Source organism: Lepidochelys kempii, chromosome 23 (assembly GCF_965140285.1).
Source record: "Lepidochelys kempii isolate rLepKem1 chromosome 23, rLepKem1.hap1, whole genome shotgun sequence".
Classification (NCBI taxonomy): Eukaryota; Metazoa; Chordata; order Testudines; family Cheloniidae; genus Lepidochelys; species Lepidochelys kempii.
In genome coordinates, this window is record NC_136402.1 from 2,144,861 (window position 1) to 2,432,540 (window position 287,680).

Consider the following 287,680-nt stretch of genomic DNA (forward strand, 5'->3'; position numbering starts at 1 on the left):
GATGCTCAGGAAAGTTCACCCAAATTCACCAGCACCAGTGTGACCGTGCAGGGGATCAGTTACTCTCCCCTCCCGCCCCCTGCCCCCGAGCCCCACTGGGGACACGCCTTGTGCAGAATTCAAGGGGCCTGTGGACAACTCTCATGATTTTGCCACGAGTCTCATGATAATGATCAGGGGGTCGCCGTGTCCGTCTGTATCCACAAAAACAACGAGGAGTCCGGTGGCACCTTAAAGACTAACCGATTTATTTGGGCAGAAGCTCTCGTGGGTAAAAACCCCACTTCTTCAGATGCATGGAGTGAAAGTTACAGATACAGGCATCAATATACTGGCACAGGAAGAGAAGGGCGTCACCTCACAAGTGGAGAACCAGCGCTGACGAGGCCAATTCCATCAGGATGGATGTGGTCCCACTCCCAATCGTTGATGAGGAGGTGTCCATACCAAGAGAGGGAAAATGGCTTTTGTAGTGAGCCGGCCACTCCCAGTCCCTATTCAAGCCCAAAATTAATGGTGTTAAGTTTGCAAATGAGTTGTAGCTCTGCAATCTCTCTTTGGAGTCTGTTTTTGAAGTTTTTTTGTTAAAGGATGGCTACTTTTAATGTGATAGATGCCATCATGTGCCAGCAACGCCCCTCTGCCGGGTACATTGACCAAACCAGACAATCTCTACATAAAAGAATAAGTGAACACAAATCAGACATCAGGAATCACAGGATATCAGGGTTGGAAGGCACCTCAGGAGGTCATCTAGTCCAACCCCCGGTACCATACAAAAGCCAGCAGGAGAACACTTCAATCTCCCTGGACATTCAATAACAGATTTAAAAGTAGCCATCCTTCAGCTCTCTGGGCCAGAGACTGTCTTGCTGTCCTACATTTGTACAGCATCTAGCACAATAGGGTGCTACCCTAATACAAATAATAAGGAAAAACTAAAGCCTAATTAAACCTGGCAGTAAATCCCATGCAGACAAGAGGCATCCAACAATAACGCCTCACTCATCTATAGTGCCTTCCATCAGTTGAGCTCCAAGTACTTTACGAACAAGGTCGGTAATGTTGTCCCCATTTCACAGGTGGGGAAACTGAGGTTCAGAGTGAGTTCAGTGACTCACACTCTGTTAGCAGACCAGTGACCGAACCTACCTCCCCTGAGTCCCACTCCAGTGGTCTACTCACTGAGCCACGCTGCTTCCCACACAGAGCTACAGGGTGGTCAACCATCCCCTATTAACAACGCAGTCACTTCCTACTAAGCAAAGGAACCTGCTCGCACCTGGCTAGCAACGTCTAATCGCAGGCACTGAAAGCTCCCTGGCACTCCAGGACCATCGCACAGAGCTCAGCGGACGTTGTTTGGAGCAGATGGGGTGGGTGGCGAGCTGACAGAGGGGGTGTACGGAGACACCCGAGCAATTTATTTTTACTGGGCCTGGTTGTACATTTTCCATTAAGTCTCCCCCCTTCCCACCTCTGACGGTTGAGTTTTTGACCAAGGATCTTCGTGGGACAAATCTGCTTCTCTCTGAACCGCCTTGTGCCATAAAACTCGGATGGAAGGCAGAGTCCGGGAAGTGGCTGACAAAATCCAGGAAGCGCGACTTTGCTGGTTCTGATGCCTATGGAGGAGGAGCAAGGAGAACCTGGTGAAGACCTCATGGCAGGAGACGGTGGTAGGAAAGAGACACCGAGGAAAGCCACGGAAGCAGTTGCTTTCTTATTGCAGCAGCCTCATCAGGGAGGTACAGACCCCACAGACCATGTCAAATCTGCTCCGAGGGCAGTCGTCAGTGATGCACGACGTTGTCTGTCTTTGGCCGCAGCCGCATGTGGGATCCTTTAACAGGCCCCAGGTGTGAAAGCAGGCTCTGCATTGACACTGGCCCACTCGAAATCCGTTCACAAGGAACTGGGGGTGGCGTGGCAAATCAAAGCCTGGTACACACGTTGCCGGGTCAGTTACGAGTCTGGTTTCTGGCGTCAGCTGTAGACCATTCTTGGTGCCACAAGAAATCTGGGCTGGACAAATGGGCTCACAGCAGGCGCCCTGATGACAACTCAAGAGCGTGTTTGTCAAAGAGAACTGTCTACAGGGGTAGGCTTGGGTTTGTCCTGATCTTCTCAGCCATTCTGCCTGGAGCATCCTCACGAAGGATGTGTAAAGGAGTGATTTTCTTAACACGGGAAGCAGTGGTGCTGGTGTGGGGTGAATCGTCCCAGTTACGATGCACATGGTTGAGCGCAGTTGTGAGTTGACCAATGTGTCGTGAGACAAATGGAAAGGAAGCAGTAGCTAGATTGCATTAACGAAGATGGATCTTAGTTCCACCTTGGAGCGATGAAGGTGGTTGGATGCTCGCACAGCGACCCGAGCTCAGAGGATGCAATCAAGGGAAGAAGAATTCTGCTTTTCGCAAAAACAGATACTTGTTCTGAAAATTTTCGTTTGGTCAACGCACAAATTAATTTTCTTTTGGGGAAAACCTTTTTATACATCATTTTCTACCCTAAACCTGAAAGCTTTCAGACAAAAAGGCAAAATTTTCCACAGGGGTGAAAAAAAAATTCCAGCCAGGTCTAATTTTTAAATATCCGAAACTGGTTGTCTCAGCAAAAGCTGGAGCAAATGGTCTCTATGAGGAGTCATGGGTTGCACAGCCAGGAGGGACCACTGTGATCTAGTCTGACCTAGGTACAAGCCAGAGAACTGCCCTGAAATAATTCCCAGAGCAGATCTTGTAGTAAAACAGCCAATTTTGATTTCAAAATGGTCAGTGATGGAGAATCCACCATGACCCTTGGTCAATTGTTCCAATGGTTAATGACTCTCACCGTAAAAAGTTCCCACCTTATTTCCGGTCTGAGTTTGTCTCGCTACAACTTCATGTTCGACCTCCCTCTGCTAGATTGTAGAGCCTATCACTGAATATTTGTTCCCCGTGTAGGTACTTATAGACTGTGATCAAGTTACCCTTACCCTTCTCTTGGTTAACTTAGACTCAAGGAGCTCAATCCATTTATCACTCCAAGGCAGGTTTTCTCATCCTTTCATCGTTCTCTTGGCTCTTCTCTGACCCCTCTCCAATTCGTCAACATCTTTCTTGTGTTGTGGGCACCAGGACTGGACGCAAGATCCCAGGAGTGGTCACACCAGGGCCAAATACAGAGGGGAAAAAACCTCTCTGTTCTTACTCGAGATTCCCCTGTTGATGCATCATCTCAGGGTGGCATTAGCCCTTATGGCCCCGGTGTCACACCAGGAGCTCATGTTTGGCTGATTGTCCACCAAATCTCTGTCAGAGTCCCTGCTTCCCACAATAGCCCCCCCCCCCCCCCCGTCCCCGCATCCCGTATGCATGGCCTGCATTTTTTGTTCCTAGATGTATTGACATGCAGCTGTGTTAAAACACTGCAGGAATCGCAGGGGTCAGGAAACTAGCCCAGTTCTACCCACAGGTGGAGAGCAGCACTTGAACAAGGGCTTTCAACAGTCCCTCCTCCACGAGGCCAATAGCCACTATAAACAGCCACTATCTGAGTTGCCCCCCTGGAACTGAACCAGCAACTTCCAGAGCTAAGGCTTAGAATCATAGACTATCAGGGTTGGAAGGGACCTCAAGAAGTGTCTAGTCCAACCCCCTGCTCAAAGCAGGACCAACCCCAACTAAATCATCCCAGCCAGGGCTTTGTCAAGCCGGGCCTTAAAAACCTCTAAGGAAGGAGATTCCACCACCTCCCTAGGGAACCCATTCCAGTGCTTCACCACCCTCCTAGTGAAATAGTGTTTCCTAATATCCAACCTAGACCTCCCCCGCTGCAACTTGAGACCATTGATTCCTTGGTTGCTAGGTGCTGGATTGCGATATCTGAGCACGTGGGGGTCAGCCAGGACTCCTGGGCACCCCCCGTGGGGAAACTACCCAGAACAAAGCAAAATGGAACCAATCGCTCCAAGGGTTTCGGCTCCGGGGACCACGGTTCTAGACCTGCAGGGTCCAGGAACCGGGTCGGAACCCTCGCCGTAGCGGGGAGCCCCCCTCCCAGCCTCCCGTGTCCGTGCCTGCCAGAGCAGCCCGGTGCGCGTCTGCGGCGAGGCCGCGTAGCTAGTGAGGGAGTTCGGTTATTTCCTCCATTCGAGGAGCTGGAGGCCGGGAGGGACCAGCAGCTGCTGTCTAATGCAGGCCGCCGGGCTGCACTTGGCTCCCGTCTCGAGCCCAGGCACTCGTGCTGTGTCGTGAGCACAGGCAAAGCAAACCTAGCGGGCGTCAGCATCACTCCAGCCTGCTCCAGCGCATGGTAGGGCTGGCACAGGCCAAGGGTCCTGGCTGGGACTCCTCCTCCATTGAGATCACACACATAGGCAACATGGGCCTGACAACGCCTTGTTTTATGAGCTCAACAGCAAAGATTGCCCCAGCTCCCTACATCATCAGATATGTTCCAGATAAGGAATTAATCCTTTTATATCTTGAGCCAAAATTTACAGACCGTGTGTGTGTGTGGGTGGGTGTTTTCATTTATTTCAGTGGGCTTTTGAGGGGGTGGGGCTGAGGGCCAGGACTCCTGGGTTCTATGCCTGGGTCTGAGAGGGGAGTGGGCTCTAGTGGCTAGAGCAGGGGGGGGCTGGGAGCCAGGACTCCTGGGTTCTATGCCTGGGTCTGAGAGGGGAGTGGGCTCTAGTGGCTAGAGCAGGGGGGGGCTGGGAGCCAGGACTCCTGGGTTCTATGCCTGGGTCTGCGTTGGGCGTGGGACTGATTTCCCTGTGATTTGGGGGCGCTCAGCTCCCACAAAACAGTGGGCACTGGCAGTGAGTGGCGCCTAGACACAGACCAAAGAGCCTTACTTTAGGCATTCGGCTCTGAACACTTTGGCCCTTTTGCACATTGCCGGTGGATGGGGAAAGTGAAGTCCAGAGAAGAGACGTGTCAATGGAACCCCGGAGTCCTGCGCTTCTGCCCTCCCCTGCTCTAACCACTAGTCCAGCCTTCCCTCCCCTCCACCACTCAACACCCAAACCAACAGTCAAATAGGACACGGGAGGCCTCGTGACAGCCCATCTGCCCCGGGCAGGATGGGACCAACCCCCAGCCCCGCAAAGAGTCAACAGCGGCCATCCTGCCCGGGGACTCAGATCAATAACCAGCTTCCTCCCGGTGACTGTTGACAAAGGCTGATAAATATCAGCCCAGGACTGGGTTTCACTCAGACACGCCCGTGTGACAGTACAAGTGCCTGGTGCAGTGCCGGGCTGGCGCGGCCCAGCATGGCTTCCCCGGGGATCACCGTCCGCCTCATCGGCGACCCCAGCGCGGGGCCCCCCCAGGCCGCCCCACACTGGGGGCAGCGGTACCAGGAGCTCAAGAGGCAATGTCTGCAGCGGCGAAGCCTCTTCACCGACCCGCTCTTCGACGCCGTCCCCAGCTCGCTTGGATACTGGCAATTCGGACGTGGGTCTGAGAATATCCAGGGGCTGGAGTGGAAGAGGCCCCAGGTAGGTCAGACGCTTTCGCAGCCAGCCAGCGCTCCCTGCAGGCAGGGCGCCGGGGTCCCCCTGCCACTGGCCCCCTCCCTGAGGAGAGGCAAGATGTGAATCCCCACGAGTCTCCCGAGGATGGGAGGATGCCGCACTGCTGCCTCTGTGGGGTCAGGAAGCAAAGGGAGCCAGGTGCAGTGGGTGGTGTTGTTAGCGCCTAGTCTCCCCGGCTGAGATCAGGGCCCCGTCGCGCCGGGCGCTGCCCAGACCCCAGCCGAGATCAGGGCCCCGTCGCGCCGGGCGCTGCCCAGACCCCAGCCAAGATCAGGGCCCCGTCGCGCCGGGCGCTGCCCAGACCCCAGCCGAGATCAGGGCCCCGTCGCGCCGGGCGCTGCCCAGACCCCAGCCGAGATCAGGGCCCCGTCGCGCCGGGCGCTGCCCAGACCCCAGCCGAGATCAGGGCCCCGTCGCGCCGAGCGCTGCCCAGACCCCAGCCGAGATCAGGGCCCCGTCGCGCCGAGCGCTGCCCAGACCCCAGCCGAGATCAGGGCCCCGTCGCGCCGGGCGCTGCCCAGACCTCAACCGAAATCAGGGCCCCGTCGCGCCGGGCGCTGCCCAGACCCCAGCCGAGATCAGGGCCCCGTCGCGCCGGGCACTGCCCAGACCCCGGCCGAGATCAGGGCCCCGTCGCGCCGGATGCTGCTGTCACGGAGTCCCCGGGCGATGCTCTGGAACTGCTCCCCATGAAGCCAGGCAGGACTCTGGGGCAGTCGCCTTCCTGTGAGCAGCCTGTCTTCAGGACACAAAGCTCACCCGGCTTCCACCTTCCTGGGTCTGACCTCGGAGCATTCAGCATCCTCTGCCCCTCCGTGCGCTTCCCCCCAGCGAGTCCACTCAGGTGGGGCTCCTGGGGAAGCCAGAGGGTCCTGCACCCCAACTCCGCAGTCAGACGTGACTCTCAGCCAGCCAGTAAAACAGAAGGTTTATTAGACGACAGGAACATGGTCTAAAACAGAGCTTGCAGGTGCAGAGAACGGGACCCCTCAGCTGGGTCCATTTTGGGGGGCAGTGAGCCAGACAACCACGTCTGCCCTTCACTCCATGTCTCCAGCCAGCCCACAACTGAAACTCCCTCCAGCCCCTCCTCCTCTGGGCTTTGTCCCTTTCCTGGGCCAGGAGGTCACCGGATTCCTTTGTTCTCCAGCCCTTTAGCTCTCACCTTGCAGGGGGGAAGGGCCCAGGCCATCAGTGGCCAGGACACAGGGTGTCGGTCATTCTCTGTGTCCAGACCCCTGCACACAACTGCCCTCTAGGGCTCTGCAGTGATCATATACCCTCATCCCTCCACCTAGATACTTAAGAACTGCACAGGGGAAACTGAGGCACCCCCACACTATTCAGAGAAACCATTAAGTACAGTCCCCCTTCGTCACATCTCTCCCCCCTTCGAGATCGAATTGAGCAGGGTCACTTTAGCCAGTGACCTAGGGAAGTTCAAAGCCACCAATGTTCCCATGGATGCCCCAGCATCTCTCCCATTCCTTAGTAGGAGTTACACCAGGCCCTTCCAGTTTCACGCCCTCCCTTAGGTCGGGGGTGGTTGATAGCACTCGCAGGCCGCATGTGGGAAGGTTTATGCGGGGTTTATGTGGCCTGTGCCCTTTGGCCACCCCAAAACACCAGGGGGTCAAACTGGGATTGGGTCTTCTCCCCAGCAAGCTGGCCAAACACAGCCACTTGGTTATCGGACTGTTTAACTTTCTTAACAGCTTTCACTTCATCTGAGACCTTCTCAAAGCTATCCACACTGGATCTTTCAACAGGAAAGTCAGTGGATCCATTTACAACAGAAAATTTCTGGTTGTTAGGAACTGAAGCTTTCTTGATTAAATCACTTTCACACCCTTCAGTTGCAGTAAACTGCTTGCAAAGACTCCATGAGGATTCCTTTCCCTAGGGCTTTTCTATGCAACAATTCACCCCCACAGAAATTCTGCTCTTACCCTCTTCACCTAGGGCTTGCTCTAGAGGAACACTTTCCTGAGCAACAACAGACTCTTTCTTGGTCTCCCTTACATCCAGAATCATCTCTGGCCCATCAGGCGGATTCCTACACAATCCCGGTTCAGGCAAACTCACAGACTTCCTAGATTAAAGGTCAGAAGCATTCTCCTTCCCTTTGCCACACACAAGTTCAGGAATCTTTTCCTTCTTGCTACAGGTTTCCACACCCTCAGTAGGTAACACAATCAAATCACCTTCAGACTCTCCTTGTGCCCTGGCTAGGATCTCACCCTGATTAGACAGAGTTGCAACACCCTTTCCCAACAACACACTAGCAACAGGCAAAATACAAGCACCAGAATTGTCTGGGCTCTGGGATTTTGCTAGGACACTAACTGGATGCGACCTAGTTACAGGGCCATTCTCCCGAGCAGACACAAACTTAGGACCCTTCCCTTCCTGGGCTTTAGCTGAATCCAGAACCAACTCTGAGACAACTGCACGACCCTCAACCGTCACAGGCTGAAAGGTCCCTTCTGTCTGCTCCACAGACAAAGAAGAGCCGGACACACTTTCTCCTTTCCCAGACACACAGCTTGGGATCTCATTCCCCTGGTCCCAGCACACAAGGCTGGTCACAGACAACTGCTTGGAGACCGGGGTAGCTCCCTCCACAGGCAAGTCAATACCCCTGACAGACACAGGCACGTTTCCTTCACTGTCCCACTTCTCCACCCAGCTAACAGGTAAGGTCCAGGGACACTCATCTTCCACTCTCCTCACCTTCCCACCCTGCTGACTAGACACAGCCATCAGATCACAAGGCTGCCTAGGCTCATCCAGACTTTCCTTACCCAGCACCTTGCCCCTCCCCACAGATCCCCTGCCCTGCCTGTGTCTCCCCCCACTCAGCTGGGGTCTCAGCTCCCCCCGTGCTCAGGGCTGCCCTTGCTGTCCCAGTGGGGGCAGGCAGCGAGCTCGCTGCTTTCCTCACTGCATCAGAGCCAGCCTGAGCCCCCTGAGCCCCCCTCTCCGGTGTGCAAGGTGGGGGGGGAGCATCTCTCTGTCCCACCCAGCCCCAGGGGTCTGGTTACAGGTAGGCAGGTAGCCTGAGCCTACAGCTCCTCCCCGCTGCTAGCCCAGGTCATCTGCATTTTCACTGACCATTTTCCTCTCCACCGATCGGTTCCCTGGATTCAAATTCAAATCCTTGGCCGTTACAGGAGCAGGGCCTGGATCCTGTCCCAAAGAGACACAGTCACCCCACAAAATGGGGCTCGCAGCCGATATCCTGGAGAACCCCAACAACCAGCCAGCCCCACCCCTCCTGGGTCTGCACAGGGATCTGGGCCATAGGCAGGGCGAGGGGCTTCGTCCCTGGGACCCTCACACAGCCCCTCCGCATCTAAGGCTGCACCACCCTGGGCCTGACAACAGTCCCAGGATCTCGCCACCCCAGGAATGTCTCCCCATTGACCGTCACCTTCCTCTCCCACTGGGGGTCCAAGGGGCCTGGCCCCAGGAGACTCCACACAGACATATAGGCCGGGGCCAGGAGTGGGAGCCTGTCCACCTCCCCACCCATCTGGCTGACGGAGTCTGTGGCCTTGGGACCCAGCAAGGGAGCTAGACACAGGGGGTTTTCCGCAGGGTCCCCCTGGTTCAAATCACTAGCCTGCTCAAAGGCAGTGAGGTGGGCATCCCCCCCTCCTTAACTAGGGGCAGCAATTTAGTCCCGAGGTTCCCTGCGGAACTGGCCCCCCGGGGTCTATCCCCACTCACCCCGGGGAGGTCCCCTAGGCCTCTCCACTCCCCCACCGCCAGTTCATGCTGCTGCTGCTTCTGCAGCTCTTTCTCGGGCTCTCGCTGTCTCTCACGGTCCTCTGGCTCCCTCGGACTCAGCTCCAATCCCGTCCGTCTCGATCCCCTGATGGGGAACCTGATCGTGAAGACCCTCGTCTGGTTGGGGACAGTAGTCTTGGGGATGCCTGGCTACTACTCCAGCTGCTCCCAGATCCTGCTATAGCCCCATTTGGGGTCAGGAATCTGTCCCTTAGAGCGGTCATCCTCCTCCAGCTGCACGATGAACTGTGCTTTGGTGAACTTCCCAATGCTCAACCCTCCCTTTCTGCACAGGGTTACAGTGTCCTTCTTAAGGAGACGGTGACAGGCCATCACTCCGCTCCTCCCAAGTTGCTGTGGACTCACAGGCCTGTGTGCTCTCAGCTCCCCACGGTTTCCAGGGAGAACCCCTCGTGTGCCAGCCCTTCTCGAGGTCACCACCTCTCTGCCAGGGTCGAGTGGCAGACTCCTCCACCCCTTGGACCGCTCTCTGCAATCCCCCGCTCGCTGCAATCCCCCGGGGAACCCTGTTACTGCAAAAGTCCTTCTCTCTCCCAGGGCCAAGCCGCAGGCTCCTCCGCCCCTGAAACTGCTCACCGCAGTCCCCAGGGGGACCCCATTACTGCACAGTCCTTCTCGCTGGTCACACACTCCCAGGGGTTAACCGCCCCCCGAAACCGCTCCTCTCCTCTTCAGCACGCCTGGTCCTCATCAATCCCCCTTCGTTTTACTGCTTCCCAGTCACTTATTGCAGGAAGCGCCATCCATGGGGTGCAGTACATCTCACTTCTGCCACCAGTTGTCACGGAGTTTGCAGGCAATGCTCTGGAACTGCTCCCCATGAAGCCAGGCAGGACTCTGGGGCAGTCGCCTTCCTGTGAGCAGCCTGTCTGCAGGACACACAGCTCACCCGGCTTCCACCTTCCTGGGTCTGACCTTGGAGCATTCAGCCTCCTCTGCCCCTCCGGGCGCTTCCCCCAGCGAGTCCGCCCAGGCAGGGTCCTGGGGAAGCCAGAGGGTCCTGCCCCCCAACTTCGCAGTCAGACGGGACTCTCAGCCAGCCAGTAAAACAGAGGTTTATTAGACGACAGGAACATGGTCTAACACAGAGCTTGCAGGTCCAGAGAACAGGACCCCTCAGCTGGGTCCATTTTGGGGGGCAGTGAGCCAGACAACCACGTCTGCCCTTCACTCCATGTCTCCAGCCAGCCCCAAACTGAAACTCCCTCCAGCCCCTCCTCCTCTGGGCTTTGTCCCTTTTGCCGGGCCAGGAGGTCACCGGATTCCTTTGTTCTCCAACCCTTTAGCTCTCACCTTGCAGGGGGGAAGGGCCCAGGCCATCAGTGGCCAGGAAACAGGGTGTCGGCCATTCTCTGTGTCCAGACCCCTGCACACACCTGCCCTCTAGGGCTCTGCAATGATCATACACCCTCATCCCACCACCTAAATACTTAAGAACTGCACAGGGGAAACTGAGGCACCCCCACACTATTCAGAGGAACCATTAAGAACAGTCCCCCTTCGTCACAGCTGCCCAGACCCCGACTGAGATCAGGGCCCCGTCACACCGGCCGCTGCCCAGACCCCGACCGAGATCAGGGCCCCGTTGTGACGGGCGCTGACCAGACGCCCACCGAGACCAGGGCCCCGTCACGCCGGGCGCTGCCCAGACCCCAACTAAGATCAGGGCCCTGTCGCACCAGGTGTAGACACACCAAGTGAGAGAGTCCCCACATCTAAGCTGAGCAAGGTTAGTCTTGTGGTTAAGACACTGGATGTGGACTCAGGAGATAGGGTTCAAATCCTGGTTAACTGCCTCCGGCATGTCCTTGGACAAGTTACTGCATCTCTCTGGGCCTCAGTTTCCCTAGCTCCAAAATGGATCCCTAGGAGCTAGTGCAATAAGTAACCACAGCGTCTCGTTCATCGGGAATTGGGACGGCAGAGGGGTGGCTGCAGCAGCCCTGGGCACAAACAAAGCTGTCACTTAACAGGGCAAGAATGCAAGTCTCTAATTAAGAAGGTGACTTGTTTTCTTCGCCTGGAGCTCTCTTCTCAGTCCCTGTTGCAGTATAGGCAGAAGTGTAGCTTCTAGGTTGTTTGCTTTACGATTAGCCAAATGAGAAGTGATTTGTTTCACTAATCAGAAACCGGAGTCGGGCAGAGGTTAGGCTGCCTATTCTTCCTGTACCCAGGTGTGTCTCGCAGTGAGTACTGATCATGAGCTCGCAAGCGCTCCGACTGCTTGAGGCAGGCTCTCACACCATTGTCAAAGGGATCCCAGTACCGAATTGAGTCCAGACCAGGGCTTGAGTTCCACGCAAGATGCGCTGGCAACGATTTGGCCTGGGATGGTGGAAATCTTGCAAGCTCAGCTGCAAATGGGAAATTTCCCATCAGCTGGAATGGATGAAAGGTCCTGAGACCGGCCTAATGCCCCCCCGCCCTCCACATCCCATCTCTACTGCGCCCCCACAAGAGTGGCAAGTCGTTTGCGGCTGAAGCTACGGTTGCTAGTGAAGAATGCACTGTAAACAGAGGGATGGGAACAGGGCTAGATAGCTTTCAGATGAGAACACTCAACATCTGTAGTGTTGCCCCTTCTTCTGCCGCTAGTATCCTACTACTGACACCACTGTTGCCCCTGTGCTGAATGGCAGCAGGTGTCTGGAGCCCGGCAGTTTGGCTTCCCATTGCAGGAGAAATCACTGATGTGGAGTGTGTGTCTATTCTAGGTGTAACTTGCTTTATTTACATCCATGCCCCAGTCTTGATGTGAGATGGTCAAACAGCATGCAGGGTGATACCTTGTCCTGGGAATCATAGACCAACACCAAAGCTCAAGGAGCAACTCTGCCTCAGGAACGGACACTCAACAGTGTGAAAGGCAGAGCGCAAACTACCTGGCTACTCTCCCAGCTCCCTCTCTCCCCAAGCTGCCGCTACACAAAACCCTTGTGCAAACCCCAAACTACACAGCATGTCTGCATGAGACTCAAACCCTGCTCGCACACTCAGAACTCGGAAGACTTCATGTAACAGCGCCACCTGGTGACGCCTGCCCTCGCGGTATAAAAAAATGACAGTCAACCATTCATTCCCCTCCTGCTGTAGAATATCCGTGCTGGACTCTGCTCCTCAAGCCAGAAAGCTCCCTTCTCTATTCTGTCTTGCAGGAAATCTGCAGGTCCCCAAAGTTCGTAGAAGAGGAAATGAGCCGGACTGATGTCAAACAGGGCCAGCTGGGTAAGCACCTTCTCCTCCCCTTCTGAGCGCCCTGCACGTGGTTTCATCTTCCACCTTCGACAATGCGCAAAGAGGTGGGCTGCAAACTTAGCCCTGCCGACAGAGCCCTCACGCCACACGTGGGCAGTAGCTGCACCCTCACAACTGCTGTGCCTTTCCTGTTGGCCCGGAGTGGCACACGTGGGGGACAGCCCTGCTCTCCAGTGGCTAACCCACGTACAGACACAAGAGAGAATTTCCCTGCAGTTTCCTGCCACTGCCTGGACAAATCTTACTGAATTAAACTACATTCAATATGGTTTAACATAAGCACCTTAGGAGCTCATTGCATTAGAAATGCCAGCATTTGTGTGTTATTGCAACAGATTAATGCAAACCTTGGAAAGTGTGAAGAGCTTCCAGGGAAACAGCTTGCTAACTAGGTGAACAGAGTTCTGTGGGATGCGAGTCCGTCTCTGAGCCAGCGCAGCTGGTTTAGCTGAAGCTGTTAGCACCAAAGGTCGTGGGTTCAAATGATCCAGTGCAACAGAACAGTCCCAATCCACTCACCCCTCCAACAGGCAACTGCTGGTTCCTGGCTGCAGCTGCGTCTCTCACCCTCTACCCACGGCTCATGCAGAGGGTGGTACCCAGAGAGCAAAGCTTTGCACGAGAGGGCTATGCTGGCATCTTCCATTTCCAGGTGGGTTGCCCGACCTGCGGGACCAAAAGGGGGCTGGTCAGAGGAGCTGGCGGATGGTGGTAGACAGAGGGGGTATTTCCCCACCTGGCCGGGGGGGGAGGTGGGGTGGCTAGGGCAGTTGCAGGATCGTAGCCTAGGCTGTGCATTAGGAGTGAAAGGGAGCCTTTACTTCAGGGTTGGCACATTGCGGGGCCCCAGGTGCCAATGCGTTAGGTGCTGTCCAACCTCAACGCAGAAAGACCAAACGGACGAAGGGTCCGATTGTCAGAAGCGAGAGGCACCCACAGCTCAGCCCTGGCCACTTTCCGCACCTCTTGCGTTCTGCTCCATGTCACTCCTTATGCTGTCATGGAAATCTCTCGCTCAGGATGTGCTGTTCACCTTCTCCTAGCCCCTAGTCTCCAACTCCTCCCCCCCAATTGTTTCCAATCTCCCCTAAGTAGCAAGCAGGGTCATTCAGGTTGAGCTCCCAAGCATGCGATGTCCCAGCAAACCAGTGTCCCCTGCCCCCGCCACCCAAAGCATCAATCGGGACTAAGCCAAAACCTTGGCTCTGAACAACCTCAGACGCATGGGGAATTTGGCTCAGAACTTCATGGCACTGACCAGTGGTGCTCTGTGCTGGAGACTTTCCAATATGAGGGTGCTGCTGTGGGGCCGATCCCGGATTGAGGGCCTGACCAAAATTTTTCCATCAAATGCCCGAAAACCTGAAATATTTTGATTTAAAAAATTGCCACCATGGTGCCTCATGGGAATTGTAGTTCCAGGGTCTCATGTGCCTGTTCTCCTGCATGGCCAGGGCTCCCAGGTTTGGACTACATCTCCCAGGATGCATCACCATCTTGCCTCTTCGAGGGCGTGTTTCATAGGCCTCCCTGGCCATGGGGCATCATGGGAGATGTAGTCCAACCAGGGGGATTGGCCCATAGAGGAGACTAGGAACACAAGGTGACTGAACAACTCCTCCCATAAGGCACCAGAGTGGCACTGTTGAATGGAAAGGCTTCAGTTCAGTGTTTCTCAACCTTTTGGATACCAGGGACTGGCTTCTGCCTTCCTAAACTGGATCAGGGAGATCTCAGGGACCAACACTATTAGGCTTAATTGTGGAGTCACTGACAGAAACGTGTTGGCCTTTGGGTCCGGTAGCAGCATGTACTGTGCTAATGGGTTCTTACTCTCCAGTTCTGGCAGTACGGGCAGTGGGTGGATGTGGTGGTTGACGACCGGCTGCCTGTGAAGAACGGAGAACTGGTCTTCGTGCGCTCCTGCCAGAGCAATGAATTCTGGATGCCCCTACTGGAGAAAGCCTATGCCAAGTGAGTTGGCTCATCCCTGCCCTACAGCCGGGTAGCTTTGCCCCCAGCCTTGCATTGCCATGAGGCTACGTAGCTGGGGAACAAAGCAATCCTTGGTACTGATGTCGTACTGGCTGGCCAGAGAACTCAGAGAGCCGAGAAAAGGGGGAAAAGTTCATTTTCCCAAGTTGACAGTGGGGGAAACTGAGGCACAGAGCCTGTCCAAAACCACACAGTCACTGGCATAGGCCCCAGGAGTCCTGAGTCCCAACCCCCCCTGCTCTAATCCACCAGACCCCACTCTCCACCTGCAGCTGGGCACAGAACCCAGGAGTCCTGCCTCCCAATCCTGCATGCTCCCTTTCTGTTTCCCCTTCCCACTCACTGCCCCAATATCTGTTTCAGGCTCAATGGCTCTTACGAGGCCATGAACGGTGGGTACATGAACGAGGCCTTTGTGGACTTCACGGGCGGGGTCGGCGAAAGCTACCAGCTCAAGATGCCCAACCCAGAGCTCTTCAAGGTTATCCGCGTGGCCCTCAGGAAGAGGTCTCTGATGGGGGCACACATCAAGGTGAGTGTAGGGAGAATCTCTCCTCTCAGCAGCTGATGTAATGCTGGGCCCCCGGTGGAGCACCAGGAGCAAAACTTGAACCCAGGACCTTGGGATCTTAACCAGCTCCTGGCATGTGTGAGGGTTGCACTTCTCCTGTGTGGTTCTGGCTCCTTCTAGTGGTGGCTGGGCCACACAGCTGTTTAGGAGCCTACTATGATGTTGGCTACCAGACCTACACAGACCCTGACCGAAATCAAGGCTCCCGTTGTGCCAGGTGCTGCAGATACCAGCCAAGATCAGGGCCCCGTCGGGGCCGGGCGCTGCCCAGCCCCTGGCCGAGATCAGGGTCCCCCATTATGCTAGGTTCTGTAAAATGCAGAGTCCAAAGAGCTGACGTTCTACAGACAAGACAACAGGCAGGATGGGGAATGACCCAGCTGAGTAGCAGAGGTGGGAGTAACACCCTGCGCTCTGAGGGTCCCAGTGCACAATCCTACCCACCAGCCCGTGCTGCTTGCGGTTCTAACCCGGCTGGGTTTGGCACACACCGGGGGCGCTTGGCGGGAGTGGGCGTAGCAGGCACGGCAAGGGGACCCCAAGTCTCTCAGCGGAGTACCTTGCCGTAGCGTAGGCAAAGCCTGATTGGGGGGGGGTGTTTCTTCCCTCTCCCCTAGATCTCCCAGAAAGAGGACATGGAGGGACTCATGCCAGAGGGGCTGGTGAAGGGACACGCCTACTCCATAACGGCTGCTCGCAAGGTGGGCCCGTAGCCACCCCTCCTTCCACTGGCTGAGGGAGCACAGAACGTAGTGCCGGGTGGCGCTCGGGGATTCTGGGGGCAGAGACACAGCCTGGTTAGCTCTGTGAAGCGTATCGCAGGAGCCCCCAAAGGCCCCCAACGAGATCAGAGCCCCATCGTGCCAGGTGCTGCACAGACAATCCCTGCTGCAGTGGGGTTCCACTGTAAACCAGGGAGCCGGCCTGGCCCGCTGCGTCGTCTTCTTTGGGCGGCCACCCCTGGCAGGTGATCAGGCAGTGCAGCGGGGAGATATCCTGGGGGGCTCCCCGCCTGCATGTGGATGTGCAGGTCACATGATACTTTGGTGAGAGCCAACGGGCTGGAGGGGGAGCTGGGCCCAGCCTGCACGACAGGACCTGCCGCTGCGGGGTGGGTTTGCTAACTGCCCCCTGCCAGGGCATCCCACCCCTGCCCCCGTGACAGGCTGTCAGGACTCAATCCCCCCCGCAAAGGATTTTAGTACATATTGTCTCCCTCTGCTACCTTCCAGTTGCCCATCACTGATCTAACTAGCCCACAAAATTCCCATTATACAAATGGGGAAACTGAGGCCAGGGGAGCTCCAGGCAAGCGCCTCAACCATCCTTCGATAATTACCACATCACCGTAGCACCTGGGAGCCTTTCACAGCGCAGAGCCCCACAGCGCTAGGCGCTGTACAAACAGAGAACAGAAAGACAGACTGGGGTACCGGCAACGGATAACACAAGGGTTGACAGGTAGACACAGACAGGGCCCAAGGAAACAATGAGCCATGACTGGTCAGCGTGATGGGCCGGGCAGGGTCCCAGCAACCTTCCTGAATGCCGACCACATGCCACGATTCAAGCCTGTTTCCCCGTGTGCCTTTGTACAGCTGGATCACAGGGGCAAGAAGTTAAAGCTGCTGCGGCTGAGGAACCCCTGGGGAAAGGTGGAGTGGAACGGCCGGTGGAGCGACCAGTGAGTGTGGGGCAAAGAGTGGGGTGGACCCGAGGGGCACACCAGAGTTTTAATGAGGAACACGACAGTGTTCTGACAACTGCTTGCAACATACATCACCCCCAGGCTGTGTTACTTTATGGGTGAGCAGCGATTACACCCAGGGTCTCTGCACTAGGAAACACAAGCCTTCCCAGCCTGAGCTAACAGACCCAGCTCCGTTAGCTTAGTTTCCCGTGCTCACTAGCTCGTCACCCCTCTGCAAGCAGCAGCGTACGGGGCGTTGGGGGGCTAGTTTCCCACTGGAAGAGAAATCAGGGATGTGGCATCAGGGAATGTTCTCAGTACAACTTATTTATTGACACTAGACATGCCAGTCCTGGAGCAAGGCTGGTCCCACGCGGCACTCAGGTGAGCCCCTCGTTCAGGGATCTCAGCCCCACCACGCGGTTCCCGGCTCCACCCCCAAAAGCTGACTTGAGTGAGGGTGGAGCGCAAACTCCCCGGCTGCTTGCCAGAGGGCCTCAAAATAAAATTAATGACAACGCGGTGTTTCTTCAAAGACTGAACCCTTGCTCACACACGAAGAACTTGTAAGGCTGTGTGAAACCTGGTGACTCCCCCCATCACAACTACATGCCTGGAGTGGGACTCTGCATCTCAAAGCACAAGCCTCAGCTGCCAGAGCTAAAGGACCTGAGCCAGTAACTCTGGGGCAGGTGCAGGGTCTATATGGCCCAGACACTGGGTGGCAGAGTCCCGGGTAGCACATCTAACCCCTGCACCCTTCTCCTCTCTGCTTAGCTCCTCGCTGTGGGCAGGGCTGGATCCCCAGCTCCAGAAGAGCCTACAAGTGAGAAAGGAAGACGGGGAATTCTGGTAAGAGACCCAGCCCCACACACAACAAAGGGGACTATTTGGGGGAGCTGATACCGGGGTAGGAAAGGGCAGCGCAGGGCATGTCAAGTATGACAGGCGGCGCTGTTTTGCATTACTAGTGTTATTACCAGTAGCATTATGGTAGTGCCCAGGCCTCCGACCGAGATTGAGGTCCCTGTTATGCCAGGCGCTGCAAAGACCCTGACAAAGATCGGGCCCTATTGTGCTGGGTGCTGCACAGACCCCAACTGTGATCAGCGCCCGCTTTGTGCTGGGAGCTGCCTCAGAGAAGTTACAGTTGAAATAAACAAACGTTGGGAGGGGAAACTGAGGCACAGGGAGGGGACGCGCCTGGCACAAGATCACCCAGCAGGTCAGTAGCAGGGCTCAGAATAGAACCCAGGTCTTGGGGCTCCCCGTCTGGTGCCCTGGCCTGCTAGATGGAATCCCTGCTATTGCACAGGGATGCAGTAAAGAGACAGGCTAGGCCACGTGTGAGTCTCTACAAGCGTGGGGAGAGAATGGGGCCCAGTCCCCAGCTGGTGTGTAAACTGGTGCAGCTCCACTGGAGTGGACAGGACTGAACCGATTTCTGCCAGCTGGGGAGCTGGGCCGCTGGATCCTGCTCAGAGCCAGGTGCTCCAGGGCTTCCTGACAGACCAGTACTAGATTGTGTCTGCACCTCTCTGCTCTCTCTCTGTCTGTGTCAACGGACAGGATGCAAATGGACGAGTTCCTGCGGTACTTTGACGGCCTGGAGATCTGCAGCCTGACTCCAGACTTGCTGGAAGAGGAGAAGGAGGTCGCCTGGAACGTTCACTCCTTCCAGGGGCGCTGGAGCATCGGCTATACCGCCGGCGGGTGCAGGAGCTCGGGCCTTCGAGGTAAAGGCCTCTGCCCGAAGGAGGAGTGGGGAGAGGGACTGGCTCATGAGCCCTCTCATGGTTAGGTCAGGGTGAACAAAGGCTGCTGATCCTCAGCCTGAGCCCCACAGCTTGTCCCCACTGAGAAACCCCCCTGAGACGGAGCACAGAGAGAACTCAACATGTCAGCTGGCCCTGGAATTACAGGGGGCTGCGGGTCGGGATTGAGGGGCTGCAGCAGATCCGGGGGGGTGGGGGTGGGGCAGGGCACAAGGAGCCCCTGAAGGAGCCAAGCGGCTGTGTATGGCGGGGGGGCCTGCCGGCTGGTGCACACAGGGGCCTTAGGGGCAGAACCTGGGATGGGGTTGGGGGATCAATGACTAGGCAGATCCACAGGGCCTTTTCCACCCACAGCCCCCCACATGGGCTGGGGGGAGTGGATGCAGCGGGGGGGGGGGGGCTGTTGCATGCTGAAGCAATTGCAGGGATTCCTAGGGGTGGGGGAGGTTCTTTGCCCCCCCCAAAGCATAAAGAGCAATGTCACCTCCCCCTCTCCCCCTTTCCCCCCACGCCGATGCTGAGACTGAACTGGCCTCGCCCCCTCAGACAACTTCTGGATGAACCCCCAGTACAATGTCCGCCTGCTGGAGGCGGATGAGTCCAACCTGCGGAAGCAGCGCTTGGACCCCAGCTGCACCCTGCTGGTCTCCCTGATGCAGAAGGACCGGCGCCAGGGCAGGAAGAGGGGAAAGGACTTTCTGCCCATTGGCTTTGAGATCCTGAAGGTAAGGGCTGACCCCGGGAAGTGTAAGGGGCCCCGCTCCGCCCTGGGGTCAGCCGGAGCACCTCCCACTGAGCTCACTGGCCCAATACACCAACCCTTCTCTGCCCACCCAGCGGGCTCCATCTAGCTCCTTGCTGGGGCGTCCTCACCCACGGAGAGTGACAGCCCCAAGGGGGTGCCAGCGGCTATGCTACCCGCCCCTGGCCAAGGGGCTTGGGGCAATTGTCCCGCAGCGCTTGGATTTGCAGTGACAGCCAAGGGTGAGACCCTGGCCCCCTTAAATCCAGAGGCAAATAATCCCCCCAGAAGAGTCAACCCTGGGACTGGGGTCAGGGGCGAGGAAGGTGGTATTAGCAAGGGGGATTTTGGGTGCTGGGAAGTGGGACAGGTCAAAGAGGAGTGAGACGCCCCAACTGAGGTCAAGGCCCCCTCATGCTGGGCGCTGCCTGGAACCCCACCAAGATCGGGGTGCCCGTTGCACCAGGTGCTGCGCAGAAGTCAAGCGAGACAGCCCCTGAATAGACGGAGGAAGGAGTGTTCTCCTCCACGCGACAGGCGGGGAAGGGAGGCCCAGAGAGACGCGAACTGACCCCCAGTCTCCTGCTTTCACCACAAGGCTGCGGCAGCCTCTTACGGCTTCCTTGAGAAGCCCCGGGCAGGGCAGGGTGGTGCTGTAAGGAAGCTGCCTGCTCCAGTCAGCGGGAATGGAGCAGGTTCTGCATCCCGCTGGGAACCCCGATGCTCCTCGTGAGTGACGCTGTAGGGACATGGTGTGCGCAGCCCCCTGTCAGAGCCTGCTCTGTGTCCCAGCGGAGGGAGCAGAAGAGCCCTGGGGAGGGAGGGGAGGACCACAGAGACCACCAGGGTTTCTTGCTCAGTCGCTCTCTGCTGTTTTTCTCTTACAGATGCCCAAGGAGGTAACTAGCGAGAGAGAAGCTGGGCTTTCCATCAGCCCTGGCTCTCCGTGCATGGGCCAGACTTTCATCCCAGCTTGTGGCCAGGCGGTTGATTCGCAGAGGTTAAAACACGGGGATGCTGGTGGGGACGGCTCAGAGAGCAGCTTGGGCCATGTTGGGAACTGCGGGAAAGATCAATGAATGGGATCTAAAAGGAGTGAACAGAGCCAGATCCCCGGGTGGTATAAATTGGCGTTGTTCCTTTGGGTGCTGTCAATGGGGCCAGATCGCCAGCCCATCTAAACGGGTGTCACTCCATTGGCTTCCCTGGAACTCAGCTGGTTTGAACTGGCTAGGAGGCAAGCAAACCCAATACCTCTGCAACAACTGGAGCCCGCCCCAGCAGACTACAAGCCCAGTCACTGACCAAGTTCCACACTGACTGGCCCAGACCCTCAGAGTTATTTCGGCACCCAACTCCCACTGATTTCAGACCCATCTCCCCGCAGTACCTGGAGCAGAAGACCATGTCCCAGAGGAGGGCGCTGCTCCAGCCTCTCCATGCTGTGTGTTGGACCTCGCACATCCCTATGAGGGATGTCACCGGCCGCTACAGGCTGCCGCCAGGGGATTATCTCATCATCCCCAGCACTGGCTACCCGATGGAGGAGTCCGATTTCATCCTGCGCATCTTCACGGAGAAGGCACACAAGTTCCTGTGAGTCCCAGCTCCCTGACACCCACGGGCCTTGCAAAGAGAAGCCGTGAACAGGGGTTTGCACGGTGTGGGCTTGGCGCATCCAGTTTAATAGTGCTTTGCACTTTGACGCCCATCGACAGCATGGCTGAGGGGTTAAAGAAGGGACTGGGAGTCAGGACTGTGGGGGCCCTGCCCCAGATGTGTTGGGGAGCGGTTAAGTTAACAATGGGGGGCTATGACTCCTGGGTTCCATTCCCAGCTCTGGGAAGAGAATGGGGGCTAATGGTTAGGCTGGGAGTCAGGACTCCTGGGTTCTTTTCCTGGATCTCCAAGGGAATATTAGCTAGTGGTCAGAGCACAGGGGCTGGGATTCAAGAGACTGGGATTCTTTTCCCAATTCTTCCCCCATCTCCCAGTGTGAGCTTGGGCAAGTTGTGTCCCTGCTCTGTGCCTCAGTTACCGCATCCCTACAATGAAGTTAAATACCTAGGTCACCAGAGGGGGTGTCTGATGTCTAATCCACGTTATACAGCAGCCTGGTACCTCGAGGCGCTGCATGCATTTCCCATCCGCTGCATGGCGATTCTTTTCAACCCCTGCCACTGCAGAGTGGTCTCCTAACACTGGAGCTGGGCAAGGGATCAAACGGGGTGTGGGTGTGGTCCAGTGGGATAGCGCCCTCTATCGGACACCAGTGCAATGGCAGCAGCAGGCGGCGTGGCACAGTTTAAGGCCTCAGATCACCAATGCATTTTAAGCAAGCGCTTAAATCCATCCCTGTTTCGAAAGCACATGCTTAACTTTAAGCACGTCTAAGCGTATTAAGCATTTGCTCAAGTGCTGTCCCAGAGAGGGCTGCAACGCTGACTCTAAATGGCTAAACAAAAGGAAGATGCTAAAGAAGAGAGAGAGAAGGAAAAGAGTAAAGAAAACAACCCGATACTGGGAGGAAGGGATAAGGAGATTCAATTCCCAGGGCTGCCAAAGCGTTCCTCTGTACCATGGGCAAGCCATTCACAGCCTCACTTCCCCCGTCTGTACAATGGGGAGAACAGCACCTCCCGACCTCACAGGTGTATGAGGATAAATACACTAAAGAGGGTGAGGCGCTCAGTTCTCCAGTAACAGAGGGCCATCGATCGAAGAACCTCAGATAGACAAATACTGAGTGCCCATCTTAACAAGCTATTGTGTAATATTTTTGTGACTTCCAGGGAAATCAATGATGAAATCAGAGCAGACATGAGACCCCCTCAGGTAACAGCATCTCGGCTAACTTACTGTGGACAGTCACGCTTACCAGTGAAGCACGTTCCATCCCAGCATCTCAATGTGCTTCCAAGGAATTTTCAACACCGTCCTTTCCGCGTTCCCAACGCAGGGCTAAGTCCACTCGCTGGTGAAACACACCTAGCCAGGAAGCACAAAAACCATCAGCCAGCAGCTCTTGAGAACATTCTGCAGGACAAACTCAGCCACTATACATGTGGATTCAGGTGGAGGAAGGGGCAGGGGGTGGGCGGGGTCGGGGAAGGGAGCCTTCTGAAATGTAGCCAGGGTTGTTCCTGGCTGAATGCACGCAGCTGCTGTTAAAGGGATTTATAGATGAACATAAGCCAAAGCTAAGAAAAATAGCAGCCTTTCTTCCGAACTGTAGGTGGCTACACACTGCAATCAACGTGACCACAAGTGTACAGAGGGAGTCGTGCGGACACAATGTTGGATAAACGATATTAACACAGGGCTTGATCCAAGGCTCATTCAAGCCAATGGGATTCTTTCCATTGCCTCAAAGCCCTTTGGGGTGATCCCCTCCGAAAGGAGAATTTAGAGGGTGTGGAATGAAACCAGAAAAGGGAAAAACTAGGGATGTTCTTAATGACGAGACACTACCAGACTGTGCAATTGCTCTTTGCTTCCATCCCGCAGTGGCAGGGTTGGTAACTGAAGCTGTAATTTTTAAGACATTTTGATTTCCATGTAAATCAGGCTGAGGTCAGTTCAGCTCATGCTAACAAGCCTAAGCCAGATGAATTCCGGCTCAGAAATCAGGCAACACTTTCTTAACCGTGTGGGTGATTAGCCACTGGGACAAACTCCCAAGGGGAGTTGTCGTTTCTCCATCTCGCGGTGTCTTCAGATCCAGACCGGACACCGGAAGAGATGCGTTAGCCAAACATACCTTGTTGGGCTCGGTACAGGGGCATCTGGATAAAATGCACTGGCTGGCCAGTGTTATGCAGGAGGTCAGGCGAGATCCTCTAAGGCACCTTTTGGCCTATGAAAAGAAACCAAAACAAGTGTTCACACAGGTCGGTTAATTCAGGTAATTCACCACCTCTTGTCAGTCAGCGTGTCGACACTGGTTTTAGCGTGGGAACCTCCTATCTCTAATTTAATACAAGTCATGGCACTTGGGCTGCCCCTTTAGAGTACGGCTACACGGCAGTAAAAGCCCTGCAGCACAGCCGTGGCTGGCTCAGGTCGGCTGACTTAGGCCATGGGGCTAACGGTTGCCGTGTAGATCATAGAATCATAGAATATCAGGATTGGAAGGGACCTCAGGAGGTCATCTAGTCCAACCCCCTGCTCAAAGCAGGACCAATCCCCAATTTTTGCCCCAGATCCCTAAATGGCCCCCTCCAGGATTGAACTCACAACCCTGGGTTTAGCAGGCCAATGCTCAAACCACTGAGCTATCCCTCCGCTCCCTGATGTTCGGGCTCAGGCTGGCGTCCAGCCCCTGAGACCCCGTGAAGGAGGAGGGTCCCGGAACTTGGGCTCCATCCCAAGCCTGAATGTCTACACTGCAATTTTTAGCCCCATAGTCCGAGCCTGAGGCAATTGATCTGGGCTCTGAGAAACAGTGAGGCAGGGTTTTTTACTGCAGTGTAGACATATGGCTAAGGGCCAGAGAGCTGGGGCTGGCCAGTCCTGTCCTGAAGCAGCACCCCTTTAAGAACAGGGCTTTGGGCCTGGCAGAGGGGAGTATCAGGCATCAGCGAGGACTGGGAAGAGTTGCCAGGAGCAGGGAAGCCCTGGCAAGGGAGACTCTGGTTCAGTGGAAAGTTAGTGACTGGATTTATGCTGAACTGTCCTCTGTCTGGGTTTGTTGAAGGTGTCGGTGCACCAAGACTCTGGGTGTGGTGTTGATTTTCTCCAAAGCTAGGGGGACCAGCCAGCAGCCTACAGTGCTCTTAAACCAAAATGTCCATGCACAGATAGGCACCAAAATAACCGGCGGTGTGAATTACAAGGGATCTGGTTCCGGTTCATGTGTCAATAAGCCCCAAATGGCTGTAAGGAACCGAGTGCGGATTTGTGCATTGACAACCCATTTGCCCCCCATCTGCAGCAGGTTAGAAATGCAAAAGAGAAAAAACAGCCCTAGTATTTTCCCTCGGAGGGACTAAAAACCTAGGAATGATCCGAAACTAAATGGAAAATTGGGGGCATGGTTTTTCCTCAGCCTTTCACGCTGGGGTAGCTTTCCTACCACGTCTCACCCCAATGATCCCTCATTCCTTGGCCCCCTCTAGCGGCACCCAGAGCAGAGCCTCTTGTGTTGCAGGCAAAGATTCCACCGAGTTTCTTCACAGGTGAAAATATTTTAGGCAAAATGCCACAGGCAGCTGGCCTGAAAACCTGACCCTCTTTCCCCAGAGAATCCCCAATGAGGAGGAATTCGAGCAAACCTTCCTGAAGCTTGCAGGACTGGTGAGTGGGGTGGGGAGGATCCTGGGTTTGAATGTTTTGAATGGGATGGGTTATTGGGCTCTTTTTCTACACAGCTGGGCTCTGGATTTCCTACGAACGCTTTGATTTGCTCTTGGGGCCAAGTTCTGACCTCAGATGAACTGAACCCACACAGGGGTTGCAAGGATGGAAAAGACAACTGGCTATTTCCAGTGTTCTCTATGGGGGGAAATCAACCAATCCAATGGTATTTGTCTGCCCCCCATTAACACAGTATCTGAGCACCCCATGCTCTTTCATATAGATTAGGGTTGTTCAGCTTAGAACAGAGATAGCTAAAGGGGGTGGTGGTGGGATATGATAGAGGTCTAGAAAATCACGAACGGTGTGGAAGCAGTGAAAAGAGAAGTGTTATTTGCCCTTTCCCACAATACAAAAACCAGGGGTCACCCAGTAAAATTAATAGGCAGCAGATTTAACACAAACAAGAGGAAGTACTTTTTCATGCAATGCACAATTAACCTGTGGAACTCATTGCCAGGGGTTGGCCAAAAGTATAATGGGGTTCAAAAAAGAACTGGATAAGTTCATGGAGAACAGATTCACCAATGGCTATTAGCCAAGATGGTCAGGGACACAACCCAATGCTCGGGGCAACCCTACACCTCTGATTGCCAGAAGCCAGGGGTTAATCGTTCCATGATTGCCCTGTTCTGTACACTTCCCCTTAAGCTCTGGTATGGGCCTCTGTCAGAGATAGGATCCTGGGCAAGATGGACCCTAGTCTGACCAAGTGTGGCAGCTCTGATGTTCTCATCCCTACCTCGCAGGGGCTGGTAGGAGGAAGTGTGATTACCCCTATTGTACAGTGGGGAAACTGAGGCACAGAGAAGCTAAGTGACTTGCCCAGGTTGACACAGAGTCTGTGGCAAAGCAAGGAATTGACCCCAGTACCAGGCTAGCTCGCTGACCCCTGGACCATCCATCCCGCTTCTGGGAAACCCCATTTAAATCCACTTGTGTTGCTTGGTTGGCAGGACAAACAGATCGACACTGCCAAATTGCAGGATATCCTGAACAAGGTCACGGCAAAGCGTGAGTGTCCCTGCACAATCACCTCTCGAGGGAACCAGGGAATTGGTTCTACCTTCCCTGCACTCCTTAGCCCTGCTGTCCCAGAGAGGAGCTTTAATCCCAAAACATCCCCGACTCTGTCTGCAACCTCCAATGGACTCAGCTTAGAGGGTGGAAAGTTGGCCTGTCCCAGGCTTTCTCCCTCTCGAGACGGGAAAGGGTCTGGTCACAATGGAAATAAAACAGTTCAGCACCAAGGGAGCCAGTGTTTGACCAGTTCAGACAGGACCTGTCCGGCAGGTGTCTCTGCAAGTGGAACACTTGGCCTTTCCCCCTTGCGAGGTAAGGTAGTACAGTTCTCCTCCTTTGAGGGATGGGGAAACTGAGGCACAGGAGAGGGGAAGTGACATGCCCAAGGTTGCACAGGCAGTCTGCGGCAGAGGCAGGAAGAGAAGCCAGGAGTCCTGGCTCCCAGTCCCCTGCTCTAACCACTGGACAACACAACACACTCTCCCCCGCAACCCCTCCAGTCACCATGAGCGAAGAATATCGCTCAGCAGTGGTGACTCCCAGTCCCCTCTCTCTAACCATTAGGTCACATACCGTCCCAGCAGCAGAAATTGAATCCAGGAGGCTTGACCCCCCGCCCCCCGCCGCCTGCTCCAACCACTGTATAACTCCCAACCCGCTCTGTGGAATCCACTTCCTTCCCTGAGCCAAGGACAGAACCCAGCCGTCGTAACTCCCAGACTCCCCTGTTCCAACCACTAGACTCCCCTCCCCTCCAGGAGCATGGCAAACACTTCAGGCTGCTTCGGTGCCTCTTGACAGCTGCAGGCCCAGCAAAGATGATGGGCCAAACCCCCGTCTTGCCCACCGTTATGAGATAAGCCTTTATCTAACATCGCCACATGCTTACCTTGCAGAGAGTCAACTGAAGACGAATGGGTTTGGCCTGGAGCTCTGCCAGAAGATCATCCAGCACTTTGATGTATCCTTTGGAGAAGAAAACTAGGGTGGCAGATGTTAAGAAAAAAACATCACATGGCCCAGGACAGGGTAACCCCACGACGAGGCCCTGGCATGAGGGAACTCAGCTGTAACTGGGATAGCAATGCTCAGCCTCCGTCTTCTCTTGCTGGCAATGCGTATTACAGATCAAAGGGGCAGATTGTCCCGTATCTTCCGATTGTGTGGCTCTTCCACTGTTCTCTGGAGCCGGCCACTGTTGGAGATGGGAAACTTGAGTAGCTGGTTCCCTGGTTTCCGGCAATTCCTATGTTTGCTCTATGGGTGGGTTTGGCCTGAGCTGAGCCCCAGAGCCGCCTGGGAACAGGACCTCACTGGGGAGGAGGGAGCTGTTTGCATGAATAAGGAAGGGGCAGTGCCTCTGGGGTCCGGCTCTCGTATGATGAAGGGATCTTAGGACTTTGGATTGCCAACCCTCCTGCTGGGAAACCCCATCAATGAGCTCAAAGTGCTAATCCCACTTGGGTCAGTGGGGTTTGAACCCTGGACCTAGAAGCACGTGCCTACCAAAGTGTGAGCTAAAGAAGTTTGTCCCAGCTCCTCAGAGGTACTAAGGCACCAAATTCCCATTGAGATGTAGGGCTTACAGCCCACAGGCGTGAGTTGTAGTAGCCTGATAACCTAGGATGGGTTACCCACAGGTAAAACTGTCCAAAGAGCCACGTTCACCTCATTGCGGAGGATACCCCAATGGGGCTCCCCGCTCTGGGCGCAGCCCACAGACACCAAGCTCTCCATTGCCCTGTGAACGGGGAACGGTGGTGGGAGAACAGGGGAAGTTGAGACAGGCTCCCCTTTGCTACAAAAGCCAGCCGGGTGGGAAACAGGAATCGGAGAGAGCTGCGCATCTCCTCCCGGCGCAGGGCTGGTGTTTTCCCTTCACTGAGCGGCATCAGCACAGCAAGACCGGCAAACTGACGCTGCCAGAGTTCAAGCACCTGTGGAGCAAAATTAAAGAATGGGAGGTACGCATGGTGGCAGAAAGTCACAGGTTCGAGTCCCACCCCCCCAGAGTGACGCAGCGGCTGGGTTATTAGCCATGCTGCCCTTCCGGAGAAGCAAACAATCCCCATCTCTGTAGGCTGCCCAGTAAAGGGGCTCCAGGGGATAGGGGAAGATTGGTACTCTTCCAAGCTCTGCCCTTGCGAGTCACCAAAATAAGGCATCGCTCACAGTACGTTGTATGGCTCAGTGAACCTCCCTCCCCGTTCTTAAATCAGTGACGAAATAGTTATCGGACACCTAAATGATCACTGGGCCTCTGCGTTCACCCTTTCCCGAGAGGGACAGAGGCAGTTCACACCTCTCTGAGCTAATGCCTCTGGCACTGGGCTTGATCTTCAGAGCTGCCAAGGGGTCACAACTTCCAGCCAAGTCAGGGAGAGCTGCCGCTTCCCAGTGCTGACTGGGGTCAGAGACCCACAAAATGCACTGACCAGGGGGCTGCATGTGGATTGGGCTCCATGTGAAACCCTGAATTAGATTCCTCTTGGTGCTGGCCTCTGGCTCAGGGATGGGGCAGGGTGTGATTTTAAGCCCGTGTACTCTCTTGGATCCTAACTCTTCTGCTCCCATTTGACAGGCTGTCTTTATCGAGTACGACGTGGACCTCACAGGGACAATGAACATCCATGAAATGCAGCTGGCGCTGGATGCAGCAGGTAAGGAGAGGGGCGGTGTCAGGAGTTAAAGGAGAGCAGCAGGGAAACGGTTGGGGCTCTGTGACCTCTGTTGGGATGCAGGAACAGCATTGACCACGCCTGCCAAAAGGGTGAAGCCTCAAAGGTGTGGAGGGGTCTAAGGGGAAACAGCAGCTGGCCAGCTGCGGGGGACACTGCTGCAGAGGGATCAAGGGGGGGCCCCCCCGCTGTGGAACTCTGCTCAGACATGTGTGAGGATAGAGACAAGGCATACGGTCAGAGAGCTACCCTAAATGGGGGGGGGGGTGCAGATCTGAGTGCAAAAATGGGGCTTAACCCTCTGATAAAAAGACCTGGAGGTGTCCCCCACCTCCTCCACCCCGCAACTTGGAAATGCTGCCACCAATTTCTGAAGCGTCGCAGTCATTTCTCAAGCTCAGGAAATCCTGGCCACTGGGGACAGGGAGGAAAACGTGGGGTGCTTGCCTGACCCGCTGTGCAATAGAGTCAGCAATCCTCGAATCAGAGAAACGTCGGGCTGGGAGGGACCTCGAGACGTCACTGAGGCTGGGCCGTGTAACCCTAGACCAGCCCTGACCAGGGTCTGTCCAATCCAGTGAAGGGGATCACACAACCTCCCTTGGAAGCCTGTCCCAGAGGTTTACTCCCCTTAGGGTTAGAAAGTTTCTACTTCTATCCAACCTAAATCTCCCCTGCTGCAGATTAAGCCCATCACATCTTGTCCTCCCTTCAGTGGACACGGAGAACAGCTGATCCCCACCCTCTTTATAACAGCCCTTCCTGGCTATTCTCAGGTCCTCCCTCAGTTGTCTTTTCACAAGACTAAACATGCCCAGTGTTTTTAAACTAGGACCAGGAGCCCACACTCTCAGCTCGGTCATGGACCTGTTGGGGGCCTGGGCAAGTCACCCTCCTCCGCCTCTGTTCCCCTCCCCTGTTTCCTCTCTTTAGACTGGATGCTCCTGCCAGGGCTGTTCGTACAGCGACTGGCACAAATACAAGCAGGAAAAAGCTCTGACACCAGGAGTGCTAAACATTAGCCCCAGGAACTGACCCAGGGCCAGGTCATGAGCACGATGCTTTCATCTTCCATTCAAGAGTTCAAAGCCATTTAGAGTAATTAAATAGGGATTCTCTTAACCTCACTGCCTCTTTGCCTCTCTGTGAAATCAAGTAACTTGCAAAGGTCACAGTGCTCTCGAGTCCCCACGGCTGTGCTGTAATCCCTAGACCATACAGCCTTTCCAGGACAGGAGGCACCCACTGAGTGCCCCCAGCTTCGAGTAGGTGTCTGTTGAGATATTGAGGCGCGTTAAACTGGAGAAGACAAGATCAGCCTGGGTAATAGCTGCAACAACAAGCCCCGGTGAAAGTCCGAACACCGTGTGAATCTCAGACTTTCATTGTCCTTTTCGCCCTTTGCACGCAGGTTTCCACTTGAACCACCAGCTGAGGGAGGTCATCACAAGCAAATACCGCGACTGCTACCTGATGATCAACTTCGACAGCTTCCTGTCCTGCATGGTGCAGCTGGAAGCCATCTTCAGTAAGCACCGTCTCCAGCTAGGCTAACAGATGATGAGCAGCTCCGCCGCGAGTGGCTGTGCGGATCCACGCCTCTCCAGCAACAGAGCCACATGCACAAATCACATGCTAAGAACACCCCAGTGTCAGCAACCATTCGTAACCCATCTTCTCCCCACCTTTCCACTTCATCCAATCTGTCTCCTCAGAACAAGTCAGGAGAAATACAGCCCTTGCAACATGCCCCGGTGGTAAACCGGGTGCTAGCTGGGGGAAGGAGAAGAGATGTAAAATGGAGAATTTTAAAGGGGGCTGAAGGGGAGGAGAAGAGGTTTGAATCCCATGCAGGAGATTCAGAGATGTTAAGATCAGAATGGATCATTCTGACCATCCCAGTCTGTCCCTCCTGTACAGCACAGGCCAGAGATCTCACCCAGTGATCCCTATAGCGAGCCCAGTTTCTTGTTGAATTGGGGTGTGTCTTGTAGCAAGAGATGGGAAGCCAGCATGAGACCAGGCAGCAGAGGGGAGACACTGGAAGAGCAGGGCATGAAGCTTTTGCTCCATGTATTAATCAGTGGGTAACTCCAGCTGCTCATTTAAGAAGAGGATTTAAAAGCAATCTGTGTGGAGGGCCACATGGTTTTGGAAACAGATCTAAACTGGAACAATGGCTCAGAACACTCCACTTGCTTGAATGTTATGGGCATGCGATGTCAACTATAGGGCACGATGGAACTGCTGAATTTAAACACCGTGGAGTCAGTGATGCAAATTGGGATGTAAGGGCCGAACTTCAGGCTCCTGTGTGCAACAGAGACTGATGTTCCCTGGGTCGGTGTCTCCATTCCGTGCTCACCGGGCAGCCGTTGACACCAGTGCAAAGCGACCACGCCAAGTGCCACCAATTCCAAATGGCAGCACTTGACACCAGCTTTGCACTGGTGCAAACGAGTGTGCACATTGCAGGGCAGAGGAGCATCCTACTGTGTGCACGCAGGCATTGGGGTGGGAGCGTTACGTGGGCAACAGCTGCCTCCTAAGTCTCGCTTTCTTTTGGTTGTGGCAGGGCAGTGCCGAGCGTATGACAAAACCGGTGATGGGATGATCACCATGACGCAGAAGGAGGTGAGAAGCATGGGTTACTGTCTCTCGCTCATAGCGGCTGCTGCTCTTTGCCCCAATGCCAGGCACTGAGCCGAGACCCCTATTCCTTCTGCAGCAGCATTGAGTAAGCCTGAGGCTCATGCTCACGAGCTTCTGTGTTCCGGCTGCCCTGACCTGTTGTGCTGTACCATCTCATGCTCCACTGCTGGGTCTGGTCGGGATGGGCATGCACCAAATCATCCTCGTAATCCCCCCCTTGTCCTGTCCTTCAAGAGAAGGCATTCGGAGCACCTGTTTAGCAGTGGAAGGAAGAAGGGCTGGTTTGAGCCAAGTAAAGTGCAGACAGGAGCAGGACAAACTTCTCCCACTCAGCTCTGCCGAGTGCCAAGCTACTCCTGGGTCTCTAACAGCTTGGCCGCTACACCTCAATCCTGACACCTACTAGTACAGTTCGGAGATTGCCACACGCAGCCGTGCTGGTGCTCCTCAGTCCCAATCCGCAGCCCCCACTGCTATCTCAGCCCAAGTCCACCTGCAATCCCAAACCACAACCCCTCTCCCCTTCTCGTCCCGTTCCGGGCTTCTTCCCCACAGCTGTTCTTAACACCCTTGGTCCCAATCAGCCTCCCATCCCTGCTATTACACTCCTGCCTCCACCCCACCACCTCTACTGATGTCCCTCAATCTTGGCTATTCCACCCCAGGCTTCCGACACACAGATCTACCAATGCTGTCCATCACCATACTGCCCTTTCGGGCTTGGGCGTATCTTGGACAAACCGTGCCAGCCATTACTCCGGTGGCAAAGGACTAGCATGTTTACCCAATGCATCACTCAGCCGCCACCGTAGGGCCCCGCTGAACACTCTGCAGTGGGTAGAATTGCTTCCTGACCCACCCCAGAGTATAAAAAACGCTAGTGAAATTCTGCCCCACCCCTTGCTTTTCTCTTTCCTATGACCCATGCAACCATCTTTCCTAAAGCAGCTTCCAGTGGGGGGTTCTGTTTGGCAGCACTTATCTTGACACACAGCATCGAAGATACACAAAGACTTGGGTTGCCTGCTAAATGGTTCGGTTTTGTTTCTGCCTTTCAGTGGCTGGAGCTTGCTACCCTCACCTAACCTGGAAGAACGGACAGAATCGTCTCCCGGGAGGATCAGCAACAAATACCTAACAAGAGGCAATAAAAAACAAACAAACATCAATTAAGGGGGATGCATTAGGAGAAATTGAATAGATAATGTTGCACTAATCATTTTGCACTAATCCATAGCATTCAAGGCTCGAAAGGATCATTAGATCATCTAGTTTGATTTTCCGTATCACACAGGCCAGAGTAGTTCAGCGTTATCTCTGTATTAAGCCAAATAATTTGTCTGGCTAAAGTCTCTCTTCCAGAGAGTCAGCCATGATCTGAAGTCTTTAAGAAATGCAGAATCTGCCACTTTCCTTGGGAGTTCATTCCCGTGGTTAATCACCCTCCCTGTTAATCTCCCTTCCTTCTAACTCTGATTTGTGTGGATTTAACTTCCCGCCATTCGTTCTTGTTCCGCCTGTCTCTGCTAGATTAAAGAGCCCTTTAGCAATATGAAATTTTCTCCCCAGGAAGGTACTTATACACCATAATCAAGTCACCTCTTGATCTTCTCAATACACTAAACAGATCAACCTCCTTAAGTCTCTCATTGTAAAGTGTTTTTTCCAGCCCTGGAATCATTTTTGTGGCTCTTTGCACTTTCTCCAAATATACCTGGACTGGTTCATCTCTTGGGATGAAGCAGGTTCGATCCTAGCTCTGCAGACTGCTCTGCTGGGGCATGGCCCTGCCTTTTCCACATCCCTTTTTCAACATCCAGCTCCCAAGAGTGCAGGGGGGACCTGAGAAGGGAGAGGGGTGGGGAATGTGTTGCTCAGCCCTTTGTGGCTACGAGGGGTTACTGACAAGCTGTTTCCAAGATGATGAATGCTTTTAGATGTCAAAACTGTGAATTTTCTGCTTCCTGGAATCTCAGCAGCTGAAATGAGCACCTAATTAAAAAATGTATAAAATGTATATGTTTAAGGTGGATTTATTTACAGTGGGTGAAAACAACCAGCACAAATATATATTCTGGTTGCACTTAAGTGTATATCAACATGCATTTTAAACCCTATGGCAGTGACTTTCAGATCCTAGGTCCACCCACGCAGGCTTGTGGGTTTCACGCTGCAGCACTAAAAACAGCTGTGTAGACACTCAGGCTCGGGCTGGAGCCCAGGCTCCGATGCCTGAGGCGGGTGGGGAAGTTCAGGGCCCGAGCTCCACACCAAGTCCAAATGTCTACACAGCTGTGTTTAGTGGCATAGCGCAAGCCCGAGTCTGCAGACCTGGGCTCCGAGACTTGCTGCTGACGGTTTTAAAATGCAGTGGAGACAAACTCCAAGAGCTCAAGTCATGGACCATAGCCCCATAAATGCTGCACACCTTTCAGGGTTTGGCTAACCACTGAAAATGCCAATAGAGCTGGGTGGGAAATTACTTTTTTCCCCTGCAAAAAAATTTCAATTAAAGCAATTTTGGTTTTAAGTATTTCAGGGTTATGTTGAAAAAACAATATTTTTCCCAGTTAAAACCTGAAAATTTGATGAAAACACCCCTCACCCCACCCAAAGTTGTTTGACCAAAAAGCCATTTGATGGAAGTTTCCTTCAGTTCCAGGTGCCAAATCTGATGGCACTTGCGGAGACAAAAAGCACACCCTTATTCCACACAGTTTGCTGAACAGCCATGAGACGGTAATGACTTTCAAACCCTGCTGGAAATGCAGAAAGGTGCAGCAGAGGCCAGCAAATCAAGGGTTGCAGAGAGGCCCTTTCTGTTGGTATGTCTAGAATCCTGCAGTATGTCCAGCCATGCCAAGATGTAACGAAGCAATAAGCTACAACCATCGTACAATGGGATATCTCCATACCCTGGGATGGGGCAGGGTGGGCAGATGGGAAAAGCAAGCCAACAGGACCTCAAAAAACATTTAAGCTGCGGGCTTCTAGAGGAGTCCAAATTCCATGAAAATTAACTGGGAGTTGGGAGCCTAACCTGAGGCTCTTTTGAACCCCAGCCTTCAAGCCCAAGCCTGCAGACCTTACTATGGTTATTAATGTATCAATTCTTTTCTGTTCACAACTTTCCAAGGCCAAGACCCTGTTTAATAAGTACTAGGGTTAGAAATGATCCGGCTTGATTCTCCATTGACCTGGCATCTGGTGCAGTCATTTCACACTCACTTTGCACTGGTGTAAGATGACCGCACAAGGTGGAGATGTAAGCCCCATTGAGTGACTAGTCTCATTCTTGCTGCTGTGGGAGCCAGATTTGTAACACACCATGAGCACTACAAGATTGTGAGAAACCCAAATATTGCTATGCCCAGGAACTAATTTATAATCCAACCTGGTTACAAAAATGGACCCTCATCTTACAACCAGACTTATACAAGCACACTCATACACCCATGTGAAGCCACACTGCCCCAGTGAAAACCGCGAGGCCCAAAGAGAAACCAAGAATATGCTTGCGAGGATCCGACTGGGGTCATGGTTCCAAACTGTGAGGCAGAATATCCCTCAACCGTATTTCCTCAGACAGAAACATTGGGTCATGTTTGTAACCAGCTGAGTTGCGATCAGGTACCTACATGTACTTATAAGACATAAAAGCTTAACTTGCTTACGGTGGTTTGCAAAAGGGAAAAACATCAGACTGTCTTGCTAAGCAAAAGCACTACAAATAAAGGCTACGGTAATACAAATAATAATAAACAAGCCATCTAAAGTCAAGAGCTCATTTGCATATTTCAAAACTGTATTCTAAAGGTCTTTGGAAAGAAACACAAAACAATTCATATACAGTATTTAAAAAGAAGAGCAATTTAATTTACACAGAAGTACTAAATGTACATAATTCTTTAAAAAAATTGTTATACACAATAAATACAGTACAAAATTATTTTATAGTACTATATTTTGTTTCGAACTGTGATAGCGTTCACTGGTACCAGCGGGGCAAGAAAGAAAAGGGGGTTGTTTTACTTGGTTAAGGGGTGGGGAATTTTCCCTCTCCTTTTTTGCAAGTGTTACTTTATTTCAGGAGGTTTGGGGGGAGGAAATGAACAGTCAGGGATGACAGATTTACTTTTTGCCATGATTTTTTTTTGCATTTCCTCTTCCTCTTAATTCTACATCAGAGACAAGCTGACGTGGATAGGGGGCAGCTGAGAGTAAAAACTCGTTAGCTGTCCCCCTGCAAAACTGTGTAAATTAAAATGTGCAGAAAAGGGGTGAAAAGAACCCCACTCCTTGCTGCGAAAAGAAAAAGGTATGGTCACTTCAAGTTCATTTCAAAATACTGGGAAGTTACAAATTTTTTTTTCGCGTATACTTCCCCGTAACAGTGAGAAAGCCAATGCGCATCAGCCTTTGTTCAAAAGGGGAGTCTCTGGTTTTAAAGTTATCCATCTTGCAGAAAAAGGAAAAAAAATAATGCTCTAATGATCCCAAGCCACACTTTCTTTTAGATTAAAGAAAAGTAGAGACTAAACAAAAACCAAACAATTTAATACACATTTTTTTATATATATATATGTATATATAAAAAAGAAAACGCCAAATATTTTAGGCTGGGAATTGTCATTTCTTATTGCTGCCTAACCAATCCTCTCATCACAGAAAATGAAGGGTTAAGAGGGGCCACTGAGCGCTTTGACCTCTAGTGTTTGCAAGCCAATCCAAAAGGGGGTTCTCTCCTTGGATTTTTTATCTTCCTGCTCTGTACCACAGAGCAGTGTTCAAACGCAAAAATAAAATCTCAGTAATAATAATAAAAATAAAAAAATCAATCACCTTCCGTTTGCTTGTCTTTTAACAAGCCCAGGCTACTGTGATAAAACAGGAGACCTCCCTTCTTAAGTACAACAGTGTTTCAGAATGTATCAAAGGCAGTTCACAAGCAACAAACCTTGAAAAGTTTGATTGAGAAGGCTTCCCAAATGGAGGAATTAAAATACACCTGGTACAAAGGCAAAATTCATCAGGCAGTTTTGTGAACTGCTACACAGCATGAAGCGAATGGAAAAGCAACACTGCTAATTTTTTTTTTAATAAAATATTATTAGAAAAACTTGTGGGCACAGAGGTACAGACCTGATACAGAACTATCCAAAAACCTACATCAGTGGTGGATGGTCCAATGTTAAAACACTCTTGTCAAAGAAAAAAGTAGACCGTAACTTTTTATTTTTCATTTTTGGTTAAATTATGCCCCCTAAAAATTGTCTTCATTAAACTGCAAATTTTCCTTAAGACACAAACTTTTTTTCTACTTCACAAGACACGTAAAGGGTTAAAGAAGAAGAAATTGATGTTGAAGAATAGTTTGGGTGAGCAGTCACTGTCCAAAACTTTCTACTTTCTCCAGCAGTCTTTTAATTATCGTTTGGGGGTGTAAAGAATGGTGATGTCTTTTCCTATATTGCTGTTTTCCAACAAGGACAATACCTCAGGGGACATGGGGACATTCAATTATGTGCATAAAGAAGCTGGAAGTGAATAGGATGGTAACAAACACTTAAGTTGGACTTCAGTGTTTCTGTCACAGGCAAAAAGCGATTAGCTAATAAAAGGTGTGCAAGTGACACTAAGGCCAGGTGGTAAAGAGAGAGCCTGCATGTGACGTTCCATTCCCAGCTATTCATCTCCCATTGGACTAGAACATGTGTGTCAATTCTGTACTTTCACAGCTGGAAGGACCTGATTGCATAAGCTTTTCTATTCTCTTTGTTGAGTGCATTCACAGCTATGAGCGTTAAATGCACTCTGAAATATGCTGGTTTATAAAATGTCTTGAGTATTTTTGACCTAATGAGCATGTACTTAGTTGGCAGGGAGGTGGCAGAGGCAAGAATGATTGTGCAAAATGAACACTAACTATAAGAATTGAAAACAAGGAACAAAAAGGGGATTTGGGTATGTTCAAAACTCCTCAAGAGTGAGTGCACACATTTCTTAAGGAGGTTTGTGTTCACATAAGGGATCCAATTACTTACTGCTTCAAGCCACCAGTCCTCCTGCCACAACAATTCCTCTTCCCCACTGCTTTTAAGCCAAACTCATTCTTGGAAAATACTTGCTTCCATCCACTGAATTGCAATAGCTGCCTCTGGAGTTCTAAATGAATTACTTTCCCCTTTTTATATTTCTTGGTGTGGAGTAATGAGGGGCATATAAATACTTTTAAGGCCTCTTTTTAGTAAGAAATGAGGAGGAGAGGAAGAGAGGAAAGTAACAGGGTCCAGATTTTCAAAAGCCCTCAGCATCCAGAACAGTGGGACCTGCTGGGTGTTGAGGATTTTTGAAAATCAAATTATTTCATTTAGATGCCTAAATGTGAGCCATCTTGAACATCTATTCGCAGAAGGAGAAAAAGAAAAGTTGCTGACTTTCTATATTTCTAGTTGAGTCTCTTGGGCTATAATGCAAGAGTAGGCTATTGAATTTTAAATGGAGTTTGCAGATTTAGGACAATGTTAACCACCAAAAATTGGTCCAGAAAGGAAAAGATACCGTGATGATTTACAAACATTCACATATCCTCAATGACTGAGTTTGAAGTCTGTTTGTAATGAGCGTATGAGACTATGTAGGAATTTGAATGCAGTTATGGCTAATTCCCAGGCCCCAGAAATTAGATTTATGATTTCTTCTTGGAAAGAAAGGGAAGCAGCAAAAGAAAAAATAATAAAAGATTTATAGTTAGTGGATGAATGCAGTTCATCTGGCTTCCCATCAAGAGCTCAAGCAGCTAAGCTCCAGCACAACTTGCTGGGCCTAACTTGTTCTGTTGGTAAAACACTGGGACATTAGCCAAGGGGGTAGCCTGTGTTTAATCTGCAGCCTGACCATGTGTTTCTTTTTTCACATGCAGAAAGCAGGAAAAATAACATGGATTTGGAAATATATAAAGCAGCTACTTATTAGGTAACTCCCAGAACGAGGCCAAACAGTTCGGTCTCTTAAAGCATACGTTCAGGAGACGAACTGGAGCCTCTAAAATATGTAAGAGGGTATTGCGTGTGTAGAAAAGGATTTAGGCCTACTTTTTAAAAATAAGTAATGATAATTAAAAAAAAAGAGATGACAGAAGAAAAGTTAGGGGAATTTCTGGCAACCGTAAGAGTCACAGTGCAACCAATTTTAGTAGTGGCCAAAAAGGGGTTTAACAATGTGTTTGGCCAGTGTTGACAGTGTCAAACAGTAAATCTGCTCCAGCCCAGTCAGGAATCTACAACACAACCTTTTAAAATATTATCTTTCCCCCTTAACAATACAGGTTTAACAAAGCATGGGCCCATGCACCCTGGCTGCCCTGCCATGTTAAAAAACTGATTAACCTTGTAATGCCAGAATAGACAGGGCTAAAGATCCAGAACTTGCAGCCTGAAAGAACCCACTGATGCAGCAGGTCAATGAGATTCACAACAGGTGACTAATGCCAGCGCACACAACGCAGGGGTCTCCTGTGATAGAGCGAGAGTATCCTGAGGCTGACTCACCACTCTGTGCACTTGGTACTGTAAATCGAATGAATCAAGTACCAGGTAGTTAACCAATCAACAAGGGGATTCAGCTGTCTGCTGATGATGGTTCAGAGAGAGACAGGACGGAAGGTTGGAAGGAAGGGCAAAGGACCTCAGGATTTCAGAGTGGTGAGATCTCTCTCTCCCTGTGCCTTGGTAGTAGATAAAGACTTGAAGAAAAGCTTATGTTGTGGGGATCAAACACTTGTATAGTACACTGTAAATAAAGCACATGATGGCCAACCTCCCCAGGAGTGTGTGAGGATTGTTTGCAGCAAGGAATCCAAGGAACCCCGAACTGTGACACTCCCTCACTTGGCTCCTCAGGTTACATATTATACTATGACCCTGGACAGGCACTGACTGGGTGCTCAGCTGCTCTGACTCATGGGGCACGAGCTGCGCACATTGATGGCTGGCGGAGGAATGTTACATAGGTGTGAGCCTAAAGATTTGGAGGAATCTGGGCCCAGGATAATCTTAATCCCCCGCCCGCGTTTGTGGAAGCAGCCTTTATGCTCACAAAATATCTCCCCAACAACACTGCTAGAGACACATGCGCACTTGCAGACTCACAGTTCTAATGCCTCCAGAGTCGGCAAACTTTCAAGGAGGCCAGTCCCTCGTCCAGTGAAGTCAATGGGAGTTTTACCATTGATTTCAATGGAACCACAATTTGGCCCTAGGAAGGAATTCATTGGGATATACTGAACCCCAGCATACAATACATGAGAGACCAAAATGTGGAGGGACTGGTGTGGTGCTTGTGCCTTTTAAGATTCAAACCCTGCTGTGGGGATTGCTGTGAAAAGAAAACACTAAACTTCCATAGAACAAAGGAGGTGGTGGCCCCTTATGGCTAATCAGCACACAATGCTAACAGGCTTCCTTCTACAGGAGTCTGAGAGCAGCTGCAATTCAGGGCATTCATTACGGGTGTGGGCTGCGGATGGTAAAACTGTAGATCAGTTTAAGGAAAAAAAATAAGCAGAAAAACTTCCAAATTCAAATGGCTCTAACTGAAAACAATGACGATTTTTTCACCTCTTCTGTTCACTAACTCTCTACTTCATCATCCAAAAGGATGGTAACACCAACAGGCAGGTACCTGGCTCCACGTTCACAAAGATATGTTTGCCCTCCTTTCCCACCCTCCCTCAGGGACACTTTTGCAAATTCCATAGGTCTGGTAACAGGAGAGACTTTGATATCAGAATAGTGTACGTCTGTGCTAATGTTACAATCTTTTAAGTTTGATTTTTCACTCAGTGAGATCTCTCTCTCTTATATATGCACACAACAAAGAAAATTCTATATTATCTCATGAACTACTCTGGGTTTTGCAGGTTACCTGTCAAGCCATATGGTGGGAGGTGTGTGTATATAAGAGCAAAGGACACAGATAAGTGCCACTTCTGTGCTACCTCCATAGTTACAATTTTTTAGTAAGCCTGCCAGACAAGGTAGTAGCTGACACCTGTTTTCCTCTGAATGCCCTGCTCTGAAGATGTTCTCTAAAGGGAATTTCAGCACTGAAGGCAAAAAGGAGGATCTGTTTTAAAAAAAAAAATACAATCGGTGAGATAACTATTAAGAGTATTGAAACCCATTAATTTATAGAACTCAGTGCATAGAGGAAACTGAAGAAAGAAATACTGTAAAGGATCAAAAATACTAAAAGGTGCTAGAAAACAGGCTCACACTTTCACTTGGGATGGGGAATCCCTCAGTGGCTGTAATAACACTTAAAACTGCAGAGTGTTGTATCAACCCAGTTGTGAGCAATGTATTTTAGGGGAGCCTGAGATTCTCACCCAGTTGATTTTTATTGTGTATTTATTTTAACTTCCTGTTCATTTATTGTTACCCTCCTGATATTTCACCACTTCTTAATCCCCACTTTGGGCAGCTAAGAGCACTGGGAGTGGAGTGAAAATCACCTTATCCAGGCTTCCACCTTTGATCATTATCTGTCTTGCCTACTGATGGAAAAGGAGATGTTCTTATGCAGAGTGACACCCCTTTACACACGTACACTCCAGACCAGCAAGAGGAGATGCACTCCCTCACAAATCCAATTCTCCCATCCTGGATTGAACTGTGGGATCCCATCTAAAGCAGCAGAGGCCTGCCAACACGAGAGACTCCAAGCAGGTAGTGTGCTGATACTGCAATCCATTTGTATGGTACATACCATGCCTATGGTGTGGTAATGAATGACATCAATAAGCTGTTGAAGGAAACAGGACTAATGGCACATCACAAATACTTGATGGCACTGATGCAAAGCCCTAACTCCTACTACCACCAATAAAAAATGGAGGTAAAATCAGTGAAAAAGCTCTAATGGGATGAATGCCACACATACAGGTTACAGCATCTACATACACACAATTAAGTTATGGTTACATACACACCCAAGTGGGGGAACAGTGAAAAGAAACCATGTATTTCCACTGTCACAACACATTTGGGTAAAGAAATAATAAGGCATGAGTGGGAATAAATAGATCCTCCTCAGGGTTTCTGGTATTAGTCAATGTAAATTTTTTGAAGGGTTTATGTCTGTTATTTGTAGTGAAATAAATGTGATGTAGCACAGCTCACATTTCCTGGCACTCTCTGTATCACAGTCTTCTCAACCATTATCCATGTGTTGGCCTGGTGTGAGACTGACCATGAGTATGATGATAAGCCCGCATCAGAGAACAGGAAGACTGAACTGGAATGACAGAGCCCTCGCGCACTGAAACAAAGGTGATAACACGCCCTGATGTTAATTGCAGTAGGCAGCATTTAACTGACAAATCTAGGGTTAGAGAGAAAAGTGGCAGCAGTAGTATACGTGTAAATTCTACAGAGACTGTGGCTGGAATCCTTAGCCCCACGCAGGTGTTAGAACTCGAATCTTGACAAAGCCACTGGAAGTTTGTCAGCAAAAGGCCTGGTATCTGATCGACCACAGCATCCACCTGCTCATATAAATTTAATAGGGCTTCTAAACCGCCCTGTATGCCTCTGAGTTTGAGAGCGAGAGCCAGAATGGGAAGAACTAAAGGAAAAGTAAAATCAGGAACTGATCAAAAACAAACACACAGGGGGACAAGTGGGCCTGGTGGCATAGTAAAAGAAGAGGATGATTTGGGTTTGTCACTCAGTCTAATACTCTCACATCCCGGACTGCCTGGGGCTAGTAATGCTGCTAACATGGAGAGGAAGGAGTACCTTGTATCATTCAACAGTCTCCTCTTCTAGCTGATTAGGAGGAGGCATTGATAAGCCCCTAAGGGAGCCCCATCCAGTCCTCCTTAGGAGGTCGATGGTCATGACACAGAGTCTCAAGAGTACAAACTATAAAAACAGCCCCATCCCTTATGCTTTAATAAGGAAACAGGGGACCCGTATGGGAAAGCAATAAGATGAAGGTAACTGAGATAATGGAAGAAGAGTATAAGAAAACATTTAAACAACAACAAATGATGAAAAGCAGAAATGTAAAACATGTAAACATTCATTTGGCATTTTTGCTTTCTGCCTTTGCCTACTTCCAAGCAGAACACTGCAACAGGATGCCTTGGCCCCAGCCTGTTCTCTTATCAGCACACCCCCTGCCTTGGAATGCTGCAGGGAAATGCCAGGCCAGCTTCACTCCTAACACAGCTTGAATACACTTTGCCTGGTTGCTACCAAAATATCAGGTTGCCATGGAGTACAACATAAAGCAATGTAACCACCCCCCTCAGAGTAAATGACTGCATGATATTCCTCTCTTCCCCCATCTCCCCTGTGCTGCTCCTGCTAGTCCTACCCACAGCTACTCCCAGGGGAATTGTTTCTCTTCAAGTTTAGGAGTAAAACATATAGATTTGTAAACTTTCTTTCTTTTTAATGATTAGTGTTTGCATCTCCTTTCTTGACTATTTTTTTGCCTTTTGCTGACCAATGAGAGGTTCCACAAGCCCATGCTCGATTCTTGAAATAAGTTAAAAATGAACAATAAATTTTGCCCCTGTGGAAATTCCTGCAGAGTACCCTTTTGCCTCACACTGGCTTGACTTGCAATCTGTTCAGAGTTTAAGATGGGGCGGGAGGAGGGGAAACTGATCAATCAGATATTCAAATTAGCAATTTGTTACAGAACCTAAATTACACAGCCAGCACTACCTATGGGCCCCATCAATCCCCTCCCACCCGCCTGGTTGCTTCTCACTTGCCGTTATAGGGTGCATTTGATGAGACGAGTGTATTGTAAATCCAGCCTCAGCTTGTACTTTACAACATCCAAAACCCATCATATAAACACTTGGAGGAAGCATCATTAGGACACCCTCTTCCCCCACTCCTGCTGGTGCCAGGGCCGAGCCATCGGGTCTCTGGGTAGGCAGCACCACTCACACCCATGGTGCTCGAGCATTTCAACCAGCAAGAGCTTCTTCTTCGGTCCTTGCTTTCTTTTCAGTTTCTGCTCTGTTTGGTTTTCTGTTATCTGTTCAACGTCCTTGCTCCAAGGCCGCCATTGTGATTAGGGGCAAGGTAAGTGTCTGTACGATGGACAGGCGAAGAGAAAGGGGAGGAAGAGGAGTTGTAAGAGGAGGAGGGTGTCCGGACGTTCTGACCCCCAGTCTGAGGTTGCTGCAGGTTGAGAATGCTGTCAATGGCACTCTGTAGGTGCTCATTAAGGGAGTCATCCTGGGGGCTGTCGCTGGAGAAGCTGGCATTATCCACATCAAAGGACTCCGACTTCCTGCGCTTGGCTGGAGGCAAGGGAACCTCCCAGGTGAGCTCCGAGCCAGAGCTGTGGTCAGGGGGCTCCGTTTTTATCATTCCGTGATAAAACTCATCCTCTACTTCTGCAAGTTCCTTCATAAGGCCACTGGTAGAGTCATCGGTCTTCGGAGGGGCAGGGCTGTCTTGCATCACCAGAGAACGGGCATCGCTTCTGTTGAAAAACAGAAGCTTGGAGCTCTCCTCCGGCTTGCTCTTCTCTGCCACCACCACAGTTGGGGTTTCATGGGTTTTGAGAGAGGTGATCACGCCTTTGGAGCCATCCTCCTGCTTGATCACAAGGGTGCTGGGGATCGTATCGACCTTTGGGATGCCTCCCTTCGGACAGGCATCAGTGGCTTTATCTGCTATAAAAGCATCCACGTTCTCTCTGTAAGTCTTACGAAGCGGAAGCCTGCAGTAGGTCACAATGGGCTTTTTCTCCACAGGTGCTGAGGTTACATGGTCAATAGTCCCGTTCATTTGCCCAGCAGTGGTGGTAGTGGTGGTGGTGGCAGCTGAAGAGTGCTGGTCAGCTGTCTTGATGACTGTGCACACCGGAGGCGGCTGGTGAACTGGGTCCAAGGCAGTGTTGTGCACCACCTTGCTGAGACCAGCCTCCTGCTTGATCTTCAGCTTAAGCCCGATCCGGCTCCGTGCCTCGTAAGTTTTGATTGGGGGCTTGCTCCTTGAGGGTAGGGCATCCTCATCTCCATCCAAAGAAGGCGAAGCTTTTGCCCATGTGACAGAAGGGGAGCCGCCGCTGTGCTTGATAACCAATTTGGTGGGGTGGATCTGGGTGGCTGTCTGCACTGGAGGCACCTTTAGGTTCTCAGAAACTGGGGTGAGACTGGATACAGAGGCTAGAGCCAGAGAGGAAGTGAGGCTCTGTGAGCGAGAAGATGATGAAACATACTCATCTGCAACAAAAACACAATGTCACAGTCCAGCCAAAGCAGCACACTGAGATAACATGATAACAATGATAAAAATGATAACAATAAGTGTGTGTGTCAACCATAAAACTAATAACAATTCCTGACTTTCCCTAGCATCTAACAATTGCCCTAATTAATTAACTCATCCTAAAAAATCCCATAGTCCATCAGGGAAGTTTTATCCCTATTTTACAGCAAATCACCACCAGAGCTGAGATTAGAAACCCTGAAATCCTGACTCATACTCCCTTTCTTCAATCACTAGGTAGTCTCTCCTTCAGGAGAAAGGAGCATTTTGGCATCTCAGCAATTCCTTACTTTTGTAAACAAAATTAAATAAAATAATTTTTACAATCAACACTTACCCTGTTCCAGCTGGGATTTATTTTCTGTTCTGTAATTTTACCCCCTTGCTAGCTGCTTCTTCTGTTTCTCAGCCCCTCTTCTCTTTCTCTTAGCTAATTTTCTCTCTTTCTGCCTCCTATATGGCTTAGTCCCTTGCTGGCTCAGCCTTCCCCATGTGCTTTCACTGAACACACAAGTAGAGGAACACAATCATTCAAAAAGCCACCTGTGTTCCTTTGATCATGAGTGCCCAGCAGGAACCATTTCAGAGCCCTGGTAATTTGGCTGTTCATGTTACAGACACCACTGCCTAGTTGCTCTTTCTTCTCTAGGCTGCACAGATTTTCTCCTTGTTCCAAGGCTCTTTCCAGCTTTTTCAAGTTGAGCCAAGCAAATATATATTACTGTGAAAAGATGCCATAAATTTACACAAGCCCATTAGTATAAAGGCACCCAAAATTAGGGCACTTGAGACCTGTAAGCAATTTATCAGGAGCCTACAGGCTGCACCTAATTTGTATAAAATGGAGAAGACTGCAGCCACTGACTTCTTTGATACAGTGGGACAGATGGAGGCGCCTACAGAACCCAACACACACTGCTCAATCTTGCTCTGAGCAGCCTTCCACTCAGATCATACAGAAGTGTTGTAAAATGGGACTTGCAGTCTCTGCAGACTGACCCCTCTGTATTCAGATGAAGTTGGCTGAGAGCTGGCACGGAACAGCTCACTGGTTTACAAGTTTTCCACTCCTGCCTTAGTAACTTAAAAAGGTAGAAAAATACCTTGTCTAGTTTCTAAAAGGGAGAGGTGGGAGGAGCAGCATATGAATAAGTGAGGTGCACGGATAGAAATAATGTCTCCCCAACCTGGTTTCTCCTTTGCTAGCTGTTTATCAAGAGCCAACATGGTCTTTTCTTCCTGAATAAACATTCGATCGATCATCACCATCTCTGCAGAAGGGCTGACTCTCTGCAGACCAAAAATGAAAAAAACAGGTGAGAGGTGGAGGAAAAGAAAGGCACAGTAACCACAGTACAGAAATTAGGGACCCAATCCTAACCTACAAGCCTCTCCAGCTTCTGCTTTAGGGAACCAAGCACTAACACAATGGTGAATTACTTTGACATGTCACTGAATAGTGCTTGTTCTCATAGAGCTGGCACAAGTCTTACCCATACACTGGAAAGCACTTTTCCTCACTTAGACATTTGGGAAGGGCTTTTGGGTAGTGGTTTATAGTATGGAATCTCTGCCTCTCTTACAGCACAGATAAGGAGCCACAATTTTAATATAAACTTGTAATATAAGTTAATGTGTCATATTTCTGGGGTGACCAAGTGTTCCTGTTCCCATTAAAAAAAAAAGTTCCAGGCTTGCTGGAAAATTACCCCTCGTTAATCATAGGACTGGAAGGGACCTACGTAAGTTAATGTTTTATTTTACTTTTAAATTGAAATGTCCTGTTTCAATTTAAAAGTAAAATAAAACATTACTTTACATAGTTGTGATGCGTTCCTCCCAAAGGTAAAAGCCTTTTCCCCAGTCTCCCCTACTTACAGCTTGATCCTATTCTCACTGAAACCAAGTGAAAAGCTCCCACTGACTTCAACAGTGCAGGACTGAGCCCTTAAACTTCAGCATAGTCATATTTTGTAAGTGAAACTGCAATTTAAAAACTCTCATTACAAATGCATAGGATAGATTAGAGCAGACCAATAACCATGCTGACCATTATACCATTGAGCATAGTAGCGCATAAAGGCCAATCTTACCCGAGACTCCTCTAAGAGCAGCAGGCGGTATTTGTTCAACATAGCTTGTGTGCGTTTCAGCAGTTGGGTGGACACTGTTTCAAACTCTTCATCTACTAAAAGAAGAGGTAAAGAAAGAAGGCTATTTGTTTTTTTGTATACAGGCATTGCTGAGGCTATCTCGTTAGGTCTGAAAGGAAAGTCTCCATTCACTGAAAGACATTTTATACGACAAGGTAACTGCAGAAACAGGACTAACGTTCTATATCAACATTAGTGTTACTAGAGGACTCGGCAGCAGCAATTGTGATTGCTCCTTCAAGTGCTTTCCACGTCAGCTTAGGCTTCTTCCTAAAGTATGTGGCTAGTTTTAATTGTTCACATGATCATGTGATTGGTCCCATAGCGTAGAGGGGCAAGGAACTATTGAGACAACAGATATTTTTCTCTATGTAACATCAAGTGGTTTTAAACTATCTCTACACATTCAGGATTTGCCTGCTGTTACTGCAGCTCATTGCCAGACCAGGAGCTGGCTGTATGTCTGGATTGCAGTACAGAGCCAGGCAGTGAATCAACTCGACATTTGGAGTAGAAGAGTGCTTCAGCAGACAGTTTTGAGGAACACAAGAATTGCCAGACTGGATCAGACCAAAGGCCCATCTAGCTCAATATACTGTCTCCGACAGTGGGCAATACCAGATGCTTCAGTGGAAGTGACACAAAACACTCTAAAAGGACAACTACGGACTAACTTACCCATAGGGAAATTTCTTCCTAATCTCCTCCCTCCCCCAGTCAGTCAGTGGCTGGCTTATGCCCTGAAGCAGAAGAGGTTATGTCCATATAATATATTTTGTATCCTGTCTAATGTAACCATGGATGTTCTCATTATTCATATACATGGATAAATCCTTTGATTCCTGCTAAGCTTTTGGCCTCCATCATATCTTGTGGTAATGATTTCCATAGGTTAATTATGCGTAGCACATAAATATATGTTATCAGTTTCCAATGTACTGCCTTTCAATTTAATAAAATGCTCCCCTTATTCTTCTGTTATAGGAGGATAAATAAGAGCACCTGATTCACATTCTCTACACTGTTCATTATTTTACATACTGATATTTAAAAAGAAAGAAAGAAAAAGAAAATTACAGCCTGCAGACAATGGATATAAAAATGCTTTTTCCTGAATTTTAACATTAGGGAAAGTGATCCTTCCTGCTTCAAATGCACATTATAATCAACAGGTTGATCATTTTTCTTAGTGGAAATAAATAAAGAATGAGACTCCTCACAAAGCACTATGCAGTATTGTCGTGGCTGTACTGGTACCAGGACATTAGAGAAGCAAGGTGGGCGAGGTAATACTCCTTGCAAAGAGAAGAATGATACCACTACATGGGAAGAAGTGGTTCAACTCCCTGCACAAACTGGTAATGTGGAAAACTTCATAAGGCACATATACCACACAGATAGAGTGAGTGAGTTTAAAATTGTTACTTAATATTTGTAATAAACTTTGAAAGCGTACAGCACTCTGTATTAAAACTACTCGTCGTTTTCTCTTATACAATGCCTGGATGCTCAAGGGGTCTTTTACAAACTATGCACAGCACTCCTAAAATTAGTTTGGGGGAAGTTCTATGGTCTGTGTTATACAGGTCAGACTGGAGGAGCACAAGGGTCCTTTCTGGTCTTGGAAGCCATGAAATCCTGCCACTTCTGGGGTGGAAGATGGTGAACAGCAAAGCAGCAACAGGGGAAAGAGAAATTTTGACCAAGGATACAAGGGTAAACTCCAATTCTTATGAAAAACCCTAAGGAATCATTAGTGGCCTTAATAAGCAGACAAGGACTCTTTTTTTAATGTCTCATCCAAAAGCTCCACACACAGAAGCCTGTGATGGAACTCAGTTTATCTAGCTTTGAAAGATTAAAGGGCTGAGACACTGCCAGATTTCAAACATGTGGTTCCAAGAAGTTTATTCAGGTTTTGCGGATTTTATCTTTTTTCTGGAGTGGAAGCAGAGCAGCTTACTTCTTTCTTTTCACGGCTGGACAAATCCATTTTTCCCCGTGACCCACCAACCGTGATCTCTCTTTTGCCAACATCAGAAGAAGAGGCCTCAGTTTACTTCCTGAGGGTTAGGCCCACCTCCATTCTGTTGCTTAGCTAAGCCCTGCTAAGTTTAAAACACTTTTCTATAGTTCTAGGACTACTAGTTATCATCCTTCATTGTATACACAGCTGAACTTACCCTTTCTGTAGTCGTGGGTAGAGGGAAGCATCCCCTGGTAGACATGATAGGGTAGAAGCCTTTGTAAGGCATCTTCAAATGATCGGAATGAAGTTTTATAGTCAGGGTGCAACACTGCTCCCTGATGTTTATGTAACTGTTCCAAGAAACTAAAAAAACAACAACAAAGGACAAGTCAGACAGTTGTACAAAGTGTATAGAAATCACAGACTCAAAAACAAAGATAGCTATAAAAGCATTATGCTGAGTGGTTGAAATTCTAATTGCTCCTCCTTCCAATATATATAGGCTGTTTGCAGTGACTGAAGCATGATATAAAGAGGTGCTCTTTGGCTTACCTTCGCTGTCTGCAGAAAATGAGTTTTATGTGTGTGAACATGAAATACACATGTGCACACACAAGGAACACACCCACACACAATATTACTGATCACTGCTAATACTGTATGTAGTTTTATGGTTGCCAAAGGGTACTCATAACTGAATTATATAGCATCTTGTGAGATTTCTGGGCAGCAGCAAGAGGATCATAGAACAGGTGAAAGGTTCTTTTGATACATGGAATGTGACTCAGACATCCTATAACTCAATTATAAAAGTGCCCCCTGGGAGCCTTCAAATTATATTACTACACAGTTTTACTAATTAAGGAAAATGTAATTTATCTTCAAGTTAAATAGTCTCATCCTCCTGACACTAACAATAAAGTTGGTTGAGCTAAAATGGGCAGTGAAGGAATGTGGTCTGATGTGCATGTGTGAAGTACTATGTGCAGACATGGATATAAACGAAAGCAGCGTAATACATAGCTGGCTATGTTATAGGTGCATGTGTGTGTGTGTATGCACATGCTAAACACACTAACACAAAAGGAGAATGAGTGCAATCAGAGAGAAAGAAGAATGACTGACCATACAGGAAAAGAACCACAGCAAAATTCTGGAAGAATTATTCTCTCCAGTGTGAAATGTACATTCGACCAGTGTCACCCATGGGGCCCTCTGGAGAGGCACTGAAGGGCATGCTATGTTACCAAGAATTGCCATGCCATGATAAAGTATCATGCTTCCTCCCCAATAGAGTGGATTACGATGCACAACACTGCATGACTCCAAAGCTAACACAGATGCAGAATATTCTATTAAACTTTAACCTTACTATGCATGTGATGTTACTGTTACCCGTACACTGCTTTCTTTAACTTCTTAGCCTCCAACACACGCTCTCTGGCAAACACTTACCAAGCTTCTTTGCTGGGCTGTAGTGTAGGAGTTTTTTTCAGACTTCCAAGCTTACTATCATACTGGTAAGAAAAAAAAATGCATATGAAAGGAATGAGTAATCAATAGATTAGTTTTACTCTGCAGAGAATGATGAACTAACAGAGGAACCATCCAGCTCACATTAGAGAGAACTCTTTCTGTTCAGTAAATTAGTACAAGGAAGTTGGAGAATAAAATGGGATTGTAGGCTGGAGGAAATCAGTTAGATGATTTTGGAGATTCTGGACAAAGTGCAGAAAAAAAGGGATAATTCTTGCTGACGATTCTAACAAAAACAGCTTTGCTCACTTTAAACATGGCAGCTTTCAGGTAGCAGAAAACATACCGCTTCCTTTTGAAATTCCTCACTGATAGAATAGTAAAAAATAAAATAAAATTGAGCTATTATTTGAAGGAAATAAACATCTGTGTGAACTCACCTGCTGCTGGGATGGGACTGGGACTGAGGGCATGAGTTGTGATAATCCTTTCCCAACTACTTGGATCTGCAAGGGACCTTTTCCAAGATTCAGGCCAGAGATGGAGCTAATCACTCCAGGCTTGGCCTGCAGAAGAAACAAAGGATCTGTTTTATTTGGGATCCCAATATGAATGTAACGACTACAAATTGATTACCAAAACACACAGCAAGAAACTACTCGCCAAGAGGATGTCAGTCATCAGTGAAATGACTTAGGATGGAATTCCTTAGTGTTGATATGCAAACATCTATGAATAAATCTTTTTTGATGCGTAATTATTTTAACTTGCACTTCTAGAATGTACATCCCAACAGTATTTGCATGCCATTAAATAAATTGGGAAGCACATTAATTCCCTCAAGGAAGAGGAACAAAGCTCTCTTCCCCAGTGGTCTAATTAATATTAATAGGGATAATTATTTGTTTTCTTTTTGTTTAAGAATTCATAGTACTTATAAAATCAAATAATTATATGCCAAAGTCAAATGGTCTCTGAAACTTAATTCCTTCTTCCCGCACAAAAAGAACAAACCTGGAGTGAAACTCACTAAGTTTTGTTCATCCTTGAAATGGACAAACTACTGTGAAGAAGCATTAAAAATGAAGCTCTCACCTGAACTGGCTGCTGTACGGCAAGAGGTGTTCCTGGTTTCCCTGGCACTGTAGTCACTTTCCCCCCAGAAACAGCTGTGGAGCCACTGGAAAATGTTTTACTCTCTGCAGGAACTGGAGCAGCTATACCTAGGAAATATAAGCAGATTTTAAAATGAAATCCAAGTTTAAACAACAATAGCAACATGTCTTGGATTCCTGCAGCATATTCCACCTTGAAGAATCTTTATAGACTATCTAGAGGTATTGGGTTTCAGAGTAGCAGCCGTGTTAGTCTGTATCCGCAAAAAGAAAAGGAGTACTTGTGGTTAGTCTCTAAGGTGCCACAAGTACTCCTTTTTTTAGAGGTATTGGGAAAATTTTCAAAGGCATCTAAATGACTTACGTGCTTTTGAAAATTTTGCCCACTACTTCAGCTATCACTGAAATGCAACCACCTCTGCCAGCTGTTTAACAGCACACAGCAACACTCCACAACAGGGCAGCAACTGAAGTGAAAAAGACCACCACCTAATTCAATTGAATACTAATGCAGGGGATTGTAGGGAAGCAGAATGCAATTATCAGGACACCAGGGCTAACCACCTCTACTCTTGAGACATGCACCAGGGGATCTTAACAACTACAAGTGGGAAAAATCTTAGTTTTATACCCATGCAAAAATCATTACTGCCAGCAGAGCAGAGAGTGACTGAAAATCAAAATACCACCACACCGTAAATATGTATTTTTTTTCCTTTCTTTTTTAACAAATGAAAATATGTGGACTTTTTTTCAATACCTCAGATTAGTTTGTTCAGTGTACCATGGGCATAACATTAAAAACTTTATTGATTTCCTGTTTGTGAAAATGCATGGAAGCAGCTGACAGGTGCCTAAAATAACTGATAGGCACAGTGTATCAATCTAAATAAGTAAACATGGGGTGGGGGGGGGCCCCGCGGGAGAGAAATACAGAGCACCTGTAGTCTAAAATTCATCCCTGTATAGCGGATGAGCACAAGGCCTGCACATGATTTAAGTCCCACTTAAATCTTTAAACTAGGGTTTAAATGAGAATTAAGTGCTGCACTGACCCTAAACTAGCCTTTAGCATGGAGTGAATTTCACCCATAGGTCTCAAAGAGCTTTACACAAGAAGGTAAATATAATTATTCCTGTTTTTCAGATGGAGAACTGGTGGCTGAAAGAGGTGAGTGTCTTGGCCAAAGCAACACAGAAGGTGAGTAGCAGAACTGGTATTAAGGATGTCTTGACTCTCCAACCAGGGCCCATATCTGCTCCACCATGTTGGCCCCCAATCAACTGAGTTACTTCAGATTTATACTCTGTGAATGAGAGCAGCATTTGGCACTGGGACTTCAATGAAATTTGAGGGCACTCAGCAGCTCACAGAATCAGGCCCCTAGAGAGAAAGATGATGAACTTCCGAACATCATTCTTAGAATAACTTTTCTTACTGTATATGCATTTTGAAGTGTGGAGGGGAAAAACTGGGGAGAAAGAGGAAGCTGAAAGTCCAACACAAATGTAACAGAATTTCCCCTTCCCCTCTCTGAGCACGCACGAGGCATGGCTTTAGCAGCTTACACGTTGATGTTGTTTTGTTTTGATCAACACCGATGTCTGCTGCAGCAGTGCTGCGAGCTATGCCGGCTGCCCTCCTCCAATACCACCATCTCCTCCCACTCCCTCCTTGTACTTGGTCCTTCCCAAGAACAGGAGCCACCTCACTCGAACCTGCAGTAGAAGGCTGGACTGCAGCGGGGACAGATGGGTGGCTGTGGACTGGTGCTTGCGTTGCTGTCACTGCTACTGACTGTCCTTGGCTGCTAACCAGGACAGATGAAGGCTGACTGCTGAAGTGGCTCAGAGCTGATGACACCTGGCTGGTGGAAGTCTGGTGTTTCGTTTGCAGGATAATCCCCTGGGGCACCTGAGTTGGATAAATGACAGAGGCTGAAAAGATGTCCTAGCACCATCTTTTGGCACATTTCATCCTTTTACCTTCCTTTTTAATCTGCTATGTACCGTAAATATTTCTACCCAGCAGCAAAACATGGGAAGAAAGGGACCCTCCCTTGCTCTCATGTTTCCAACACAGTCCACTGGCTTCCACCCTATAGCCCCAGGATCTCACAGAGTTAGGCGGTGAATGTAAAGGAAACAAAAAATGTCTTTGCTTTGCAGTGGGAATCTCCGGGTCTGTCAGTAACAAGAATTTAAAATCCCATGAACATGCCCTGTGTGCTTGAAATACAGCAGACTTGATCCCAGACTAAGTTCTTTCAAGGGAAATTTATTTCTAATATGCAGTTTTTTAAAAAATTGAGTTTGGCTCCCCTTTCCCCTGCAGATAAAGTGACAGTAAAGACAATATTTGGAATGTGGATTGTAAAGAATTTGTCTGATGCTGTCTTAGACATAAGGCCTGAGCCAACTCTCACTGAAGTTAATGGGAATCAACCGATTAACATGAATGGGAATGGATTGGGACCTACAACTCCAGGGCTCAAAGTTCGAAGTACTAATACTTAGGCTTGGTCTACACTATAGTTAGGTCAACATAAGGCAGCTTACAATGACCTAATTATGTCAATGTCTACACTACAATGGTGCTTCCGCTGATGTAAGTGGCCCACTACAGTGACTACACCCCAAAGGGGCGGACAGCTGGAGCCCTTTCCCCACCCCAGCCCTAACAGTCTGAGCTGTCAGTGGGGCGCAGGCTCACAGCTGTGAGTCCCCCACACCTTTCCCCACCTCCTGGTGAGGGATTGCAGGGGGTGGGGAGGCAGCTGGGCTCAGGTTCTCCTCCCCCTCACCCCAATCCCTCACTGGGGGGGTTCTAGCTGTGAGCCCCACATAGAGCGGACAGCCTTAGCCAAAAGTGAAATAATAGCAGCTGAGAAACTGACGAGAATGTCAGTTTCATTGCTGGTAGCCTCCCCCTGTGAAATCCAGCCCTGCACTGTCAGCCCCAGGGCAGGAGGGTGGGGGCGCTCACAGCTGTGAGACTGCTGGGCCGACAGCTCGGGTTGTCCAGGTGGGGGCCCCAGCTGTGAGCCAGCGCTCGTCTAATGGCGGGGGAAGGAAGCTGTGAGCTCCCTGCCTACAGATGAGGCGGTCAGCCCCAGAGCTGCCAGGCTCCAGCTGTCGAGTGTCCCACAGTGCCCCACTTCAGTCAGTGGAAGTGCTCCTGGGAGGACACGCACCACAGACAGAAGGAGCAAGTGTGGACATGAACCACTGCTTTAATTACTGCGGTAGCTGTACTTTGACTTAAGGTGACTTAATTTTGTAGTGCAGGCAAGCCCTCAGACTCCCTGGAAACAGGCAGAGACCCCAGCAGGGTTGAATTATTGCTCTGTCTGCTCTGCGTGGATAGGAAAGATCCCAAGGGGTACTTTTCACAGGAGCTTCACATGTGTTTGCTTTTCTCTCTTTGTCCAAAAATTTCTCTTCCTGTTTTGGTTCTTGAGTAATTCATGTTGCTAAAGAACTTGGAAGAGGCCTAACCCTGTAAATCCTAAATACTAAATAATTGTTTATTTTATGTACTATTTACATAGTAGTTGGTAGCAAAGATACACTCAGGGCTTGTCTACATGAACAATTAGTTTGTGAAAAGAAAAGGAGTACTTGTGGCACCTTAGAGACTAACCAATTTATTTGAGCATGAGCTTTCGTGAGCTACAGCTCACTTCATCGGATGCATACCATGGAAACTGCAGCAGACTTTATATATACACAGAGAATATGAAACAATACCTCCTCCCACCCCACTGTCCTGCTGGTAATATTTCATATTCTCTGTGTATATATAAAGTCTGCTGCAGTTTCCACGGTATGCATCCGATGAAGTGAGCTGTAGCTCACGAAAGCTCATGCTCAAATAAATTGGTTAGTCTCTAAGGTGCCACAAGTACTCCTTTTCTTTTTGCGAATACAGACTAACACGGCTGTTACTCTGAAACCTGAATTAGTTTGTGGTAAGCTGGGGTGTCAATCTATCTTGCACCAGTTTGCTGCGGTGCTAACGTACATTAAGAGTTAGTTAATTCACTTTAATCTAGTCCTCTTTGAAATGGGATTATCAAAGTGAACTAAAATTGTTAATGCACAGCAGCAGGGTCCACATGGACAGGTCGTCCGCAGCAGGCTAGCATGGGGTACAGTCACACCCCACCTTGCTGCAAACTAAAAGTTTATCTAGACAAGCCCTTAAACAGCTCCAAAACTATTCTACATTGTTATTGTTTCCTAAAGGTTGACAATGTCCCCATGATACTAAGGTCAAGATAATTCCTTCCCAGAGTACTATTTTAAAAACAAACAAAACAAGATATAACCCTGGTAGTCCAGATGATAGTTTTTTAAGGTGGTGACTTTTGCGATTTGCATATCTGTCCAGAAGAAGGTAGGCTGAAAACCTCTAATTTCTAATCCCTCTAACCCATCCATTTTCCTTGATATATGGGGGTGTATTTTTAATTTCTATAGAATTATATTTCTACAGACCCAGGCCAAGTTTAATTTACCCTCTTTGATGGCAATTATTTACCTGCTGGAACCTGTCCAATAGCTGCTTCTGCTGAGGAGCAGGATTTGGAATTGCAGAGAGTGTCTGGAATTGATTTGGGACCATCTGAAAACTTCTCTGTTGTTCTGGCGTTAGGTGAAGGGTCTGGGTTGGGACTGGCGGTTTGATTTGGCTCTGGGAAGGGAACTGGAAGTGTGGAGAATGCGTATGCTGAGACTCGGTTGGAGCCTGGATCTGGGACTGCAGCCGTGCCTGCACCTGGGTCTCAGGCGGGGACTGGATCTGAGTGGCAAGCTGAACTTGTAGCTGCACATGTGGAAGTGTTGCCAGCTGAGGCTGCCCTTCGGCCTGAGACTGTGGTGGCTGGAACTGTACCTGAGGCTGCGATGGGGGTCGTAAGGGGTGCTGGGTAGGACCGTGGGGGGATGATGTGATTTGATTCTGTATCACATACAAGTTCTGCATTTGCGTCTGAGGGGTGCAGGACCGGGAGAGGGGTTCAGAAGGAGGCCTGGACAAAGTTTGTGGCTGGGAGGGAGGCCTTGAGTGAGGCCGGGAGGGTGGTCTGGAAAGTGGCTGTGGCTGTGATGGAGGACGGGACTGGTGGGGGGACTGCATCTGTGAGAGGTGTGCAGGCTGGAGCTGGGGACTCTCCCCCATTGGAGGATGAGGTAGCGAATGGGACGGGGAGGCTCCAGGGAGCTTCTGTTGCCCTGCGGGTAACTGAAACAAAGAACGAAACAGGAAATAAGTTAGTTAGGGCTGATGTGTCTTATCACAATCTTCGCATGTTCTTCAGGCATTTTAGGGTATGTCCACACAGCAGAAGCTCTACAAGGACTAGTGTACCTGAGCTAGCTTGGATCCAGCTAGCGCGGGCAGTGACGAGTGCACAGTTCAGGCTCCAGCGCGAGGAGTACAAATCCAGTACAGACCCTGGGTACGTAGTCAGCTCGCAAGCTGCACTCTCTTCACTACTACTGTCACTTGTGCTATCTGGATTCAAGCCAAACCAGGTAGGCTTGCCTGTGCAGACATACCCTTAGACTGTACTGCAATGCAAACCACTCTTGAAACATAAAAAGCCTGGGGCTCCCAAACTGCTTTTAAGTCCAGAAAGCCCACTGAACTCAAGTCACTCCGTGAAGGGGTTTACAGAGGCATTGCCTATAGCAAAAAGAGCTTGAGGAACTGAGCTCTTTCTACCACTCTCCTCCTCCGGTTTATTCCAGAGAAGTGTTTCTTTGAGCTAACCAGAGCATACGTAGAGTGAGATTTCAGGGGCACAGTTTCCAGCTCTCATACCTTCCACCAGGGATGCTTGTGGGCATAGTACTATCATCTGTAGATTTATTGCACTGGCTAGTCTGCTTAGAAGCTACCTTCAAAAATGTTTTAAAATCAGTAAAAGAAACAACTTGGGAATAAAACTTGAAAGGCATCTTCTATGGGTGTTCCTTAAGCTTCTGAAAACAGCTCCAAGTCTCAGCCAGTGTAGCCAACCTTTCCCTAGAAAGCCTTACTGCAGGGTTAGAGTGTTTGTACCAGTGTGTGAGAATATAAATAAAGCCCAGCCCTTTTGCCACACAACTGTGACACCATGAAAAAGGGGAGGGAGAGGGCGTCCAGCTTTATTTTGAAAATGTATTTAAGTTCCTTCCCTAGAGCCCCTGTCCTCGTATGAGCCCCCCGTGGGGCACAAGAACCTCCATGGTTTTATTTACCCTCCTCTGTATTGTACCATCTTAGCTCCTTCCTATGCTCTCTTTGAATTGCTTAGAAGAACCCTAGGCATACCTTTTTCTCCTTTCCCATAGGATCTAATAAAAATTAAAACGCCTTCCCCCCAAAGCCTGAGTCCACTGGTTCCCCGCATAGTACAGTATTGTACGACCACTACATTAGAGCCAACAAGCATTGTTAATGGTGCTAACCCTATGAAGGCACTGGCCATTTTGAGTCCCCTGATATGAGAGCTAGGTCAATATCACGCTCTTTTAAAATTACGGGGGTGAAACTGATCTATTATAAAGTCAAGTTCTCAAGTCTTATTATGGCTAAGAAGAGCCTTTCGACTAACACACCACTTTAAGTCTACCACAGCCCTTATTATAACCATTTGCTACTAAAATATAAAGAATAAAAGAACAATAAAGCCTCTGGCCGGAACACAAATGTACCAGGACAGCAGCGTGCAACTGTGCAAGGACAGAAGAAGAAAAAGCATCGCAAGACAGCAGCAGCTTCCAGCATTGGTGAGAACCTGCAGGCAAGCAAGCAAGAGCAGCAGGAATTCAGAGAGTAGACAAACGGGCAAGTGCCACAGATTGACAACAAGGGCCAGAAGGGGGTATGTTTTGAAGGGGAAAGAAAGATTCAATAGGCCTGCTGATGCAGCAATGCCTGGACATGTCCCAGTCTCCGATTATAAAGGCAATTCCCTCAGTCACAGACCTTGGTGTGAAAACATCTGTAACTCACCCAACCCAGAATGCTGATGTTTTATATATTGGCTGGAAACTTCCAAATTGAACTAAATTGCAATCTGAACTCCCATCTTCTCCAGGCTGCTCACATAATGATCACGGGTGATAAACTACTCAGGTCCATTTGATCACTTTGGCTACCAAGTTCCTGGATTCTGCCTGAAGTCTGCTAACCACACCTTGGAACCCTGACCCATGCACATCATTCTTCTCCCTTTATTGCTTTCTTCTCAGAATAAAAACAAGTTATATTTTCCTTTGTTTCTGGGCTGTTCTAAAAACAGGGATGCAGCTGCTTTTATTTTAAAACAAGGTGCAGCTGGATTTTGTTTCATCTTCTTCTAGCTATATAGATCCACCATAGAAAAGTGAACCAGAGAGCTGAATTTGGATGCTATAAATATTAGAATCATGGAGATATGAGATGGAAAAGACTTATTACAACATCATCCAAGCCACCTCTTTGCCAACATGTGATGGTATCATGCACCACAATTCTTTTGCTATAGAAATGGGATTATGAATATTTATGCGTACTTATATACACATTTGATAAAATGTGTGTGTGTATATATATATAAAATATAAAAACCCACACACATAATGAACTTAAACTTTTGATTACATTTGAGACTGGTCAAAAACATTTTAAAAAGCATACATTTTATTAACAATTTTCCTTTTTAACTTTTTTTTTTTTTTTTGGCAAACCTCATTGCCACCAAGAAAGAATGCTTGCTTGTTTCCACGTTTCTATATAGCACAAAGGCCAGTCAAAAATATCTCTCTGGGAAACTCACACAAAGAGTTTTATAACACATGGATTCAGGGGCAGACTCACTGTCTATGCAGTTACTACAAACTTACACCAATGTAACTGAAATCATAATCCTGCCCTCAGACTCCTCATGAAAAGTCACCCTAGTTAGAAGGAAGATAAACGTGCCAGAAGCAGAATTCTTTTCCCATCACATTTTTTGCATTACACCACAAGAGGGCAACTTCTGTTACTACTATAGAGGTTACCCCACCACCACCCACATCCAGGTTTGTTTTGAAATTTGAAAAATGCTAGTGTACACCTAAGAGATATGCTAATATTTTGTCCTTGTGTATTGGTCCCTCCCCTCCTGCAGAGAGAGAGAAGCAAAAAGCAAAAGGGAACTCTAAGAGGAAGGACCAAACAGATTAGACAGACGCTAAGGACAGAAGCAAGAAAGGAAGATAGGCCAAAGCAGGCTGTGTGGAATCACAACAGGTAAGGGCTACCTGGCAAGCCAGTGCCTGTTGGGAATGGCTGGCTGAGAACTGAGGTATAAGATTCGGTCCTTTGGACTCCACCGTTGCCAGATTCTGATTCTGGGTCAGCTCTCGGCTGGCAGGCGGCTGCAGAGCTGTGCCCGCACTGCTGCTCACTATCACTGATGCTGGGACACTGCTTGTGGTGCTGAGAGCTGTTGTGGCTATGCTGTAGATGGGCAGAGGCATTGGAAGGTGTGGTGGTACTGTGGACTGATTCAGATTGTTCTCCTGCTGCATTTTCAGGGATGCCGGATAAAACTGCTGCTGCTGCTGGCTCCGATCCTTCTGAAATTTCCAACAAATTTAGCATTGACCAGATTTCTGGTTCTTTCTCCTTCTTTATTTCTGTTGCTGTTCACCATCCAACCCCCATATTCATTCAGGCCTTTGCTACTAATGGTACTCTATTAACAGTACCTCAACCAGTTGTCAAAAGCAAATCGTTTCTGCTCTTGCTCTTCATCATGCCCACCCCCAGATATTGTACAATACTTTTCAGGACTCTTCACAGGCACTAGGCAGATCCAAATTACTGTTCGGAAATGAGACTACCTCCTCTGAAGATGGGAAGAGTCTATATTCAAAATTCTGCAAATTTTATTTGTCCCACCTCTGTACAGCCAGTGGCCTGTGCTCCCCAGTGCCATGCTGGAGCCTCCATATTTATTAGACAAATAAAATCTGCAGAATTTTGCAGAATTTTAAAATATTGTGCACAGAATGCCCTCAGGAGTAAACTGTATCAAAGCAACAGTTTATGCCCTACCGAGAGACCTAATGTGAAATGCAGAGAACATTTCTACTGGATGGTAGCTTTACACAATAATAGAATTTGATGTGTTATCAAACTGCAAATAAAAACAAAAAACCTCAAAGCCAAGACTTTGGGAGCCATGTCTGAGTTTCCCATTCTTACTGCCATTCCCCACCCTTGTGCTGAGATAGTGCAGCACATGCAAGATTCATAGAAAGTCATTTATGGTTTAGACATGTGAGGGTTTTTTTCCTCACAGTACTACCCAGCAAGAAGAGAGTAGGCTAGGGTTCATTTTTGTCTCTGAAGATCACAGCTTTTGTGAATTTTTTAGGATCTCAGTGACACTTCTCTCCTCAAGTTACTTTAACATCTGTACATTTCTTTTCTTGTATATAGTAATAAACAGTGAATATGGTAGTAAATGTTAGTGTAAAAGGGTTACTGTCAAGATCAAAGCCTTATATTTAAAATGAAATGTCCTCACCTGTGTTACTAACAACATCCAAAAAAATTTAAAAATTAAATAACTTCAAGCTTCCCTTTACTGTTCACCATCACTGATGCTGTTTGTTTACTTTTTGCACTTTGGCCAATGAAATGAGACTGATTAGTTTCTACTTCCCGAGGCAGAGCTCTAAACTAGGCTCTGCAGCCTTGGGAAAGTTATTTAACCTCTTTATCTCACATTCACCATCTGTAAAATGGGGCTAATAATACTGTCTCAACTACCTCATAGGAGTGTTGTAACAGCTAATTACTTAAATGTTTCTACAGTGCTTTGAAAAGGTGGAGCATTATATAAGAGGTAATTTAAATATTATTAGTCATGTTCTGTAAACCCCAAAGTGAAACTGATTATGATTGCTAACTCTCTGCCCTTCTACTTGCTTTACATACATTACCTAATGAATCCCCACCTCTATGAGACAGGTATGTACGATTAGTATCATAATCACTTTTAAGATGCTGCTGTGTTCCAACTGCAGGAGACTGTCTTTTAATTTAAACAACTTTAACTGAATTAAAAAAGATAAAAACCTTTCTATTTATAATAGGTTATGCAACACCCCTAACCCCAAAAATCCCCCCCTCCCACTTTTTTTAAACTACCACTCCATCTGGGGCCCAACTTAGCTGACAGTGACCACTTTAAATGGATTATGCAGTTACTGTATCATACTGGTGAAGCAAGTATATTTAGAGGAATATAAAAACAAAGAAAAATCACAGATGACCCTAGTTTTGTATCTTGTAACTTGCCAGAGGATCTTAGTGACATTGAGACAAATGTAACCCTAGTATGGGGGAGGCACAGCTCAAATGATGTCAGTAGTATTTTGTCCATTTGTGTCAGAGGTAAATCTGGCCCATTGTCTTTTGGAGAAAGGCATGTGTGAGGATGTTATGGTAAACTGATAACACTACTTTTACGTACTATTTACGAGGAATTTAAAAAAAAAACTGTAAACCCCCATCTTCTCTCTAATGCAATTCAGTGACTTCAACAGGCTTTAGATCAAGCCTTCATCTTTTTTTTGAATTAAAGAATAAAAAAGACGATGGTTTAAACTGATACCCAAAAGAAGGGAAAAGCCTGATCTAATCTGATATTATATAAACAGATGAGATGAGTCCTAGCTGCTTTGTGTCTGCACTCCTTAACCGTGTACATAGTGACTGCCTCAACACTTGTGATAGTGGGAGATGCTGAACTGGCAAGCCTGGACACTGAACTCTTATCCACAAACAGAAGAACACTGGCAGTGGCAGGGCAAGTCTCCCCTCACTAATTCGCCTCAGCAGAGAATTGGAGATAAAATCTAGGGGAGCCACGGGAACTCAGTCAACACGGCATGTTTATTGATCAGCTTCTCTTCTGTGACTGCCAGCCATGATGGGAGCTTTTGTGATCTGGATGCACGTACCACTAACCCACCTACTCATTCCACAGAAGTGATCGAATAGACAGCAGATGACAATAGGTGCCAGATACTATAAACCTAGGCTAGATTCAAAGTAGGTAAAAGGCTACATACTCATTACCAAACCCCTGAGACCACCCAGTTCTTCTAGCAGTTTTAAATTAAAACACACATACTAAGAGAGTAGTCTTATGATGGGATAACCACCTTTGAAACGTCATTTAAAAAAAATAATTCTTGCTATAATACAGCATTTGTAGAGTGCCCAGTCTATGAGGAAAGGTTAGATTATGCAGCCTGAATCCTATAACTCTCCTTTGCCTTCCTCACAATAGGTAAAATAAGTGAGCCAACTAGCAACACTACTAATGTGATCATTAAAATATTTCACTTACCTGTTGCAGAAACATCTGCATGGAATCTTGGTTTATGACAGTTCCAGCAGCTGTCTGGCCCAAGATGATCTTCTCTGGACTGGACGCCAAGTTAGGGCTGGGCTGTGAAGTCACAGGTAGCTGTGCTGGCTGCTGAGGAGGCTGCTGCTGCACATTCAGTTGAAGCTGAGGTGGAGCTGGAGGCTGGGATGCAGTCTGGACGGTCAGTATAGAGGACTGGTCACTGCTTGGCAGGAGGCTGGTGCCAGAAGCGGGCTGCGGCTGAATGAGGCCTGGACTCTGACTGCTGGTGGTGGCAGATGCCTGAATGCTCACAGCTTGGTTGAGGTTCTCAGTGGAATTTAACATAGCAACTTGATTTGGCAGAGTTACACCTTGGATAACGGTCTGCCCAGTCTGACTGATGGCACCACTGGCCAATGAGGCTGCAGCAGAGGGCTGACTCTGAGTGGTCAAGCTGCCAGCTAGAGAGACAGGCATCTGGAACAAAGTTGGCGGACCCACCTGACCAGGCTGCAGCTGAATAGGTGCAGAAAGAATGTGAGCCGTGCCATGCGCATTCTGTGATGTAAGCACCTGCCCCAGATTCAACTGGCTAGCTATGTTCTGATTGGTGAGGATTTGGGCAGGCAAAGCCTGATTGGTTATCAGCGGTCCACCAGGCCCTTGGCTAGTTATGATGTGGGCTTGGCCACTAGGGTGTGAAGTTGTTAGGATCTGTCCTCCCATGTTAGCCTGCAAGGCTGAGAGCTGCTGGGGTATCTGAACAGCAGAGGCACCTGCTAACTGCCCAGGAAGAAGGAACTGGTTCTGACCCTGTAACATGGCCTGAGGAACATGCTGCGCAGGGATGACAATACTGCTGCCTTGGTTTAGCAAGTGGACACTCATGGGTTTGCTGAGGGCTTGCTGCTGTGGTGGAGGTTGTTTGAACATGTTGGCAGACAGCCCTTGCGGGAAGCCAGACAGCACCACATTCTGTCCTGGTTTGCCCGCCATAAAAGTCAGGTTCTGTTGGGCCTTCTGTTGTTGCAGGGCAGCCTCATTCTGGATGGTCAGGGTGGTATTATTGGGACCAAATGGCTTGGGGGTGATCTGGTACAGCTTTTGTTGCAGGACCCCTGCGGGTTTGGGCTGAATTGGCGTGGGTGTTCTGTGGATGATCACGTTTTGGGCCTGCACCAATGGGCTGCTTAAGTTCGATGTGACTGTGAGAGGCTGGGAGCCTTGGGTGGCAGATACGTTCCCAAACATGGAGTTTCCATTCAGCGTGGTAGTGGCCACTGAGGGCAGGTTCTTCTGGATGACAAGGCCAGCATTCTGTGGAGACACCCCCGTGGAAGCGAGGGTAACCTGCTGCTGCTCAGGTGCTGTCTGGGTGATGTAACTGCCAACAGGCATAGTGGCCACTTGGGAGGGCTGAACTTGTTTTGCAATGATTTGCTGAGCTGACTGGTTAATAGCCATCACCTGTTGCCCAACTACTTGAATTGGCCCAATTCCCAATGTCCCACTTGGGCTTCCATTAGGTAAGCCCTGAAGGTTGGAAATTGGCTGTATGGTAACATTCCCCAAGCCAACCTGCTGAAGAAAAGGCTGAACACTGATGGCCTTATTAACAACGTCTGCTCCCACTGACTGCTGCACCAGTGCTTGATGCGTCAGGACTGCAGGCTGCTGCAACCCAATTAGGTCAGCCCCACTGGAGAAAATCTGTGGCGTGCCATCAGAGGCAGTCTGAACCACTGGCTGAAGTGTAGGGAGCTGGAAAGACCCCAGGTCCAGTTCTGCCTCTGCCTCCAGAGTCTGTTCTGTAATGTTAGCCTCTTGCAGGCTCTGCTGGAGAATGTCACAGGGCTGGTCTGAGTTCTGAAGATTCGCCCCACCACCAGATGGTGACCCCAGGATGTCATCTTCTAAAAAGTCTAGGTCAACGCTTGTTGTGTTCTGATTCTGTTCAGCGTTCAGATGGTTGCCAGAGGATTCTTGTACATGCAGCTAAAAGGTTTAAGATTGGGGTGGGGGGAAAAGCATTTAATTCAAACCCATGGAACAGAATTTTTAATCTTTCTGTGCTAAATGGTTGTGCACCCTTACTGGGACCTGTTAAAATGCTTTTGTGATCCACCCTAGAGTTGACTGCATCTCAGTGTTGGGCAAAGTGATCCCAATGTAAAGTTTGTGTCTCAATTTGCTAAGTACATTTGTAAACCATCTTGCCGTCCCCACAAGGTGCTAAATAAATGCATGATGTTATTAAAAGGAACCTGAGGCACAAAGATTAAGTGCCTTGCAAAAAGTCACATTGTGGGTCAGTGGAACAGCTGGTAACAGATGCCACATGAGCAAACTCACAGTTCCTTTGTTTTAGCCACTAGACTTCTATAGAGATTAAACATAAGAAAGAGAGGTAATAGCAACAGAGTTTGGAAAATATAATGCCTTTGTATTAATCAATTAATTAAAAAGTAGAATAAAATTGTTATTGGAACTAGAACTGAGATCTCCATATTCCAAAACTAGAAAAATTGTTTCTTGCCACTGACATTCAAATGAGCTCAGACATATGCCTCAATTCACTGACTGACCTTAGAGGGTGAGCTCCTCAGAGCAGAGACTGTCCTTGAGTGTTTGGAAAGTGCCTACCACACAGTGGGCACTATTGGCTTTATCATGTCAATGTTTTGTATGAGGCAATTTTGGTTCCATTTGTTTTTGGATCTACCTGAAATTAAAATCTAACATTTAAATCTAAATTCCTGGAAAAGCTTCTTTGCTTTCCAACAAGTACCATAAAGCATCAGAAGCTTTAATAAATGGCTTTTCCTAAATAAAAACAAGTTCAATGTATTAAGAAAAGGGTAAAAAAAGTCACTAAGCTCTCTATTATATTGCAAGTACAAACAGCATACTTGGTGGAAAATAAAAAATACTGCCCATGATTCCAGTCAGATTTGTGCAAAATAATCAAGCGAGGATTTCCAGGGTCATATCCACCTGTTTCAACTTTATCCTATCTATCTGTCTGTAAACAAAACTGAGCACTCCCAACTCCAATCCTACATTAGAGGAAAGAACTAAGAAGGTGCTACATGTTCCTTACAATTTCTTTGTAACATTCAGCCCCTTTTTCCCCACAGTCTTTAAAGGATAGTGGTCTCATCATGCTTCCTTTTTTTGCTCCTCTGTATTCTCTGTCCTTAAAGTTTTCCCAAGTTTATAGAAAAACAAAACACAGACAGAGAGAGATGTGTGCGTATGAACCCATTTCCCCCTCCCCCACACATATGGGGCACACATTGAACCCATTTGTTCTTTCCTGCCCCAACTCTTCTTTAAGATTTTAGGGACTAATCCATGCATCCTGTGTAATTTACTCACCCTGGAAAACAGATTTATTAAAAACAAACTTGTGACAAAAGACAGGTTTCTAAAATGAATTTACCAAGTAACAATTTTAAAAAAAACATTATAAATACATACCCCAGCACCCTCAAAGAAGGCACTGGCTGCATCTCCTGTGTTGTCCAGGAGATCATCACTGTCGATCTGCAATTAAAAATATTTTATTTACTTTATTTAAATAGAATTAAACTGAATTTAGTGCTGACACTGTGAATGGTGCTGACTGGCAGTCACTGGAGACAGGTGAATGCTCTCCCTAGCCACAGAGCTGGTACACCATTTGTAGCAGTTGGGCAAGCTTCCTTCACAGGCATTGCCCCCTGCCAACATGCCTCAAACTTGATGTGGAGAGCCCCAAATCTAGAGGTGGGAAGGTAGTTCTTTCTCCTGGGCTTATTCAATACTTGGCTTCTCTGATGAAGGGGCAAACAAGTACCAACTGTAGCAGCAGATATTGTAAGGTAGACACTCACCTACTAGGAGACAGACAAACTTATTTTGCTCAGGTCAGCAAACAATAACTAGAAGATAGGGATTTATGATCGCTAGCAACACAGGTGACTAAGTTGGGCCCATTCTTGTAAACTGTTCTGTGCAGACGATTGTGCATGTATACTTCTAATGACTTCAGTGTGGCTCTGCATGGAGCAGTTTGCAGGATTGGGTCCTTAGAGACAAAAAATTCGAGAACCTATTACCAACCCCCTGAGCTGCCCAATCCCTTCTCCCTAAAAAAAAAAAAAAAGAGAGAGAGAGAGAGAGACATTCAAGTTAGGGTTTCTTCCCCTTTAATTTAAACTTCACTGTCAAAAATGTTTGAATTTTAATATTTTGATTAACAAAACAAGTAAAAACCACTACTCACCTTTTCAGATCCATGTAAAAAATCATTCAAAGCCTGAGGATCACTGCAAAACAACATATGAAATTGTTTAAGGAGAGAATGTACAACCCAAATTTTAATCTGGAAAGAAATACATGTCCCTAATGAATATATTCACATAACTGGGCATCCATTGCACTCTGACCGGTGGAAATCTCAGTTCACTGCTAGGGGACCGCTGTTATTTTTTTGACAGTCATTCCTCAGCTGCACTAGTGTGGGCAGCAGTCAGTTAATATTGCTTCTGCCAAGGCCAGTAACTCCTTACATGCCCTGTCCTGTCAGGAGCACAGAAAAGCCAGGAGATTCTATCATGAAAAATGTTGCATTTTGGTGAATGAAATGTGTCAATATGGACCTGAGAGCCATTTGGCTGCTCTATCACCTCAGGGACAGAATCAAATGTGGCTGCATTTTGAATAAAAACAATTAGGTCCCGTACCCTAGAACATTTTTACAAATTTAAATTTGATACAAGATTTCAACCGTCTAAAACTAAATGACCAACAACATACACAGCTTTATACTCTATTTTTATATCACATAAATATACTGATTACATAACTTTACTGATTGTAAATGGTGATTTTTCTTTTTAGCCTACTCTGTCACTAACATGCTCTTATTCCCCCTCCTCTGTCATTTCTGCAGGGCCCTACTTATCAAGTCACTGACAACAGTTCTATAATTGCAATAATCCCTTTCGGAAAATTAGCCAGTTAACAAGTAGTTTGTCAAAACATTAACTGTTCTGAGTTAACCTCAGGCTACTAGCTAACTAGTGCTGATGACAGCTTTCACCAGGCACTTCTCTCACCAAGCACTTTGCAACAGTGCTGTGAGACGGACTATAGTTGTACATTTTTAAGCGTGTGCAGTGCCTAGATGCTATAGTTATTGGCAAAACACTACAGAAATTAGATAGATTTATCCACATATGCATTAAATGGAACAAATGAAAAACAGAATGTGCAGAGTTAATCTACTGTTAATGTCTATTTCCCTATAAAAATCAGCTGTGCAAAATGTTCTTAATTAAACCTACACAAACAAACAAACAAAAAAAATAAGTGCAACAAAACATGAAACCACAAATGTTTCAAACAAGAAAATCAGAGCTGGTTCAGCCAAAAAACTTCCTGTCGCTTAGAAACCCTTTCAGGCAAACCTAAGACACAGTGATGGTTCATGATTTCAATACAGACTTTAATCTGAAACTTTGCCTTTGAGTTTTGTATTGATATTTTGGATTCATTTAAAAGTGAAATCCAGGGGATACAAGTAGATTAAAAACAAAGAAAAGGCCTGCAGGGGTCCCTACGAAGAGACCCTGTTTAGTTTCACAAAGGTTTCTGTAAAAATTTCACATAAAAATTATTATTATTTGTTTGTTTGTTTGCAGGAGAGTCTACAATGTGGTAGTCTCTTTCAGCACAGCAAAGAAGGGATAGTCCCTGCCCCAAAGAGTTCACAATCTAAGACAGACAGGGGTCAGGGAAAGGGAGTAACAAGATTCACTATGGAAAGCATGGCAGAAGTGGGCAGTGCAGGGGCCTTTAAGAGGAGTTCAGGGAGGTTGAACCATGCAGACTGAACTGTATGGAAAAAAGCATGGAGGCAACTGTTTGAGAATGAATGCAAAAATGAATTCCATGGAAATGCTCTTAACTCCAAACATAGAATCTCAAGTATTTAACCCCCACCCGCCCCACCCGATACCCTAGAATAGTACAGAAGATGATAACTTAGCGAATTAGCATGGGGTCTGCTTCAGGAGATGGTACTACTTACCAAATTACATCTAACAAGCATCGGCCATCTTCATCATCCATGTCAACTGAAAAGAAGGGAGAGAGACTGCATTAAAATTAGAAAAATACAGCTGTGCCATGCAGCACAAACTGTACTTATTAACTGCTGCCTTCCCATCCCCATCCTCCCCCCAAAACCAAACAAAAACAACCCCTCATCCACCCCTTAAACCCCAAAACAACATTTTGCAATTCAAAAGGTCTTTCTTTCACAGACAGACCCAATATATACACCTCATTTTATCCTGCTTATGGCAGATGAGTAATCTGTTAGTTAGATCATTGCTTAGGTGCTCAAAGGTCTTTGGGCTTCAGAACCTTAGAGCATAAATGCACGTGTTAGCACATTCCATTCTTATTATTTATGTTGCTGTGTAATTTGGTGCTGGTTAAAAGAGCCAGACTGCCAGCCCCTGAAGTTTGAAGTCCCCTATTTCTTCAAAGAGAGACAGTGACAAGTCAAATTGCAGGTCCATGCGCTGGCCTCACCAACATACCCCAAGCCTCTACAATACTTATGGGGAATGTACGTATCAGCCTCCATTCAATCTTTAGCTTCCCGGCTGAGACTAGGGAGGAGCACACTGCTAGTCCAATTTATGGTTGCAGTTTTTCTGATGTGAATACTTGTCCACTGGATACTGAAGAGCCATCAATAACTTTCAGTCACTACTGATATAGGCTGGATTTGAAATGGTGACCTACAAGTGAAAGGTTCCAGCTCCATTTCCAGTCTATCAGGCAGCCTCTCTCTCTCTCTCACTCACACACACTTACTTAAAATTAATGCTTATGAAAATCAGTCCCTTGCTATCAGCTGGCAGCATGAATTCAGGTGTTTGTTTGCAAATTTATCCCTCACAATAACAACCCCTCACCTCATCTGGGCCTCTTCAGAACAGATGGGGGCCAAATAAATTCAACTGATTCACTATTAAGTGAAACCCATGATAAGACGTTAACCATATTAGAACTCAGCTCTTCAGATTGAATATAACATCTTGCAGACATTTGCTACAGAAGTAACTAGAATTACTTTGTTGTGTTTAAGAGGTTAGTTCTACACTACAGGGATAAAACATCCTTCCTCCTAGTTTTTGCACGCCGTGTGCTGGACATTTGTTTTGCATATTAAATCACAAGTCTCTTTTGCCTCAGACCTGACTGGGTTGAGCGTGCAGGGGGAAGAATCATCCCAGCTGACTTCGCAGTCATAGTTTGATCTTCTGCAAGAAGTTCTCAAAAGGGATTCACGTGACTTACAGCCAATATATGCTATCACATTTTAACTAGCTCTAGACACCAGGGGGCCACCTCTCAAAAAACACTAGGTGCAGGATGCATCTGGACATTCCCAGGATCGGTGAAAGGGGGGAGAAGAGAGGCAGGTGTACAGGATGGGGTGCACACAGCTCTCCATACAGAAACAAATGAGCTGTCTTGTCTTAAAGGGGCTTGAAGCTGGTTTGTCAGCTGCAACTAGACAACTGCTAGAAAACCATTAACACTCCAGTGGTGACACTCTGCTACAGTACAGTACACATAACACTGAAGACTATATTATTGACCCCTTCAGATGTACATGCTACTTCTATTAATGTTAATGAGTAGTCCTCAGCACACATTAGTTCCATATCAAATCACATTGCCAGAAGTCAGTTTCCTGCTGTGAACACACTTTAATTCAAGGGGGTTTGAGTTTTGCCTTTTTTTTTTTCTTTTTTTTTTAAATACATGAAGGACATTAAATAAAGGCTACATTGTGGCTCCCTTGGCAATAAGATGCCATATAAGAGAAAGCTGCAGGAGGGACAGTCTGTGCCACAGCCCTTGAAGGCAAAGACTGAATCACTGGTGACTGATACTCTTGGTGATCAGTCTTCGTTGGTGTGGAGGACCCTGAGGTTTGTGCTTGGGAGGTACCAGAGGCACTGAATCCACCACCTCCTGACCCAGTGCCAATGGAGTCCTAGACTTGTGGCTTTCTTATCACGCCACTGCACCATAGGATGTATTCAGTTCTCTTGGGCTGAGCTAGTGCTCAATTTAGGCAGGGCTGGATCAGACCTCTCTGAAGTGGATTTGAAGGAAGATTTAGCCTCATGCTTATGAAAATGCTCCCTGCTCTCCCAACAAGACCCTGCTGAGACATCTGCGGGAGGCAGACTCCTTTGCTCCTAATTTGGACCTCGTGGCAGGAAGTGCACTCGTTGCTGAGTCAGGCTGACATACTGAGGGATGGGGGGTGTCCCCAGCCTGGATCCGATTGTGGCCTCATGGCCTTTTTCATAAGGTGCTTCCTAAGGCAAGTTCCCGTCCTTCCCAGGTACAGCTGGGAATGAACAGCAGATATTGCATCTTGCCACGATGTGGACTTCCCCATGGCAGTATAAGCAGAGTTGGTGGTCATCAGTGACTGAGAAGGATCGTGGGCAGAAAGCACAGATTTTGAACCCTGGAGTTTTGGACATAGTCGAATACCCAAACAGGGGGTTCTCCCTAGGTCAGGGAGACTAAATAACTAAAAAAACCTCACTAAAAATATTAGATAAAAATTTTAAAACTCTAGAATATAAAAATGATTTAGATATCTAAATATATTTTCACAGATAAAACAGAAAGCCGAAGCTTCGGCTGGAAGTTCTGACCAAGACCATGCGGTGGGTAGAAGGAACAGGAGATGCAGTCAGTATGCCCTTGCCCTTTATCAACTTGGTTGGAGGAATGCGGTCAGCCAGGGCACATTGTGGACCAACACACACTGCTTTCAAAACCCTCTGGCTCCAGGCATGGGGAGTGCATGCGTACCCACAATGGAATACACATAGGACCAGCACTTGAAGAAGAAACATACCTTTCTTCATTCTGAAAGAAAGTGTTAAAGTCCTATACCGAAGGCAGAATCTTTTCCATTTCAAAAGGACACAAATAGGATAACTTTCCAACTAATTTTTAAAATTCTCCCCTCTTCACTGTTTATTAGAATCCAGTAGAAGTTTGAAGAAGAAATATTTCCTGAGAGGCATACTCTGATAAGGACTCATATTAAGGACTGCTAAAGGAGTAAGGACCTACTCGTGATTTCAATGGAACTATTCATAGAATGAGCTGCTACTCAACATGAATAAGGGTATCAAATTGGGGCCATTAACAAATAATTTTCCCTTTCAAAACATGCTGTTTTGTTTTTATTAGGTTTGCTCATGAACAATGGACTGCTGGGGTTGATTAATTTTAAGGAAAGAAGAAAGCACTAAAGCATTGATTTAGAACGGCCTTTGCATGGAGATATTCAGACAACAGCACACAGTGACTGTTACTTCTTTGGACATGACTAAGTCACCGATCATCATTTTTGCCCATTCATCTCAGAGTGGAGAGCACACTTTGTTGGTTTAACAAATAGCATTTGGGAACGTGGCCTTGACTCCATCATGCAAGCCTTCATCTCCTTTCACCTTACTGGAATGGTATGGAAAAAGCAATTGCAAAGTCGCAGTTCTCCAGACTCCAGCACGTATAGATTAACACTGCTGCCTTCTCAAACACACAACATGCGAAGACATTTTCTCCCGTTCATTTCAAGACACCGTTCAAAATTGCCTTTGATTTAAAAAACTCTTTGTTAGTCTGGAGCAAATTATCAGACAGACCATGCCTTTCAACACTCGTCCAACCAACTAGCACTAGACTCCTCTGTTTCTTCACCAAATCTCTGCCATTCTGGGTGGAAGAACCTTCTTCTCCTTGGCAACCTTCCTGTAGCTCTTTACCTATTAAATTCACCACCTCATTTAAAATTTCATCAGAAAGCATAACTCTTCTCTACTGCTGTTACATCATAGTTTCCTCCTCCTCCTCCCGCCCATGCCATTATTTAATTCTAATTGTATTTTTAGTTCTCTAAAGCATACAACAAAATTGTATTGTATTATACTGCGAGAGGTCTCAAAACACTGACTGATTTGGTGTACAAATAAAACCATCATGATTATACCTTATACCGGGAGGGAGGGATGGAAAGAAGGAGGGGAAAAGGAGGAAAATCTTTTAAAAAGTTTATATAACCATGGATTATTATCCAATTAAAAAGTCTAACAATTTCATTCTGCTCTGTCATTCTAGTGCAAAGCAGTTTTATGAGCATTTAAGGGTTTTATGAATGAAAATGTTGTTTCTTTTCTCACCCTTGCACCCACAAATAATCTTAAGTATAACAAATAAGGACTTCACTAAAGCTTTGTCTGTTTTAAATGCAAATTCACTGGAAAACACAGGCTTAAGTGAAGCGGCCACTGCTGTTCACTGAGAATATGTTAATATTTTGGAGGAATCAGAGACTCCATAATTACCACTATGATAGGGTAGCTTAAACCTACTATATGAGCTAACTGACCTTTAACCCTTTTCCTGACTATACGCCTATATTTGAGCTGGAAGGTGTGATTCCCAGTTTGCACACATGTATCCATGCTAACCTGAGCAAAGCTAGTGCAGGTACAACCACGTGAACTGGGAATCATACCTCCCAATTCAAGCGTAGACGTTCTCATAGATCTTCCAGTAGTTCCAACTCCAATTCACAAGGCAGGACTCCTAAAATCATGAGACTACTTAAAATTTTTTTAAATCTCATAATACAGTTTGAGTTATTTTGATTTACCGTCTGTTTTTCAGACCTTTAGAGGTCATGTTTATAAGCTTTTCTCCATAACCAGGAGGTCCATATGTTTACTTTAAAAAAGCTGAGATTCTCATGTATTCACTTGACTCCAGGAGCTAGGGCTTTATGAAACACATCAAATATCACAAGGCTTGTGATAAAATCATATGAGAGTTGACGACAGCCATTGTTTTAATTAGTCACTATGCTGAATTTATGTCATCCCTATTTTTTTTCCACAAGAGGAGTAGACAGTGGCATAACCACCAGATTATGAGGTCACTGTAGTAGGAGCAGGAGAAGCTGTAGTGAAAAGAGATGATTGAGGGAACAAAATGCCATTGGAATGAATAATTCGGCCAAAGGGATACAGAAAAATAAAGGCAAAATGATTTTGTTTTGGTGTCAGTGCTTCTTCCCCACACTCACCACTCTTTAGGTTATTATTTAACTAGTGCCACAAACATGGCTAGTTTGTAGCACTATTTATAGTTTGAGCAGATGTTTTCAGAGAACTACCACAATGTGCAGCGGCAGTCAAAAAAAAACACCTAGGAACCACTAGGAAAGGTAGTAAATATCATAATGCCACTATATAAATCCACGGTATGTCCACACCTTGAATGCTGCATGCAGCTCTGGTCACCCCATCTCAAAAAAAGATATATTAGAAATGAAAAAAGGTACAGAAAAGGGCAAAGAAACATAAGGGCAGGGAACAGCTTCCATATAAGAAGACATTAATAAGACTCAGACTGTTCAGCTTGGAAAAGAGACGACTAAGGGGAGATATGATAAAGGGCTATAAAATTGTGAATGGTGTGGAGAAAAACTGTTATTTTCCCCTTCACATAACACAAGAACCAGGGGTCACTCAATGAAATGAATAAGCATAAGGTTTAATACAAAAAAGAGGAAGTATTTCTTCATCCAATGCACAGTCAGCCTGTGGAACTCATTGCCTGGGGATGTTGTGAAGGCAAAAACTATAACAGGGTTCAAAAAATAATTAGATATATTCATGGACAATAGGTCCATCAATGGCTATTAGTCAAGATGGTCAGGGATGCAATCCGATGCTCTGAGTGTCCCTAAGCCTCTGATTGCCAGATGCTGGGACTGGATGACAGGAGATGGATAACTCGATAACTGCCCTATTCTGTTCACTCCCTTTGAAGCATCTGGCATTGCTCACTGTCTGAAGATAGGATACCGGGCTAGATGGACCATTGGTCTGACCCTGTATGACCATTCTTATGTTCATGAATGGTACTTTACAGATTAACGTGAGGACCCCAACCCACAATGAGAATCTCACAGGCACTCCCTTTTGCTTGCATGGAACCCCATGGAAGTCAATGGGGCTCTGCATGGATGGATGCATGCACAATTTTCCTTGCTGTATTGGGGCCTACCCATCAGCTTGGAGGAGAGTTTACAATCTCAGTTAAAGGTGACCTGCAGAAGAATTTAAAAAAAAAACCCAAACAACAAGCCTGGATAATGCAGAAAGAAGGCTTGAAAAGTTTTGCTTTACGGTTTGCGTTTTACATGAAAAATCTAGGTCCTGGTACAATCTACAGTGACTAGAGACTTCGTGAAATTATGACACCAAAAGATGTTAAGAGAATGTAGAAGTTGAGCAGCTGAGAAGGAAAGCAATGCTATTTAAGCCACTTTGTTTATTTTTGTTAACATGTATTTACCTTCATTGACTGATTAAAGATTTTGGAGAAATAAAGAGACACTGTCAACAACAATGCTTTAAGTTAATGCAACTGAGCTCACGAACTTCCCCGAGACACCCTCTATTCTCAGGAAATCCTCCTACAAAAACACTGGAAAACTAGACTTTACATTTCTGATATTTCTAAGGTCAAAAACACAGAGAAACAAAAAGCAAACAACAAAAAAAAAGTCGTTTAGGTCTCCTTAAAGATAAAAGCAACACATGTAGGTGAACAACTCCAGATGGAGTTAAGGGATTGGAAGATGAATGTGACAACAGAAAGACTGTGTGCTAGTTTAGGCAATACATGTAGCTTGAGAGCGTAAATTTAACAGATTACAGTGACTGTCTTATTTATAATTGAGTAGAGGTTTCTGTAGGACATTTACATATCTTGTCTCTACAACATTTCAAAGGTCCTAGTGGCATTTATCTTTCCGAATGCATAGGGAAGGAGCATTATAACTCTTATTAGTGTTGCACTGTTGTTGCTGATGGCCATCATATTGCTAAGAATCATAGATTGTGAGGCCAGAAGATACCATTAGGATCATGTACTCCTACCTCACTTCATGATGCAGGCTGTAGGTTTTACCCCCAATGATTCTTCCATCTAGCCCATCAACTTGTTGAAGCACACCATCGCTTCTAAGAAAAACATCCAATCTTGATGTAAAGACTCCGAATGATGGAGAATTTACTACAACCCTGGGTAATTTGGGATGTTATGGGGAACACTATGGACAGAAAAACATTCCCACCCTCCTTTGTTGACACACATGAATTTGTGATGGGCATATACCAGAAAGGTTTGGCATTTCCTGGCCATAAATGTCACCTTGTAATGCTAAAAATATAAAGTAGAGCTGCAGAGGGAAGGGGTAAACTAATAGGAAATGCAATATAAAGACCAAATTCTCTTACATGTTGCTCTCAGTTCAATTTTTAGGACTGCAGAACAATTCCCATTGTCACTTTTCTATGAAATCTGAATGTACTAATGCATAATATTAACAGCAGTTTTTAATTATTTTTGAAGATTCATACCCAAAGATGTTCCCTATATAAAACAAAAAGACTTAGTTGAAGGAGACAATCAACAAAGACCCACAGTCATAGAGGCCAAGAATCAGCAATACAAACTAACCTTCCTCTTAATTTCTACGGTAACGAACTTTATGTCTGAAGAGTTAAATGAAACAACAGGATCCAATACAAAACTGTGCTCCTTTATCCCCACAGCTAACAATAAAGACAGTCATTTATCTATACAGGAAAAGCGGCCAACAAAGTGTACAGTACCCACAAGCACTACCTTCTTAATTTAAGAAGTGACTATTTATAGCACTGGTGGGGAGATCCAGAAAGCATATGGAAGCACTGATAAGCACCTAAACATTCTAATGTTTATCCAAAGCCTCTCGGTGTTACAGTTCTTGTGGAAACTGGCTTTTCAGTGATTTCCAATACTTCATGCTTATTTTCGGGCTGGAAATGTTGAAAGAACTGCTCCTCTCATGGTATTCTGAAACTTTCATTTGCCTGAACCTAGAAGGGCAGGGACATCATGAAAATGAGAAAAGAAAAAAAAAAGAGAGGGGAGTATAAAAATTATCCAACCTTTTTGTCCTGGATCAAAAAAGGTTCAGTTCAAGTTTGCAGTGAAATTTAAAAAGGTTGACTTACTTGTTCTTACAGCCTTATTTACAGACACTTGCTGTAATTTACGCAACAGGCTTATTTTAAACCCTATCCCACAGATCTTTACAGTAGCCAGTAAAAGGAAAATGTGTCCTTGCTTACCTGAAAATTTCCTTTCTTCAAGTAATAAGGTCCACAGATCTGTTACAATTGGTACTTCACATCCTTGCAGGTTGGGTGCAAAACCAGACCTGTCAGTCTCTGGCAGCAGGCAAATACCCTACATCCAGATGAGACAGCTTTCACAGCCAAGATAATTCAAATCTACTTTCTTACATTACAGATTGTGTTAAATATACTTTGAGGAAAAAGCATAACAATTTCTTCTACTCCAGAGCATGGTAATTTTCATCTAATGACAACAAATCCAAATCCTTGAATGTCCATTTCCATCTCTATTATGAATGATTGTTTGTCTCTGGGGTGGGTCAGGTTTGTGGGACTTCTTACTTGAAGAAAGAAAATTTTAAAGTAAGCTCAGATAAACTATCCTAATCTTCTTCACACTAAGGACCATAGATCCATTACAATGGGATTTTCATAGCAGTGTGCCTTCAGGGTGGGAAACAGGATCATCCTTTAAAAGTGGACATCCAAAATGTGATAGCGTGCGCGTGTATATATATTTTATCTCCTCCACCATATCCTGGGCACTGAGGTGTGGAGAAGACTTCTGCCAAAAGAAAGGAAATGGCACTGGCTAAGATCGGATGACTAATATGCAGAACTCAGTGAAAGTATGTGCTGATGGCCATATGACCATCTAGCAGATCTCAAAATAGGAGACATGTCTACTCTGACCTAAGACTTTCCATGTTCTTAAGGACTTGACTTACATGCTTAACCAAAGGAGGAATATTTCTTGAAATTTACCTAGGGAATGAATTCTATGACAGTTGTGAGGCCCGCCTGTCTGAATTAAAAGTACAATACTGAGTCTCTTGAGAGAAAGCCACCAATGGAAAGCCTGCTCTAATGGATAGAAAGTATAATGACATCTCCTGAAGAGGTTTATTCTAGGCAAGGCTGTAAGGAGCAGATTGAGGTTCCAAGGTTGTGCTCTATGACCTTGCAGAGTTGGAATAAGGTTGATGCCCTAAGGAAGCGGTAAATGTTGGGATTTGTACAAACTTGTTTTTCTTGAATATGCTGAGATTATACTATAGATACTACCTTTTTGTTAGGCCACTCATTCATCCACAATAAAACCTTCCAGGAGAAACTCAAGGCTATGTTTCATTGGTATAACATGGTAATTAAACTGTGAACTTTGCACCAGCCCGTAGAATAGATTCTGTCTGTTGACTTCTCTTTTGGAGTCCATGATAGCAATAATCATTTCATCCAAGCATTTATTTTCAATCTGTCTGGTGCCAGATGGAGGATCGGTTTTGAAATTCCAAACCTCCTTTGAGGGACAGCAACACCTAAAAACCCAATGCTAGGTTTATCAGGCCCAGCAGCCAAAGCCTTTTCAGCCAGAAAGGCATACATGGCATCACTGTTGCTCTCTCATTCCTATCTTTTGTATTATCTTGGGGAGCACTGGAAAAGGTGGGAAGACACAGTGGAGACCTTGCCCAGCTTTGCGAGAGGTCATTCCACCCCCTGATCCTGACACTCAGACAGACTGAAGGGCACTTTATTTATTGTTTCCAGATGCAAAGAAGTCAATCACCAACTCACTAAGTTGACATGATGAGCAACATACTACTGGGTGTCAGAGCCACTCTGCTAATCCACCTTCTACCAGGTAAGCCTTGGAGTTCTTCTCCCCCTTGGGCAATGTATGGAGATAGGAAATTTTGCTCCACCCAGGACAGAATAATTTCTCTCTGGGGTAGAACTGATTGTGTTCTTCCCAGTTATTATGAAAACTATCAGACATGTTGACTCTTGCCACCAGGAAGTCATCTGGTCTGTTATCCATGGAGGGCAGTGTTCTCAGAGCTCAATAAACCACTGTGTCCCAGCTGGTGGATGCTGGGCTCTCTCTTTCTGGTTCCCATTCCCTGAACTGAACCAGAAGGATCCCTTCAAAATACCTGATTCTCTGCATTCACTAGTGGGAGTGGAGAATATACAACTGGAGCTAGTTTTCTGTCCATGACTAAGATAGAGTGAGATGAGGAGATACCCAGAATTACTGGCAAGGTATCATATGACATCTGGACCACTGAAGCTCTTCACAAAACATACAAATTGTCTGAGAATGGTGAAATGGGAGTGTTTTGAAGATGAGCCTCCTTTAGGAATTTATTTGGATGTTACAGACAAGGCCCTGCTCTGCTTGTTCCCAATTCTCAGAGATTAGAAATAGGATGGACAAGAGGCTGTAGTGCTCCAGTCAAAGTATATAGTGGATTATTTCATTTGTGTCATGGCCTTTTCCATGGGTTGCTGAGACTGGGAATGGGACCAAGCTTTTCCTGAAATTCTTGCACAGCTCCCAATTTTGACAACATCCAGTGACCTTAATTGATTAAAGCACTTTTGCTCCCAAATTGAAAGAGCCTAGCACCAATCAGGGGTCTACTATAGACAGGGTTGGTTAGAAGACCCTTAGATAGCCCTGAGGCAACAGAAAACAGCTAATGACCATGCACTTTTCTAGCTACCACTTGCACAGAGGCATTTTCTCCTGTTGTAATTCAGACTCCTTCAACTTGCCATATGACCTGTATTCCTTCCTATAGTTTCTGGCATGAGTCAGGATTGTAAATCAACTTTTCTTACACTCTGAACAGCCTCAGCTTTTCATAAAGTTTCCCATTGTATTGCCAAGATAGCCATGGGATAAATGGATCTGAATCCCTTTCTTTCTTTCTAGGGAGAAGCCCTGAGACTCTATGATTTTTAGGCTGAGAGGAACCATACTCGCAATACTGTCCACCTACATTAGCACTCCTTGTGAAAGCATGCGCGGGCACGCAGGGTTTCAGATGATAGTTCATATTTGTTTGTTTATTTGTTTTGGCCTGATGGACCAGGAGACATTTTATATCCAAAGGAAAGGGCTGTGATTGTCTGCCTGGGCTTGGCTACCTGTGAAGGGCTTGTATAGTGAACAGGCCTCTCTTACAAGTAAAATCTCCCCTAGTTAGAAACATCAAGTTCTTGACCACTGGGGAAAATAGTCACATTTATTTTCTGTAGTGATAGCAGGTTAAATTTTGATGGGTACACACTGAGGAACCTTATATAATAGGGGCCAGGGTGGGAAACTGGGGTACAAGGAAATAAATGGCATGCCAAGAGGTCCTTTACTGCCTGCCAGTTCTTCCACCTCTGGACTACTGTCTCTCTTTTCACTGCATAGCCATCTGCTGAAGGGAGGAGGCAGAGGTGAGGAATGGTGACCTGCAACAGAAACTGGGAGCAAAAGAGACAGCCCAATAGTTAGGGCTTGGCGACCCACAGCAGCAGCTGTGAATTATAATGCAATACTTTCCCCATCTTTTAGGGGTGGCAGGAAACCATTAGCCTACTATTGCATTACCCCACTATCACACCTGTCCAGGAAGAATGAGGAGAGATATATAGCTATGGATTGTCTGGAGTAGCTGAAGACTTTCTAAGCATAGTTTCACAATATTCAGTATACTTTTGCATGAAAGAGTCTATCCCGTGTGTCTTAGTTTCTTTTTGTTTGTTTTAAAACATATTTTACTATTTCATTAACTAAGGCTATATCTACATTACAGACTACGTCAGCATAACTGAGATCGCTTAGGGGTGTGAATAAACCACCCCCCTGAGCGACATAAGTTACACCAACACAAGCACTCATGTGCACAGCGCTATGTCGGTGGGAAAGCTTTTCCTGCTGACATAACTTCTGCTGTTCATGGAAGCGGTTTTATTATGCCAATGGGAGAGCTCTCTCCCATTGATATAGAGCATCTTCACCAGATGTGTTGCATCTGTACAGCTGTGCCCCTGCAGCGCTGTATGAGCAGACTTGCCCTAACTCTTATGGGCTGCTAGTCTTCCTCGGGTAAGGAGGAAGAATTCCCTAGGAGGTGGTAGGCGGGGCAGGAGGGGAAATGTAATTATAGAGGAAAGACCACATATCTAAGGCCTAGTCTTTCCAGCATTAACCTGCCACACTGTACTCTGTGTCGGTGAGGAGAAACAATGTTCATTTAATTATGCATTTAGTTCCCCTTGAGAGTTTGCCTCCTTCAGAGAAGCGAGTAAAATTGTGCTCAGAAATACCTGAAAATATTTCAAATATGACTAGCACTTGTCCTCTTTGAGTCTCCGCTCCCCTCCGTGGGCCCCTTCTGGGTCTTTCAGCAAGGTGCCGGACTAGGGCTCAAGGATGGGTTCCCCAGAAGCTCTATCCCTTTCTGTTACACAGGATTCAGATAGGCATGTGTTTCCCCTGGAGATCTGAGCCTGGGATACAAATTGGGACCCCCTGGGGTAGGGGGGGAAGCCTGTTATTGAAGCAGCAATAGGGGGAGGGGGCTGCGCCTGAAGGACCCTTATGGCACTCTCTGGTGTTGGCAGAACTTGTGCTATGTCCAGTGCCCTCCACCAATGACTCAATCAAAGGGGAAGCAGAGAAAGGGAGAGAAAGGAGGCTGAGTTCCAGTCAGAGGTGTGGCTGCTGGTGAGGGATATATACATGCTGCTATTCTGGCTTCACTCCCCTTATGGAAATGGAGGCAAGGGACCTGCTTGTCCCACAGCTAGGTCTTTCCAACCCTGCCTGGCTCATTTCCTGCCTGGAAAAGCCATGGCAACCCTTCCCAGACTAGGTTGTGAGGGAAATTGCTCTTTGCCCACAGAGCTGGGTGTCGGGGGGGGGGGGGCGAGAGGAGGGGAAGGTGTGTGTGTGTTCGCTCCAAAAATCAAACTTAGCAATGGGAATCAGATGGACACGTTACTGAACTGAATTTTTTGTCTAAAAATATGAACTAAAGTTTAGAATTTTCCTCAGCAAAACTCTGCAGCACGGAGGGGAGCTGCAGGCCTCTGTAGGTAAAGAAAAATCTGGAGACAAGTCAAAGCGGCTAGGGATTCCCCAGCTACTACTGACTGACAGGTCTGGTTCTGTCCCAACCTGCAAGGAGACTGTATCCATTGTAACAGATTTGTAGACTTTAGCACAAGAAAGAAACCTCAATGTACAACTTCAGTCAAATGTTACATGGAAATCTAACAATATGATATTCACCCCAATTCTTTTGCGTAACATGGCCGCAGGAATATTCTTCCAGGAATATAAATAAGAACTAGCTAAGCAAGACTTCTTAATTATGAATCTACATTGGCACTGATCAAATTAATTTTTTTTAAGGTGTGCTCAATAACACCCTTCTCAAGATCATTTCCAAATTTTCCTTCAACAACTGACTAGTCTATAACTTATCATTACTTGTTTTTAATCATGGAGTTATGTCTGTCACTCACAAATCTGACACGTTATCTGGGAACAGCAAGTGTTATGACTGAAACCCTTGGGAAGTGATGAATATTTTCTGGACCAATTATTTTACCTGCCTGAAGAAAAAAAAATGTTCAGGTCTTCCGTTTATCATTTGCATAATCACACATTACGACATATGGCTAACAACTCTCAAAATTGTACCATGTAATTTGATCTCAAAGATAAAAACAAAGTAACTGTTTAACAAATCTACCATTTACTTATCCGCCGTCTTCAATTTCCCATTGCATTTATTTTAGTAGGTAGGTTTTCTTCCTGCTTTAGTTTCTCTCATCTATGAGTGCATCTGAAAAACCCTATATTGTGAGATAAAATGTTAGCTTTAGTTCAACATTCAGTATTTCTTTTTGCTCTGCTAATCATGCTTTTGACTTACTTTTGCTTATTTGACTAGTCAAACCCTCCTCACCAGATTTTATTTAACAAGAAAACAAAACCTTCTAATCGGATTCTTTATACCCACCTTGGTTGCTCTGGTTTCTTTTTAGACTTAACTATGATATATTCCAATTGCAATTTTTCCAACTTTGGGAAGGGTTAAATTTGGTTCTTGGGAGCTGAGGGACTAAGAGCATTGCTCAAGGCCAGGCATACTCTAGAATGGTGAAGCTCAATAAAAGCCTTCTCTCCCTCCAGCAGTGCACCTCAGTCTTGAGGCTCTCTTGAGGAGAACCTATTAATCAAGCCCAGTTCATCTATGTCTTCACTAGGTATTTTACAAAAAGATTCCCATCGCTGTAAGCACTGGTTCAAATGAACAGGTGTTTGCAACAGCAGGAAGTTATATCAAATTACCTACTGGCCATACATTTTAAATCTTTAATTTTTAAAGAGATACATTTAAACACATCCTATATTTATTAATCTTTAGCACAGAGCCATTATGCAGATCCTGGCAAAGCACATGTTGAAGTTTTCAGCTTAGAATGGTGAAACTGAGGAATTTCTTCTGAAAACTTCAAATCTGGCATCATGCCACCCCTAGGCAAACCCTTTTTTTGTTACTGGGTCTGGAAAGGGATTTCCCCTCCCCCCCCGTGCTCAGATCTGCACTGCAGCTGTGATCTGGGCAGGGTTTAAAGGCACTGTGATATGAAACCCCCTAATGTGATCCTGCTAATAAAAAAAAAAAAAATCAGAACTAAAAAGGAAAAAAGATTCAGCTGCTTAACATATTGTATACTGAGGATAAGACTACGTGCATCTCACTTCCATAGAAACAGAGGGGAGGAAATCAGTGCTTCTGGGAGACTGAGGTTTGTATGTTTAGACGGTATGGATTTAACACTTACGAGTCCTCTTTACATAATTATTTTTAGGATGGAAAAGGTGTATCCTTAAGCTCATAGGAAACTCCAAAGGACTGCTGGACCAGTTTTTATTAACAAGAATATAATTTTAAAACAACCCTTGCCCTCTGAAGTTTACTTTGTTTACAGTGCCATGAACAGGCTATAGTAATAATGACAACTGTATATATTCAGGGCCTTTAATCTAGAAGGATCTCAAACCTCTAACAGACTGCACCGCTCACCCACCACTGAAATGCAGCCATGTGTAGAGCAGAATATGACAGCCATGCTGTACGAACACCACAACACAGCAGGGGCTAAAAAAGTAACTTCCACATTTGAAATCATAAGCGTCAATTTTTCTTTTTAGAAAGGTAATATGTAATTACCTAAATTGAAATTCAAGGAGGTAATGGGATTGATACCCCTATTTCTATGAAAACTGCCATGGGAATGTCTAATCCTCACAGATAATTCACTTCAGTTTTATAGCTCATTCAGAAAATAGAGTCCCCACATCACTCTGCTACAGCACTGGTTGGGAACTGACACAAAAGGAAGAGGTTCCCTCAATGAATCACAAACACTGCTTCTTCCAGGACTTTTGGTGTTTCTTTGAGCTCTCCCATCCAAGTACTCACTAGGCCCATTCATGCTTAACTTATTAGATATGACATGATAACAGCCCGAGCTAATATAAATGTAACAACCGAGTAGTAAGGTACACGTATCAAAATGTACTGCAGTAACAAGCCTAAGCAGCTGTAATATCCTTAGTACTGCACAGCGCCCACTTGGAAGCTCCCAGGGAAACAACAGTAAACTCACAATAGCATTACTGTGCTGTCTCTGAACTTGGGTGACACTGCTAGATATAATCTGGTAAACAAAAAGTCTGCAAGCTGGGGTAGATCTGAAGGATGGGCTTCTCTGCTCAGTGAAAAACAAAATTTAAAAAGCTTATTTACACATTCTTATATTTTATGTATTTAGTTACTCTCCAGAAAATTAATGCCTGATTGCATGTAGAGAACCATTCAGCCCCCACAGTGCTTCTCTGTCTGATTATGCATATTACCAGATAAAACTCTGCATTGGGAAGAGGCACATGTTCATAAGAAACAAGTAAGGGAAATACCATAGCTACACAGGAGTAAAAAAAAATAGATGGGGAACTAAGACACTGAGAATGTAAGGGTATATCTAGACTGCCCTGCAGTTTAGAAAAGGGGGAGTGAACAACAGCATATACCAAATTGCTGTGCTGTAACTCCCCCATATGGATGTTGTGAGCATGAACTCAAAAGGTCTGGAGTTCATACTAATATAGTCCTCTTCAAAGACTATATGTCGTGTATGTGCTAGTCACACACCCCTTAGGTCAAACTGTGAGGCAGTGTAGACATGCCCTAAGAGATTTGTCCAAGCTCACACTGGAAATCTGTCCCAGAGCTGGGAACTGAACCCGATTCTCTTGAGTCCCCACTAGCACACTTACTGTCATAGAATCATAGAATATCAGGGTTGGAAGGGACCCCAGAAGGTCATCTAGTCCAACCCCCTGCTTGAAGCAGGACCAATTCCCAGTTAAATCATCCCAGCCAGGGCTTTGTCAAGCCTGACCTTAAAAACCTCTAAGGAAGGAGATTCTACCACCTCCCTAGGTAACGCATTCCAGTGTTTCACCACCCTCTTAGTGAAAAAGTTTTTCCTAATATCCAATCTAAACCTCCCCCACTGCAACTTGAGACCATTACTCCTCGTTCTGTCATCTGCTACCATTGAGAACAGTCTAGAGCCATCCTCTTTGGAACCCCCTTTCAGGTAGTTGAAAGCAGCTATCAAATCCCCCCTCATTCTTCTCTTCTGCAGGCTAAACAATCCCAGCTCCCTCAGCCTCTCCTCATAACTCATGTGTTCCAGTCCCCTAATCATTTTTGTTGCCCTTCGCTGGACTCTCTCCAATTTATCCACATCCTTCTTGTAGTGTGGGGCCCAAAACTGGACACAGTACTCCAGGTGAGGCCTCACCAATGTCGAATAGAGGGGAACGATCACGTCCCTCGATCTGCTCGCTATGCCCCTACTTATACATCCCAAAATGCCATTGGCCTTCTTGGCAACAAGGGCACACTGCTGACTCATATCCAGCTTCTCGTCCACTGTCACCCCTAGGTCCTTTTCCGCAGAACTGCTGCCTAGCCATTCGGTCCCTAGTCTGTAGCTGTGCATTGGGTTCTTCCGTCCTAAGTGCAGGACCCTGCACTTATCCTTATTGAACCTCATCAGATTTCTTTTGGCCCAATCCTCCAATTTGTCTAGGTCCTTCTGTATCCTATCCCTCCCCTCCAGCGTATCTACCACTCCTCCCAGTTTAGTGTCATCCGCAAATTTGCTGAGAGTGCAATCCACACCATCCTCCAGATCATTTATGAAGATATTGAACAAAACCGGCCCCAGGACCGACCCTTGGGGCACTCCACTTGACACCGGCTGCCAACTAGACATGGAGCCATTGATCACTACCCGTTGAGCTCGACGATCTAGCCAGCTTTCTACCCACCTTATAGTCCATTCCTCCCGCCCATACTTCTTTAACTTGCTGACAAGAATACTGTGGGAGACCGTGTCAAAAGCTTTGCTAAAGTCAAGAAACAATACATCCACTGCTTTCCCTTCATCCACAAAACCAGTAATCTCATCATAAAAGGCGATTAGATTAGTCAGGCATGACCTTCCCTTGGTGAATCCATGCTGGCTGTTCCTGATCACTTTCCTCTCATGCAAGTGCTTCAGGATTGATTCTTTGAGGACCTGCTCCATGATTTTTCCAGGGACTGAGGTGAGGCTGACTGGCCTGTAGTTCCCAGGATCCTCCTTCTTCCCTTTTTTAAAGATTGGCACTACATTAGCCTTTTTCCAGTCATCCGGGACTTCCCCGGTTCGCCACGAGTTTTCAAAGATAATGGCCAACGGCTCTGCAATCACAGCCGCCAGTTCCTTTAGCACTCTCGGATGCAACTCGTCCGGCCCCATGGACTTGTGCACGTCCAGCTTTTCTAAATAGTCCCTAACCACCTCTATCTCCACAGAGGGCTGGCCATCTCTTCCCCATTTTGTGATGCCCAGCGCAGCAGTCTGGGAGCTGACCTTGTTAGTGAAAACAGAGGCAAAAAAGCATTGAGTACATTAGCTTTTTCCACATCCTCTGTCACTAGGTTGCCTCCCTCATTCAGTAAGGGGCCCACACTTCCCTTGGCTTTCTTCTTGTTGCCAACATACCTGAAGAAACCCTTCTTGTTACTCTTAACATCTCTTGCTAGCTGCAGCTCCAGGTGCGATTTGGCCCTCCTGATATCATTCCTACATGCCCGAGCAATATTTTTATACTCTTCCCTGGTCATATGTCCAACCTTCCACTTCTTGTAAGCTTCTTTTTTATGTTTAAGATCCGCTAGGATTTCACCATTAAGCCAAGCTGGTCGCCTGCCATATTTACTATTCTTCCCTTTCTTCCTCCCTATTATTATCAGTGCCTACCTACAATGGATGATAGGTCCTGAAGTGCCAGTCCAAAGAAATTCATACAAGTGTAACTAAACCAGTGCAAGACCCTAATGCAGAAACGCTGCACTAGAGCAAAACGTGCCAGGCACTGACGAGACTTACTAGGTAAGTTCCACTGGTGCAAGTCCTGCTGTGCACTGGTGCAGTGTGTGTCTATGCTAGAGATTTTCACCAGTGTGAATATATCAGTGCATCCGATGAAGTGAGCTGTAGCTCACGAAAGCTCATGCTCAAATAAATTGGTTAGTCTCTAAGGTGCCACAAGTACTCCTTTTCTTTTTGCGAATACAGACTAACACGGCTGTTACTCTGAAACATATCAGTGCAGTTATACCACTGCTAATTTCCCTAAGGAAGACAGGACCTCTGATAGAGGCATACCGTAGGTTAAACAGACAGACTACATTTTTAAAGGCTTTTTTTTAAATATTCCAAAACAGGGTAGAAGTTTATGACATTTTTAAAATGAGGGAGGTTATCAGAATTGTGGTTTTAGAAAAATTTGGGATAATTACCAATTCTAAGGTCCTAAGAAATCTAAGCTGCCAATTCTCTGGTTTCTCTGCCAGAATGAGTGTCACCCACTGACCCTAACATTTCCCTCCCTTGTTCACTTTGCAGATGTGTGTCAAATACCAGACTCACAGGAACAGAGGATGCCCCTTATAGCATACACGTTAAGTGTGGTGGTACACTCCACTGAATTCCTGCTTCTCACCGTGCAGTGAATATACTAAAGACAGGATTCAGAGGGGCTGTCTAATGGAGAACCACAGGGAGTAGATGGAGGCTGTAAGAACTGTAATGAAGTGTTAATAGCACACACAGAGGCACTAAAAGCTGCAAAATTAGCCTTCTTGGTGTTCGAAACATGGGACTATGAGACTTTATCTGCTGTCATGGACTCTCATCTATAAAATCAGCACAGGGAAATTTAGCAGAGAACTACAGCAAATTATTTCTACGTTTGAAAGAACTATTCACAATGGGGAATTCTTTGCAACACATACCTCCCCCCATACCAACAATTTCTTAACCTGTAGAATTATATTTGTTTTTGCCCTTTGTTTTAATTATCTACTTATTTTTCAGTAAGCACTAGTGTAATCAAGGCTGCAAAAGTCACTGAAGCTGACATGGTCCTTGCTCTGAGGAGCTTACTATATATATTACAAACACAGATGGTAAAGACCCAAGCCAGACATTGCTAGAATATAACATACTGCCAATTTGAATTTTATAGCACCTTCTATCCCAAAGCATTCTGAAGTGCTTTACAAACTGATTTACATGATACATACAGAAACTGCTTCACCTGCCACTAATGTGCAGCCACCTCTGGGGGGAAATCAGGCAGCTGTTATCAGTGTGCTGCAAGAGCACATAACAATTTAGGGCAGGAAGTGAAAAAGGATCATGCAACCAACTGTAAAGAGAATTTAGCAAGGCAGAATGGAATTACCAACCTATTGGCCGAAACTGGCAATGATCATAGTTTTACATCACAACAAAAGAATCTAAAAATAGATATATTTAAGCAGTAGATACCGAAGATAGGTATTAATATGACTATACTAACATTGCTACTCAATGTTGGAAAATATAGTGAGTGCTATTAAATGAATGTGAATGATCTGTTTTCATAGGCAGCAGGGAGGATTTTACTGCTCTCTATTGCAGTTTTACTCTTCCGAGCTCTCCACCTATTCCCTTCACACAAAGGTGCATCTTGACAGTAAGTACAGTAGCACAGGTCCATTTTAGCTGGGATAGATGTTGTCCATTGCATTTGCACATCAAATGAAATCAGCCAGCAAAGTCTACACATTTATATAATTTTCTGGTCCAGCAGAAAATCAAATATCAAAGATCACTGAATAAAGGAACCTCCAATGGAGGACACTTTGGAGCAAAGCAGCCTAACATGACTTCCTTCCCCAACCTCTCAGGATTCATAGATTATTGATTTCTGTTTTATACAGAGCTGTCCACACTTTAAACATAATCACGTTTCAAGACTACAGATACAATAGAAACAAATAGTTTCTCATGTGCTAATTAAATAAAAAGTTCTACACACAGATCAAACTTTGCTTGCTCCAGATGCATCACTGTTAGCAATGCTTTGAAACGGGGACTACAGGCACTTGGCTAAAAGGACTGAAAGATGTGTCCAGTTTGATTGTAGTTTCTGTAAGCGCTTTCACATTGTTGACTGAAATGCTATTTTCAAGCACATTGGTGGAGGAAAAAAAGAGGAGAGATTAGCCTGATTTTCAAAAATGCCAACCACCCACAAATCCCACTGAAGCCAATGTCAACTACAAGTGCTATGCAGCTAAAGATCAGGCCAGAAGATCTTGTGGTTAAGACACAGGAGTGGAAAGCAGGAGACAGGTTCTGACCTGAATATACCTCAAACTTCCAACATAGTCTTGGACAAGTCTTGTTGTCTCTGTGCTCCAGTTTCTCATCCATAACATGGGGCTGGTACTCCTAAAGCACCTCATATGGATGATGTGAGGTAGGGACATAAATATCCATTAAAAAAGTTAACTGTTTAAACAATTAAAATTATATCATTTAATCGGTTAACCGATTAAAGGGTGAGCGGCTGGGGCCGCTCCGGTGGGCCAGTGTTTCTGGGGTCGGTGGGCCGGCCTGGGGCTGAGGCTGCTCCAGCTGGCCCCAAGGCTGGGGGTTCACAGTTAAGGTCGGCTAACTGATAAGACTAATGCTTACTGTTTAACTGTTTAGTATTTTACATCCCTAACACTGAGGCTGATTTAGTTAATAATTGTAAAGCGCATTGAGATCCTCAGATAGAAGGTGTTAGAGCAGGATGAAGTGTTACTTATGATTAATTTGGACGAAGTGTTATTTATTATAATTTTGTGACTTCCTAGAGCAGTGGTTCTCCAGCTTTTACGTTCTGTGGCTCACTTCATAAGACTGTGCACCCTTCTCATGAACCAAACACCCCAAATCTCTCTAGCCTGGTTCTCACAATGTTTCATTCTGAGAACAAGCAATATATGCAGTGTTATTGTAGCTGAATTGAGTCCCAAGATATTAGTGAGACAACATAGGTGAGGTATTATCTTTTATTGGACTAATTTCTGTTGGTGAGAGAGACAAGCTTTTGAGTTTACACAGAGCTCTTCTTGAGGTCTGGGAAACGCACTCAGCAGGTATATCTACACTGCAGTTAAAAACCTGCAGCTGGCCTGTGCCAGCTGACTTGGGCTTGCGCGGCTCAGGCTGCGGGGCTGTTTAATTGCAGTATAGACTTCCGGGCTCAGGCTAGAGCAGGGCAAACTTTTTAGCCCGAGGGCCACATCTGGGTATGGAAATTGTATGGCAGGCCATGAATGCTCATAAAATTGGGGGTTGGGATGCAGGCTCTGGGGTGGGGCTGGGGGTGCAGGAGGGTGTTCTGGGCTGGGACCGAGGGGCTCAGAGGGCAGAAGGGGGATCAGGGCTAGGGGAGGCGGTCAGGGGTGCAGAGTCTGGGTGGCGATTACCTCAAGCAGCTCCTGGAAGCAACAGCATGTCCCCTCCCTCTGGCTCCTTTCCGGCCAGGCAGCTCTGCACACTGCCCTGTCTGCAGGCGGTGCCCCTACAGCTCCCACTGGCTGTGGTTCCCAGCCAATGGGAGCTGCGGGGGCAGTGCTTGAGGTGGGGCAGCGTGTGGAGTCCCCTGGCTGCCCCTATGCGTAGGAGCCAGAGGGGGGACATGCTGTTGCTTCCGGGAGCTGCGCAGAGCCATGGCACACGTGGCGTGGGGCAAGCCCTGGACCCCACTCCTCAGTGGCAGCTCAAAGGCCAGATTAAAATATTTGAAGGGCCAGATGTGGCCCCCAGGCCGTAGTTTGTCCACCCCTGGGCTACAGCCTAAGCTCGGGGACTCTGCAAGGCAGGAGGGTACCAGAACTCGAGCTCCAGCCTAAGCCAGGAAGTCCACACTGCAATTAAACAGCCCCACAGCCTGAACCCCAAGAGACCGAGTCAGCTGGCATGGGCCAGACGTGAGTGTCTAATTTTCTCTGGTGGAGTGTCCTTGTTTGGTGAAGGCCATTTAAAGTATGTTAAAGAATATATCCCAGATTTTTTCCTCTGAGCATATTCTGTGGTATCTGAGTGCTTGATTGTAGATAACAGATTTCTTGGTGTGTTTGGAGTGGTTACTGGATTTGTGAAGGTAGGTGTGGTGCTCCATGGGTTTATTGTATACAGTTGTTTGTACGGTTCCATTGCAGATGCCGATCACTGGGTCCAGGAAGCTGATGCTAGTGCGTTAATGTTCCCACATGGGATATCATCAGACAGTTACAACACATACTCAATGGAGAACATGTCCTGAAATAAATCTTTCCTGAACCTCCTCTTCTTCCCTTTAAAGAACCCCCCAACCACTCCCACCTCACCATCCCTACCAACCAGGACACACCAATTCAAAGCAGCACCAGACCCTGCCAGAATGACAGATTCAAAACCTGCAGACATATCTCCACTGGTACGAAGGTCAAGATGCCTAATAACATACCTTTCAAGATCCCTGGGTCCTACACATCCCTATCGCTACATATCTCATCCAGTGCACTAAATGCCCCAACAACAACTTTGTGGGTGAAACGAGGCAAACTCACACAGAAAAATGATAAAAGATAAAAATGCCATATCACCTGTGAGGTTTCAGAGTAGCAGCCGTGTTAGTTTGTATTCGCAAAAAGAAAAGGAGTACTTGTGGCACCTTAGAGACTAACAAATTTATTATCACCTGTGAGTGAACACTTTTCTCTGTGTATATAATGTCTTCTGCAGTTTCCACAGTATGCATCCGATGAAGTGAGCTGTAGCTCATGAAAGCTCATGCTCAAATAAATTGGTTAGTCTCTAAGGTGCCACAAGTACTCCTTTTCTTTTCCCAAAGTGATCACTCTATATCTGACCTTTCAGTCCTCATCCTCAAATGAAGCCTGCACAATACCTTCAAAAGATGAGTCTGGCAGCTCAAATTCACAACTTTGCTAAATACTAAGAATCATAACCTGTATAAAAAGACACTGGATTTATGGTTTACTGTAACAACCTGTAAACCACTTAATCCCCACTCTCCAGTTTGCCCCAGTGACTGGAGAGGTGTTAATGGGACACTTCACCTTGAATGGTCCTTTGAAATGTGTGTGAACTACGTACGCTAAACGATCTGTTTCACCTTGTATTTAGCTGTGACACTCTGAGTACATTTCCCAGACCTGAAGATGAGCTCTGTGTAAGCTTGAAAGCTTGTCTCTCTCACCAACAGAAATTGGTCCAATAAAAGATATTACCTCATCCACCTCGTCTCTCTGACAACCAAGATAGAAATTTTGAGTACTGCAATCTTATGGCAAAACACTCTACATCTTCTGCCTGCTGTAGCTATAGAATGCAAAAGAATAAGTTAAGATTCAGTAATGTGTGGTAGAATATTTTTCCTCCCAACTCCTCCCCCCGCCCCCCCATAGTGGAAGCATACTGATCTTACATAAATAGGATACGTCATGACTCTTGCTTTCTCTACACTTCTACCTAGCAGCTTCAGGCACAACGGGGACACTTAAAAATAACAAGAAAGTCAGGCTAGTGAAAGAAAGGTGTGTCATTCAGTGTGGTGGTGCTGACAGTTCTAGAGCATCAGTGGATAACAGACCTGTCAAGTCTCATCTATCTGGTGGCAGACTCTCCCTCCTTCCCCCCAAAATTAATTTTAAGTTTAAAAAAGCTAAATGTCTTCTTCTTACGGAGACTTGGCAGTGCATGTTATAATGAGATTTTTTTAAAAAAAAATTTTTTAAATCTCTGTCAATCAAATTAGTCACTCCTTCACAACTCAGGGATAAAGGAAAAAGACTTCTGATGGTCAAACCCAGCACTAGTTCAAATACTCACAAACAAATATACTGAACTGTATCTGTACTTCTAAGTGGTAGGAGTCAGAGTACAAAACAAAGAGCAAGACTTCTGATCCCAGTAGATTCTCAGCAGAGTGGATGAACCAGTTCAGATAAAATAATAACTGTCCCAAACCTTTGCTCAAAAATCAAAGAGAACCTAAACAGGACCTTTTTTTGAGATTTGAAAAATGTCAACCCTTTGGCACCTAGGTATAATGGGAAAAGGCACACTAGGAACACAGATACACTGAGAGGGTAAAATATAAAATAAGAAATAAGATAGGATAGGACTGATTTAGGGAAAGACATGTTGTCCATCTTTTAGATGAGATGCAAAACCAAAGTCTTGACCACTTATGTTCATCAAAAATTCAAATGCATTTTTTCCAAGGACTGGTGTTGAATCCTAGCGTCCAAGCTAAATTTCAACTCTGGCAATTACATTCTGCCTATCTATATCCCACCTAGTTTCTGCGAGACACAATTCCTCACTTTCAGTCCTAAACTGTTGTCTAGGGTTGCTGTTCTGCACTTTTCAACAGTTATGACGTACCACCCCAGAAATGGCTGCATTTCAGTGGCAGCTAATCTCCAAGTATCCATTACTTATGTCACAGGAACATTTGCAAAGATGGAATTAGGTAATGTTTTTCAAGTGTTTGGATGACAGGTGCTACAGAAGCACAGAGTAATATAAGATGCAACATGAATTTTACTATTTTAATCAATGACAATTTCTCAGTACAGAGAGGTTACCAAGTAGAGAAATTTTATTCTGTTTATTCAGATTATTTTAGCAAGCAAACCACTCTGGTATCTGCACAATTTTCAGCAGTGTACTAAGGTATGTGACGAGCATCTGTCATATGTGGTTTCCTTCTTTCTCCTTTCCTCAGGGAGAAAATTACATGTAGACTGTTTTTTTAATTTTCTTTGAATGTATGATATGTTGTGTACTTACACTAGTGAATGCAAGGCTGATGCAATACCTTGCACTTGGAAAGGAAGGTGCTAAGGTTTGTGGTGATCTCCTGGAGTTTGTTTCATAGGTGTAGACTAGCCTGAGAAAGCTCTGTCTCCTGCACAAATGAACTTAACCCTTGCAGTAGACAGTTACATTGTGCCCAAGGAGCAGAGTTATTGAACAGAATCCTTGTCCTAGAACTCTGCATAATCATTTAGGTATTCTGGGCCCAGATCATTAAGTGCCTTGAAGATAAGGACTGAGACCTGAAAACACAAGCTTCACCTGCCTTAAACCTGAAGATTCCTGTTTATAGTCCCCTGCTTTTTAAAATGTATGTATGAACGCTTCATCATGTGCACCGTGTTTTCTACAATGGGCATATCCAAGACACAATGAATTAATGGACCTCCTTCTTACTTCCCATAAAATTTGGAGTTTCCTGGGTCACATTTTGTTTTTCCCACATAAAACTGGGAGTACAAAAATAAGCCATGTGTTGTGAATTTCTATTGTGCTCCATATCAAGTATTTGCTACACAGTATTCCAAAGACTAATGTGACAGAGATCACAGACACTCCATACATCATAACTGAGAAACATAGCATGATACCTTCCTTCCCAGCAATGCAATCCCTTGTGACTGACATTATCAGGAGACCAGAGGTATTTAACAGTCAGCAGAAGAGAGAAATCCTTCTGAATTCTGTGTTTGAATTTTCAATAACTGGTCAAGGTCAAAAAGTCCAGACTTCCCTGGAGGGATATTAATTTTATTTATAAAAGACTTTATTTGCACAAATCTGTAAAAATGACAGCTTGACAGGGTGCGTTTATTCATTAGCTGATCAAAAGGCATTAAGAGATGCCATTAAATAAATTAGCTAATTCCCGTACCCCCTTCTGTCCCTATATAACATGAAGAAACTTGTAGTGGAGAGAGGATTTAGAAATCAAGAGATAGCAGTAAGATATCTCTTGATCCCTACACATTAAAAGGATATCGGTGAACCATTATCTATATAATCTAGAATGAAGGTAGAAGGAAGATGCCTGCTTCAAACAAGATGGGAAGCACTAATGTGGACTATCATTTCCAAAAATGACAGCTAGATGGTTGTCTGTGAGCTTTGGAAAGTTTTATATGTTACATCAGGGGAATTGTGTTTTGCTACCATAGGAAGCAAAGGTATAACAACATTTACCTGGGGTCAGAATAGTGGCCTCCATTTATAAGCTTGTCCTAATGCTGAGGAAACTGTTCACTACCCAGCCGGATTATGAACATCCCACTAAAATCTGGAGATTGAGATTATCAACAATTTTATTTTTTAAAATAAGTGGGGATATAGGACTTGTATTGCAGCAGAGTATGGAGGTCTCAATCCTGGATTGGGCCCCAGTGTGCTAGGCACAATACATAATTACAATGAAAAGACAGTCCTGGCCCCAGAGAGTTTACATTCTAAACCAAGAATGCAACACTTATACAGTGAATAGGCCTCATAGTCTGTTCTCCTGCTCCATGTGTAAACTCTGCATTAATGCAAATTGAGTAAGACTACTTAATCCAAATGGAAACATTCTGCACCCTTTTTTGCACCAGTCTAAATTACTGCAACATAGTGAAGGGCAACCATAGAATATCAGGGTTGTAGGGGACCTCAGGAGGTCATCTAGTCAATGATGAATCAGGCCTACTGTCTTTGAGAGGGCAAAGTGAGGGACTAACCAGAATTGCTCTGATCACCTTCAAACAAACACCAAGAACAAAGATAAAGTCTAGGGATAGCTACCAAAGATAGCTGCTATTTCTTCAGTTTACATTGTGTCTTCCTACCCTGCTAAATAAACCAAGAATTAGTGATTCCAAGGCAAAATACATTGCTTTGCATCAAAATACTCAGGTAAACAACTGGAGAGGTCACAAACTTATTAAAATCAACACTAACGCATAACCCAAAAGGAAGATGAAAGATTGCTGCCGAGTGAAATCTGCTCCTGAAATTTTAGATCCACACTTTATGTGAGTAACCTACTGGTATCTTGAAGAGCTAATACCTTGGTGTAAAATATACTTTTGAGACACAGGTTTGCTTCCCCAGTGGAAAAGAAGGGGGTGGGGGGAATCATTCTGAACTATTCTGATAACAAGATGTGAACATTTCCCATCTACAGGCAAAAAGATTTAATTCAAGGGGTCCAGTCCTCACTCCAAAAGAACTGTATGATTGTTCACCAACAAGAACAATTGTAGGGGCCACATTTCCCTAAGACTTCTTCCTTTTTATGATGTAATGTGGTACATTACATTCACTGAAACTTGCAGCAAAGGTTGGGCCATGTGAAACCTTTATGCATCCAATAATATTTTATATTTACATAGCATGTCAGCCTCAAAGTTCCTGAGGTGCACCACAAATCACATACAAACACAATAACTGAAAAGCAACTACCTCTGGATTAAGAGGGCAACAGCCAAAACAAGGTATGCTATGCTAAGTGTGCTTGCATTTTATATAAAAAGTTGTGGACATGCTGGCAAAGAAACCAAGAGACCCACACGCTGAAGATATCTCAGTTTTGAAGATTTCCTCTGAAAAGACTCTCACAGACTAAGCTACAGGAAACTCTGTTGATCCACTTAGAATAAAGGGGTAGATTTACCCTTCCCAGGACTTGTTCCAAACAGTCTAGGGTATTCCAAATCTAATACTCAGCTCTTTAAGCCATCCGCTCTAGCAACAAAAGATTAGATAACTAACAAACTTTAAAAAGAAAAAAAGTTACCTGTCTTAAGAGGTGACAAATCCTTTTTCATTTTCTTTTGGGACATTATCGCATGCAATAACCTCTCTTCATAGGCAAATGTGCAGAGAAAACTGCATGAGTCTCAAATACTTTGAATCTTCTCTATAGGAGTAAAGCATGAACATTGTAACATACCAGATGTTCACTTCTGGAGCTCCAAGTCACAAGTAAGACTCAGTTTCATTCAAGTTCTTATCCCACCCTCATCACTGTAATATCTGAGTGCTAACAGTGAGTCTCATGGTCTCTGCTAGATGCTAACCACATCACAAAACAACAACTCACAGACAGAATTCAACATCACTGACAGGTTTCAGAGTAGCAGCCGTGTTAGTCTGTATTCGCAAAAAGAAAGGGAGTACTTGTGGCACCTCAGAGACTAACCAATTTATTGGAGCATAAGCTTGCTCACTTCATCGGATGAAGTGAGCTGTAGCTCATGAAAGCTCATGTTCCAATAAATTGGTTAGTCTCGAAGGTGCCCCAAGTTGTTCTGAGTACCTTGGCTGCATCTGCCTGAGCAATGGAGCTTTCTCTTACTGACACATTGCAATGACTCTGCTGCTCTCACTCACACACTGCACTGCCTCACGCTCCTGACGCTGCTTGCCTGTCTGTCTCAGGCTTCACCTCGCTCTGCCTTTTGATGCTCCTGAGCCTCCTCTTCCTCTGGCCCTTAAGCCCATAGAACTGTACAGGAGAAAACACAAAAGCAGGTGACATTATGTTTGGCTGCTGGGACGTGAAGTAACTGCTATGCAGAGGACACACAGCAGAGATGCCAAGAACTGAATGGTCCATGGAGATTGAACTCTCCTCTTTTCACATAGCAGGGGTCTCTCCAGATCAAAATTGAGGCATGCTAGCAAGTGTAAGTAAGTCTGTAGTAATGCTGCCTGTGCTGTACTTATTCTGGGGATAAGCAGCGTTCAGTTTCCAAACATGTTTAATTTAGCACCTTTTGAGACCAAAAGTTCAAATCTCATTTTTTTTAAAATTCCCCTGTGTTTCACTACACTGTCTAAATTTGAGCACTAAATTCAGTTAAAAAACCCACTGGGTTAACTCCTGCCAGCGACCAGTATATTTTGCCCACCTCTTTCATGTTGATTTATAGGACTTGGCCAAATCCAGTTACACCACTTTTGAGAATCCTCTCTCTTTGGGAGAGCAGTCTGCTTTAAATAAATATAAATAAAAAAGGATCACCGATGTAGGCTAAAGGCAAATTAATAATCCCACCTTTAATGTCAAACAACAAAGCAGAGGAACAAACATGTCCAGTGTGCAGAACATCACTGCGCTATCATGATCATGATGAGGCAATTTTTACTAACCCCTTCTCCTAACAGAACTTTAACGTCAAACATGCCTGTGATGAATATAGAAGTTATATATAATGTAATACAGAAGTTCACAGATGCAGTCAGTGGTTGCATGGACATGAAATTAAGCACCTGAAGAAGGTTCTGTTCCTAATGTAAGCATTTAAAACCTACTTTACTCTTTACTTCACCTTTCTATAAATCAAAACACAATGGTCGTGTCAGCCTGGTGGCCTCCATGGAAACACTCTGGGCCAGCCTACACTTAAAGTTTTGCCGGTACAGCTATGTCAGCTAGGAATATGGGCGGGGGGGATTCTCACTCCTAACTGACATAGCTATGCCAGCATATGCCCCAGCGTAAACAGAGTTATACCAGCAAAAAGTCCTTTGGCTGAGATAGTTTAGTTTGTTTGAGGAACTGGTGTTAGTTATACGGCAAAAGCATTCTTTTGCTGGTATAAGCTGCATCTCACTAGGAGGGTTTGCCTGTATAGCTATACTGGCAAACCCTTTCTAAAGTAGACAAGGCCTCTGCGTTGCCATATGACATATTTACTTGCTTTCAGAGCTAGTAAGGGAATGCTGTAAAAGGCAGCATGCTCATCCTATGAAATAAAGGAGTGATGGTTTGTGTGGTTCAACAGTCTTTCTGGATGATTAAAGAGTAGCACTGATAGCTTCCAAAAAGGGAGTCCCTTGTGCATTCTCTGGGGTGGGAAGGAACATAAACACATGCACACAGAAAAAGCATTAGTGACTCCACCCATGAGGAAGATACTCACAGGCTCAGAACACTGAAAAGAATCACTAACTATCAGTAGCTGCAAATAAATTTTCCATGTGGAGAGATTATTCCTTAATTATCCACGACAGGTTTCCTTGCACCTGTCTCTGAAGCAGTTGGTACTGGTCTCAGGGATAGGACATGGGGCTAGATCAGTGGTTCTCAAACTTTCTTTTACTGGTGACCCCTTTCACATAGCAAGCCTCTGAGTGCAACTCCCACCCCCCCCCTTATAAATTAAAAACACCTTTTTATACATTTAACCCCATTATAAATGCTCGAGGCAAAGCAGGGTTTGAGGTGGAGGCTGATAGCTCGCGACCCCCCATGTAATAACTTTGTGACCCCCTGAGGGGTCCTGAGCCCCAGCTGGAGAACCCCTGGGCTAGATGGACCTACTAGTCCGATCCAGTCTGACAACTCCTATATTCATACAAATGGTGGTCATGACAAGGGTACGGCTGCCAAACTCCAGGATTGGCCTGGAGTCTCCTAGAATCAGCATTGATCTCCTGGTGACTACTGAAAGCAATCCGGGAGATTTTAATAGGATATTTTAAGAAAATGGCATTATATCATGTTAGGAAAAAAAAAATCACCCGGAATAGCTTCAGTCAGAGTTGGCAACCCTAGACAAGAGCCTCAAGAGAAAGAGCTTGGGGGAAGGTTGCAGGGTGGGGGGGAAGTGGAGGGAGATGAGAGGATGTTTAAGTCTTCGAAAAAGATGGAAATCCTGGGAACTGACCTATGCTACCACAGAAAACAAAACAAAATTTTTCTTTTCCCAGCCTGTGTGTGAGAGCATGAATGTGCATCTTTCCCACCTGCTCTGGCCTTTGCAGAGCCTTGGATACATAGAGAGCCTGATTCTCATTTATGCTAAGGCTTTTATACACATCTCTCACAGTGTAAATAGGGCCTGGTGTAAATGAGAATCAGGCCCACCATTTATGTATCTGAATCGATAAAAAGCCTTCTTTTGCTCTAAGCCACATACTTTAGCATGTAGTCAACTGGACAAATGTAAAAAAGGAACAGAGATTAAAACAACATGAATTAACAAAGCCATATGTTAATTATCTAAAACTTTTGGGAGTGTACTGTATATGTTAAATAAGACTCAAGGCATTAGTTTTCACATGAGTTCTGGTCACAGTTTTTTAAAGTGTTTTATATGAAGTTTGTTGGCCAATAAAGTTCTTCTGGCTCTTTCCAGTTTATAAAAAACCAGACATTGGAAATTAGATGAGCTTTTTAAACACAACAGATTTTCCTGCCAGAATGGAGGTCTCCTAGTACAACTCAGCACCTCAGTCAGATGGCCACAAGCCCTCCCCCTCCGCTGCTAGTGTTTTAACAGTACTTCTACTTATCGTCATTTACACTTATATTTTCTGTAGGCCAGTAAGAATGAAGTTACAAAATTCTCCAAGCAGCACAGGGAGGCCTATAAGAAACCTCAGATGCACTTCTTTTCCCTAATATTATAGATGCTATTTTACACTCATATAATGCCTTTTTATCCACAGCTCTCAATGTGCTTTACAAACAAATACTGAGTATGAGAGAGGTAAATAAACTGATACAGAGAAGGAGAGTGACTTGTCCAAGGTCACACAGAGAGTTACTGGAAGAGCCAGGAAGAGAAGCCAGAAGTTCTGGCTCCATGTCTTATTCTTTAACTAGTAGACAACTCTGCTTTTTCTCATACATGCTAAAACTCCTACACAAGGGAGGTCTTTAGCAAAGCCTTTCCCTCCGTTTGGATTTCTTGTGGATTCACTCCAAATAGCTCAAAACTTTGGCAGACAAACCAATAACCTGGTTCGCAGAGACCCGTATTTTACAGAACTAGCAACTCCAAACAGCAGAAAAATAAACTGGTGTGTCTTCATTCTTTCCATCACAAAGCAACTCTGGACACTTTAATTAGTTACCAAAAGGATTATCAATGCATTTGATTCTGAAGAACTTGATTCTGCCAGCCTTATTCAAGTAATCCCATTAAAATCCTTTGGACTACCTGAATGTGTAAGAAACTATTTAATGTGATAAACTGCAGCAGAATTGGGTCCTGCCTTTTTCTCTCTACTCATCCTATGTTGACACACAAATTTTCTTGCTCAAGATTCCTGAAGGAACTTAAGCCTTTTTTTTTAACTAGTGCATTTTACCAATGGGTGATTTTTGAAAAAAAAAAGTCTAGTGCTTAACATTGAGCTGTGAAAATATCAGAAATTGGTGGCAAGCTTTCTAGATTTTTATTTAAAGTTCCTTTAAAAACATGCAACATACTTGGATTTATAATCCCATGAACAGACCCATAAGTAATGAAAAATACCATGCTTGAAGCCAATTAACTGTACCTGTGGCTGCACTAAAGCCAAGCTATTCAAGGCCCACAAGTTCAAGTCTCCAGTTGCTCAAGAGGAAAGCATCAATATGACTAATGGTGAGTGGAATCTGGCTCTCACTAAATCAGCAAGCCAGAGCCAAATATTTCCTTTCAAAGCTGTTTTCCCACAGAAAGACTCAGGAGCAGAAATGTTGCTCTTTAATTAGCAGTGCATCCCTATTTTGATTTCAATTACTTTGAATAATTAGGTTATTTTCAGGTGAGACACAACTTAGCTTGTCACTGGCATATTGGAGTATTGATTAATTATCTTTCCGTGCCCATACTTTCCTCTATGCCATTTAGCTAAACTAGGTTAAAAAGCTCCAAATGAGGATACGCTATTTGTAAAATAATTTTTATTTTATATTGTTTCAACTTTATTACACCTTTGTACCAGATTAGTCTGCAAGAACTTGCATCTTTAAAAACTGAAGGGGAAAAAAATAATTCTGCTCCCCAACAAATGTAACATTGAGAGCAGTTTCTACTAAATCAGAATTACAGTCAAATTAAATTGAGAGTTCTTTGAGGCAGGACAGTGTCTTTCTAGGTATCTGTACAATACTAGTGTAAATGGGGTCTCAATCCTAACTGGCAAAGCAAATAAAAAATAAGTGATTATAATTATATATAATTACTTATGCTAGCAAACTGCCATGGTAAAGGTGTGGCTATTAATTAAGAGTGGCTTCTAAATGAAGGTGTCTTTTGTTGGGTGTTTTTCCTCCCCACACTAGTGATGAGCTATTACCAGCAGGATAGTGAGTTTGTGTGTGTGGTTTTTGGGAGGGGGGTGAGGGGGTGAGAGAACCTGGATTTATGCAGGAAATGGCCCAACTTGATTATCATGCACATTGTGTAAAGAGTTGTCACTTTGGATGGGCTATCACCAGCAGGAGAGTGAATTTGTGTGGGGGGGTGGAGGGTGAGAAAACCTGGATTTGTGCTGGAAATGGCCCAACCTGATGATCACTTTAGATAAGCTATTACCAGCAGGACAGTGGGGTGGGAGGAGGTATTGTTTCATATTCTCTGTGTGTATATAAAGTCTGCTGCAGTTTCCACAGTATGCATCCGATGAAGTGAGCTGTAGCTCACGAAAGCCCATGCTCAAATAAATTGGTTAGTCTCTAAGGTGCCACAAGTACTCCTTTTCTTTTTGCACTATAGGATAGGGATTAAGAGAGTCCCCACAGAGAAGGATGTATACCTGGAGATAGAGACTGGAAGATCAAATTTCCTTGTATACAACATATATAAAAGATAAACATGTTTTTTCCAGAATAGCATCGTCGTATGAAGAAATAAAGCAAATCATGAATAGGAAGAGCATCACAACAACGCAGACTTCATTCACTGCAGCAAAGAATTGTTGAAGTATCCAACCAGCCTGGAAAGGAGCAGCAGCATGACATCTTTTCAGCTAATGGCTTTTTCTGTGATGGTAGTTTACATGTGGAACCCAGAAAATCCTCCCTGTTTACATTTTCTTTCAGTTATCATCACATCCTTTATTCCAGCCTCTCTACAGGCAGCTGAACAATGAAGGATGCCTACGGCAAAAAAGGCTTCCCCACCACAGAGACCAGCATCTGGTACTGTATATTAGCACATGGTTCTCTCCCCCACTGTAGCTTGCCTGTGATTCCATCCTGACCAATGGCAGTGGGTTAGAAGAATTACACAGCCTTCAAAAGCTGTAAGGCTGCCTGCCGAATTACAGCTGGGGGTGAGGAAGAGGGAGGGAGAAAAATGCCACAAAGGATAATTGCACAGGGGCTCTGTTAGACAAGGTCCTGCAGGCTGCTGAAGGTTTTGCAAGGAAAATCAAAGCATTTTACACCATTTATTATGGAGGGAATGCCCCATCATTCATAGGAGCAAATTCAGCACAGAGTCAAGTGTGAAATTTAAGATTGCCTTGAGTCATGCAGCATGGCCAAGTGTTGTGCAAATATCCCTTAAACAACTCCGCCAATGCATCTCACTCCTAACCTGCAGACGGTGTTGCTGTTTTAGTTTTGTCTCCATCTACAGCTCTGCCAAGGCATCTCAATTCTTGACTGGCAATCCCCCAGTGCTAGTTCAGTATGTAGGGCTGTAACGAGCAGTGACTGTCAGTCACATCAAATTGTGAGGTGGTTTTTATGTGGACCAGTGATCTGAGGAAATCTCAATTTGGGACATTAGAGTAAAAAAACCTGTATGCTAATTTAAGCCTCGTCTGCTCTACGAAAATTATCCATTGCTGACAGTGGGCACCAGCAATGGGAGCCGCTGAACTAAACGCCAAATGGAATCATGAAAGATTGCCAGTTAAAAATAACCAGTTCTGAAACTAGTTCTTTCTTTTAAGTCTCCACGTTCAGCAGATGACTGTGGTGCATTTCACTTTATACTAATGTGAATAAATAACACTTGGCCCTTCTACAGTAACTTCCGTTCAAGGATCACAAGGATTTCACAAGTTTTAATAGATGTCAGAAGCGAGGCAAGAGACACCATTTGTGGAACGAATTAATTCGGGGAAGTGTGAAGATGGTACCAATTATAGGAAAGCTGAGGGAATCCAGGCTTAGATGCTTTGGTCACATGAAAAGAAAATTGGAAGAATATATAGGAAACAGGGTGTTAAACTTAGAAGGGGAGGGTAAGAGAAGGGTTGGAAGATCCAAAACTAGACGAATGGATGGATGCCATATAGAAGGATGCCATATAGAAGGATCTTATTAGGTCCACAGTTTCCAAGGAACTGCTTTAAGACAAACTGGAATGGAGAAGGATTTGAAGAGCTGACCCCGTATAGATTGGACTAAGGCTGGAGGAGGAAGTACTGAGATTAGAAATTAAGCAATTTGCCGTAGGTCACATAGCAAATCAATGGTAGATCTGGGATTAGAATCCAGATCTCCCAACTTCCAGTTTTATGCTTTAGTCACTATCATTTTTTTCCATTAGCTGCTAATCTAAAAAAAAAAAAAAATTTTTTTAATATTTAAAAAAAAAACTCACAGCTCATCATTTATGATAAGGCCCCTTTATGCCACTCTAGCTGCATCAAAGGGCCACAGTGTAAACGAGGATCAAGCTCATAATCCGTAAAGCAGTTATGACTCATGCACACTGGTCTGGCAAATTGTGCTTAAAGCCAGTTTGTGGAGCATTCGTCTTTTTGTAGGAGACAACCCTCAGTCTAAAACTTTAAATATAACAGTAATTTCAAAAATCTTTGAAATAAGCAGAGTGTGCAAATATCTTTTTGGAAAGGATTACTAGAGAAGATTTCTAGGGTGTTTGTATGTGGAGACAATCTGTGGTAATGCCATACAAGCCCTGAACAAAATATTTTGAGGTCTGTCTCCTAATAGGTTACTAATTTTTTTTAATTTTTCTTTTAAAATTTTTGTAACGGTAAGCCTTGTGTTTATGGGAGAAAAACTCAACAATCTTGGAGGGGGTAATGCATTTCAATAATGGAACCAGACGGGGGAGGCAGGATAGAGATTTGATATGCAAAAACCATTAATTAGTTCAGGATTAGTTCAGTGTAACAGAGGTTTTATCTTTAGCAAAAACTTTCTTCTTTGTCTTAATGGCAAAATAATCATATTAGAAGCTAGAGATCTTTTTTCTAGTCTCAGGAAGAATTTTTCTTCAGAGAAATCTTGGCACAGAAGGGATTTCCTCAAGCTAGGAACTAAAGAGTTAATTAATTCTCAATTTGTCATTCCAGGAGGTGTGTGAGACACTCAGGGGACCACAGTAAAGAGCTTCGGTAGGGACCAGACTAGGAGTCTGGAGACCTAGTTTCATCTTCCAGCCTTTGTCACTGAACTTCAATGGGATCTTGGGAAAGTCTTTTATTATTGTTGTTACAGTATTAATAATGTTAGCATCATAGCAGTAAGGACCCCACTGTGCTAGGTGCTGTACAAACACAGATTAAATAGACATGCTGCCCCAGAGAACTTCTATTCAAAGTATAAGACAAGAGACAGTGGATGGATACAGACAGATAGATGGGAATACAAAGAAACAAAGAGACAATATTGAAAATCATGCTAGGCAGTGGTAACAGAGGCTGGCTATTGGCCTCAATTGCCCATCTGTAAAATAGGGATAATGGTACTTACTTTCCTTTAGATCTCAAAGCTCTAGACAAATGAAAAGTGGTTTAGAAGAGTTTAATATTATCATAACCCTGTGTTTTGAGGCAACAATCTGTTGCCATAGAAATAAATGTGTCGTCATGAACTCTGAACTGCATCTTCACCACAGGATTGAGGAAGATGCGCTGGGGGAAAGCAAGAACTTACTGTTTAAACAATAACAACTGACAAATGGAACCTGTAGAGTGTACATATATTTTGTGTGCTCATGTGCATGTTTTGATAGTGCATGACATCAAGATAACGAAACAGACTTGTCTTTCTCATCATCTAGGTGGCATTAATTTTTTTTTTAAAAAGTACAAATGGTGATTAAGATAATCAGGTATTGATATGATGGTCACTTTTAATCAGAAACGAAAAATACTGGAAGCTGTATCATCCTCAGGGACCTGTTTTAGACATATCAAACCTTTAGATAACAAACATGCTCTAATGCTTAGAATTATTGTACCAAAACAGGGGGAAGTAAACACACTACCTGTTTGATTCAGGAGCTAGCATGACTTAGTAGATCAGAGGTCTCAGAACTAGTGCAACATAACAACTGGACAGGCTGAAAATGGTTTGGATCACTATTATCCTACTTACTTTGCAGGCACAATTTAGCAATCTGCTGCAAAAACCAAATTAATATGGTTTAATCCAAAAACCTCAAAACTCAGCTTGCCTGGAAATATCAATCCTCCATCATCTGAAACTGCCAATGAAGACAAGCCAGCTATAGCTCTTGTCCACATTCAGAATGAAAAAGGAGTATGAAATAAAGTTGAAGGCAAGAATATATTTTGTGTCTCACTGCTTTGGAAGGGAATAACTGCGATCTAATGGCTAGAGCAGGGGACTGAGAGTCAGGACTGCCAAGTCCTCTTCTCAGTTCTGTAAGGATGTTCTAGTGCTTAGCACTGGGGAATGGGAGTGAAAATTGGATTCTGCTCCTGGCTGTGTCACTGACTCCATGCCCTTAGGGATATCACTTCACAGCTCTATGGCTCAGTTTACCCCTGAGAATATATTTACCTACTCACAGGAGTGCTGCAAGACATAACCAATTCAAGTTTTTTTAAGTAACTAGACATCATTTGGGATAGAGGCAAGTATCCTTAACAATGCAGACCTACTTTAGGAACCATGACGTTTCAATTGTATAATACAGAAATAATAGTATTTATCTATTTACGTGCTTATATCATCCAACACTGTAGTATCTGAGCACCTCAGAAATATGAATGTAATGATTATGCAATGTAACAATATCGCTTTTACAGCTGGGGAACTGAGACAGCAAAAGAAATCTCCCTTTCTAATGATGCCTACGAAAAACTTTACCATTAGGCCATGGTTGTGTTAAGACCACAGTCTATCATGCTGAACAGCACTGTCTCACTGTTTCCTTGTAGTCCTCGATTTGCATGTCTGTATCCACCCTGTTGTCTCTTCTTTTATACCTAAGTCTGTAAACTCTTTGGTATAGGGACTATCTTTTTGTTCTGTTTTTGTACAGCGCCTAGCACAGTGGAGTCCTGGTCCATGAATAGGGCTCCTAGGTGCCACTGTAATACAAATAATACACAACTAGCCCACAATCACAAAATAAATCTGTGGCAGAGCAGGGAACTGATAGTGCTTGACCAGCATCTTGACCACTGGTTCATCCTTCCTCCCTTATAAATCTAATATATAATACAAACACCCAGGTTTCTTATTGTAGCTAACTTTAACAACATAAACTCGAGCCTTGGATAGCACAGTGAGTTAATGGAACTTCCACATCACAAAAGCACCAGTCTGCCATAGCTGACCGAACCAAAGTCAGCAAGAAAGGCTGCTCACCAGAACTGAGATGATTTAGCACAGAAGGGTTGGAGAAACTTGCACAGGATTTGTTGTAATCAGTCTTGTTAGTCCTACTCAGTAATAAGCAACAGAAATTCACATCCACAAAAAGTGGTACTGTACAATAACAATACCTTTCTAGAACCATCTCATTTTCAGGTTATAAAATAACAGTTGCTTACAAAACCATATTCTGAGTCAGTAAGATTAAATGCACAAGGGAATAGGAGCAGCTGCCCTTGTTCTCAGATGGCTAACACTTGTAGCTTTTGTGCAACAACTGCAGATATCAGCAAAATGAGGACCCAATTTTGTCTCATGCCCAGGGTTAATTAATATGATAATACTTAGGGTAACTCTCCAAAGCTTTCCCCCCTCTGACTGTTGATACTAAAAGTGTGAAATAATTCAATTTAAAATAAATGACAGGAAATTTGCTACAGAGGAACAGAATAGGCACCATTCAACTCAGCACCATTTCAAATCATAAAAGCCAGTCAGACTCATAATTCACTAAAATCAGCAGTGTGTAAAAGTCACAAAGATGTCAGGTGAGCAAATAAGCCTACTTAAATGAAGACCAGAGAAAAGAATAAATCTGTGAGATCATCATTTACTCTGTATTAATACAAGTAAGTCCTGTGTGTAGAGACTTTTCAAAGCCCCACAATGTTCTGCATTTCTTTAGAGTTTTCATTCAGTGATCCCAAAGAACTCTTTAAACATTAAAGCCTCACAACCTGCTGATAAGTAACTAAGTACTATATTAGGTTTGCTTTTTCCTCTTGTCGAACCTTTGGTAAAGGTTATATTCAGACTTTATAATCTTCCTTCTATTTTCATAATTTTCTCAATAATTCTTCTTTGGGCTGAAACTTGCCTTAAATTAGCCCAAGAGTGATGATATCTCCAGAGACAGTTTGAGGGAAAACCCTTCAGCCATTTCAGATTTATGGAGAGTGAAAGAAAACCCTACCACCACTTATTTAGCTTAAAATAAAACATAGCAATTAATGATCTCCAGTAACCCAAAAATTTCTTCACAAAAATCTGCCACCTCCTGACACGTGTCTAAGTCTTCCATGCGAAAAAGAGGTCTCCAAACACAAACTTTTTAAAATTAGGAAGATGAAAGGGTCGTTGATATGGGAGAACACTGAAGGAGCATAAGCAACTGAAAATTTAACAACCGTTTATTTAGAGTACTTTTGTCTCCGTTGTTCTTAATAGTGAGTTTTAGTGATTAGGAAAGGTGCTAATCTGTACCCACTGTTTCATGTTCTCTGTGTATATAAAATCTTCCCACTGTATTTTCCACTGCATGCATCCGATGAAGTAAGCTGTAGCTCACAAAAGCTTATGCGCAAATAAATTTGTTAGTCTCTAAGATGCCACAAGTACTCCTTTTCTTTTAACAGTTAAAAGACTCTAAACTTGCCAATATCTAGCACTTGACTAATTTAACAGCATGTTTGTACTAGTAGCCAGTAGGCTCTGGCGACAGATGCCCTGTGTGTTAAAATATGCCAACAACAAAATGATGAGTGAAACAAATCTTTTAAGAATGACAGGACCAGGTGGATGTATTTGTAGACATTTGGCTATCAAATGCATATGCGTTATGCAGAGAATTATGGTGGATCCTGAGACTAATTTGATGGTAGATGAGATAAATCATAGGTATTAAAGATGGAAAAGACCTCTTATGCACCATCAAACAAATGTTTCCTCCTCCTGGCCTGTACAGGATCTCATCTCAGGAAGTTTTTTAGTTTTGCAGCCTAAATTGTCTTTTTCTTAATATCATTCCATTAAGATTATCCAATGGATTATCATTCCATTAAGAGAATCTCTCTTATTATGTGTTTGCACACTAACCAAACAGAGGACTTCAGTGTGCATAAAACAGGGTTGCATTTCATCTCTGTTTGGCATTGCCATAGACTGGATAATAAAGAAGTATATTAGCAACACAAACACCAGTAACAGCATGAGTAGATGGCAAATGCCTAGAAGACCTATACTCTGCTGCTGCTATTAGGCAACTGAGAGACACCCCTGAAAAGTTACAGACAACTTGGCAAAAACAGCAGTTCAAGTGGTGCTTAAAATTAGTTATGCTAAAACAAACATGCTTGAAACTCAGACGTCAAGCAGTAACTTCACATTAGAAGGCAAAAAAAAAAAAATCAAGAAAGTAGAACAGTTCATCTAGCTGGGAAGCTCCGTATTAGTCAATGGAGACCTCAAGAAGGAAGTGACATAAAAGACAAGAAAGGCATCCACAGATGTTACTAAACTCAACAACGTATGGAAAACAAAGATACACAGCACCAGAACAAAACTAAGAATTTTCCATACAAATGTCATCTAGGTGCTAACATATGGCTGCAAGAGCTGGAGAGATACTAAAATGTCAGACAGAAAACTGGACGCCTTTGAAAATAAGTGCCTCCGACAGACTCAGGCACTTATTGGAAAGACTTCCTCACCAACTAAGAGATCTGAGAAATCACCAACCAGCAGCTTGTTTCTATCAAATCAGAAGGAAGTACTGGACATATTTGGGGCACGATCTCCAGGTGCCACCCTGACTCCCATATAAAGCTCTCAAGTGGAAACCAACTGGCATAAGGAAACAAAGATGGAGGGCAGAACAGTCAATCTCAACACCATAGAGCCCACAGAAGCAGCAGCCAATGCCAGAGAGGAATGAAAGAGACTGGGTTTTGCCCTGTACAACAACACTGGCATGGGAGGGATGTAAAAACAAAACAACACACCCACCACCAAACTAGCACCTACCACAGTGGGACCTCCATAGCAACTGGGGCCTATAGGCTTTACCATAATACAAAGAATAATACTTCTAGTTACATCCCTTGTGATTATAATATGATTTATTATCATTTGTATATTGCAGTAGGGCCTAGCAGCCCAAAAATCAGGAATGGATTCCATTGTGCTAGGCAGTACACATACATACTGGAAGACAAGGAAATTTTATAATCTAATTTACAGAGCAGTGGAAATATACACGGAATAGCTCTGTGTTAAGGAGGGGAAAAAAACACATCACTCATAAATCAAATGAGGAGCTCAACAGGAATAAAGTATAATCTACCAGAGTAAGAGTTCTTACTGTTATAACTCCTCTTTATTTAACATTTGAGTACTGTAATTTCCAAAAGGTTCCTTTGTTTTGCAGAAAGCATACTGCCAAGTTATTTTTCATAGTTTATCAGAAACATTCCCTCCACCCCACTGTTTGTTATAACAACCCTTGTCTCACATTTTATGAGTGCTGCAGAAGAAAGATTATATTGAGGTAGAATGATATATAGGAAAGGAAAAGGGGAGAGAAAAAGATAACTTTCTAAAATTACCACCCTCTTCTAATCTTCCATTGCACCTCATTTTATCTGTTGATGCACTTTAGACCTCAGTTCTGTGAAGAGCCTGTACAAGTGGACCTCCTTGCACTTATACACAGAGCCCACTGGCTGTAATGGTGGTCTGTGCATGCAGAGCTCAATGCAGGATCAGGACCTTAGAGTGTAAGCTCCTGGGGGATATCAGTGTGTCTTGTCCAGCTTCAAGAACATCATCCACAAATAATACTTGAACTCTATATATAACACACTTAAGAGAGGAGAGGAGGGTGTTATAAAAAATATAGATGGGATTCTCTCCAACTAAGTTGCCAGCTGCCCCTATTCTCCTTTCAGAACCCCAGAATCAGTGGATAATCAATTTCAGCAGCATTTTTATTCAGGGGGAACATTTGAGATGCTCATCCATCTATAAATGCCTCTTCAGTGACTGGCATCAAGCAGCTTTTGAAGGGGAGGTAGTGCAGTGATAAGGGGATGAAATTCCAAAGTGGGTTGAATGATCATAGGCTAGAGATGCTTCAGTGTAGAAGATTCAATGTCTTACACTTAAGAAACACGAATATTTTCAAGTTTAAAATCTGACCTACTGTTACATTTTAGAATTGTTATCTGATGGGGAAAATCCTTTGCATTCTTCATACCTATTATTGCTAAATTGTTTATCATTAAGAAATTAATAAAGCACAACATACTAGTTAGATAATACAACACGTATAATAATGTTTCCAGCTGTCAGACAGCTCTACAACATCAGTCAATAAACAATCTGTCTAGAGCTTTGCTCACATCAATGGATAACTGATGTTTAAAACATGTTATTAAGCAAAGATCAGTATTCTAATTCAGCTCCATTCAAAACACAGGGAAATTTTGGGCTGGAGGTGAAGGGGGCAATGCAGAGAATAAACACTGCTTGCTGAAATCGGAAACTACAAAATTAACAGCATTAGAAAAGCTTTCCAATGGATTATTTCTAGACAATGAAGGGGAGAAAGAAAAATGAAATACTGAAAGTGAAGACCACTGTTTAGAGCAGTAGTTTGATAGTCAAAATTGGGGCCTCAAGAGTTTCAGTGAACTGTATTATGGAAATGTCTATAAATAAGTATTCCTTGATTCTATTCCCAGTTCTGCCACTGAATCATTTTTTGTCTCAGTTTGCCCATCTGTGAAGCTGGGCTAATGCTGACCAACACCATAACAACAAAGCAAAGTTTAATTAAATAACATTTATGAAATGGTTTGAGATTCCAAGATGAAAGATGCTGCAGAAGTGCAGAGAATGATTAAATAAGTGAACATCCTTTCAAACTCAGTTTGCTACTTTATATACAGAACTCCAAAAAAGATCAGAATTTAAAAGATGAACATTTGAGCTTCAAAATTTAAAAAGTTGTGCAGATGTTTGCAGTGCACCTTTGTGGCAGAGATATCTTTGCAAACAAAAATCAGAGCTGCCAAGAGGTGACCGCCTAAAAAGAACAGGGTTATAATTATGAGGTTGGCTAGCAGTGCCAGTTTTTAGAAGCATGGAGATTCTGGATTAAGGTTTCCACTCTCACAGAGGGGGGAGTAGCACAAGAAACAACTGACTCATGCTACTGTATTTCCTGTTTCATGTCAGCAGGATTCACACTGAGCAACTCCTAGCACTCTGCAGCAGCAGTTCATTTACAAGGCATCCTTTGTTATTTTGCTTTAAAAAGGGACCTGACTACCACTACTTTAAAGAAACTGCTTTCACATTTTTTAAATGCTCTCCCATTTATTATAGTAGCCTTTTAAAACCTAGACATCTAATCTTTTTTCCTGTTCCATTTAGTAATTTTTGCATGCACATACACACTCTTTGTTTTTATGAATTACAAGCCAACATAGCTCCAAATAATATTTATCACTTATAGAGTACTTTTAATCTTCAAAGTGTTTTTCAGACTTTCATCCTCATAACACATGTGAAGGGAGGAATTATTACAGATGAAAAATTGGAGCATAGATAAATTAAGCAATCAGGATCACAACTTATGCTCGGACTTTCTCTCTTCTGCCTTTTCTCCTGTTTGAATGACAAGATCACCAAGGTCGTCAGCTGGAATGGATGTGGATCTAAGAAGATGCTTTGATAGTTAACCATAGAGACTTTTGTTAGCATTAAATATTGCAGACTATAAACACCATCTAGAGTGTTCATTTCTCAAGATTTTCTTAAAATAATTCATTTAAAAAAAATCAGCAAAAAATTTCCCACCAGATTATAAAAAATTAAGGGAAGATCAAAACTGGGCCCTAATAACTATAAACTACTTGACAGTATCCATTTAAAAGCGTGAAATTTTTTTAAAAAGCTGATAGGGCTGTTTTACAGCTTGCCTCTATTTTTTTAACTGCATGTTTCATACAATAAGGGCTTGGATTTTAAACTTTATTATCAGAGTGGATACTTTTTCTAAAGCACCGCTTTAATTTATTATTTACCTAGCGATATTCCCATAGTACTTATCAATGTAGTACCCAAATGCTCCTTAAAGTCCGGATTACAGAAAAAAAGATGAATTAAAAACTTCCTTCACTCTCAAAAGAGTGTTCTGCTTATTTTATTCTGACATCTATATCTCTGTCACACATTTAAAATCAGTAAAACCATCCTACAATTCACACTAAAGGATTCCAAAAGCGCTTTACAAACTACTGTGAAACCTGATTTAAATGGCCACCACAGTAACCAGCAAAAATCAGTTCCTTTGAATCATCAGAGGGTGTGGATCTTTAACTGAAGGTCAAACATTATACAATGGAACCCTGATTATCCAATCTAATTGGGATCAGGACCAGATTGGATAATCAAAAATTTGGATAAATTGGAGGATGGGTTCAGGGGTGGCTCGGTTAATTCAGAGAACCGGATAATCGAGGCTCAGATAATGGGGTTCTACTGTACTGGAAAGCTTGTGGATTCAGTGGTCACGTAAGTCAGGGGACTGCATGTTGAAGAGTTGGTTCTTTTTCAAGTTTCTGTTTATATACACATAGTCAGAGGAATCATTTTTGCCTGACCCTGAGCAGCAGCCACCTTTTGGCTGGAACACAACAGTTTAACCACTCACTGCAATGCTACATAGTAGCTCAGTGAAGGAAATAAAGCATAGTATCGTAACCAATTGAAACTGAAGGAAGAATTTTAGGTAGATAGAATGCAGTTACCCAGCCTGGAACTTTACCAGAATACCAGGATTAACAATAAAACTGAAGTAATTGTGGTGTGTCACCCTGTCTTGGTCATGGTCTTCTTATGACTGCTTTCTTTTAAGAAGAAAAGGAGTACTTGTGGCACCTTAGAGACTAACCAATTTATTTGAGCATGAGCTTTCATGAGCTACAGCTCACTTCATCGGATGCATGCCGTGGAAACTGCAGCAGACTTTATTTATACACAGAGAATATGAAAAAATACCTCCTCCCACCCCACTGTCCTGCTGGTAATAGCTTATCTAAAGTGATCATCAGGTGGGCCATTTCCAGCACAAATCCAGGTTTTCTCACCCTCCACCCCGCCACACAAATTCATAGCCCATCACCAGCAGGAGAGTGAATTTGTGTGGGGGGGTGGAGGGTGAGAAAACCTGGATTTGTGCTGGAAATGGCCCAACCTGATGATCACTTTAGATAAGCTATTACCAGCAGGACAGTGGGGTGGGAGGAGGTATTGTTTCATATTCTCTGTGTATATATAAAGTCTGCTGCAGTTTCCACGGCATGCATCCGATGAAGTGAGCTGTAGCTCACGAAAGCTCATGCTCAAATAAATTGGTTAGTCTCTAAGGTGCCACAAGTACTCCTTTTCTTTTTGCGAATACAGACTAACACGGCTGTTACTCTGAAACCTTTCTTTTAAGAAACTGAGTAATGTATATAACTACAGTTGATTGTTTTGTATAATTACACATGAAACTAATTTTCTCCAGACGTCTCATTACATTATTTATTTATTTTTTTAAATAATATTAACACACACTGGTGTCAAGTTGGGAACTGGATTTCTATAGCATAATGTCCATTTGCTCAAAATGGATGCATCAAGAATTGCTGGCACGAGTACCGAAGAGGGAACATGCTCCAGTGGAGAGGACTCAGGAAGAGAGGTAGGGAGACCTTGGATCTACTCTCAAAACACAGTATGACTTTCAGCAAGTTACTTAAAATCCATGCACCTCAGTTCCCATATCACTAAAATCAGTATAACAACATTTACAGTATTTTATAAGTGCTTTGAGATCTATAATGAACAGCCCTAACAGTCTCTTCGAAAACAGACTCCAAGGAGAGACTGCTGAATTGGAATTAATTTGCAAATTGGATACAATTAACTTAGGCTTGAATAGAGACTGGGAGTGGTTGAGTCATTATAGGTTTCAGAGTAACAGCCGTGTTAGTCTGTCTTTGCAAAAAGAAAAGGAGTACTTGTGGCACCTTAGAGACTAACCAATTTATTTGAGCATGAGCTTTCGTGAGCTACAGCATCCGATGAAGTGAGCTGTAGCTCATGAAAGCTCATGCTCAAATAAATTGGTTAGTCTCTAAGGTGCCACAAGTACTCCTTTTCTTTGAGACATTATACAAAGTAAAACTATTCCTCCCCCCCCCCCCCCTCAGACGTTCTTGTTAACTTCTGGAAATGCGCTGGAAATGGCCCACCTTGATTATCACTTCAAAAGGTTCTCTCTCTCCCCACCCCACTCTCCTGCTGGTAATAGCTCATCTTAAGTGATCACTCTCCTTACAGTGTGTATGGTAAACACCCATTTTTGCATGGTCTGTGTGTATATAAATTTTCTCACTGTATTTTCCACTTTATGCATCCGATGAAGTGAGCTGTAGCTCACGAAAGCTTATGCTCAAATAAATTGGTTAGTCTCTAAGATGCCACAAGTACTCCTTTTCTTTTTGCAAATACAGACTAACACGGCTGCTACTCTGAGCCCTATATAGGGGCGCAATATCATTCTTGATGAACTGAGATTAGCTAATTTAAGAGTATGGCATGAATATGGAAATAATGGATGGCAGATTAAGTAGCTTCAAGACTGCAGTGTAGGTTCCCACTATTTTCAGAAACACACTACTCTCCAAAGCCAGTAAGTCACCAATTTGACATTGTATGTTGAGCAAAGCCAAAAATAAACTGTGGCCTTATGACTCTGCCTTCCATGAACCTAATAGTCTCCTGCAACTGAAACAAAAGTTCTCCAGACAAGTTAAAACATACCTCATGGTAACATGACTTGAAACAACAAACAAAAACAGTGAAAACACTCCTAGACTACCGAGAAGATTCATTTAATAAAATATTGATATTTCTTTCTTGAATGCACAGTGTTTGTGGTTCAGGTTATTCCTGTCTTTCAAATGCAAAAGGAGGGGACTGTTGTTTTTTTAACTTTTGCAAGTAATTTATCCTAATTGGGAGTTTTTCATTCCAGTTTTCTTTTTGTGGAGGGAAAGAAGTATCAGAAAAAAATTCTCTCTCTCATACACAGTTGCCCATATGTTAAAAATAAGGTTAAAGGGAGCTCTGTCAAAGTTTGTGGACCTAAAAACTGATGATGCTGCCCTCACAGCCCACAATGAAGATCTACTACAAGAACTCATGGACCACCTTTCAAGCGCCTGTCAGCCATTTGATGTTACCATTAGCATCAAGGAAACGGCTGTATTAGGACAGGGGGTTCCACAAGATCCTTCAATGCAAACCAGCTAGAAGTAGTCCAAAAGTTCAGCTATTTAGGTTCTACAGTGACCACCAACCTCTCACTGGATGAAGAATTAAATGTTCGCATTGGAAATGCAGCCACCATGTTTAGCAGACTAACTAAAAGAGCATGGAACAACTCAAAGCTGACCATCAAGACCAAAACGCTAGTGTACCAAGCCTGCCTCCTCACCAAGCCTGCCTCCTCAGCACTCTCATGTATGGTGAGGAAACATGGACAACTGATGCCCATCAGGAGAAAAGGTTAAACAGTTTCCACCTACTTTGTTTATGCCCCATACTCAACACCAAATGGTAGGATAAAGTCAACAACACAGAGATTCTTCGAAGGGCAAATTTACTACATTTTCAAATATTATTGATTTCAATTACAACACAGAATACAAGTGTACAGTGCTCACTTTATATTATTTTTTATTACAAATATTTGCACTGTAAAAATGATAAACAAAAGAAACAGTATTTTTCAATTCACCTCATACAACTATTGTAGTGCAATCTAAGTTCAATTTTGATTTTTTTAATCAAAAATAAAGTGAGCATTGTACACTTTGTATTCTGTGTTGTAATTGAAATCAATATATTTGAAAATGTAGAAAACATCCAAAATATTTAAATAATAGTCTATTATTAACAGCACGATTAATCGCTCTATTAATTTATCACACGATTAATCGTGATTACTCTTTTAATCTCGCTTGACAGCTCTAAAATATGTGTATGTATATATATATATATATATAAAAATCTGTAACCAATGACCCACTGCAACAGGCAAACCCACATTTTATACCTCATTCGAAGACTGTAGGCAAGAAGCTGAATTCAGCAACAAAGTTTAAATCTCGTTTAAACCAACAGTTCACAACTCATAGTAGATAGAGTCTCACGATTACCCCCTTGAGTACGTCCTGAATACTACAGAATTGTACTGTTTTGTTGGGTGATAACACATCAATTTACCACAGAGAAAAGATACCCATTTGTGTTTCCTATTGCTTTGTATCTGTGTTGTTTCCATGTAATTTGTCTTTTACTTTAAAATAATAATAGCTCTCCCCGCACACACACCTATATTAGACAGTTGACTTTTGCTGGTCCTTTGAGCGGTCACTTAACACAAGTTTCACTGTATATGATTAAGTTTAGGTAACACACTCATACAAGTTTCAGACAACTCTATGAATTAGTCATGTAAACCAACCTGCACTTATACTAACCCAGGGGTTCTCAAACTTCATTGCATCGCAACCCCCTTCCGAAAACAAAAATTACTATACGACCCCAGGAGGGGTGACCAAAGACTGAGCCTGCCCGAGTGCAGTCTTAGAAGGTGCCCAAATGCAAGACCTGCCGCCGTGGGGGAGGGCGGGACAAAGTGACGCCCAAGGTCTTCAGCCCCAGGAGGGGAGGCCTGTAACCTGAGCCCTGCCATGAAGGGTTGAAACCCTCCAGCTCGGGCTTTGGCCCTGAGTGGTGGGGCTCTGGTTTTGGCCCCGGTCACCAGCAAGTCTAATGTCAACCCTGGTGACCCCATTAAAATGGGGTCCTGACCCCACAGTTTGAGAACCGCTGTACTAACCTAATCACAAGTCTTCTTTCAGGGAGCTTGAGAACTGTGATGAATCAAACATTTGTATAGGAGCTGCAGAATGAGCCAGGAAATATTACCTCAACGTAGATTTTACTTATGTATAATGTAGTTGTAAAAGAAAAAAGCCCCCATGTTAAACATCCCACAAGAGATTACACACTCAATATTTCAGGGAACATCTACAGTTTCTCTGGAAAATAGGGGAGTTTCCAAAAGGGAATGCCGACATACCCTTAACTGTGGAAGAGTTAGCAGCGCTATGATCCAACTAAGAATTACAATAAAAAGGCAAATAAGGGCTTATATGCACAGTAAATCAACTAAGACTAAAAAGAAAGGGGGTGGGGAGGAGGAAACGATGTTCTATTTCAAGGAAGCTTAAAAAATTAGGCAAAAGGCACATTTTGTTTGGATAAAAGCTTATGCGATGTTTACATCTCTTTTTAACTGAGACAAACTGCTTACTGGAGTATACAATTCAAGAAGGATTTTGTTATTATTTATATAGTTGTTTATTATTATTATTATTTACATTGTTTCTTTTTAAACACGTAGAGATTAATTTTGCTGCAATTTCCCCTCTGCGTTTTTACAACTTTTGATCCTGTCTCACTGCCACACTCAAATATATCTGATGTCACTTCTGGAGGATTTGCTGTATTACTCACATGGAACCACGTACAACTGTGCTTACTCACACTTTGTAAATAATCTGAAAAATAGGCATCTGGTAAGCAGAGTGACACTTTCACAAAAGCCTACAAGCTCTTAAAGCATACACAAAAAAATAGCACCACCTTCTTTATAAGAGCTTCATGAAGTGCTGTAAGAGGAAAACAATGCTGCATTCAGTGTATCATCCCATGCTAAAATTAACCCTTTATGTTAAAACATTGTGATGTCTGAGAAATTAACTAAATCTCCCTTAAAAAGGTTGCATGGAATAGTTCCTATTCTTCGTCTAATGAAGTGGTTCTCAAACTTTTGTACTGGTGACCCCTTTCATATAGCAAGCCTCTGAGTGAGACACCCCCCCCTTATAAATGAAAAACACTTTTTAATATATTTAACACCATTATAAATACTGGTGGCGAAGCGAGGTTTGGGGTGGAGGCTGACAGCTCGCAACCCTCCATGTAATAACCTCACGACCCTTTGAGGGGTCCCAACCCCCAGTTTGAGAACCCCTGATCTAATGATTGCTAATTTGGAAAAAAAACCAAAAACTAAAGCTTTCAATAAATATGGCAAAATGTGTTTAGAAGTATATTCTGTTCCTAATAAAGAAAAATGTTCTGAAGCCACATTTTCCTTCTACATTCAATGTTATTTCTCCCCGTTTTGTTTATTAGAACACAGAAGAACATATTTTTGGCAAAAGAGATGTTTAAATGTTTCAGTAACAGCTGTGTTCGGCATGCTGATCTGACTGCAACAATATTAGAAGCTAAGCTGCAATTTCTTTTGCGATCCTCATTCTGTTCTAAGCAGGGGATGCTTTCTGCCAACAGTAGGTCTGACTTGATTTTACGGTAGGATAACATTTGATGTTAAATATCAGAGGGATAGCCGTATTAGTCTGGATCTGTAAAAGCGGCAAAGAGTCCCGTGGCACCTTATAGACTAACAGACATATTGGAGCATAAGCTTTTGTGGGTGAATACCCACTTTGTCGGATATATGTAGTCCTTTGATGTTAGTCTATTTTTAGAACTTACACACACACACACACAGGAGAAGCTGGGAATGGTAACATGATGCAAAGAAAAGTCTTCTGGTAACAGAAACATACCAGATGCAATTCTGAAGGGAAAATAACGAACTCTACGTCTCAGAGCGCTCTTTAAAAAAATACCTTGGGGTGGAAGAGATATAAATAGTTATATTTCCGTCCTAAGGCATATGCCAACACCACCAATATCTAATTAATCCTGAAGTGGTCCTGCCAGTGAAACCTCACAAGCCGAAAAGTAACCATCTCTTAATGAATCTACAGTCTAAAAAAGATGACACTGTAAAAATCGAGGTCACCCAAAAGGGAACAAGGGTTAATGTTTCTGCTTAGTTGTTTGCAGGAAGGGAAAGAAAATGAGCCCTTGTTTTTGTTCAAGCATAGCTTCCTTTTAGTACATATGCAAACCCTTTGGTTTCAGTGGCAGAAATCTTATAACCTTGCCTTTCAGCCATAATGCCATTTCCGATGTCATAAAGGAAAGTGAAAGTGTGAGTTTCACTTTCAGTCTAACAAACAACATGTACTGTGCCCTCACAATTCACAATCTCTGTGCTTGCTTTCTTCCTCTGCCAAAGGACAAGCAAGGACAACAAACTCCTAGATGACAAAAGGCAAAATGGCTTTGGAGGGGGGATCTACTAATTATTGTGGCCTTCCAGGCTGCACGTCCATATTAATCCTGAAGTTAAATTCTGCCCCCTTTAAAACTGTCCCTGCAGTTTTTACTGGATACAGTACTCTTCACTTACTATTCTAACTATTGCATTCTGTTAAAGAAATGCGGCCACTACTGCAACATCCACACTGCAAAGCAATGGTGGAGCTAAAAAGGTTTGTAGATCAATTTGAATCCTTCTGGATGTAAAGGAACTATACGCAATGGGTACCAACATTTCCAAAAAGGAAAAAAAATCTAAGCCAATATGTACCTGCTGAGTTTCACTCATTTAGGATTTGGATGGCAGAAAACAGAATAAAGTAATAATAACAACAAAAATTACCTTATTAAAAAAAGTTTGTGAGCAGCAAAATCCTTGTATCTCATTTAAACACTGGATTCCAAAATGAGATAATAAGTAATACTACTATCTAACAATAATTATTTTACTTCCCTCGCTCCATCGAGTCAAGGGTTAAAGTACTTTACAAACATTAACCAAAAGACCCCTCATAGCTTGGTACTAATATTATACTTGTTTTACAGGTAGGCAAACTGAGGCCCAGAAAGATTTAATGCATTACTGAAACCCATACAGCAAAACACTAACAGAGTTGGGACTAGAACCCACGGAGTTCTAGCTCTCAGTTTTATACTTTAACCGCTAGACTACACTGCCTCGCTATTATAAAATAAAACTGAGTAGGTTAATCTACTGAATTTTGTGCAAAGCACAAATGCATCTGTAATATAACTGGAACTCATGCTCACAGCCCCAAGTAGTGTGGACATAGGTTCCAATACTGTTACAAGGAGAAATCCAGGATATTATATTTCACTTAACCTGCCAGTCATAGTAACCTTTGCTTTATCATGTTCAGGATTTATAAACAACCTCTCTCCCTCCTACTCTACTCTACATAATTGAACGTACCAAAAAAAGGTTAGAATAGGTATAATAAACAGCCTCATTTAAAATATTAAGTCTCCATCTCTCCATGTTTCTGTTCACAATATAGTTATTTTACTCCCCTTGTGGAGTCACTGGATGTGATTGTCTTCTCAAAACAACAATGAAGTGAGTGGAGTTACACCTTATACAACTGGTGTGAGAGGAGAACCAGGCCTATGTTTATTTCTGAGCAATAGCAACAACATCCTGTCATACCATCAGATCAACAAACTGAGATCTACTTGAAAGACTTTTCTTCTTTAGCAGCACTTAGCTCATGCTATTTTATCCTCATCCTACTTATAGGAAGATGGCTGTGATTATCTCTAATACCTTTGTTAGTTTAAATAAAAATCTATATTGAAAATGTGAAAATCTTTGGGTCTGACTGACTGTTGTCCTGCACTATCATTTATATTAGTGAAAAATTACATTCAACATTCTACCAAATCCTATTTTGTGGAAGGCAGTGCAGTCTATTGATTAAAAGCACAAAACCATAAGCTGGCAACTGAGAATCAGGCCCTTTGAGTCCTATTCAGCAGCTATGCATCCGATGAAGTGAGCTGTAGCTCACGAAAGCTTATGCTCAAATAAATTGGTTGGTCTCTAAGGTGCCACAAATACCCCTTTTCTTTTTGCGAATACAGACGAACAGGGCTGTTACTCTGAAACCATTCAGCAGCTTGCTGTTTAATTGTTCATTATTCTTATTATATTTAAAATAATATAAAAGTTATTCCTCAGTCATTTACCTGTCTTTGTAATTAGAGGTAGAGATGAGAATATATTTTATATTACTCTGGAATTTTCCTTTAAACCAATTCTTTGGGAACCCATGCAGCGAACAATACTTCAGACATGTTTTTACATGAGCATGGTACATGAAGACTATCAACTCTTGAAGTTAGCTGCCTGCTATAAAATTTGAGCTGTTTCAGTACACAGATAAATGCCATTGGTGGTTGCCGCCAGAACGATGAGCTGTTACTGGCTTCTAGCCACAAATGAATCTTGCAAGGCAAAGGGAAACGTGTTTCTAAGGCTATGAGCAATTCAGTTCACAGGATTATGTGGAGAAGTGTTTAATACTACTGAAAAGCAGCATTTTTATAAGTGTGAACTTTAATAGCATTAACAGCAATTACCCATGTGAATCCCCTGCACAATAATAGGAGAATGGACACCTATATCCAAGTGGTCAATCTATGGTCCTGAACATGTCATTTGCAAACCCTCTTTGATATTGCAGGGCAGCAACAACCTTATTTAGGGTCACACTTAATACCATTTCCATCCTACTGGCAGGAAACTACAGCTAGAAAAGGCTACGCAGGCAGATGATTAGTAATGGGAAGAAATTCAACATACATAATGATCAAGTTTTACAGCAATATACTACCATACTTCCTACCACTTTTTAGACTTTATTTCCTGGCCCTGCCATTATCTCTAGTAATAGCCATTATCATGAAGGAAAACAGTACTTTTTATATTGTTAACTCAATATTCCACAACTAAACAATAGTAAACACAAACACTGGAACCACCTCTAGGTCTGTTTCAGTGGCATTCAGAGAAGATTGTTCAAAATCAAGGCACGGTATCACTTTGTGCAAACAACTTTGTAGCTGAGGTTGAAAACTGTTTACTAAATGATTGGAAAAAAGTTCTCTCTTCTCCTGAGCCAAAAATTGACAGACTATGTAGCATAATTTCCCCCCCAGTTCTCCCTTTCTTTGCAGTCTTCCCATTTAAATGAAACCAACTTTGTAGAAGGTATGTCCCTTTCTACGCCTGATAGCCTCAGTTACGTAACAGCATGCAGCATTGGGACAAAAATGTGAAAACAAAGTTACACCTGAAATGCCAGGCTACATTACTGTGGAATCTACGTGTCTGTCTCATTTGAGTTTGAAAACTAGATTTTCTAATCCTGTTATAAATATGGAAGCAGAATTAGCTTTTATGTTTAGAAAATGTAGCTTTACCACTCTAGATGTCTGTTTTGAGGCAATAAATAACCTGACACTACTGACACTTGGATAACACAACAGACGTTGAAAAGTAAGTGCTTAAAAAAATATGGGTCCTTAGCTGGACCATAGCTCTTTTATATCCTGAAGCTAGTGAGGTAGTTTTATGTTGCTTACCCAAAGCTCTTGATAGATACCATCTTTAAAAGCTGAAATAGAATAACATTAGAGCTTCTGGTTTTATGTTTGTTAATACCTTTTTAAAAAAAAAATAGCAGCAGCAGATCTCTATACACAATGCAAAGAGTAGAAATCCAAACAAATATAGTCAGAATGCATGTGCAAAATTTTTAAAGTTTAAATCAATATTTACCGGTAAAAACATGGCTGCGGGGGGGTGGGGTGAAGGTGGGGGTGATACTTTTCTAATAAAACCTTGGTTTGCATGAAATCTCCCTGAAAACTGTCCACAGAATAGTGCTCATAACCTGTTCATCATTTTCTGCAAGAGTCATGCTGGGGAGTGATGAGATACTGACAGTTATAGCTACAGATATTAGTATCCAATAACAAACTATTTTACATTTCTATAGCCATTTCATTCTGAAGAATCTTAAAGGGCATTTTCAAAAGGAATTACCTCACCCCCAACTTAAAGGCAGATACCTCAGGGGTAAAACATGGCAACTTTAAGATACTGAACAATACTTTAGAACAGGTTAGTACAAGAAGCCAAGAAGAATCCTTCATCTAACTGGGAATATAGGAAGGTAGAAAATAATTACATGTGTGGGAATTTGGCAAGGACAGAGGCTAATATGCCTGCCCTTTTGAAAAAGTGCCATGGGATCTTTAATGATCACAAGTGGTTGAAACCCTGGTTTTAACATTTAATGTAAAAGATGACACACAGCATCAGCAACCCAGTATCAAAAATCAGGATAGAAAGGTCTATAAAATTGGGCTTTTCAATTTCACCTTTCTTTGCCCCAAAAATAAATCTGTTGATACAATCAGGATATAATTATAAAAATATGGAAATCCTTGAGTTAATTCATTTTTAAACCAATGGAGAGGGGAAAGAAAATATAGAAGCAGCACATTTAGAGACAAAGGGCTTGTGGAAAGGTAATATATAACATAACTCTTCACTTGGAATCCTCTTAAATACAGCTTTTTAGAGCTGAAGAACTATGCTAGTAAAATGTATTCAACAAGTTTCACTGGAGATGAGAATCCAAGTTTAAGAAGCAAGAGCATACTTGTTTCTCGAGTATTCTGAAATGAACAGATTATTAAATTCTTCTGTGAAACTCACTGTCATTTACACTTTCAGGATGAGAGGGATTGCACAGAACAAGGAATATGCAGAACCAGTAAAATGAATAAAGGGCAAAAACACAGTAGCTCCAATTCTCCGTCATCCTGCAACTTGTGAAGTCATTTACACCAGTGCAAAGCACACATAAAAATGCTATTAAATCAGATTGGTAGCATTTTACATCCACTTTGAACTAGAGTAAATGACTGCACAAAATGAAGGCCAATGGAGAACAAATCTCTTTTTGATTTGAAATAATGCATCACACCAAGATGTCAGAAGAGCAACTATTTCTATGAACAGTTTCAGAGTAGCAGCCGTGTTAGACTGTATCCGCAAAAAGAAAAGGAGGACTTGTGGCACCTTAGAGACTAACAAATTTATTTGAGCATAAGCTTTCGTGAGCTACAGCTCACATCGGAAGTGAGCTGTAGCTCATGAAAGCTTATGCTCAAATAAATTTGCTAGTCTCTAAGGTGCCACAAGTCCTCCTTTTCTATTTATATGAAGTCACCTCTGGCAGCCACTCTTGTCCAAGAAGAGCACCAGATTTTCAAATGCCCAGAGAGCCAATCTGGTCTAATACTTAAGCAATTCTCAAAATGTTGTAGTCCAATGGCAGTCAAGAGAGGTGGCAGATCACAAGTTGCGGTTTCCAACTTCCTTTTGCTTCTAGAAACATCTACATCACTGCAAAACAATCTGTCTGGCTGTAAAAGGACCACAGGGATGTTGCTGAGTTGTGAACAGAAGAGGAGGTGGGCCACAGGAGTGCAAATAGGAATGGAGGGGTCTAGAAGACATTCGTTATTTCCATAGTGTGATTCATACCTCAACCAGTTTGAGAACCTTGACAATCAGTGTTATTGGAGCTTTCATTAGTAACTTACAGTCTGTCCCCCAATTAAAACAGCCGCCAACATAGCAGGACTTATAACACTGAATACAGCAGTCTCTTAAATTTTCACAAATTGTTTTTATTATGTGTTCATCATATAGTCATAACATAAGTCTCAAGTCCTTTTAGGTTCTGACAGTTTGACCTACCCACACAGCTACAAAACTTATCCTAGTGGAACTTTCAGGTCTGGCATTTGCTACATGATGCAATTATTCAAAGCACTGGAAAGAACAGGTGCGTACTTGTATAACAACCCTCTAGGGCTGTATCTACACAAAGAAAGAACCGGGGTCAACAGAAGTATCATGGGGTCAACCACATTTTCTGTAAAAAGCACTGAACACAGTCTGGTGAAACAGACAAAGATCATTAATAAAAAGTCTCTGATGTCTCAGTTATTATTTCAGAACATCTAGATTGTTTAGTTTTCTAGCCAAGCACCTGGGTCCCGTTATCTTGTTGTAGTAGACCTTTCAAGTGAGACTCAATCAGTGGTGATATCTCTATTACACTGAATAGTGAGACAATTCATCTGCGACAGCTGGATTCAGACATCTTCATTCTCAGTATTATATATATATTACTGGGAAGCATGTATTTAAGATTTCGCACTCCAAATCCACAAAGAATTGTCAGAATTAAATGTCATGCTGAGAGTTGTAACAAGACACTATATGGTTATGACTAGATTGCTGGTTATGAACAAACCATGGAGGAATGAGGATAAAAATATTTGGCTCTTGTATAGCACTTCTCATACAGGGCTCTGAAAAAACTCGACAAATAAGCCTCCCAACACTGCTGTGAGGGAAATATAGATGGACAAACAGAGTCACAGAGTGGCTAAGAACAAAGTTTCTACTTGAAGATACCTGGGACCTGATTTTCAGATGCGCTGTGAACCCACAACTCCTACAGAAATCAATGGGACACTGCAGCTCTGAAAAATCAGGTCCTAGGTCTCTCAAGCTGAATACTCAAAAAATAGCTATTGGACACTTGAAAATGTGGGCCTAAGGTCACAGTTATTGACAGAATTAAAAATACAATCCAAAAGGCCTGACTTCCAATCCCTGCTCTAACCACTATAAACACATTGATTACACAATACAATACCTTGCTGGCCACATTATCCTGATTCTATGAGTAATAATTACTAATAGTGCATACTTTTCCCAAGATTTGGCTTTCACTTAAAAGCACTCTGGAAGCATATTTAATATAACAATACATGCAATAGTAATGTTAATAAATAATACCGAATACAATCGCCCAAATACATATGAAAAGCATTTCCCCTCAGCAGGAACAACGGAACAGGAAAAAAGTTTCTAAGCCAAGTCATTTTGGAGATAAGACAAGTCCAAAAACATAAAGTTAGGAAAAATCTTCAAGAAACTAAAGACAACTCAGTTTTGAACCCCACTGTATTCAAAATGTCTTATTGCTTCAAACATCCCAGAAAAAGATCAACCCGGAGAAAGGTCAAATACATAAAATTTCAGGTGGATTGGTTTGGTTCTGGCTAAGTTAGGGGTAGGGAAGGATAGTTTACAATTCCCAATTCTCAGCATAAATGAAAGTCTGAGGCCTTGAGATGCACACAGCCTTTGACCATATGCACTAAGGTGTGTGTGAATTTTTTTCTCTGCCTGTATGAAATGTCTTGGGAAGCCCACAGCCACACAAGGGCAATTTACTACTTGTTTGTTCAGGATATAACCTGTTTACCCCCTGGATGTGGCATCTATACGCATGTGCTTACATGAAAACCACGTTTTACCACTACGTAATAGTAACAAACTCTTCTCAAAATAGCAAAAAGTTACTTCTCATATAGGGCTTGGTCAGCCAAAGTGCTGGGTACCAACAATTCCCACAGAGTACTTAGCATCAAGCAGGATATACTCAGAATCCTGAAAGATTGGCCTTAGCCCAGCAGGAGAAACTAAGTTTTAAGTATGTAGATGACACAGTTTTAAAAACATGGCAAGGATGTTAGAAAAATATCTTTCTCCAAGATGCCTTGTGTGATTTCTCCCAAAGTTTCAGAAAATATTACACCCTGGGATAAGATACAGCAAGTGAAATTTTAAATTTAAGTAATTTATACACACTTCCTCTGACACTAAAACCAAACCAGATTTATACTGGGAAACTAATTGTAACCTTAACTATGGAAAGACCATAATGTCACTGAAATCACAGCTGGACATTTGGACCATCCATCCTCTTGACCACTGCAGGATTGCTTCCCCTCCAAACTATTCCCTAGGGCTTTGTCAAGTTGTACATATTCCTACTGTTTTCCTTGGAAGTCTATTACACCATCTAATAGACACCTTACTGTTAGCATATACTTGCTCTCCTCCCTGACATTCCACCTAAAACATAGTCACTGTATTATCTGGTGTTTTGTTCATCCCTTATCTTATGGCAAGATGGGCAAAGTTTTCAAAAGTGCCCAACCAACTTAGGAGCCTAAATACTAGTGTCTTTAGGCTCCTAAGTCACACAGGCACTTTTCAAAATTTTACCTAATATGTCCAAATAAATTGTTCTCTAGACAGAATCTTTCATTCTCTCCAGTCTGTGTTTAACTCTCCTACTACAGAGGGATTTGAAGAATGGGATCATATTACACACAGTGCCTCTGGGTTTATATCCTCCCCATCAATTAATCTTTTTTAAAGTTTAATTTCTTACTTTTAACTCCAATTTTCTCTGGCTTCCATTCACCTTACTTAATGTTAAAAAGATGAAACAAGTTCTTGAACTTTTGAGTCTGCAATGAATATAGGATATGGCATTCATTGTTCCTTTTTCAAAATAAAAATAAAGTTAATTGCAAAGTATCATGGATCATAAGAAAGAGATGACACCTAAAAACACTCAGATGCAGATTTACATAAAACAAAAATGTACAAAATATAGTTTTAGTGCTCTGTCTTAAGGCATCTATAGTTATTTTTGTCACTAGCCTCCTGAGACAAAAGCAAATTAAAGCAACAAGAAAAATAATCCTTTCAAACAAAGTGAGCCTGCCTAAATTTTTCACTCACAGATTTTGTGTTACTTTGTAAGATTTAGTTTGCCTCCGATTTCAATGGCCAAATTATTCCCAGGACCACTGAAAAACCTCTACAATAATTACCATCAATTTTAGCAAAAAGAAAAGGAGTACTTGTGGCCCCTTAGAGACTAACCAATTTATTTGAGTATGAGCTTTCGTGAGCTACAGCTCACTTCATCGGATGCATACCGTGGAAACTGCAGCAGACTTTATATATACACAGAGAATATGAAACAATACCTCCTCCCACCCCACTGTCCTGCTGGTAATAGCTTATCTAAAGTGATCATCAGGTTGGGCCATTTCCAGCACAAATCCAGGTTTTCTCACCATCAATTTTAGACATTCCTTCTGTTGAGGCCTGTCAACTCAGAGCTACACTGAGATAAGGAAATTTGAATTTATACGAGGGTACAGTCGCAAAGTGGAGATATAATGCAATACCAGATTTATAAATACTGCCATAACTGGTTTATTTGTACTTTAAAATTTCAATGTAGGCTAATATTTAACGGTTCTCAATTGTATTATTATTGAGGACTCCTTTGAGATAAAAGAAAAGGAGTACTTGTGGCACCTTAGAGACTAACCAATTTATAGTTTCCTTCCCTTTAAGAGCCCTGCTTGTCTCCTTTTTATGTCACAATCAGTAATTCTGTGGCATGCCAGTATGATCTGAAAGCTAGGAAAGGTCCAAGATGTATCATAGCAATTTTCTGGGAGAAAAAAAAATCTAGCGCGTCTCTTCTCACCTCAGTGCACATGCGTAAATACCATTAGCAACAATAGGAGTTACACACATGCGCATGAAAAAGGAAATAACCACCTTTCACCTCTGTGTCAACCACCTCTACCAACATCACAATAAACAGTTTTTCTATTATGCACTAAGAACGGGGGTGGTGGTCTGATAACCCCACAACAACAACAACAAAGCATCCCACAGTGCAGAAAGCTGAAAATTACAATTTCCCTGTAGGGTCTGCAGTGAGGGATTTGCAGAATCTGCAAGAATCCTGCAGGGAATCAAGGAAATCTCCATTTCAATGCATACTCTGCTGAAGGATCTGCAGGAATGCTCCACCCTTCCCAGCTGCCTTCACTATATTTTTGCAATGGACAGGATTTTTTAAAAAGTGAACTTACAGGTGATTTCTGCAGGAATCAAATTTCTAAACACTCCCCCTCCTGCTGCCAAACAAAGTCTACATACAAATTTTATTTTTATGCTACAAATGGCTATCATACATAGTTAGTAAGGCTAAGTATTTGGACTGTTTTCTTAATAAATGAAGTTCTGTTCATATTTCGAAGAGTTTTTTTTTAAATGGATAGAGTTCAAATGAGCATGCCCATATCACTCCCAACCTCAAATAATTCCATCACCTACCCATTTGGGGGGATTCAGTTAAAAACTGCTCTCATTTCTAAAACCTTCCATGGACTTGATCTAACCAATATCATAAACCTTATTTCTCTGGTCCCATCTATACAGCAACTATCACTATAGATAATGGCATACAGAGTACACTTATAAAGTTTGCGGACAATACTAAGTTGGGAGGGGTTGCAAGTGCTTTGGAAGATAGGATTAAAATTCAAAATGATCTGGACAAACTGGAGAAATGGTCTGAAGTAAATAGGATGAAAATCAATAAGAACAAATGCAAAGTACTCCATTTAGGAAGGAACAATCAGTTGTACACATACAAAATGGGAAATGACTGCCTAGGAAGGAGTACTGCAGAAAGGGACCTGGGGGTCATAGTGGACCACAAGCTAAATATGAGTCAACAGTGTAACAGTGTTGCAAAAAGAGCAAACATCATTCTGGGATGTATTAGCAGGAGTGTTGTAAGCAAGACATGAGAAGTAATTCTTCCCCTCCGATTAGGCCTCAACCGGACTAGTGTGTCCAGTTCTGGGCGCCACATTTCAGGAAGGATGTGTGAAAATTGGAGAAAGTCCAGAGAAGAGCAACAAAAATTATTAAGGTCTAGAAAACATGACCGATGAGGGAAGATTGAAAAAATTGGGTTTGTTTAGTCTGGAAAAGAGAAGGCTGAGAGGGGACATGGAAACAGTTTTCAAGTATGTAAAACGTTGTTACAAGGAGGAGGAAGAAAATTAGTTTTTCTTAACCTCTGAGAATAGGACAAGAAGCAATGGGCTAAAATTGCAACAAGGGAGGTTTAGGTTGAACATTAGGAAAAACTTCCTGTCAGGGTGGTTAAGCACTGGAATAAATTACCTAGGGAGACTGTGGATCTCCATCATTGGAGATTTTTAAGAGCAGGTTAGACAAACACCTGTCAGGAATGGTCTAGATAATTAGTCCTGCCATGATTGCAGGGGACTGGACTAGATGACCTCTTGAGGTCCCTTCCAGTTCTATGATTCTAGGACTATACCGGAGGATCCAGTATCAACATGGCAGTGAAAAAACAGACTGACAGAGCCAGAAGGGTACCCAGAAGTCACCTACTACAGGACAGGCCCAACAAAGAAAGTAACAGAATGCCACTAGCCATCACCTATAGCCCTCAACTAAAACCACTCCAGAGCATCATCAAGGATCTACAACCTATCCTGAAGGATGATCCCTCACACTCACAGACTTTGGGAGACAGGCCAGTTCTTGCTTACAGACAGCCCCGCAAGCTGAGGCAAATACTCACCAGCAAGTACACACCACACAACAAAAACACTAACCCAGGAACCAAACCCTGCAACAAACCCGGTTCCAACTCTGTCCACATATCTATTCAAGGGATACCATCATAGGACCTAACCATATCAGCCACACCATCAGGGGCTCGTTCACCTGCACATCTACCAATGTGATATGTGCCAGCAATGCTTCTCTGCCATGTACATTGGCCAAACCGGACAGTCTCTATGCAGAAGAATAAATGGACACAAATCTGACATCAAGAATTATAACATTCAAAAACCAGTAGGAGAACACTTCATTCTCCCTGGACACTCAATAACAGACTTCAAAGTGGCAACTCTGCAATAAAAAAACTTCAACAGACTCCAACATGAAGCTGCAGAACTGGAATTAATTTGCAAACTGGACATCATCAAATTAGGCCTGAATAAAGACTGGGAGTGGATGGGTCACTACAAAAACTAATTTCCATCTGCTGATACTCACACTTTCTTGTTAACTGTTTGAAATGGGTAACCTTGATTACACTGGCCTCATTAGCACTACAAAAGTGATTTCCACCCTTCTTGTCAACTGTTGAGAATAGGCCACTTCCACCTTAATTGAATTGGTTTGTTAGCACTGACCCCCCCACTTGGTAAGGCAACTCCTATCTTTTCATATGCTGTGTACTTATACCTCTCTACTGTATTTTCCACTCCATGCATCTGATGAAGTGGGTTTTAGCCCACGAAACCCTATGCCCAAATAAATTTGTTAGTCTCTAAGGTGTCACAAGGACTCCTCGTTGTTTATGCTGATACAGATTAATACGGCTACCACTCTGAAATGAAAATACTGAAAACCATTTTGAAGACCAACACTAAATGATCTATAGGAATGGTGAGAGGAATGCTGAGTGTCTTTCTGTTTATATCCTTACCACCACCATACTGATAGACCACAGTCCTCACCCTCCCAAGACGCAATTAAAACATGGTTTGGACTCACAATGTAGACAAAACCAATCATATTTGAACTGTGTTCCCACACAGTCCCTATGCACCCTGATTCAGGAACAGGATTCAGTTCAATCCCATATACCTTGCAAGATCAAGTCATGTTTTAACTATGTTCCGAGAGGGAAGTGTGGGAAGAGGAGACACTATTGTTTCCCCTAACATGATAGTTATTAGAGTGTAAATGAGATCTTGCTCTATATTCCCCTCACCACTTCTAAGGCTCGTTTATCACTGGTGTCCTCTCTGCTCTTCCACACAATCTCACTACTGCTGTAACTCTTTTATTTAACTCAGTATTTACAGAGGCTTTATATGAAAGATGAGACACAAAATAAAGTTGTAGTGTGAAGTCATATTGTAAAAAGGGAAATAAAAAGGACAATAATATTATAAAAACTATCCTCTGAGTGTCCTAACTGTGAAGACAGACAGGAGGTAAATGCAGGGATTTTACTAGCAGTGGATCAATTTGACCCATTCCTAAACGTAGTAAGTTCTCAGTCCCAAAAACCAATAAAATCTGTTTATAAATCAGAAATCAGTGCCTGTATTATCCAGCCCTGTCACTGTATCTGAACAGACCTTTCAATAAAGGCATAAATGTTGACACTTGATGCCTATCTGGGTTTTGGAATTCTTTAAAAATCTGAACTCTGAGGTTGTACAATAGAATATTTCTTTCTGACATTAATTTCTATTCATAAGGGGTGTTAGTAAACTATTTAGGCGATGAGTACTAATGCCAAGGATGCACTATGCTGTCATGGATACAAGGATTGTGAGATGTAACCCTGACCCCCAGGAAAGAAGTCAAATCTCCCTCCCCCAAACATCCACACCTCTAACACTGTAGCTCTCAACAGTAGGGCCTTTCCATTAAAAACAGGCAAGATGATTTTTAAACATTTTTCTTTCACTGCATAATGAAAAGAAGAAAGAAAAAGCAAGTTAATGGATCCAGGTGTTTGACTGTTTTTTTTAACATATGTTGAAACACATATGACATACAAGAATAAAACTAGCAACCACTCCTCACCTCCAAATGGTATCTTACTCCCCTCAGCTATGGTCAGCCTTCACCTTACCTCTCCCTCCCTCAAACCCTGGATAAATAAATGGACTTTGGAGCATGCCTGAACCTGATTAGATTTGAGCACTTTTAGATTGAGGTGTTATGGACTAAATGATAAAGAGATGAACACTGCTGTGGCCAGCTCTGACTCGCCTGATGTTGAAGAAAGTTTATTTTTCATTGACTCTGACTCTAAATAATTGGTGGCGACAGTAACCTTAATGTGTGCCATGTCATTTTAGATATCATAGTTTCCATATGGTGTGCATAACAAATTTTAACAGCTCAGTCCAGTGTTCTAGCTTTGAGAGCCAAACCAGAACCTACACGTGATGGTTCTAACTTAAAAATGTTCTGTCTTGTCCAGGTCTAGCTTTTGCTTTCATTTTGTTTTTGCTTTCATTTGTTTTCACACTCATTTATGTTTACCAGTAAGTTTGAAAGGAATGTAAATCACCCAGGGAGAGAGCAGTGGTTAAGGTTTTACAGCATTTACGAGACACTATCATCCGTGCTGATTTTCTATAGCAACATTTCTTTTTAGAATCTGTTGGCCTCGCCACCCTACTTCACTGATTACTTTGGGTGACATCAGCTAGTTTTCACCAAAAGAAACTTGTAGTACTATAAACTATTTGTGGGCCTTCTTTGAACTATAATTTTATCTCTTAGGAAAGGGATAGCAGGGACTGGAAACATATTTAGTTTTAACTTTAGGGACATAGGCAGATTGACATGCTCTGCAAAAATTTTGCTGCATGCATGTATTAGCAAAGACAACTATAACAGGAGATGAAAAAAAACAGCATGTTGACATAGTCCCAACACACTAAGAGTCTAATCCTATAAGGTGCAGAGGGCAGGTGAGGATACTCAGTACCTCCAACAATGGGACCCAAAATTTTGAATTACTTTCTCAAAATTCAAAACCCTTGCATTCTAAAATTAGTTGGACTGATCTGTCCTTTATAATGCATATCATCCTAGAGATGAAAAAGTAGTTCTCATATTAGGCTAAAACTAGGTAAAAGGAAAACATTTCAAACATGAAACTACCTGTGCAAACTTCCCACCTTGTCCAGATCTATTACTTGACATTCGTATTTTTTTTCCTTTGAAATGCAATTTCTATTACCAGTAGTTTAAAGGAAGACAGGGTAACCTAATGGTTAAAACAGGGTCATGGGAGTCAGGACTCCTGTGAGCCAATATTCAGTGATGCCATGCATCTGCACTTCCCGAACCAGAATAGAGAACAAAAATATCCAGTGGCCAGAGGAGGATTCCCTATGTGAATTTGGACAAGAGGATTCATTTCTCTGTGACTTAATTTCTACCATCTGTAAAATAGGGATACCAACACTTAACTTTGTAAAGCACAGAGATCCTCAAATGAAAGGTGCTCTAGAAGAACAGCAAATGATTTTATTAAGGCAAAGGAAACTAAATTTTAAATAAGCTTAATTTTCCAATTCTATGGTTTGAATAATGGTCTAGTGTCACAGAGGCCAGCTTCTCATGCGTGATGCTCAAATAGCATAGCAATGGGTGCCATAAGAACATTGAACATAAAACAGACAGATTTTGCAGGGAAATTTTCATTATGTTTGTAACATGAGTCTGCTGCCATGGAAATGAATGTATCAGATTATCAACGTTATGACGACTTCACTGCAGAATCATATTGGGTGTAGAGGGGAATAGGAAGGACGATTTACATTCCCTTAAACCATGATGGGATAGGAGGGGGTGTGAAAATTAGTTCCCCAAATAACATCCTTAATAAAAAAGTATATATACTTTGTGCCACAAAACATTTCTTCTGCTGTTCAAATAATAAAAAACAAAAAACCAGTTTATCTGTTTTGGAAACTGGGACTTGATCAGCTGGAATATGATGTTTTATTTATAAACAATGCATCCAAAACCTACAATTTAACTATTAGCTGCCAAACATGCTAACAAAACACTAAAATTGTCCACACAATTCTGCTTATATTCAGACTAAATATCTAACGAAGAAAAAAAATTAACTGCCTCCGCCATTTCTTTTCCTGTAATCCATAACAGCTGCAAAAAGTCACTGTGATAATGATTTACATTTCCACAGTGCCTTTCATCTAAAGATCTTGAAGTGATTTTCAATTAATTAGTTAGCCTCAAACCCTTCAAACAATGTGAAGTACCTTAATATCATTATACCCATATTATAGACTGGGGCTGGGATTTTAGAAGTATCCTAAAGGAGTCAGGTGCCCAACTTCCAATGAAATTCACTAAGTGTCTAACTTCATCAGGCTCCTTTAAAAATGGCAGTGGGGGGTGAGGAGGAAGTGACCTATACATGATTATAGAGTGACCAAGAGAACCTAGAAGCCTGATTCCCAGAACCCCTAGAAAATACAGCTGCCCTGACATTGGCACTATGGAGGATGATACTTTGCAAAAAAAACGACTAGTGTTACATAAATATATTTAACCCAAAACAATGTAACATTATATTGTATATAGCCATTTTTCTGTACTTTAGTATTTTTTTAAAAAAATCCCCCTATGCTGATTTCTACAGTTAGCCTTCAAACACTTTCCCCCCTTCTCCCTCCCGCCTAAAAAAATAAATAATAATAAAAATCTATCAGGGCACAATGACTTAATGCATGTAGAGTTTATTACAATAAAACTGAAGATGATAGAATACTGTATTCTCATTCCTAATTACATTAATGACAATTGCATTGCACTTATGCCACTCTGAACATTGCCATTGTCAACCCCAAATTTTAAGACAGGTTTGAAATGTAACAATAAATATCTGCAGAATGTTCAAACCTGGCGCTCCCACAACCATTTGGAGGCAAATTTTAGTAATGTACAAATTATAAAAAAGGTTCACCAATATGTACACACACATTTAACACAAAAACACACTCATTTTATTTTTATATATATATAAATAAAATTCTCAGACAAAAACTACATTAAAATGGGCAACATTTGAGAGCAATTTAAGGGTAAATGAACATTACAAAGATGCTACAATTATCCCAAGAACAAGCATTACAAACAGGAAATTTAGAGTCAAGGTTACACTTAAAAGAAATCTAAACCCACTAAGGTAAGAAAGGCATACTTAAGGCACTCAAAACAACCTTAACTCTTCCCTGTAGGGACACCATGCAACAATCATACAATTTGTATTAAGGCATTTTAGGGTTTATGGCCCCAGATAACATTAAATGGATTTTTAAAGCCACATACACACACACAGATTTTGCTAGCAAGGTTCTGGCATAATTTCCCTAACCTGCATGGACAGAGAGTGGTTGTTGTTGTTCAAAGAAAAGGAGTACAAATAAATTGGTTAGTCTCTAAGGTGCCACAAGTACTTCTTTTCTTTTTGACAGGTTTCAGAGTAACAGCCGTGTTAGTCTGTCTTCGCAAAAAGAAAAGGAGTACTTGTGCTCATTATGCATCTGATGAAGTGAGCTGTAGCTCACGAAAGCTTATGCTCTAATAAATTGGTTAGTCTCTAAGGTGCCACAAGTACTCCTTTTCTTTTCTTTTTGTGAATACAGACTAACACGGCTGTTACTCTGAAACCTGTTGTTGTTTTCCTGAGAACAGTGCTACAAAACAGGACTATGGGCAACTTGGCAGAGGACTAAGGCAGGAGTTCTCAAGCTATTTCATTAGTGGGCAAAGATGTTGGAAGGGGGGGTCCCAAATACAATTTTATCTGTAGCGTACACAGTGCCTCAGATTGATGAGGTTTTCCACACTGCCAGTCAAAGAAACACACAGAAGGAAGTATGTCTAGAGCAGGGGTTGGCAACCTTTCAGAAGCAGTGTGCCGAGTCTTCATTTATTCACTCTAATTTAAGGTTTTGCGTGCCAGTAATAAATTTAACCTTTTTAGAAGGTCTCTTTCTATAAGTCTATAATATATAAACAAACTATTGTTGTATGTAAAGTAAATAAGGTTTTAAAAATGTTTAAGAAGATTCATTTAAAATTAAATTAAATTGGACTGGTGGCCAGGACCTGGGCAGCATGAGTGCCACTGAAAATCAGCTTGCGTGCCGCCTTTGGCATGCGGGCCATAGGTTGCCTACCCCTGGTCTAGAGTATCCAGTTCTGAGCTCTTCATAGCCTGGGCCATATGGGTTTTAAAGATACTATTTTACACTGGAATGATTTTTTTTCTTTTTCAATTGGGTGGAAATTTTTTGGGTTCATTTTATTTTTAACAACAGATGTTTAATTTTGAGGAAGTTTTGAGAAGCTACCACATTTAAGGATTTTTGCATATCAACAGGATTTATACACCAAAACTTGAGGCTAAAGGAGGGGATGAAAGAGTGCAACTCAGTATATGATATTTAGCAATAATTCACCTTCCCAGAAGTCATATATATATATATACATACATACACACACACACACAATGTTCTTAAAGTCTGTAAACACACTTATATAGGAAAACTATTGGCCAAAATAAATATTAAGGAATTGAAGTACACCAAAACGTATGAGCATCAGTGAAGATGTAACAATTCAACCAAAGGAGATTCAAAGTTATTTGGTCCTCAGCGCACATCCCCTTTTTCTCCAGTTATTTGCAGAGGTCTCAGACCAGCATTTGATACCATACTGGCTGCAACAAACTGATGATACACATCTTGACACACATCATGTCAGACTGGTCTCTGAATTGCTATGCTTTGGGTGGTTTTAGAGAACATTCTTTTACATGTGGATTATTTTTGGTGTGCACAATAAAGAAACTACAGGTGCTGAACTATCCAGGTGGGAGAGGATGGTTCAGTTCTGGTCCTAGTCCCTCCTCACGTTGGTAGGCAATGGAAGCACTATGTTGGCAGTATGCTCAGTCTTATGGAGTACGAAAGAATGCCATGCAATGCTCAAGAGCAGATCCTCCACCAATTAAGGTGTAGCACTAACTCTTAAATGAAGTCCATGTCCAGCCATACAGATGTTGCCCCTGTGTGGGCTGCAAAGGTGTTAAATTTGGGAAGGAAAAGAGATTACATGATCCAGTGTTTATGATGTCAATCATTTCTCACAGTAACACTTTGCACTTATACAGTGTATTTTATCTTAGGAGTTTAGTGCACTTTATAAAGGTGAGTAATATCTCTATTTTAAAAGAGAAACTTGTATAGAGAAGACCAGGGTCTTGAACAAGGTCACCTAGTAAGTTAATGGCAGAAACAGGAATAGAACCTATGTACTGTAATTTCAGTCCCCTGCTCTAGCACTAGAATAGACTCCTTGTGGCATAGGCGCCCACTCTGTGAGTGTTCCAAAAATATTAGTGGGTGCTTAGCACCTAGCAGCCAAGCTCCCCTCCTCCCCCTAGTGCATCCTGCCTGCTGGTGGCCCCACTGATCAACTCCTCCCCCTCCCTCCCAGCACCTCCTGCACAGGGACCCTGCACCTCCTGGGATAGGGGGTTGGGGTGAGGGCTCTGGGAAGGAGTTTGGGTGCAGTAGGGGGCTCAGGGCTGGGGTAAGGGTGCAGAAGGAGGTGCAGGCTCTGGGAGGGAGTTTGGGTGTGGGAGGGGTCTCAGGGCTGAGACAGGGGGCTGGGGTGTGGGCGGCTCCCAGAAGCAGCAACATGTTCCTCCAGCTCCTAGGCGGAGGTGCAACCAGGCAGCTCTGTGCGCAGTCTCTGCCCGCAGGCGCCACCCCCGCAGCTCCCATTGGCCGCGGTTCTTGGCCAATGGGAGCTACGGAGCCGGTGCTCAGGGTGGTGGCAGCATGTGCAGAGGCCCCTGGCCATCCCTCTGCCGAGGAGCTGATGGACATGTCGCTGCTGCCTGGGAGCCGTGAGGAACCCGGTAGGGAGTCTGCCAGCCCCACTTCAACCAGACTTTTAACAGCCTGGTCAGCAGTGATGACTGCAACCTCCAGGGTCTCTTTTTGACTGGGAACCCTAGGTGGAGTGAGGGTGGGCCTGGGGCAGAAGGAGGATACACTACTCCCCAGATAGAGAGGAAATCGGCATCTATACCCTGTGGGTAGTGTCCAATGACTCCTTAGATGACTTTGATGAGTGGTGGGCGCTATCCAGGATTCTCTGCTCAGTTTCTCTCTCTGGCTCCCTCACTTTTAACCTTTGACCTCACTCTCATTCCTGTTTTCTCCTTCCTTGTCCCACCTACTCAACTGCAATCTGGGCTTACTGGTTCCTCCCACTTAGTTGAGGGAATGGGCCTTTAGTTTTGAGCAGGCCTAGACCTACCTGTCCTAGTTCTGCAAATAGTAAAATACACTCCCTCCCAGAAGAAGGATGACTTCAGGTGGGGAGCTTCCAGGAGGCATGACTGGTCCTTTGTATGGAAATGTCCTTAATAATTATAACCCAGGTTGATGGGAGGAATTAGGATACATGAGAAGAAATATTTTTAAGTATGAATTCTCTCTCTACCATATTTAGAAAGATACCACATATTTTTTTTTAAAAGATGTGACAAGGCTGTTTGAAAGAATGTTCAGTTCTTGTCTGGTTGATGCTGCCATGTCCCTAGGTGGTGACTGAAATGTCTCATTTCTAGGTCAGGGGACCTTCCTTTTAACAATGGAACTCTGAGCCTGACTGCCCTCTGTTTCTCCTTTCCCTTCCTTCCCCCTCCCCCAACATGCTATATTTACTTGTAACATTTTGCTTGAAATCACTTCCAGACTCACATTCCCTCAACCACAGCAGGAGGAGGAGTACAATAGAAAGCAAAGTGTTCTCTTTTCAGAGGATAGGAGAGAGAGAGAGAGAGGGAGGGATGCCTTCCTCTGCACTTGCTGTGTGCAGGGCAGAAATCTTCCTTGAGTCTGAAAACCCTCATCATGATTTGCCTAAACAATGAGCAACACTGGGTTGTTTTCTGACCCACCTCTTAAGAAAGTCTTAGTTCAAATACATTAGCAGAGATTGTTAATCATTTTGGTTGTCAAAAATATTTTAAGTGAATTTTATGATGGTGAAAGGTGCCAGAATGACAGTCCTTGGAGACTAATGTCCTTGATCCACAGAGTAATGTGGGCTTTCTTGACAGTGTGCCTTACATCCCAAACCTGTATGGATCACCTTTAGCACCTTTGTCTACAGCTGCAGTGAAGATGAATTATGGACCACATTATTTGCTAATGTAGATGCAGCCACGTAGGCCAATTAAGGTGGGTGAAAGAGAGGGAGAGTGTGTGTGTGTGTGTGTGTGTGAGAGAGAGAGAGAGATGGACACCCACCCTTCTAGGAAATGGGCTAAAACCAATAGTTTACTTACACAGAAGATGGTTGAAGGGTGACCAGATAGCAATTACTTTTGACCACCACTGACTTGAAACTGATTTCAACTGTTTTTTTAAGCTATTCACCATTTTCATGTTACTTTTCTAACCAAGGCTTGAAAAAATCCATTTGTCCCGGATGAGTAGGGAACTTTGTCTGGTACATGCATCATCTTTCAGGTATTTCAGCTGCTTATGGGAACAAAGAAAACTTTAACCTGAATGTAAACCAATAATTTTTGTCTTCCTGCCTTTGCTGCTGCTTAGAGCTTCCACTAACTGCACCAGAGTGAAAACTGAGCAGAATCTTTTTTCAGTTCAGGCTGGTTTTCAGTTCTCTCTGGGCAGCAATGAAAATGACAAGAATCAGGTCAATTTCACTCTGCTGATGCTTGACAAAGCAAAGAGTAAAAGCAGAGACAGACAGTGGAGTCAGGTACTAAAACGTGAAGGCTGGGGAAATGGAGTGACAAAAACAGTTCCCTGCAGCAGCCAGAAAGTTCATGGAGGGGTAAAGTTGTCCTGAACAGTGGAGGCACCCTTTCCCTCCCCCTTCCATCCCCCACTCTGCGCATGTTCCTTCATATCCATCTGTAGCAGCAATCATCTTGCTGTTAGTGGTCCGGTAAAATTTTCGAGCCCTCTTCATGCATGGATGGGGCTGGGAAAGAGGAAGAGGTTGACAGAATATGTTAAAAAAAGAGAAGTAAAGAAAGAGTTGGAGGGAGAAGAAAATATATCAGAGGAGATGGACAACACAATGATTAGAAAGTGAATAGAGGAGAGAGAAAGAAAAAGGGTTAGGGTTAGGGTGCAGGAAACACACCAAAGACAACTCAGGAAAAGATATACCATGAACTATTATAGAAAAGAGAGAGCGGAGACAGGAAAGGAAAGAAACTAAACAATAGCAAGAGAAATGTAGTAAGTAGGAATGTTTGAATGAGATATGGTAAATATATTATTTGACTGTTTTAGTTTGGGTTAAAATGAATGTTGGCAAAACTAGGGTTTTTGTGGTACTGAGACCATCTCTATAGCTGGAAAAATCCTGTCTGGCAAATATAATGCTACATTAATACTGGTGTAACTCAGCAAATATATTCCATTTTTTCTCTATTCAATCAGTTCTGGTAGCAAGTTATATTTGAAAAGACTTGTTAAACACAAGGTTGATTAACAATATGTTACAATTAAATACAGTACGCAACTTTTTTAGTCTTTTATACTGCAGGAGGAATGTGGCTTTGGGGAGGGCCGGGGATAGCACAGGTATTTTTCATCTTGACTAATAAGCTTAGTCCTAAGGAAGCAAGTGCAGGTAAAATTTTTAAGCCTTGTTAAAGTCCTTGAAGTCCACTGAGGATTTCAGCCACTGGTGGACAGCAACCACCATAGCTACAATAGTGCAAACCCCTAGTGTAGACAGGGAAGTCTGCTATTTGCATCAGTGAAGCTTACCCTAGTATCAAGGAGGGGTAAACTCACTCTGTGTAACAGTGGGTTTTCCGGTCTATGCTAGGGGTTTATACCAGTGTAGTTATTTAGTGATTGGTCACCAGTGGATAAGATCCACTTAAGATGGTTGAGATCTTATCAACACTGGGGTTTGATCAGGACAAACCCCAGTGTTGATAAGATCTCAACCATCTTCCAATATCTCTATACAACATATAAAACCCATTAATGATAAAGGCGGCTTGGGTTATTTTATTATTTTTTTAAAAAGGGATAAGAGTGGACACAATATCTCAAATCTGTGATTTATACTTTTGATGAAAATTATGTGATTATGCATCTTAGTGGTGACCAGGATGATTTACAAAAACAGGCTGTCCTTGTTCTAGTTGGCGGGGGGGGGGGGGGGGAGTGTGAGAAGGCTGACTGTATATCTGTTTACTGCATTAAAAGGTTAGTCTTGTGCAAACTCCTTTGCTATGAGACAGATATGGAAAGGATGACAATTATAGCTGAGGTTCCAAAGCCCCTGAGGGCAGGGGGAAACTCTGAAGGTGTATTCTGAGTTGTCATGTGCAACCGAGTCTATGATATGCCATCAACCTGTTTGACTGTTTCAAACAGAAGACACTGAACAGATGTGTGAGTCCCCAGCTTTGAGAAAGCAAGAATGCAATAGTGGATGGGTTCCAACCACAAATAATGAGAAGGCAACACTGCTTTGGGGCTGAACTGATACCCCCGATGGTTAACAGCTAATGCAGGTGAAATCAAATGTTACTCAAAGAAAGGAAGGAAAAGACAAAACAACCCTGCAGAGATTATTGATAACTGAAAATTACTATTGAATGACAGCCAGTATTGTACCACTGCTCGTATGTTTGCCTCAGCACCAGAACTGCCTTGAAACAGTTGTTCTTTGAGGGACAAATGCTACCTTCAAATGCATATTGGCAAGGTTTCTATTTATTTTAATGGGAGTCATGCACACAGATGAAGGCACAATTTCCTCCTTCCCTCGAGACTCAACATGGAAAGAGACAGTCCCTAATGTAAGTGATTTTATGAAGTTACCCCTCTAGACTGTGTAACAGAGTATGTTTACCTTCCTGATTATTCTAATGACTGCCAGTAAATCACTGTGGATCCCTCAATACAAAAAATTAATACAGAAATTATGAGTATATAAAGTAACAGAGTCATGGTGGGGGTGAACAAAAAGATATTAGTAATGGTGCTTTTTGTGAGTGGTGTGTAACTGCATTTGGAACAGCAAAGGATTGTAGCTTGACAACACTGAAGACTAAAGTCCTCAACCTATTTAGCCTACCTCAACCTTCCTCAGAGACTTCCTCTGCACTGCCTCACCAATTGGCTTGACCCTCACCTGGAAGGAACACCTCAGGAAATAAGAAAATAGATCAGTCGCCACAACAAAATTCAGGTTCTCTACTGAGACTACCAATATATGGGAGTGGCTCTCGTACCATGAAGATTAAGGCCTTGTCCACAGTGGAGAATTTTGGCATATTACATAACATTATGTAATATGCTTATGCCAAACACATGTACAAACTATCTAAAGGCATATTTTAGTTATACTGTTTATACACAACTGTTTATACACAACTTTTTTAGTCCTTTATACTGCAGGGGGAATGTGGCTTTGGGGAGGGCCTTCTACAAGTCTAAGTAATGTCTGTTCTTAGCCAGTACTAACTTGTGATGTTACAGTGCTAACAAAGTCAAGAAGCACTAGTAAACTAGCTAGCACATTACAGTTAGTCCTCCACAGTCCCACAGTATACTGGTCACTCATTTGGAAACTTTTGGTCTGTTTTCTGTATTCCCACAAGCTACTATGCATTATGGCTGTGCCAGGAACGATGGGATAGGTTTCCAGGAGGCTAGGTGCTTGCACTGTTTTACTATACTGTAAAGGTGTGTGGACAAGGGGATAAATGCAATTGAAATAGGACATACAGTTCAGGCTCTGAACTGTGCCAGTCACACACAGGCCAATATTAACATTTTAACAGCACACAGTATAATTGTCTAGTGCAGATGAGGCATTACCCACTGGGAATTGGCTGTGATATTTCTTTTAAACAAAGTATTGTGAATGGGGGAATATGCACATATAGCCTGACCAGTACATAGAAAAATATTAACGGCACAGTGAAATCCTAGTGAAAATTCACAGCAGAACAACAGGGAAGTAGTTTATAACTGGCACTGCAGTTTGCACATATGAAATAATTCAGGATTTTCACTCTGTGCACAACAGAATGTAACTAGATTCAAATTCACTATAAGCAGATTCTGCAGTCTTTATGTGACATTTGAACACATATATTCTGCATATTCTTCTTTTTTGAAAGGACTTCTCTATTTGGTGTCAACCTTTTGCAGGGGTGAGAGAACCCAAGGAAAGCTGAGCCTAGTTTAAAGGGTCTAGTCTCCTGCCTATGGTAGAGTTGCCAGGCGCATGGTTGAAAATGGACTCTGCCGGCTGGCTGTTAAAAGTCCTGCCGGTGGTGCAGCAGGGGCCTGGGGGCTAACGCAGGCTCCCTGCCTGCCCCAGCTCTGTGGGGCTCCCGAAAGCGGCTGCCAGTCCTTGTGGCCTCTAAGCACATAGGCTGCCAGGGAGGCTCCATGCGCTGCCCCCTCCCCTAGTGCCAGCTCCACAGATCCCACTGGCTGGGAACCGCGACCAATGGGAACTGTGGGGGCGATGCCTGCGGGCAGCGCACGGAGCCTCCCTGGCTACCCTGCACCTAGGGGCTGCAGGGACCTGGAGGCTGCTTCCTGGGAGCCGTGGTAAGCGCCGCTGGGACCCCACACCCTGAATCTTCTCCCACACCCCAACCCCCTGTCCCAGCCCAGAGTCCCCTCCCACACCCAAACTCCCTCCCGGAGCCCACCCCCCACCACTCTGCACCAGCCCTGAGCCCCCTCCTACCCCCAAACCCCTCATCCCCAGCCCCACCCCAGAGCCCACACCTCCTCCCACACTCTGGAGCCCCCTCCTGCACCCCAAACCTCTCTTCCCCAGCCCCACCCCAGAGTCTGCACCCCCAGATAGAGTCCTCACCCCCCGCACTCCAATCCCCTGCCCTGGAGCCTTCTCCTGCACCCCAAACCCCTCATTTCTGGCCCCACCTGGGACCTGCACCCCAGATCAGAGCCTAATCCGCTCCGCAGCCCAACCCCTTGCCCCAATAGCCCACTCCTGTACCCCACACCCCTCATCCCAGGCCCCACCCCAAAGCCCGCACTCCCAGCTGGAGCCCTCACCCCCCTCCCGCACCTCAACTCCCTGCCCCAGACCAGTGAAAGTGAATAAGGGTGGGGGAGAGCGAGTGACAGAGGAAGGGGAGATGGAGTGAGTGGGGACAGGGCCTCGGAGAAGGGGCGGGGCAGGGGCCGAGGCTCAGTGCAAGGCAGGGGTGTTCGGTTTTGCACAATCAGAAAATTGGCAACTCTAGCCAATGGATGCAGATTAACATTCACTGGATTTACCATACATGCAAACATATCAATTGAGGGCAAGTGACTAATTATAAATAGTTCTAAGTAGAAGCAGTAGTTTTTTTAGGGAAAATAAAGGAGGAAGATAGCTATTTGAAAAACAAACCATGTCCGTGGACATACACTGGAAGGGAAAACGCATGACAAAGGAAAAAGCCAGAGTTGGGAAAACTAACACTAAATGTGGCATCTTCATCTTTTCTAAAAGCTCCAAATCTATCACCATCTACATATTTTTTCCATTGGACTTGGAGAACTATTCTTTATTTAGCACCAATCCTTTAAAGACTTGGGGTGTAACATTTTCATATATTTTTAAATAAACTGTGAGGGGTGAAATCTAAACAGCATGCTACATTATCTATAATCTCCCTCAGTCTTAAAAAAGGCAACTGTCTCTTTTTATACATGTAAATTCCCTTGCCAAAAAGCTTCATCCTAACCCTTAACTTACTCTCCAAGATTATACTAAAATGAATATACTACAGTTTAAAAATATCTAAGTTTATCACAATATAAAAAGGTATATTTATGTATGAGTATATAAAATGTATGTGACCAAGAAGTTCAAACAATAACCCTTGTCCTTCCTTCATCCATCCTATTTCCCTCATATAATTTATCACTTCCACTTGTGGAGTTATGTCTGTAACTAGGACTTGATCTTGCAAACACTTAAGCACGTGTATATCTTTACTCAGTGAGCAGTCACACTGAATTAATGGCGATAAACATGAGTGAAGTCATGCCTAAATGTTTCCAGGACCAAGGCCTTAGGCCCCAATGCTGGAACTTGACGGGAAGCGGACAGTGAAAACAGATTCCCACACCCATCCAAAATCCTAGTGAACCTGCTGAGTCTCTATAAGAGCACAGGCGGTCTTTCCAGCCACATCACACCACCAGACTGGGGGGTTGAGATAGTAAGCTTTTTAGGGCAGGGAGTTGCATTTATTGTATTTGTCTGTAAAGCACCTAGAATGCACTTTGGATGCTGTATAAATAATTTCCTTCTTTTTCTGCACATAATGGAGACTTTGGATGACTTCCCCCTGACTTTTTACAAAAATCTTGGAATTAAAATTCTGGGTCAAAAGTAAGCAGGTTGTTAAAAGTAGAGAAGTCAGTGTGCACTTTCAAATTACTTGGTCTGTCCCTAGTACCTAAACCTTGGCACATGTATAAAACAGAGGTGGGGTTATGAACTTTGAGGGATGTACCAAGGCTGTCTTCTCCAGGCACTGAATATTTCCTTTATGCTTTGTAAATAATATTTGTAAAGGCTTTTTTTTGCTTTTAGCCTCCATACTCAGGTTGAAACTACAACAGGGGAGTGGGGTACCTAAAAAAGGGGGAACCTAAAAAAGTGTATTGTTTTATATTTCACATAGTAAGGCTCTGAAACAGAGCAGTGTTTGGTTTTAAGAAAAAGGATGCTATGGTAATTCTGTTCCAAATAAAATAGAACACCACCATATTTTAAATGTTTTCAATTAACTTTGATTCTCCCAAACCATTCTTAGCTGTAGTATGAGAAATACATTTACTCCTGGAACAGAACAAAAAAAAAAAATTATGAACTTTCATCTCCCACTTGGCACAGTACAGTGGATCTGCACCAAATGGCAAAGAAGCAAATAATAATTGGCAAAAGACAGGAACTTTGGCGCTGCTAAGGAGCATTCATGCAAATGCCACATGTGCCTAAACTACAGCCATGAAAATAGCAGCCCTGAACAATCAATTACACTCTTCATTTTTGGAATCAGAACTCTTTAAGGAAGAAAGAAAAATTCAAAGCTGCTGCATATGATCAATTTTAAAAGTTGCATTACTCTTACAGTAATAACTGAATGCTCTGCTTAGCAAGAAGACCAAACAAAGAACAGAATGCAGAGACTACTGTAGGATTTTGACACTAAATGATGTAATCTGTAAAAATTCACAAGTAGATTCATTACAGCGAAATACTTGACTGCTCAAGCACTTAAAAAGGAAACATCCACATGTCTATTATTCTGAAGCTCACCAATAAATGAGGCTAAATAACAAATGAAATAAAGCCACCCATATCACTTTGACTTCTTGTTCTAGAAAGATCATGGATGTTTAGTGCAATTATTTTAATAATAAAATACTGATTGCAAAACTGAAAATATTTTTAGTTAGCATTGAAAAGCAATAATACCCTACACACACTTCAGTGGATGATGAAGCACAATACTGTGATCTTATTTTTCAAATGCCATTTTAAAACCTAACCTGAGCACAACAGAATCAGTGCATCTCAGCCCCATATAAAGATATTTCTAAACACTTTTCCTTGTGTACGTGGTGGTAAACAGACAGTTTTGATAAGTACCACCTGTACTCACAGAAATACCACTGCAGAGAAATACACACAACATGAGTTTGACCAGAACCCTTTGAGTCAACCACAGAGAAAGAATCAGTCAATGCAACACACTCAGTCCCAGTCAATCTAAACTGGTTTGGAAAAGCTACTTATACTTTGCGTTAAAATAAGTTTATATACCTCACCAAAGTTCAACTACTTTTCAGTGAAGCATGTGTGTTGTTTACCAATAATACCTTAAGTATACAGATATTTGGATAAATTCTAGCAGAAATTTAACAGATTTGACAATGAGAAGGATATGCAAAACACAAGAAAAAACTGAGCAGAACATATTGTGTGTTATACTAAAATGTCCCTCCACTCCCCAAAATAGGGGCAATGCTCTCTCAAAAATATTTTTGTTACCTAAAATTTAAGTCAAGCCAAAATAGGCACACAAATGGAAAATGTGGAGTGTGTGAATATAATCAATTGCAGGTTTATTTACCAAATGTATTTTTAAAATGTATGCAGCCAAACTTCAGGACCACAAAAAAGTAGTGAGACACCCATTTGCAAAAAAGGTTAACAATGTTCATTTAGTTTTCTTTACCAGACACTGTAACCAAGTTGCACTGCATTTTTTTTAATCAATCAGTGCTGAGCAGACACACACAGGTTTGCAAAACAATACCAAAAACACAAGTCTGAAATTTCGTAAGGGAGGAGCAAGTGAAGGATAACCCTTAACTGGCAGGTCTTCTCTCCACAGTGGAGCTCCAGGCTTGATTTTACCATACCATGTCAAATCCCAATGTACCGTTTTTGTAATACCTTGCAGAGCAGCAACCATAAAGATCAGGCTTCCTTATTTTGACATTGCAAATCTGTTTTGCTTCACCTCTCCACTAAAACATTTATTTTAAAATCGAGCATAAGATAAGACCCATCTGTGGGCATCCGTCTTGGTTTTTACTTGAGAGGAGTGGGGGGTGGGGTAACAGAGACAGACGATGGCTTTACAACCTCAATCGAGAAATCAAAACCAAGTCATAACCATCCAACACTGCAAACTAACTGCTCATTTTTTTCCTCCCCAAAGCCCCCACCCCTTTACTGGGGGAGGGGGAGAAGGTTGATTCCAGAAGGTTGTGGGGATCTGAGAAAGGGGCACCCAGCACCCCTCCTTCCACTGCTCTGTCTGTGCAGGGAACGATAGAACGTTATGTGTCGTTTTATAAAGCTACATTGTATTCTTGTAGACGTGACCTGCAGACGCAGTAACAGGAGGCTGTTTGGGGGGGAACTGGATTGGGGGAGCAATGGAAAGGGAACAGGGATGCTACCCTAGGAGGGGTGCAAGGCTCCCTTTTCCCCCCTCCTCCCCAGTTTTTTTCGCCCTGTCACAGCCCTGAGTTGCAGGTAGAGAGAGTTAAGAGATTTAAAGAGAAATTGCTACATTGTAACAAACTCACCGTGATGTTTGAGCAGCAGTCAGCGCGGGGTCTCCGAGACATCCCCGCACGGGCTCCGGAGGCAGGACCCCGGCAGGCACAGACACATAGAGGTTCAGCTCACTGCCTGATTACATTTCAACAGAGCTTCCTAAAATGCAAAACACGGGAAGAAGGAAGGGAGGGAGAATAACGATTGTAATTCTATTTCATTTTTTAAAAAAAATTCACGCACCTCTACTAAAAAAAGAAAAGAAAATCAGGTATAACTTGCCCCCACCTCTTTCAAAGGATTTACATTTGTGATGCCCCACCCCCCTCTTTCAAAATAGCCACACACACAAGTGAGAACGGCAGAGAAACACCATAGGGCTGTCAACCTGGAATGAGTAAGATTTAAAGAGGCAGACGTGCCAAATCTCGTTCATTTTTCAAATGTAATTTTAAGGCAGTTTATAATGCATCTCCCTCATGAGGAAACATTTTGCAGCATCTGGATACATATGAGTGTTTATTTCAAGAACACTTAAAAACCTATTTTTTATATTTTTAAAAAGCTACGCTCACTGCTCCAAATTGTTGCAGCTTCAGGCAGTATCACTAGAGATTAAAAGATATTTATTTATGTAAAGATGTTTTCACTGGCACCCATATTAAAATGTCTTAGACCATGCCCCACTGAAGATCTCAACAAAACACACTTCAAAATCCCTTCATCAAACAGATAATTTTAAAACTGTCTTTGAAACGAGCTCAAAATGAAAGTCTCTCTCTCAGACCCCATCTATAGTAAAGATTTTTTTTTTTTTTTAATCGTTGCAGACACCCATGTTAGCAACCCAAGGTAGACAGCCTGCTAATTACCCCCACAGTTTCAACAGTGTGGAACAGACTTGCTTCCCGGAGGGTCAAATGATATAGGCCACAATCCAGGGCACAACTCGTTGCAGGATTGGGGCCCACTGTCTTCCAACTTTTCTGGAAGCAAGTCTATTCAACATGGTTCTGAAAATTATGTCACAGATGGCGGGATCTCTACACTAGGGCTCCCACCAAAATCTTTCTTAAAATAGACAAGGCCTAAAGGGTTCCATCTACAGTGGGATAGGAGAGTGACCAACACCTCTTGAATTTGGGCCTCAAATAAATAAAATTTAGCAAGTTTACTCTCTCTCTTGGTTATGGGGTCAATCATCATTTTAATGGGAGTGTGTGGAAAGGTAGATGTACTTTAACGGCTTGATCCTGATCCCATTAACATCAATAGGCATTTTTCACTGACTTCAATAGTAGCAGGTTCAATCCCTCTTTGAGGGTTTTCAACTTGATAGTTATTATTGTCTTGTCTTTATTGTTTAATTAGCTCTTAGGCCCCAATCCTGGAATGCATCCATGTAGAGCTCACTGCAGAATCAGGGTTTAAGGCCCCAATCCTGGAAAAAATTTATACACATTCTTAACTTCAAGCATCTGAGTAGTCTCACTGAAGTCAACAGGACTACTCACGTGCTAAAACTTTAACATTTATATAAGTGTTTACGGAAGCAAGACCTAAGAGTCGTAAGAACAAGCTTATTAATGTTTGTATAGTGCTTTATAAAAATATACATGCTAAACATTATTATTTTAATTTTTAAAATATGTATCTGTAGTTTGCATAGTTTGTAAGAGATCCTAACATCAATATTATTACTGAGTTTAAAATGTTCCTGCTACAGTTATTTATTAAGCACCAACGTTTTCAGCCCACCATATTAATGCAGTTGGATACATCTCACTCAACTTAAGAGGAAAATATGACTTCAGTGAAAACTGGAATGGTTAGTAGTTATAGAAACTTTTGATGTAATTCAGTCTCTGGATTATAATCACTTCATCTTTCTGTAGCAGCAATAAAGTGACTCAGATAAATAAACCAATAAAAATGTATTTAATCATTTTAATGGATGCACAAGGTACATGAACAAGTGCAAAGTAGTAATGCTATTACTAACCATAAAAACACTAAACTTATTAAAACTAACCTGTTTACAACAGACAACACAAATGCACCACTGCTCTGTGAAAGCAAAGCAAAATATCATGCAAGTAAATACAAATTTAATTTATTTACACCTTTAATATTTAATGACTGCTGCTTTCCTCCCCTAAAATGTGTTTTCTGGACTTGGGTAATTATTAATCATACTTTTATAAAATAAATTTCATCAGCTAATTCCCACCATACAATATCTTGATTTAGATGAGATCTGGAGTGAAATCATGGCCCCACTGAAGTCTGTAGAAGTTCCAATGGGGCCAGGATTTTACCCCTGGTATGTACTAATTACCAATTATTAATTATATTCATACTGTGCCTTCCTGGTATATCCCATCAGCTCCAGCCCTGGAAACATTCATTTCCTTAACACACGTGTTTAAAATTAAGCATGTGCATAAGTGTTTATGAGATTGTGGCCTTTGTTACTTCACAGGTGGTTACAAAGGGATGTACTTCTTTCTAACTATAGAGAAAGGTTTCCTTGGAGGCAAGTAACACTAATTACTGTGATTCTTAGATTGCCCAGCCATTTGATTTCAAAAAAGCTTATAGGTATGGAACAGAAAACTACATCTCATAACCATTTGTAGTTGCCACAGTAGTCTGTTTTAAATGATAATTTTTGTTATAACTGTACTTCGTAATCAAAATGATTGAAAACATGATTTTTAGTATTTAGAGAAATTATGGATAAACTAATCACATACTTTGGGTTCTCACTTATTGAGCAAGGACCAGTTACATTCAGCAGGCTAATGGGAAAATTAGGTACTAAAAATAATCCTTCCCCATCCCCTTCTAGTAATGGTATCACTGGCTAAAAGGTTAAACTGAGGAAGCACTGTAATATCACCAGTCTTCCTGAGGGGAGTCAATTACTATGAAAAGGAATTACAAACCTAATTTCACTAGGGAAAGGAAGGATTTTTTTTTAAATGTATGTCCTCTTTAACATTTTAACACCAAGTGAACATACTGACTTTGATCTAAAACAAAAAGTTATATTTAACAAAAAAAATGACTCAATTATTTACAGTTTTAGGGCCAAATTCTGCAAAGACTTCCCACTAAGAGTAAGCACTGTGCTAGGTAGTAAATGTTTGCAGGATCAGGTCCTTAATTAGTGCTAAGACAAAAAATAAAATGTCTTTCATTTCACTATAAATGTTAACAATATTTTGTTTTTTTTATAGTTGGCCATGAAAGCCAAAGTAGCCAGCAAAATCTTATGACTGTTTTGGATATTAGGCATAGCTACATACACTGAGAGCACGCACATTTAAGCAATCAATATACTTTGAGTTTATATACTGAATTCTACTAGCACTACAGTACATTCAAGCACAATTTCAAACTGGCTCTGTGTTCAGGCAGCACAAAGTACAGCTCAAGCAAGGGTCCTCAGCATACCAATTAAAAACTGGTTCTGCCAGAGCGAGAAAGACCTTTCCTGATTGGTCAAAAGTGGAGCAGCTCAGAAAGGAATGGGAAGGGCTATATGCATCACCCTGCATCCTGATTAGACAGGTTAAATGTGATTGACCAGTGTGAGTAATTAATAATCAAGAGGCAGGGCTTTCTGCTTTGTTTATACCCTTTGATTGGCTGAATTTGAATTAGATATACATTCTGTTTATACCTGGGTGGGACTATGGAAGGGTTTATTTTGGTGCATTACACTATAAAAGTGCAGTGCAAACTGAGTGCAGTGACAGTTTAACAGAGGGAGGAAAGAGAAAGGGGTTTGCATAGCCGCCTGCAGCCAAAGCATCATCACTATTTCCTGGCTGTAAATGGCCTTGCGATCAGCCTGCCAAACTGCTGAAAGCTAACCTAATCAGGAATGTAACGTTTAATGAAGGACACAGGGCCATGCAATGGCTTCTATTGTCAAATTTGTACAGGAATTTTGAACACAAAATAGTTTGACTAAAATGTGTGTGAAAGGAAATAAAGATGAAGGATGTTGTTGTTCCCCTTTCATACCTGCATTCCATTCTGCATAATCAGAACTGCTTATAGAGTAATTTTAAGTAATGAAATGAATCCTTATTCACACATGAACAATATTTTTATGTAGAGCTTTTCCACCTCAACCTGAAAAGTTTAATAGGTATAATGAAGTCTATCTTGTCCAGAAATCCTGGCAAGAAGCCACAAAAATTGCTAATTAGGCTTACACATGGGACAACATAGCTCAAACCAACTTCCTTCTTGAAAGGATGTTACCATCAACCAAGCTCTTCATGCCCAGGGCACATTTCCACATGTGAAGAAGGTGATATTGATTTTTTTAAAGAAAGACATATTTTAAAATTGTATTACATTTCCTTAATTTTACAGTCATTTCCCCTTCTCTTTTCAATACACTTAAAAAACAAATAAACAAACACAACCCCCCCCCACCTCACCCCCCCCAAAAAAAAAACTTACTAGAGTGACAGGAGGCTTCCCCACAGCTAGGTCCTGCCATTCTGAATAACTAGAGCAGCTCCACTGACTTCAGGACAGTGTCACTCACTTACACCAGTAGAGAATTTGGCCAACAAATCCACTGTTCAAAACTAGAGAAAGGGACAAGTTAAAATAATATTTTGTAATTCTGCAGCACCTTTCAAAGTGCTTTAAAAATGAGAGATAAGGTGGGTGAGGTAATATCTTTTATTGGATCAACTTCTGTTGGTAAGAGAGACAGGCTTTCGAGTCACATGGAGCTAGGGATGCCAGGCATCCGGTTTTCAACTGGAACGCCTGGTCAAAAAGGGACCTGGTGGCTCCCTGCTAAATGTCCCGCTAAAAGCGGCCAACTCCGTGCACAACTTCCAATTCCTGGAAGCAGCCTGCATGTCCCTCTGGCTCCTAGGCGCAAGGGCAGTAATGGGGGCTCCGTGTGCTGCCCATGCCCATGGCGCCGCCCCAAACGCCAGCTTTGCAGCTCCCACTGGCTAGCCTGGGGGAAGTGCATGGAGGCCCCTGGCCACCCCTGTACCTAGGAGCCAGAGAAACACGCTGGTCGCTTCCCTGGAGCCACCTGAGGTAAGCGCTGCATGAAGCCCACACCCCAAACCTCCTCCCATGCCCCAACCCCGTGCCCCAGCCCGGAGCCCCCTCCTGCACCACAAACCCCTCATTTCTGCCCCCCCCCGAGCCCACACCCCCAGCCCAGAGCCCGTACTCCCTCCCAAAGCCCAAGTCCTCCCCCAGCCTGCAGCCCCCTCCCATACTCTGAAACCCACGGCCCCACACCCCCAGCCTAGAGCCCCCTCCTGCACCCCAAACCCCTCATCCGCAGCCCCACCCCAGAGCCACACCACCTCCCGCACCCCAACACCCTGCCCCAGCCCAGTGAAAATGAGTGAGTGAGTGAGGGTGGGGGAGAGCAAGCGAGGGAAGGAAGATGAATGGAGTGAGTGGGGGCATGGCCTCAGAGAAGGGGTGGGGCCTTGGAAAAGGGACATGACAGGGTATTTGATTTTCTGCAGTCAGAAAGCTGGCAGCTATATGGAGCTCTTTTTCAGCTCAGCATCATTATGCCCATTTTTTACACGTGGAGAAACCGTGGCATAGGGAGGTGAAGTCACATGTCCATGTTAACAAAGCAGACCCATGGCAGAGCCAGAAATAGAACCTAGGTCTCCAGAGTCACAGTCCAGTGCTCTAATCACTAGGTCATACCAACTCCCATAAAATAAAAATCTTAAACAGCTTTTTAAACCTCAAGCCAGATCCTCAAATAAAGCAAATGCTCACACAGCCCCACTGTTATTAATGGAATTGCACCAATTTCACAGCTAAAGATCTGTCCTTTTAAACAATAAATTAAAATGTCACTGTCCCATTGTAGAGCATGCAAATCAGTAAATCTTTCTGGGCCCAACTCGCCATTATTGTGTACCTTGGGCAGTCATTTACACCAGAGCAAAGTGAGTCAAAAATGCTACAGAAGCATTTTATACCCACTTTCCATTGGTGTAAATGACTATACAAGGTGCAGTGCAATGATGAAACAGGTCATCTGTACCTCAGTTTAACTCTCTGTAAAATGGGATAAATTTTATAGATATATATATGAGCATCATTAGTACTGCTAATAAAACAGTAAATAATGAGCTAGGAGTTTTATAAACCTTGTATCTTCCGAGATTTACAATAGGGAAATTAAAATTTACTCCAAAGTGAGACTTGTCATACAACATGTGGATTAATGTCCCAAAAGAGCATTTTTGTTTGTGCTTTTTTTAAAATAACGAAGTTTAAAATGACAATTGACACTGCTGGACACCTCTAATACATCTTCAGTCCTATTTTAATAGGGCTACTCACATACGAGAGGATCTCACATGAAGATTGAGCGTTTAATTATAAATACAAATTATCTAATCATAAATTGTTCCTGCTTTAACCAATAGACTGCAGTAACAGTAGGCGGGTACTGGGTCACTGCAGTTTTAAAAGCATTGTAGGTGACATACTTTAAATTCTGTGATCTTTTTCCCTTTCTTTTCTCTTCTGAGTTATTTTACTGAGATTCAGGTGATTCCAGAAGACTCTTCTCTCAGCATGACCTGGACTATAATATTAGTAGCAAAAGTGGCCTTAGAACACATTCTGGGACAGAAGGCTATTCCAAAAACATAGTGATGACAAGTAAACAAGCCATTTAAAATCTCTTCCGTTTTAATCATCTCAGCGGTGATATCAGAAAATAGGAACATTTTAAATATATATAGGTCCAAATTCATGCCTGATTTGGAGTCGCACTAGGAATAAATTTGGCGTATGATTTCTAACTTGACAGTAAAAACATTTAAATGGTAATTTTAAAAAGTTAGCTATTCTCCATCCTGAACATATACAATTTAACTATTGAGATTAACGTATGTGGTTTCGTATGGTTCACATGGCTCAAAACAAATTGGAGTTTTTTTGGGCTGCAGGTTTATTTGCAGGTTTTCTGGTGCAACCAGTAATAAAACAGGTTAAAAAATCTCTGGACACATTCCCTTTGTTCAGATTAATAGGCTTTAAACTCCAAATCAAACAATTAAAAACACTAAAACATACACAGGGCATGTCTTATATTTTCAAAACTCTATGTCCAGCTTCTATCTAGAGTAAGGTGCCATCTGTTTTCTTCTGAAATGTGTCTAGCAACTTTTTAAGGGTTTGAGCTTGATTACCTGGGGTGGAGATAGGAAGCTTGGGGCCTCCTTATGCATCCTCAAGTTCAGGGAGTCACTCTCAGCCAAACCTACTTGACAGAATTGTACCATGTCTGAATATGATTGCCAACAATTGTGGTTAACTGACACAGTAATGAAACTGAGCCTAATTCAGGACAACCCTGCACTCTATGTTGTCATTTACATCAGTGCAAAATGGGCTTTATATAAAAATGTCACATAATCCTGCCAACCTCATCATGGCAGTCCCAAAACTATGAAGATGATAGTACTTTGAAATCTACCTTTATTTAATTGCGATGGATAGTATCAAATGTCACAATTATATAATCAAAAGAATATTTGATTATTTCCTTGTTCTCATTTTGCAGCTTTATTGACATAGAATGTGTTTTCATATCCATGGAAATAGTAGACTATAATAGGTCCTGTTATAATTAAGTGCATTAACTTGATGTGCTTGTTCAAGTGCTGAAACAGTTAACATTGTTCTTTATTTGACTGGTCACAATTAGTGTTTAAATTTGAACTGAAATAAATTGAACATGATACTGTATTAAGGTAAATGGTGGAAGTTCACATCTCTCTTGGTGATGTTGTTTTAAGCTGAAAACCAAAGTACATTAGAGAAATTTACAGTGTGAAGGGATAGCTGTTGAAATATAAAACCAAAGTTTTGACCACTTGTCAAGCATGTAATACTGAGTATCAACTTAATACTAGTTTTATCTCACTGATCAGTATGCACACAGATTTCACCTTATCTGCCACTGAAATTCAGCCCCTTTGGGACGGATGGAACACACCAGCTGTTTCTTCAAATGAAACTGTCAAAAAGGGTTTTACTAGATAGAATTGTAACACCCAAATTTAAATTTAGTTAGCACACCAAGGCTAATAACCATGATCATGAATAAAGACATTAGGCTTGGTTCCTCACTCCCTTGCACTTGGTGTAGCTATGTACACCTATTGAAAGGGGGAGTAAAACTACCATTTTGATCTAATGGCATTTTACTTACACGTTGCACTACTGTTCATAACTACACAAGGAGCAAAGTAGTCCTGAATGAGGCCCAGTTTCATGACTGTGTCAGGTTTCAGAGTAGCAGCTGTGTTAGTCTGTATTCGCAAAAAGAAAAGGAGGACTTGTGGCACCTTAGAGACTAACCAATTTACTGTTGGCAATCATGTGAGGCATGGTACAATTCTCTCTTGTCACCTCCTGCAACATATCACCCTGTAACACAATGGAATATTGGAATCCATGCTGACAAAAGACGAGTCTTCTCCTCTATAGCCTTGCCTACACTCGTGATTTGCCTCATGTTCAGCCACCAGTGTAGTTGCACGAGAGCAAATCCCTACCGTAGACAAAGTAAACCTCCATAAACCAATGTTAGAATTAGTACACTTTACCCCGATTTCAAGCAAGGGTAAGTTCATCACAGTTTTCTGTTTTTCTGGTTCGTGATGTGCTGTTGCCTTAGCAAGATGTTCAGGGGACAAGTAAATGTAGCCACCTTTTTTGGGGGGGGGGTGGAGTTAGGGAAACAGTCACAGCACCGTCTCATCGGCTTTTTCTCCACTTCTCTCTCCTCTCTCACACCTTCTCCCAACTACACTGTTATACTTTCTCCCTTCCTCCTCCTCATAAACCTCTTCTCTCTCCTTACACTCCCCCCTACAGCCCTCTCATACTTCCATCCCTTCCTCTAACCAATCACTTTCTTCTTCACGCTTCTTTTCCCATGGTGCCATTATAGAGCAAACCCCTTCCCTCAACGAGTCCTTCTCCATACACCTCCCTCAGACTTCTCACTCCCCAAACACTTCTTCTCACTCATCCAACACCACTCCACCTTCCATTATGCCTCCCCCTAAGCTCCCCTTCACAGCTCCTCCACCCTATATTCATCACACACCTTCCCTTTAACCTCTTCCTGCCTTCATATTCCCCTCACACCTCTCCTTTGCATCTCCGCTTCTCCACACCCTCACGCCTCCCCTCCCACTCACACATCCTCTCCCTGTATGCCCGGTCCCCTCATATCCTCCCACCTTTCCATATATCCTCTGGCCCTCCTCTCCTATCCCCTCCCTCTCTCTCCTCCCACTCCTCCCTATCCCCCTTCCCCATCCCCTCCATTATCCCCACTCCACTTTTCCCTATTCCCTCCCCTACCTCCCACTCCCCATCACCCTCCTCCCTATCCCCTCCCCCACCATATCTCCCACTTCACTTCTCCCCAACCCCTCACACCTTCCCTCCTGACTTCTCTCCCGTCCCTATCCCCTCACAAGTCCTTTCCCCACCCTTTCCCCATATGTCTCTCCCCAACCTCTCCCCCATATACCCCTTCCTATCCTCCCTCCCCTCAAGCCCTGCCCTTCCCCTCCCTTCCCTAGTCTCATATACACTTCCCTATCCCCGCACTCCGCTCTTCCCCCTCCTCCCAACCCTCCCGCTCCCGGTATACCCCCTCCCTGTCCCCTCACACCTCCCCTCCTTTCTCCTTCCCACAAAATGGCGCCGCCCTTCCGCCCCTTTTCCCGCCCAGGCTGTCCCAGCGCCACGTGACCGAGGCGGAGCCGCTCCTCCTGACGGCCCCTCCCCTGTCGGCGCGAGGCTCCGGCGGCGGGGGCGGGGCGGGGGCGCCTCGTGCCGGGGCCGGGGCCGGAGCCGGGGCCGGCGGGAAGGGGCGCGAGGCGACGGGTAAAGTTGCTGCCTCCTGTGGGGCGGTGCCCCCGGCTCGGAGACACGGCTGGACCCCGGGACAGGGACCCCCCCCCATCCGCCCAGGGGCGGGGACCCCCCCATCGACGACAGGGACCCCAGGCCATCCCCGCAGGGGCGCGGACCCCCCCATCCGCCCAGAGGCGGGGACCCCCTATCAACGACAGGGAGCCCCTGCCCATCCCCCCAGGGGCGGGGGACCCCCCCCCTCGACGACAGGGACCCCCCGCCCATCCCCCTGGGGGCGGGGAACCCCCCTCGACGACAGGGACCCCCCGCCCATCCCCCTGGGGGCGGGGACCCCCCCTCGACGACAGGGACCCCCCGCCCATCCCCCTGGGGGCGGGGACCCCCCCTCGACGACAGGGACCCCCCGCCCATCCCCCCAGGGGCGGGGACCCCCCATCAACGACATGGACAGGGACCTCCCGCCCATCCCCCCAGGGGAAGGGAGCCCCAGCCGAACCCGCCGGGAGCAGGGACCTCCCCATCATGGACAGGGGAAGGGGTCTCCCACCTATCCCCCAGGGGCAGGGACCCACTCCCATCCCCCTAGGAGCAGAGACCCCCCCAGGGGCAGGCACCCCCCACCTATCCCCTAGGAGCAGAGACCCCCCGCCCAACCCCGCCAGGAGCAAGGATCCCCATTATGGACAGAGACCCCCCCAGGGGCTGGGCGCCCATCATGGACAGGGGCCCCCCCGGCCATCCCCACCAGAGGCAGTGACCCTCCCATCCAGGGCAGGGACCACCCTGCCCCCTCACCCCCACCACATACTGGGACCGTCACCCCCATTGCGGTTAGGGTCCAGGGATGCCCTGCCCATTCTCTCTAGGAGCAAGGACCCTCCCCCTATCATGAGCAGGGAGCTCCCCATCCATCTCCTCCAGGTGTAGGGATACCCCTCTATCATGGTCAGGCACCCAGCCCATGAGGGGCAGGAGCAGCATCCCCATCAGAGCTAGGAGCCGTGCCCCCCCCCAATTTGAGCAGCAGCCTTATCCCCACCAGGGCCAGGAGCAGTCTCCCCAGGAGTAGTACCAGTCATCACCAGGGCAGGAGCAGCCCCCATCCCTACCCAAGCAGGAACTTCCCCCCTTCTCTACCATGGACAGCAGTCTTCCCCATCCTCATCAGGGGCAGGAGCATTCCCCACCCCCCCACCTTGGCCCAGAGGTAGAAAGCAACCCCCCATCCCTGCCAGGAGGTAGATCACCGCCCACTTCATCCCCAGCAGTGCCAGAGTTCTACCCTCAATTGGCATAGGCCCAGGGGTCGGAGTGGATAAAAATGGATTTAAAATTTTTTGATTCTTTTGAAATTGAATTCAGATTTTTTTATTTAAATTAAATGCATTTTTCTTTTTAAAATAAACCTGTTGAAAATTAAATTTGAAATTGTCAGCCTATATTAAGGCATAAATTTACTATAATCTATTAAAATAATTTAAACTACATACAAAAAATTTCAAGCAGTACATGTTTGCTGTTGAAGTTTAAAGTCAAACCACCGAACTGGTGGAAATTGCTGACTAAGCACCTAGAACCAGAATTTGCTGACATGCTGAGCCAGCTTTTGACAGCAGTAGCCTTTTCAGGTGCAGAGAGAATATTTTCTTCAGTTGGGTTTATTCAACTAGTTCAGTTCAATGGCTAGTTAATACTTAGCTTTCCTCACCTCAGTTCAAACAAGGGCAGCTTCCACCATCTCTCTTATTCTTCGTGTGAGAATGAGGAGGACATGCCCTAGGATAAACTCAGGATCTTCTTTCTTGACAGCATAAACATAGTTACTTCAGCTTTTCTGTCATGTTTCTCTGTCCCTAATACCCTGTTCTCCCATTATCATGCTGCTTCAATTGCCTAGTTACAACCCCCTGGTTATAATGTGCTCTGCCTTCTTACTGATATGCAGTTCAGACCCCCACAACAAAAATTCCAAACAGCTCTGCAATTATAATGTATTTATTAGTCTTCAGCCCTCAGAGACAACGTTAAAAAGTATTTATTCTCCCGCTACCCATTATAAATGATGTTGTGGATTTTAAGGGTATTTTGTTTCCTTATCACCCCAATTTTTTTTTAAAGGATGAATTTAAAAAATACTGTGTGTAACTGAAATTCTCTCAATTCTTTTGACCCAGCAGCTCACAATCCTAAAAATGCGACCTGTGGACCGAAGAGTTCTAAAATGCAGTCCACAGCTGCCTTCTATCTGTAGCTGTGTGAAGACAAAATCAATCAGCTTCAGGTTTTGATTGCTGGTTAATGGAGGCAACTGGCTTTTAATCTAACAAAATAGATTAGAGTGTCAGCAGATTATTAGAGCTATGTGTGTTTATTGGTAGTTTAAAAAACTGATGTGATTGAGCCCAGATTCACACGAGTAGCTTTGCCGATATAAATGTGGTCATGTCTGGGCCCTTTATCTGTAAATTAGCCGTCGTGCTTTTGCTCCTGGCAAATTTAGCGCCTGATCGTGTACAGGCTTATGCATATGCTTAACTTTATGCATGTGAGTAGTCTCACTGAAATCAATGGGATCAATTTGCATAAAGTTAAGCATAAATTTTGCAGGACTGGGCATTAAATGCTATGGTGATGGGCACTCTACAGATAGAAATAGAAGTTAATTTTACCCCCTGTTCTGCAAATTTGAGTGCCCCTGTTTTAACAAAATAATTTTTTTTCTTAACTCTTTGGCCCTGTTCTTGCCATTGTTACTTGGGCAAAAATTCCCAGTGATTTAAATGAGAGCTTTGCTTGAGCAGCAGACCCATTATGGAAGTGTTAGATGTAATTTTAGTAGCTTTATTAAATTATTACAAAAAAATTAAAATCAGTTTTCCAGCCTTCTTTGTCTCTTAAAACAAAGAAAGAAAAGCAATTGAAAGCTTCTATATAGAGGGTGAAGAACTCATTTTTAAGAAAAAGAAATTTAATGCATTTGACTTTAAAAGGAAAATATTTCTTAAAAATTGGGGGTTGGGGAGCATTTAAATATTTTCCTGTTATTCAAGGTGTGAGAGTGGGGAACAAAGGAAGGATACCCAACATATACATTGCTGTATGTACAGCTAAAAAGAATTTATAACAAAAAAATTAGGTGTCATTTTTACTATTCCATCTCCTGTAAAATTTGAACCTATTCTTTGAAAATAATATTGCCCTTGGTCAGAGTAGTATGAGGAAGTTCTTTATTCTCAGATATGCAGCAATAAACTATTCTTTTTGTGGTGGTTGTGAAAACTGTGCCTCTGAGATCTGTATGTCCTGTTCGAGAGAGATATGTTGCAGACTGGATGAAATTCACCTCTCTGCAGGTTCTGTAACCTGGACCTACTTTTTTCTAGGCATATAGCACCATAAGTTACAAACTTATAAACAGGGTCGTTGTCCCACCATCTTTTGACCCCATTGAAATACATGAGATTCAGTGATTTTTTAGGAATGATGTAGTGAATAAATGGTAACATTTTTCATGTTTGCAGCAGCACTGGATGCTGGTAAGGAACTTCAGGTTTCATAGATAATTCAGGCATATTTTAATTATGGACTAGTTCTGGTACATACACTTATTGGCATTTAGCTGTGTGCAATTGTGCATGAATTTTTTTCATATACAGTGTGTAGACTTGGTTTGAATATCTTCTCTGCAGGTTGCATTTCCTAAAATAATATCATCAAGATCAAATTTCTCATCAATCAAGTTTAAGGCAAACCAGGCTTAAATTACTTCACTTGTTCATGACTAGGCTTGGAAAAATTAGATTTTTATTGGTAAATGTCAATTTCACCATACATACACAAATGTATGAAAAATATTGCCATTGATAATAATTGTAATTTATGCATAGAAAAAGTGAGAAAATTGCTGCTTGAGAGCATATTAGAGTTTGATTTAAGGATATTTATTTTGTACGTTTTGATATGTGATGTTGACAGTTTGTGTTTTAACTGGTGTAAAACTAACTTTTTGAATCACAACATATACTGTCATTAAATAGAAAAGGAGTACTTGTGGCACCTTAGAGACTAACCAATTTATTTGAGATTAAGCTTTCGTGAGCTACAGCTGTAGCTTAGTCTCTAAGGTGCCACAAGTACTCCTTTTCTTTTTGCGAATACAGACTAACACGGCTGCTACTCTGAAACCGGTCATTAAATAGTTATTGTCTTAACCCCTCCCATATTTTCCTGCAACTATGAAAAATTAAATAGATAAAAATAGAAAACAATGCTTAAAACCCATAATTTTGTGCAACTGTGAAAATTTAAATTGATAAAAAATTAAAAATGCTTAAATATAAACATCAATATTATCCCTCAAATTTATATTTAAAAAATATGAATTCTGCCAAATCTGTTCCTGATGATCAGTGTAGCTTAAAGAGCAAAATGGATTTAACCACACATACAAAGTTCCAGTTGTTTGAAAGCACTTTTAATTTGAACACATATTTCCATCTAAAATACAAACCAGAAGTATTTATCTAGAATACTATATAATAAGGATTGGTTTATATATATATGGGCTAATGTATCAATACTGGTATTGCTTTCATTTTAAAATGTATTATCTGTTCATCTCTGTTATCTAACTTTTTCCTGTTACCTTTTGTTTAGGAATCTTGCTATACACTAATGCAGTTTTCAAGCTCTGAGTCTTGTCCTAGTTTATCAGAAACCAAAGCATATTCCCTGACCAAACATTAAAGGTGGGTAAACATGGACCAGTACCACCTCAGTGATGAAAACTTCATCCAATCAGAGATGCATATTCCTGGATTTTCAGAGAGTCAAGGGCTGAACTGTAGTGACACTCTCAACCTTAAGCTGTGTCCAGATACAAGAGACATAATGTATACTGGCCTAAGCAGCCTAGATATGGATCCTAGCCTTTCAGCTGCAGATATGGCTAATGACACTTTGGAGGACAATTTAGATGCACTGTCTTTGTATTCTGTGAAGGACTGTGATTTTGTTAAACTCCTTGATGAGTCTGACTTTGGCTCACAGCCTTCTTTGTGTGGTGAGTACATTGGAATCTCCTTTGGTTATAATTTTACAGTTCAGTGTAGCCAGAAATTCTTCAGTAGTTAATTTAGAAGCTAAAGTAGACCTAGTGATAATCTCTTTGGGGCAGGGACATTGGGTAAAATTTTCAAAAGCCCCTAAATGACGAGAAGCCTAAATCCCAATTTCAAGTGCCTTTTGAAAATGAGACTTAAGACTTCTAAGTCACTTAGGTGCTTTTGAAAATTTTGCGTCTTTATTTGTCTTATAAATTGTCATGTGTATTTATAGCTCTATAGAAAATAGTTACTTATAATTACTGTAATATTAAATAGGATAGGAATATTTCCCCTACGACTCTGTTTCCTTAAAATTGTACCATGACTAGGAATACACTCTCTGTTCAAAGTCTTTGCAACTTGATCTCAAAACTGCAAATGGAAAATTTAAAAACATTAAGATAACAGATTTGCTAAATATGCTGCTAACGTTTACATTACTAGCTTTCCTTGAAGCATAGAAGAGACATTCTGTTTAATTTTTGCATTTCAAGTTCTCTGGGAAATGGATTTAGAAGAATGGGCTTTCTCCAAAATTTGCAATTAGAAGTTAAAAGGAGAATGTCCTGAGTAAAATACTGTCCTTGAAAGAACAGGGTAGCATCACTGCTAATGCAGATCAGTGATCATGCAAAAGTTCAAGGAAATTTGAAGACAGAAAAAACAAAAAGACACAAGCAGGAGTGCTCAAATAAGAGAATGATAGAATTTTTTTTATAAAATTTGGTGCTTTTATTTAACTGATTAGGCCAACTGATAAAATTTGTAGTATATCTACCTCTCTCCTTTTTCATTCTGGTTCATAGGTAATTAATCTTAGATTTATGAAAACAATGTAAGCTTAGTGGCTCAATGAATTTATTAACTAGTCAGTCATCTCTGGTGACCTTGGTTTAAATATTGATAAGGTCACAAGTGCAAAATAATTCGGAGGAGTCTCCTGTGTCCATTTTTGTCCAAAAAAGCGGAAACAGTGTGGCAGAATTCAGGTCAGTTGACACTGCTCAAGAGATTCAGGACTGAAATAGCAAGCCACAACTGAGGTGCATTGTCAGAGCTGGGTGAGGACATAGGCCTGGAAAAGCAGTGGTGTTGCAGATCACAGGCTACATTGTTAGACACAAACCTGTGGTGCATCATGCTTGTACTAGTTATCCTGCCCTGTAACTAGGCTCCCAACAGAAAATTTAGGGGAATTAAAAAGAGAAATCTATGAAACCTTACATTATTGGGGTAATTTACTAAGATACTGTGTGTTACCTAATGAGTATAACTTTCACCCTTTATTTAGAATTGGGACTTCCTGTCCCAGCAGCACCTAAAGAAGTTGAACAAGAAGGAAAGTCCAATTCTGGTAGTGCCAGGAAAGGGAAGCATCAGCACAGCTCTCCTCAAAATCCTGTTCTGGATTGCAGTCTCTGTGGAAAGGTGTTCAGCAGTGCCAGCTCTCTTAGCAAACATAACCTGACTCACAGCCAGGAACGGAAATACATCTGTAAAATCTGCAGCAAGGCTTTTAAACGGCAGGACCACCTGTATGTAGGCGTTTACTAATATAAAGGCATAAAACTATGTTCAGTTTGTTTGTTTGTATGTTTGAAACAGAGTGGATAGTATCCACTTCAGTAGTACTTCATTTTCCTGTTTCAGTTTGGTTTAGACGCACAGTTACCCTACTTTGGTACTTTGGTGTGGGCATTTGTCAGGCCAGCAAACCCCATCAAATTACATTGCAAAGCTATATCAATAGCAGAAGCAAGTTAGTTCTAGCATTTCCAGAGCATATTGGTGCAGGAAGGGCCTCAACTAGCCATATAAGACATAGTTCAGCTACAGAAGACTTGGTAAGCTTGTATTGTGCAATAGCAACTAAGAGCCTTTTATTTTTCTTTCTGCTCAGTGGTCCAGGGAAAAGCTTACTGGTGTTGGAAGTACTTGTACTGGACAGCCAATTCTTGTGTGGTTTCAGCAGCCAATATGTTGTGAACTGCAGTTAAAGATTAAATTTTCACACCATTAATAACTGGGATTCAGTGTTTCAAATGCTGTATGGCATTTGTTCTATCTCTAGTGGTTCTTGAAGTATTGGACCTTCAGTGGTCTATTCTGGTTTCTTGATGTAGCAGTGCTGGTTCAGACTAATTGTATCAAGTCCAAGACATCGGACCAGTGCAAATGCCAGTCCCAGGGAACGGGCTGGAGGTTTCAGTCCGTATTACTATATTTTGAATTAATATGTGTCCTTTAAAATGTTGTTCCGCCCTAAAAGTGTCTCTGTAGAAAGGGCATTGTGGTGTTCCATATTCATTGTTTGTCACTGGTTTCTGTATCAAATTTGCTTTGAAATTTTGAATTTCTCAGTGCTGGCAGTTAAAAAACATCTTTCCTGAGAGTTTTGAGAAGGTCAGTTTTGAATTGGATTCAGCGATAGGCAGCCAGTGCAGGTGATGGAGGGTGGGAGTGATGTAATCCTTCTTCCTAGAGTGAAAAAAAAAGCAGTCGGGCTGCAGCTGTGTGGACCCCTCCTGCTTTAGAGAGCCCTAATTGTGCCTTGTTTTACACTCTGTCCAACCCCTGTGAGTTCTGTAGGAGTTGCACTGGATATGTCAGTGCAGAATTTGACCTTCAGAATTTAATAAAACCATAGAAGTGAGAACTGAAATAGTTCAGGAAAGAAATGATTTAATTTCTGCTAGTCATTTTAATATGAGTCTTCTCTTCTGTCTTTTGTCTTTTTACCTCAGGAGTGGACACATGCTAACACATCAGAAAACAAAACCATTTATGTGTATAGAACAGGGTTGCAATAAGAGTTACTGTGACCATCGGTCGTTGCTTCGACATTATGAAATGCAACACGGCTTGTCTATCTTGAAGGAGGCCACCTGTGATGAAGATGCCTGTAAGGTCTCATCACCTTCTCATGATGCATTTGTCCAAAGAGGACAAGGTAGCTTGAGAATGGAGAGGCTGGCTGTTCACTCTGAATCCAAATCTCCAAATCCTGTCCTGCCCAACAGAGACCTACTGAAATGTATTGTTAGCAGCATTGTAAATCAGAAGCTTCCAACAACTCCAGCATCGTCTGCAGGGGACTTGAAAGGTTCACTGCAGTCTTGCTCCTCTGTAGCTGATAAGGTTTCTTGCATCCCATCTAGCACGACTGCACTATTTGAAGCTACGAGTGACAACGTGGTGAAGGAGCATTATTCTTGCCAAAAGAATGCCACCTCTTCTAATGTGTATGCCATAATAAATCCTGGTAATTTATCTGTGATCACGCCAGGAGAAAACATAGTTACCAGTTTGACTGATACATCCCTGCGTTCAGAATCACAGTTTCCTTTAGAGACTACAGGGCTGGATTATTGGCCAAACAGCACTTTACCTTGTTTTCCATTATTCAGAGGTCAGAAGATTTCTGCAAACTCCTCCCATCAGTCAAGCAGTAATTTTCAGTGGATCAGAAACATGCCAGTTTGTACTAAAAGCAAAGGGAATAGTGTTTATATTAATCACAATCCATCTGTTGCAGCTCAGAATATTTCAGGTGGGTTTCCTGGACCTTCTCATGCATTCGACTCGTTTGCACAGATGTATGAGTGTCCAGATGCTGTGTCATTCGCACTTTTGAAGACCCAAGGGGAAATCTCAGGTGAAACAAAGCTCAGCAGTTTTGAGGAAGCCTTTAGGCCAACAAAAAGACAAGAATGTGACATTGATTCTTGTCACTGGCAGAACATTCAGAAGCATAATGTGTTACAGAATGATGCTAACCCACACTTCAGGCAGCTTTTCATGGAATCCTCCGTGAACCAGGAGCATTTGCAAGTGCAGCAGCACCTGCTCCAAATGTTCACCAAATCTCAACACATTTTGTCCCACACCCAGGTGGTGGCTCCATCACAGAAAGCAACTTCTGAGGTGAAACAGGCTGTAGAAAAACCACTCCAAAATGTATTGCAACAGCAGCAGCAGGCTGACGTGATTCACTCTCTTCTAGAGCACACACAACGTGGAGGGTCTCCCATGTATATGCAAAAGACTTTGACCCAGTATCAGAAGGATGTGTTATCTGTTAGTGAGGAACAAGGCCAAATAGGAAGGCAGCAAGCAGCAGTTACTTTGCAGTCTTCTCGGTCCCTGTCTGACCCTTTCATAAATTCAGACTCTGTTTACTCTGCCAAGCAGACTAGACCCTTGAAAGGGTGTGTGGGATTCAAAGATACTGACAACCCAAGCCAACCCCAGACTGCAGTATGTGATAAGGCCCTGGGAAACTCTACTTATGGGAAATCACGTCAGCGAGAAAATAACACTTCTGTATATAGCAACAAAGAGAAGAATGAAGGATATTGCAAAGGAACAAGTGGAAAACTACAGTCCAGCAGTGGTAGGCCTCGCCGCTTGTCCAGTGTCCGAAAAGAGAAGCTAAAGTTTGACCTGTCTTGCACAGCTTCTCCAAGTCAAGTGGCCATGGCTTCCTTTTCATTACCTGGTACTTCACCAAGTCATGTGACTGAAAAGAAACACAAACTAACAATTTTTAATAGGATTCAGGTATGTTCAAATCTTCTTTTATTTTTTAGCGAATAAAATAAAAACTTTTAAATAAATAAATAGAAAACAGAGATGGCATCTTCATGGTTAGAGCAGGGAATTAGGAGTCAGAAATCCTGGCTTTTCCTATTGAAAGTCACTGGGAGGTATGTGTCTAACTCATTTGGGTGCTTTTGCATCTTTAAGTATCTAAATAACTTTGTAAATTAAGCCCTCTGTGTCTCAGATTCTCCATCTTTAAAATGAGGATAATGATATTTACCAACCTTTGAGAAGTTGTGACACATTATTGGAGCAGTGACACAAGGCTCCATTTTTTAGCTGAGAAGTGAAACCACTATTGTAACCCTTGTGGTACAAAACAAAACCAAACCACCATGTAAGCTAGTCTTTTTGAAAATTAGGGTGTAAATATATAGGGGAAATTATTTTAAAACTAAGACCTTCTGTACCAAATTTGTATAGAAGATTGCAGTTTATAATGGAAATACTCACACATTTTAACAGGGCTGTGCTAGTAGACTATGCTAATAACTTGTTGCCAAGAGGAATCAAGTTGAAATCTGCTTCTGGATTGAGATGGGACTCTAATCAGCTCATCCAAAAGCAAGTGTTAATGTAGTTGCAGAATAAAACTTCTTTTCAGACTAAAAAAAAAAAAATCCCCAGCTCTGAAAATATTTAGTATTCCACAGGATAAATAAATAGTTTCACAGTTACTGTTGATCTAGATGTCTTTGTCAGGATCATATTACTACATTATTTTAACATGTGGGAGAAATGCTCATAATTCATTCAGTTCTTCTAGTGAATTATGTATGAGGCTTAGTCACTAATCAGTGAAGATATCTTTCAGTGCTCCCATGGGTTGCACTGAAATATTTCTTTGCTTTTCATAAATCAAAAACAGTAAAGCTTAGTCTGACATCCTTCACACTTGGTAGTGTGACAGGATCCTTATTTCTTGTACTTTATTTGTCAGTGTTGCTGTATTAAACTTCATCTTGAAAGGTGTGGTAAAGTGGGTCCAACATTCTTTTAAACAGCACATCAATTATGTTTTTTGTTTTATTATGAATAAAAATATGGGGCAGTTAGCTGTGCTTTTAACCTGAGATCTGAAAATACTTTATAATTGTTCATGAAGGGGGTTAACATTACCTCTGTTTTATAGTTTGGAAAACTGGGACACAGAGATGTTATGTGATGTTTTAAGTTAATTTGCAGTCTGGAATAGAACCTAGGGTTCCTAACTCTAGGTACTGAGCCTTAGCTATTGGATTTCATTGTTTCCCTGTGTTTTTTTAAATTGGAGGTGGGCAAAGTACGGCCCATGGGACACATCCGGCCCGCGGGACCTTCTTGCCCGGCTCCTGAGCTCCTGGACCAGGAGGCTAGCCCCCGGCCCCTTCCCTGCTGTTCCTCCTCCCCTGCAGCCTCAGCTCACTGCACCACCAGTTCAATGCTCTAGGCGGCGGGGCTGCGAGCTCTTGCTGGGCAGTGCAGCTGCAGAGCTGCTGCCTGACCTGGTGCTCTGTGCTGCACGGTGGCGTGGCTGGCTCCAGCCGGGCGGCACGGCAACCTGTCCTGGTGCTCTGAGTGGCACGGCTGTAGCACTGCCAGCCACTGGTGCTCCAGGCAGTGCGGAAAGGGATCAGGGGGGTTGGATAGAGGGCAGGGGAGTTCGGGGTGGTGGTCAGTTGGCGGGGATGTGGATGGGGTTGAGGCAGTCAGAGGGCGGGGAACAGGAGGGTTGAATGGGGTCAGGGGTCCCGGGGGGGCAGTCAGGAAGGAGAGGGGGGGTTGGATGGGGTGGCAGGGGGCAGTCAGAGGCAGGGGTTCCCGGGGCAGTCAGGGAGAAAGGGTGATTGGATGGGGCAGGAGTTCCAGGGGGGCAGTCAGGAATGAGAGGAGGGGTTGGATGGGATGGCAGGGGGCGGGCTGGGGTCCCGGGGGGGCCATCAAGGGACAGGAAACAGGGGGTTGGATGGGGCAGGAGTCCTGGGGGGGGCCGTCAGGGGATGAGAAGCAGGGGGGGTCGGATGGGGGCGGGGGCCGGGCCACGCCTGGCTGTTTGGGGGGGGCACAGCCTCCTCTAGTCAGCCCTCCATACAATTTTGGAAACCTAATGTGGCCCTCAGGCCAAAAAGTTTGCCCACCCCTGTTTTAAAATCTTTTTATTAGTGTTGACAACTTTGGACTCACCAAAAATAATCTTTAGCATTTACATGGCACTTTACATATTTCAAAGTGCATTAAAAACTAATTAATCCAGTGTCAGAGGTTTAAAAATGATTTAACAAGATGAAGTCTCACAGGATGCTTTGTAAAGTCTTTCACCTAGGTTCTTGGTTCAACTTGGGCTCTGGTCAGTAATAAAATATTGCTAGCATCAGACTGTTCAGGGAGCTGTGTGAAATGAGTCAGTACAATAATGGACAGATGTCCATATAGCACAGATCACTTTCTCAATTGGGAGTAATTAGTGCCTAACTGCTTGCATCAGCAGAGAGATAAGGGGCTAAATAGTTATACATAATGAACTTCTCACCCTTAGGGTATGTCTACACTACGGAATAAGGTCGAATTTATAGAAGTCGGTTTTTTAGAAATCGGTTTTATATATTCGAGTGTGTGTGTCCCCACAGAAAATGCTCTAAGTGCATTAAATGCATTAACTCGGCGGAGCGCTTCCACAGTACGGAGGCTAGAGTCGACTTCCGGAACGTTGCACTGTGGGTAGCTATCCCACAGTTCCCGCAGTCTCCGCTGCCCATTGGAATTCTGGGTTGAGATCCCAACGCCTGATGGGGCTAAAACATTGTCGCGGGTGGTTCTGGGTACATATCGTCAGGACCCCGTTCCCTCCCTCCCTCCGTGAAAACAAGGGCAGACAATCGTTTCGCGCCTTTTTTCCTGAGTTACCTGTGCAGACACCATACCACTGCAAGCATGGAGCCCGCTCAGGTAACCGTCACCCTATGTCTCCTGGGTGCTGGCAGACGCGGTACGGCATTGCTACACAGTAGCAGCAACCCCTTGCCTTGTGGCAGCAGACGGTACAGTACGACTGGTAGCCGTCATCGTCATGTCCGAGGTGCTCCTGGTCGCCTCTGTGAGGTCGATCAGGAGCGCCTGGGCAGACATGGGCGCAGGGACTAAATTTGGAGTGACTTGACCAGGTCATTCTCTTTAGTCCTGCAGTCAGTCCTATTGAACCGTCTTATGGTGAGCGGGCAGGCGATACGGACTGCTAGCAGTCGTACTGTACCATCTTCTGCCGAGCAGCCATGAGATGTGGATGGCATGCAGTCCTTCTGCACCGTCTGCTGCCAGCCAAAGATGTAAAAGATAGATGGAGTGGATCAAAACAAGAAATAGACCAGATTTGTTTTGTACTCATTTGCTTCCCCCCCTCCCCTGTCTAGGGGACTCATTCTTCTAGATCACACTGCAGTCACTCACAGAGAAGGTGCAGTGAGGTAAATCTAGCCATGTATCAATCAGAGGCCAGGCTAACCTTCTTGTTCCAATAAGGACAAAAACTTAGGTGCACCATTTCTTATTGGAACCCTCCGTGCAGTCCTGCCTGAAATACTCCTTGATGTAAAGCCACCCCCTTTGTTGATTTTAGCTCCCTGAAGCCAACCCTGTAAGCGCCCCTCCCGGCGTCAGAGCAACAGCAAACAATCGGGCATCTGAGAGTGCTGTCCAGAGCAGTCACAATGGAGCACTCTGATGGGGCTAAAACATTGTCGCGGGTGGTTCTGGGTACGTATCGTCAGGCCCCCGTTCCCTCCCTCCCTCCGTGAAAGCAAGGGCAGACAATCATTTCGCGCCTTTTTTCCTGAGTTACCTGTGCAGACGCCATACCACGGCAAGCATGGAGCCCGCTCAGGTAACCGTCACCCTATGTCTCCTGGGTGCTGGCAGACGCGGTACGGCTTTGCTGCACAGTAGCAGCAACCCATTGCCTTCTGGCAGCAGACGGTGCAATACGACTGGTAGTCGTCCTCGTCGTGTCCGAGGTGCTCCTGGCCACGTCGGCTGGGAGCGCCTGGGCAGACATGGGCGCAGGGACTAAATTTGGAGTGACCTGACCAGGTCATTCTCTTTAGTCCTGCAGTCAGTCCTATTGAACCGTCTTATGGTGAGCGGGCAGGCGATACGGACTGCTAGCAGTCGTACTGTACCATCTTCTGCCGAGCAGCCATGAGATGTGGATGGCATGCAGTCCTTCTGCACCGTCTGCTGCCAGCCAAAGATGTAAAAGATAGATGGAGTGGATCAAAACAAGAAATAGACCAGATTTGTTTTGTACTCATTTGCTTCCCCCCCTCCCCTGTCTAGGGGACTCATTCTTCTAGATCACACTGCAGTCACTCACAGAGAAGGTGCAGTGAGGTAAATCTAGCCATGTATCAATCAGAGGCCAGGCTAACCTTCTTGTTCCAATAAGGACAAAAACTTAGGTGCACCATTTCTTATTGGAACCCTCCGTGCAGTCCTGCCTGAAATACTCCTTGATGTAAAGCCACCCCCTTTGTTGATTTTAGCTCCCTGAAGCCAACCCTGTAAGCGCCCCTCCCGGCGTCAGAGCAACAGCAAACAATCGGGCATCTGAGAGTGCTGTCCAGAGCAGTCACAATGGAGCACTCTGATGGGGCTAAAACATTGTCGCGGGTGGTTCTGGGTACGTATCGTCAGGCCCCCGTTCCCTCCCTCCCTCCGTGAAAGCAAGGGCAGACAATCATTTCGCGCCTTTTTTCCTGAGTTACCTGTGCAGACGCCATACCACGGCAAGCATGGAGCCCGCTCAGGTAACCGTCACCCTATGTCTCCTGGGTGCTGGCAGACGCGGTACGGCTTTGCTGCACAGTAGCAGCAACCCATTGCCTTCTGGCAGCAGACGGTGCAATACGACTGGTAGTCGTCCTCGTCGTGTCCGAGGTGCTCCTGGCCACGTCGGCTGGGAGCGCCTGGGCAGACATGGGCGCAGGGACTAAATTTGGAGTGACCTGACCAGGTCATTCTCTTTAGTCCTGCAGTCAGTCCTATTGAACCGTCTTATGGTGAGCGGGCAGGCGATACGGACTGCTAGCAGTCATACTGTACCATCTTCTGCCAGGCAGGCAAGAGATGAGGATTGCTAGCAGTCGTATTGTACCATCTTCTGCCAGGCAGGCAAGAGATGAAGATGGCTAGCAGTCGTACTGTACCATCTTCTGCCGAGCAGCCATGAGATGTGGATGGCATGCAGTCCTTCTGCACCGTCTGCTGCCAGCCAAAGATGTAAAAGATAGATGGAGTGGGTCAGAACAAGAAATAGACCAGATTTGTTTTGTACTCATTTGCCTCCTCCCTTGTCTAGGGGACTCATTCCTCTAGATCACACTGCAGTCACTCACAGAGAAGGTGCAGCGAGGTAAATCTAGCCATGTATCAATCAGAGGCCAGGCTAACCTCCTTGTTCCAATAAGAACGATAACTTAGGTGCACCATTTCTTATTGGAACCCTCCGTGCAGTCCTGCCTGAAATACTCCTTGATGTACAGGCACCCCCTTTGTTGATTTTAGCTCCCTGAAGCCAACCCTGTAAGCCGTGTCGTCAGTCGCCCCTCCCTCCGTCAGAATCATAGAATCATAGAATATCAGGGTTGGAAGGGACCCCAGAAGGTCATCTAGTCCAACCCCCTGCTCAAAGCAGGACCAATTCCCAGTTAAATCATCCCAGCCAGGGCTTTGTCAAGCCTGACCTTAAAAACCTCTAAGGAAGGAGATTCTACCACCTCCCTAGGTAACGCATTCCAGTGTTTCACCACCCTCTTAGTGAAAAAGTTTTTCCTAATATCCAATCTAAACCTCCCCCACTGCAACTTGAGACCATTACTCCTCGTTCTGTCATCTGCTACCATTGAGAACAGTCTAGAGCCATCCTCTTTGGAACCCCCTTTCAGGTAGTTGAAAGCAGCTATCAAATCCCCCCTCATTCTTCTCTTCTGCAGGCTAAACAATCCCAGCTCCCTCAGCCTCTCCTCATAACTCATGTGTTCCAGTCCCCTAATCATTTTTGTTGCCCTTCGCTGGACTCTCTCCAATTTATCCACATCCTTCTTGAAGTGTGGGGCCCAAAACTGGACACAGTACTCCAGATGAGGCCTCACCAATGTCGAATAGAGGGGAACGATCACGTCCCTCGATCTGCTCGCTATGCCCCTACTTATACATCCCAAAATGCCATTGGCCTTCTTGGCAACAAGGGCACACTGCTGACTCATATCCAGCTTCTCGTCCACTGTCACCCCTAGGTCCTTTTCCGCAGAACTGCTGCCTAGCCATTCGGTCCCTAGTCTGTAGCTGTGCATTGGGTTCTTCCGTCCTAAGTGCAGGACCCTGCACTTATCCTTATTGAACCTCATCAGATTCCTTTTGGCCCAATCTTCCAATTGGTCTAGGTCCTTCTGTATCCTATCCCTCCCCTCCAGCGTATCTACCACTCCTCCCAGTTTAGTATCATCCGCAAATTTGCTGAGAGTGCAATCCACACCATCCTCCAGATCATTTATGAAGATATTGAATAAAACCGGCCCCAGGACCGACCCTTGGGGCACTCCACTTGATACCGGCTGCCAACTAGACATGGAGCCATTGATCACTACCCGTTGAGCCCGACAATTTAGCCAGCTTTCTACCCACCTTATAGTGCATTCATCCAGCCCATACTTCCTTAACTTGCTGACAAGAATACTATGGGAGACCGTGTCAAAAGCTTTGCTAAAGTCAAGAAACAATACATCCACTGCTTTCCCTTCATCCACAGAACCAGTAATCTCATCATAAAAGGCGATTAGATTAGTCAGGCATGACCTTCCCTTGGTGAATCCATGCTGGCTGTTCCTGATCACTTTCCTCTCATGCAAGTGCTTCAGGATTGATTCTTTGAGGACCTGCTCCATGATTTTTCCAGGGACTGAGGTGAGGCTGACTGGCCTGTAGTTCCCAGGATCTTCCTTCTTCCCTTTTTTAAAGATTGGCACTACATTAGCCTTTTTCCAGTCATCCGGGACTTCCCCGGTTCGCCACGAGTTTTCAAAGATAATGGCCAGTGGCTCTGCAATCACAGCCGCCAATTCCTTCAGCACTCTCGGATGCAACTCGTCTGGCCCCATGGACTTGTGCACGTCCAGCTTTTCTAAATAGTCCCTAACCGCCTCTATCTCCACAGAGGGCTGGCCATCTCTTCCGCATTTTGTGATGCCCAGCGCAGCAGTCTGGGAGCTGACCTTGTTAGTGAAAACAGAGGCAAAAAAAGCATTGAGTACATTAGCTTTTTCCACATCCTCTGTCACTAGGTTGCCTCCCTCATTCAGTAAGGGGCCCACACATTCCTTGGCTTTCTTCTTGTTGCCAACATACCTGAAGAAACCCTTCTTGTTACTCTTATCATCTCTGGCTAGCTGCAGCTCCAGGTGCGATTTGGCCCTCCTGATAACATTCCTACATGCCCGAGCAATATTTTTATACTCTTCCCTGGTCATATGTCCAACCTTCCACTTCTTGTAAGCTTCTTTTTTATGTTTAAGATCCGCTAGGATTTCACCATTAAGCCAAGCTGGTCGCCTGCCATATTTACTATTCTTTCGACTCATCGGGATGGTTTGTCCCTGTAACCTCAACAGGGATTCCTTGAAATACAGCCAGCTCTCCTGGACTCCTTTCCCCTTCAAGTTAGTCCCCCAGGGGATCCTGGCCATCCGTTCCCTGAAGGAGTCGAAGTCTGCTTTCCTGAAGTCCAGGGTCCGTATCCTGCTGCTTACCTTTCTTCCCTGCGTCAGGATCCTGAACTCAATCAACTCATGGTCACTGCCTCCCAGATTCCCATCCACTTTTGCTTCCCCCACTAATTCTACCCGGTTTGTGAGCAGCAGGTCAAGAAAAGCGCCCCCCCTAGTTGGCTCCTCTAGCACTTGCGCCAGGAAATTGTCCCCTACGCTTTCCAAAAACTTCCTGGATTGTCTATGCACTGCTGTATTGCTCTCCCAGCAGATATCAGGAAAATTAAAGTCACCCATGAGAATCAGGGCATGCGATCTAGTAGCTTCCGTGAGCTGCCGGAAGAAAGGCTCATCCACCTCATCCCCCTGGTCCGGTGGTCTATAGCAGACTCCCACCACTACATCACTCTTGTTGCTCACACTTCTAAACTTAATCCAGAGACACTCAGGTTTTTCTGCAGTTTCATACCGGAGCTCTGAGCAGTCATACTGCTCCCTTACATACAGTGCTACTCCCCCACCTTTTCTGCCCTGCCTGTCCTTCCTGAACAGTTTATAACCATCCATTACAGTACTCCAGTCATGTGAGTTATCCCACCAAGTCTCTGTTATTCCGATCACGTCATAGTTCCTTGACATCACCAGGACTTCCAGTTCTCCCTGCTTGTTTCCAAGGCTTTGTGCATTTGTATATAAGCACTTGAGATAACCTGTTGATCGCCCCTCATTGCCAGTATGGGGCAGGAGCCCTCCCCTCACAGACATTCCTGCCTGTGCTTCCTCCCGGTATCCCGCTTTCCCACTTACGTCAGGGCTTTGGTCTCCTTCCCCCGGTGAACCTAGTTTAAAGCCCTCCTCACTAGGTTAGCCAGCCTGCTGGCAAAGATGCTCTTCCCTCTCTTTGTAAGATGGAGCCCGTCTCTGCCCAGCACTCCTCCTTCATGGAACACCATCCCATGGTCAAAGAAACCAAAGCCTTCTCTCCGACACCACCTGCGTAGCCATTCGTTGACTTCCATGATTCGACGCTCCCTACCTAGGCCTTTTCCTTCCACGGGGAGGATGGACGAGAACACCACTTGCGCCTCCAACTCCTTTATTCTTCTTCCTAGAGCCACATAGTCCGCAGTGATCCGCTCGAGGTCATTCTTGGCAGTATCATTGGTGCCCACGTGGAGAAGCAGGAAGGGGTAGCGATCCGAGGGCTTGATGAGTCTCGGCAGTCTCTCCGTCACATCGCGAATCTTAGCCCCTGGCAAGCAGCAGACTTCTCGGTTTTCCCAGTCAGGGCGGCAGATAGATGACTCAGTCCCCCGGAGGAGAGAGTCCCCGACCACCACCACCCGCCTTCTCCTCTTGGGGGTGGTGGTCGTGGAACCCCCAACCTCAGGACAGCGCATCTCATGCCTTCCAACCAGCAGAGTCTCCTTCTGCTTTCTCGCCCCAGACATATCATCTGGTCCACTCTCCGCAACGATACCTGTGGAGAGAACATGAAAGCGGTTAGTTACCTGTGTCTGTGTTACTGGAACCCGGACATTCCGCTTACCTCTTCTGGAGGTCACATGTTGCCAAGCTTCTTCACTGGCCTCTTGGCTCCTCTGTGCAACCTGCTCTATATCTGTAGAGCTTTGGCAGACAATCGTTCCACGCCTTTTTTCTGTGCGGACGCCATACCAAGGCAAGCATGGAGGCCGCTCAGCTCACTTTGGCAATTAGGAGCACATTAAACACCACACGCATTATCCAGCAGTATATGCAGCACCAGAACCTGGCAAAGCGATACCGGGCGAGGAGGCGACGTCAGCGCGGTCACGTGAGTGATCAGGACATGGACACAGATTTCTCTGAAAGCATGGGCCCTGCCACTGCATGCATCATGGTGCTAATGGGGCAGGTTCATGCTGTGGAATGCCAATTCTGGGCTCGGGAAACAAGCACAGACTGGTGGGACCGCATAATGTTGCAGGTCTGGGACGATTCCCAGTGGCTGCGAAACTTTCGCATGCGTAAGGGCACTTTCATGGAACTTTGTGACTTGCTTTCTCCTGCCCTGAAGTGCATGAATACCAAGATGAGAGCAGCCCTCAGAGTTGAGAAGCGAGTGGCGATAGCCCTGTGGAAGCTTGCAACGCCAGACAGCTACCGGTCAGTTGGGAATCAATTTGGAGTGGGCAAATCTACAGTGGGGGCTGCTGTGATGCAAGTAGCCCACGCAATCAAAGATCTGCTGATATCAAGGGTAGTGACCCTGGGAAATGTGCAGGTCATAGTGGATGGCTTTGCTGCAATGGGATTCCCTAACTGTGGTGGGGCTATGGACGGAACCCATATCCCTATCTTGGCACCGGAGCACCAAGCCGCCGAGTACATAAACCGCAAGGGGTACTTTTCGATAGTGCTGCAAGCTCTGGTGGATCACAAGGGACGTTTCCCCAACATCAACGTGGGATGGCCGGGAAAGGTGCATGATGCTCGCATCTTCAGGAACTCTGGTCTGTTTCAAAAGCTGCAGGAAGGGACTTTATTCCCAGACCAGAAAATAACTGTTGGGGATGTTGAAATGCCTATATGTATCCTTGGGGACCCAGCCTACCCCTTAATGCCATGGCTCATGAAGCCGTACACAGGCAGCCTGGACAGTAGTCAGGAGCTGTTCAACTACAGGCTGAGCAAGTGCAGAATGGTGGTAGAATGTGCATTTGGACATTTAAAGGCGCGTTGGCGCAGTTTACTGACTCGCTTAGACCTCAGCGAAACCAATATTCCCACTGTTATTACTGCTTGCTGTGTGCTCCACAATATCTGTGAGAGTAAGGGGGAGACGTTTATGGCGGGGTGGGAGGTTGAGGCAAATCGCCTGGCTGCTGGTTACGCGCAGCCAGACACCAGGGCGGTTAGGAGAGCACAGGAGGGCGCGGTACGCATCAGAGAAGCTTTGAAAACCAGTTTCATGACTGGCCAGGCTACGGTGTGAAAGTTCTGTTTGTTTCTCCTTGATGAAACCCCCCACCCCTTGGTTCACTCTACTTCCCTGTAAGCTAACCACCCGCCCCTCCTCCCTTCAATCACCGCTTGCAGAGGCAATAAAGTCATTGTTGCTTCAAATTCATGCATTCTTTATTCATTCATCACACAAATAGGGGGATGACTACCAAGGTAGCCCAGGAGGGCTGGTGGAGGAGGGAAGGAAAATGCCACACAGCACTTTAAGCACAGCACTTTAAAAGTTTACAACTTTAAAATTTATTGAATGACAGCCTTCTTTTTTTTGGGCAATCCTCTGTGGTGGAGTGGCTGGTTGGCCGGAGGCCCCCTCACCGCGTTCTTGGGCGTCTGGGTGTGGAGGCTATGGAACTTGGGGAGGAGGGCGGTTGGTTACAGAGGGGCAGCAGTGGCAGTCTGTGCTCCAGCTGCCTTTGCTGCAGCTCAACCATACACTGGAGCATACTGGTTTGGTCCTGCAGCAGCCTCAGCATTGAATCCTGCCTCCTCTCATCACGCTGCCGCCACATTTGAGCTTCAGCCCTGTCTTCAGCCCGCCACTTACTCTCTTCAGCCCGCCACTTACTCTCTTCAGCCCGCCACCTCTCCTCCCGGTCATTTTGTGCTTTTCTGCACTCTGACATTATTTGCCTCCACGCATTCGTCTGTGCTCTGTCAGTGTGGGAGGACAGCATGAGCTCGGAGAACATTTCATCGCGAGTGCGTTTTTTTTTCTTTCTAAGCTTCACTAGCCTCTGGGAAGGAGAAGATCCTGTGATCATTGAAACACATGCAGCTGGTGGAGAAAAAAAAAAGGGACAGCGGTATTTAAAAAGACACATTTTATAAAATAGTGGCTACACTCTTTCAGGGTAAACCTTGCTGTTAACATTACATACATAGCACATGTGCTTTCGTTACAAGGTCGCATTTTGCCTCCTCCCACCGCGTGACTACCCCCTCAACCTTCCCCCCTCCCTGTGGCTAACACCGGGGAACATTTCTGTTTAGCCACAGGCAAACAGCCCAGCAGGAATGGGCTCCTCTGAGTGTCCCCTGAAGAAAAGCACTCTATTTCAACCAGGTGACCATGAATTATATCTCACTCTCCTGACGATAACACAGAGAGATAAAGAACGGATGTTGTTTGAATGCCAGCAAACATACACTGCAATGCTTTGTTCTACAATGATTCCCGAGTATGTGTTACTGGCCTGGAGTGGTAAAGTGTCCTACCATGAAGGACGCAATAAGGCTGCCCTCCCCAGAAACCTTTTGCAAAGGCTTTAGGACTACATCTAGGAGAACCGCAAATGCCAGGGCAAAGTAATCCTTTCACATGCTTGCTTTTAAACCATGTATAGTATTTTAAAAGGTACACTTACCAGAGGTCCCTTCTCCGCCTGCTGGGTCCAGGAGGCAGCCTTGGGTGGGTTCGGGGGGTACTGGCTCCAGGTCTAGGGTGAGAAACAGTTCCTGGCTGTCGGGAAAACCGGTTTCTCCGCTTGCTTGCTGTGAGCTATCTACAACCTCCTCCTCCTCCTCATCTTCGTCCCCAAAACCTGCTTCCGTATTGCCTCCATCTCCATTGAAGGAGTCAAACAACACGGCTGGGGTAGTGGTGGCTGAACCCCCTAAAATGGCATGCAGCTCATCATAGAAGCGGCATGTTTGGGGCTCTGACCCAGAGCGGCTGTTCGCCTCTCTGGTTTTCTGGTAGGCTTGCCTCAGCTCCTTCAGTTTCACGCGGCACTGCTTCGGGTCCCTGTTATGGCCTCTGTCCTTCATGCCCTGGGAGATTTTCACAAAGGTTTTGGCATTTCGAAAACTGGAATGGAGTTCTGATAGCACGGTTTCCTCTCCCCAAACAGCGATCAGATCCCGTACCTCCCGTTCGGTCCATGCTGGAGCTCTTTTGCGATTCTGGGACTCCATCATGGTCACCTGTGCTGATGAGCTCTGCATGGTCACCTGCAGCTTGCCACGCTGGCCAAACAGGAAATGAGATTCAAAAGTTCGCGGTTCTTTTCCTGTCTACCTGGCCAGTGCATCTGAGTTGAGAGTGCTGTCCAGAGCGGTCATAATGGAGCTCTCTGGGATAGCTCCCGGAGGCCAATACCATCGAATTGTGTCCACAGTACCCCAAATTCGAGCCAGCAACGTCGATTTAAGCGCTAATCCACTTGTCAGGGGTGGAGTAAGGAAATCGATTTTAAGAGCTCTTTAAGTCGAAATAAAGGGCTTCATTGTGTGGACGGGTGCAGGTTTACATCGATTTAACGCTGCTAAATTCGACCTAACATCCTAGTGTAGACCAGAGCTTAGAGATAGTCCTTTCAGGTCACAGATGAGGCACATTGATGCAATTGTGTAGGGAAGCTGCTTGCAATAGTGCTGCCCATGCTGTACGTGTTCTGTGGATAAATAGGAGTTTTGAGTCTCCAAGGTTTTGTGGAGAGTCATTTTTCTTGTGTTGATTATTAGTTGCACTTCCTGCCCCATGCAGTCTGCTGACATCTCACCCTCATGCACTACTCTGATGGAGAGTTCATATGCATGCTTTTGTCCAGGCTTTGCACAAACTGCTGCTGTTTCTGCTGGCCAGAAGGTCGCCTGTCATCTATGCACTGAGGTGAACCTTTGTGCAAGGAATCCCCCCTACTCCATACTGTGGGGGCAGGTGCTGAGCCACCTCTGTTGTACTGTTCCCTGCCTTCCCCTAGGACCTTGCAGAAGGCTCTCTGTAATGGAAGGGGCCTGCCATTGCTGTGGGAGGAGTGAGATGCTGGCTGGGCCAGAGGAATGCCGGCACTAGGAAACCTGCACGGGGCTCAGAAGCTATAGGAACTCTCTTAACTCCTTGAAGTTTATATGGGGCGTCTTGCTTCCCTCCCCAAATCCCTGCATGTGGGCACCATGCATTAGGAGCCTAAGAGATTGGAAAGTAGGAGGAGAGGATCCTCCCTCTCTGGCATTCTTCTGCAGGAGGTTACTTTCTCTGTGCTGATGATTGCTCTCTCTTTTAGAGGGTCTTGTAATGGGAAGTAAGCAACTTATGATATAAGAGTGCTGTTGTTTGGAACTCATGTTATTTGTATATGCACACAAGGGTTATGAGGATAAATTCATTAATGTTTGTAAAGGGCTTTGGGATCCTGTAAAGAAAGTTTCTAAACCATATAACTGCAAAGTGTTATTTTTAGAAATGAAAGAACTCTGAAGTTCCATGTCTTGTTTCAGTATGGAATAACTATATTGTAAGTTTAAATCATGGACAGCATAACATCTGTTTTTGATTTTTTTTTTTTAAACTCAGGGTGGAAATATCTGCAGCCTTACTAATGCAGTGAGGGAAGAAAACTTGTCAGCTGGATGGTAAGCAGGGTACACTGTAGTCTTGACAGAGCTTCAGATAAAGTAATGTCACACAGATTTTTATTTTTACTTTTAGGTTTGGCTTCAAATGTCTGTGTTAGCAGTAAGAGTCCAAATGATGTATTTGCTCCCTTAGGGTTGGATTTTTACATAACCCTTTTTTTTGGCTAGCTCTGAGATTATGCTAATTAATAGGTGTTTGAATTTGAGCCACAAGGCTTTCATAAAACTACTTTCTAATCCACAAGCATGAAAGCCATATAGCAACTTAAGTATGACAGAGGGATATTTGAGTGTGGTATTTAAGGTTATTAATATGGTAATAAAAACTGACCAATCCTTTTCTTTTCACACATTACCATAATGAATGAGGGTTCACAATGAAAGGAATGGAAGGCAAATTTAGAATAAAATTAAATGAGATTCACCTCTGGGCAAGAAGGGCTTCAGTGGGTCTTAAGTTGAGTACAGGTCTTGTGCTGAGTTTCATCCACAATGAGTAGTCAGCCTTTGAAATTTATTGTAGGAACAGAGAGTCAAATACTGAAGCTGGATGTTTAAAAGTGAATGGATAATTTTATGACCAGTAATTTATTTACGGCAAGTTTGTGCCCTGGTCCTCAGTGGCTGCATAGGGAAGTAAACACCTTTCCCCCTCCTTCTGTTCAGCTGCTTAAAACCTATCTGCATCACAGCTTGGGTGCTGGTGTAGAGAGCAGGGACTGCACTCCTGATATTCCTTCCGCAAGTAAGCCATGGTCTATCTTCCCATATGTTAGCCAGTGGAGCTGATTATTTATTAAATGAGGAAGTAAGCTGTTCCCTGAAAGGGGGTGTCAGAGCTTACTCCTCCCTGGGGAAGGAGGGGAGGAGCTGTGACGTAGGGTCACAGTTCATTCCTGGGGTTCCTCTTTGGGTGATACAGCTATGTGCTGCCCCATGCTTAAGTCTGAGCCTTTGTGACACTATCTGTGGTACCCAGGGCTCTGAGGCACCTTGCTACCACCAGCTCTTAGCGGGAGGAAGCCTTGTCTGTGCCCACCAAGGCTCAGCTCCCTGACACCACAAGCCTCAGGTGACACAAGCACTACCTTCAGGCTTCTGCAGGCCCCATCCTCTCTTTACGGGTTAATGATATGCACACTTCAACTCTGAACTCTGAGCATCCCCCTGGAGTATCCAGCACCTGTTCCACTGAACACTCACAGAATTCATAGATCCGCTACTCCCCAAGGAAGAGGACACCCCAGTGTAGCAGTTACAGCTAAGAATCGCCACTCTGATCAACACACAGCACTTAGATATGTTTATAGTAAAAACCTTGAAGTAGTTTATTTAACAAAGAACATAGACTGGGAAGAAGGAAGTAGAACTAATAGAAACAAATGGCTACATATAAAATAAAATCATAACATGCTTTGTAGCGGCTAAACTTAGCTAACAAGACATTATCATGTCATATAGAAGGAAAGCACACCCAAAATCCTTGCAGTGTATTATAGCCAGTCTTAGCTGTAATCTTCTGTTCATGAGACAAGTCATGTTGTCCTCTTGCTTTGTCAGTGGAGAGATCCCCTGTGTCTCTTTGCAATCCCAGATACATCCAAACAGTCCTTTGATCTTTATTCATAAACAGGTCACCCTCCTGCTTATTGTTCTTCCCTGTGGCCTCCCCCTCTTGTTGACCTTGCAATTTTTTAATTAGCATCTGGCTCCACGTGCACATAGGCTTACCTTGTGAGACACTCGGTGCACAATACACATTTGGCCAATCAAAGAGAGAGAAGCATCCCCTGACCAAACAGAATCTATCCAAGGCTGGTTACCTCCTGGTGACCTGCTTTTAACTTCAAGGCTTTAAGAACATAATTTCCAGTATAGATACATAACTTCCTAAATATTACTCAAACATACATTACAGAGTGACTAATAATCAGTGGTTGTTGATAGAGACTTCACATATCACTCTTTGGTATCATATACCATCGTAGGGATTCCTATGCATCCCTACGCAGCCTGGGAGTTCTCTGCCAGTTGGCACAAGGAGGTTGCTGAGTCATAGCCTTACAGTTCAATCTAGTGAAATTCAGTTGAATTCAATGAAGTTGCACGGGTGTAGCTTGAGAGTAGAATATGGCCCACTGATTTAATTCTTCTGTAGACATGGCGCAGATTAATATGATTCTTCATTTAAACTGCACAAACAGCTGCCTTTCCTACAATGCCACTAACCGTGATAGATACGCCAATAATTTTCCATCGTTAAGAAATTGATTGACATTTATTAAGAATCTGAAGAATCCATTCCTGGTCCGTAATGACTGAAAGTCACAGTTCATAGTGAGCAAGTGTCCACATAAAAAAAAAATCACCCACACATCAAGGTAGTCTCCTTCTCTCTCTCCCCATCTTCCATTTCTAGCCCCAGGAGAGGAGCCAAGGACTGAATGGACCATAGAGTCTGAACTCATCTCTCATTCTCACCCTTAAGGTGGTCCCTCCACATTAGGGTGGTAGGTGGGTGGGTATTGGAAAGCTTGAACTGCCTTTGCTTTGTTTGTGTTGTGGATAGAGGACTTGAGTCTCCAGAGCTGTCAATCTGTCGCCATTCATCAGCAAAAAATTCATTAGGGGAAAAAAAAATAAAAGGAAAAACAACCCACATGTAACACATGTTTTCCGATGGCAACATCTCAATTACAGAAATTCCATATGGTATGTTTAATGGATGGCTTAAGAAAATGCTCTGCGGGATTTGAATGCAGGCCATCATTTTTAGAGGAAGTGGTGTGGAGCTCTGTGTAAGCTCAAAAGCTCATCTCTGTCACCAACAGAAGTTGGTCCAGTAAAAGATACTACCTCACCCACTTTGTGTGTTGCTTTTTGGAAAAGGCATTTCTACATAGTTGGTAACAGAGGTACAATTGCATGTAAATACCCAAGAGGGCATTTCATTGCATCTTCTGTTTAAAACTATCTTTCTAACATGGATGATTTATGTCCCAGTGGGGATTTTTCTCTGGTTAACATAGTTTGCTGATAAATGAACTGTAGAGACTTCTTTTCTAGCTAGACATAAAATGAGAACTAAAGACGGGAATGCAAGCATGCACCTAATGTTGATAGAGACTAAATTGCAAAGAGTAGTTCAGCTTCATAATGTTAATTTTCCATCCTTTTACCTTGCTTTTCACGCTTAGTAATAACACCAGTGGTGTTCCTGCAGATGGGAACGAATATGCAAGTGGTTTCGTTTGCAAGACCTGCGGTCAGCTGTTCTATACTGAGAAAGGTTTAAACAGCCATATGTGTTTCCAAAGTGAACAATGGCATTCACCACCAGGGAAAATGGAACAGCAGGTAAAGGGAAATTGAATCCCTCAGTGCTTGTTAGTTAATGGGAGTATGAATTAAAGCCACAAGGATTCTTTAAAACCTGTTCCTGGCCTATGGGGATAAAAATACCTTGAAGCACCTTAACCTTTGTATTGAAAATTAAGAATAATAGGATAGAATCTAGAATTCTGGAACTATCAGACACCCTTCAAGTGGTTATTGTTCAGTAGGCATTCTTAAACAATTGTAATGTTTCAAAAGAGTGCTATTTCCCACAAAATTTTCTACTATATAGACAGGGAATATCATTGAAAATGGTCACTTTCTTTTTATAAGATAGAATTTTTTAAGTGCGTCTACTGTGCATAGGGGTTGACTCCGTGGATACTCCTGGGCTGGAGCACCCACGGGGAAAAATTAATGGGTGCTCTGCACCCACTGGCAGCCAAGCTGCTCCCGCATCCCCACCTTCCCCACCCGAGTGTGTCATGTCCCTGCTCCTCCGCCTACAGCTATTTGGTGGCGTGCTGGGAGGGAGGGGAAGGAGCAGGAATGTGGCGCACTCAGGAGAGGAGGCAGGGAAGAGGTGGGGCTGGGTTGGGGATTTGGGGAAGGAGTTAGAATAGGGGCAGGGAGGGGGTGGAGTTGGGGCAGGGCAGGGTTGGGATGGGGCAGGGCCTCATGGAAGGGTTGGAGTGGGGGCGGGGCCGAGGCCGAGGCCGGGCATAGAGGGGGGTCAAGCACCCACCAACGGGAGCAGAAGTCAGTGCCTATGCTACTGTGGTAGCACAGTCTTAGGGTTTGAGAGCCAAGTTTGGCGTGGAGTGTGGCATAATGGTTAGAATAAGGGACTGTGACTTATGGGTTCTGTTCCTGGCTCTGTCACTAACTTGTTATGTTACTTTGGAGAAAGTCATTTAAATCATTGGGTCTTCATTTTTTCCATATATAAAATAGTGATAATAATAGTGCTCTAATGCAGAAGGATATTGTGAGAATTAATTGTTTGCAAAGCACTTTGAGATCCTCAGATGAAAAGATGCTATGAGATATGCCTGTTATTATTATTATTTATTAGAATTTTTTGTGTTAAGGTGTACAATGCAGAAAACTTAAACCCTCAGAAATTGTCACTCAAGCGAATAGGAGATGGAAACACTCCATCAGAAATTAAGAAACCTTTAGAAGATGTAACAGTGGCACCTCTTGTGATCCCAGTCTCTGTACCTGTGACAGCTATGAACCAACAGACCAGGAACAAAGTGGGTTGTGATTTGTGTTCTTCTACATGGTATACATTGACTTTAATGGGACAACTTCTGTGAGCAATTGTGCACCAGTATGTGAAATCCCTCCCTGCTCAGATGGTTAGCAAAAAGCCTATGCACCACTTAGGTTCTACTTAAACCCTTAAAATAAAACTTAAGTGGCATTTCAGTGGCGGCTTTCTATACAGCAGTGAATTTCACTGCAATGTGAGGGGTTCATATGGACCTGTGAGATTAATCAATTGGAAATATATAAATATTTTAATGCAGTAAACCACTTTGAGTTGCATAACATTTGAAGATTGTGAGAAATGTCTGAATTATGATGCAAGCCTTGTATTTGGCTTTTGGTTTTGTGGAAAAAATAAATATTTACAATTACAGAGTTGAGGCAACATTTAACTGAGTTTATTTAATTTGTTAGATTTGAAAAAAAGTAATTTGTTCTGTTTCTTGCTAGTAATTGCCTTCTCTGGTAATTCTTTGTCACCAGTAGCAAGTGAATATTTTAGCTAAGAAGTTAGCAAATAGGCTTTCCTAGAAAAATTATTAGGAAGGAATTTCACAGACTTACTTTGCTATCAGCACTAGTTGGTGAATTTGATTATTGTGTAGGATAATCATTTGGTTTAAAGCAAATTAGAGTATATCTGAACTCTTTAGGAAGGATTCGCAATAACTCAACTCTATATGATTACAAGGAAACTTACATAGAGCTCTAGTTTTCATTCCTTGCTCATGTGAATACTTCCGTTGACTTAAACGGGACTACTTGCATGAGTAAGGGCTGCAGAAGAGGGTCCTTTCTTTAACTCTGCTCTAAATCTTGATGTTTGCTATTAATTATTAGTCCCAAAAATGATGAATCACCAAAGTGAGATGCTAGAAAAACCCAAACATGCAAACGACATGAGTCCCATGTAATTTCAAGTTTCCTCCTCTGTTAAATGATTTTAAGTGCTTCATGTTGGTCATATGCCACACACCTTAAATGCCAGAGACTCACACTTGTTACACTTGTTCCTGTGGTCAATTAAAATTCCAAATGAAATGTCTCCTCAGGTTAATGAAAAGGAAAGCCAGGATGAGAAGGACCTCAGGAAAAGTTTGCCCCAAAAAAAGAGGAAGAGACAGACTCGTCCCAAATCGCTCTTTATCCCACCTCCACCTCCCTTATGTGCTGAGATGCAGACAGCCATGATGGGAGGATGCCATGAGAGTAATCTTCGATCACCTGTCTACATGGTTGACCACCTCCTGAGAGACTTATTCCAAAACTCTCCATATACCCCGCCTCCTATGCTCAGCCCAATACGGGAGGGATCAGGGCTTTATTTCAACACTCTTTGTTCTTCCTCTACTAATGCTGGTCCCAACAAGTTGTACAGTACCATTCTAGGTAACAAAAACCACAGTGTTCACATTCAGCTAATAATAATAATAGAAAGAAATCCAGTTTGCTATCATTAGTTGTATGGGCCCAGATTGTCTGTTGCCCTGACCTTTGTGCAGATATTTACTACAATGCAAAATGGGCTTAATTGGTACTACATTAGAAAGGCCCACACTTTTGCACTGGTGTCAATGACACAATGTAAAGATCAATGGAAAATCTGGACCTATATGTCCAACAGTGTAAGTTAAGAATGAAAACTGCTCAACTAATTTTCTTGCACTACTTTTCTGTTGTGTTGGTCTAAGCGTTAAAAGCATTTGACAGTTACACCAAAATGTACAAATATTAGTATAGAGGCATCAAAATTCAGTCATTATATATGTTCCCATTCCTGGGGTCAAATTCTACCAATCCTAGAACAGTGTTATATACAGCTTTACTCCAAAACAGTGTAAAATATGCATCAGTATATACCTGTGTTTTCCAACACTGCAGCCCCGTGCACAGCTCTCCCTCCTCCAAGGTCTGATTATTCCTGCTAAAAGCATGTATAATCTGTGGTTGAGTTATATTTAGGGGCCATTGCTGAGTTAGGGGTGTACATAGAATCATAGAATATCAGGGTTGGAAGGGACCTCAGGAGGTCATCTAGTCCAACACCCAACGTAGTGCTGCCCAAGAGTTTGCAACTCCTGTCACAGACAGCCAGGGAGAATAGGAGCAGACATCTTCCGGTTTGTGCTTCTTGTACTGGCTGCTGATTTCTGAAAGGAGGAATACACCTGCCAGAATTTGGCTCCAGATACACCTCTACTGGGATATAACGCTGTCCTCGGGAGCCAAAAAATCTTACCGCTATAGGTGAAAGCATGTTATATCGAACTTGCTTTGGCCTCGAGCGTTTCCATTATTAAAGCAGCCCCGCCCCCCAGAGCGCTGCTTTACTGCGTTGTATGCAAACCCTTGTTATATCGGGTTGCGTTATATCGGGGTAGAGATGTATTATATTTAATATTGTATGGTATTTAGATTTTGTTTATGATTCCAAAATAAAGACCTGTTATGCCTGTGGGATGACAGCTTGTGATGAGTGGTCAAAAAAACCAAAACTGAAAAATTGTGTGAGGATGTTCCATATTGAGGGCCTCTTCTTGAAAGACATAGTCATGTGAGTAGTTCCACTGAAGTCGGTGGGAGTTCCAAGAATTAAATATCTGCAAAAGTAGTTGCCGAGAGATTTTAGATGAGCATGGCAAGTAAGGCCAAGGGGAAGGGTCTTGTGAGTACATTTATCTTCAATGTATTTATATTTTTTTAGGCAGAATGGATGGAGACTTTGGATTCTGTCTTGTGAAAGATAACACCAAAATCAGCATAAAGCCGTAAGTTGGGGCATAATAATAATAATAAAAAATGTCATGCTTCTCCATTAGTCAGTATTGTAGCTTTAAACAAGTGACTGGACACATCATTATGAGAATAGAGCTATTTCCTTCCCTCTACAGTATCCTTCAGTGGCTACTGCAGAAGATGGGATAATTGGACTAGCTGGACCATTGGTCTGAGGGAAGGAGTGAGAAAGTTTGAATGCAAGACAGATCCCACCGTACAAGCTAGTCATAGGCAAAATATTAGCATATGGGGCTGTGGGTTTTCTGTAATTCCATAGACACAAAGTTGTTCTTTTGACTCTGAAATGTCAGCGGGCAGCACAATGCCAGGGGCAAGAGAGAATGGAATTCATGAATACATGGAATGGAATGGAAAGCAGTGCTTTAAATGCATGGAGTGCTGTTCAGGGGTTAAAGAAGGGTCTAGGAGTAGTTTGCTGGGTTCAGTTCTTGACTCAGACACTAATTTGCTGTCAAGTTCAGACACCAGTTCACCACGTGCTTAACTTTAAGCACATGAGTAGACCATTGACTTCAATGGAACTACTCATGTGCTTAGTGTTACGCACAGTCTTAAGAACCATGCTGAATTGGTCCCTACTTTGCACTTCACTAGACCATTCCGTCTAAGGATCGAAAAGTGCTTTACAAACATGAATGAATAAAGCTTCAAAACAGCCATATGAGTTATGTTAGTATTAGTATTCTAATAAAGAGAATATTCTCATTTGGAAGTATGCTCTTGTGCTTTAACTATTATACCATGCTGTTCTTACCCTTGCTTAAATTTCACTTCCTCTTTCTGTGCCTCAGTTTATTGATCCCTGAATAGGAATAGTAACACAGATAGCTTTTTCACGTTTGTGTTGTAACCCTTAATTAAATGGTTGTAAAGCACTCAATGTTTGGAGCAAAGGAACTGTATAAATACGGAGTGTTACTGCATCAATTTAAACAAAGTTTGACTGTGTTACTCATGATGTTTGGTCAAGTCATTCTATCTAATGCATCCCTTTTTTTCTACACTCCCCATTAATAAAGGAACTCAGAAAATGTTAATAGTGGAGGAAAATACAATTTTAGGAGACTGAGAATCTTGGCTATTGCAACTACAATGTTTTAAAGGCCTTTTAAGATAACATTATCCACTTCCCTCCTCCTTCACCCACCCACAAATCCGTCATTTGGCTGACTCTCTCACTGTCTTGCATCATTGGCTGGATTAATAGCATTTTTGGCCAGATAATGTCAGATGCTGGCCAAAATGAAGTTGCTACAAAATATCCAGTGCTATCCCCATTAAACATGGACTGGGTTATGCATGAGGCTAGCATAATAAATAAAGATTGCTCTGCCTTTTCATTTTTTCTTAGGCTGTTTAGACATCCTGCTCTGTCATCTGTCATAGCCACCTTTCTTGTTATCCGTTGTTAATTTCACCCTCTGCCTCTCACTTTACAGATCAGAAATTTAGGAGGGAGAGCCTGGTTTATTATTTGTGTAGGGGCACATTAATTCCTGTGATAACTCCATGATTATCTAAGAGCAAAGAGGTTAATTTGCTAAGATTAATCAAGGGATGCAAGTTCTTTGTAGTATATTCATGTGAATGAATGTGAGGCAGGTGGAGAGGTGTGGTCTGAGCACAGGACTAGGAGCCAACCAGGGACTTCTGAATTCTGATAATATTTCTGACAATGATTCCCTCTGAGGCTTTGGACAACCCACTTAATCTATCTCCCTTTGTTTTCTGATTGTGACAAAGTTCCTGCTCTACCTTAGTGGGTCTTGCGCTTATTGGCGGATTTGCTCGCCTTGGAGCTTCATGGCAGCCCTCAGCTTGGCCGTTTTTCTGAACCCACAGTCCAGGTCGACTCCTCCTGTGTCTGACCAGGAGTTGGGAGGATTTGGGGGGAACCCGGGCCCGCCCTCTACTCCAGGTTCCAGCCCAGGGCCCTGTGGAATGCAGCTGTCTAGAGTGCCTCCTGGAACAGCTGTGCGACAGCTACAACTCCCTGGGCTACTTCCCCATGGCCTCCTCCCAACACCTTCTTTATCCTCACCATAGGACCTTCCTCCTGGTGTCTGATAATGCTTGTATACCTCAGTCCTCCAACAGTCTGCGTTCTCATTCTCAGTTCCTAATGCCTCTTGCTCCCAGCTCCTCACACGCACACCATAAACTGAATTGAGCTCCTTTTTAAAATCTAGGTGCCCTGATTAGCCTTCCTTAATTGATTCTAGCAGCTTCTTGATTGGCTGCAGGTGTTCTAATCAGCCTGTCTTAATTGTCTCCAGAAGGTTCCTGATTGTTCTGGAACCTTCCCTGTTACCTTACCCAGGGAAAGGGACCTACTTAGCCTGGGGCTAATATATCTGCCTGTCATGTAGGTTGTCTAAAATAAAACTCATTAAACCCATTCTAGGTTAAAAAAAAATTACTCTCCTATAGCCATCTGGCCTTCCCTGTCACATGATATATACAAAATGGTACTAATACCTACCTCACGAGGGAGAGATTGGATTGTGTGGATTAATACATGGTTTTAATTCAGATTGTAAAATGATGATTGTATAGTGGAATCTAAACATTTTTGCAGTGCCAGATTTACAAGGAATCTAATGTACTAGAGGCAATCAGTCAGATTTCAAACCTGTATATAGTAGGGGAAGTAGAACAAGTTACCTGTTAGGTCTTTTCCATCTTTAAGATCTAGGAACATAGGAATTGTCACACTGGATCAGATCAGTTGTCCACCTAGTCTATTAGTCTGTCTTTGAGAATGACCAATACCAGCTGCTTCAGAGGAAGGTGTAAGAACCATGCAGAAAGTAGTTATGGCATAACCTGACACCAGGGAAAGATTTTTCCAGATCCTCCATTAGTTAGAGATTGGCTTATGTCCTGAAGCAGGAGGGCTTACAGCGCTTCTGAAACGCTTGTCTTTTTAAAAAATCCTTACTGTTATAACTCTGAGTATTAGATAAGTATTTAGATAAGCTATTACCAGCAGGACAGTGGGGTGGGAATAGGTATTGTTTCATATTCTCTGTGTATATATAAAGCCTGCTGCAGTTTCCACGATATGCATCTGAGGAAGTGAGCTGTAGCTCACGAAAGCTTATGCTCTAATAAATTGGTTAGTCTCTAAGGTGCCACAAGTCCTCCTTTTCTTTCTGAGTATTCTTGTTACCCATATAAATGTCCATCCTTAACAGCTATAATTCTGTCAACTGTATTTTTGTCAACAGCGATGACAGATGATGATACTTAAATACTTGGCTAGCAATTTTAAATATTTTAGTATGGAGTGAGTTTAATAGCGTGAGTGATATTGTGGTTCTTGTAAAATAGAAAAGGTGAACAGGGACTATATACGTATTAGATTCCTTTTGTTTGGGCTCTGATTAGCTAAGGAAGGACAGAGTCTTCTCTGATTGTCATTGAATGCATAACGTGGACAAACAGTGACAGTGCTACGGTAGTTGTGGAACAATGAAGTAAGATTGATCAAAGACGACTAATTCTGTTTGCAGTGAATACAGCAGTGTTGTGTAGCTTGGCATCTAATGAAAAGCTAAGATCTGGTAACATATCCGGAAGGGGGCATTGTTAACAAGATTGCACCATGTGGGTTAAATATACGTAGTAACAAGATAATCTATAACAGGATTATCCTGCAATAAGACAACCCATTGAAGAGTTTCATGCCATTTACAAGAGCAAGAACTGTAAAGGCAAACCCTAGAGCAGTGCATAAGGGGAAACTGTGAAAACCACAAGTCGGCAGAGCTGACTGAGAATTAAGGAGGATAAAAGTAATACTGGTGAAAAAGATCTTGATGTCCTAAGAGTTTTACACATAGTTTAGGCACACAGAATACTTGAACCATACACGTTACACCGAATGCTCATTATGGGGCCATCAGTTGAGACTACACATCTGTTCTAAGCCTTCTTTGATCCAGCCAAGGGGAAGATATTAAGCCCATCGCTATGTCTCTCACTGGGAATGATCTACAGCTCTGAACTGTATTGTTCTTATATATAAAATACCAGCTCATAATTTCAAGACTGGCAGCAGGAGAACTGAAGTTATGGCTTTCCCAGACAATTGATGGTGTGGGCACCTCAGTTCAGACTTTCCTTCCCTGTCCTGCCAATATGCTTCAACTTACCTTTGCCTGCAGAGGTACTCCCAGTAGGTATAAGGTGTTCAGTCTCCTTGGCTCATTCACTCCTTGGCCTCAATGCTGAGTTTTCCAACAAGGACACCTGTTCTGATGATAGTTTTTGTGATGTGGGTACCTGCCCAGTTATAATCAATTATGTTTCATATAAGCCACTGAATAGCTGAAAGTCAGGGTTAGTGACCTACTTTTAATTTTGTAGTTGCTCAGGGCCTGATGCACTGCTAGGTTACTCCAATTTTACACCGGTGTAACGCCGTTGCTTTAGACGATATTACATTGACACGAAACTGGAATAATGCAGCAGTATGTCAGGCTTTTATTGGGTATAGACGGCCCGCAGAAGCAAGCTTCCTGGTCCAGGTCAACAGCGACAGGCTAGCAGGGCTCACGCTAGCGCTCAAAAAATAAGCGTGTAGACAACACTTGGAAGTTGTGGAATGGGCTGGAACAGGGGACTCTGAAGCCAACCCCCTCTAGCTCAAGCAGTCTACACAGCAATTTGTAGACTGCTAGCACAAAAGCTGCTAGCCCAAGTCTGTCGACCTGGGCTGGGAAGCTCACTCCTGCTGGCATTGTAGACATACCCATTGTCTATTGCTGTTTACTTGGGAACAGATAAGGTGCACTAGTATGGTTTGCAGATGCATTTGTGCACAGCATAAATGACATATTTATCACACTGCACCTTGTTCATCTGTATCCTCTGAAATGCTGTGTTGCTCTGTGTGTGTTTGTGTGTATCTGCTGACTTATTGAGTTGTATTTGTTCCCAATTCATTGTCTCCCATCCCCCACTTTTTATTTTAGACACATTAACATTGGAAACCGGTTTCAGGCAGAGATACCAAACCTCCAGGATAGAGCATTTTTAGAAAATGATGAACATGCAGCATCGTTAGTGTGGAAACCCTGGGGAGACATTGCAACCAACCAGGAAACACAGGACAGAGGTGTCTTAAAAATTTTATCCTAAGACTATCCCAAGATTTTATGTTTAGAAATTGTTTTGCTGTCATTGCAACCTTGTGTTCTTTTTTAATTCTCTTGCTTATTAACTGCATTGTGCTGTGGAAAATGTTAATTTTCTTGACCTCTTTCTCAACACAGTTGCATTACAGGGAAGTGATTTGCTTAGTTTTGGGAGAGCTGAAGCAGTAAACAAATTAGACAGCTGTTGTGCTCCCAGTGACATCTCCTCATCACAAATAGTCATGAACATCTCCATTAGTCTCCATTCATCTACAGTGACTTTGAAAGAGGAGATGTTTTGCTTAAGCACACTGGTTTATCAGTGAGATAGCCATGTTTAAAACAGATGAGACATTTCACCATTCTTTCTGTGTTTTACTAGCGGCCCATTTGAGTATCGCAATTGTTCTTTTTTCCTTAAAGTAATGTTCTCATGCACTTTTCCTACCTCCATCATGGAACTTGACTCTGCTTTCTGATTGTGGTTGCAGTAACAGGACTACTAAATGTGGCCTGCTCCAGTGCGATGCCAGGGGGAGGGACCAATCTAGAACTAGCCCTGCATTGTCTGCATGAAGCACAAGGCAATATTCTGGTAAGAGCTATTTAGTCATAGGTAATAACTGGCCAAGTTCTGTTCTTAGTTACAACTTGTGTGAATTGGAAGTAATTCCATTTTGTCCAGGCTTACACCACTTGTAACTAAGAGTAAAATTTGACCCGGTGTCTCTAAATTTAAATGCAGCCTACCAAATCCTATTGTTACTGTCTGAATTTCTGTATCTTAGAATTATTAAACACCCCTGGTGGTGCATCCATATCTAACAGGCCATCAAGAAAGATTTATCACTGTTTCCATTGGAAATAGTGTTCACCTTCCATTGACTTCGGTGGATGCAGGATCAGCCCCCCAAATTTGCTATTGCACTTTAGTAGCTTAGTGAATATTATTTTGAGTTTTCACTGCAGTTCAACTAACAAGTCATTTCTGTTCCTTTCTGATTCAGGAACACATTCCTATTGAAAGAAAACACGTGAACATGTTTAACTTTAAGGTTGTACTTAAGCTCTATTGAAGTCAATGGGATTGTATTTATGTGCTTTCCTGGACAGGGATGAATTTACACATGAGCTTAAGTGTAGATATTATGATTGGGAGAAGAGAGATTTTAGTTTTTACCCCCATGTACATTTCTGTGCACATTAGATGCCAAACTCAGATGCTTGGACAGCTGTCAATATGACCTTCTGTGTCACAGAGTTTGAGCTACACTGCTCAAGTGTAAAACTGAAATATAAAGAGCATTACCGTTTTCGTATTTTCAAGAACATCTGTAAGCCAAGTCTTGCATTTTTAGAGTTCAAGGGCATAGAGAATACAAGTTTTAGTAGCTGGGAGCCTCTGCCATGCCATTTTCAAATTAACCTAAAATTGCGCTCAGTTTTATCCCCTACATATTTGTTATCATTACACTTAAGCCTGTCTGGCACTGGTTCATAGGATTTAAATTTTTAAAAATTTTGGTATATTAATTAGCTATACATTATTTTGTTACTTTAAAAGTGTTTTAAATGTATTTTAATAAAAAGGTTATGTAATTCCCATTCTGAAAATTAAGAATCACCAGACTAGATGAAACCCAAGGTAGATAGTCCAGTATGCTGTCTCTTCCAATGGCTGGCACCAGATGCTTTAGAGGAAGATGGAAGAATCCTGCAGTCAGAAGATGTGGGATAATTTGCTTCCCACATAGGTCTCATCCCAGTCTCTCAGAGTCGGAGATTGGTTTAAGACCTGAAGAACAAGGTTTAATATCCCTTCCAAAATTTTTGTCATTTTTTTATAACTCTGGACATTCCTTTTATCCATATAAATATCCAGTTCCATTTTGAATCTTGTTAAATTCTTGGTCTCAACAGCTTCCTGTGGCAGCGAGTTCCACAGTTTAATTTCATGTTTGAAAAAGTATTTCTTTTTACCAGTTTTGAATTTCCCACTATTTAATTTAATTGACTTTCCCTTTGTTCTTGTGTTGTGAGACAGAGAGAACAGAAGTTCCTGATCTACCTTCTGTATGCCATCTATTATTTTATAGACTTTTATCATGTCCCCTCTTATTCATCTCCTTTCCAAGGTAAACAGTCCCAGTCTTTACAATCTCTTTTTAAAAAGTCCCAGTCTTTACAATCTCTCTTTGACAGTGTAAGTTAAACTATCAAAGCCTTTTTTTTTTTGGTCAGTGCCTCAATGCCCAGCTGTGAGGGAAGCCATATGAAGAGCGCTGGATTATTTGTTTGATCTGCAGCAACATATTTTCTCTCGTTTGTTTATGATTACATAAAATTATAGAAATGTAGGGCTGGAAGAGACCTCAAGAGGTCACCTACCTAGTCCATCTGCCTGTGCTGAAGCAGGATTAAGTATACCTAGACCATCCCTGGCAGGTATTTATCTAACCTGTTCTTAAAAACTTTCAAGGACAGGGATTTAACAACCTCCCTTGATAACCTGTTCCAATGTTTAACTATCCTTATAGTTAAAAGTTTTTCCTAATAGCTAACCTAAATCTGTTTAGCTGTAAACAGTAAGCCAATTACTTCTTGTCATGCCCTCAGTGGACATGGAGAATGTTTGATCTCTATCTTCTTTATAACAGTCTTTTACATATTTTAAGAGACATATTATCATGTCCCTCCTCTTGTGATAACCAACATACTAGGATCTCGTCCTGCTGCCATTGAAGTCAATGGCAAACCTCTCCAAAGTCTACTGGTTTAGGGCTCAGTCATCTCTGAGCCAGTGCTGAGCCTAGTGCAAAGACTGAGAAGGAAGGCAGTGCATCCTGCAGGGGCTTACTGGTTCACCTAACGCACAGGTTAGAGCAGCCTTGGGGTTTGCACTCATTTGTGGCCCAGGTACAGTGGCTCTTATGGGAATACTCTGGCCACACCCTCCTTCCTGCAGTGTGACCCAGATGCCCCATGATACTTCTATGCCAGGGATTCCTGCGGGGGAGTAGTCTGTCTTAGTGCCAGGCAGAGAAGACTTATAAGCCTGGGGTGTCCCTGGCTGGGGGTGGTCTTATGGTTGCAGTGTAACTGCTATGCGCTGGCATAAGTGGCACAAAATGACTGAACCACAGGACAAATAACCCCCCTAATGTGGCAGGACACTGCTACTTTTCTGCACAAGATGTTTGCACAAGATGTATTTTTTCTTAAAACACTTGAGGCATGATCTAAAGCCATTGAAATCAGGGGAAAGTCTCCCATGGACTTCAGTGGGCTTTGCATCAGACCCCTAGAGAGCATTATATTACATTAGCATTGCCAACAGGAGCAAATTCTTCTCTCAGTGATGCTGGCATGAATCACTAAAGTCAGTGGATTTACATCAGCATAGCTGAGAGCAGAGTTTACCTCCCTGCTTCTCTTTTGAGGGCTCTGATTACTTTCTGGATTAAATTGTTGCAGGAGGCCCTAGAGATGCTGCTGTTTAGAGGACCTCAGAAAGCTCCATCCCACCCTCTTGCTGACTATCGTTATGCAGGTAAATTGAAAACAAAACCTGTAGTTCGGGACTAGTGAACTGGGATGCTAATAGACATGCAATAATTGGGTAACTCTGTGATTTGCCTTTAATTTTCTTCTTTTAAAAACACAGGCACTTTAAAAAATATAAACAGAAGATTCTTGCCCTGCGGTGTTATCACCTCGTCAATTTTAATATTGTTTACACTGTTTTCTTATGTTCAGCTCCCTGGTTCCCTTGTGACAGCGTGACTCTTTACCATGCACTGCCCTGCAGTGACACCCAATGGGAGAAGTATGCTGAAACATGGCAATGACAGATGCTTGCTATTGTGTGGTATTCTTTTCCATGGTGCATATGTTTTATAGTATGTGGTATTTCCTGTGCCAGTAGTAATTTGAGTTTTTCAGACTTTTCTAACATATTACTGATTACTGTTTTTAATAGATTTGAATTGTTTCCCTGAGAGAGAAAAATGTGTACATGAATAATCAAGTGTTTTAATTTTGTAAGTGTGATGGTCCATTAAGCATGCAATGTGATCTAATAATTTGCATCTTATTACCATTAGGTTCAGATGTTTGGACGCCTGTTGAGAAGCAGTTGTTTAAAAAGGCTTTTTGCCTACATAAGAAGGATTTTTACCTGATACAGAAGAAGGTAAGTCCTTTAGGCAGAGGGTTTTTTCAGATTGCTAAAGCTCCTTCGAGAATTAATTAAAGGAGTTATTTGTAGACTCTTTCTCAAGGTTAAAATGTTTTTGAAGTGTTTTTGATGTTTCTCAAAAAGAATCAGAAGCAAATGGGAAAAAAAGAGTTATAGATGGAATTTGTTTGTCTGAGGGAGTTCAAAGATAGTAGGCTAAGGGATTGTCTAGACAGGTAATTTAAACTGGATTAAGTCAAAATAATCTGGTTTGAAAATCCTTGTGTACACACAACGTATCACACTGACACGTTTATCATGAACTCTGAAGTCCTTTTTCAAAGTGAAATAACTTTGCTGCAATTCGAATTCCTCTGATATATTGACTGCTTTAGGAGTCTTCCAACATATATCCCACACAAGCGGCCATTATTGACCTATCTGTTTACCTGTGTGCTCTCCCGAGCTCTGGGGTCAGTTTGGTCAGATGTTCCCTCCCGTTTATAAACTGGAAAGGTGCCAGATTTTGTCCTTTTGCGCCTGGATTTGAGTATATCACAGTAGCTGCTCCAGAACCTTTACAACATGACTCGAGCAGTTGCTTCAAGCTGAACTGAGACCCCACTTCTTCGCCCTCTGAGGAGAAGCATCAATGCAGGAAGCTCATATGGCCAGCCACCAGAATAAAGATCTTGTTGACATTGTTAGGCAGATGTCCTCGAGGGGCCATGACCATGATGTCAAAAAGTACCAGATAAAGAGCAAACTGGTCAGGAGGACCTATGCTAAAATGAGAGTTGACAGGAAGATATCTGTTGTATGCAGTGTTGTAGCCATGTTAATCCCAGGATATTAGAAAGATAAGGTGAGTGAGGTAATATGTTTTATTGAACAACTTCTGTTGGTGAGAGAGACAAGCTTAGAAGAGCTTTGTGTCAGCTCGAAAGCTTGTCTCTCTCACCAACAAAAGTTGGTCCAATAAAGGAAAAAGTCTGGCAGGGGATATGTAACTTGTCCAGTTTTTGAGGAGCTGGACAGGATTTTACATAACTACATGACCACCCAACCCATGCAGTCTGTGGATCCTGCTGCCTGCTTTCTCCCTCCCACCCCTCTCCGAGGATAACTGGCAAGATCAACAGGAGTCATCAGAAGATGAGCATGAGAAGGCCAGTGAAGAGATCTCCCTGGAAAGCCAGGGTCCCTTCAAGATTCACACCCTGATGCCAGCCAGATAGAAAGCAAGCCTGAATCATGCCTTGCTGCAACCAACCATACTTCCGAGACAGCAACCCAGACCAGGACCGAGGAGGCTGATCCTATGGAGGGAACCTTGCATGTATGGTTTTTTAAAATTATTAATAATTTAATATAGAAGTTTTAATGTATTATTGTTAAGCTACACTGCTGTGCCAGCTTCTGTTCTCGGTGCCTCATGGCTGCAGCCATTGTAGGTGGATGTGAGTCCCAGATCCTTGCCTCCCTCCATCGGCCCATGCTATCTGTTCTCCCCTCCCCCATATGCCTTACCAAAATGGCGGTGACTCCGGCTGGGCAGTTGATCTCTTATCTCATGCTGAAACCCCAACTACCAACTATTTTCAGGCCCATGCCGTGGAAGGCACGTGCCCATCCCTCAGTTGTCCATACCAGCAAGCCCCCCCAACCCCAATCTCCAGCTCAAAATGGTGGTTGACAGCATGGTGCAGCTTCAGCCTCCACGCCACCCACCTCATGGCAGATTCAAATAATAAAAAACATTCTTTTGTCCAAATTGCAAAAGTTTATTGAGACAGTGATTACAGGAAAAGCAGTTTGGTTAGCATTCTCACTTTGTATGAGGTAGAGATGCACATTGCATGCCCATAAAGCTACAAAGAGTACAATTCCCTGCTGAGGTATAAATGCCTTGTAACACACATTCTTACAGTAAAAAAGCTTTGCTATGAGGATAGCAAAACTCTTAACAGCTTTTCACAGGCTTACATAGAGCTAGACTGGTAAAAGCAAATGCTTCAGGCAATCATTGTAGAACCCTATCAAGTTTTCTCTGCGCTTTCACCATGTCTCCCCATACAGGGGAGATAAAGCAAAATGTAAGACTGAGAAATTGCTCAGTTGTTGTTTGTAGATTATGAGAAAAAGCTGCATGGTTATTCCTGGTATAGTTTGCGATTCCCTTTTGCTCCTGCAGCACTTCTGGGTGGGGACCATCTTGGTGAATAACTTGACTGTGCATCTCACTGGTGTGCCCTTTATCTTTTTGAGTAAGTCCATTCTCTACCTCCTAGTCACCTGCCTCGGGTCATCCAGAGGTGGGACAGCCTAAAGTGGAGGTAGAGGATATTACTATCCAGTTCACCCCCAGATTCGACCCACTCTCCCTTATAACACCAAATAAGCAACACCAAGGCACAGCAGAACTCCAAAGCCAGACTGGGAACATCATTCCTAACCTCAGCTCCCTCTCTCCTCCTGGCCAGCCTCCAAGGCACAGTCAAACAGCATATATTGCACAGACAAAAATTGCATGTAGGAATCATATCAGGAGGGCCAAATCACACCTGGAGCTGCAGCTAGCAAGAGATGTCAAGAGTAACAAGAAGGGTTTCTTCAGGTATGTTGGCAACAAGAAGAAAGCCAAGGAAAGTGTGGGCCCCTTACTGAATGAGGGAGGCAACCTAGTGACAGAGGATGTGGAAAAAGCTAATGTACTCAATGCTTTTTTTGCCTCTGTTTTCACTAACAAGGTCAGCTCCCAGACTGCTGCGCTGGGCATCACAAAATGGGGAAGAGATGGCCAGCCCTCTGTGGAGATAGAGGTGGTTAGGGACTATTTAGAAAAGCTGGACGTGCACAAGTCCATGGGGCCAGACGAGTTGCATCCGAGAGTGCTGAAGGAATTGGCGGCTGTGATTGCAGAGCCATTGGCCATTATCTTTGAAAACTCGTGGCGAACCGGGGAAGTCCCGGATGACTGGAAAAAGGCTAATGTAGTGCCAATCTTTAAAAAAGGGAAGAAGGAGGATCCTGGGAACTACAGGCCAGTCAGCCTCACCTCTGTCCCTGGAAAAATCATGGAGCAGGTCCTCAAAGAATCAATCCTGATGCACTTGCATTAGAGGAAAGTGATCAGGAACAGCCAGCATGGATTCACCAAGGGAAGGTCATGCCTGACTAATCTAATCGCCTTTTATGATGAGATTACTGGTTCTGTGGATGAAGGGAAAGCAGTGGATGTATTGTTTCTTGACTTTAGCAAAGCTTTTGACACGGTCTCCCACAGTATTCTTGTCAGCAAGTTAAGGAAGTATGGGCTGGATGAATGGACTATAAGGTGGGTAGAAAGCTGGCTAGATTGTCGGGCTCAACGGGTAGTGATCAATGGCTCCATGTCTAGTTGGCAGCCGGTATCAAGTGGAGTGCCCCAGGGGTCAGTCCTGGGGCCGGTTTTGTTCAATATCTTCATAAATGATCTGGAGGATGGTGTGGATTGCACTCTCAGCAAATTTGCGGATGATACTAAACTGGGAGGAGTGGTAGATACGCTGGAGGGGAGGGATAGGATACAGAAGGACCTAGACAAATTGGAGGATTGGGCCAAGAGAAATCTGATGAGGTTCAATAAGGATAAGTGCAGGGTCCTGCACTTAGGATGGAAGAATCCAATGCACAGCTACAGACTAGGGACAGAATGGCTAGGCAGCAGTTCTGCAGAAAAGGACCTAGGGGTGACAGTGGACGAGAAGCTGGATATGAGTCAGCAGTGTGCCCTTGTTGCCAAGAAGGCCAATGGCATTTTGGGATGTATAAGTAGGGGCATAGCGAGCAGATCGAGGGACGTGATCGTTCCCCTCTATTCGACATTGGTGAGGCCTCATCTGGAGTACTGTGTCCAGTTTTGGGCCCCACACTACAAGAAGGATGTGGATAAATTGGAGAGAGTCCAGCGAAGGGCAACAAAAATGATTAGGGGTCTAGAACACATGACTTATGAGGAGAGGCTGAGGGAGCTGGGATTGTTTAGCCTGCAGAAGAGAAGAATGAGGGGGGATTTGATAGCTGCTTTCAACTACCTGAAAGGGGGTTCCAAAGAGGATGGCTCTAGACTGTTCTCAATGGTAGCAGATGACAGAACGAGGAGTAATGGTCTCAAGTTGCAGTGGGGGAGGTTTAGATTGGATATTAGGAAAAACTTTTTCACTAAGAGGGTGGTGAAACACTGGAATGCGTTACCTAGGGAGGTGGTAGAATCTCCTTCCTTAGAGGTTTTTAAGGTCAGGCTTGACAAAGCCCTGGCTGGGATGATTTAACTGGGAATTGGTCCTGCTTTGAGCAGGGGGTTGGACTAGATGACCTTCTGGGGTCCCTTCCAACCCTGATATTCTATGATTCTATGATTCCATTACATACACCACTTACCATGGCCCAGGTTCTCCTGAGACTGGGAAGAATCTCAGAAAGGGAAAGCCAGAGATGCATACAAGAAAAATGCTATCTCAGCCTCACTAGAATATGAACAGTAATTGCTTGTGAATTTTTGAATTCCCACAATCATGGCATATACACTGGCTAGACCCTCAAGGAGAAGGGCTTTTACCAACAGCTGAGCAGTTGGCTAACCTGTGGAAGAGAAAACGGAAAACTCACGATGAAATATGCGCACACATCATTTAAAATAGTGGAGAGGTGGAGGCAGCATTTGAGGATGGAGAGAGAATCAGACAAGCTGCTCGACAGGGAGATTGTTGCAGTGGCCAAAGGCAGCATGGTGGTTGCCAAAGGCAGCATGGCAGTTGCCAGGGATCTCATTGGCATGGACAAAACCAGTATGGAAAAAGACAGGGAGATGGAGAAGCAACTCCTGGAGGCAACACAAAGCCAAAATGCCCTGCTGCAGCGCATGTCACTATTAGGGCAGCTGGCAGTGCAGTATTGTAAACCAACACACAGGCATATTATGGAGCCCTTGGACAATACAGGCTGCTGGGAACCACATTAACTCCTCCCTGCTGTAAACCCTCAGCAGGGCTCCAATAGGCCATTCTCTTCACAGACTCAAGCTTCGGGAACTGAGAACAGTGCCAGCTGGAACACCAGCCCTTTTGAGCTCTCTATCACTCCTGGTAACTTCAAGCCTTGCCACTCAACATCAGAAGACCTAGGAACAAGAAGAAGAGGCAGAGCCAGGGCAAATACTTGCCTTTGACTTTAAACCCCTACACTGCTTGTGTTGTGTCTTGCCCTGTGCTGTTTTGTTTCACTGCTATTTAAAAGGGCACTTTGTAGTTTGGTAATAGAATGTTTTTAATATATTGTTTCATAATTAAAAACATTTTTCATTACCATTTCACTTCAAGATGTATTTTCTGTTTATTACATGGTAGATGGTACATGGAAATAATAAAAACCTTGAAAACTTCATTCATAAGGAGTTGACAGCTCATTTCACATAGAAAATCATTATTTGCACTTATTCTTGGGTTTTTACTACATATGTAGGCAAAGAGACCCGTTTAAATAGGGATTGCCACAGGGTTGCGCTTCCACCGCTCATAAACAACACTGCACACACAAAAAACTCCCAACACTTTCCAGCCCCCCGTGCATTAACAGCTGGATGTACAGCTGCACAGTTTCAGGCCTGAGACTTAAAAGAAGAACAAAGGGCATCCCAGACAATATTGCCATGGCTATTTGTGTTTTCTAGTGGATACCTCACTGGCTACTCAAAGTGCTGAGTAAGTCTTTGCACCTAAACCTCCCACCCATCACTAAAGCTTTCTCCCTTACTCTCACAAGTATAGTGCAAAATACAGCTTGCTGCTGTAATCTTTAGGATGCTTTTTCTGTTGCTTCCAACCTGTTTAACAAACAGCTCCATCTCCCTTTCAGATGGCCGATTGCATACTCCACTGTCTTTCTGCAACTACTGTGGTGGTAGTTAAATAGTTCCTTCCTTCTGTTCAAGCAGCCTGTGAATGGCTTCATTAACCAGAGAAACAGAGGATTAGTTGAATCTCCCAAGATATCTGGAGTAACATCCACACCATTAATGTCCATAGTGTTTCCGTGGGCAAACAGTCCTTTTTCCATTGAGTTAAATAGAGCTGAGTTCTGAAAGATCCTGGCATTGTGGGCCCTTCCAAACCACCTGGCATTTATGTTTGTAAATCTGCCACAGTGGTTAACAAACCCTTGGAGTGTCATGGAGAAATACCCCTTTCTGTTAGTCAGCACCAGGCCCTGGTGTGAGCGGCAAACAATAGGCACACAGGTCCCATCAATTGCCCCACTACAGTTTGGGAATCCCATATGTACAAAGCCATTGATAACCTCCTGAGCATTACCAAGTTTTGTAACCCATTGCAGTAGTACCTCTTCCATGGCATCACACACCTCCATGATAATGAGCCTGATGGTGGATCTCTCCACACTGAATTGATTAGCTACATACCAGTAGCATTCAGGGTGGCCAGCTGCCAGATGGCCTTGGCGACCTGCTTGTCTGCAAGTATGGGGCATCACATGTTGGTACACTGCCGCTGCAGCTCTATCGTTAGTTCAGCACATATCTCCAAAAAGGCTGTCTTCCCCAACCTGAAATTCTCTCGTCACTGCTGGTCATCCCAGGTGTGCAGAACAATCCTTTCCCACCAATCTGTGCTTGTCTCCTGAGCCCAGAAACGGCGCTAGATGCTGTGAAACTGCACCAAGAACCAGTCCTGTTCTGTCACTTGCCAGGTGTCTTCCTTTTCTTTCTCATCCATGTCCCAGTTCCACCACCACTGAAGACCCTCCTGCTGCTCGAGAAGCTGCTGCAGCTGCCACATCATCAGCTCAGTGTTGAGGCAAGCAAAGTCCAAAGCCAGTTCATCCATTTTTGTGTGCTGAGCACACAAGCAGCCTCTGCCTATTCGAGGTTGCCAGAATAGCAGCACGGAGCATTGATGGGTCCATTCTGGCTAACAGTAATTCAGAACTGATGCTAGTCCACACACAAAGGAAGCACAGGGCGGAGACAGATGAATCATGGGATTTTGTAAAAATTTCAACTCACCTGGTTTCCACTATGCATCCCACAATGCACAGTGAGAAAAATCCCAGAATGCACACTGCTCAACAGCAAAACAAAGGAACATGGGATACCTTCCAAGAATGCCACAACCTCAGTTTGCAGCAAACCACTGTGGTGTTTGCAGTGATTTGCTTTGAAAGAGGGCACCCTTCTCCCATGTGCATGCTGTTACTGTGACTTGCATACTGCATGTTACTTGATGCACAGGGATCTGTCCTGGGTCTGGTTCTGTTCAGTATTTTCATAAATGATTTGGATAATGGCATAGGGAGTACACTTACAAAATTTGCGGATGATTCCAAGCCGGGAGGGGTTGCAAGCCCTTTGGAGGACAGGATTAGAATTCAAAATGATCTTGACAAACTGGAGAAATGGTCTGAAATAAATAGGATGAAATTCATTGAAATGCAAAGTACTACAGTTAGGAAGGATTAATCAATTGCACAGATACAAAACAGGAAATGTCTGCCTAGGAAGGAGTACTGCAGAAAAGTATCTGCGGGTTATAGTGGATCACAAACTAAATAGAGTCAACAATGTAATACTGTTGCAAAAAAAGCAAACTGCATTCTGGAATATATTAGCAGGAGTGTTGTAAACAAGACTTGAGAAGTAATTCTTCCGCTCCACTCCACACTGGTAAGGCCTCAACTGGAGTACTCTGTCCAGTTCTGGGCAGCACATTTCAGGAATGATGTGGACAAAGTAGAGAAAGTCCAAAGGAGAGCAACAAAAATGATTAAAGGTTTAGAAAACATGACCTACAAGGAAAGATTGAAAAAACTGGGTTTGTTTAGTCTGCAGAAGAGAAGACTGTGTGGGACATGATAACTATCTTAAAGTAGTAAAGAGGTGGATGATCAATTGTTCTCCTTATCCACTGAGGACATGCTAAGATATAATGGGCTTAAATTGCAGCAAAGGAGATTTAGGTTAGCCATTAGGAAAAAATTCCTACTGTTAGGGTAGTTAAGCACTGGAACAAATTACCTGGAGAGGTTGTGGAATCTCTGTCATTTGACGTTTTTAAGAACAGGTTAGACAAAAATCAGTCAGGGATGATGCAGATAATACTTACTCCTGCCTCAGTGCATTGGACTGGACTAGACGACCTAGTGAGGTCCCTTCCCATCCTACATTTCTGTGATTTGTATGATTTCTATAAAGAGTTTAACTATTGTATTTTTAAAAAGCATTCTTTATCAGGGACAATCAAATGTTGTGCTTAACCAATTTACAGTGTCTCTTATATTTCAAATCCTCTGTGCATTAGAATTCAAACTCTTTCTTTCTTTCTTTCTTTCTTTCTTTCTTTCTTTCTTTCTTTCTTTCTTTCTTTCTTTCTTTCTTTCTTTCTTTCTTTCTTTCTTTCTTTCTTTCTTTCTTTCTAATAAAATTATGCCTATACAAGGTACTAGTTGCTGTAATGCGTAAGTAGCAGTACAAGAAAATTCCAGCAGCATTAAAATAATCATTCAAACAGGAACTTAGCCAGCCACTTACCAAATATCCATTCCATCTATTCATCATTCTGGGAAGCTTACTCTAAGCCTTCTCAAAAACCCCTATCAAACACCTTTTTCAGCCTGCCAGGGAAGTCACCAGATTTGGGCTATATCAACCCAGGTGGGAAACTGCTCCCAGAGCCCTTCCAGGGGAATGCCTTGTCAGCAGCCTCCTGTTTTTTATAATGAGAGGAATCCTGCTCAAGCACCACTGCTTATCGCAGCTGTAGCAGTGTGGTATTGTATGAAAGGCTCTCAAAGCACTTTACAAACATACATTAATTAAACCTCTCAGATTGGCTCCCAGTCTTGGGATGAGCCTATATCACAAATACATATTTCTAGGTACTTACATGGCCCTTAGCATTGTGATTTCTGAACACCCATTATGGTGGGAATGAAAAAAATCCCCCACAGATGCAGTTTTTGTATTGTGTTTTGCAGAAATAACTATATTCTGTTTTTTCCTAATAGATTCAGACTAAGAATGTGTCCCAGTGTGTTGAATATTACTATATCTGGAAAAAAATAATAAAATTTGACTTCAGTCGACCAAAAGTAAGTGATAGAAAAAAGGGTTCAAGGATTCAGGAGAAGGATGAGGTAGAAGAGACAGCAGAAAAGGTAGAAAAAGACTGCTTGGGGAATCTGTCTGAGATTCAGCTCTTTAATTTAAAGATCTTCCATTGCCTTAGGAGATGTGGAGTTCATGTGTGTAGCAAGCTCCCTCCAGGAAACACCTTCCTATTTAATATTCTGTTGCTACCCTTTAACTTGCAGAGACCTACAGAATAATATTGCAAAAAATCTCAAACAAACCCTGTTCAATAGTTAGCATGTTATACTATGCCTAACATTTCCCATTACTCTCGCAGGGAAAAAGAAAAGGAGTACTTGTGGCACCTTAGAGACTAACCAATTTATTTGAGCACAAGCTTTCGTGAGCTACAGCTCACTTCATCGGATACATATTGTGGAAAGTACAGAAGATCTTTTTGTACACACAAACCATGAAAAAATGGGTGTTTACCACTACAAAAGGTTTTCTTTCCCCCAACACCCCACTCTCCTGCTGGTAATAGCTTGTCTAAAGTGATCACTCTCCTTACAATGTGTATGATAATCAAGTTGGGCCATTTCCAGCACAAATCCAGGTTTTCTCCCCACCCCCCCTCACAAACCCACTCTCCTGTTGGTAATAGCTTATCTAAAATGATCACTCTCCTTACAATGTGTATGATAATCAAGTTGGGCCATTTCCAGCACAAATTCAGGGTTTAACAAGAACGTCTGAGGAGGGGGCGGGGGGTAGGAAAAAACAAGGGGAAATAGGTTACCTTTCATAATGACTTAGCCACTCCCAGTCTCTATTCAAGCTTAAGTTAATTGTATCCAATTTGCAAGTGAATTCCAATTCAACAGTCTCTCGCTGGAGTCTGGTTTTGAAGTTTTTCTGTTGTAATATCGCAACTTTCATGTCTGTAATTGCGTGACCAGAGAGATTGAAGTGTTCTCTGACTGGTTTATGAATGTTATAATTCTTGACATATGATTTGTGTCCATTTATTCTTTTAAGTAGAGACTGTCCAGTTTGACCAATGTACATGGCAGAGGGGCATTGCTGGCACATGATGGCATATATCACATTGGTGGATGTGCAGGTGAACGAGCCTCTGATAGCGTGGCTGATGTTATTAGGCCCTGTGATGGTGTCCCCTGAATAGATATGTGGGCACAGTTGGCAACGGGCTTTGTTGCAAGGATAGGTTCCTGGGTTAGTGGTTCTGTTGTGTGGTATGTGGTTGCTGGTGAGTATTTGCTTCAGGTTGGGGGGCTGTCTGTAGGCAAGGACTGGCCTGTCTCCCAAGATTTGTGAGAGTGTTGGGTCATCCTTCAGGATAGGTTGTAGATCCTTAATAATGCGTTGGAGGGGTTTTAGTTGGGGGCTGAAGGTGACGGCTAGTGGCGTTCTGTTATTTTCTTTGTTAGGCCTGTCCTGTAGTAGGTGACTTCTGGGAACTCTTCTGGCTCTATCAATCTGTTTCTTCACTTCTGCAGATGGGTATTGTAATTGTAAGAATGCTTGATAGAGATCTTGTAGGTGTTTGTCTCTGTCTGAGGGGTTGGAGCAAATGCGGTTGTATTGCAGAGCTTGGCTGTAGACAATGGATTGTGTGGTGTGGTCAGGGTGAAAGCTGGAGGCATGTAGGTAGGAATAGCAGTCAGTAGGTTTCCGGTATAGGGTGGTGTTTATGTGACCATCGTTTATTAGCACTGTAGTCTCCAGGAAGTGGATCTCTTGTGTGGACTGGTCCAGGCTGAGGTTGATGGTGGGGTGGAAATTGTTGAAATCATGGTGGAATTCCTCAAGGGCTTCTTTTCCATGGGTCCAGATGATGAAGATGTCATCAATGTAGCGCAAGTAGAGTAGGGGCGTTAGGGGACGAGAGCTTAGGAAGCGTTGTTCTAAGTCAGCCATAAAAATATTGGCATACTGTGGGGCCATGCGGGTACCCATAACAGTGCTGCTGATTTGAAGGTATACATTGTCCCCAAATGTAAAATAGTTATGGGTAAGGGCAAAGTCACAAAGTTCAGCCACCAGGTTAGCCGTGACATTATCGGGGATAGTGTTCTTGACGGCTTGTAGTCCATCTTTGTGTGGAATGTTGGTGTAGAGGGCTTCTACATCCATAGTGGCTAGGATGGTGTTATCGGGAAGATCACTGATGGATTGTAGTTTCCCCAGGAAGTCAGTGGTGTCTCGAAGGTAGCTGGGAGTGCTGGGAGTGTAGGGCCTGAGGAGGGAGTCTACATAGCCAGACAATCCTGCTGTCAGGGTGCCAATGCCTGAGATGATGGGGTGCCCAGGATTTCCAGGTTTATGGATCTTGGGTAGTAGATAGAATATCCCAGGTCGGGGTTCCAGGGGTGTGTCTGTGCGGATTTGTTCTTGTGCTTTTTCAGGGAGTTTCTTGAGCAAATGCTGTAGTTTCTTTTGGTAACTCTCAGTGGGATCAGAGGGTAATGGCTTGTAGAAAGTGGTGTTGGAGAGCTGCAGAGCAGCCTCTTGTTCATATTCCGACCTATTCATGATGACAACAGCACCTCCTTTGTCAGCCTTTTTGATTATGATGTCAGAGTTGTTTCTGAGGCTGTGGATGGCATTGTGTTCTGCACGGCTGAGGTTGTGGGGCAAGTGATGCTGCTTTTCCACAATTTCAGCCCGTGCACATTGGCGGAAGCACTCTATGTAGAAGTCCAGTCTGCTGTCTCAACCTTCAGGAGGAGTCCACCTAGAATCCTTCTTTTTGTAGTGTTGGTAGGGAGGTCTCTGTGGATTAGTATGTTGTTCAGAGGTGTGTTGGAAATATTCCTTGAGTCGGAGACGTCGAAAATAGGATTCTAGGTCACCACAGAACTGTATCCCCTTGTTTTTTCCTACCCCCCCCCAAGACGTTCTTGTTAAACCCCGCATTTGTGCTGGAAATGGCCCACCTTGATTATCATACACATTGTAAGGAGAGTGATCACTTTAGATAAGCTATTACCAGCAGGAGAGTGGGGTGTGGGGGGAAAGAAAACCTTTTGTAGTGGTAAACACCCATTTTTTCATGGTTTGTGTGTATAAAAAGATCTTCTGTACTTTCCACAGTATGCATCCGATGAAGTGAGCTGTAGCTCACGAAAGCTTATGCTCAGATAAATTGGTTAGTCTCTAAGGTGCTACAAGTCCTCCTTTTCTTTTTGCGAATACAGACTAACACGGCTGCTACTCTGAAATCTTGCAGGGAAGTTATGTAACAATAACAGTTGAGCAGGGGGTTGGACTAGATGACCTCCCGAGGTCCCTTCCAACCCTGATATTCTATGATTCTATGACTATTTGCTCTTGACATTATGACACCATTGCTAATTAAAACAAGAAAATTAAGAAAACTCTTAGCTCCTAATTAACCATCTAAAATAATCCCTAGCTCCTTGTTAGTAATGCTGTCAGCATTAAACTTGTCATTGCAGATGTGGCAATGTCATCTTTGACATGCCAGTATTCTGCAAAAAAAACCCGCCACATACATGACACAGAGCACAGGCGCCGCTGAACTGTTTCATGGCAGCAAGTGGGGAATAAGACTGAGCAGAAAGATTTTTGCTGAGGTCCACAGATCCATTACAATGAGCACTTCAGCCTGCTTGCAGCTGGGTGGCAGAACCAAGCCTGCCACTCCTTGGCAGCAGGGGAATGGCTCATCTCCTCAAGTTCTCTCCAGTTTTTTCTGTCCTCCTCCAATGGCATGTAGCTCCCCTCTCCTCCCTGCTGCAGCATTGCTGAGGGAAATTCCAAACTTCAGTTCAAATTTTTAAGACCAACAATAGGGCTTAATAATGTGTCTGTGTAATTCCCAGCCATGCCCCAGGGCTGTATTGGATTTTGGGGAGAAACTGTCTGTCTCAGCTCCACTTCCCCTACTGGGGCGTTGGTTCCCTGGAGGCTTCAGGGAGGGAATTAGGCCAAGAAAAGCCAGAGGAAGGGTCCATGTCTCTTGCTTCTCCACTTATCGAGCATCTCTCTGGAGAGCTTGTGCGGCTCTGTGGGCAGAGAGCAGGTTGACTCACAGCTCAGGCCAGGCAGGATTCCCTCAATCCCTCGCCCCGCAGGAGAAAGGAAGAAGGCAGGATTAGAAAAGAATTGGGTCCCTGGCAGGCAGCCCTCCCTCCCCCATCTCTACGATAGAAGCCAAGCTAAAAGGGCAGCGTGCCAAGTGAAGATCCCCTCTGAATTCGTATAGCCGGAATCAGCGGCTAAGCTTCCCCATGGGTCACAGATGGAGGGCACCAGACACAGCACAGAAGCTACTAACACCAGAGAGTTCTATATGGGATCTTTGGGCCCAACACCCCCCCCCCGCTGCCCTTCTCTTTAATGCTCCCTCCCTCCTGCCCCCAGAGGATCCAGTCTCATATCCAATCTCCTGCTGAGGCCTGCAGGAGAAACACAGATCTGTCTAGCCTGTGTGGATCCCATGCAACAGAGAGGCTGCTGGGGGGTCCATCCTTGAGCTGCAGGCCAGTGCCTTCCTGAGAAACCATGTGGGGAAGGAGAGACAAATAGACTTGGCCTCTTTGAGGACAGAGAAATTGCTAGCCACTGGAAATATTTTCAAAGCAATCTCTGAGCCCAATTTAGCTTCCGCCTCTGAAGCAGGATTCTGGGGACAGATTCTCAAGGGGAAATAAATTAATAATGAAATCTGCAGTTTCCTCTTGTCACCTTCGCGGAGTGCCACAGGACAAATCAATACGGAAATGACCTGGCCGTAGGCGTGGGTTGATCCCGCTAGGCATGGTTTAAAATGAATAGCTGGATGAAGTGATTATTGTGCTCATGGACTCCAAAAGAGAAGTCAACAAATTGAACTTAGTCTACTGACTGTTGGAAAGTCCACAGTTTAACTACCATGTTAAACCAGTGAAACAGCCTTGGGTAGCCCTGCCCCAGGAGGGTTTTCTTGTAGATGCACAAGAGTGCCCAAGCAAAAGGTCAAATCTCTGTAGTATAATGTTCTCAGCACGTTGAAGAAAAGGAAGTTATGTACAAATACCAACATTAAATGCTTCCTTAGGGCATCCACTTTATTCCAATGCTGCAGGGTGATATCACTCAACCTTTGAACCTTGTTTTGTTCCTTATAGCACTACCTAGATGGAAACACCCTTTTGCAGGTGTCATTATTCTTCCTATCCATTCATGTAAGCCTCATGATGGCCACTTTCTCCAATGAGATTGAATTTTTCATTTGAAGTTGGAAGCTTACTCTAACCAGACCTAGTATCGTACCTTTTATTCAGAACAGTAGTTCTCAGAACTGTTAGAACGTTCATTCTCTAAGTAAATTCAAGAAATATGCCACTTTCAGTCAAGCATTAAGAGTCAAATCCTTAGGGACACTGACAGTCTCAGGACAGAGTAATCATATCTCCTGTTTTGAGATCTACTGGACAGCCATTAATTCATCAAGTTCTTCATATTGTTACGAATTATACCTGATAGGACATGCACACAACTGCTGCGAATTACACCTGGTAGGACACGCACACAAATGCTACGAATTACACCTGGTAGGACGTGCACACAAATGCTACGAATTATACCTGATAGGTCACGCACACTTCGAATCTAGGCTGAGGCACATAAACAGAGTCCACAACTGCCGAGTTCCCAAAAAACACCAAGTTTATTACGCTCGAGTGTGGTGCCCCCCTGCTAGCCAGGAGGGGACCCCGAATACAGCTTATACAAAGGTTATATACTTTTTAGCAAAGCATGTTGCCCTCGTGCATCGGAAACCTTAGCCAATAAACAAACCCTTTTCTTATCTACCACCTATCCCTGCTTGGTGCATTCCTCGTGCTAAACTAGTATGTTAATTACACATCATGGTCCTAAAGCCATGCATCAGTAACTTTTATTATCAGGATGGGAGGCCTTACATCAAAGGCCAGGAGATTGGGAGTAGGGAGTTTAGGGACTGACAAAGAACAGATACCGGGAGTCAAGGCAGGCTGGAGAGAAGGAGGAGGATTTTCACAGGAATGCAGTATCTAAGGAACACTCCTCCTGGTGCATGATGTGCTTGTGGTGAGCCCCAAACCAAAATGGAGTCACATGTGCTAACTTTTTCTTAACAATATTGGTCATCCAGTCTTACTCAGTGCCATTTTCTTTCTTTTGTCTTCTCCACACCTCAGTGCCAGGGGATGATGGAGAAGATATTTATATATAATGTACTTTGTAGTAGATGTCCACATTTCAAGAATGATCTTGCTTCCTGTCTTGGAGGCACACTGTTATGAAAATCCATTGTAACAGATCTATGGACCTTAGCATGAAGAAGAATCAGAAAATTTATCCATGGTTACCTGAAAATTTCCTTTTTTCGAATGATAAGGTCTGCAGATCCAGTCACAGAGACAACAGATGGTCCGGAATAGAGATGGAAATGGATGTCCAGTGATTTGGGTTTGTTGTCAATAGGTGAAATTTACTATCCTTTGCAGTAGGAGAAATTGTTGTGCTTTTTCCTCCAAGTATATTTAACACAGTCTGTAATTTAAGAAAGTAGATTTGCATTATCCTGGCTGTGAAAGCTATCTCAACTGGATGTGGGGCTTTTCCCAGCTGCCAGGGACTGACAGGTCTGGTTCTGCCCCCTGCCTCCCCCCAACCTGCAAGCAGGTTGAAGCACCCATTCTAATGGAACCGTTAGAATGAACAGATTATTTAATGAAAGGAAATTTTCAGGTAAGAATGGATACATTTTCCTGTTGACTTCAGTGGGTCTTAAGTGCTTTCCTGAATCAGGATCTGAGAGAGGTTGCACTGTGTCATAGTGTGTGTGTGTGTGTACAGGTGTATAAGCATATGCATGCGGCTTTTAAAAAGTTTAGAATTAATTTTCTTTGACTTCAATTCCTTTTAACTATCCAACCACAACAATACAAACCTTTCTGAGGGGGAAAGAGAGGGAAAGAATGCTATTTTAACAAATATTCCATAATTTGCAGATTGCATGGAGCCCAAAGAAAATGCATGGTTATTTGCCTAGACAAGACTTTAAGATAAAGTCAAAGAATTACAAAAAAGCATCACACAAGACATACAGTCCAGCCTGCAGTCAGAGGGGAACTCCAGACCAGCCTGGGAGCACAGACTATCAGGGTGCATTTCCATGTAAAGAGTGTGAAAGGTATGGCTTTATTATTAATCTTGCATTGTTCAGTGATTTCTACATGTCTGCTTAATTCAGAGTGTATTTATAAACAAAGCCTTCTTAATTAAAGGAGCACCATTTACTTCAAAATCTAATGTCTTTTTTAAAATGAGTTAAATGCATTATGCATTTCTCCCTGAGCCCCCTAGCCAATTTGTGTGATTTTACAACCACGTATAACTTTTTAAAAATAGTTTTTTCTTTCCCCATTTCAGCATGAAAGACTCACACAAATGGGAAATTGGCAAAGATGAAAAAACAAACCTGACTGTGCACAAAGCAAAAAAAATGAGAAAAAATAAGAGGAAAATGTTTTCTTTTTCTAATCTCTTTCATGTTGTGATGTTAGGTGTTATTTCTAACAGTAAAAGGCAAAATGATTTGAGATAAAAATGTGATTTTTTTTTTTTACAAAAGTTGCATTTGTCCCTTTAAATTAATGAACCCTGAAGCTGTAGATTCATATCCCATTTCATCTCTAGGCTAACCCCTACACTTTTAAAGAGAATGTAGGGCATTTAGCTCCATGGCTGCCATTGATATTGTGGGAGAATCATATGACTAAAAGGAAATAGGTTCTTTGGCTGTTGCCAACCCATCCGTGATCATCTCCCTTTCCTTGTAGGTCTAATTCCCTATCTGTTTTCACTACAAAACAAATGCATCTTTTACCGCAATGGAACATTACTTGTAGATCCTGTTCAGGAGATGTGGGGACTTGACTGAAAAGGAAGAGGAAGTATTACAGCTAGGAACTGGGGTGTACTGGCAGAACTGGTTGTGGGAGGAGAATACCAAGCAGTGCTTTAGGTCAGGATTGAGGTGCAATTGCAGAGCTGCCTAGGGATGCTTCCAAAGTACTAACCTTTACCTCACCATATGCTGGTTCCTCACTTCCATGTGCACTGCACACCTAAAAATTAAGGGAGTCTGTTCTGCTCATTACCTGGGGAAAGTTTTTGTGTGCGAGTCCCATTTTATTTAGCCTCGTTAAGAAAACTAACAACTGGCCCTTGTTTTCTGTCAACTTGTAGGGTGTTTGACAAGATAAAAAGTCGGAATGCTCATATGAAATGCCACCGTGTGCAGGAGCAGATGGAGCCGCTGATAAATATTAAGTGGCCCATAAAACATTAAAAAATGAGCCAAAGATGAAAGAATCAAACTCAGATGTTGACCTTCTCCAATGGTAACTGGGAAACCGCGCAGGGTTATCAGTGGTGGTAGTCTTGTCTAAGCTTGGAAAATATGTAAATGTTTTTTAGCATCTGATCAGTTGCTGATCAGCTCTGTGCAGGATTAGCTGACGTGACTGTGTGCCCAGCCTGCACTTCAGCTTACACCATTGTTGGCACTGCAGAAAAACACTCACTGTTTTTCCTCGTGCAGAAGCACCTGATGAGAAAGAAACCTCCACTTGAAGGTATTGAAAGGAGAGTTGTAACTGTTTGTATATGGTAGGATGCCAAAGCCTATTTGGATGTTTTTAGCATTTAGCACCAATATAACATTGTTGGCATCAAGTTGAAGTATAAAGAAACATTCAGGCATTAAATGCTCTTTACTTACATTAACACAGCAAGGACGTGTGTGTTCAATTAAGTATGCATGCCTGGCATTAAATTACAATTATGCATGGTTGAAAAAAATATGTAGTTGTTAATGACTGTAAAATAGCTGTTGTACAAATAGGAGAGGCTCTGTACTTCTGCTTCCGTTTAATTAAAAAAAAGCCCTCTTGCTTCCATTTAAAAATAAACGTTGGATGTGGATAGCCCTTGTTTCTTACTATCAGTTTATGGGTTCAGTTGCTGTTGTTAGAAAGGTCAAAATAGGAAAATCAATGAGAAATTGCTGTTGTATTTATATCTTTTTTGCTGAAATGTGATGGTCATGCCCTGCATTTCAGATTGAATATGTAGCCCTGGGATGATCTGTGCATTGTTATTTTGTATGTGCTCTCTGCATAGCTTATTAAATTGGGTTCTTGAGCTCGAGTTGTAAAAGTTGTTATACCGCTTTTAATGGTTATTTCAAAACTAGTTATACCATGTTGGTGAAGCAGAACAGGGCATGCTGCACGGACATGAGACTTAAAAGAATCAGTCTTATTTAACTTAACAAAGAGAATGTTAAGGGATGACTTGATTAAAATCTATGAGTACCTAGGTGGGGAATAAATAATTAATAATGGGCTCTTCAATCTAGCAGAGAAAGGCATAACACGATCCAGAGGCTGCGAGTTAAAGCTAGACAACTCAGACTGGAAATAAGGTGTACATTTTTAACAGTCAGAGTAATTAACCAGTGGAACTGGTTACCAAGGGTCACAGTGGATTCTCCATCACTGACGATTTTAAATCAAGATTGGATGTTTTTCTAAAAGATCTGCTCTGGGAATTATTTTGGGGAAGTTCTATGGCCCGTGTTATGCAGGAGGTCAGACCAGATGATCACGATGGTCCCTTCTGGACTTGGAGTCTGTGAATCTGTGTATCTAAATATATGCTGTGCCAGCTTCATACAGTCATTTGGTAGGTGAAATATACAGGGAAGTGATTATCATTACTATAGCTGCTCGGATCTTAAAGTGCCTTACAGACTTGTAACAGGCTTGGTGAGCTGAGGTTGGGTAAAGGACAAACTAACATGGTTTGGAGTTTAATAAAAAGCCTGGCTTCTCTCAGGCAGAGCGAATGCTAAATTAAAACAAAAGGCCTTCATGCAGCCAATAGCCTCTGTGGGAATAACAAATTTGCAGGTCTTACATTCCCATGGGTAAATTGAACATATTAGTTAATTGGAAACTGCAAGTTATGGAGCAGGGTTTTTCTTAATTGCACAACAGATCCAATCGTAGCAGAATTTTGTTTTTTACTGCAGTTATCTTCATATTGGCTGTGATACCAAGGAATTTTTTAGCAGCTTAGACTATTAAAACTGAAGAAAAGGTCAATACAGCTGACCACTCTGCTCCTTTGGAACACTGGAATTCTCTATTGGAACGATGAAGCTCATTTGTGCAGGAGACAGAACGTTCTCAGGGCTCATCCAAGGCTGTGGAATTTGCCTCTGTTGGAACTCAGAGCTACTTCAGACCTCACCACTTTACGATTCAAATGCAAACCTCACTTCTTCAACCCGGCCATCACAAATAATAACATACAGCACATCAGCCTTTCTTCCTTTTATTTTTAGTCACATGCAGTTTTCCCCCAGGGGAGAGTAATGGAATGAGCCACACATTACATGTCAGTCCCTTGTTTATTTTATCACTGGAAGACACTCAGATACTACAGTGATGAGAGCGGCGAAAGATCCAGCAATGGAACTAAAGGTCTGTTTGATCTGCCATAAATCTTATCAGCTGTCTAGCAGTCCCACTGTTAATATCCCAGAATATTTTAAAGCACCATAGCAGGTCATAAATTATTGCACCGGTTTTGTGTATCACTTTTTGTTTGCAGAAGCAATACAATCTTGCAAAACTGAAAAGTTGAGTTGTTATTGGATTTCTTTTGCTTGGACAGCAAGTAAAATATAACTAGGGTTTTCCCCCAACCATCATTGTGTGGGAACTGGAAATATATTTTGTTGTTGGGCTGGTGGCTGTTTTGCGAGACTGGATGATGAAATCCTTCCTCACACTAGTCAAAATGCTCTTGTAGCGCCTCTTACTAAAGCAGCAGTGTTCAGGTCAAGGGCTTGAAAAACATACTCACCCATGGCAATTGGGACAATTTCCCTGGAAGTTTTCTCATTAGCTTCTGTAGAATTTAAGGTGTTATTTTTTAAAAAAAAGGTTAAAGATGAAAGAAAGCTTTCTAGCCTTAAAGGAAACCCTTAAAATATGACCAGCTGTCTTCTGAGAGTGCAAACAGAAGGCCTCAAACAGGGTATTGGCATGACTTGCCTCCATTCCTCTCAGTGTGCTCTTTACTTTGAAGCCTGTCACTCACCCAAGCCTTGTCTACACACAGAATTTTCACTGGTTTAACTAAAAAAAGGTTAAAAACCGGTTTAGTTAAACAGGTGCAAACCCTATGGATACTCTTGTACTGGTTTAAAACTGGTCATATTGATTTAACTTGTGCCTGTAAAATTGTAAATACCAATGCAAGAAAAATTGATGTAAACCAGTTCAAACTGAATTAAGAGTGTCCATGCAGGGGCTTGAAGCAGTTTAAAATCTGCCTTTAAGTAAACTGATGCAAAATTACTATAATCCAATTCTTCCACTGCTTAGACTAGTGTAAGTCAGGAGTGTCTCCACTGAAGATAGAGTTAAATGGCTTTAAAACTGGTGTGTGAGTGAAGAATCAAGTTTATGGGCCAGGTCATCAGCTGATGTAAATCGGCATAGCTCCGTTGATGTATTGTACTAGCTGAGGCTCTGGCCCTTTATGTGGAACTTATGGGAGGTTTTCTGCTATCTCTCCTCCCAACCAAGCCATGCATACACTCTGAAAACTGGCAACAGACAGGATCTGTCTTCCAGTCTAGTGACCCACTGGATGATGTGTTAAGGGCTGCCCTAGGTGAACAATTTCCATCTGCTTCTCTGTTACCAGGAACAACCTACTGCAGAAGAGGAGAGTAGCTCTGAGGACTGAAACTTTTAACATCAGTGCAACTTAAATAACATCTCAAAATAGTGGACAGTGGCCTGTTCCATAAAAACTCACAGCTTTTGACTAATGTAGTAGTAGGATCCATGCAGCAGGGTGAATAGTCTTAACATTTACATATATTAATATATTTGACCTTTGTTCTGTAAAAAGGTTGCTACAATGAGAATTTTTATATCCTTTAGGATTTTACTAGCATGCCCTAGGGCCAAATTCAGAGGTGATGCTAAGAAGTCCAGACTGGTAGAACTTACATTTTCTTTCTGCTCTGGAATTATATTGTATTTGAGTTGGATGAAACTATCACAAAGTGGTTACAAAAACAGTGTTTGTTGTACATGTAGGGAGGATTTTGGAAAACACTCAGCACTGGCTTAACTCTGCTCCCATTGACATCAAAGGATAATTTCAGTGGGAATGAAGTTAGGCAGACACCTTTCCAAAATCCCACCCAGAAGGTAGGGAAGCGTTAAACACTGTTATACATCACCTCTGTACTCAGCCCCACCCCTACTGCATTTTAATACTGGGCATGCAGATTTCTACCCCGTATCTCATTACTGTTTCTCATTGATTCTAAAAAATCAAAATTTTGGTGCAAGAACAGAATTTGGTCCAGATTTTCAGGGGTGAGGACAGCTCTCCGATGCTCCAGGGTGCTCTCGTTGGCAGCAAAGGCCTGGTCTGGCAGCACAACAGTGGCTGGTATGGCAAGGTACTGCCTGCCTAATCTCGCCACAGCGGGGAAGCGGTGCTCATTGGTTTTCCACCAGTCCAGTGGGTTGGTGCTGCGTTTGCAGAGAGGTTCCACAATGTAATTCTCCAGTTGCTGATGAATTTCCGGCATGCTCTCCGTTGGATCTTTCCCCAAAAGGATGTCATACATGCTCTGGGACTGGCCACTTGGGCCTCTGTCTTTATGAGCAGACAGCTGACCCCCTGCTTCTCCTACCTCTGCTTTGTAATCTGAATTCGGCACCCAGAACTGGGGAGAAGGCGGGGACTGGTGGTTGAAGACCTGTGATAGCATATTTTTGACTCTCTTATGCAGCTCACTCCTCAGGTTGGGACTCAGGAACCTCATCTCCTTGAAACGAGGGTCTAGAAACGAGGCAATAATCGCAGGGCTTTCCAGCACCTTCTCATCCTCTGATATACTCCAGCGCTGCATCAGCTCTGACCTGATATTGCCTACCACCATCTTGATGATATCACTGGACTCTTCCAACTGCTGCCCAATGGCAGCGACGATACCGTGGATGCAAGGCATCAGAGAAGAGATGGAGATGTTCTGCTCCTCACGCAAGAACGATGTGGCGATCTTAATCGTCCTCATGACTGGCACCAGGTCCTGCAAGAGCTTCCACTGGTGGTCAGCTAAGTTCTGCACAGCCAACGTCCCTTTGGGATGTTCCTCCAGCAGGGACATGATAGCCCATTTGAGGTCCAGGAGGCTCTCACACATCTCGATGGTAGTTATCCAGCGAGATCCCACGTCCATCACCAGCTTCAACTTGGTCTTGTTGATCGCTTCCAGCTTGCTGTTCAGCGAGCAGGTGGCTTTCGCATCCTGTTGGAAGTAGCTCACTATGCCCCGGGCTGCAGTCAGAGCCTCTTGCACCTGCCCGACCTCCAACCCCGCCTTGATGCACAGGTGCAGCATGTGGGCAGCACAGCACAGACTGGTCCAGCCATAAGCCCTTTTAAGCGGCTGCGAATTCATCACTGTGTTCTCCAGGCTGTCATGCATCACACAGAAAATGGACTTATTCGACAACCCAAACTCTGTCAGGATGCTGTAGAGCTTCTCTCCTAAATCGCCCTCCCCTTTAGTCTCATGCACTGGCTGGGTTTCCAGGATACATCTTGCCCGGCGCCACTCTCCGTCGATGAAGTTGGCTGTGATTGTCAAGTATGTCTGGTTGGGCTGGGACACCCAGAACTCCACGCAGAGGACTATGGACTGGGCTGTTTGCAAATAGCGCTCCAGGTGCTGCTTCACCACATTGTATCTATGCCACAGCATGCTGGAGAGCTGAATAGGAGATGGAAGGGTAAAATTAGGCTCTAGATACCCGATGAGGAGGCCAAAACCCTTGTCTTTCACCACGGAAAGAGGATGGAGGTCACGAAATATCATCTCAAGCACCAGTTCCAGAATCACATCAGTCCTTGGTTCCGAGCAGGACGCGGCATGGTACAGGTAGTTTTCTGGTGTCATCTGCCGGGACCTCTTTATCATGTTCTCCTGAGCCATGCAGTCAGACTCGGAAGCCTGGTCATCCTTCAGCTGCGAGAGCAAAGTGTCGCGAATGCTGTGCTTCCTCACCAGGTGCTCCCGCATGGTGGTGGTGCTATTGTGAAAGGAGAGCTGCTTCTTGCAGACGTTGCACTCGACATAGGCATCTCCCAGCTTGGTGTAATAGTTCCACACCTTGGACTTGCGGCGGTCAACATAGAGGGAGGTGCTCGTGCCATCGTGATTCGCCCCTTTCTCCCTCTTCCTCCTGGAGGCTGGGCCAAGGTTGGCTGCCATGTTGTAGGTGTTGAACACCATCGATATTTCCTCTGTGAGGAGGAGAAATCCCAAAGTCACTATTAAGATCACCCAAAAAAATTGCATTAGTTCCCCCGCAAAGCACAGTAGTTTCATTATTTCATAGATTTTCATAGAGATTCAGGCCAGAATGCACCATTAGATCATCTAGTGTGATCTTCTTTATATCACAGGCTATACATTTCACCCAAATACCGCTATGTTGAGCCCAATTACTTTACTTAGTCCAAAGCATTTCAGTCTTCAGGAGACTAAACTATGTGCCACAGGCAGAGAACAGGAGAGACCAAGGTAACCACCAATGCCAGAGGCCCCTGCAATGGCAGGGGATTGATTAGGTGAGATATGCCCAGATGATCCCACCAGGCAAACCATGCCTCAGGCTGCAGAGGAACACGAATAAGGGACGTGGATGGTAGAGTTGTAGGAAAGAGATCTTTATTGAACAGGCTGGGAGACCAGTATTATGTGCGGAAGTCCTAGAGTTGATGTGAAAGCAGTCTGGTTCAGCCAGCGTTCCCGAGCTCCTTAGTGCCAGGCTGAACTAAGTCCCTCCTGAAATCTGACCCTCTTTCTCAGGTCCACTCATCATACTACAAAGCAGCATGAAAATCTTTTAGTTTTAGTTGTGAAGGTCTAATATTATTGTTTAGGTCACACTTTATATAAAGAGGATACATTTATAAATAGTTTATACAGGTTTAATAGATGTTATAAGCATCTACAGACATGAGTGACGTACTATAGATGGTTAGAAGCATATCAATAGAAGGCATTATAGGTGGTTATGAGCAACCTGTTGAATGTAATAAATGGTTAATCAACTGTTATAATGTCTATTCATCTATTTGCAAACTACTTATAAATGTTCCCTTCATGTGAAGTGTGACCATTATTTATACAGCACCATACATGGGCCTGGCTCTTTACAGCCATACATGAGGCAGATGATAACAACAACATAATGGCATCATTGCAAAATGCATTATTAGAAAGAGGCCAGAGAAATGCACATACCTTGCACTGTCTGAGGGTAGGATTGAGTGATAACAGGGAGAGACTGCTCTTCTATTATCTCCTCTTTGGGCTGTGCGTCCCCTCCGTTGTCCTCTGGCTTAATACATTTCTGCAACAACTGAGATGCCCTCTTGGAGTTCACATCTGCCATTTCGCTCTTAAGGACGGAAACACAAAGCTCATTAGAACAACAATAAGGAGAATGGCCCTGCACTTCTGACTTCGGCAATTAAAAAGTGGGAGCTGGATAGGGGCCAGATTCTGTTCTTGGTTCCATGGGATTTACAGTGGTGTAAGCAAGATCAGAATCTGGCCATTGTTCTCCTCTACTGTGGCTATTACCTTCAGGTAATGACTAGCGATAACATAACGCCTGTCATCCATGAATTTCACAGCTCTTTGCAAAGTGAGTCAGTATCGTTACTCCCATTGTACAGTAAACATTTGTGCCCGTGTATTTGTAGATTTTAAGGTCACTGCACTAATCTAGTTGGAGCTACTATATAACACAGGGCATGGAATTTCACCCAGTAATTCCTGCAGTGGAGGGAATTGCTCTTCCCTGTGAAGACAAGACTGCAGTTTGTTCTGTCTAGGTGCTCAGATATTGCTCTGATGGGCAGCAATATAAGAACCCAAGCAAACAGAACAGTAGTGTAAAGAGGTGCATAGCAGGGCTACCCATAGGTCAATCAAAGGAAAACCTCTGTAAGAGATCTGATGGGTGGGGTTTCCTAGAATGGCAAAGGATATCTGTTCTGGTTTTCTAGCACTGAGTCATGCACTGTGAAATACTGACGTCTAAATGCCCCCTTACCTCCCACCTTCAGTCATATTCAAAAGCTAAAAAACAGCATTTTATCTATGTCAATATCAGAAGGGATGCCAACAGCAACCATTTATTTAAACAGGTGATCTTTTAAGCAGCTGTTATCTACAACTGCACTGCAGTGCTCCATGCAAGGAGGAGGGGCCATCTGGCAACAACCTGCAAAGACCAACAAGCCTTGAAGGCATCATAAATCATGAATGTAAATATCATTTGGACGGAGAGCTTTGCAATCAGGAATCTGTTGTGTCACCTATAAAACACTTGGCCATATGCGCTCCATATAGTGCAGAAGATTTTAGAGGAAAGCTCCATGTCAAATTATGTAGCATTTCATGGGTGGCTAAGGAATACTTATTTGTTATTTTACAATCACGAGATCTCATGACATCACTAGATACCATGGTGATAAATTTTATATAAAAACCTAAGCTAGGTCTTCTTTGACAGCAAGAAGAAAAGAGAGCAAGGCATATTTTCAAGCCAAAATTGCAGTCTCTGCACGGTTTGCACCTGTTTCAGCATGCTTGTCACAAGAGTCTTTTTAAAGTCCAACGCAGGCTTATCTCATTTGCTAATGCCGCCTCATTTCTTCCTGTCCTTTGCTGCTATTTATTACTGCAACTGCATCGTTTAACTCTGCAAAGCCTTCCGAGGAGGGGAGGACATGACGTTTGCATGAAAGGTGCTGCACAATGCCATGAGAGTTGCATTGTATTGTTAAAAAAGGTGACAGTGGAAATAAACGAAGTGGTGACGTCACATTTAAAAACCTCCAGCTGGTCATATGCAGAGGCTGTAGTCAAAGAAGCCCTGCCTGGAAAATAATTTCAAGGTTAATTTGCTATAAGAATCACTATTTTACCTCCCCTGCTTTAAAACAGATATTATGTCTAGCACAGAAAAATATACATCGTGCATAGACTGAAGCAAGGCTTAGACAAATGAAGAAACAAGTAGGCATATGACAGTGTATACTCACTGCTTTGTTACCATGGGCATAATACAGGCTGGTGGGTTGTTTGCAGTCTCTGAGCTCTGTGCAGTGAAATGGGATAGCTAACCTTTCATCTGGAAGTAATTCATTTAGGGCTCCTCTCAAAAGTTCACACTGGGATGAAAAGTGATCTGAACTTAAATGGATGTATTCTTGGATGCCAACGAAGCTGCAGGCACATCAGAGCACAGATGCTGCATACAAACTTATGCTTGTGTACAAATGGCGAAGGGGGGGGGGTCTCATGGTTCACATTTATAATAATACCACTGTATCTTCAAAGAACTGTGCAAAATAATCCAATTAATCATTAACTATTTCAACATCAAGGGACAAATTCTGTCCCTGGATACCCAGTTAATAAGACACAAATTTTTAAGTGTGGATAATTAGCCACTGGAAAAAACTACCAAAGGGAGTGGTGATTCTTCTTCAAATGTCGGTCCCTATGTATATTCTACATGTGGGTACACATGCACCCCATGCCCCTGAAACCGGAGATTTCTAGCAAGTAGTGTCCATTGGTCCACACCTGTGCAGTTGCCCTCCTTGTGCTCTAAACTGAGGTCACTAGTGGATCAACGCCTCTCCAGTTCCTTCTCACTGCCACATGGTCTGAGTTGGAATCCTGTGCCTGTAACTACCTCTGTGTGTCTTTTTCTTCAGAACCTGTAAATATAATTGTACATAGTTTTTAGTATTCTTAGTGTTGTTAGAGTTTTAGCATTATAGCATAGTTAATATAGCTTAGTTTTGCCCGCCGACAAAGACTATGCCCTGAGTCCTGGGGTATAAGAACCGTATCTCCTGCCCCTCCTTCTTCTCCAGGAGAGACGGACACCAACACTGCCTCTGTTGCCTTGGAGAGGTCACATCTCTGCTAAGTACAGCATCTGACACCCCCTCACCAAAAAAAACCTGCAAGGGACAAGAGCTCCAACTGAAGAAACACCTTATGGAGAAGGCCATGAGACCTCAGTTGGATCCAAGTCAGTGAGACATGCCTCCTCCCCCACATACAGCAGCCTCAGTGGATGAGCAGAGCCCCTTGGAGCACAAGCTCAGGAGCCAAGGCCAGAGCTGCTAAGCTCAAGGAATCCCTGCTATTTTAGACTATCTCTTGTCCCTGAAGACATCAGGACTTTCTGTTCGTTCACTGTGGGTCCATCTAGCAGAAATCTGGTAGAAGACTACTGCATTTTTACTAACCCAACAACCACTGGATTCCTGCAAGGTCTCGTTAGGTCTCCAGTGATGCTGAAACCTACATCAAAATGGGACTTCAACTTTGTACTATTAATGCTTACCAGACCAATCTTTAACCATTGGCCATGTATTCAGTGTCCTACCTCTCCATGAAGATCGCCTTCCTAGTTGCCATCACATCAGCCAGATGGGTGAGTGACCTAGGAGCCCTCATGGCTGACCTGTCATACACCATTTTTCATAAGGAGAAGGTTTCCCTTCAGCTTCACCCGAAATTCACCCCCAAGATAATTTCTGAGTTTCATATGAATCAACTTATTCACTTACCAGTATTCTTTCCAAAACCTCATACTTCCAAAGAGGAGAGGAGACTTCACTTTCTTGGTATCAGACGGGCTTCGGCATTTTACCTGCAAAGAACAAAACTGATCAGAAAATCACCAAGGTGATTTGTCGTTATAGTGAAGCAATTGCGAGGACAACCATTATCTGCTCAGTAATTCTCTACGTAGATTTCTGGCTGCATCATTCTTTGTTATCAGTTGGCACATATTCCTCCCCCAGATGGGAGCCCACTCCACTAAAGCACAACCATCCTCAAGAGCATCCTTTCAAGAGGTACCCATACTAAACGTTTGTAGGGCAGCTACCTGGAGCTCCATCCATACATTCACAAAACATTCTGCATTAGTCCAGGCCTCCTTTGCAGATTCAGCTGTTGGGACATCAGTATTACAGACATCTATTCCAACTGCATCCTTGCACCCCTGTTCTGTTTGAATACTGCTTACCAGTCATCCATATGTGGAATACACATAGGGCCCAGCACTCGAAGAAGAAACGGAAGTTACTTACCTGTAATGGGAGATGCTTCAAGATGTGTGGTCCATATCTGTATTCCACTACTTGCCCTCCTTCCCCTCTGCTTTGGATCTTTCTGAGTTGTGGTAAGAAGGGGAATTGGAGAGGTGTCGGTCTGCACTACCCTTTATGCCTTCGGTTCGGAGCATGAGGAGGACAACTGTGCAGGACAACTGACCAGTGGACACTAATTACCCAGAAATCTGTCTCATGGAGTGCATGCATACACCTCTCAAAGAATCTCCAGTGACAGATAAGTCACCTCCATATTCTCCATCTCGTGAAGTCTTCCCATCAAGACTGGATGACTTTTTGGAAGAGATGCTTGTTAGGATATAGATGTTCAGGCCTGTCTTGGAAGGCCTATACTCTAAGAATTTAGGTGTATTCTTATCACTTGGCTAGTTAGAGGTATAAAAGAAAGAATCAAAATCACTGTCTGCCAGTGTAAGGTCCTTCTCTTACTGTGACAGTCTGAGGCCCTGTTCTTAGGCTAAGATCTTTGGCTAAGCAACAGAGGCAGCCATAAGCTGGGAAGCGACTGGTCACATCCTCACATTCCAAACTAGTCACATTGAAAAAAGGTGCTATTGGGCTGTTAGGAATACACTCCTGTCCTGATAATGCCTATCACCTCCAGAGAAAGGGAAGTGCCTAGAAAATGTAAAAGGAAACTTAGTTTGATAGCATCCAGTCTGGCAAGAACTCACTTATCAATAGCTGGGATGTGAAATCCTCATTTCTTTAAGAAGAAAAGGAGTACTTGTGGCACCTTAGAGACTAACCAATTTATTTGAGCATGAGCTTTCGTGAGCTACAGCTCACTTCATCCTCATTTCTTTGTTGTTCTATCACTGTAGTCCCCATTTCCCTATTGTTTGTCTGTATAATCTCTTTCTGGTTCTGTGATTGTTTCTGTCTGCTGTATAATTAATTTTGCTGGGTGTAAACTAATTTATGTGGTGGGATAGAATTGGTTACATAATCATGTTACAATATGTTAGGATTGGTTAGTTAAATTTCAGGAAAATGATTGGTTAAGATATAGCTAAGCAGAACTCAAGTTTTACTATATAGTCTGCAGTCAATCAGGAAGTGGGGGGGGGTGTGTGGGGGGAAAATGGGAACAGGGAATGGGAGTAAGGAAGTTGGAATCATGTTTGGCTAAGGGCAGGAATGGGAACAGGGACACAGGTGTAAAGCTCTGCGGTGTCAGAGCTGGGAAGGGGGACACTAAGGAAGGAAACTGGAATCACGCTTGCTGGAAGTTCACCCCAATAAACATCGAACTGTTTGCACCTTTGGACTTCGGGTATTGTTGCTCTCTGTTCATGCGAGAAGGACCAGGGAAGTAAGTGGGTGAAGGAGTAAGCCCCCTAACAATGCTTTAGCCAAATACTTATTTGGGGGCTCAATACAGGAGTAACTGGATAAAATTCTGTGGTCTGTGTTATTCGGGAGGTCGGATTAGATGATCTAGAGGTTCCTTCTTACGTTAAAAATCTGTGAGTCTGTGAAACCCAGAATTTGGCTTTAGCTGAATACAGGACATGCTGCTTTAATTAAATATTCCTTTAGCTAGTAAAAGCGATAGCTGTGGTCCACTGTGCCAGGCTTAAGACTGGGAGGCAGGATCATTGAGACCACGTAAAGCCTCATCAAAATCCATGGCGAGTCTCCTCAAGTGCAATGATTCCTTAGGCTCTCGTGCTGTCAATCCAGTTGCAGGCGCGGGGTCCAACCTATTATGTCAATCAAAGAGTATATTTAATGAAGGCCCAATCCTGGGAATTGCCAACTAACAGTGACATCAGGGAGAATTGATACTGCTCATCTCTTTGTAGGATATTTAGGGATAATCTTTCCTGCAGCTGTGAAAAAAAGGCTACAATCCCATCAGGAGGGTTCAGGTGATACATACTACCAGAGCAAAGTGTGCAATGCATATTCATGATATACATCAAGAATGATGGTTTTTAACCAGAAGTCAGCATTGTTGTTGATGGAGATACGGTCTCATAATATCAGAATATGTGTTTTCTGCATACAACTCCAATGGCCAAAGGATTTTGAATTACTTTACAAGTTCAGCCTAGCAACATACAATCTGCCTGTAGCCTAAAGAAGATGGATGGTATTGTGGGAAAGGCACTGGCTTGGGACTCAGATCTAGGTTTAGTGCCTGGTTCTGCTACACACTCACTGTGTGACTTTGCACTTAATTTCTCTAGACCTCAGTTGCCCATTTGTAAAATGAGGCTATAAGACTTTCTTAAAGTAACAGGGGAGCCAGTGTGGCCTAATGGTTAGCGTATGGGCTCTTCACTCAGGAGACGGAGTCTGTTCATGGCTCTGCCACTGGTTGCTGGGTGGCCTTGGGCAAGTCACTTCACCTCTCTGAGCCTCATGGTTCCCATCTGTAAAATGGGAATAACGATATCAGCCTCCTTTGTAAAGTGCATTGAGATCTACTGAAGAAGCGTGCTAGATAAGAACTGCCTTTGGATTATAAACTTTTTGGGGCAGGGACTGATTCTTACTTTGTGTCTGGACAACACTTAGCACAATGGGGCCCTGATCTCTGTTGAAGCCTTTCGGTGCTACCCTAATACAAATAATAAATAAAAATGATCATTAATACTATCACTGGAATGTAGCCACCTCTGGGCTGGAACGCTGGGCAGCAACACTTAGTACAGCAGCTGAGGACTGAAAGTGAAGAATTAAAGGAATCCTCAGTTTCTGTTTTCTGCAGCTGTACAGTGCTTATGAATAGTGTGTATTCTTAAATGATTCATTCGGCCTTCATTTTTACATAATAGATTCACACAGGCATTGTACATTAACATATATTCATTGTAGATTTCTGTCAGTACATTTTTTTAATAATTGTTTTTCTTTTATACTCTTTCCCTTGTCAGAAATGATGACCTACCTAACTACAGTATTCCCAAGGCAAGGTTTCTCTGACCTCTACAATGCTAAACAGAGTGACTGAATGTCTGCACTCAGTCATGCAAATGGGGTCTTCATTGCCACAGAGAAATCTGTAGCAGCTGAAAAATGGCAGAGGACATTAAAATAAGCAAAAACAAAACCAAAAAACCACCTGACACACTGAAAATGTTAACATGAATGTTTGCAAATAAATCAGTTGTTTGTAGTGTTACTGGTCCCAGGATATGAGAGAGATATATAGGTGAGGTAATCTTTTATTGGATCACCCTCTGTTAATGAAAGAGACAAACTCTCGAGCTACCATGAGCTCTTCTGGTCTGCAAATAAATCTGTCCAGTGCTTTAGACTCCGGGGGAGTGCAGTTCACATGAGCATGTGACTTGCAACTCTGGGCATGGAGTGTGTCTGTCCTAGTAAAGCTTTGCCATACCAGAGGATTGAGATGTACAGTTCTTTCAATCTCCTAAAATATTTGTAACAGAAGTGGTGGCGCTGGAATAAATTCAGGCAAAAAATATTTAGTCTAGGTATCCATTTGCAAAGGAGTAATCCCAGAATATTATTTGGTCTAATTTATCCAAGCATTTGGAAAGGAGCAACCCTAGCATGGAACAGAATCGAATCTATCCTGTCCTACCCTATCCATTTGCAAAGCATCAGCCCCAGATTTTCATGGTTACCAACCTGAAAAAAATTGTAAGAGGGAGATTTTAAAAAGGGGGAAAACATCCAACAAACAGACAAGTGATCAGACAGCACTATCCATTCACTGAAGTCCTTTTGTCCCAACCCTCCCACTTCCCGGCTGCCTTTGGCACTTTCTGGCACTCTTAGTTTAGTACCTACATTCCCTCACATACACTATATATAGATATGTTGCATATAGGTGATCTGCATAACCATATATGCCCCCACACATAAATACAAATTATATGTGTATCTATCTAGGTGCAAGAGGGAATAAAGGTATTTAGATGTGTGTATGCCTATATTGGGGGGGGGTGTCTTTCTCTCTTTAAGGGTCCCTCCCTCTGCATGAGAATCTAAGGCTCTTTAGAGTGACCTCTGTAGGGGTTTCTCTGCATAGAAACATAAGGCTATCTCAAGCTATATGTCGACTGTTATAAGAGCTTCTCTCTATGGAAGCCTAAGGTTATCTATTTAACATGTTCATAAATGATCTGGAAAAAGGGGTAAACAGTGAGGTGGCAAAATTTTCAGATGATGCAAAACTACTCAAGATAACTAAGTCCCAAGCAGACTGCAAAGAGCTACAAAAGGATCTGTCAAAACTGGGTGACTGGGCAAGAAAGTGGCAGATGAAATTCAGTGTTGATAAGTGCAAAGTAATGCACATTGGAAAACATAATCCCAACTACACATATAAAATGATGGGGTCTAAATTAGCTGTTACCACTCAAGAAAGAGATCTTGAAGTCCTTGTGGATAGTTCTCTGAAAATATCCACTCAGTGTGCAGCAGCAGTCAAAAAAAGCAAACAGGATGTTGGGAATCATTAAAAAAGTGATAAATAATAAGACAGAAAATACCATGTTGCCTCTATATAAATCCATGGTACGCCCACGTCTTGAACTCTGCATGCAGATGTGGTCACCCCATCACAAAAAAGATAGATTGGAATGGAAAAAGGTTCAGAAAAGGACAATAAAAATGATTGGGATATGGAACGGCTGCTGCATGAGGAGAGATTAATAAGACTGGGACTTTTCAGCTTGGAAAAGAGATGACTAAGGGGGGATAGGATAGAGGTCTATAAAATTATGACTGGTGTGTAGAAAGTAAAGAAGGAAGCGTGATTTACACCCCACAACACAAGAACTAGGGGACACCCAATGAAATTAATAGGCAGCAGGTTTAAAACAAACCAAGGGAAGTATATTTTCACACAAGGCACAGTCAACCGGTGGAACTCCTTGCCAGAGGATGCTGTGAAGGCCAAGACTTTTACAGGGTTGAAAAAAGAGCTAGCTAAATACCTGGAGGCTAGGTCCATCAACGGCTATGAGCCAGGATGGGCGGGGACAGGGTCCCGAGCCTCTGTTTGCCAGAAGCTGGGAATGGGCGACAGGGGCTGGATCACTCCCTGGTCTGTTCATTCCCCCTGGGGCTCTCCAGGAGCCTTCCCAGAGGGGCGGCAGCCGCCCGTGTCACGTGACCGGGTCACGTGGCGCGGGAGCCTTGAGGCGGGCGGGGCTTTCTCCCCCCGTCACGTGACAAGAGGGCGGGCGCCAGGCCTTCCGCCCTCACGTGACGGGGCGCGGCGCTCGCGGCAGCTTCTGCCCCCCCCGCCCGCCGACCCCCACTCTCCCGCCGCCGCCATGGACCCGGCCGGGAAGGAGAAGGAAGCGCTGCAGCTCCTGGCCGAGGCCGACAGGAAGGTCCGCGGCTCCCAGTCCTTCTTCGCGGGGCTCTTCGGGTGAGTCCGCCGGCTGGGGGGGGGGCCTGTGAGGGGAGGGCGAGTCTCGGGGGGGGGGCGACCTGTGAGGTGTTGGGGGGGCGAGTCTCGGGGGGGGGGCGACCTGTGAGGTGTTGGGGGGGCGAGTCTCGGGGGGGGGCGACCTGTGAGGTGTTGGGGGGGCCCTGTGAGGGGAGGGCGAGTCTCGGGGGGGGGCGACCTGTGAGGTGTTGGGGGGGGCGAGTCTCGGGGGGGGGGCGACCTGTGAGGTGTTGGGGGGGCGAGTCTCGGGGGGGGGGGCGACCTGTGAGGTGTTGGGGGGGCGAGTCTCGGGGGGGGGGGCGACCTGTGAGGTGTTGGGGGGGCGAGTCTCGGGGGGGGGGGGCGACCTGTGAGGTGTTGGGGGGGCGAGTCTCGGGGGGGGGGGGCGACCTGTGAGGTGTTGGGGGGGCGAGTCTCGGGGGGGGGGCGACCTGTGAGGTGTTGGGGGGGCGAGTCTCGGGGGGGGGGCGACCTGTGAGGTGTTCGGGGGGGGGGTGAGTCCCCGGGGGGGGGCGACCTGTGAGGTGTTCGGGGGGGGGGTGAGTCCCCGGGGGGGGGCGACCTGTGAGGTGTTCGGGGGGGGGGTGAGTCCCCGGGGGGGGGCGACCTGTGAGGTGTTCGGGGGGGGGGGTGAGTCCCCGGGGGGGGGCGACCTGTGAGGTGTTCGGGGGGGGGGGGTGAGTCCCCGGGGGGGGGCGACCTGTGAGGTGTTCGGGGGGGGGGTGAGTCCCCGGGGGGGGGCGACCTGTGAGGTGTTCGGGGGGGGGGTGAGTCCCCGGGGGGGGGCGACCTGTGAGGTGTTCGGGGGGGGGGTGAGTCCCCGGGGGGGGGCGACCTGTGAGGTGTTCGGGGGGGGGTGAGTCCCCGGGGGGGGGAGGGTGAGTCCCGGGGGCGGGGGGGGGCGACCTGTGAGGGGCGGGCGGTGTCCTGCAGTGGGTGCTGCTGGGAAGGGAAGGGTAGCTGGCGGGGGCTCTGTGCTTGGGGTCTGTGGGGCAGGCTGGTGAAGGGGGCTGGGCTGCAGGGAGTGTCCCAGACAGCCTCTGTGACCCCAGAACTAGGAGCCTCCCCCTCTAGGATCCCTGCAGAGGCAACTCCCTTCCTCCTAGGGCCTCTGCTGGGGGTGGGGGGGATGGCGCTGGTCTCTAAGGGGAGAGCAGGGGGAGTGTTTCTCCTGTCCCCCCCCCAAGTTCCCCCCACCGCCAGGCTTGCAGTGCTTTAGTGCCAGTCCACCCTGACCTGTTGAGTTGGGGGCAAGGGGGAGTCAGTTCCCAGCCTGGATTTGTCCCCACAGCTTCCCCCCTACTCCTAGGAGGACTGAGCCTGTTCTGGTGAAACTGGGACCAGTAATGTATCACGGTGGGTGGGGGCGGGCAGAAGGAATGGGAGGGTGCAGGCATGAGCCTCGTCTACACAGTGGCTTCTGTCTGGCTACCGCTGGTGATGACCTGTACTTGGTATCTGGGTGTTTTCCTAGTGTAGACAATCCATTAGGGGAGTGACTCAGAACAATCAAATGTTGCTAATCTTGGACGACATCCAAGGCTAGCACAGTAGCACATTGCGGGCCGTGTGTGGCTGCAGAAGCTGAAGACCTGGGCAGAAAAGACCGCAAGGCCTGGTCTAAACACATAGTTGCACCAGTTTAACTACTTGGACTGGAAGCTGTTTGGGGCAGGGACAGTCCTTTTGTTCTGTTTGTAGAGCACCTAGCACCAGGAGGTCCTGGTCCATGGTTGAGGCTCCACTGAAATAAAGTGATGTGATGTTGAACTGATGCAACTTTGTATGTGGATGCTCCTCAAGTGGTTTATGTCTGGATTACATTGGTTTAGCTTGCATTGGTAAAATGTTATCAGTTTAGACAGGCTGTACTAGTTCTAAAGTAATGATCCCTGCATGGATACTTTAAATGACTGTCTTTTAACTAAAAAGAAAAGGAGTACTTGTGGCACCTTAGAGACTAACCAATCCGATGAAGTGAGCTGTAGTGAGCTGTAGCTCACGAAAGCTCATGCTCAAATAAATTGGTTAGTCTCTAAGGTGCCACAAGTACTCCTTTTCTTTTTGCGAATACAGACTAACACGGCTGTTACTCTGAAACCTGTCTTTTAACTGATTTATGTTCAGTAGATGCAATGTGCATGTATAGATGTAACACCATGCAGAGTGTGCAGTATAGGTACGCTTGGCAGAACTTGGTGTTATTTTATAATGTTGGTTGATTCTTTTCAAGTATTTTTTTGAATGTAGTCAATTTAAATTTCATAGTTGCAGGAAATTGGGGGGGGGCAGACTAATCATTTAATGACTGTATATTCGAAAAACTAAAGCTTTGTAAACCTTAAATCACAAATTGTCAACATCACGTGTCAAACTATCCAAATTAAATATCCTTAAATCAAACTCCAATATATTCTCAAGCAGCACTTTTCTTTCTTTGCCTATCTGCAAATTTCAGTTATTGATGGAAATATTTTTTTCATCAGTTTGCATCATCTCAAATCCTTCTTAGATCTCTCTCTGCCCAATCTGCGGAGGATAGGAGTCTGTTACAGCTCCAGCTGGGGAAGCTTGGTGCTCTAGCTCAAGCTGTCGCAGCTCACTCTTTTAGCTCTGGAGGTTTTGTTCAGTCCCGTGTGTCTGCCAAGATAGTGGTTGTGACTTAGGCCTGGTGTATACCTAAAACTTAGGTTGACCAATCTGCATCAATCAGGGATGTGAAAAATTCCCACCTCGAGAGATGTAGTTAAGCCACTCTAAGCTCTGGTATAGATGCCACTAGGTGGACAGAAGAATTCTTCTGATGGGGTAGATTTACTACCCTAATAGAAAACCCTCTCCTGTTGCTGTAAAAAGTGTCTACACTAGTGTTGCTGCAGCTCTGCTGCTGTAGTGCTTGTAGTGTAGACGTACCCTCTGACCGGCCTTAAGATCCTCTGTAAATGAAGTGAAGTGCATGTTGTTAGGAGAGTACTCAGTGGCTTACCACGACTTGAGGAAGAGGCAATGGCTGACTGATTTAGGGGTGACAGTGAGCGTCAAATTAGATATGAGCTTGAAATGTGCTAGAGTTGCCAAAGAAAAGGCAGATGCAAATTTTGAGGCTGTGTGCTGCAGAGCCAGCATGTCACTAGAAAAAGGTATATGACAATTCCCCCCGCCTCCCCTCCTCCCACATGTGACTCCATAGCTGGAATGTTATGTTCAGTTCTGGGACATAGGTGACTGACTGGAAGGGAGGTCTGAGGAGAACAGCAATAATCAAATGGTCAGGAGGAACTGGATATAGAGGGAAGGATCAGGTCTGTGTCGTTTGGCAAAACAACCTCGAACTAAAGGGTGTCATGTCTCTAAATAATGAGGGGAATTTAACGTGATACACGGGCAATGGGTAGGACTGATAAAAAGAAGGGGGAAATAAAGGATAAATTGCAGGGAAAACTCGCTGGCAATGAGATCCCTTACTGCAGAAATATCTCTGCTTGGGAGTCTAGAAACTGGACTGGATACTAGAGATGTTCTGTAGGGAAGAATCCTGCAGTTTTCCCCAGGCAGATAGGAATGGCTGTGAGCTGTGTGTGTGAGAGACAGTGGAGTGGCCAGACGCTGCACGTGGCTAAATCATGTGTGGTGATGCGGAGGGGGGTTTAAAATGCAGTCCCATCTGGGGGAGATAGGGTTAGTTGAAAGCTAGCGGCTTTAATCCTGTGCCCTATGGGAGAGCTCAGTTTGCCTCTGCAGCTTGTCCTAGATGTGTATCTGATTGTGCTGCAGGCTGGGTTCTCAGCTGAAGCAGCAGCTGCCAGAGGGGTAGGGCTTGGGGAGGGCATACAAGAGCAAATGACAAGCTTCTTGTGACTCAAGGCACATTGTTTTCTCTCATCTGGGCCACTAGATTCCCAAGGTCTCCAGAGCAGGGAGCTGCAATAGATAACGATTTTTTAACCAGCACAAATAAAAGTGGGGGCTGGGGAGGAAGCTGGCGGGCTGGCTATCCAGAGGAGAGAGGAGGTGGCTGATGTCAAGTATATGATTCTTAATAATAAAATAGGAAATGGAAAACTCCAAAAGAGGCTGTTAAATTATGCCTCCTAAAATTCTTTGCCTGTAACAAGTGAGAATGCAGCACATTGTGTCAGCTAAATCTAATGTTCAAAGACAATATGTCCTGGTTCTAGGAACCTGGATTTCATACTGGCATGTGACACAGTAATACTGTTGTGTGCAGCTCTTCTCTTACAAAATGTATACTCAAAAAGCAGTTTAGAGTAGCAGAACAGGGAAGAGACACTGAGATAGACAAAAGTTTTTGCTGAGTGTGTATATACACACACTTACATATACAAAGCTTTTATTTTTAAGAGACACAGTTGAAGATAAAGTTGAAGGGGGACTTAAAAAATAAACCAAAGAATCTAGGCAGGCAAGCCCTATTAAGTCACTGGGATTTGTGTTTCTGAATCTTAGGTGGCTTTAAAAATCTATCCCCTGAAAACCCTTTAGGACATTTTTAACAACTAAAATTCCCTAGTGATGTTTTTAGTGTGCATCATAAATTATATGCTTTCAACTCATGTTAAACAAGTCATTGGTACATAACATCAGATACCATTGTGCTAAATGCTAATTGGCATTCGGTGGTTATGGTAGCTTGTCTGCAAACAAGGTGTACTTCCCCAAAATCTCACTACTTACAAATACATATTGCTCAGATTTAACTTGTCTGCTTGCCATTAGTCAAATGCTTAAAACTTGCATCTGTAAATAAAACATGGAAGCTGATCCAGACTCACTCCTGCTGTTGGTTTGGAACCTCAGTCTAAATTTTGCTTTTCTCTGTAGAGCATTGTAGCAGTCTCCTTTAAGGACATACCTAGCAATGCTGATTCTCTTATTGGATGCTGGACATTGCTATCTGTCAGTATAGTGTGTGTGCCTCTTTAATTACTTCTCCTTGCATGGACTCTGTGAAATAGGGAAGGATTGTTATCCCTGTTTTACAGGTTGAAGCGGAGGCCCAGGTAGATGATAGAGGTTTTTAAGGTCAGGCTTGACAAAGCCCTGGCTGGGATGATTTAACTGGGAATTGGTCCTGCTTCGAGCAGGGGGTTGGACTAGATGACCTTCTGGGGTCCCTTCCAACCCTGATATTCTATGATTCTATGACCCAATAATTCTTTTTCATAGCTGGGAATGGAACCCAGGTCTCCAGAGTTAAAGTCCAGTGCCTTAAGCACAAGGTCACCCTTCCTCTCTAAACCATATCGGTTCTCTGTCAAGGTCTTCACGCTCTGGTACTAGTTGGAGGCTCCAACCTCAAAGAGGGTATGGAGGGTAAAACCTTGTATATTGAAATATTTAATGAGAATATTCTTGTCTAGCACTGATCTAAAACATTGGACTTCCTTGTGACAGAGGTACGTTTGATACGGCTGAAACCTTCACCAGCCTCGCACTTCCATAGCTGCTTTTCAGCTCAAAGGATCCCAAAGCACCTTACAAACTGTACATGCAGCACTGCTGCAAGGCAGACACCTGTGCATAGCATCGGGGAATAACTTGATGAAGGAGACCAGGACACGCAATGAACCGTTGCCACCATCCACTGCACCAGGTGGCCTGACTTCTTAAGGGCCGACTTAAAGAACTGGACAAATTGCGTTGACTCTCTTTATCAAGCTAGGCAGGATAGAGGGCCCAACTGACTGCTGGGATTGAAACGTTTGGTTTCAGGGGAGTAAACATGAGCTAGGCTCACTGCACACCTTTGCAGTGGTAGTGGACTGCCTTTGTGTTTTCCAAATAGTGAACTCCTCAGTTACTGTGAAAAATCTTATTTCCAGGTTAGTAGCTTTAGCTAAGTTGGTAATTAGCTAGTTAGTTGCTTTCCTGTTCTTGCTAGGAACTATGGGCCAGATTCTCCACTGCCCTGCACCTTGCCACTTAACACCAGTGTTAAGTGAGTGTAATACAGTCCTGTTCTGGTGTAATACCAGTGTAGTACACTCACCATGTCTTTGGTGTAAATGAACACACAGGGCAATGGGGAATTGGGCTGCCTGTGTTCAGTTAATGAGTTCCATGGCAACCATGTAGTGGCTTTGGCCCCTTTTTGGAAACTGATTCGGGATTTAAGGATAACTTTGTCCCTCAAGCTGATCCAAACTACTGGAAACGCTTGCTGGCTCTGACCAGCAGTTTGGCAAGGTCTGTCTCTGCCATATGCAAGCAATTTTCAAATGGAAATGAAACTCCAGTCTTTGGGGGAGACATGGAAATGCTTGCTTGTCATGTAAAAGCAGAGTGTTTATTGCAAACAAAAGCACGCTGGTCGAAGCCATCTGCCAATCTGTATCCCAGGATATAAATTATCTGTAGGATAAAGTTGAAATACTTCTGCAGAATATTTGTCCTAGCCACACGTTTGGGTAGAGAGGAGCTGGGATATGGGGTAACTGGGTCCTATTCCTGGCTCAGCCCGTCTCACTATGATGTTAGACCAAACTTTCTCTGTTTCTGCCACCTTTAAAATGGGTGACACTTGCATAGCATACAGGGATTTTGAGTCTCTGAGACTCTCTGGTGAGAAGGACAATAGAAATATGCCTTTATTTCTCTGTTTGCTAGATGTGCCAGCAAACATCTCCCTGCTATGAGCATCGCGGTCTCTTGCTACCTCTAATTTTGCAGAGCTATGAATGGGGGAAAAATGCAGCATAAACTCTTTGATCTTCCAATTTTAAAAAAACAACAAACTCACTGACATGATGCAGCTTGGATTGTCTGTCACCTCATGTCCAGGGTGGTTAGTCAGAATCAATAACTTCAATAGGTGGATGTGTTCATTAGCAAAACTAACAGCAGCTGGGGGGACTGTGCCTGCTTGCTGCAATGCCTGAATATAGAATGATTTATCTTAGCAGGCTAACTCTGCCCCAGCTTCGTAACTTCCCCTCTGAGGTTAACGGGCAGACTGAAAGTCGCTTCTTGATCTTGGCTGGCATCGTGGCTGCCTTGGCAGTTGGCAGCTGAACACCCCCCCCACCTCCCCCGCGCACTTGGGAATGTGCTATTTCTAGGATCCACGCAGCTGGTTTAAGATCTATGGTTGTTCATCAGTGGCTTTTATGGCTGTCCCACACTAACATCTGTTTTGCTAGATTAACAGTAGAGAACAGATATGGGAGGAGGGCTGAATTGATGGCTTCATTCAAGAGACATGTTTTTCCTTTCTTCCCCCACTAGCTGAGCCCTCTGAATCATTGACCCCATTTTACTTGGTGTAAACGACACTGCTTCCATGGGGTATCTGTCTCACTCTCAGCTCTTATAGTCTTTGGAGAACAGTCTGGCAAGGTGGCCCATTGAACACTTGGAATATCACATGTGTGCATGGTACTCTGCAAAGCTTTCAGGTGGTCTCTGAAATGGCTCCAGGGATTGCTTCTCATTGACTCTCTAGCAAAAGGGTTCTGGAGTTTTTTGGGGCTTTTAGTGACTGGTCTCCGAGAAGCCTTCCTGTCCATGGGGGGGGAGTCTAGCATTCTTGGCTGCAGGAATGAGTTGGTGGAGTTCAGAGGCAGGAAGGCGTGAGGGGTAGCTCTCCTAAATTGGCACCCTGGGGAGTTAGGGGCTCCTTTGGCCAACATTCTAGCCAGTGTTCATGGAGAAGCTGCTGTTTGTAGGGCAGGGGACCTTCTGCTACCAAGAGGGAAAACGTTCCCTGGACTGGAGTTTCCAGTGATGTGAGCGGAGGACTGGAGCTTTCCAGCATGATGAGTTTAAGTGGTGTCTGGTTGGTTGGTTTTTCAGGGGCTCCTCCAGGATAGAAGAAGCATGTGATATCTACGCCCGAGCAGCAAACATGTTCAAAATGGTCAAGAACTGGAGCGGTATGTACGCCTGCTCCGATGCTGCTGTCTCTGTTAACCATTCCATTCTGGGCGGGCTTGGGGAGGGGTAGGGTCCCCCAGCAGGACAGAGCAGTAACGCTGAGTTTGTGCCACTAGCCTGCGGCAGCACGAGCAGCAGAGTCCATCATTTCGGTATGGTGTCGGTGAGGGACCATGCTGCATCAGTGGCTTGATCTCTGGGAGATCCGAGCACTCGGAACGCCTGCTGAAGCCAGTGGGTTCTGCAAGGGATCAGCAACTCTGACAATCAGGCCCAAGGCTTGCTAGGTCTCTCCTGGCATGAGAACAAGTGCCATGGCCTCTTCCATGGGGAAGTGCTCTCTAAGCAGCACCTTGCTGATTGCCTCCCCTCAGTTTTCCCTGTGAACTGGGGGGCAGCTGTAAGAGGCAGCTGCTGCTGCTACTAAACTGGGATTCCCTGGAGCTTGAGTATGAAGTGGCAAAGCACGGCAACACGTCCCCTCTGTGCGGGCAAAGACCATTGTGCAACTCCACCTTCACGTTGGGTTCCTTAGCTCACTATCTGGCATACTTCGGAAAAAGGAAGCTGTGCCTGTGAAATGACCCTCCCGGGCCTCTCGGGAATGGCTGGGATTGTGCTCCTCACCCTCCTGGTTTCTCTTCCAGCTGCGGGGAACGCCTTCTGCCAGGCAGCACAGCTCCACCTGCAGCTGCAGAGCAAGCACGACGCGGCCACCAACTTCGTGGATGCTGGCAATGCCTTCAAGAAAGCTGACCCACAAGGTAAGATGTCAGCGCTGCTGCTCACCTCTTCTGCTTTCCAGGTGCTGAGGGTTAGGTTCTGCTGGGGCTCTGGTGGAAGAGCTGGGAGTCAGGACACCTGGGTTTTATTCCTGGCTTGGGGAGAGAGATGAGATACAGTGGGTTAGAGCAGGGGGGCTGGGAATCAGGACTCCTCCTGGGTTCTTTTTGAAGCTCTGCCACAGACTGGCAGGCTGTGAGTCTGCTAGGACTGAGTAACTCCATCTGGGTCTGTTCTTGTACAATGGTGAGGATTCACTAACTCCATAAAATGCACTGATTAACTGGGACTATATAAAATGGATGTTTAGCTGGATTCATGTACTGTATTTGCACACCATCTTCCAGCCATAGGTATATCATGGCCAATAGATCCCTATGAAGAGGGGTAAAGAAAGACTTCAGATCCCTTTGTGGAAACGTTCTTTTTCTGATTTGCACCCTTAACCACCAAAAGTTGATCAATGCACTTTCCTGCGTGAAAGTAAAGAAGGAAGTGTTTATTTACTCCTCATAACACAAGAACTAGGGGTTACCCAGTGAAATTAATAGGCAGCAGGTTTAAAACAAGCAGAAGGTAGCATTTCTTTACCCAGAACACAGTCAACTGTGGAACTCCTTGCCAGAGGATGTTATGAAGGCCAAGACCATAACAGGGTTCAAAGAAGAACTAGATAAGTCCATGGACAATAGGTCCATCAATGGCTATTAGCCAAGATGGGCAGGGATGGTGTCCTAGCCTCCGTTTGCCAGAAACTGGGAATAGGCAATGGGATGGATCACTTGATGATTCCCTGTTCTGTTCGTTCCCTCTGGGGCACCTGGCATTGGCTGCTGTCGGAAGACAAGATACTGGGTTAGATGGACCTTTTGGTCTGACCCAGCATGGACGTTTTTATGTGGCTAGCAGCCTGGGGGAGCAAACCCCACTGGCCAGCTTGCCTGTCAAGTTACACGTTGAGATTCCTAGTTCAGTGGAAATCCTTGTGCAACCTGAAGAGCCTGTCTGTCGTGTTGTGCTGCTGTTCTAAGAGAACCACCCTGGTCACAATCCATGTGAGGTGGGGATGGGTGTGTGTGAGAGAATTGCGTTGCGCTGGGATAAACCCATTACTAGAATATTGCAGTAGCTTCCAGGTATACTACTCCTGCTGCCCTGACTCTGAGTGCTTGGTGGGGGCTTTCTCTGAAGCTGCAGATGTGACTGTTAACTGGGCAGCTGGAATATTGTGCTGGAGTGAATGTTCTGCAGTGCTGACTGCTGCAATTTCCACTCTCTCTGATGTGGATTAGTGGGTTAGGATGCAGCAGGCATACCACCCTGCTCAGTAGGGGACCTCAGTAAAATCTGACCTACCATCTGGGAGCATGCCTCCTTTCACAGATGGCAAAGTCACACTGGTTGTGACCCTAACCAGCAAAGACCGGAAGCTTAGGACTCAATTCTGTGTGGAGCTTCTTGTGGCTGGTTAACCTTATCAAAAGAGATAACAGCAAGGAGTGCAGCTGAAAATGAGGTAGCTTGGGCAGCCCACAGAGATGTGCTGTGTGTGGCCATGCAGAAAAGTGTAAAGTCTCCTAATTAAGCTTCTAAGAGACTGCTCTGTACAAATGTTCCCTGTGCAGCAGAGAACTGAATGAGTTCTTAGAACTAACTATTCTTTACATCTTTCTGCTGATGAAGGGCATATAGCCTGCCAGCAGTTCTGTGGGAGCAGACCCTTGTGGACTCCTCATGACATCAGTGGGACTCTCTGCAGGCCTCTTCAGAGCAGTTACCAGTGTGTGCTGACTGTGTCCGTCTACTTGTAGTGCCTAGCACAAGAGGGATTCTACTCGAAGTTGCATGCTTTGAGGGTGATAACTTACACCATGGTTATCTGAGCTGGGGTTTTGCACATGCAGTTAGATCTGCTTGGGTGGTGATTTTGGAGAAAAGATAATGAAGTAACCTGAGGAGACGACAAATTTAATCCTCTAGGGGATTTGCCTAATCTTTTGGAGATTTAGATTCTGATTATCCAGCCATGTTGCTCTCGGCAGAGCAGCCAGCGTTTGTTCTCCAGAGTAATTTTTGCAAGCGGGTGGGGGGGAGATGGTATCTGGGCATGGTGGGCAGAGGGATCTTAACCAGTTCCGGTGGGGCTCGTGGTATTTTTCCCTCTCATCAGTAGGATTATTTTTTGCCTCTCTGCTAAATCCCATTACTTGGGCAGAGTGCCCTTAAGAAGGCATGAGCTCTGTTTGTCTAAAGAGACCCTACGCCAGGCAAAAGGACAATTTTGCACATGTAACTAGTGTACCAATTCCTGCAACGGTAGTTCCTTGTCCAGCAGCAGGATCACAAGAGCAGGAGTGTGCCCTCTACTCTGACGCTCAGAGCACCAACGTCCCCAGCCTGTAGCAGGACCCTGAGGTTAGCATCGTGGCATTTTTGCTGTGAGCTGGCTGGACAGGCAGAGCAAGTCTGGCCTGCCTTTAGAAGGGAGAGAGCCTGGTTATGTGGCTCTGATGCAGCTATGTTTTCTTGCCGAAGAACCTGGCTGTAAACCCTGGGCATTAGAGGTTTCAGTAACTGGACATGCAGGCAAACCCAATTAAAGGAAAAAAATCCCCAAATCTACCAGCCCAAATTCCCCTCTTAATCCCTGGCTTTGTGGGACAGCACTGGGGGCCTGGCTGGACGTAGCTCAGGGAAGAAACGAGGGCAGCTGCTATTTCTTCCTTGTGATACAGTTTCCAAGTTATGGAGAGGGGAAGAGAGCCCCTTAATCAATGTACAGGACGGAAATGTGTCTGGCAGGCTTAAATGGCCTTGGGTACTGATACCAGGTGCCAGAGCTCACAGCACTGAGGAAATATTTTCATGACTTGAAGGCCAGATGGAACCGTTATGACATGCAGAAGATCAGACCAGACTAACCCAGGCCAGAGAGGCTCACCCAGTGATTCCTATGTCCAGCCCAATATGTGGGACTTGTTGTTCTCCCTTTTAAATGCTTGTGGATGGAACCTGACCTGATTTATTGATAAATACCCCCGTTCATGTCCTATGTTACTCCCAGTCTCTCTTCCTTCCCCCCCAACCTGCATTAGCTTTCCAGGCCCCTTGGTCTAAATGCAGTCTAAGATTCAGCGGGTGCAACACCTATTGGTTTAAAGAACAGGAGGACTTGGGGCCCCTTAGAGACGAACCAATTTATTTGAGCATGAGCTTTCGTGAGCTACAGCTCGCTTCATCGGGTGCATACGGATGCCTGCATCCGATGATGAAGCGAGCTGTAGCTCACGAAAGCTCATGCTCAAATAAATTGGTTCGTCTCTAAGGGGCCCCAAGTCCTCCTGTTCTTTTTGCGAATACAGACTAACCCGGCTGTTACTCTGAAACCTATTGGTTTAGAGGCAGCTGCACCTGCTTATCCTAGGGCTGATTTTTAGCCATTCTGCTTCCTGTTGGGAGCAATGCAAGTGGCATTTGGGAACAGTAGGAAAAATTTGCCTGTCAGAGCTTGGTATTTATATGCTGAAAAAACAGCCTCCCACATCTTTCTGGGGAATGCTGGTGAGAGAAATTCCTCTTGTAATAGAGCAAAATGTAGTAGTGAAGGGAGCCATCTTGTGTTGCTCACCGCACTGCGAGGTATTTACCCAGAGCAGGCTGGTGGCCTTGTCTTTGGAAGCCCTGTGTCATAGTTCATATGAGCTCCTGGCAGATCTTTTTGGCTGGAAAATCCTGTCTGAAGAGCAGGGAATTCCCCCTGCTTTGTGTCAAGTGAACTCTGAACTTTAGATCCTAGACTTGCAGGGGTCACCCCTGATTTAGCTGAAATTGGTGAGGCTTTGTGGAAATGTTAGGGGTTCACTTGCATGGAGACAGTTGAAGGATCAGGGCCATAAAATCTTATGGAGGCACCTTGTTTTCTTATTTTAGTGATTGTGCTGGTGAGCTTTGCATGTGACTGTCCTTAACCTTGAACAAAGCTCGTCGTTTAGGGCAAATAAACTAGTAGCTTGCGCACATCTTTCAACTCAGTCTTTTCACAGTTGTGGAGCAGCAGCATGGTCTGGAGGAGAGGGCACTGCGCTGAGTGTCCAGCCATGTCAGCTCTGCTCCTGGCTCTGCTGCTGACCTGCTGTGGGATCTCTGGCCAGCCACTTCCACCTCCCACCTGCCCTTTTGTTGTGTCTTGCCCTTTAGACTGAGCCCTACAGGGCAGGGACTGTCTCTCATGAAGTGTCTGAGCCCAAGGGGCCTGGAAGTGCTACAGTGTTGTAAATGTTACGGGTACAACGCGCACAAGCTCCTAAAGCTTAAGCTGGTGGCTTCCTCGCAGGCAGCGTCTGGTCGATGACCGGAATACTGTAGGATTCTTGTGTGCTTAGTAATATCTACCATCCTAGCCAGGTCAGTGGCAGTTTCCTGATCCCCTCACTCATTGCTGTGTTGTGCTCTGGCCCCTGAGACTTTCTTTTGCTGGATTGGTCTGGACAACGCTGCATGAGACATTGGGGCGCAGGGGGACAAATAACACCACTAGAGAGGGAATCTTCATCAATTCATTAGCTCCTCTGCAGGCCCCTTCTAGCTATGGTACCACCTCTTGCCTGCTCTCAGTTCCCTGGAGGTTTGCAGCCTCAGCAGCTTTTGAGTGGCTATTGATCTCTGTGGAGGGGTTGTGCTAGAAACAAACACCTGGTTTTCATCATTTTTAGGCAGGTCAGAAGAGTTACTGAATGGCTTTATTTCTCCAAGCGCCTATGCTAAAAAAAGTTTTTTGTTCTTTGTTTTTCTTTTTTAAATAGAGGCCATTAACTGTTTGATCAGAGCTATTGAGATCTACACAGACATGGTAAGTCTGTTCCGCCATGTCTGCGGACCAAACTACAGAACTTTCTTTTGCTTCTGGGCTGCTGCAGCAGGGAGGATGATCCAGTAGCTGGCGCTCTTCCCTAGGCTCTCAACCCTGTAGTGCTGTGCTGCTGGAAGTGGTGTCAGCCGGATCAGACATCCGCTCAAGGCCCTGACTACTTGTGGTCCCTAAAGGTACCACGAAACTTCTTGGAAGAGTCAGTGATTCAGCTACTGTGTTCTTGGCCAAGTTGAGGCAGAAGCAAAGGGTGCCTCTGCCTGACAGCCTAGCACTTGGGTACAGCAGTGAATGGGCACCCTAGACATAATTCAGCTTGTGTACTGACCTGTGTGTGGATCAAATTGAGCAGGGTGGCCTGCTGCAGTTTTGCCAGCTGAATGAAGCCAGTATTGGACTCAAAAGAAGGGTTTGTAGCGACTTCAGAATTGGCTGCCATGGCAGGTGTGTTTATACCCACTGTGGTGCAGTTCAGAGAACTCCAGTGTGGAATTATCATACACACCCCTGCAGTTCGCCAGTGCATCCTCCCCAGTGCAAGTGTAGTGCAAGCGAAAAGACACAGGAGCTGACACTGTTCAGTCGGTGGACGTGCGTTAATTTCCCCCTCCTCTTCCAGGGCCGATTCACCATTGCCGCCAAGCATCACATATCGATAGCGGAGATCTATGAGACAGAGCTGGTGGATATAGAAAAGGTAAGTCCTGAGGATGCTGGGGGAGAGGAGGGAATCTGTCTACCTTGTAGCTCTCTTATCTAGAAATAGATTAAATGCAGACAGTCTCCTGTGATTGGCCTGATGTTGTTGCTGTGTCTGGGGTGTGCAGCCTTGCGAGGACTTGAGCTTAATCCTGCATTTGAATCCTGTTAGACACACTCATGGCTAATGAGAACACCCACTGTTAGAGTAACTTCTTGGTAATTAGGGATATAAATCCCCTTGCAGGGCTTTTGTAGCAGGTTGTTACAATTGTTCATTATGGTTTTTTTTGCTCCTTCCTCTGAAGCTGCTGGTACCAGTCAATATCAGAAGTGTGAGATTGTGGGTGGATGCCAATGGCTTGGTAGCCGAGGGGGTCTGGATCTTGCTTTGGTTGTCCATAGGTCCTGAGGTCAAATCCAGGTGGAGCTCTGGCAACTGGTGATCCATTTTGAGGTCATATTAGATGGTCCCAGCTGGCCTTAAGTTGGATCTGGTAGGGCCAGGTTCTCTATTGTCCTGCACCTTGTGGTCACTCTCACCAGTGCAACATGGGTGGAAAACACTTCAGCCAATCAGAATGGCAGCACTCCATGCCTGTGTAAATGACTGCACAAGTTGCTGGGCAGTGGAGAATTGAGTCTCGTAAGCCTCCCCTTGGGCAGGACACAGTTACCAGGTTTATAAACAGAAGCAAAACTAAAAATTCGCCAGCTGGAACAAATAGCAGGCGCTTGGAATGCGGATGCTGTCAACTAGCAAAAAATCTCTGCAGACACTTGGCGTGGCTCGTGTTGCAATTGATTAAAGGTTAACGCATGTGGCTCACATGGGTGTCTGAGAACCAAAGGAGCAGTCGATGCCAGTTGTATGCCCCTAGGATCACTGCTCCTGTTTTGTGGGAATAGATTCACCAAATGCTCTCCAGGAGAAATAACTTTCTTCCTTGTGAGGGAGAACGTCTGCTGCTGCCTCTGGGATTCTGTAGGCTGCCCACACACAAACTGGCGCTGTGTAAATTAGACCCGTGTGAACAGTTATTTTGGCTTTTTTCAGTTTAGTTCAAACCTGTTTCGCTTTGATTTAAGCGAAACCAAAATACCCTTGGTGTCAAGGGAATGAGTGTCTAGATGGCCTTTGGCACTGGTTTAAATTGCTCCATAAGTTAAACTGGCGCAACTTTGACAAAACCGGTGTGACAGGTTCGATCACAGAGATCCCCTTGTGACCGTCACCTGACGTGCTGAAATTACCTCTGAACCTGTTTTCCCTGCTAGCTTGGGACTCCAGAACCCTGCTTTGTTGAGCCAGACACGCCAGCCTGCTGCAACACAGACCCAGGGTCTGGGCCACACCACCAAAGCTGCAGACTTAACTGAAAACAGCTCAGCAGGTTACCTGTCTCCAGCACCCAGTTCCTCAATGTGATCCAAACCACAAATAAATCCGTTTTACTCCGTATAAAGCTTATACAGGGTAAACTCATAAAGTGTCTGCCCTCTATAACACTGATAGAGATGCACAGCTGTTGGCTCCCCCAGGTATTAATCACTTACTCTGGGTTCATTAATAAACAAAAGTGATTTTATTAAATACAAAAAGTAAGATTTAAGTGGTTTCAAGTAATAACAGACAGAACAGAGTAAGTCACCAAGCAAAATAAAGCAGAAACACGGAATCATAGAATCATAGAATATCAGGGTTGGAAGGGACCCCAGAAGGTCATCTAGTCCAACCCCCTGCTTGAAGCAGGACCAATTCCCAGTTAAATCATCCCAGCCAGGGCTTTGTCAAGCCTGACCTTAAAAACCTCTAAGGAAGGAGATTCTACCACCTCCCTAGGTAACGCATTCCAGTGTTTCACCACCCTCTTAGTGAAAAAGTTTTTCCTAATATCCAATCTAAACCTCCCCCACTGTCTAAGCCTAAGCCTAATACTTTAAGAAACTGATTACAGGTTAACGCCCTTTTATAGCTTTAGCACAAGGTGGGGATCTTTTGTCTGTGCTTGACCCCACCCCCCCCACCCCTCCTTCTAAATGGAAAAGTACAAGATTAAGTGAGCTGTGGCTCACGAAAGCTCATGCTCAAATAAATTGGTTAGTCTCTAAGGTGCCACAAGTACTCCTTTTCTTTTTGCGAAGACAGACTAACACGGCTGTTACTCTGAAACCAAAGATTTAAGATGGATTTCAGTATCAGATGGCATGGTCACGTGTCCCTGAGACACCTCATTCTTCATTACCCAGGGGCTGGCCCACACATACATAGGAAGGCTTGCAGGTAAATAAACCCATTCACAGTTCATTGATTCTGAAGCACACTTAATATGTTTACATCAGTAATACAAGTTTATATCTTTTTTCCAACTCCAGACCTAGAAATAATACATGGAAACATAGGATGAACACTCAGCAGATTACAAGCTTTCTAATGATACCATACAAGGGGTATTTAGCATAAAGCATATTCCAGTTATATCCTATTCATAAGCATATTTCCATAAAGCATATGGAGTGCAACATCACAACCAAGCTGGGGGGGTATCTTGTAAAATTCTACTTGGGAGTTGATGGGAAGAAAATCCACAGTGCTGGGGCTGTCTCGGGGGTGGTGGGCTGTGGTCCCATGGCAGTCTCACAGTACTGACTCAGAGAAAGCTACAAACCAGTTTACTATGCCTAATGGATCTAGCTCAGACAAGATGAGGAAGGATGGCCTTGTGGTTAAGGCACTGAATGGGGACTGGAGAGACCTGGGGTCAGTTCCTGCCTCCACCAGTCTTTCTGCATGCTGTACCCAGAGTCTGTTAATCTTTGGGCCTCTGGTCCCCATTTGTGTGTGTGCAGGGGTGATGACCATTTTTGTGGTCTGTTTAAATTGTGTAATCTCTCTCAGGCAGGGACTCTGTGTGTTCATGCAGTGCCTGTCTTGGTTGGGGCCGCTACTGCAGGAGTGCTTGATGAGGATGGAAGTTCTAGGCTCTAGTGAGGCTCCAGCCACAGGCTCCCTCTGTGAACCTGGACTCCATTGCTGGGTGGTGATCAACACCTCTCAGCTCAGCTCCTGCATTCTGGAGCTTGCCTCGCAGATGGCAGCGCTGCTGGCTGAAGGGGTGGGTGGATTTTGTGTGTAGGATTCTCTCCGCAGTTCTGGCGTGTGGTGCTGTCCTCGGGAGGTGGTGGTCTGGTCTCTCAATTCTGCTAGTGCTGCCAGTGAACTGGCTGGGGAGCTCTCACGGTGTGTTGCGTTCTTTCTAGGCGATAGCCCATTATGAGCAAGCTGCTGATTACTACAAAGGGGAAGAATCCAACAGGTAAATCAATTGCTGCTTTGCCTCCTCCTGCTGTAGAACATGGCTGAGCAGCATAGCAGCCATGCGTTAATGCCTGCGCTCTGTAGGCATACGGGTTGCCATTCCAGCACAGCTCCCCTAAGGGGGTATTGTAACCGTCCATCCAGCCCAAATAAGGGGTAGCATGTAGCTGGCCAGGCCAGGAGCTGGTTGGGACTGGGTCACAATCCTGTCTCTTTCCCCTTGCTCTGCTTGCGTCACCCCTTCACTGGTGCAGCTTGCTAGCTCATGCATGATGGCAGCAGAGCTAAGGCTCTTCCCGCCTCTCTGGGAGGGTGAGCAGTAGCCCGGCTAGAACTGCTGTCCTGCTGCACAGGCTCTGGCATTGCAGATCACTCACATGGGAGTAAAAGTGGGTTCCTTGTGCCTCCTTGCTTCCCCGCTCTGGTGCACAGCTGGGTTTGTGGCTGAGCCTTTAGGAAGGACTTGACTGTGGTGATCGTCGCCGTAAAGGGTATGATGCAGACACCACTCATTTCCCCTCTCTTTAGTGGCATAATCATACTGAGAAAACTCTTATGCACCTGGGCCCAGTGGCAGATCAACAGAACACACCTAAAGGGGCTGCTTGATCCTGTGTAGTCAGCCTGTGGGCTGGACCCTCCACCACAGTTCGCTGGCGTAGAAAGCTCTCCTTCGTAACAGTAACAAGGCATGTGCTAAAGCCGGGATCCTGGGGTCTCCTGCTGCTTGGGGGGCAAAAAAGCAAAACTGCATTTGTGTGGTTGGTTGAGTGTATCTGAGACAGTGCCATCTTTCACTTAACGCTAAGCGCTCTTCCCTCGGAAAGGGAGCACACTTCACGATCCTCACAAATGGCCCCTGGGAAGCTCAGCCTTCGGGACGACGCCATCAGCCTGTTTCTTGCCTTTTTTGTTTCTTTGCAGCTCTGCCAACAAATGTTTACTGAAAGTGGCCACTTATGCAGCCCAGCTGGAGCAGTACCAGAAAGCCATCGAGATCTACGAGCAGGTCTGGGACTCTTAATTGTGTTTAAAGAGCAGGCGTGTTTGCTGTCATCCCACAAGAGACCCCTCGTGGTGTCTCCCTTCCTTTCCCTTTCCTGGGGAGACTCCCTGGGTCTGCGGAGATCCAATTGCAACCTCACCTTTGGATCCCTGCGGTGGCAGGGCTGGGTGTGTTTGAGGCAGCAGGTCTGTACAGGAAGCTAGCCGCTCCTGTCCTAATGTAGAGGACAAGGATTCAGATGGGGTGTCCCCCTGCTCCATGTACATTCTGGACTGGCACTCAAATATTTGTCCCTCAGTAGGAATCTGATCACTTTGGTGCCTTGCAGGTGGGCACTAATGCGATGGACAGTCCCCTGCTGAAGTACAGCGCTAAGGAGTATTTCTTCAAGGCGGCCCTCTGCCACTTCTGCATTGACATGCTCAACGCAAAGGTTGGTCTGGTGCTACAGAGCTGCCGCTGTGCTACCGAGTGGGGCGCGAGGCTGGGGGCCGAAGGGCCTGCTCCCGAAAACGGGAAAACGCCCCTCTCACCAGCACCTCATTGGTCCATTTAAATGTCTCAAGCAAGGGTAGCCCATAGAGGGGCCTGCAATGAAGCTGGCGTGGGGAAGCTCTGTTGCTACTGCAGTGACCTTCTGTGAAAACCCATCAAAGCCCTGTCCCAAGGAGCCTCCAGTCTAAGCAGTCTAGTTCCCCTGCTCCCTTTGTGAGCAGTCACTCGAGCCGCAGGCTGGGCTCTCACTCCTCTGTCTTTCCAGCTGGCCATACAGAAATACGAAGAGATGTTCCCAGCCTTCTCGGACTCCAGGGAGTGCAAACTGGTTAAAGTGAGTGACTCCTCCTTATTGTCCCTGCACTGCCTGGTGGCTCAGACCTTAGAATCTCTGGTGCATTTGCGCATGGGTCTCCCCCCTCCTTCCCCAACACAGAAGCAGAGTATTGTGCCGTGGGAGAGGAACCCGTGTGAGAAATGTCCAGATGGGGAAGTTTAAAATCAAACTCTCTGCAAATCTAGAGTGAAATTATTCCTCCACTAACATTCACAGGACTCTTCTAATGGTCTAAGGCAGGGGTCTTCCACCTTTTTTTTTTTTTTTTGAGGGGCCCCCCCAGCATTCTGTAAAAATTCCACATCCCACTTGTGCCACAACTGTTTTTCTGCATATAAAAGCCAGGGCCAGCGTTAGGGGGTAGCAAGCAGGGCAGTTGCTCGGGGCTCAATGCCACGGGGGGCCCTGCAAAGCCAAGTTGCTCAGGCTTTGGCTTCAGCCCTGCATAGTGGGGCTTTGGCATTCTGCTGTGGGCCCCAGTGAGTTTAATGCTAGCGCTGCTTGGCAGACTGTCTGAAACCGGCTCATGGCCCCCCAGGGGACCCTGGACCCCTGGTTGAGAGCTGCTGGTCTGAGGAGCATGTGGTTCTCTTCTATTGGTCCAGTCATTTAGAATCCCTAGCTCTCTAGTCCAGCTGACCAATACCAAAATCCATTCCTGCCTTTAGCAAGGTGAGGAGCCATCCTGCTCTGTTCATGACCCCTGTGAGAACCCATCACCTGATTATGAAGCCAGTATGCAGGAAGCCTGTTGAATTGCAGTGTTGCTAAGTGACAACGAAGTAGGAGGGTACCCATGCCCCAGGTGGATTGTAAAAGGCCCCTGGACTAGTTCTCTTTCCCTGTGGGCTGGCTATTCCAGAACTGGGATTTTTGCAGAGTGAGTACTGGACTGGTGTGAATTGCTAGGGCAGCTCCTACCCTCCTACAGACAGTGCTCTAAAACTGTTGCTTTAATCAACTATTGTGCTTAAAATAAAATGCCAGATCCAATCCTGATACACAGGCCAACTGTTCAGTTGGAGCTGCCTGTCAGTTGGATTTTCCCATTAAAAAGGCTGGCTTAGCTATAGAGTCTCTGCTTGCATGTGTGACCTAGCTTAAGCATCAGAGGTGCAGCAGGTTACTGGAAGTTCCTGCCATGCGTGGAAATTAGTCCAGATTTGTGCTGATCCTTATTCCTCTCTTTCCCCCCTCTCAGAAGCTGCTGGAAGCTCATGAAGAACAGAACATCGACAGCTACACTGACTCTGTAAGTGCAGTGGGGAGGGAAGCGTCTAATGCAGCTCAGCACCGGAGAGAGACTGGTGTGAAGTGTCTGCTTGGGAAGCAAGTGTAGCAATTGCAAACGTGGGTGTGAGGAGTCCTTGTCAGAAACAAGAAGGCTCAGCGTGCCTTGTGTGATCGCTGTGCTAGCCAGACCCAGGGTTGGTAGTGGATTGCTCGCTCCAGGGTGTTCTCAAGGACTTAGTCCCATCTTGCCATAAATTACCAGCCAGTAGGGCTCCTGTCCCTTCCTTGGTACAGACTAATGGATTGGGCAGATATTCTGCCTAACTTCTCTGTAGGGCTGTTACTAATTTGCTCTTTCCCCTCCACCTGCCTGGGAAGCCTTGACTTCCTTGTCCAGGCTTCTGTTCTGTGCCAGCCCAGTTTGCAGCTCATGTTGGCTTCATCAGGAGTCTTAGGAGCATGGCACTTCTGCAGATCAGCCCACAACAAACTACGTGTGGGTTTACTTTTGGGGGTGGGGGTGGGGGATGAGGAGGGGAAATTTAAATTTTCAGAACACGAGTTGGGTTAAAAACATGGAACCTAGAAACATTAAGGACTAAGGAGAACATGGGGAAGAGAAGCTGGGTTTTACCATGAGTGAATTTGTTTCTTGTAGAAATCCCAGGCTCCATAGTTTATCGAGTACAATAGCTGGTTTCCTGCTCCATAATGCTAATTAGCCTCCAGGTGAATACAGCCATGTGGTATGTCACTCATTCTGATTCTCTCCCTGACCTTCCAGGTAAAGGAGTACGATACCATCTCACGGCTGGACCAGTGGCTCACCACCATGCTCCTCCGTATCAAGAAAACCATCCAGGGCGAAGAGGAGGACCTACGTTAAACCCCATCCCTTCCTTCCCGGTCACCGTCAACTCTTTCCTCCACGGAAGTCTGCATGGATATCTTTGGGGTGGGGAGGGTAGGGCCTGGAGGAGAAGGATTCAGACTTCAGTGACTTATTATCCCTTGTCTCATAACCCTTTTGCCCCACAACCCAAAGAGCATAACTTCATTTAACAAAGACAGGGTGTGTGGCTGTAACCACCTGCCTCAGCTGCTCTAGAGATGATGTCTTGAAGTGACATAGCTCATTCCCCCTGGGCCAAACAGATGAATTCCTAGTCTGCGGAGCTTCCCAACCTGCCTGCAGGCTCCTGTCCAGGTGTGATGGTCTAACACCCTTCCCCATCCCTCTTGTTCCCTCTTCAGATATTTAATTGTATGACAATTATTCTGTATGATTAAGATCTTAAACCTGCTTTCTCCCTGACTCACTTCACACTGGTTTCAGAAGACAGCACAAACTCAGTTTGCCTCCTAATTCCTGCTGTTTAGAACAGATCCTTTCTCACTGCCCCCTCTCCTGCCCCAGACTGTCAGATGGAGCAGTTCTTGCCCATCCCAGGCAGGGATTTCAGACTCAGTACCAGCAGGAGTGGGGATGGGGAGAGCCTTTCCCTCAGCCCTTAACTTCTTCCCCTCCCTAGCCTGTGATCGCATCCCTGTAGGGGCTCAGAAGCCTGAGTTTTGAGTATCTCCAGCAAGCCCAGAACCCTGCTTTAGGCTGGGAGATTTCAGGTGCAGTGACTTTCCCCCATGGCCTGAGCTGTGAGAACAGATTCTGCTACTCTCTGCCCTCTCCTAGCCCCCAGAGAGCTGGAGAATGTGGCAAGCACAAGTTGGCACTTCCTATCTCCTGCTTATTTCAGTGAAGAACCGTACAACCCTTGTCTAACATCTTGGCAGCAAATACTTCCCAGGGCATCCTCTCAATCCCCAGAGCTCTGCAAGGAGCTGACAGGAAGTGTCACTTCGCTCTGAATCACAATTATCTTCTTTCCCGTTTCTCATTGTCAGCTGAACATACTAGCTTGAGAAATAACCCCATTTCTTCCCCCTGCCCACAGGGCTGTAGTGCTGCTCTATGGCCAGCTGTTAAGGGGCGTCAGACACTGTCATTCGCGTGCAGCCGAAAGAGGCGAGAGCGGGACTGGACAGTCATTCCCACACCGCGTGGGTAGCCAAAAATATTCTGTGCTTCTGGTATATGAATAACCTTCGCAGACCCTTCTGTGGTGACTGTTTTAATTTAATCCCATCTCAGATTAGGCAGTAGAAGACTCTACAGCGTGGGTGAATTCTGTACGCAGCAGGCCACTTGCTGCAGTGGGTATGGCACCTGGTTGGAAGGGAATGTTACTCCCATTCAGTATTGTGTGTGTACAGTATGTGTTGTCATAAAGGTTTTTATTTCTAGGTTATTCTCTTGGTTTTGAAACCTAGTCCAAGAGGGGTGGGGCTGGGGCAGCTCAGGGTTTACCCTGCAGTAATCCCCACTTCTGTATTGTTTGCTGAAAGAAACAGGAAGTCTTGCTGCATGTTTTAATGTCAACAGAAAGCGACTCTTGCTGAGTGTAGTGAAAAATTGCACAAGAAAAATAAAAACTTTGCATGAGCAGAAGCAGATTTGTTTCTAACTGTGACCCTGCAGCTAAATTCACGCCGCTTCACTGAGCGCAACTGTGGGCATGCATGTCCTATCCTCCCTGCACCACTTCCTCTCCCTCTTGTTGCAACTGCATTTTCCCGTTACCTTGCAATCCCTTTAAGTGGTGATTCCATTCTGAACGCTGGCTATGGAGCGAACAAAAAAAACCCCACCTTCATTTGCCAGATCTTCCCCCTGTGTGTTCAGGTGTCTGTTCGGTTCAGTCCCGTTATCCTCCCAAAAAAAAACCCCGTGAGAACTATTCTACATTGAGTCACCGTTTGTAACACTGGATTGGACGGGGAAAGAAGTGGTTTTGCTGATTTCCAGTCTTACCCACTGAACCTGAACTCTCTCAAACATTTTCTTGACGAGTCGGAATGAAGTATTCTGCAGTTAGAATTTAGTTAATTCAGTTGACACATTGAGAGCTAGGGTAGATTCTACATCTGTCTGGGCTCTGTGGAGCTATTATTTTTCACCTTGGGCATGGAATCCTCACAAAATCACCCTGTTAGCAGTTTAGCTGTTTAGCCATTCATCCATCAGCACATATGGTAGACATGAATTAATGAACAGCTGAGATTTATCTTTTTGTTCTAAGCTGATGCTTTCGTTGATATTTTCTGTCCTTGGACCACATTCTATCTTAACCTATTAAAGAGTTCCAGCTGTTCATTAACAAGCCTGTCTCCTCAGAAGCTAGAGGTATGGTCCCTCTCAGCAGTTTGGTTCATTAGTACATTGAAGCAGCTGCAACAATTGGTCAAGTCTTGACATAAACAAGCACAAGTGGTCAGCTGGAGTAAACTGGTACAGCTCCAGGGTCACCGTCCGAGAACTGGCCATGCTGTAGCCACATTTTTAACAGGCCCAAGAAATCCTGGGTGTAGAATGGGACTCTTCCTCCTCCTGCAGCCTAAGTTACAGTGACCAAACAGCAGCGATTTCTGTTCTGTGGAGGTGGATAAATGTGCTGCTATGATAGAAAGAAAAGGAGTACTTGTGGCACCTTAGAGACTAACCAATTTATTTGAGCATAAGCTTTCGTGAGCTACAGCTCACTTCATCGGATGCATATTGTGGAAAGTGTAGAAGATCTTTTTATACATACAAAGCATGAAAAAATACCTCCCCCCACCCCACTCTCCTGCTGGTAATAGCTTATCTAAAGTGATCACTCTCCTTACAATGTGTATGATAATCAAGGTGGGCCGTTTCCAGCCCAAATCCAGCGTTTAACAAGAACGTCTGAGGAAAGCGGGGGGGTGGTGGTTAGGAAAACATTACCTTGCATAATGACTTAGCCACTCCCAGTCTCTATTCAAGCCTAAATTAATCGTATCCAATTTGCAAATGAATTCCAATTCAGCAGTCTCTCGCTGGAGTCTGGATTTGAAGTTTTTTTGTTGTAACATCGCAACTTTCATGTCTGTAATCGCATGACCAGAGAGATTGAAGTGTTCTCCGACTGGTTTATGAATGTTATTTCTTGACATCTGATTTGTGTCCATTTATTCTTTTACGTAGAGACTGTCCAGTTGCCAATGTACATGGCAGAGGGGCATTGCTGGCACATGATGGCATATATCACAGTGGTGGATGTGCAGGTGAACGAGCCTCTGATAGTGTGTAAGGAGAGTGATCACTTTAGATAAGCTATTACTAGCAGGAGAGTGGGGTGAGGTATTTTTTCATGCTTTGTGTGTATAAAAAGATCTTCTACACTTTCCACAGTATACATCCGATGAAGTGAACTGTAGCTCATGCTCAAATAAATTGGTTAGTCTCTAAGGTGCCACAAATCCTCCTTTTCTTTTTGCGAATACAGACTAACACACATGTTACTCTGAAACCTGCTATGATAGAGGGTCCCTATCTTCAAACTAGGGGTTTAGTAGTGACAAAATCCACCTCTGCTCCTACAGTATGGAAAAAGCTAGTGCTAATTTTTACAAAACTTTCCCAGGCAGAATCTATGAGCGGATATAACACAGACTTTAGCATAGAACTCTCTTCTTGTATCACAGCTGTGTTGAACCCTGAATTCAGCCAGGCTGGACCCTCTCTTTACCCTCCAAACCATCCCCACTGCTGAGGAAAAAGCGAGCTACACGCGTGATTGCGCTTTGTGTCTTGTCAGGTAGAAGTTTAGACCCTTTTAAGTTTATTCTGAGTGGAGAATGCCTGTTGTTGCAAAGGCGTCACATCACTTCTCACTTGCTGCAGTGTGAGGGCAGGGCACCAGCATGGAAACTGAGGCAAGATGGTGGACCTGTTCCTTTTCTGTATGTTGAGAGTTTGTCCTAAATGCTTCCCTCTCTTCCTGTCCAGTGTGTGTGTGTGTGTGGGGGGGGGGGGGAAGCTGGGTGTGTCTCTGTCCAGAGCACTCCCTTGTCTGGGGCCAAGTGACTACCCTTAACCTTGCCTTGGAGGTGTGTTCAGGGGCTGTTTTGAGTTCCCCTCCCAATGTCACGCCCCATAGAGGGAGGCTGCCCTGCTACTCTTGGGGGCGGGGGGCAGGGCTGCCCCAAGTCCTGCCCCTTCTGTGGGGGCAGATGCCCTTCATGTCCTTTTCCCCCCTCATGGGTACAGTGGGCCCTGCCCCCTGGAAAGGGTTACTACTCTATGCCTGCATAGGGGAGGGGGATTACTCTGAGCGCCCCTTCCCCCTAGGTGTGGGGCACCTGCCCTTGCTGCCCTAACGCTCCGTGTATGTGTGAGGGGCTGCCCTGAGCCCTCCCTGCCCCCTCGAGGAGCTGTCCCAGCTGGCCCTTCCCTCCCCTGCCCCATGGGGGGGCTGCCCCAGGGGACCGTTCTGTCCCCTCCCCCGCAGAGGGGGCGTGGCCCCCTTGCCCCTGGGGGGGGCTGCCTCAAGTGACCCCTCCCAGCTCCTGCCCCATGGGGCGACTTCCCCATCCCCTACCCCATGCATGCGGGGGGGCTGACCCAGACCACCCCCCACCCTCCCCTCCGCGAGGGGGCACGGCTCCTCCCCGCTGCCCCGCGGGCGCCATTTTGGCTCCGGGCACCTTGCCCTGCCCGGACTCGTGACGTCACCCGCCGCGACGCTGGCGCCCGTGGCTGCGCGAGGCCCGCCCGCCTGGCCGAGCTGCCCCCCGCGAGCGCCTGCCTGGCCGGCCGGCGAGGACCCCTCCGCGGGGAGGTGTCCGCTGAGCTGCCTGACCCGGGAGGGCGGGTGGCCGCGGGACGAGGGGGCATGGAGCCGCCTCAGCCCCCGGGGGCGCGCCGGGGCTGCCCGTTGCCGGAGGACAGCTTCACCCGCCTGGCCTCCCAGAGCAACGTCTACGGGCTGGCGGCGCTGGCCGGGGGGGGCCCGGAGCGGGAGGCGGGGCTGGAGGCGGCGGGCGGGCCCGGGCCCGGGCCCGAGGGCGCGGCGGGCCCCGGGCGAGCCTGCGGCGGGGGCCCCAGGGGGCTCCTGGTGGCCACCCTGAAGGGGAAGGTGATTTACTTCCGCTACCAGGACCTGCGGCAGAAATTGCGGCCGGTGGCCCGGGAGCTGCAGTTCACCTACATCCCCGGTGAGAGGGGCCGGGGGTCACTCTGGGGTCAGGGGTCACCTGGGGGTGGGTGGCCCGGGAGCTGCAGTTCACCCACCTCCCCGGTGAGAGGGGCCGGGGGTCACTCTGGGGTCAGGGGTCACCTGGGGTGGGTGGCCCGGGAGCTGCAGTTCACCCACCTCCCCGGTGAGAGGGGCCGGGGGTCACTCTGGGGTCAGGGGTCACCTGGGGTGGGTGGCCCGGGAGCTGCAGTTCACCCACCTCCCCGGTGAGAGGGGCCGGGGGTCACTCTGGGGTCAGGGGTCACCTGGGGTGGGTGGCCCGGGGGCTGCAGTTCACCTACATCCCCGGTGAGAGGGGCCGGGGGTCACTCTGGGGTCAGGGGTCACCTGGGGTGGGTGGCCCGGGGGCTGCAGTTCACCTACATCCCCGGTGAGAGGGGCCGGGGGTCACTCTGGGGTCAGGGGTCACCTGGGGTGGGTGGCCCGGGGGCTGCAGTTCACCTACATCCCCGGTGAGAGGGGCCGGGGGTCACTCTGGGGTCAGGGGTCACCTGGGGTGGGTGGCCCGGGGGCTGCAGTTCACCCACCTCCCCGGTGAGAGGGGCCGGGGGTCACTCTGGGGTCAGGGGTCACCTGGGGTGGGTGGCCCGGGGGCTGCAGTTCACCTACATCCCCGGTGAGAGGGGCCGGGGGTCACTCTGGGGTCAGGGGTCACCTGGGGTGGGTGGCCCGGGGGCTGCAGTTCACCTACATCCCCGGTGAGAGGGGCCGGGGGTCACTCTGGGGTCAGGGGTCACCTGGGGTGGGTGGCCCGGGGGCTGCAGTTCACCTACATCCCCGGTGAGAGGGGCCGGGGGTCACTCTGGGGTCAGGGGTCACCTGGGGTGGGTGGCCCGGGGGCTGCAGTTCACCCACCTCCCCGGTGAGAGGGGCCGGGGGTCACTCTGGGGTCAGGGGTCACCTGGGGTGGGTGGCCCGGGGGCTGCAGTTCACCTACATCCCCGGTGAGAGGGGCCGGGGGTCACTCTGGGGTCAGGGGTCACCTGGGGTGGGTGGCCAGGGGGCTGCAGTTCACCCACCTCCCCGGTGAGAGGGGCCGGGGGTCACTCTGGGGTCAGGGGTCACCTGGGGTGGGTGGCCCGGGGGCTGCAGTTCACCCACCTCCCCGGTGAGAGGGGCCGGGGGTCACTCTGGGGTCAGGGGTCACCTGGGGGTGGGTGGCCAGGGAGCTGCAGTTCACCTACATCCCCGGTGAGAGGGGCCGGGGGTCACTCTGGGGTCAGGGGTCACCTGGGGTGGGTGGCCAGGGAGCTGCAGTTCACCTACATCCCCGGTGAGAGGGGCCGGGGGTCACTCTGGGGTCAGGGGTCACCTGGGGGTGGGTGGCCCGGGGGCTGCAGTTCACCCACCTCCCCGGTGAGAGGGGCCGGGGGTCACTCTGGGGTCAGGGGTCACCTGGGGTGGGTGGCCAGGGAGCTGCAGTTCACCCACCTCCCCGGTGAGAGGGGCCGGGGGTCACTCTGGGGTCAGGGGTCACCTGGGGGTGGGTGGCCATGGGGCTGCAGTTCACCTACATCCCCGGTGAGAGGGGCCGGGGGTCACTCTGGGGTCAGGGGTCACCTGGGGGTGGGTGGCCCGGGGGCTGCAGTTCACCCACCTCCCCGGTGAGAGGGGCCGGGGGTCACTCTGGGGTCAGGGGTCACCTGGGGGTGGGTGGCCAGGGAGCTGCAGTTCACCCACCTCCCCGGTGAGAGGGGCCGGGGGTCACTCTGGGGTCAGGGGTCACCTGGGGGTGGGTGGCCAGGGGGCTGCAGTTCACCCACATCCCCGGTGAGAGGGGCTGGGGGTCACTCTGGGGTCAGGGGTCACCTGGGGTGGGTGGCCCGGGGGCTGCAGTTCACCCACCTCCCTGGTGAGAGGGGCTGGGGGTCACTCTGGGGTCAGGGGTCACCTGGGGTGGGTGGCCCGGGGGCTGCAGTTCACCTACATCCCCGGTGAGAGGGGCCGGGGGTCACTCTGGGGTCAGGGGTCACCTGGGGTGGGTGGCCCGGGGGCTGCAGTTCACCTACATCCCCTGTGAGAGGGGCCGGGGGTTGTTCTGGGGTCAGGGGTCACCTGGGGGTGGGTGGCCCGGGGGCTGCAGTTCACCCACCTCCCCGGTGAGAGGGGCCGGGGGTCACTCTGGGGTCAGGGGTCACCTGGGGTGGGTGGCCCGGGGGCTGCAGTTCACCCACCTCCCCGGTGAGAGGGGCCGGGGGTCACTCTGGGGTCAGGGGTCACCTGGGGTGGGTGGCCAGGGGGCTGCAGTTCACCTACATCCCCGGTGAGAGGGGCCGGGGGTCACTCTGGGGTCAGGGGTCACCTGGGGTGGGTGGCCCGGGGGCTGCAGTTCACCTACATCCCCAGTGAGAGGGGCCGGGGGTCGTTCTGGGGTCAGGGGTCACCTGGGGTGGGTGGCCCGGGGGCTGCAGTTCACCCACATCCCCGGTGAGAGGGACCGGGTGTCGTTTTGGGGTCAGGGGTCACCTGGGGGTGGGTGGCCAGGGGGCTGCAGTTCACCCACATCCCTGGTGAGAGGGGCCGGGGGTTGTTCTGGGGTCAGGGGTCACCTGGGGTGGGTGGCCAGGGGGCTGCAATTCACGTACATCCCTGGTGAGAGCATCAGGGGTCGTTCTGGGGTCAGGGGTCACGCGGGGGTGGGTGGCCGGCCAGGGGGCTGCAATTCAGCCACATCCCTGGTGAGAGGGGCCAGGGGTCACGCAGGGGTGGGTGGCCAAGGGTACTGCAAAAAGGATATAGGAGTATTTGTGGCATCTTAGAGACTAACAAATTTATTTGAGGATAAGCTTTCGTGAGCTACAGCTCACTTCATCGGAACTGCAGTGCACCTATACCCCTGGTGAGAGGGGTCAGGGGGTCATTCTGGGGTTGGGGGTGCTTCAGTTCACCTCCATTCCTGGGGAGAGGGGTTAGGGAGCACACTCAGGTTGGGGTGAGTCCACCCGAGGTGGGTGACAGGGACCTTTTCAGTTATTTCCTTGGTGAGAGAGGTCAGATTAGGGGCAGAGGGAGGGTCTGTTAGTCATTGTTAGGTCAGGGGGCTGGGAGTCAGGACTCCTGGGTTTTGGGAGAGGAGTGAGGTTTTGAGGTTAGAACAGGGAACGGGGACTCCTGGGTTCTGTTCCTAGCTTTCCTGAGGATTCTTTGTGTGGCCTTGGACCTGTGTCTCAGTTTCTCTCTGTCTCTGGAATGAGGATAATGGGACTGATCTTTGTAAATTGCCTTGAGATCCTCCCTCTGGTGAAATGTAGCCATTGTTTTTAAAGGCACCTGAGAGGTTATGGAAAAACACTCTTTGTTTGTATAAGGCCTGCAAACAGGAGTCAAGTATTGTGCAAAGTTTATTATTATTGCATTAAACTTTGTGACCTTTGGCAAAAATTTAAACTGTTAATCTAAAATGGTAAACTCTGCAAGGCAGGGACTGTTATTTTAGTCTCTGCCTGTACAACCCTAGCACCATGGGGACCTGTTCCCTGGTACAAATAATAGTAACCAGTTGTGTCAATGATTTATTGTTTCTTGGCAGTTGATGCTGAGATTGTCTCGATTGACACTTTCAGCAAGTCGCCGCCGAAGAGGGGTCTCGTGGTGGGAATAACTTTCATTAAGGTACCTGCTTTTCCTTTCCTGCCCTCCGCTTTCTTCAACAGGTGGAGTTTGTTGCATTTTAAAGTACATGTAGCTGTGTGGAAGGTGCTGAAGTGAAATCCCTGAGCATGTAGCGAGCAACAAAACTGCTTCATCCCAGTCAGCAGCAGGGCAAACTTCTACGCTGCGTACACAGTCCTGCCATGTGTCCTGGGTGCAGATCTAATCTAACTAACTCCATGCACATCTGTCTAATCTAGCGACCTACTATGATCCTCATTTCTGTAGTGTCTGAGCTCATTGTCTTTAATGTGCTTATTCTTACACCACTCCTCTGAGGTAGATCCATGCTATTATCCTCAGTGTACAGATAGGCAGTGGAGACCCAGAGAGGCTAAATGACTTAGATGCCCAATTGCCGCTGACTTTCAATTGGATTTGGGTCCCTAAGTCCCTTAGGCTCATATGAAAAATCTCAGCCCAAATTCTTGGCTTCTTTGCTGAGACAGCTAGCATGAAAGAGGTCTGAGACCTGCTCTGTGCCTCAGTTTTCCCTTCTGTAAAATGGAGATAATTATACCACCCTCCTTTGGAAAGTGCTTTGAGATCTACTGATGGAAAGTGCTTGACGTTACATAGGCCACTGAACCAGCTGTTATTCCCATGACAGTGACAGCTTTGAGCCCCTGATTAGCTGCCTATTCTACAGGCCGGTATTGTTCCCTTGTACTCCTCAGTCCAGGTCCATCTGTTGTCTCTAGTGAGATAATTAGACTGTAAGCTTTGTGGGGTAGGGAGTGTGGTTTTGTTCTGAGTTTCTGCCTAGCGCCGTGGCATGCTGGTTCATGACCAGGGGTCCTATATAATAAATAATAGCAGAGGGCTAGGATTTAGACTCCATTGTTGGTCCCCAGAACTGTCCGTTCCCTTACGGAAATGGTATGATAATGTGTCCTTTTAAAAATGTTGTGCTTTGAAATGAACCTCACAGGTTCTGTTACTCCCTAAGCTAACATCGCTGATGATCCTCAGACGGGTTCCTCTTTCACTCTCTCTCTCCAGGACTCTGGAGATAAAGCGAGTCCGTTTCTGAACATTTATTGTGACTATGAGCCTGGATCGGAATATAACCTGGACTCCATCGCACGTAAGTAACCAAGCTAACGTCTGACCTCTGACCTCTGTGCTGTTGTTTGGTGGGAGCGGGGCAGCAGAGAGTAAATATAATTGGCCTCCTGCAGTCAACCCAAGGGCTGCGATCTTGTCACATCTTACAAGCTAAGCCGCATCAGCCTGGCTCAGTACTTAGCTGGGGGACCTCTAGGGAAAACACAGGTGCTTCAGGGAGTGGTGTTGATGACTCAACTGGGAGTGCTCTGAAGGGTGGGCGCTCTCCCCTGTGAGGCACCCTCTTTCAGAGAAGACCTAACTGAAATCTGGCCAGTTACAGGTTGCAAAAGGTCCCCCCACGCTTTCCCTAAAGCTCTGGTTGTCATCCCTGGGGTCCTGGCCAATGTGAGTAATGTATTGTCTTCCTAAAGTTCCCACGTTTGTTCCAGTTGCGGAACTTTCTGCCCTTCCGAGCAGGGACTGTCCCTTCCTGTATGTCTGTACGGCCTTTGGCATGATGGGCTCTGGCTTGTGCGTGCTGCTGTAATCGAAATAATAAACCGCAAATAACAGTTGCAATGCTATGGCAGTTCTGTGTGCGGTTGAACAGCTGCTGTAGCCCACCCAAGAGGTGGCTGCATTTTAGTGGTAGGTGTTAGGGGGCTTACTCCTTCACCCACTTACTTCCCTGGTCCTTCTCGCATGAACAGAGAGCAACAATACCCGAAGTCCAAAGGTGCAAACAGTTCGATGTTTATTGGGGTGAACTTCCAGCAAGCATGATTTCAGTTTCCTTCCTTAGTATCCTCCTTCCCAGCTCTGACACCGCAGAGCCTTATACCTGTGTCCCTGTTCCCATTCCTGCCCTTAGCCAAACATGATTCCAACTTCCTTACTCCCATTCCCTGTTCCCATTTCCCCCTTTAGCAAAACATGATTCCAATTTCCGCACCCCTGTTCCCATCTCCCCCACCCACCCCTTCACCCCCTCACTTCCTCATTGACTACAGATTATATAGTAAAACTTGAGTTCTGCTTAGCTATACCTTAACCAATCATTTTCCTGAAATTTAGCTAACCAATCCTAACATATTGTAACATGATTATGTACCCAATTATATCCCACCACCTTAATTAGTTTACACCCAGCAAAATTAATTATACAGCAGACAGGAACAATCACAGAACCAGACAGAGATTATACAGACAAACAACAGCAAAGTGGGAACTATAATGACAAGACAATACAGAAGTGAGGATTTCACATCCCAGCTATTGATAAGTGAGTTCTTGCCAGACAGGATGCTATCAAACTAAGTTTCCTTTTACATTTTCTAGGCACTTCCCTTTCTCTGGAGGTGATAGGAATACAATCCTGTCCTGATAGTGCCTAACAGCCCAATAGCACCTTATTTCAATGTGACTAGTTTGGAATGTGAGGATGTGACTGTTTGCTTCCTAGCTTATGGCTGCCTCTGCTGCTTAGCCAAAGGCCTTAGCCTAAGAACAGGGCCTCAGACTGTCACAGTAAGAGAAGGCCCTTACACCAGCAGACGGTGATTTTGATTCTTTCTTTTATACCTCTAGAACTAGCCAAGTGATAAGAATACACCTAAATTCTTAAAGTACAGGCCTTTGCAGACAGGCCTGAATATCTTTATCCTAACAGTAGGTGAGTTACCCTTGGGGATTCTGCAAGCTGACAGGTGCTGAAAAATGATCCAGAGATGAAGATTTTGTTCCAGAGATGAAGATCTTTAAGTTACTTCAGAGAATTCTTGCTAGAATTGGCTGCCTAGTGTAACTTTTGCTGGTGCACGCATCCTTCAGTCAGATTAAATGTACTGTCTGCAGAACTGAGCTGGGTGGCCGGGATTTTAACACTGTTGCAATCCTCATCTTGAAGATACTTATGGATTTATTCGGGTCCCCCTGTCGTCTTACTATGGAAACATGTTAAAAAGGAAATAGTATCAGGAGGCTCTTGTTAAATTTTAGGCCCTTCAGCTTTCCTAGAATCCTGGGTAGGTTCCTCTCCCCTCTTTAATTCCTGCTACGTCCCGTTTAGCCCATAGCTAGGGGAGGAGGGCAGGGGGCAGTGCAAGATTGACAGAATGACTGTCTGTTCCCCAGCCTAATTTGAATTATGAATATTATGGTATGCCTAGAGACCCCAACTGAGATTAGGGCCCCCGTTGTACCAGGCACTGCCTCAGACCCTGACCAAGATTAGGTCCCATTTGCGCCAGGCGCTGCCCAGACCCCGACCGAGATCAGGCCCCCATTGTGCCGGGCGCTGCACATGCATCTAGTAAGAGACAGTCCCTGCCCCAAAGAGCGTACAGGCTAACAGCCAGGGCAGCCAAACAGTAAGCTGAAGGAAGTATTGTCACCCTCATTTTATCCTTTCACAACCCGCTTTGAACCCTGTTGCGTATTGGAAAAAATCTGTGAACCTTAAGAAAAGCTCTTTTGAGGGATGGGGAGGTGTCTGTGTCTCAGAAACCCCTTTGTTGCATGACCCCCAATACGGCTCACTAACCTATCTTGCGCCCCCATGAGGCACACCACATTCCTGTTCAATCTAAGTTCCCCTGCCGATTTTAGAGGCCATAGAAGAGTCCAGCTTGAAACAGAAAGCTGACTGTAACCTTAACTCTAGCTGCCCTGTCACCGCTCTCCAGTGAGGGCGTGAGGCCTGGAGAGGTGCCGTGATTTGCCAGGGTCACACAGTGACTCTCGGAGAGCCTGTGGTGATTTGTGGTGGTGTTTTGTTAGAGAACCGGCAGGTAATTCTGTGTCCGATTTACCTTCTTACTCATCTCTGTTCTTCCCCTCCAGAAAGCTGCTTGAACCTGGAGCTGCAGTTCACCCCATTCCAGCTGTACCATGCGGAGTACGTATATCGCTCCGCCATTCTCTTTTCTTCCCATACACGAGCCTGCAAGCTCACACTAGCAATCACCGCTCCACGTGGCATGACCGTCCATCCCCCCGGCCCCTCTCTGCTTTAAACATCAGCTGTAAAAAAGACATTGAAGACTCTGGGATTTGCCATCCTGTCTTTCGGGGCCCGGGTGTGTCTAGTACGTGGAACGGGCATGGTCGGCTGGGCAGTTGTGCAGAACAAGGCGGGTGATCCAGGAAAGGCATTTCAGAAACACGCAGGGGTGGCTTCCAGTCTCCGTGACCCTTGGGCAGTGGAGTTTACAATTGTGACCAGAGTGGTCACTGATGCAGGGAATGGGGCATTGTGGGACAGCGGCTGGAGGACTGTTAGGATTAGCACAGGTCACACAGTGTCGATGCTCGCCCTGCCTCGATCTTGGTAGGTTGGCCATCATACCAGACTGCCTGGGGAGGTGGTTGGACTGCGTTGCTGTAACGGGGCGTTTATGACAGCCAGAGACAAATGGAAGTGTAGACACATGCGCAAATAGGGTGATGCAGGCAGCTTACATTAACCTATGTTTTTAGGTGTAAACCAGACCTAGGATTGTTCATGCTCCTTAAAGATCTGATAGCACTTTTCTTGAGAAGAGTTAGGCGTGTCAGCCCTGGGCGGAATCCAGTCCAAATTCCATCCCAGGGAAATTCCATTCTGCTTTCCTAAATTCCCTTTGCAATTTCATTTCTCCTCCCCCTGTCCTAACCTACCTAATGGCACTGCCATTCACTGTTAAAGAGTTACAGCGTTCCACCCCAGAGCTGGCTGCATTGCAGTGGCGGTGTACTGTGTGTGCTGGATCCCGAAGTGCTAAACAACCTCAAGTCCTGCTGAAGTCCCTGAGAATCGGGGTGCTCAGCACCATTCAGAACCAGGCCCATGCGAAGTGCTTTGGGATCCATCGGCAGCAAAATCTTTCCTCCAGCGGCACCTTTCCCACAGCTGGATCCTCAAGTGTGTGGAATCGCCACTTCTCCTGGTAATTATTTTCCTTTTCTGCTCTTCTAGAGTCCATGTTGGAGACCAGCCAGAGACAGTCTTTCTGCTGAGTGGGAACGACCCCTGCATTCACCTGTACAAAGAGGTGAGATCAGTGCCCAGGAGGAGCCGCCTGCTGCTGGGTTCTGCCCTGGTACAGAGCCATGTGCTCTGGAGGTCACTTGGAGAACAATTGATTCCTGTGTGGCCTGGCACCTTTCCTTTCCAACACAGGGATTACTTACCTTCACTAAAATGCAGCCACCTCTGGAATAGGGTGGGGCAGCTGATAACATGGGGATCCCTCACGCAGGGCTGCCATGCAGCTGCCTCTGGAGTGGGGTGTGGCAGCACTCGCTCAAGCAGTGCCAAATGTGGCCCCCAAAGGGGTGAGGTCTGGCAGCTGTTCCCCAGCCATCTGTACAGCACTTTAGGACAGGAAATGGGGGATTCTGTGCTGACCTGCATAACACCGGCTGAAGAATTTCCCCCTGTTCTTTCTGCCTCCAGCCCATAGCTTGTGGTTGAGCTAGAGCAGAGCTCTTAGGAAGAGATGTCCTGTCTCGAGAGAGAGACTCCAAGTGCTGAGAATCCACCATGACCCTTCGTTGCTTCTCTAATACTAAGAGCCCTGCTCTGTTGCACTTGCATTGCACCCTGTGGCTCTCTTCCCCTCCCCGGGGCCTCACACGGCTGGGGGCTTGTTGTGTGACACCTGGTGCAGGTTCACTTCCTTCCCAGAGATGCAGGGCTGCTGGTATCTGCGTTGGGGAAGGACTGTGTGCACTATCCCTTTTAAAAAAAAAAAAGTTCCATGTGGTTATAGAAAAGTGTTGCCTAGTACTCTCCGTCAGTAGATCCTACAGCACTTTACAGAGGAGGTTGGTCTCATCATCCCTTTTGGGATAGGGAAACTGAGGCACAGGGAAAGAGAGGTGACTTTGCCCAAGGTCGCCCAGCAGGCCAAGGCAGAGCTGGAAATAGATCCCGGGTCTCCTGAGTCTGTGTGGTGTTCCAACCACTAGGCCATGCTGCCTCAAAGGCACACTGGGGCAAGTTCAATGGGAGTAACTGGGATTGGCCCCCAGTGTATCTGAGCTCAGTGTCTGGCTGGGCCTGGACTGATGATGGGACCGCTTTCCCCTTGCAGAATGAAGGCTTGCACCAGTTCGAGGAGCAGCCCGTGCAGAACCTCTTCCCGGAGCTCCAGGAGCTGCCCAGCAAGTAGGAGAAATGGTTTGTTAGGGGTGCATTCTCCCGGGGGGCTGAGCGGCAGGGTGGGGGAGGAGGTGTCCGTGTTAGCGTGGGTGGGGCAGAGGCCCGATCCCCCGATCGGTGTCACTCCATTGGAGCAGAGTCTTCCATTTGACAGCAGCTGCGGCTCTAACCCACGGTTTATACCCCGATATCACCAGTGGTTCCCAGCCTTTCCCACGCCCAGTCGCCCGCCCCACCTAGCCGGACCTCCTCCCCCGCTGTAGCAAGTGGGAAGTGTGGTCGCGAACTCTGTGCTGTTGGCCACCCTTAAAGATGGCTCAGCCTGGTGCTCACATGCAAGGGCTTCCTGCTGCTACTCTCAGCCCTGCGGCCCCTGGTCCCCCCGACACGTTCTCCTCCTTCCCCGCCGTATTCTCTCTCACTGCCTTTTCCTTTCCTCTCCCACCTCCTCTTCCTCGGGGCAGTGTCCCCTCCCCCCCGGCCGTGCACAGCCCCACGTCTTGTGTTTCCCCCCGCAGCGTGCTGTGGCTGGACGTCTGCAACATCCCTGGCTCAGGCCGGCGTCTCACAGCCTTTGGGTGCCAGAGTGGCTACGTCCGGGTGGCCCAGGTGGAGCAGGCCAGCAGAGGTGAGCCAGGGCTGCCCTTCCAAGGGCATGTAAGACATCAGTGGGTGAGCCGGGTGTGATGGGTTCCCCCCGTGGTGCCACCTGGAACTGGGGTACTGCTGAGCCCTCTGACCCACCAGCCTGGGCTCCCTCTCTCAATGAGCTGCTGTGACAAGCTGCAGACCTGCTCCTGGCCCTACACTTCCACCAGCATTCACACAGGTAGGGACACACCCAGCTGCAGTTACCTGCAGGCTTTCTGGCTAGCCACTGCACGAACCAACAGTAGAAAGGCTACAGCCAAAATAACCACCAGCTTCCCAAGCTAGGATCCAAGGGCTGTGGCATTCTGCCCTGGTCCAAACCCCAATCAGTATGAATTTTATTATCCAGTTCGCCTCCCCCTCAATGTGGAGAGGATTAGGCAACAGCCTTTGTCCCTTAAGCTATGTTTTCCCATGCATTTCACTCAAACTCACTGGTTTAGATAAAGCAAAAACAAGCTTATTAACTACAGAAGATAGATTTTAAGTGATTATAAGTCATAGCAAACAGATCAAAGCAGATTACCTAGTAAATAAACAAAAACGCAAACTGTCTAACACACGAGTTAGATTGAATATGAATTAGCTCGAGAAGGAGGGGAACTCATCTGAACCGAGGTTCTGCATGGCCCTGGGGAGTGGACTGTGGGAGCTTTCTGCTACATCCCTCGGGACAGGGGCTTGGCCAGACAGGATCTGATGGGCATTCCCATCTCTGCTGGGAGTTGGAGATTTTGAAGCCGTTTCCATCCCGAATTGGGACAAAAAGTCAAAATCCTCCCCCAGATTTTACAGCCTGACAAACCAAAACGAATCTGGATTCAGGTCAGTGGAAACGTTTTGTTAATTTCCAAACGTTTCGATTACAACCTTTTTTTTTTTTTTAAACCCTTTGTTTAGTGTAAACTACGTTAAATTTTAAACCCACACCCCCTCTCCCACGCCCCAACTTTTCTGAAACATTTTAACTTTTTTTTCAGTCGGGAAATTCATCAAAACTGATCCTTTCCCGCTAATGGTTTTGGTGACCCGGTGGGAGAACATTTTGTCCAAAAAGTTCCACCCAGCTGTCGCCTGGTCGCCCGCCTTGCCCTCAGCGCCCTGTGTCTCTCCGTTGCAGAGGTGCTGCAGAGCTGGAGCATTCAGCAGGACGGCCCCATCTCCAAGGTCCTGCTGTTCACACTGCCGTCCCCTGGGGGTGACCCTGCCCAGAATGGTAAGCGCGAAGGGAGCTGGGGGTGGGAGGTGTGACTTAGATTTGACCAAGCGGACATTGGGGGGGTTCATTTGTAACTCATGGGGTGCTCTGTGGGGTCTGATGCACATTAACCCTTGCAGCGCAGAGTACAGAATGCTTTCCCTCGCCCTCGCAAACAGACCCAGCCCCCTTCCTCGCTCCGGTTTCCAGTCCTTTGGGGCTGCCTGGGGTTCAGGTGGGTTAGCTCACAGCCACTTGTTCTGTGCCCCTAAGTCTTGGGGGGCACATTTCGGGGTGGTTCAGGCCACTGGAGTCCTGCTTCCCGCTTCACTTGTCCCCAGCAACGGAGTCAGGCTGAAGCAAGGCAGCAGGTGGAGTGGGGTCGAGGAGGGCCCAGATGAGCTTGGCTGACAGATGCGGAGAGGGAAGCTGCCCCGAGCTCTGCAATGGCTGGGAGCCAAGCGTTAGCCCGCTGGCTGGTGTGTCTCCCCGTCACCACCTGCCATGTCTGCTCCCACTAGGTAATGCAGGCGACCAGGGCTACAGTGTTCTCGTCACTAGCACCATCGAGCTGTCCGTGGTATACAGGTCAGTGCTGGGGGCTGGGATGTGCCAAGACGCGCTTTGCCGGCATCCCACCATGGGGCCCTTTCCACACCCTGGCTGGGGATGACCGGGTCGCGAGGGCAGAGTGAGCGTGGGGCTGAGCATCGGAGAGCCGCTGCAGCCTGGCTGGCTTGGGGGCAGGTCCCTTCCCGCCAGCTCACCTGCAGCTTGGATCGGCAGGATCCCCAGTCTCGTGTGCGCCTACGAACGCGGAATGCACGGCCTTTGCTCCCCTCCAGCTCCGTTGGAGACGAGGCCGTGACCAGGAGGGGAACAGCTCGCCTAGCCCAGCAACAGGCAGCCTTTCCCGGAGCCAGGGTCCCCCCCGAGGAGCCTTCCTCAGTCCTGACCCTAACCCAGGCTACCTGGGGGGTGGTTTGAGATGCAGTGTGGCCCAGCGCGTAGGGGGCTGGGCTGGGCCTCGGGAGATCCCTGCTCTGTGTTTGGTAACTTCCCCCACCATGCCCCCCAGGAATGTCCTGACCCATGGGCTGGCAGACCAGCTGACCCTGCCAGCCAGTGACCGGCATGACAGCGTGCTCTGTGCCTTGGTGACGGACATCGATTTCGACGGAGCGCCCGAGATACTCCTGGGCACATACGGACAGGTAGGTGGAGGGGCACGGCAGGCTGCTGGAGGTGGGCTGCTGCTTCCCTGTCTGCATGGTGAAACCCACTGAAACGGGCTGGTCTAGGGCCGACCCCAGGCAGGGAGCGAGAGCATGTGTCAGGTGGGATCCGCTGTGTGAATCTGTGATGGGGCACCGAGGGATTGGCCAGTCCCAGCTGCTTCAGAGGAAGGTGGCCTGGCCCTTTTACCAGGCTGAGTCCAGGGGGCAGAAGCTCCCTGCGAATGGGGGGCAGAGGGGTAATAGGGGGAGTTAGGGGAGGTACTGAGACTCTGCTAGGTGGGGGAGAGGGTCAGCTGGCTCCAGGCAGGGAAGGGGGGGGGTCCTGGAGGTTTCTACCTGCTCTCTGGCCTGTGACACTTCCCTGGGTCCCACTCACCTCCATCGTCCCCCACCTCCATGCTGGGCATGCATGAGTTTACACTGGGATGGCGCTCCCACAGTATTTCCACCTCCTGGTTCTGCTGGCCCTGGGTCATGTGACTCAGGTTCAGGGCTGCTGGGAGATCATAGAATCATACCGTAGCATCATCAAAATGTCGGGCTGGAAGGGACCTCGAGAGGGCATTGCATCCAGCCCCCTGCACTGAGCCAGGGTCAAGTGAACCTAGACCAACCCAGACAGGGGTTTGCCTAACCTGGTCTTAAATCCTCCAGTGACAGGGAATCCACAACCTCCCTGGGTCACCTGTCCCAGAGCTTAACTGTCCTTAGAGTTAGAAAGTTTGTCCTAATATCCAAACCTAGATCTCCCTTGCTGCCAATTAAGCCCATTACTCCTTGTCCTACCAGCAGTGGACACAGAGAACAGTTGATCGCCGTCCTCTTTGTACCAGCCTTGAAGACTATTCTCAGGTTCCCCCTCACTCTGTTCTCCAGACTAGACGTGCTCAGGTTTTTTTAACCTCTCCTCCTAGGTCAGGTGTTTTAAACCTTTTCTCATTTTTGTTGCTCTCCTCTGGGCTCTCTCCAGTTTGTCCACATCTTTAGTAAAGTGTTTTCCCCAGCACTGAGCAGAGCGGGACAGTTACCTCCCGGGTTTTATGTGCGACACTCCTGTTAACACACCCCGGAATGCTATTCACTTTTTTCACAACTGCATCACATGATTGACACACATTCAATTTGTGATCCCCTCTAACCCTCAGCTCTGTTTCAGCCATATGACCCCCTAGCCAGATATAAAGGGCAGCTGGAGTTCAGAGAAAGATTCAAAGGAGCGGGGGAGCTGTGGCAGCTGGTCTGTGTGGAGGATGGGAGCCCTTGGGAGGGGTCTCCTGAGCTGGTGAGCCTGCAGACAGAAGTTGGGTGTGCCTGGTTTTAAGTTGAACTGTCTTAGGATAAAAAGTACAAAGCCCCAGGTTGTGGTGATTTTGTTTGGCTGCAAAATTGGGGAAACTGAGGCAGTGTCCGGTTGAGCACCAGATAAGGCAAGACCCTGTTACACCCCCTAGTGGCTAGAGTTCAGCTCATGCCCCAAAGCAGGAAAATCTCTAGCCCTGCCAAATCCTCACTGTTCTAATGCCGTATTTTCTTGTTAATCACACAAACATCCCTCGTTGAATCCCACTAAGCTCTTGGCTTCAGTGAAATCAAGTGGCAGGGAGTTCTACTGGTTAACAAGGTTTAAACTGTGTGTGTGTGTTTCCTGTGCATGCCTTCTGCTGAAATGGGCCAGTAAATGCCAGGCCTGCTGGAGGCGGGACGGCTGCTCAGAAATGGGGGTTGATAGGAGCTCCCTGGCTCTTTTGCAGATGTTGATCATTTGACACTGCGCCTGCGTCCCGCTGGGTTACGCCCTCCCCTGCCCGCGCAGCCTGGCCATCATTAGCAGGGCCCATCTGTCCACCTGCAGACTTGCCTGCCTGCTTCCCGGCACGTTTCTCTCTTCCCCCGTTGCAGGAGCTGCTCTGTTACAAGTACAGGCACTCGGGAGCTACCGGAGCTGGTGCAGCAGGGGCCGAAGCCTCGTCGCAGCCCGCTGGGGAGTTTCAGCTGCTCTGGAAGCGGAGTTTCCCCAGCCCCCTGCTGTCCATGGAGTACGCAGACCTGACCTGCGACGGGCTCTGTGAGCTGGCTGTGGTGTGTCTGAAGGGGCTGCATGTTCTGCAGGTGAGTTGGCCCCTCTGAGAAGGCCAAGCAGATCTCAGTAGCCCTCCGACTTTAGCTGTCCCGGTGTCCTGGCCAACGATAATGACGTTCTCTCTGGCTGAAAACTCTCCTGTTAGTTGGACACGGGGTTCTGCCTCACTTCCTGTCCTAAACTGGTGCGTGGGGTTGCTATGCAGATGTTAAACAGCTGCCACATCCCAGCCTGGAGGTGGTTACATGCCTGTGGCAGGTGAAGTGATCCTTGCGTATGTGGCTTAAATCCTCTGCAATCTTTGGGGAAGAAATATACTGCAAGAAATGTGTGAGTAATATTTTAAAGTTAGATTTCTGATGTATCCTTGTGGTCCCTATTTCTGGGAATCGGGTCTCCCACCCTTGCAATTGTGAGATGTTCCACCCTGAGGGAGTCTGCCCCTCTCACTAGCCAATCGGGAGTCTCCCAGAATTCCCAGAGCTGATAAGATCCATACTGCAGAACTCTGGGGATGCCAAGCATGGCTGGAGAGGAGGGATGTAGGAAGCTGGTTTTGTTTGACCTCTGCAGACTGTTGAGCCATCTAGTTGGGTATTCCTGCCTCTTCCTGTACTGGCTCTGGTCACTGGTCCATCCAGTCGGGAGGTGCAGCATTCAGCAGTGCCCAGTGCCGGGTACAGAAGATGATTTAGAAAAAAAACCTTTCCCAACTTCTGATAGTGTCACAGGCCAACGATATGGGAAGACAGGCGGGATTCCTTGCAGTGATCTGCTGATGCAGTAGATTTGGCTCTTCCTATCTTAGCCGCAAATGTTATTGGTGATAGAAGCGTCGTGATAACTGACCCTCTGATCCGTTGTGCTGTGAACACCACCTCCTGTACCTTCCCACCACACGAAGGAGTATTTCCTTTTATCGTGTCTAGATTCCCTGGGCCTTACCTTGCTGGGAATCCACCGGCGCTTGTATAGGCTGAGGGTAACAAGCTCAGAATTCGTAGCTCAGTCGAGTCCCTTCTCCTCTCTGCTCTTTGCCTATTAACGATTCATTTAAAATAGAAACGCCAGCCCCTGCATGCCGGGGAACAGAGAAGGGCAGCAAATGGGGGTGTAAAAACCCCATTTCCAAGTGGTGGCAAATGTCCCCAGTACAGGTGCTGCAGAGCACAGCCAGAATGTTGCATGCAGCAATGGGGAGCTTACATACCAGGCACTGCTCCAACAGGAGCTGCCCAGGGTCGGGAGGGCCGCCCTAGCCCCATGGTCCTTGTACTGCAGGTTTTGTCCTCTCGGAGAATCTTCCTGGAGAGCCGCAGCCTCATAAACAGAGGCAGGAGTTTCTGCCCTTGCTGACTGTAGGAAGGAAGAGGGAGACTGTCTCTAGGGCTGAGAAAAGGCAAACGTCTGAGTTGCCCTAGTCCGGCTCCCCATGGTCGGCCTTAAGAACAGCCCCAAACGCCGCCTGTAAACCCAGCTGTCACAAGGGAAAGGTGCCAGGCCTGAGTCCCGCAGTTAGACATCGGGGTGCAGTCAGAAATGCCAGACGATTTTGCAACGTGCGTTCTATGCACAACGCACCCCAGGCTGCTTGCCAGAGTTAAAGACACGAGCCAGGATGCAGAACAACTAGCAGAGAAAGAAAGAGCAGATCCGTTCAGCGGAGATTGGTTATCATTCTGCCAGCACCTAGGAATCCATTGTGATGGGAGCTGTCCAGACAAGGAACGCACAAGGCAGTCCCTGCCCTAGCAGGCTCACGGCCTGGGAGATTTGACATGACATGGAGCGAGACAGGCGGGCAGGACTGCAGAGGAGAAGATTCTTGTGCATATGCATGTGCAGGGTTAGCAGAAGCGAGCGCTAGGCCAGTCGAGCGGCGGGAGAGGAGGCCTGTCGGGTCGGCTGAAGCGAGTTCCGGCAGGTGGGCGATATGAGCTGGCTCCTGAAGGAAGTTGGGGTTGTCAGTAGCCGTGCTGTAACCTCTCTGTGCCCATCCCGCTCACCAGGTCACTGCTTCTCTCCCTTCTCCTCCCACACAGCATAGCCTGAAGCAGACGGCTCAGTGCCTTCTGGAGAGGCTTCGCCAGGAGGTGGCACAGCGGGCGAGCCACAGCCGCATCTCCCAGCGGGTGCGAGATGCCTGTGCGGACGGGGAAGCAACAGAGGAATAACTGGGCACGGCCTGCGCTCGCCACATCGCAGCTGATTTCTGGCCAGCCTGGTTGCAGGATCCTGCTCTCCGCAGGAGCTCCGGGAAGCGCTGGCAGTCAGAGAGGCCCCTTGCCCTGGGAAGGGCCAGGGGGACAATGATGGTGGCGGCAGGGCGAGATCAGGACATGATGGAGGATCCAGCCCTAACGGACCTTTGTCTGTGAGAGTGGAACAGCCAACCAGGAAGCTGTGCTGTAGCCTCCCTGACGTGGACGTGTGCCAGTTCCATGCAGCATATGCCTGGTACACGCAGCACGTGCCAGGCGCTCCCCTCCTGCTGGGGAGAGCAAAGAACGAAGATCGGACTTCTCCAGTCCCTTTGCCCACGCTGTGCCAGCCAGCCAGGGGCCAGCCCGTGGCACAAGAGACCCTGAACGGTGACACCAAGGGCCACAGCTGCCTTGGATGGATGTTTACATTAACACCCCCTCCCGCCCCGGCCCAGTAAAAGTTCCCATGCACCCAGTGTCTTGCTGTCATCTGTATCCCCCCTGGTAAGGGGGTGTGGAGCTAGTTGGAGGTCCCTGCTAACAGGGCTGCAGGCCACGTTTCAGGGCACATTTGGGGCTCTCCCCTTATAAATTGGAGGCGATCCTTTAATGGAGGAGCTCCTGGGCATTCAATTTGGAGCAGGTCCCCTGGCCAGAGAAGGGTAAGCGGTTTGCAAGTGGGAAGTGATTTCTGAGAACCCCTTGGTTAAGCAGGCAAAGGCCAGTGAGAGCCAGTGGCTGGGAGCTGAAGCCAGACAAGTGGAGACTAGAAATGGGCTTGTGTTTAGCAGTGAGGGTCTTTAACCCATGGAAGAACCGATGCAGGGAGGCACTGGATTCGCCATCACGTGCTGTCTTTGTGTCAAGTGGGTTCCGGAGTGGCCTCGCGAACGGAACAGGGGGGCAAACCCCCGACTAGCAGGAAGATGGACATTGGTCAGTTTCTAAAGGGGGTGCCTGGGGTCACCCCGTGAGTCAGGGGAGGGGGGAGAGCAGGGAGTAGCTCCCCAGGAGGCCTGGCTCACCACCTGACAGCCTGCCATGCCACAGGTGCCAGGGACAGGCAGGACCATCTGTCAGAGCAGCAGCCCCATATACCCCTGCCAGAGAAGAAATCACCTTTAATATTAGACACCAGCTTGTGGCAAGCATCAGGGTTTGTCAGTTCCAAAGCCTGCCGGGAGGGAATATCTGACTAATTTCCTGCATGATGCACGCAGGCCTTGGGCTCCGTATTTCCCTGAGGGCACCCGGGAGTTCTGCCTTCTCCAATGCAGCCAAGAGGGAGCAGCGTGCTTCCCAGACGGCTGGGAGAGTCAACCGTGGTTGCTGCTGAGCCGAGCTGAATTATTGGGATTGTTTGACTCTTTCTAAGCTGGGTCCCTCTGAATCTCCTCTGTGGGGTTTTGGGGTCTGCAGGGGTTGGCAAAGGCTGGAAGCAGCTAGGGACAGAGATGTGAGTCGGGGTTCTCTAGCTGCCCAGTCTGAGGTAGTGGGGCCGAATGAGTGGGCGGAAGGGGGAAGAGAAGTTTTGTTAGAGGCGCTGGGGTCCGGAGATGTCGGTTTTATTCCCAGCGCTGCCGTGAACTCACACAGTAGCATGGGGAGCTTGTCACCCAGGAGGCCGGGCACCTGTGAGGCTGAATTTGCGAACACTTGTTAAATGCTGTGAGACCCTCCACTGCAAAGGGCTACGCACGTGTCTTGGTGTTGGACAGGAGGCACCCGTGGAGCCATTTCTCCGTCCTGTGTTCAGGACGCGACTCACCTCTTCGGGCACGTCTCATTACCTCAGATCTGTACAGCATGGCCTCTAGGGAGCACTCCTGTCACGACACCAAGCCGTTCTCAGGTGCATCACAGAGCACTTGACAAAACAGCTTGGCTTCATTACCCCGTTTTACAGATGGGGAAACTGAGGCACAGGGCGGGGAAGGAACGTGCCAAGCAGGCTTGGGGGCAGAGCTCTAACCACTAGACAACACGGTCACTTCATACACTACAAATAAACCGATAACGTCCAGGGATGTGGGAGTAGTGATCTCAGCAAAACCCAGCATCTCTGAGCTGTGGCCATTTGCAGCCGTCAGCCCCCGTGCTTTGGGAAAAGCTCTTTCTGCTATTCAGCAGGATTTCTCCTGCCCTTGCTCTGATTTCTGTGGGCGGCTCTCAGATGGCACGTGAAACACCAGGATGAAGCCGAGCTGTTATCTCAGCCTCCCTCCCTTAATAGACCGAATCCTTCTCCCTCTTCCTGTCTCCCTTCCCATCCCCTTCCACACTGGTCCTGCCCTTCCTCCCTCTCTCCTCCCCGGCTCCAGCGTACGGTCTCTCTCTTTTCTTTCCACACCTCCAAGTCTTTAAAAAGAGCTGCCAGATAGACACTCTTTCCTCCCACCCCCAGTTTTCCCTGTGGTGGAATGGCAGCTGGTGGGGTGTGATGGGATGGCAGGTAGGTGTGGGGGCGGAGAGGGGATGGGATGGCAGGGGGAGTGCGTAGGAAAGAGAGTGAGAATTGCTTTAACATCAGGATGAATTCTGGTGCAGGCCAGAGCAGGCTGAATGCTGGATTGGAAAATCTGTTTCTGTTCTTTGCCTTTGCTGCTGGTGCCCACGCCCCATCTCGGAGCTCGGCTTTCCTTTTCCCAGTCTTTGCCTGGCTTACGATGGAAGCCCTTTGGGGCAGGGACCGTCTTGTCCCAGGTGTGCGTCCGGTGCTCGCCGAGGCTCCCCGTGCTGCAGTAACACAAATGATGAAATATACAAATCTTGGGGCTTTGGTGGCTGCCCTCTGCTCCAGTCCCCAGTGATGGGTTAGTGGATGTGAATCAGCGGATCGCCAGGCTCTTGAAATGGGGCCCAAACTCTTTAGTGAGAAGCCAGCTGCTAACTACAGATAAACCAGCTTGAGTTCCAGCGCAGCCTCCCTTGGCCAGCCGCTGGGACCTGGCAGGAGCTTTCTGCAGCATATGGCTTGAGGCTGGGGTAAGACTTTGAACACACAGGGATGGATTTTCGGAAATGTTCTGCACCCCCTGGAGTCAGTGTCCTCTAGCCTCTTCCATCGAATGGGGTTGCAAGCGGGGTGGGGGTGGGGTTTTTTTCATTCCACCCCTTGCACCTTCTCCCTCTTTCATTTTAGAGCCCCCTGCCCCTATTTGCAGACGCACATTGCCAGGGAACAGTGATGCCTGGGGAGAGTTTATTAAATTTTACACTGCTTTGAATGCTCTTCAGCGCCCGCTAGTCAGACGGAGGATGGACTAGCCCCACAGGCATGGCCAGCTGTTCTCGGGGCCCAGCAGGGGTCATGGGGGGGCCAAAGTTTGGGAACCACCAATAAATACAGAGCAGGGGGTGGAGTCACTGAAAGCGCCATGAAGTCTGTACCGTGCCAGACAAAGGCCAGGGTTATTCTCTATCTCTGGGCTGTCCCGCTGCTTAGTCCTGGATGGGGACTCAGGAGATTTGGGACCAGTTCCTGTCCTGCAGTGGTCTTCCTGTGAGAGCTTGGGTAAGTCATTTAGCCTCTCTGGGCCTCAGTTTCCCCGTCTGTGAAATGGGATAAATCACCCTTCCTTTCTTCTCCCCTAGGATAGTCTCGTCTAGCTAGACTGAGAGTTTCATAGGCCAAGGACTGTGTCTCATACAGCGGCTGGCACAATGCGGCCTGGCCTTCGTTAGAATGAGGTGAATGATCATTATCAGCAGTATGTGAGTTGCTCTCAGTCATTGACTCTTACTAGCACTGAATTTCTCTTTCTTTTTCCTCCCCTCTTCATGTTCTCGCCTCAGCAGCCAAGCTGGAAGAGTTTTGTATATTTTAATCCCAGTTATGCAGTGCACCTGAAAAACAAAAGGCAACAGTCTTTAGTAATTGGCGAAAGATCTTAATTTCCTCTCTCCATAGGCATCTTGCTAACTTCCTGCACCGTTGACTGGTATAGAAAGCGGTGCTAAAAATAAATCGAGCAGGGTGGTGTTTAAATGGAATTTCTCTCCCAGCTGGTTTCGTACAGGCACATGGAAATGGACCTGTTCTTTTAAGGAGATTTGTCCCCTTACGCTTTCCTGCTTGGACCTGTTACTCAAGAGGATTTTTTCTTTTAAATGGGCAGGTTTTATTTTAATCGCCCTTCTCACCATTAGGTTTCATGGAGCATAATCAATATGCAGTTTGCGCGGAGCCAATTGGCTCTGGCTTTCTTCCCCTTGCTCCGCCGCTTGACACATGCGGTGCCTGGAACCAATAAACTCTGGGCACTTTGCATATTCATGAGGCGGATTGTTGTGTGGCCGGGAAACCAAAGGAAGTGTGTGTATGGGGGGGGTTTGGAACATTTTCCCCCAACAACCTCTAGAGATGGCCTCTGCTGTTTTTCTCCCCCTAGCCTGCTTCCTTTGCCTGCTGGACAGAGCCACAGCAAAGCTGGCAATCAGAGGCAGGGTGGGGATGGAAACAAGGCAACAGATATTAAAGCAAATGTAGAGAGGGAAAGTTGGCAACCCCTTTGGAAATGCCCCTCCTCCCTCCCTAGGTGCCTTTGACCATCCTGGCCCTAAATAATGTGTCTAGGGCTCCAGTTATAGGTAGTGTTGCCTAGTGGGTAGAGCACTGGACTGGGAGACCTGGGTTCTACTCCTGGCATGGGCAAGTCACTTTCCTGCTCTGTGCCTCAGTTTCCCTTTATCTCTTTACACTGTGAGTTCCTTGAGATGGGCTGTCTCTCATGCCACCTGTGTGCAGCGCCAGGCCCCGTGGGGCCCTGATCTCAGCAGGAGCCTGCGGGTGCTACTGTAATATGCCTACTGGGATAGGAGGTAGCCACACAAAGGGCAAATGCATGAACTAGTCCCCCTCCCCCCTTTTGTGTTAAGTGCCCCAGGCTTGTCTTAGGGAGGGTGGGTCTTTGCTTTGAACGCAGAGCCTTGCCTCAGTGGGGTTAGAGCCGGGGTGCTGCCAGGGGAGCAGGGAGCTGGGTTTCTCTCCTGCCCCTCATGGCCCAGCTAGGGAAGCCAGCAAACTTGAATCAGAAGTGTCCCCAGCTGCAGGGAAGGCGTGGTTCGCTGGGTGCCTTGGAGCTCGGGCACTGGGGAGCTGGGATCTGTCCTGCACTGTGTGTGTGTGTGGGGGGGGGGGAAGCTGGGATCTGTCCTGCACTGTGTGTGTGTGGGGGGGGGGGGAAGCTGGGATCTGTCCTGCACTGTGTGTGTGTGTGGGGGGAGCTGGGATCTGTCCTGCACTGTGTGTGTGTGTGTGTGGGGGGGGGAGCTGGGATCTGTCCTGCACTGTGTGTGTGTGTGTGGGGGGGGAAGCTGGGATCTGTCCTGCACTGTGTGTGTGTGTGGGGGGAGCTGGGATCTGTCCTGCATTGTGTGTGTGTGTGTGTGGGGGAGCTGGGATCTGTCCTGCATTGTGTGTGTGTGTGTGTGTGGGGGGAGCTGGGATCTGTCCTGCATTGTGTGTGTGTGTGTGTGGGGGAGCTGGGATCTGTCCTGCACTGTGTGTGTGTGTGTGGGAAGCTGGGATCTGTCCTGCATTGTGTGTGTGTGTGTGGGAAGCTGGGATCTGTCCTGCATTGTGTGTGTGTGTGTGGGGGGGGGAAGCTGGGATCTGTCCTGCATTGTGTGTGTGTGTGTGTGGGGGGGAAGCTGGGATCTGTCCTGCACTGTGTGTGTGTGTGTGGGAAGCTGGGATCTGTCCTGCATTGTGTGTGTGTGTGTGGGAAGCTGGGATCTGTCCTGCATTGTGTGTGTGTGTGTGGGGGGGGGAAGCTGGGATCTGTCCTGCATTGTGTGTGTGTGTGTGTGTGGGGGGAGCTGGGATCTGTCCTGCATTGTGTGTGTGTGTGTGTGGGGGGGAAGCTGGGATCTGTCCTGCACTGTGTGTGTGTGTGTGTGGGGGGGAAGCTGGGATCTGTCCTGCATTGTGTGTGTGTGTGTGGGGGGGAGCTGGGATCTGTCCTGCATTGTGTGTGTGTGTGTGGGGGGGAAGCTGGGATCTGTCCTGCATTGTGTGTGTGTGTGTGGGGGGGAAGCTGGGATCTGTCCTGCATTGTGTGTGTGTGTGTGGGGGGAGCTGGGATCTGTCCTGCATTGTGTGTGTGTGTGTGGGGGGGGGAGCTGTCCTGCACTGGCGGTGTGTGTGTGTGTGTGGGGGGAGCGGTCCTGCACTGGCGGGGTGTGTGTGTGTGGGGGGGGAGCTGTCCTGCACTGGCGGGGTGTGTGTGTGTGGGGGGGGGGAGCTGTCCTGCACTGGTGGGGTGTGTGTGTGTGTGTGGGGGGGAGCTGTCCTGCACTGGCGGGGTGTGTGTGTGTGTGGGGGGGGAGCTGTCCTGCACTGGTGGGGTGTGTGTGTGTGTGGGGGGGGAGCTGTCCTGCACTGGCGGGGTGTGTGTGTGGGGGAGCTGTCCTGCACTGGTGGGGTGTGTGTGTGTGTGTGGGGGGAGCTGTCCTGCACTGGCGGGGTGTGTGTGTGTGTGGGGGGGAGCTGTCCTGCACTGGTGGGGTGTGTGTGTGTGTGTGGGGGGAGCTGTCCTGCACTGGCGGGGTGTGTGTGTGTGGGGGGGGAGCTGTCCTGCACTGGCGGGGTGTGTGTGTGTGTGGGGGGGAGCTGTCCTGCACTGGCGGGGTGTGTGTGTGTGGGGGGAGCTGTCCTGCACTGGCGGGGTGTGTGTGTGTGGGGGGAGCTGTCCTGCACTGGCGGGGTGTGTGTGTGTGGGGGAGCTGTCCTGCACTGGCGGGGTGTGTGTGTGTGGGGGGGGGAGCTGTCCTGCACTGGCGGGGTGTGTGTGTGTGGGGGGGAGCTGTCCTGCACTGGCGGGGTGTGTGTGTGTGGGGGGGGAGCTGTCCTGCACTGGCGGGGGGTGTGTGTGTGGGGGGGGAGCTGTCCTGCACTGGCGGGGGGTGTGTGTGTGGGGGGGGAGCTGTCCTGCACTGGCGGGGTGTGTGTGTGTGTGTGGGAGCTGTCCTGCACTGGTGGGGTGTGTGTGTGTGGGGGGGGGAGCTGTCCTGCACTGGCGGGGTGTGTGTGTGTGGGGGGGAGCTGTCCTGCACTGGCGGGGTGTGTGTGTGTGTGTGGGGGAGCTGTCCTGCACTGGTGGGGTGTGTGTGTGTGTGGGGGGGGGGGAGCTGTCCTGCACTGGCGGGGTGTGTGTGTGTGGGGAGCTGTCCTGCACTGGCGGGGTGTGTGTGTGTGTGTGGGGGGGAGCTGTCCTGCACTGGTGGGGTGTGTGTGTGTGTGGGGGGGGAGCTGTCCTGCACTGGTGGGGTGTGTGTGTGTGTGTGGGGGGGAGCTGTCCTGCACTGGTGGGGTGTGTGTGTGTGTGGGGGGGAGCTGTCCTGCACTGGCGGGGTGTGTGTGTGTGTGTGTGGGGGAGCTGTCCTGCACTGGTGGGGTGTGTGTGTGTGTGTGTGGGGGAGCTGTCCTGCACTGGCGGGGTGTGTGTGTGTGGGGGGGAGCTGTCCTGCACTGGCGGGGTGTGTGTGTGTGGGGGGAGCTGTCCTGCACTGGCGGGGTGTGTGTGTGTGGGGAGCTGTCCTGCACTGGCGGGGTGTGTGTGTGTGGGGGGGAGCTGTCCTGCACTGGCGGGGTGTGTGTGTGTGGGGGGGGAGCTGTCCTGCACTGGCGGGGGGTGTGTGTGTGGGGGGGGAGCTGTCCTGCACTGGCGGTGTGTGTGTGTGTGTGGGGGAGCTGTCCTGCACTGGCGGGGTGTGTGTGTGTGTGGGGGGAGCTGTCCTGCACTGGCGGGGTGTGTGTGTGGGGGGGGGAGCTGTCCTGCACTGGCGGGGTGTGTGTGTGTGGGGGGGGGAGCTGTCCTGCACTGGCGGGGTGTGTGTGTGTGTGGGGGGGGAGCTGTCCTGCAGTGGCGGGGTGTGTGTGTGTGTGGGGGGGAGCTGTCCTGCACTGGCGGGGTGTGTGTGTGTGGGGGGAGCTGTCCTGCACTGGCGGGGTGGGTGTGTGTGGGGGGGAGCTGTCCTGCACTGGCGGGGGGGGTGTGTGTGTGGGGGGGGAAGCTGTCCTGCACTGGTGGGGTGTGTGTGGGGGGGAAGCTGTCCTGCACTGGCGGGGTGTGTGTGTGTGGGGGGGAGCTGTCCTGCACTGGCGGGGTGTGTGTGTGTGGGGGGGAGCTGTCCTGCACTGGCGGGGTGTGTGTGTGTGTGTGGGGGGAGCTGTCCTGCACTGGCGGGGTGTGTGTGTGGGGGGGGGGAGCTGTCCTGCACTGGCGGGGGGTGTGTGTGTGGGGGGGGAGCTGTCCTGCACTGGCGGGGTGTGTGTGTGTGTGGGGGAGCTGTCCTGCACTGGCGGGGTGTGTGTGTGTGGGGGGGAGCTGTCCTGCACTGGCGGGGGGGGTGTGTGTGTGGGGGGAGCTGTCCTGCACTGGCGGGGTGTGTGTGTGTGTGGGGGGGAAGCTGTCCTGCACTGGTGGGGTGTGTGTGTGTGGGGGGGGAGCTGTCCTGCACTGGTGGGGTGTGTGTGTGGGGGGGGAAGCTGTCCTGCACTGGCGGGGTGTGTGTGTGTGTGGGGGGAAGCTGTCCTGCACTGGTGGGGTGTGTGTGTGGGGGAAGCTGTCCTGCACTGGCGGGGTGTGTGTGTGTGGGGGGGAGCTGTCCTGCACTGGCGGGGTGTGTGTGTGTGGGGGGGAGCTGTCCTGCACTGGCGGGGTGTGTGTGTGTGTGTGGGGGGAGCTGTCCTGCACTGGCGGGGTGTGTGTGTGTGGGGGGGAGCTGTCCTGCACTGGCGGGGGGTGTGTGTGTGGGGGGGGAGCTGTCCTGCACTGGCGGGGTGTGTGTGTGTGTGGGGGAGCTGTCCTGCACTGGCGGGGTGTGTGTGTGTGGGGGGGAGCTGTCCTGCACTGGCGGGGGGTGTGTGTGTGGGGGGGGAGCTGTCCTGCACTGGCGGGGTGTGTGTGTGTGTGGGGGGGAGCTGTCCTGCACTGGCGGGGTGTGTGTGTGTGGGGGGGGAGCTGTCCTGCACTGGTGGGGTGTGTGTGTGTGGGGGGGGAGCTGTCCTGCACTGGTGGGGTGTGTGTGTGGGGGGGGGAGCTGTCCTGCACTGGCGGGGTGTGTGTGTGTGGGGGGGGAGCTGTCCTGCACTGGCGGGGTGTGTGTGTGGGGGGGGGGAGCTGTCCTGCACTGGTGGGGTGTGTGTGTGGGGGGGGGAGCTGTCCTGCACTGGCGGGGTGTGTGTGTGTGGGGGGGGAGCTGTCCTGCACTGGTGGGGTGTGTGTGTGTGTGGGGGGGAAGCTGTCCTGCACTGGCGGGGTGTGTGTGTGTGTGTGGGGGAGCTGTCCTGCACTGGCGGGGTGTGTGTGTGTGGGGGGGGAGCTGTCCTGCACTGGCGGGGTGTGTGTGTGTGGGGGGGGAGCTGTCCTGCACTGGCGGGGTGTGTGTGTGTTGGGGGGAGCTGTCCTGCACTGGTGGGGTGTGTGTGTGTGTGGGGGGGAAGCTGTCCTGCACTGGCGGGGTGTGTGTGTGTGTGGGGGGGAGCTGTCCTGCACTGGCGGGGGGTGTGTGTGTGGGGGGGGAGCTGTCCTGCACTGGTGGGGTGTGTGTGGGGGGGGGAGCTGTCCTGCACTGGCGGGGTGTGTGTGTGTGTGGGGGGAGCTGTCCTGCACTGGCGGGGTGTGTGTGTGTGGGGGGGGAGCTGTCCTGCACTGGTGGGGTGTGTGTGTGTGTGTGGGGGAAGCTGTCCTGCACTGGCGGGGTGTGTGTGGGGGGGGGAGCTGTCCGGCACTGGCGGGGTGTGTGTGTGTGGGGGGGGGGAGCTGTCCGGCACTGGCGGGGTGTGTGTGTGTGGGGGGGGAAGCTGTCCTGCACTGGCGGGGTGTGTGTGTGTGGGGGGGGGGAGCTGTCCTGCAGTGGCGGGGTGTGTGTGTGTGGGGGGGGGGGCTGTCCTGCACTGGCGGGGTGTGTGTGTGGGGGAGCTGTCCTGCACTGGCGGGGGGTGTGTGTGTGGGGGGG

General features: G+C 45.9%; 6 protein-coding genes across 19 annotated transcripts; 4 read left to right on the plus strand and 2 right to left on the minus strand.

Moving 5' to 3' along the window:
* The first annotated feature begins 5,269 nt into the window (after positions 1-5,269).
* CAPN12 (calpain 12) lies at positions 5,270-32,167 on the plus strand. The gene is made up of 21 exons (XM_073322387.2): positions 5,270-5,497; positions 12,502-12,571; positions 13,132-13,253; positions 14,442-14,575; positions 14,960-15,128; positions 15,794-15,876; positions 16,777-16,851; positions 17,635-17,709; positions 18,427-18,593; positions 19,179-19,357; positions 20,262-20,273; positions 20,762-20,970; positions 22,167-22,209; positions 24,616-24,669; positions 25,686-25,743; positions 26,649-26,713; positions 27,648-27,716; positions 28,334-28,412; positions 29,842-29,958; positions 31,006-31,064; positions 32,141-32,167. Exons 1-21 carry the CDS (start codon positions 5,270-5,272, stop codon positions 32,165-32,167), a joined length of 2,094 nt encoding a protein of 697 aa, XP_073178488.1.
* Positions 32,168-34,929: 2,762 nt separating this feature from the next.
* On the minus strand, positions 34,930-149,493 carry BICRA (BRD4 interacting chromatin remodeling complex associated protein). 8 transcript variants are annotated; one of them, XM_073322277.2, is made up of 17 exons: positions 149,448-149,493; positions 82,327-82,429; positions 76,366-76,522; positions 68,563-68,608; positions 66,754-66,796; positions 65,967-66,032; positions 62,484-64,481; positions 59,377-59,694; positions 55,643-56,344; positions 52,819-53,014; positions 51,080-51,207; positions 50,425-50,550; positions 49,964-50,025; positions 48,723-48,871; positions 46,480-46,574; positions 45,574-45,676; positions 34,930-44,340 (listed from the first exon to the last, which is right to left on the minus strand). In XM_073322277.2, the coding sequence occupies exons 4-17, from the start codon at positions 68,601-68,603 to the stop codon at positions 43,139-43,141; spliced, it is 5,229 nt and encodes a 1,742-aa protein (XP_073178378.1). In that variant the 5' UTR covers positions 68,604-68,608; positions 76,366-76,522; positions 82,327-82,429; positions 149,448-149,493; the 3' UTR covers positions 34,930-43,138. The 8 variants fall into 8 exon arrangements, with proteins under 8 accessions (XP_073178378.1, XP_073178374.1, XP_073178375.1 ...); XM_073322273.2 differs by lacking the exon at positions 76,366-76,522 and adding an exon at positions 76,778-76,895 and having other exon boundaries at positions 59,377-59,691; XM_073322274.2 differs by lacking the exon at positions 76,366-76,522 and adding an exon at positions 76,778-76,895 and having other exon boundaries at positions 46,480-46,571.
* A 14,558-nt stretch (positions 149,494-164,051) lies between these two features.
* ZNF541 (zinc finger protein 541) lies at positions 164,052-218,235 on the plus strand. The gene is made up of 14 exons (XM_073321740.2): positions 164,052-164,419; positions 165,754-165,997; positions 167,207-169,022; positions 183,099-183,157; positions 186,358-186,517; positions 187,588-187,755; positions 188,824-189,160; positions 190,476-190,539; positions 195,550-195,692; positions 196,203-196,306; positions 199,186-199,261; positions 199,815-199,903; positions 216,038-216,219; positions 217,278-218,235. Exons 1-14 carry the CDS (start codon positions 164,116-164,118, stop codon positions 217,378-217,380), a joined length of 3,849 nt encoding a protein of 1,282 aa, XP_073177841.2. The 5' UTR covers positions 164,052-164,115; the 3' UTR covers positions 217,381-218,235.
* A 1,180-nt stretch (positions 218,236-219,415) lies between these two features.
* Positions 219,416-233,457, minus strand: LOC140902041 (E3 SUMO-protein ligase ZBED1). 6 transcript variants are annotated; one of them, XM_073321661.1, is made up of 7 exons: positions 233,294-233,457; positions 228,333-230,080; positions 227,805-227,887; positions 226,804-226,940; positions 225,788-226,091; positions 224,446-224,602; positions 219,416-223,439 (listed from the first exon to the last, which is right to left on the minus strand). In XM_073321661.1, the coding sequence occupies exons 5-7, from the start codon at positions 225,797-225,799 to the stop codon at positions 221,392-221,394; spliced, it is 2,217 nt and encodes a 738-aa protein (XP_073177762.1). In that variant the 5' UTR covers positions 225,800-226,091; positions 226,804-226,940; positions 227,805-227,887; positions 228,333-230,080; positions 233,294-233,457; the 3' UTR covers positions 219,416-221,391. The 6 variants fall into 6 exon arrangements, with proteins under 6 accessions (XP_073177762.1, XP_073177755.1, XP_073177761.1 ...); XM_073321654.1 differs by having other exon boundaries at positions 219,416-223,466; XM_073321660.1 differs by lacking the exon at positions 225,788-226,091 and having other exon boundaries at positions 219,416-223,466.
* Positions 233,458-233,562: 105 nt separating this feature from the next.
* NAPA (NSF attachment protein alpha) lies at positions 233,563-256,892 on the plus strand. Of its 2 annotated transcripts, XM_073322291.1 has the most exons (11): positions 233,563-233,733; positions 241,567-241,646; positions 242,295-242,411; positions 247,233-247,279; positions 247,917-247,994; positions 251,258-251,313; positions 252,240-252,324; positions 252,650-252,754; positions 253,082-253,150; positions 254,355-254,405; positions 255,171-256,892. In XM_073322291.1, the coding sequence occupies exons 1-11, from the start codon at positions 233,636-233,638 to the stop codon at positions 255,270-255,272; spliced, it is 888 nt and encodes a 295-aa protein (XP_073178392.1). In that variant the 5' UTR covers positions 233,563-233,635; the 3' UTR covers positions 255,273-256,892. The 2 variants fall into 2 exon arrangements, with proteins under 2 accessions (XP_073178392.1, XP_073178391.1); XM_073322290.2 differs by lacking the exon at positions 252,650-252,754 and having other exon boundaries at positions 233,573-233,733.
* Positions 256,893-260,092: 3,200 nt separating this feature from the next.
* Positions 260,093-278,188, plus strand: KPTN (kaptin, actin binding protein). The gene is made up of 12 exons (XM_073321456.2): positions 260,093-260,461; positions 264,032-264,114; positions 265,156-265,240; positions 268,045-268,099; positions 269,159-269,234; positions 270,279-270,352; positions 270,865-270,974; positions 272,118-272,213; positions 272,717-272,783; positions 273,274-273,409; positions 275,333-275,542; positions 277,556-278,188. The coding sequence occupies exons 1-12, from the start codon at positions 260,140-260,142 to the stop codon at positions 277,685-277,687; spliced, it is 1,446 nt and encodes a 481-aa protein (XP_073177557.1). The 5' UTR covers positions 260,093-260,139; the 3' UTR covers positions 277,688-278,188.
* The last annotated feature ends 9,492 nt before the right edge of the window (positions 278,189-287,680 follow it).

Coding starts and splice junctions, on each gene's coding strand:
- NAPA (XM_073322291.1), top strand. CDS start 233,636: ATGGACCCGGCCGGGAAGGAGAAGGAAGCGCTGCAGCTCCTGGCCGAG. Junction 233,734..241,566: donor TTCTTCGCGGGGCTCTTCGG/GTGAGTCCGCCG, acceptor TTGGTTTTTCAG/GGGCTCCTCCAGGATAGAAG. Junction 247,280..247,916: donor TTGAGATCTACACAGACATG/GTAAGTCTGTTC, acceptor CTCCTCTTCCAG/GGCCGATTCACCATTGCCGC.
- BICRA (XM_073322271.2), bottom strand. Junction 66,797..68,562: donor TGCTTGTTAGATGTAATTTG/GTAAGTAGTACC, acceptor GTTGTTTTGCAG/TGATCCTCAGGCTTTGAATG. Junction 53,015..55,642: donor TATTGGACAGGTTCCAGCAG/GTAAATAATTGC, acceptor TATCCAACTCAG/GTGCCCCAGGGGATTATCCT.
- KPTN (XM_073321456.2), top strand. CDS start 260,140: ATGGAGCCGCCTCAGCCCCCGGGGGCGCGCCGGGGCTGCCCGTTGCCG. Junction 270,353..270,864: donor CTCCAGGAGCTGCCCAGCAA/GTAGGAGAAATG, acceptor TTCCCCCCGCAG/CGTGCTGTGGCTGGACGTCT. Junction 275,543..277,555: donor AGGGGCTGCATGTTCTGCAG/GTGAGTTGGCCC, acceptor CCTCCCACACAG/CATAGCCTGAAGCAGACGGC.
- CAPN12 (XM_073322387.2), top strand. CDS start 5,270: ATGGCTTCCCCGGGGATCACCGTCCGCCTCATCGGCGACCCCAGCGCG. Junction 17,710..18,426: donor AAGGAAGACGGGGAATTCTG/GTAAGAGACCCA, acceptor GTCAACGGACAG/GATGCAAATGGACGAGTTCC. Junction 29,959..31,005: donor GCAGCTGGAAGCCATCTTCA/GTAAGCACCGTC, acceptor TGGTTGTGGCAG/GGCAGTGCCGAGCGTATGAC.
- ZNF541 (XM_073321740.2), top strand. CDS start 164,116: ATGGACCAGTACCACCTCAGTGATGAAAACTTCATCCAATCAGAGATG. Junction 183,158..186,357: donor GAAAACTTGTCAGCTGGATG/GTAAGCAGGGTA, acceptor TTTCACGCTTAG/TAATAACACCAGTGGTGTTC. Junction 187,756..188,823: donor ACCAACAGACCAGGAACAAA/GTGGGTTGTGAT, acceptor ATGTCTCCTCAG/GTTAATGAAAAGGAAAGCCA.
- LOC140902041 (XM_073321654.1), bottom strand. Junction 223,467..224,445: donor CTACCCTCAGACAGTGCAAG/GTATGTGCATTT, acceptor TGATCTTAATAG/TGACTTTGGGATTTCTCCTC.